The sequence below is a fragment of the Tachypleus tridentatus genome, chromosome 7 (assembly GCF_004210375.1).
Source record: "Tachypleus tridentatus isolate NWPU-2018 chromosome 7, ASM421037v1, whole genome shotgun sequence".
Taxonomy (NCBI): domain Eukaryota; kingdom Metazoa; phylum Arthropoda; class Merostomata; order Xiphosura; family Limulidae; genus Tachypleus; species Tachypleus tridentatus.
The window spans coordinates 44,490,438-44,778,795 of record NC_134831.1 but is presented as its reverse complement, the minus strand read 5'-3'; the positions used below and the strand labels follow the sequence as shown (position 1 = coordinate 44,778,795).

Sequence of the window (288,358 nt, the reverse complement as noted above, 5' to 3'; positions counted from 1 at the left end):
TGTAGATTTTTGGCTGCTGATCACGAAAATCACATTCAAATTTGCCCATCACGTACCGTTTCATAGAAATCTTGCTACAATGGAAAAAACGATATCAGGGCAACTGGAATCCGTCAACGCTTGCTGACTACTGTTGGATACTGCAACGTGATGCACCGTACATTGAATACAAACGAAAATCAGGAGCAAAACACTTATAATTATGTTGAACTTAATATCGTATTAGAAACATAAACGCAATTAAATACGTTATTGCCGGTAAACAGTTAACTGTCTATTTCTCAGAGTTCTTACGTGGTGAAGCAAAACCAAAACTATATTTGTGCATACCCACCAGGCACCTGTCACAATCAGCAAAAACTTTTCAGGAAGCAAAACTTTTCAAAAAAATTATTGTGCAGTTAATTTATTGTTCTTACCTCAAAAACGTGTCCTTCTATAAGAAGTTACGTCTCTGCTTACGGGCCCGGCATGGCCAAGCGCGTTAAAGCGTACGACTCGTAATCTGAGGGTCGTGGGTTCGCATCCGCGTCGCGCCAAACATGCTCGCCCTCCCAGCCGTGGGGCGTTATAATGTGACGGTCAATCCCACTATTCGTTAATAAAAGAGTAGCCCAAGAGTTGGCGGTGGGTGGTGATGACTAGCTGCCTTCCTTCCAGTCTTACATTGCTAAATTAGGGACGGCTAGCACAGATAGCACTTGAGTAGCTTTGTGCGAAATTCCAAAAGAAACAAACAAACAAAAGTCTCTGCTTACGATGTTATGTTTGTTGTTGCTTTTTCAATAATGTTTTGTCTTATATTTCTTTATAATCATTTCTTATTCTTTATATCTGTCTCAACATTTCTTCATTTTCACTGCCTAATTAGTATCTGATCTCTCAACATTTCTTCATTTTCACTGCTTAATTAGTATCTAATCTCTCAACATTTCTTCATTTTCACTGCCTAATTAGTATCTGATCTCTCAACATTTTTTCATTTTCACTGCCTAATTAGTATCTGATCTCTATGTGCGTATTTTCAGTTTTTTTTTTTATCATTGGTTCTGTATAATTATTCGTTCCTTGTTTCTTCATCCTGCTGTTTAATTGTTTGTTTATCTTTCTATGTAATAGCTTCTCTTTCCTTTCGTGTATTTATTTTCTGTTTTTCTATATATTCGTCTATTTTTTCCTTTTTATTTATTATTGTCCCTTCGAAGTTTTGGTTTTATTATTATTTTCTGAATTTCAGTCTCTCTTGGTTGGTCTGTTTAGTTGTTTCTTACTCGTTCTGTCTAATTTTTTATTCTTTTATCCAAATGTTTATTTGTTTTTCTTTATATTTAATAATAAACTGTTATTTCGTCTTTAGTTTTAAACGTTTCGCCATTTCGTATCTGGCCAATTCTTTCTCCTTTCTTTTTGTCCGCAGATGGGTAGCGATAATTTTACAGATATTTTAATAATGACAAAAACTGGGTTGGATTCCTCGTTGTGAACACAACAGATAATCCAAAGTGGCTTTGACCTTATACAATTAGCTTTCTGTTTAAATATTTCATCATTTTATATGTGTTCAGTTCTTCCTCTTGTCCGTCGGTTCATTTTTGTTACACTTTGTTCCAGTTCTTTGCTTATCTTCTATCCGATTGTTTAGTGTCTTTCTCTGTATCTAACTATTACTCGAAATTTTTAGCTGAGTGTTTCTCTCACATTTTTACCTTATTGTTTATTTATCTTTATGTCTATTCATTTCTGTTTTGTTTGTTTTCTATATCTGCTAAGAGTTTAACATCCGGCTTGCCGTTTCTTCCACATTTCATCCAATTCTTTATTTATCTTTCTTTCTATTTTTTTCTCTCTATTTCGTTTTCTATTTCCTTTATGTCTTGTAATACCACAGTATTCTTCCTGCATGTTTCTTTTATATTTTTATTGAATTATTTATCCATATTTGTTTATATTTTCTTCATACCTAATAACACTCCATCTTTCTGTTCGCCAATTTATTCCCCAGTCTTATCCAATTGTTTATATATCTTTCTATCTAACCGTTTCTCATATGCTTTTTGTAGACGTAATTAAATTAAAATTTTCCTACCCCTTTCTCTCTCACGACTTTTTTCTCGAATTGTTTGCTCCTGTTTCTTTTTATTAAAATATTTTTCTTTCTAGTACCAACACTTCACTATTCTGCATACCTATCTCTTTGTTCCATTGTTTATTCACATTTCTATCTGTTTGTCTCTTTCTTGACATCTAGTTATACTCCAATTTTGTGCTTGCATATTTTCTTCCAGTTCTTAGTTATCTTTGTCTAATTAATATCAAGCTTATTACATTTTCAAGCTATTCTTTATCTAGTCCCTCAGGAATTTTCAGACACTACCCTTTCAAACACTATATTCTTTACCTAGTCCCTTAGAATTTTTCTAGTGCACCCCGCAAGTACAGTGGTAAGTCTACGGATTTTCAACGCTAAAATCAGGTGTTCGATTCCCCTCGGTGAGCTCAGCATTTAGCCCGATGTAGCTTTGCAAAACGAAAGCACACACACACCGAATCTAGTGTTACAGAATGTGGTGTTTAAAAAATACAACAGGTCTCATACTAATGTGTGAGATGACAAGTAAATCATGCTTCATCTTGATAGAGGCGTTAACACTATTATAACTGTTGTCTTTATCTAAGTATTTCTTATTCTAAAATGTTTATCAATATTTAATTTATTGCTTATATTTATAACTGGCTAATATTTCTCCCTTTTTGTATAATATTTATTTTCCGTCTTTCTCTCTATCCGTTTCTTTGCCTTTTTGTTCAAAATCAGATTTCTTGTTATGTGTATACTTTTGTTCTTTTCTCTGCCAGTCTGATTGTTTCTTAGATCATGTTATTTCTGATATTTTTATTTATTTGCTTATCCGTCTTCTGTCTGTAAAGTCATTCATCTTTCATTATGGCTTTTTTGTTTTTTCTTTCTATTTAATTATTTTTTCATCCTTCTAAGTGATTATCCAGCTATACAATATTAAGCTAGCTACTTAAACTTTTATATAATTATCTCTTTGATAGAATTTCCTTTTCCCACTTTTCACTATCTAGTCATATCACTCTTTCTAAATGTGTCTGTTTCTTCTAATCAGAAATATATTCTATGTTATTTTTTTCTTCACTGTGTAGGGCCGGGCATGGTTAGGGCACTCGACTCGTATCTGAGAATCTTATGTTCGAATCCCTGTCACACCAAACATGGTCGCCCTTTTAGCCAAGGAGGCGTTATAATGTACAGTCAATCCCACTATTCGTTGGTAAAAGATTAGCCCAAGAGATGGCGGTGGGTGGTGATGACTAGCTGCCTTCCCTCTAGTCTTACACTTCTAAATTAGGGACGGCTAACGCAGACAGCCTTCGTGTAGCTTTACGCGAAATTTGAAAATAAACAAATAAAGAATCTGTGTAATTGCTTATTTGTCTTTCTGTTTAAAATCATCAACGTATTCAATTCCAAACTGTAATGACCTTGTTTTAGCCCAAAGCTACACAATGGATCTTCTGTACTCTGGTCACCGCGAGTAATCGAACTCTGGATTTTAATGTCGTAAATCTTACCGCTGATCCACCTGAAGACGCTTTCGATGGTTTTAAAAACTATGAGCAAACATAACTACAATAACAGAGAATTAAAGTAAGAAAGTGGTGACCAGTGACGTAAGTATGCCCTGTAGGCCATACAGTGGAGAGGGGAGTCACCGATTATTATTATGCCACTGGCAGTGGTCGAACTCGACCAACAGGAGCAAGAGAGAAAAAAGTGTTTATCTTACAAATTACGACAGAAAGCAGAGAGAACTGTATAAACTCGACTGAGAATATAAATTACTGAAGAAAAAGTTTTAAGTAAACAAAATAACAATACGTTTTAAAAACGTGTCATGAATAGTTCTAGAAACGTTTCAACTATGCAGGGAATAATGAATAATTCCCATGTTTTACTTTATGTCAAAGTAAATAAGCTAAGATTGTAGTTGATGTATTAGATTGGATCTGCTCACCGTTAACTGAACAGAAACGATTTGTTTGGCAAAGAGAATAAATAAGTAGATGACGAACAAGTACACGAGGTTAACTCTGAAGATGTGTAAAATAAGAACATGATGACGATGAAACAAATATTTATAGTGAAGATAAATAACGTGAGTAGGTTTGTTTGTTTGTTTTAGATTTCGCACAAAACTACACGAGGGCTATCAGCGCTAGCCGTCCTTAATATAGCAGTGTAATACTACAGGAAAGGCAGCTAGTCATCACCACCCACCGTCATCGCTTGGGCTACTTTTTTACCAACAAACCGTGGGATTGTCCGTCACATTATAACGACCCCACGGCATGTTTAATATGGCGGAAATTCGAAACTGTAATCCTCAGATTACGAGTTTAGCGCCCTAACCACCTAGCTATGATGGGGTTGAGTGAGCAAGTGACGAGCAGTTAGATGACATTTACTTTCAAGGCTAATAAACTAAGTAGACAATAGATAATAATAATAAGAAAACGAAGGTAAATAATTAACAGTAATGAGAGGTAACCTGAATGACATAAGTAAATGAAATATAAGTAGAGGATGATTTAACGATCTTAGAAATTAACAAATAATGGTCAAGGAGCACAAAGCCAAGAAAGTATAGTGAGAAATTTGAAGTTATTTCTTTGAATTAATTGAAAAATAGGTAATGCAAAAGTATTGAAAAAATGCGGTTATTTCTCAATAAAATATCTGATGTTCTGGAGTTCCATTATAATTAACATAGTTTTAAAACTTCAGACATTTTTATCCCATTTTAAATAAATATATATACAGAAAATACAGGCATTATTCTATTCGCTTAATCAACATAATTTAACTTAAACTTCGATATATTTTATAACTGGAGTTCTAAGTTAGTCCTGGCGTTAGTGATTGTTTCGTCCGCTTTTGCTGCTTAAAACCGTAACATTCAATGTTTTGAAATACAGTATTTTGGATGTGTCTTTTGTAGCCTAGTTGATGAATTCTGATGCTGAAACAAAGGTTTTTTTTGGGTGGTACCGAGCTGTTACAGACAAAAAACATAGATTTATATATATCTAAATGTATTCATTTACACACTTCTGATAGAAAATACCTGTTGGAATAATTAACAGAAATGTGAAAAAAAAACCCTTCAGCAGTCCAGCGTGATATTTATACGTAATATTAGGCCAACATTTCCGAGTGGTTCTTGATTTAACTTTTGTTCACCAACGTTAACTGTTTCACTACACTTCTCATACCGTATAATAACAAGGTTCAGAAATCCGAGTGCTATACCTAAATGAAACATTGATTTGTACATTATCAAAAACTACGTGTGCCTCTTCGCTGATAAACTTGCAAACTCGGTTTATCCGAAACCGGAGTAAGCCTACTTGCTCCTCCACGCTGAGAGATATATAAAACTATTTCACTAGATGTCGTTCTAGTATGTTTCAGTCAGCCTTAGTTGTAATATTTGAAACTACAACGTCGTAATAATTAAATGTTCCTTTGCTTGTTTTAATGCTACACGATGAACTGGCTGTTTATCAGTGTTATACGTTTACTCCTCAACCGGGGGATAGAGGTGCAGTAATCAAAGTATGGTAGCACTAAAATGAGTAGGAGAAATTATCATAAATAGTTAAATCATTAAACACTGATAATAATGTAACAAAATGTAAGATGGTTTGAGGATGGTACAGAGAGATTATCAGAAAAAGATTGAGCAATAAAATCAGAGGAAAAAGAAACGAAAAATTTGTTAAACAGATAATCGAACTACTGACGCGAAATAGCTGACAAACAAGCAAATTATTGACGCGAAATAACCAAAATGTAAAAGACTTACAAACAGCGAGAAAAGAGTGAATCGAAAATCGAAAAGAAAAGGATAATAGAGAGAAGAACGGAGAACCTTGGAAGCTCTGAAGATTTGGGAGATTAAAATGATAAGATGAATCGAAGACGAAACTGTAAAGCAATGGGTTGAAAAGGTTAAGATAATAACACAAATCTATGACGAAACTAAAAAGCAATAGGGATTTGAAAGACTAAAATAATAAGATAAATCCATGATGAAACTGAAAAAGAATGGCGGTTGGAAAGGCTAAAATAGTAACATGAATACAAGATGAAATCGAGAAGAAGTTATCTTAAAAGATAGGGATTAAAACTTACCCATTAGACGAGTGAAGGAAATACAAGTGGAATGAGATAAAAAATGAAGATATTTGTAAAAGAATTAAAAACAAGAAACAAGAGCGTTGATGGTTAACCCTATAGATAATTGTTCCCATCGTATTTACCACTAGTTTGATTGACATAATGAATTTTAACTTTTCGAGTTCTTTCTCGCTTTTTCAAGGCGTTTACGCTAAGTGATGAGCATCGAAGTTTATACAAGTCACCAAAATAAAGTTCAAAGTTTTGTTATAGCTAACTGAAACTGAAGAGGAGAGCTCGTCACGCCTGATGGATGGAAAAATTAAAGAAATTTACGTAAATATTTGAATAACGTAGAAAAACTTAAAGAAGGACTAGAACTCACCTCTTTCCATCACCCATTCCTCTTTGAAACTCTATTCGAGCGATTTACGAGATCATACAACATCAGCTTATTTTGGCAAATAAATCGAGTGCCAAGGTCCACTTCACAAATACACTCCAAAGCTCATAACGAACTCTGAGGGAGGTCTACGAGGAGGAAGTGAAAAATCAAGGCCTATTTTTGTACATCATTTTTTAACCCGCACATTTTTGTAAATGGCAAGATATACGAGTCTGTACACGAATGCATAAACTTAAAGACAGTCACATACACGCCTGTGTACAGATAACCAGGCAGAGAAAATTAGAAAAGAAAGAAGACCAGAAAAGTAAGTTAATACGTGTATAAATAAGTTGGCAGTAACATAGCGTTAGAATAAACAAAACATGAGGTAGATAATTTGACTGTAAAACACACATATGAACAAATGGATAAACGCAAAGTACTGTATGTTTTTATCCTAACTAAAGCTTGGCGTGTACGATTTTACTCTTTTAATTTGGTACTTACATTTCTTATAATACAATACATTGTACATGTTATGACGTTTTAATGTACATAATGTCGAACGGCTACACAACGTGCCTAATAACATTTACGGTGAATGCAAGTTGTAAATAAATTGTTGCTTTAATAATATGTATACAGTATGAAACAATGATACTGATAATAACAATACTTGTATTATGATATGGTGTGTACATTATGACATTTATAATACGTGCATGATATGGAAAAACCTACAATGTATATCTAGTGGCATTTACATTACGATGCAGTGTGTACATTATGAAATTTATAATACGAACATAATTTGAAAAGAAATGTTCCACCTAATGTGCGTATTATAAATATCACGATGAATACAATGTACCATAGTATAAAAACTGTAATTTCATACTAGATATATAATATAACTGTTCGAAACTATGTATGTATTATAAATATCACGATGAATACAATGTACCATAGTATAAAAACTGTAATTTATTACTAGATATATAATATAACTGTTCGAAACTATGTATGTATTATAAACGTCATAATCTACACACACTATCGTAATGAAAACACTGTAATTTTTACTACATACATAATGTAAAATTTCCACATTATGTACGTAATATAAATGTCATAATATACAATTTGAACAGTAACATTATTACTGTAGATGTCACTAGGTACACAAGTTAACTGTTCCAAGTTATTTACATGTTATAAATGTCAAAATGAACACACTGCAAAGCAATATAAGTGCTGTTATTATCACTAGGCGCAGAATGTAACTGTCCCACATTATACACATATTATAACCGTCATAATATACACATTGTATTGTAATATAAGTAGTGTAAGTGTTACTAGATACACAATGAAAGAAGTACAGTTACGTACCATTTTTTTAACCAATCATACATCTGACATAAAACCACCATTCTACATATATAACCTCACCAAGTAAACTGACAAAAAATTCAAAGTATTTGTTCTCATGGAACACCTACGACTACAGGTGAATAGAAACAAAGGTATGCACCTATAATTTTAGCTATTTTATTCTATCTTCCTGTTATTTAACTCTGTAACCTTGATATAACTTTTGTTTACTATAGACAACAGTTAATTATGTCAACAATAGACTTTGCTACTTAATGTGTTAAAAGTACGCTACACAAATGCACGTTTTAGATTCGAACAGAATTTATTTAAACCATTTCAAACTTTGTACCATTACTTTCGGTTTGTGTTTAAGTGTCGGTGTTGTAAAGTCGTGAATTTCTAGTATTATTGTTGTAAATGTCACGACGTGCGCCGTATAGCAATTCCACATTACTTACGTTTTATATACGTAACAAAGTATACACTGTATCGTAAAATTAGTGACGTTGTCACTAGGTGTGCAATGTAAATATTCAAAATAATGTATAAATTGTGTCATAATATAGGTAGCTCATCCACATAATATACGTATTATAAAAGTCGTTATGGGTACAAGGTATCGTAATATAAGAACAGTAACATCTCACTATATACACGACAAAACTTCAGTTTACACAATGTATCATAATACAAGTAATATTACTACTGTCACTAGGTGCAGAATTTAATTTTTCCACATAATTTAGATATTATAAACGTCATAATGTACAGGCTATATCGTAATTATTGTAAGTATTGTTACTGTCACGAGGAAAAAATTAATGGTTCCACATAATGTAGGTATTGTAACCTTCCTACTGAACATACTGCACCATTTTCTTCCATGAAAAACATGATGTAACTGATTCATATTATGTAGATATTATAAATGCCATAATGAACACATAGCGTCGTAACATAAATTCTGTAAAATATAACCAGGGACATAATGAATCTTTTCCATATTCTGTACATGTTATAAACGTCATAATGTAGACAGTGAAATACAATATAAGTAGTATTATTGTCACTAGGTGCTTAATGTAATGTGTCCAAACTATGTAAATGCCATAATGTGCACAACGTATATAGTGTATTATAACTATAAATGATCACTAGATCCCCATTAAAACTTTTCGTTGTTAGTTACAAATTATAAACGTCATAATTTATACACGGCTGTAGTAGGTTTGGTAGAAAGTTGTAGTAGGAATCTTCAAGGTTTCCAAACAGTTAACTCACAGTAAAAAACCTAAAACAATCTAATTGTTAAGCTAATAAAAAAATTACCCGTTCAAAGTATTGGTTGCGATGTATTATGCGCAAATGCACTAAGAACTGCCGCAACCAACAAAAACATTTCTAAAACAGCAACTTTTTCCTCTACTACCTACCTACTTAATCACGTCAGCGACGTTAAACATCAGGCGGCTCAGACTATCACTACAGAACTCTTTAACTTACCTGACTGGTCTGCGGGTGTCTGCTTTTAATATCCTAATAAATAATATATATGTATATATAAACACAGATTTCTTTGATTTTGTATGATAAATACATCATGCACATACTTAAATACTTTCAAGTCCAATTTAACCCAACAGATGGCACTACGTAACGATGGCTATCAGGACTGAGGTTGTATCGAAACTTTGCAGTTCTATCCATTCCATGCATATATAATAACAGTAAAAATAAATAGAAAAAAAATTAAAATGTTAACTGAAAATAGATATCATTGCAGCGATAAAACAACAGAATTTTGTCATTTATTAAGCATTTAGCACTTGTAGAAGACTTAAGTGATTAAGCGTATGCATCAATAAAAATAAAAAAATAGTTTTGATATTTCAAATAGATTATTTAATACAAATATGAATACTCACGTTAAAAGCCTAAAAACATACTTATAAATATTCTAATGTTTACTCGATACACGAATTACTTGTCCCACATTATGCCAACATTATAAACGCATTATGTACATACTGTATCCTAATACAAGAAGCAGTATTTTCACTAGCTATACATCCCCGTCGCGCCAAACATGCTCTCCCTTTTAGCCGTGAAGTTGTTATAATGTGACAGTCAATCCCACTATGCGTTGGTAAAAGAGTAGCCCAAGAGTTGGCGGTGGGTGGTGATGACTAGCTGCCTTCCCTCTAGTCTTACACTGCTAAATTAGGGACGGCTAGCACAGATAGCCCTCGAGTAGCTTTGTGCGAAATTCCAAAAACAAAAAACAAACAATCAATTACCACCACCACATATTGTACCCTAACCTCAGATTTCATAGGTAACTGCAATAAGCTAAGTTGAGGCAATCAAAAGTCTGTAAATTCTTTTATAAACCACTCAAAATTTAGTTCATTCATAAAATGAATTCGTGTTGTATTTATGCAATAATTATTGGTAAAAAATCAGTAAGATTAACAACTTCTAATATATATAGAAAAGCCGGTGCGTTTTGGTTACACTTAAGTTCCAACAATGGCGTTTATGTCATTTTGCTTTGAAACAAAAACGTATAACCTAATATTATTGTTAATCTATGTACTAGGAATACAAACTGAAATATTTAGACATGAAATGGTAAAATATTTTTTTATTCGGAGTATTCGTTGGTTAAATATGTTTGTTTTTATTAAACATGTTGATGATACAACATAAAATAATTTAACCTAGAAATGACTTAGCTTTAAAATTCAATCGACATTTTTCTTCCATAATACATTTTCTGGACTTGGTTCTATTAACAATAGTAGTTCAGCAGTAGAGCTCTAACAAAGCAAGTAACATCTAAGATAAATAAACGACTCTCTAACGATGCAAGCAACATCTAACACTAGTAAATAAAGAATCGAGCGCTATCTTAAGTAGTTCTGTCTCCAGTTCGTTATCGATTTCGGTTAATCTTTCCTTCCTATGACGTGCAAGTAACGCCCATCGTAAAGAAAGAGTTAATTATAATATTTAACTTATTATATGTCATTGGTTTACCATTTGTTAATCATTCTATATATTGTTCGTTTTCTTTCGTAAGTGTACCATCACACACTTTATTGAACATTAAGTCGACAGAAACACCTTTCAGGATTTGGAACAATTTAAAAAGAAATTGCGTTATACAGTATTGCACTAGAATATATAGTTGTCAACATTCCCCACTTCAACTTTTCCCAGCAGTTTCCGCAACGTCAAACTGAAGCTCTAGTTCTCTTATCATTAAAACCGCTAAATTTTTCCATGCTAAGAGGGACTCAGTTCGCTGATGTGCACCTTAGTATAAGAACAGGGCTCTTTAATAGTTCAGTATAATAACTTGAGTTTCAGTTTAGGTAAAACATGACAGAAAACTCATGCTTTCAAGCACTATATCTCAGTAGAGTCTTCAAACAGCTGCAGTAATACGATTTCAATGTTAGATTTTACCAAGCTATCTAGCTTACAACGATGAAGGTTTTGGTAACAGCAGACTTTAACAAACTTTATTTTACAGAACAATATCGATATTCTTCACACTAGACTTAAACCACTCTACAACGTATACAGAATGATGACATTATTTACACAAGGTTTAAACACACTCTACAACATATACAGGATGATGACATTATTTACACAAGATTTAAACACACTCTACAACATATACAGAATGATGACATTATTTACACAAGGTTTAAGCACACTCTACAACATATACAGGATGATGACATTATTTACACAAGGTTTAAACACACTCTACAACATATACAGAATGATGACATTATTTACACAAGGTTTAAACACACTCTACAACATATACAGGATGATGACATTATTTACACAAAGTTTAAACACACTCTACAACATATACAACGTTGATGACATTATTTACACAAAGTTTAAACACACTCTACAACATTTTACAGGATGATGACATTATTTACATAAGGTTTAAACATACTCTATAACATATACAGGATGATGACATTATTTACACAAAGTTTAAACACACTCTACAACATTTTACAGGATTATGACATTATTTACATAAGGTTTAAACACATTCTACAACATATACAGGATGATGGCATTATTTACATAAGGTTTAAACACACTCTACAACATATATAGGATGATGACATTATATACATATATACAATGATGATGGCATTACTTACAATAGTTTTTAAATAAGTCTAGTATCTCACAAGAGTTATTTAAAATCTCTTTTAATGGCAACTGGATTTGTAATATAACATCACATATCTGTGAATGAGTTTATTATATCTTTCGCTTTGAACATACTAGTAAATTCGTGTTAATAAGTATGCTATCTTTCTTAGGTTTGAACAGACTACTAGGTCTTCTTTAGTGACTCTACTAAATTTTAAGGTAATAATTTACTAATAGACCTTGGTTAGTGAGTCCATTAAGTCCTTATCTTCAAACACACTAGTCGATCTCGGTCAGTGAATATACCAAGTCCCTAGATTTGAACACATCAGTAGATCTTGGTTAGTGAGTCCATTAAGTCCTTATCTTCAAACACACTAGTAGATCTCGGTCAGTGAATATACCAAGTCCCTAGATTTGAACACATCAGTAGATCTTGGTTAGTGAGTCCTATAAATCGTTACATTTCAAAATATTAGCAAATTTTGATTAGTGAGCCTAATAAGCCTTTCAGTTTGAACATATTAGTTTTTTGTTTTCAATTTCGTAATTCTACTGTTGACGTAGAAACTTTCTATATTCAGTCTGTTAGAGAATTATATTTTGTAAATATTTGTAAATCTAGTCTCACTGCTTCTTCCACAGCAGTACTACTGTATTTCGGCAAGTATTTCTTATTATTATACCATGTAAAGTAACTACCAGTATTATGAAACCCACTTCTTCGTGATATATCTGTAGCTCAATATTTTTGCTATATTAACTGGTATTGTTAATGATATTATATCCCAGTCCTAACATGTTGTAACTAGCTCTTTTACTGGATTATGCTACAGATATAGCCTGTAAATAAATGTTTGTTTAATTCCAGTTCCTTCTCAGTGCTGTAAATGCAGTGTATTTTAATCATAAATGAACAGTTTCCACCACTTATATAAACAATATACAATTCTTTACAAAGGAGAAAATTAGAATGTGCAGACTAATTTCTTTCTACATTACAATTTTCATGTTTATGTATTGTAAACTAATATTCACAAAACTTTAGTTTGTATTCCAAGAGCATGTATTTAAATCAAAAGTACCCTATTTTAACACTTTATTCTACAATACTTTTTGTATTTTATTCTGGTGTATTTTTAATTTTTTGTGTATTTAATTTCCGTACACCGTTTATTCTAATACATGTATGTGTTCCGGGCATCTTAGTGAACTCTAATTTTTTTAAAGAAGTGTGTTATCCTAGTGTATATTTAATTTTATGTACACTTCATTTCCTATGTGGTTCGGTTAAATCTGTTTCGTTTCAGTGAGTATTTTGTCGCAGTGTATGTATTTTATATTTGTTTTTGTTATACAAAACATTTTGCAGAAGTTATTTATTTTGTGAAATCGTGCCCAGCAAATTCATACGTGCTAAAATATTTCATTTAGATAAATATATCCAGATGTTGTCACGATAGAAACATACATGATGTATGTGTTTAATTTTGAACTAAAATAGTTTAATTAAATTCGTGCTGTGTTACGAATTCACATTTGTATTACAGGTACGTAGATACTGCGAAATTCAACATAAGGACTGCGCATGAGCAAGCATATTTATATTGTTTTGTATTCTAAAGACGGTCGGTATGGGTATTAAAACATTAATTAAAATAAAGTACAGAATAACGTTTCGAGTTTCTTAGGTCAAATTTTTTAATCTGTAGATGACCTAAGAAGGTCGAAATGTTTTTCTGCACTTTATTTTAATTAAAGTTTTAACACCCGTACCCGCCATCTTGAGAATACTTATTTACTTCAAGTGGGTTTCTCGTCATCATGAATATTTGTGTTGCGTGGGTGTTTCTTTGTTTTTAAACTTGCACTTCATTTCCCAGTAAAGTCAATCAACTGGATAAAAATTTTTATTGTTGTCCTAATGTAGGATAGGAGAAAATATGTTTACATTCAGGAAGATAATTTTATTTTATTGTCTTTTTTCTCATTTATTTAACAATAAAAAGAGCATTACATTATTTACGGGTTTACTGGAACCTTTCTAACCAATAGAAACATCCAGACAAACAAATATTTTGATCATGAACGATTAAAACACACGGAACGTCGTTTGTTTTATTTTGAATTTCGTGCAATGCTACACGAAAGCTATCTCTGCTAGTCGTTCGTAATTTAGCAGTGGAAGGCTAGAGAGAAAGCAACTAGTCATCACCAACCACTTTTATCAACGAATAATAAAATTAACAGGGTTCCGTTATAATCCTCCCTCACAGCTATAAGGGCGAACATGTTCAGTGTGACGGAGATTTGAGAGCATGGCATGTCCTACAACAAACTAGCATTGCCTTCTTCCTTTGGCCTAAATCTACAGACACAAAGTCAATAAGTATAAAGAAGGTGAAGGTAATGAAAAAAACAGTTGTAAAACCTGACGTAGATGTATGAAGTTTCACGTTAATTTTCTTTCTTGAAAAACAAACAAGAAATCGTATTCCTACAGATTCTAGAGAAATCAAATAAACTACACTCAACGAGATATGTTCATAATTCAAAATTCTGAAATCGTTTATTAACTAATGTTTTGAAGGAAAACAACAAAGTACCATCTAAATAGTCATACGTAGAATAAATATACAGTGATAATAATAATAGTCTCGTGAAGAAGGTGGGCCTACAGTAATAATAATACTAAGTCTTGTGAAGAAAGTGGGCCTAAAGTATTAATAATAATAATCTCGTGAAGAAGGCGTGTCTACAGTCACAACAATCTCTTGATGTGGGCGGGCATACAGGGATAATAACAGGCTCGTAAAATATGTGGGCCCAGAATAATAATAATAGTCTCGTGAAGAAGGTGGGCTACAGTAAATGTGATAACAGTCTTGTGAATAAGATGGGCCTAAAGTAATAATGACGATAGTCTCTTGAATAAGGTGGGCCGACAGTAATTATAATAGGCTTTTGAAGAACCAAGGTCTTTTCTAAAGTTTAAAAATATTAACTGGATATAGCCGACGACAAGCTACAGTGACATAAGACCAAATTAAAAATATATACAATAAAAATTGGTGTCTAACCAAGTCTAATAATCAGGTCCAAAAATAACTTAGAGTGTATAAAGCGTGGATATGGTACCATAGATAATTAAATGGAACTACCAAAACAGTACTTCTCTAATTACACGGAATTGTCAAAACAATACTACGCTAATTACATTAAATTATCAAACCAATATTGCGTTAATAATATTTAGTAATATTTTCTGTAGCCAATGATCTATGAGAGATAATAAGTAGTAATTTGTTAGATGACAATGTGAGTACCGCGAACTTTTGTATTTTCTCTCCTTTTCAAGGAATACTACGTTTGGCTTACTGATACAGCCTTTCTTTGGTCTATGCTAGGGGCAACAAGTTTGTTCTCATGTTCGAATCACAGTTGCTGCCCGTGTCTAATTTAGATGTAAAAAATATAATTTCTTCTGTTCTGATGGTTTATCAATAAATTCATAGCATAGATTGGAATTTGACTTTGTTCTTACAAATTTAGTAATTTTTTCCTTATATTTTTTTTTCTCCGGTATCAATTTGCCAATATAAACTAGTTCTGTATGTAGATTTCCACTTCAATTTGAAAATACGGAACTCTCGTAGACTTTGCTTGTTTGTAACTCGCTGAAGACAACGCCTTTAAAATCAAAATATTCTTTTCGAGGAAGATGACCAACTAAAGAGTGGGTGGAGTTTCTTGTCTGTTATCCAGCAGCGGAGATGACTAACAATGGACGGTAAATTATCAAAAGTCCTCTAATATAGAACCCTTAGTCAATGTGAGAGTGCTTAAGAGTGAAATAAAAAGTAATTAAAACATCTCTGTCTTTTCTACTTCCTAACATTATATTACACCCACCGGATCCAAGCGAGATTGTCCTAGAGAGGATGTTAAAAATTTTAGCTCTGATCGATTTCTAAAAGTTATTTATTATTATAATTCGTAATAATTTGGATTAAATAACACAGTAATAACTAAATATAGTGAGATTGGTAAATAACTGTAAGGTGGCCAACGTTTCAACCTAGACTTTAGTGGTATAAATTTTACTACAACGTTAAAATGGGCTTAGTGCATGCAACAGTGATTAAGACTAGTGTAGGAGTTAAGCGTTCACAGTTTGTTGGGCGCAATGAATGGATTTTAGTTGGGAACTCGATACCGGCATGTGTTTTTAAGGAAGCTGGTAATGTGCAATTTTTATATTGAGTTGGAGGAGAAGTTGGAGACAATGAATAAAGAGAATTGTGGACTGTGGGAAATGGCAGCAGAATTTCAGGAGAAGCTTAAGAAAAGTTCATACAAGGAATACACTGGCTAACAATGACCTTCAGAAGGTTAGAAAAAGTACAGTTAGAGTAAATATTAGTGAATATAGTTATGATTAACCTGTTCTGTTGAGCAGCAAATTTCATCCTTTCGCTTCTGCAGATGAAGATCAAGGGAAAAAAGAAACAAAAGGATCAGGGAATGGTGTGGATGATAAGGAAGTTATAGTCATACGTGATTCCTTTATAAGGAATGTGGATAAAATAATCTGTGAGGTACAACCTTCAATATGAGGTCGGTCTCTGGGACCGACTTCGTAACCATTTTGTGCTTGTTATAGTTTCCATTCTATTATTTTGACATTGGTAAGCGTATATTCACGAAATTTGGCAGATTATCGTTGAATATTACAAGGCGTTCATATACAGAATATCAGATTTTTTACTGAGTCTTAAGGTTTGTTATGGAATATTTTTCTCGTACTTTTTTATTTTTGCATGTTACCTATTCGACGTGCAAAGTAATTTTCATTTTACCTTTAAAAATAGTTTTATGCATCGGAAACATTTCAAATTTTACAAAAAAAATTCTTGTTATGCCCAAATTGTTTCTTAAGAAAAAATGTTTACGTTATTTTTACCAAAAAATATCTGAATGGGATCAATCGATTTTAATGATCTCGTAACCACCATATAAAATTCAGAAATCAATACAAATTATGCCTTTTCCGTTCTAGAATGACTATAGATTATAAAATGGAAATATGAATGTTTAGGTTAAATAGCTTAACTCTCATAACGTTATACATTTATATAGATTCATTATTTTTATTATATTCACCTTTGAGCCGTGTCTGGCTAACAATACAAAAGTTACAATGAAACGGTACACGTGCACTCATATTCCCCTATCTAATAACATAAAACCGACCTTCAGTTTTTAGAAAGTGACGTGGTTTGGCTGTGTTTTTGTGAACTAGTATTTAGTAAAACACAGTCACATTTCAATTACTATAAATTGTATATGTATACATATTATTACTATTTACAAACAAGTTATCAAACTTATTCTTCTGGGAAACCATAAAAGCCTCCCGCTAGTACAGCGGTATGTCTATGGATTTACAACGCTAAAATCAGGGGTTTGATTGCCCTCAGTGGGCTCAGCCGATAACCCGATGTGGCTTTGCTATAAAAAATACACCAGCTTATTTTCTTAAACCATAGAACATTAAATAAAGAAATAAAGCACACAATTATCTCTTTCTTTTTTACGAATTTTGTACTCGTTGCTGCTTGTCTCGGTTTACTAAGCCTAAATAAATTTCGTACGTGGAGGATATGAAGCAAAATAATTTTTAAAGGTTTAATAAATATATAGGAATAACCAAAATTCATCAATTACTTCATCACTACCATATAATTCCATTATAATTTGTCAAGTTTAATAACTAAGCTGTGTTTGTATCTAAAATAATACGAAATCACGAACAGACTAAAGATTCAATTCACTAGCTCGAATGTTTGAGGACATTGTTATATTTCAAAATGGCTTAGAAAAGCACTAAGAGGGTATACTGAGCTCCGATTTGTTTTCCATATAGCATATGTAGAATATAACGAACCTTTTCTAAAAATTGAAAGAGGTGACAGCTCAGCAAATAGAAAAGATAAAACTTTTTTATTTATTTACTAGCATGTAAATATCGGTAATTTCAGTTCCTAACTTGTACAAACTAAAGACTTTGTATTGTGACGCCACAGACATCTAATATGAACCAGTGCTGCAATCAGCATTCCAGATGACACACAAAAATCGATGTTTAGGTGTGTTTCTTCAATATTTACTTTTAATTTGATAAATTAATTAATGTATAATATGAAACTTTGTATTATAGTCTAGAGTTTGATACCAAAATTAATGAGATAAATTCATAAAATAGTAGTTCAATGAAATTTTGAATGCAATTCAACGAATGCGATGACATGGCCCTTGACCCATCTAGAAAGAATTAGATTATGTTACCTAGAAGAGTAAGTACACGATATAAACGATAGAGCATAATATATAATAAAGACGGCTAGCTGAGTTGCAGTTTTAGGGTCATATATGGACTGTCATATAGGGAAGGGTAGGTCAGAAAAGTTAATTAATAAGTACAAAACATTGATAAAGTAATTTAGATAAAAATGTCATAACTTACTTTTGTCAAAGATGCAGCCCAGAATGAACTGCAGCAATGAAGTAATAAGTAGGCCACTAGAGCTAAATGCTAGGCTTAGGTTAGTACGAGACAGGCTTAGGTTACAACCCCGTATGTAAGGATGAACGTATTGGATGATTGAGCTTATAGGATCAGTTCCGTGGAAGAAAGGAGCTTTGAATGGATGGTTTACATTTAAATATGGTAGGAGCTGATTTGTTTGCTAAGGCTGTTAACTCAGCTGTAAGGAAAGTTTTAAACTAAGACTAGATGGTGAGGGCTAGGAGAAACTAAATTATAAAATAATCAGTCACAGAGAAAATGTTAGCATAGAAAATGAGTGCAGAAGTAGTTATAACAAGAGGCTAAACTATTACTACTGTAATGCTAGAAATATTAAAAAAAAAGGTTACTTTTGAAAACTGGCGGGAATGGAGGATTTTGATATAACGGTAACAACTGAAACGTAATTAAACATAGATTATTTTGATGGCAGAAATGTCGTTGAAACATATGGTTACAAACTATTTAATAGGAATAGAGTATTAAAGAGGGAGGGATGAGTGGCTTAATATGTAAAATGTGAATTACATCCTTTTGAAATTGAAGATATGAAAGTCAATAAAATAGGAGATTCAATCCATTAGGGTTTCTATTAGAATGTATAAAGGGAAAAGGCTTGTAGTGGAAATTTGTTACAAGTCACCAATAATGTTGATGAAATTAATGGGAAACTTTATAATGAGCTAAGATTTTAACTGTTAACGAAGTCATAATTTTGGGTGATTTTAATTTAAGGCATATAGATTTGGAAACGCTGGTATTAAAGCATGAGGGAGAAAGGTTTTTAGAAACTGTTTAAGATGTGTTTCTTCGACAATTAATCAAGGAACCTGCTAGAAACAATGTTATTTTAAATTTATTGTTAACTTCAGGTATAGAAACAATCGAGAGTGAGAAAATTGTGAAATATCTGGATACAAGTGATTATTGTTGTATTTGGAGATAAAGAATAATAATATTTTGTTACAAATTTCAATAGAGCAAACTTTAAAGGGATTTGACAAGATTTACCTATTGTGAATTAAGTAGCTGAGTTATTTGAAGACACTGATGAGATGTAGAAAGTTTTTAAGGCAAGCATTTTCCTTAGAGAAAGAAAATGGTGACTACAAGTAAAAAACAAGTTTGTTAACAAAGAATTTAAGAGGTAAAATTAAAGAAAAGGATCATACATAGATTTAATTATTTTAAACTAAATAGTACGACGGGAGATTTAGAAGATTATATCAGATCAAGGAAATTGGGGAAACAGAAAATTAGGACACCAACAACAAGGATGTACGAGAAAACGTTTGCTGGAAATTTAAAAATTAATAGAAATTGTTTATTTTGAATACATTAGGGGTAAATCAAATATCATAATTGGAGTAGGACCCTTTAGAGATGATAGGAGTGAGCTAGTATCTGATCATTATGAGACGGCTGAATTATTAAAAAAAATTTTTTCAGTTTCTACTGATAAAAATGTATGCAACATTCCACATCTTCAACACCTGATAAATAGAAACAAGACCAAACAAAATGGCTGTCTTGATTTGTGAGGTAGTGAAGACAAATCGGAAACTCAATGAAATATAAGGCTCCTGAGCCAAATGATTCTTTAATTGTTTTATAGGAGATTAAAGATTGGACATGTTAGCCACTTATTACTATTTTTGTCAGTCCTTCAGTAGTGTACAGGTACCAGAGAATTGGAAGTTAGTTAATATCATTTCGTTTTAAAAAAAGTGATAAAAAGTCTCACAGTAATTGTAAACTCGTTAGTTTTACATCAGTTGTGGGAAATTTGTGAAAAGGCTGCAAAATCATTTAACAAAGTTTCGAATTTATTGGATAGTCAACATAGTTTAATTAAGAAAAAATCTTAACTTAAAAATATTTTAACATTCTTTGAAAAGATAACTGCTTATGTAGATGAGTGTAAAGGTGTATATTTGGTGTATCTGGTTTTTCAGGAAGCATTTGACAAGGTGCCGCATAAAAGGCTTGTAAAACAAATTATCTCCATAGGTGTGGGGAATAAGTTAGCAAACTGAATAAAAGAGTAGATGGATGGAAGACATTACAGGGTTGTTACAAATGGAGTTCAGTCAAACTGGATTAATGTTACAAGCGGGATACCTTAAAGCTCAGTCATAGAACCTTTGTTCTTTTTTATCTACATCAATGACATAGATGAAGGAACTGTCAATAAATCACTTGAGCTTGCAAAATATATATTAAGGTATTGGGTGTTGCTAGCTGTGAAGAGGGCACTGCTGATTTACAAAAGGATTTATATCATTTAGTGAATTGGGCAAATATATGGCAGATGGATGTTACTTATAATAGATGCAAGATAATGCATCTGGTTTATCATAATTTGAATTATAAGTATAATTTGGATGGGAATAAGCTTAACAGTGTTATGAAAGAAATGAATCTTAGCGTAGTAGCCGATCAGTCTCTGAAGCTATCCCATCAGTATGTTGCCGCTAGTGATAGGGCAAATAGGACTTTATACCGTAATTACAGAAATATTGAATATAAGTCTAAATAGGATATAATTCATTGTATGTGTTACTGGTTAGGCCACATTTAACATATTGTGGTTAGTCTTGGGCTACGTATAGTAGGAAAGGCATTATATTCTTGGAAATGGTTCAGAGAGGAGTCACTAAAACGGAGGGGTTATCTCTCACAAGGAGAAGCTGCAATCTTTCAGACGGTTTTATCTTAATAAAAAAGTTTAGGGATCTGATTGAGATGTTTAACGGAATTGATAATGTTGATGTATCATCTTTTCATATTTAACAGTGAGAATAGCAGGACTAGACGAAACAAATATAAATTTTGGAAGGGTAGAGTTATCTTCAGCTAATATCCTTTGGAATGGGTTGTCTTCGGATGTTGCAGACGCAGTAAATTTACGGAATTCTAAGAAAACGTTTGATAAGTATATGAACGATAAGGGCTGACATTAAGATTTTAAAAAATATATTTTAATTTAGCTTAGAAGATAAAACGGCCGAGATGGACCAATAAGTCTTATGTTGTCCTAAAACGTTAGTGTTATGTTACTATATTACACCCACCCAGAACCAGGTAAGGTCCTCCTATTGCGCAGGGGTCTGGCATGGCCTAGCGCGTTAAGGCGTGCGCTTCGTAATCTGAGGGTCGCGGGTTCGCGCCCGAATCGCGCCAAACATGCTCGCCCTCCCAGCCGTGGGGGCGTTATAAAGTGACGGTCAATCCCACTTTTCGTTGGTAAAAGAGTAGCCCAAGAGTTGGCGGTGGGTGGTGATGACTAGCTGCCTTCCCTCTAGTCTTACACTGCTAAATTAGGGACGGCTAGCACAAATAGCCCTCGAGTAGCTTTGTGCGAATTTCCAAAACAAAACAAACCAAACCTATTGCGCAAAGGTGGTCAACTTATGTTTCTTTATTTCTGTATCTAAGGGATACCACAGCCTTATTATTATCATGCCAAAAAATGCGAAATTTAAATTAATACTTCATCAAAATATAACGTACATATACGTTATTTAAAAAAAAAACTATCATTTCCATGTTAACTGCTTGACCTGCTCTTTAAAGACGATAGTTCTTTAGCTGCTCAACATCACGCAAAATGTGAAAGAATAAGCCACGCCTTTTATACGCGCCCACATTAGAGATTACCTCCCCTCTGGGAACAAACTCTCAAAGTGATTGGTTGTTTTACGAAACAGGCGGAACCTTCTCACTCAACAGTAAGATAAAGATTATAACTATACTAGTGCTCGTTAAACAGAAAGGCTCCATCACTGCTATCTGAAAATCGAATATAGTATTTATAAAGGATACTGGATAGAAACACATATTACTGTTGATAAACAGAAAAGAAAAACAGTTCTGATTTGAGAAATGTGCGTCAATTTTAATATCAATCAGTCTAATCTACAATTTTTTTTGTACTAAAATTTAAAATGAAAAAAAAATCGTTTGTTACGTTTATTTCAATCAACAAACGTCAATATAAAAACATTCTAATCTACCGTCTATCAGGTCCAATAAGATTTTGTACAGCCTAGATTTTATCGACAGATTACATCACATAGACATAAAAACAGAAAACGTCGTTAATGTCCTTAATTACTATGTTATACAACACATTCCATGCCTTACAACCAAGTTATACAACACAATCTACGATTTACTGTTATTTTATGAACCACATTACATGTTTAAGTACACGTCCAATGTATTGTACTAATCAAACAGAAGTGTTTCATACGAGAATTTATACGTGATCTGTATATATGTATAGATTTTATTTTCCCCAAAGTAAACTACAAAGGATATTGATCAGTATAACATAATTTAGCTATGGAATCTTATAAATATGGAGTTTTTGCTTAAATCAAAGACATTCGACTGGTGTAAATGTCATGTACTTCTTTTAGGATTAAGATTGAACCGTTTAATTTTCAACGATAACTTTACCACAATAATTTCATTCATTATCTCCACATAAACAACTATTTTCTTGCAAATCTTTGGAGAATTTTTGTTGCAAGAGGTATTGGTAATCTATATTTCTCCAGTTTCCGTTCCTGCTTCTTTCTATAGTGTTGTCGTGAGAATATTTGCGATTTAGATGTTCATGTATTATGAACAATATAAAAGTGACCTTCAGTAATGTTACATATCTGTATAATAATATAAAAATAATGTTCAGTAACATTACCGACCTGCGCAATAATGTGAAACTAGCCTTCAATAATACTACATATCTGTATAATAGTATGAAAACAGTATTCAGTAATATCACCGACCCGTGTAACAATGTGAAAGTGGTTTTCAATATAAAAACAGTGTTGAGTAAAATACGGAAATAGTTTTTAATAGGAATACACGCTGAACATGGCCCAGCAGGTAGCGTAAAAGCCTGTTGATCTAATAGATCCATCTCTTTAGTTCAAGAAAAATTCGTGCTCAACATTTTGGGAACATGGACTCCTTATTGTTGGATCTAATAAAATTCCTTCTTAATACATCAATTGAAAATTGTGGATGACTATCGAAAATTGTTGTTATTCAGCTTTGCGTGAAATGTAATAAAATAAATAGTAAGACAACCAACCTATCTACGCAATAATATGAATTTAGTGTTCGATAAGATTACTGATCTGTGCAATGATATGAAAAACAGTGATCATTAAGATCACAGGTCTATATAATAATATAAAAACAGTGTTTAGTAAGACCATTAGTCGATGCAACAATACGAAAATAAGACCACGACCAACGCAGTAATATGAAAAGTGTGAGATCACCAAGCAATCTGTACCCTTCCTTTCACATGCATGCAGACTGGGATCTACACAGTATCTCTTGATGTACAGTATTGTATAAAAGTGTTGAGACAAGCGAATGTTTGGCATTCTTTCCATTTTATGAAGCTAATTCTTCCTTACTATTTACAGAATGTAAATTTCAACACTATGGTACTGATTCATTGATCCATGTTTACAAATAAGTTAGCCAAAGGTATGTTATAAGGGTTCTGCTTGAATAAACATAGTTATCAAATTTAGAGTTTGAAATAACTGTCATGGTGCCCCATGTCGTGTCTTAACTATATATGCTAGAATAAATCAATTTGATATGACTCCACAAATAAACCTTTTAGAAAAAAAATCTTTAACATTATATATTAAGTTTTTGTGGTCATGCCACGGTTCAAAACGAAGAAAGAATTATTAGAAAAGCAGAGAGTTCGTGTGAAAGCTTTACGTGATGCTGGTTGGACTCTCCGACAAATTGCTACAAACTTGAAATGCTCCCAAAACACTGTCAAATACACCCAGGTTCGTTAGACTGAAGACAAGTAAATATGAAAATAGGAAAGGAAGAGGCAGAACATCTAAACTCAATGATACTAATGTTAAGTATCTTCGATTATGGAGACTTTACGACCTAAGGAAGACTGCTACTGATCTCAAACACGAGAAAACAACCATGTGCAAAATGACAGAATAGTGTTCAGATCTACAGTATCAAGAAGTCTAAAAAAGAATAGAATATTTGGTTATGTAACAGTTAAAAAGCCTTTACTTCGATTTCCAAATATTGTCAAGAAACTGAAAGTTACTAAACCTTGACTGTTTATAATTATTAAATGTTGTTATGGACGGATAAGTCCAAGTTTGAAATATTTGGTTCAAAGTGTAAGTGGTACGTCCAGCGGAAAAAAAAAAGGTGAAGGATGCTTACCTCAGTACATAGCACCTATCATGAAGCATGGGGAAGGCGGCGTGATGGTTTGAGAGTGATTTTCTGCTGAGGCAACAGGAGATATTTGCAAAATAGATGAAATAATGGAACAGCGCAAGTACCAACGGATACTGATCCGTCGTGATATATCTGGTCCCCCAGTGGCTCAGCGGTATGTCTATGGATTTACACCGCTAAAAACCGGGTTTCGATTCCCGTGGTAGGCAGAGCATAGATAGTCTATTGTGTAGCTTTGTTCTTAATTTAAAAAAAAACAACAACAACATACTATATCTAGTGGTATCGACAAGTTCTAGATTCAACGATTTCTGAACACTGTTATTTGAATAAATGCTGATAGGTTCTACTATTAATGAATTCTAAACTCTTATATAAATAAATATCAACAGGTTCTACTTTCAACGAATTCTAAATTATGTTATTTGAAAAACATCAATAGGTTTTATTTTACTTTATAACACCATTAAAATGTAAGAATTATGTTAATTATTTTACGGATTTAAAGCCATAAGCGTATACAAATAAAATTTCAGAACAATATCTGGTAACATTGCACTTATGAACAAACAAAGAAATCGTCCGATGTATGACTCGTTTACAGATCTGATCTACTGCTCAGCCAAAGAAACATTCAACTTTCCTTCCACAAGAATAAAAAAATAATAATTTTTAGCTAGGATAGAGCTTTACTGACCACTCCTGCAACTTACAATGAAATTTGAAAATAATACCGAGAACCGAGAACGGGTTATATACGAACAATGCTTATGTAGAAACGTCACAGCCTTATAGCTGTATATATACGTCCGCTGGAAATTCTAAGAACATAGTTATCAAATCGAAACCTTTTTACCCATAAGTACCATTCAAAAATCATATGAGGCGCTAAAAGGATTTTGTCACACAATGTGTCACACAGTTAGTGAACTAACAACGAGTATTCATGTGATCGAACTAGATCCTTACCTAAAATCTAGAAGCTATGAAAAACCAAATACCTGAGAGAAAGTTAAGCCAGAATAAATCAGCATTTAGATTTCTTATTAAAGAATGTTAAGGCAGGATAAATTAGCATTTAGATTTCTTATCAAAGAATGTTAAGGCAGGATAAATTAGCATTTAGATTTCTTAACAAAGTACGTTAACTCAGGATAAATTAGTATTTAGATTTCTTACCAAAGTACGTAAAGTCAGGATAAATTAGCGTTTAGATTCGTTACCAAGTACGTTAAGTCAGGATAAATTAGCGTGTAGATTTCTTAACAAAGTACGTTAACTCAGGATAAATTAGTATTTAGATTCGTTAACACGTACGTTAAGTCAGAATAAGTTAACATTTAGATTTCTTACCAAAATACGTAAAGTCAGGATAAATTAGCGTTTAGATTCGTTACCAAGTATATTAAGTCAGAATAAGTTAGCATTTAGATTTCTTAAGAAAGTACGTTAAGTCAGGATAAATTAGCATTTAGATTTGTTATTGAAGAATCTTGACTGAATACTAGTGAATTGCTCTAAATCGTTTAGAAACACCACTAGAAGAGATATCTATACATTTACCATGCTTGGAACTCACAATAGCAGTGATGGTTCGTCCTCCTAAGTACTGGTTATGAAACATTATTAAGAAGTTCATATTTGTGATTCCTACTAATAGGGAGGACATATTAAACTGAAGACAAAACGGTGAAACTTTTATAATTTCAGTTCCGTTTAAAAAGGAGAACACATTGTTAGAGTTTTTTGCAACTTTAAATTAACCAACCTTTCTTAGAACAAGACATAAAGGTTCACTTACCGTTATTTAACAAGTATCTGTTCATAAAACACTTACAGATGGTTGAGAAATATCCTTTCATAAAACGAGGTACTAACGGAAGGTTCACTTAACAAATGCATGTTTACAAAATGAAACAGCTTCATTTCAGCAGATGAGACGAGCTTTGAATGTCAACACAGCTTTTGTATGGACATCTTCTTCCTCGCGCTTGAGAAATGCCAGCCCACCCGACAGAGTATTCCCGGGTTACTTGGGAACAGCCACCGTGGCCATTAGATACAACACCTCTACGATTGGGATATGATGAAAACCTAAACTATCACAAGTTATACTGAAGTTTCTGAAACACGAAGGGAAAGATTGTAACGACAGTTCAAAATTGTTGTACATAACAACATATCTGTTATCATTATTTAGAAATTGTTGTACATAACAACATATGTGTTATCATTATTTAGAAATTGTTGTACATAGCAACATATCTGTTATCATTATTTAGAAATTGTTGTACATAACAACATATCTGTTATCATTATTTAGAAATTGTTGTACATAACAACATATCTGTTATCATTATTTAGAAATTGTTGTACATAGCAACATATCTGTTATCATTATTTAGAAACTGTTGTACATAACAACATATCTGTTATCATTATTAGAAAGCACTAAATCTAACTTTTAAAATTTCATCTTATCATATTTATGCTTTACAGATGAACTGGTGACATTTAAGCTTTTCTTTGAAACTGAAATCATTTATGACTATCATCGCTTATAAGATAATCAACTTGTACATAAATTTTATCAAGAACCTGATGCCAACCATGTTTTATTTATTGGTTTGTTCAAAGTTCACTCGTCTTAACTATACGTGTTTGTATTTCGGTATGCCCGTATCTCTTTATCTATCCTTTGTTCTGTTTATCTACCCATCTCTGTCTCTTATTCCATCTATCCAACTAGCTTTGTTTACCCACCTGTTTATCTGTTGATTTTGCTATCCTGTATTAAGACTCGTCTGTTTAACTACTAAGTACCTCGAATTCAACAGTTTCTACCATTTGTGGGATCTTGTAAATAACAGTTTACATTTTAGTTAGCACAGAGTCAACATGATTTCACCAGAATTTTTTCAGCAACACACGAACAGATCTTCGTCGTTTACTTATGATACGTAAAACAAGTTAATGGCCCCGGGAAGTACTGTCGACAGTACTCATCTTATTAAGTAGTAGCCTTAATATTTAAATCACGAAATTCTTTTACACATAAACCTTTACCCTGACAAGAATTTTTAGTTATGTCGTAGTGCTACGTCAAGTACACCACGAGAGTAATTATGTATACTTTATTTATTTTCTACCGTCAGCATTGCATATTATTTTAAGTTTATTTGGACAATAGGCTTGGCATGGCCAGGTGGGTTAAGGCGTTCGACTCGTAATCCGAGGGTCGCGGGTTCGAATCCCCGTCGCATCAAACATGCTCGCCCTTTTAGCCGTGTGAGCGTTATAATGTGACGGTCAATCCCATTATTCGTTGGTGAAAGAGCAGCCCAAGAGTTGGCGGTGGGTGGCGATGACTAGCTGTCTTCCCTCTAGTCTTACACTGCTAAATTAGGGACGGCTAGCACAGATAGCCCTTGAGTAGCTTTGTGCGAAATTCAAAATAAACCAAACCCAAACACCTAACTCTGCACTTCAGCGCCCTCCTCTCTACATATCAACTGTATACCACAGTATCACAACATATGTGATATTGCGCCACATTATTACTCTACACATCTAATTGTACACCACAATATCACCCCACATAGCTAATAGCGAGAAACAGTACCACTCTACAATCTAACATTATATTATAGCATCACTCTACCATGTATCAATACATGACAGTACCACTCCACGTATCTAACACTGCTTAAAGTACCATTCTATACATCTGTCAAAACACCACTACACCACTCAACGCACGCAACTCTTCATCACACCTCTAATACTGCACTACAGTGTCACTTTACACATCTACCTGTACATCACATCACAACACTAAAATCCAACAGTTCATCACAATACTACTCCACACATATAATGGTACATCACAGTACTACAATAAAATCTAACAGTACATCACGGTACCACTAAACACATCTAGCACTACGTTATTGGCTACAGTAACACTTTACACGTTAACCATATACCATAGTGTTATTCCACACATCTAGCAGTGCATTACAGTACCATCCTATACATCTAAGAATAAACCACAGTAACACACAAGTAATGCTGTAACACTGTACCACTTTACATACCTAACAGTACACAACAAAGCCACTTAATACATCAGACACTGCATTGCAATACCACTGCCAACATCTAACGCTACACCAAGCCATCATTCTATACATTTAGGACTGCACTAGGCCACCACTCCACATTTCCACGGTACACATCTAATATTTCACACATCTATTAGTACATTAGCACTACCCTACAATCTAACAATGCATCATAGTACCACTCCACCAACATCTTGGTCTACCTACATCACAGTACCACTCCACTAACAGTTGTGGTCTGCCTGCATTATAGTACCACTCCACTAACACCTGTGGTCTGCCTGCATTATAGTACCATTCCTCTAACACCTGTGGTTTACCTACACTTCTCAAGCAGCTACACCCTTACCATCCAATATTTAAGTGCACTGATTCACCAAGCCACGTAATACTTAGAAACATTTTAAATATATCACCATCAACAGTTGAAAACCTCGCATGTTCAAGAACTTAGTTCACTTTATAGAGGACCTAAATACAACCACGACAATTTCACAAAACAACGATCAACTTTGTAACGTAATGGTCATTATAATTAAGTTATTCTACAGTTTACAAACGAAGACATTGATAAGTCTCTGGTGTAGGACTATAGTTAATACTCAGAAAAGAACAATCATGCATTATTTTTTTCATCCTAAATGTGTAATCATGTATTCAGAGTTATGAAACGGTTGAAGTCAACTCTAATACTTATAAAATAAAACTCACTGGTGGAAAATGTTGATAGCGCTAATATCAAATTAAACTTCCGTTTGAAAGAGCATTTAACTTCATGAAATTCATCGTTAATTATGTGAGTTTCTAACTTGTAAATATAAAAAGAACTGTCACTAAATGTTGTTTGATGTCCGTTTTGTAAGGAAAAATTCTCTATGAAAATTGTAAACAAATTAAGTTATTTCTTAAACTGGAGATCCCATTCGCAGCTGGCTCACAACGAGATGAGTGTATAATTCTAAAAATAGAATAATTTTGGTGTTATCCGATCAATATCACAAATGTTTGAGCTTTTTAAGTAAAGAATGAGCAAGAGAAAATTCAATTACTTGTATTTGCATTCTTGTGGAGAAAAAGCGAGATGTTTAGCCTAAATATTACCTGTATCTTATCTACTTCATAGAGAACTGAACTAAGATAAGTCTTTGTTTGGTGTAGTTAGTTTTTGTGTTTTTTTTTTTAGGTTTCTTACTTTGCAAGTCTCACACAAGTCAGTGGTCTGGAATATTCACTTTGTATAAAGAACATATGTTGTTTAAGTTTGAAAACAATGAATGACGTTGACGCGTGTAAGATTATTTTAATACACCACATGAACAAAGGCTTATTGCTTAACAGTTAAAACCACACGAACACACAGTATAGTGTATATCTCAACCATGCAGCTTTGATCATATTTGGTCTTCGAAAAATAAGAAAATTTATCCATATGTCCGTTATTTCAACTGACACAAACCAATTTTAAGAGGACAATGAAGAATAATATTCTACTTATCCACCAAGTTTCATCAAAATCTGATCATTTATGACTGGGTTAAAATAAAAAATATTGTGAAAAATTGGTCCCCACGTTAAATAATGTTTTGTTTTTTTGTTTTCGTAAACTTGTTGTGCCCTTAAATATTAAAAAAAATTAAGCACTTCTAAGTTGGGTCATATTCTAAATCTATACCAACTTTCATCCAAATCTATTCAACCGCTTTTGAGAAATCTTAGTGGCAAACAAACAAACATACCCACAGAGAGGTAAAATCATAACCTTCGTCACCCTTTGGTGGCGAAGGTAATTATCTTATACGTTGTAATGTACATGACGTAAACAAACTGAATTTTAATAGTTAATTAAAATTACCTAGTGTTAAAAAGACACCACCTGAACAAAGTCCAAACAATGTATTCACTTAAATATACTTAAATTGCTTTATCAAATTGTATTTTAACATTGAAATAGAATCTTTTCATCCTAAAAAAAACTTATTGCACATAACTACTAAAATCAATAACGACCTTTAACTCTTGGAGTTAGAGTTTGGAGTCCAGTAATAAAATTTAGTTAGCTAAATATACTTTGTTTGTTTCTTCTGAATTTCGCACAGAGCTACACTAAGGCTATCTGCTCTAGCCGTCCCTAATTTAACAGTGTGACACTAGAGGGAAGGCAGCTAGTCATCACCATCCACCGAAAACTCTTGGACTACTCACTCTTTTACCAACGAATAGTGGGACCAACCATCACTTATAACTCTAAAACGACTAAAAGGACTAAAGTCTTTGGTGTGACGGAGAAGCAAACCATCGCCAATCAGATTACGAGTTTAGCTCCCTAACCACTTGACCATGCCAGACCTATCAGTTGACAGAAGAAATGTTGCGAGGTATAATAAAAATGATACTGTTAGGACCTCGAGAATTAAACGGGAAAATGAACGACATTGTGAAATACAAAAAAAAGTGAATAAAAAATTAAAAGAAACAAGGCTTGCTACACAAAAACATAGACAAGAAAAGTAAAAGAAAATTGAGACAGAGAAAGTAAGAATTATGAGGCTTTTCGATCAGAGGCAAAGAAAGATGCAATGATGCAGTAATAAAAAAAAAAACAAAGCTTAGTGATCAAGCTACGGGCCAAGCGTGTTAAGACATGCGACTCGTAAACTGAAGGTCGCGGGTTCGCATCCCAGTCGCGCTAAACATACTCGCCCTTTCAGCCGTGGGGGCGTTATAATGTGACGGTCAATCCCACTATTCGTTGGTAAAAGAGTAGCCCAAGAGTTGGCGGTGGGTGGTGATGACTAACTGCCTTCCCTCTAGCCTTACACTGCTAAATTAGGAAGGCTAGCACAGATAGACCTCGAGTAGCTTTGTGCGAAATTTAAAAAGAAACAAGAAAAGAAAGAAAGATCAAGCTATGAGACAGCGTCAGGTAAGTAACACCAAAAACAATTAATTCTATGAATTCAGACAATAACTATAAACTCTGCATCTTTATCTTTAGAATCATTTGGGGCCTGGCATGGCCTAGCGCGTTAAGGCGTGCGCTTCGTAATCTAAGGGTCGCGGGTTCGCGCCCGAGTCGCGCCAAACATGCTCGCCCTCCCAGCCGTGGGGGCGTTATAATATGACGGTCAAACCCCCTATTCGTTGGTAAAAGAGTAGCCCAAGAGTTGGCGGTGGGTGGTGATGACTAACTGCCTTCCCTCTAGCCTTATACTGCTAAATTAGGAAGGCTAGCACAGATAGACCTCGAGTAGCTTTGTGCGAAATTTAAAAAGAAACAAGAAAAGAAAGAAAGATCAAGCTATGAGACAGCGTCAGGTAAGTAACACCAAAAACAATTAATCCTATGAATTCAGACAATAACTATAAACTCTGCATCTTTATCTTTAGAATTATTTGGGGCCTGGCATGGCCTAGCGCGTTAAGGCGTGCGCTTCGTAATCTAAGGGTCGCAGGTTCGCGCCCGAGTCGCGCCAAACATGCTCGCCCTCCCAGCCGTGGGGGCGTTATAATGTGACGGTCAATCCCACTATTCGTTGGTAAAAGAGTAGCCCAAGAGTTGGCGGTGGGTGGTGATGACTAACTGCCTTCCCTCTAGCCTTACACTGCTAAATTAGGAAGGCTAGCACAGATAGACCTCGAGTAGCTTTGTGCGAAATTCCAAAACAAAACAAAATTAGAATCATTTAAATATAGCAATAGTCTGTTAATCATAAGTCTCTCCTCGTGCATGTAAACATTTGCTAGTATATTCTAAATATATATTTAATTGCTATCCGGTAGTTTATATATATATGCATTAAAATTAATGTTTCTCTTCAGAATTTAAGTAACTAAAAATTCGTTTATTCTTATGAAACTTTATGATTAAATAATATTTGCGCTTTTAACTGGAAAAAAATCATGTGATTATTTTTTTAATATAAGTTTCAATGTATCAACTAGTTGTTCTGTGTTTGAATGCTAACTATACGAATATTTAATTTCCTGATTAAAACTTCAAAGGAATTACGATTACCTCTTATTGGTTTAAATGAAGCTTACATTATATAGCTATTTCTGTGCCCTGGTAACTATCTTTCAACTTCTGTCATATTCAACACAAACCTTTTGATGATATACGCCCTCTGTATATTAATAAAGTATGTACCACAGATCTGCGAATTTAAATTTCATAAAATTTGTTTTGGTTTTAATAACGGAGTTTCCATAATTCAGCTATGCAGATCTCGAAAATAATATTATTATTTTTTCTATCACGTAAAATGTTTCACAAATCGACAAGGGAAAAAAAGTTTACTTAGATCGAATTATTATTTCATTTACCACAATGAACATTGTTTATTATTGTGTTTGTTAACAAATATACAAAGAAACTGAAGAAAAACGAAGAACACTGATGTTAAATAAATATGTATCATCATTCATCCTGAATTTTATGCGTGAAATTTACGTCTTTATTCTTAAAACTGTGTGCTGTGGTCTTTTGTGTATTGAATTTTGAACACCTCATTTCAATAATCAACAGTAACCAGTCATCATGCTGCAGTTCCACCTTCCCTGATACCAATCCTCTCATATTCCCTGATGTATTGACGAAACCTTTCCCTTTGTTCTTCACTGGTACCGACAATTTCAGGGAAATAATCAACATGTGAGTGTTAGAAATGAACTTCCAAGCTCATATTACAACCAAACTCTCTGAAATTTTCGAGCAGATTGTTGGCAATTAGCAACCCTTATAGAATTCAGTACCACCAAAACTACCTACAAATAATTGGCCTAAGTATGGGCAATCGCGTGTCATCAGTTCTAATCAGCATTTTTATGACACAGATTGAATCTCAAGCGATCAATTCAGCCTTATACCCACCACTATACTGGTACAGATATGTTGATGATACAACTGCTGGATTCACACCTACAGAGCACACACATAGTTTTTCAACCACGTTAGCTCCATCCGCTCCAACATTAAGTTTACCTGTGAACACGATAAAACTAACCAAATAGCATTTCTCAACCTCAAGATCACAAGAACCGATACAGAATTCAAAACAGAAATCCACAGAAAAATAATCCACACTGGACTATGCTGAGACTCAGCATATGAAACTAAACAAAAACTCAACATATTAAGAAACCAAATAAACACAGCCACAAAACTATGTTCACCTGATAAAATTAACGATGAAATTAACAAAATAAAAAAAACTCTTCATTAGCATCAGCAAATTTCCTCCAAAAACCGTTGAATATTTTATACACACAGATACCTAGATCAATAACACGGTAACAACAAACAAACAATAATAAATCTCAAGAAACAATAAACTAGAAAAGTTCACACTTCTGCATACCATATATTCCCATTATCAGCGAAAACATAACCAACATTTCAAAAAACTTGCAACAAAACGCAACATTCCTGTAAACACCAAGTTTGTTCAAAAACCAGGGACAAAATTGAAGTCCACACTATGTAAAAACCACACTGACAAACACAACACCAACATTATTTATAAAATATAATGCAACAACTGCCACGATATCTATATTGGAGAAACAAGTAGAAAAATGGAAACCAGAATCAATGGACACACAGAGAATAAAACCTTCACACGTTTTTAAACACTGCAAATCAAATAAGCATCACATAACCGTTGAAAACACTCAGATACTAAATAGTGAAACAAACGCAAAATCAGCCCTATTTATACAATAACTCAAACCAGAATTAAAGCAATATAAAGGAACACCTTTATACCTATACTAAATAATAACCTAACATCCAACTACAACATCCCTACAATCTCGTAGCAGTTTATATTTTCGTCACTAAGATATGTGTCCAGCAACGGTCAGTTACAAACTCACTTTTTTTTTTAACCTGAAGATGACGTAGGAAGAATGGAATGTTGTTCTCTACTTATTAAGAAAAGTTGTAATACCCATACCAGTTGTTCTGAGATACATTTTTATTTCAAGTGGGTTTTCCGTCATCAAGAACTGTTCTACCTGATCTTTATCTAACGTGATGTTAATAAATTGTGATTCCTGTTCTACCTGATCGTCATCTGGCGTGATGTTAAAAAGGTGTGACTACTCTTCTACATTATCTTTATTTAACGTGATGTTAATAAACTATGACTGCTGTTCTACCTGATCTTTATCTAAAGTAATGTTAGTAAACTCTGACTACTGTTCTACGTTATCTTTATCTAACGTGATGTTAGTAAACTCTGACTACTGTTCTACGTTATCTTTATCTAACGTGATGTTAATAAATTGTGATTCCTGTTCTACCTGATCGTCATCTGGCGTGATGTTAAAAAGGTGTGACTACTCTTCTACATTATCTTTATTTAACGTGATGTTAATAAACTATGACTGCTGTTCTACCTGATCTTTATCTAAAGTAATGTTAGTAAACTCTGACTACTGTTCTACGTTATCTTTATCTAACGTGATGTTAGTAAACTCTGACTACTGTTCTACGTTATCTTTATCTAACGTGATGTTAATAAATTGTGATTCCTGTTCTACCTGATCGTCATCTGGCGTGATGTTAAAAAGGTGTGACTACTCTTCTACATTATCTTTATTTAACGTGATGTTAATAAACTATGACTGCTGTTCTACCCGATCTTTATCTAAAGTAATGTTAGTAAACTCTGACCACTGTTCTACGTTATCTTTATCTAACGTGATGTTAATAAACTGTGACTACTGTTTGACATTATCTTTATCTAACGTGATGCTAATAAACGATTACTATTGTTCTACATTATCTTTATTTAACGTGATTTCAATAAACTGTGACTGCTGTTCTACATTATCTTTATTTAACGTAATGTTAATAAACAGTGACTACTGTTCTACATTATCTTTATCTAACGTGATGTTAATAAACTATGACTGCTGTTCTACCTGATCTTTATCTAAAGTAATGTTAGTAAACTGTGACTACTGTTCTACGTTATCTTTGTCTAACGTGATGTTAATAAACTGTAATTACTGTTCTATCTGATCGTCATCTGATGTGATGTTCATAAACTGTAATTACTGTTATATCTGATCGTCATCTGATGTGATGTTAATAAACTATGACTACTGTTCTACATTATCTTTGTCTAACGTGATGTTAATAAACTATGACTACTGTTCTACCTGATCTTTATCTAAAGTAATGTTAGTAAACTGTGACTACTGTTCTACGTTATCTTTATCTAACGTGATGTTGATAAACTATGACTACTGTTCTACCTGATCTTTATCTAAAGTAATGTTAGTGAACTGTGACTACTGTTCTACGTTATCTTTATCTAACGTGATGTTGATAAACTGTGTTTAATGTTTCATGATTTTCAACTTGCATGAGGAGCTGAGATGTGTTTACTGTTGTTCTACATCTTCTGTTAATAATATATTACTAAGCATACAACATAGTAATTACTATCATCAGTGGTAAGAGATGTGAGCCTTCCAAAGGATTCTTCAGAGATTTGAGGGTCAAGACTTCAGGCTAACAACTTACTTTTTCAAGGACGTCATTTTATTGCTATAAAATTTGTGAGAAAGAGTATATGCCATAATTTCGTAAGAAAGTTCACTGGTTTGTTGCAATAACATTGTTGAATTAATATCAATGCTAGGAGTTTTGATTTTGTTTTGTTTGGAATTTCGCGTAAAGCTACACGAAGGATATCTGCCCTAGCCGTCTCTAATTTAACAATGTAAGCTAAAGGGAAGGCAGCTGGTCATCACCACCCACCGCCAAATCTTGGGCGGCTCTTTAGCAACGAATAGTGGGATTGACCATCACGTTATAACGCCCCTACGGCTGAAAAGGCGAGCATGTTTGGTGTAGCGGGTATTCAAACCAGCGATCCTCAGATTACGAGTCGAGTGCCTTAACTACCTGGCCATGCTGGGCCTGCTAGGAGTTAGTCTACGAACCAAGTGAGTGGCGATTGTTTATTGATTCTTTCAAAAGAATGCCAAAAGGTGTTATTCTTCATAATTTTGTCATAGTTGTATCTATTCTTATTGCTCAATTAGTTCAATTGAAGAAAACTTACGACAATCTCCAGCTTCTTCTTAATAAGATCAAATACAAAGAACATGGTTGGCTACTTTGTGAAGGCTTAAAAGTTCTTTGTATGCTGTTGGGTCTATAATTCAGTTATACCAAGTTTCCATGCTTTTTGTGTGAATGGGACAACAGAGCATGAAGTCAGCACTCTTCTGATCAAGAAGAGTAAACCTGATACCAGGATCTAAAACCACTGAACCTAAAAAGCTGATTGATATAGAGAAAGTCCTATTACCTCTACTTCACATATAACTGGACTTGATGAAGCAGATTGAAAAGGCCTTAAACAGAGATGGCGATTGTTTCAAGCATGAATGTGGGTAATTCCCAGCTCTCTCAGAAGTGAAACTTAGAATGGATTTTTACAGGGCGTCAGATATTATGAAATTAACTTCGAATGAAATGTTGAAAAGAACAATGAAGATGGTCGGAAAAAAAGCTTGGATTGTCTTTAAAGATGGTATTGACTGTGAAGAGGGAGATTACATCAAAACTGGCTATTAATTAAGGCTTTATGATTTAGCTGATTAAGAATATATTTAAAGGTAAAAGAGTCTTTGAAAAAGGAGCCGGCTGATGTTACATATTTAGGAAATGCTTACGCTATATATTTACCGAGGTTGTAGTTAAATGATTCATAGGTTGACATTATGGGTCGTAGTGGACAATCGGTTTTGTGAAATTTGGGGGTGATGCATAGTTGTAATGTGCGTGAGTCGGTCTTGAGTAGGTAAGAATAAAAATTTTCTGAGATTATATTGATTTTTCCACTGGTAGTAGTAGGTTGTTTAATTGGTTTTTCATGTGTTTTTGTTGGATTCGTGTTCAGTAGTTTAAATTTGTTTGTATCTGATAAGATATTCATTTTTTGAATGTATTCATTTGTGTTCATTATAACTATAGTATTGTCGTTATCTGCTTTTAGAATTTTGATATTGTTGTCTCGTTTATTGAATTAATATATTTTAGTGCAAAGTTGATTTTTAGTTTTATTTTCTTTGAAATTATGTTGATAATTTTGTGTGAAAATTCTCGGAAAAGGGTGTTTAAGATACTGTTTTCAGGTGTTTCGGGGAAGTAGATATTTTCAGTTCTACCGGGAAATGTAGGTTGTTAGTTGTCGGTGGAATTGCTGTAGTAGTTGTCTTCTTTCTGGTAGTTATTTTCCATTGTTTTGTTGGTGTTTTCAGTTTGTGTAGAGTGGATCACCAGTCCTCTAGCTGGGTCTTCCAGGCAGGCTTTCATTTCGATGGATGGAATATTTCTAGGTGTTACTGCAAATTTAGGTCCTTTGTTGAGTAGATGTATTTCCTCATTGCTTAACTTTCGATTGGATCTGTTAATTAAGAGGTTTGTTGTTGGTTCGTTGTGTTGACGTCTTTTTTTGTTGTTGGCATCTTAATTTATCTAGTTTCTTGTTGTGGCGGGCCTTCTTTTCCTTGTCGTTCTTACTATTGAGTTGATTGATGTTTATGGACTCATACAACGCAACATTAACAAACACAACACCAACATAATTTGATAAAATACAATGCAACAACTGCCATGATTTCTATATTGGAGACACAAGCAGAAAAATGGAAACTAGACTCAAAGAATATATAAAAAAAAACACACTTTCACACGTTTTTGAACACTGCGAATCAAATAAACACAACATAACCATAGAAAACACCCAGATAGTAGGTAGAGAAACAAATATAAACAAACGCAAAATCAAAGAAATCCTACTTGTACAGTAACTAAAACCAAAATTAAACCAATATTACGGAACACCTTTATAACTATACTAATTAATAACTCGGCATCCAATTGCAACGCCCCCTACGATCCCGTACCCGTTTATACTCTCGTCCCTAAGTCATGTGACCAGCTACGGTAATTTGCACACTCTCTCCATCTTAACCTGAAGATGACATAGGAAGACTGAAACGTTTTTCTATACTTATCAATAAAAGTGTTAATACCCATACCAACCGTTCTGAGATACAGGTAGAACAGTAGTCACTGTTTATTAACATCTCGTCAGATAATAATAATATAGAACAGTAGTCACAGTTTATTAACATCACGTTAGATAAAGATAATGAAGAACAGCAGTCACAGTTTATTGACATCACGTCAGATGACGATCAGGTAGAACAGTAGTCATAGTTTATTAACATCACGTTAAATAAAGATAATGTAGAAGAGTAGTCACAGTTTATTGACATCACGTCAGATGACGATCAGGTAGAACAGTAGTCATAGTTTATTAACATCACGTTAAATAAAGATAATGTAGAAGAGTAGTCACAATTTATTAATATCACGTCAGATGAAGGTCAAATAGAACAGTCAAAATGTTTTGTTATCATTACGTCTGTTGTATATCTGGAAGATGGAAAGTAAACATAACTCTCCAATATAATGTGAGAGAGAAAGAAATAACATAACACAGTAAGTATGATTTAGTAGCATCATGTGATATTGGGACAGCTAAAGTTTAAGTTTAAAATTAGTAGAAACAATTACATTTTATCGTGGCAGAAAGACAGCTGAAGTAAAACCATATTTAACTGGTATTCTTCATGAATAGTTAAATTTTCGAGAAATAAAAAAATTTGTTTGTGTTATAACATAACATCAGATGTGACATGCTGTTTTGTTTTGTTTTCTACTGAACATTCCTTCTGATGCTTTTAAGGAATGCTCTTCCTAATTTTTACCGAACGCTTTGTCTGATGTTTTATCGGAAACATTATTAATGCTAATTATGATAGCCAATTGACTTGTTTCGAAGTGAAATGTTTACAATCGGGTTTATATTTGAGGTACCTTCGTAGCTGGATAATAAAAAAGTAATAAAAAAAAAAAAACTTCCAAAGAATGAAGAATATTGAGCGCTAATTGAACCGTTTTTAAATATATTTATTTTCAGAACCACGTGTGGGGTTTGCTGGGACATCTGACGAGATATGTTATTTTCAAAACCACGTGTGTGGTTTACCGGGACATCTGACGACATATGGATCAAATGCAATAAAACCAATAAACTGTTTGTCTCTATAGATTTTATTAATTATTTAAAAACCATAAACACAAAAAAGGTAAATAAAAAGACAGATATATAAGAGATTGTGTGAATTGCTCGATAACGGAAGCCGCGAGAGAAATAGCAAAAGAAGGGACAAAAGCAGAAATGAACTGTTTTAGTGTAAAAGAAGTGTGAGCGAAATGTGTCAGAGAACGTCTCATAAAGAAACACCACAATAAAGCAAGAGTGTTTAGTTGAAATGTTCAATAAATAAACCAGTTTTCCGGTTAAACGTCAGGAAAAAGGTGGACAGTCTTGCAATCCAGAAAATAAAACCATTGAATAAAAACACGTGTATGAATTTCACTGGCACGTCATTGTTAGTTGCCGATAAAACAGCAGGAGACCACCCACCGAATATGGGGAGAGGGGGTCTGATAAGAATACCACCACCTAACTGATGACTCAAGTTGTTGCCTTGTGTGTAAGAGTGTGTGTAACGTGTAACAGATCATGAACTTCTACATTTAGTATAACTACAGCAAATAGAGTGTTGGTGGTCCTTAATATCACTAGTGCAGTGTATCAAACTGTTTGTAAATGAAATGTGAAATCCTGAATGAAAGATACGAGAGCTGAACATTTGTTAGTTTTCTCTCTTCTATGGGAGAAGCATGACGTCAGGAAATCTGTTGAATATAAACATCTGTAACAGTTCTAAAGCTAAAGTCTTGAACAAGACATCTATATTAACTATAAACTAAAGTTCATGATATACAAGCCACCGCCCAATCAAGAAAGATATGATTTTCTTCAAAATAAATAACCGTAACTTAAGTTCTGTAAATAGTATACTACTTTCAAATACATAGAAGATTACTGTTTCTTTTGTATTTATAGATATTATAAAAGCTTCTCCTATGTCAAGTCAGACCTCTAAAGAAAAAAAAGAGTGAAAACAAATACTATGTCTTCTCACAATAATTTTTAATTATATTAGAACTACTGTACGTGAGACGTTGTGTCTTCTCCAGGTACGTTCTATCCATACTTGCTCGTAATCACGTTCAGAGAGAATTTGTTAAAAAGTATAATATAGTTAAAATTGGGCACACTCAGATTCTAGTATTCTCTAAGCCTGGTAACATTTTTCTGAGCAGCTTGATGATGTATAAAAAAAGTTGTATAGAAAATTATAAAACACATTCACATTTGTTTTGGAGGTAAAGTAATGAGGCGATTACCAGCTGTTAGAAGATATTCGTCACACTATATATAAACCATGTCTTTGTTTTGCTGTTACTCTGGTAAGAAAATAATTTATATTAATTCGTACGACAGATGGCACTTCAGTCAAATTTCATCACTCTGACTTTAGAATATAAACGTTCAATCATATAAATATTTAATACCTATAAAACCAAGTTAATTTATTTTTCACATGTTTTTATTTCTTACAGTACATTATACGATTTTTATAGGAAGCTATGTTAAGGACACAAATACTAGCAAGTGAAATGTATTAAAAATCAGTTGTTCGAAATTCTTTTTATGGTAGATTTGAAAGTTCTCGTATTGTTGATTGAAAACTACAATACTATCGTAATAATTAAACTTCAATAAAATTACTGAATTAGTATGTTCATATCGCTGAAATAACAGCAAAGTAAACGTAAGAACGTTGTTTTTATTTCATATTTTAACGTATTTTATGAAGAGAAAACAATTATTAAATAGAAAATAGTGGAATTTATAAGGTTACTTAAAGAGTGTAATTAACTTATTTATACCACAATAGGTATAATAAGCTTCTCCTTCATAAAGTCCGCCAGTGGGTCAGTAGTAGATATGGCGACTTATAACGTAAAATCCGGAGTTAGATTTCACGAGATGAACAGAGCGCATATAACCACTTTGAGTAGCTCTAGTTCTGCGCTAAAACAAATTCTCTCACACACTCCCCCTGGTGTGTAACTGTTCTTTCTTTCAGGACTTTATATATTGGAGAATATATTGACTTCAAGTGTTAAGTTCTAATAAAACCTATGGGTATGTAATATGTTCAAATCACAACGAAGTAAATATGTGTCTCGTAGCAGTTCTTTTATTATATATTTTAATGTCAACATAATAACAGATACAAACTTATTACTGGTGTTTAGGGCGTTCGACTCGTAACCTGAGTGTCGCGAATTCAAATCCCCGTCACACGAAACATGTTCGCTCTAGGGTGTATATAACATTACGATCAATCTGTTATTAGTAAAAGAGTACCCCAAGAGTTGGCGGTGGGTGGTGGTGACTAACTGTCTTCCCTCTAGTCTTACACTGCTAAATTAGAGACAGCTAGCGCAGATATCCCTTATGTAGTTTTGCGTGAAATTCAAACAATAAACAGTTATACATAATTTAAGCTTAAGATGAATTTTAAAACTATGTAATGTTTTTAATGGTTGACTAAACAAACAGTATTATTACCTCAAACAAACGCAGTTCTTTAGAAATCTTAGTTACCTGTGAGAGAACCCAATGTGTTTTTAGAAGTTAGCAGCTCTTTAAAAAACTTTTCCAATACTTTAAGGTTACAGACCATTTCTAAGAATCGTTGTTCCACGCGCAGAAAATAGTATAATAGTTATACAACCCAAATACCTTCTTATTCTAACATTTTCCCTTCCCCTCATAGGTCAGGTATGGCCAGGTGGTTACAGTGCTCGATTCGCAATCTAAGGGTGGCGGGTTCGAATCACGTTACAACAAACATTCTTATCCTTTCAGCCGTGAGGGCATTATAAAGTTACGGTCAATCCCACTATTCTTTGGTAAAAGAAGGTAGCCCAGAAGTTGACGGCAGGTGGTGATATTAGTTGTCTTCCCTCTAGTTTTACACTACCAAATTAGAGACGGCTACGCGAAATTCAAAAGCAAACAAACCTTCCCTTCATTTCCTTGAGGGCCTGGCATGGCCAAGCGCGTAAGGCGTGCGACTCGTAATCTGAGGGTCGCGGGTTCGCGCCCGCGTCGCGCCAAACATGCTCGCCCTCCCAGCCGTGGGGGCGTTATAATGTGACGGTCAATCCCACTATTCGTTGGTACAAGAGTAGCCCAAGAGTTGGCGGTGGGTGGTGATGACTAGTCTTCCCTCTAGTCTTACACTGCAAAATTAGGGACGGCTAGCACAGATAGCCCTCGAGTAGCTTTGTGCGAAATTCCAAAAAAACCAATCATTTCCTTGGCTTTTGTACGCTGTCACGTTATCAAGCAATGAAAGTTCTGGGATCAAATATAGCACACAATTGGACTTTTTTTTTTTTCTAAGAAACACGGTTAAAATTTTTAACGTGAATCCAGAAAAGCTGAGATTTATAAAGAAAAAATAAAACAAGTGAGTTCTGGAAATTTAGCGAATTTTTTACGGCCGACGTAATGTCCATTAAAGAGCCATGATTGGCTTCGTACTTCATCATACATCTAGGATGAGAACAAAAACCAACCTTTGATGGGGTGTGTTTGCCAGTCAACATTTTTCACTGACGGAAAGTTTTCTTTCTTTTTTTTGTAAATGTCTAAGCCCGGGGTCACTGTAGAAACGTAGTAATAAATCTTTTTTCTTTTCTTTTTTTTCTCGACAACGTACATGACCACACTCGAGGTGTCAAAGCTGTTTTACCACGGGCTTAAAATAGAGAAAACGCCGGGTGGGTGAAACATAAACCGTTACGCTACATTCCAATGTCTTTACGCTCATTAATCTACGAGGTTACATTTACACACAAACGAAAATCGGTTAAGTCTAAGCTCACGTTTTGCTCAACTTCTTCCCTTGTTAAGCTTTGTCGAAATGGTCTCATGACCACTAGAGCTCAGTGGCACGAGCCTCTCGGTTCTCTGTCGTGTATTTTAATAGCAAAGTGATTCTATCCAACTGCTAAAAAAAAAAAAAAATAGGCAAAAACTGGTAATTATTAGTGGTAAAACTCTGTCATTGCAACTAACAGTCGACCATTTTACAAATGTAAACTTGCAAGCCTGTGCAAAATCTTGGTTACTTTGTGATATTTATAAGCTGATAACATTCCTCACGTGACTTGGTGAGAAACATGCGCTGCTTGCCTTCCTAACGTGACATAGTAAAAACCATTCCATGTAATAATTTCTCATAGGACGTAGTAAGAAATATGCGCTGCTAATATTCATCACGTGACTTGATAAGAACCAAGTGCTGCTTACCTTCCTCACGTGACATAGTAAAAATCATACCATGCTATTATTTCTCATGGAACATGGTAAGAAACATGCGCTGCTAACGTTCGTTAAGTGAGTTGGTGAGAAACACGAGCTGCTTACCTTCCTCATTTGACATAGTAAAAACCACACCATGATATCATTCCTCACGAGGCACGGTACGTAAGATATATGCGTTGTTACCATTTCTAGCTTGGCACAGTAAGAAACGTGTGTGGCCAATATTTCCCAGCTGAATTAGTGAGACACACACACGTGTGCATGTGGTTACCATTTCTCAGATGTTAAGTTCTTCAGTTGAATTAACATCAATGCAATTTCATTTAGTTCCACAAAGATGAACGACTACGCAACTGTTTCTGAAGTTGAACATGATTCTACTATTTCAGATATCAGCTACAATGGTTACTAAAATCACCTGGAAAAAAAAAAAGTGATTTTTTGATTTAGTACATTTGTTTCATCAGTCTTTTTTTCTCGTATCAAACTTTTTGTTGTTTTACTGAAAAAATTTAGACTTAGTTATTAATAATTAGCTTTTCTTACAGTAAAAATTAAAACATTTAAAACACGCACACATACACATACAAAATCTTCCAAATAATTTTTGCTATTCCGTGGTCCTTTACGGTGAAAGAAGGCCGAGTTTCCTTTACATGTTATTGTTACGTGGCCCTCTCGAAAGCTATGGTTATATCTTCTACCGTGTCTTTTCTGCATTGCACGTGACCAGAAGCTGTGTTATATATCTTTTATAAAGCTGATTAGCAATCATCTTCTAGTGACTCTAACATACCCCCAAAACATTCTCTTGCAGCTTGCAACTGACGCAAGTGATACACCCACTAAAAAAGTAAATAATAAAAAAATACAGATATACTGAGGCAAAATGTTAGAATTATGTTTTAAAACTTTCGAACAACCTACGCTTCTAACTTATAGTGCTTTTTTTTCCATCCAGAGAAAAATGGAATACAGAAACAGTATTGATTTACTGCTTTGATTCTGATAGGTAACTTTCGTCGTGTACAAAGAAGGAGCGGGTTCGACAAAGTACAAAATAATTCTTTATGGTGTTTAGCTCCTCTAGTAACCTATTTGCCACGTTGTTTACACAAATTTTATAACGACGGCGTTTTCGTAACGTAAACAAATTCATCTCCGTTTGATTCGCTCTGTATCACAAGAGATGTTCTGTCGAAAACCATTACAAAATGTCATAAACAAATACATTAAATTTAGGCTCTTAATCTCGTAAATGAGTTCAACATTCTAAATATTGGGCATGTTTACATATCGTACGTGTGGTAGCCTGTTGGGGTAATAGCGAGGATCCTGGACACACATTTACAGTCAGGAAAACCAGCTGGTATCAATTTCACTTTTCTTTCTTTCCTCCCTCTCCCGTCCCATTTGTCAGGTTGTCACGTCATTGGCTGACAGCTGTCTCACGTGCAACAGGACCGACGGAACTGTAGTGAAATGTTTAGAGGGCCTGTAAGACCTGAAATGAAACACAGAATAAATATAAAAAAATTAATAATTTTGAGAAGAAAAAAAAACCCTACGTTAATTAAAACATCGATGTTATATAGCACAAACTTTTCGTGTCCAGTGGGAATATTACCACCAGAGGGCGATAAACTTAAGTTCTAGAGTGTATGCAATTAACGAGTGTGAAGGTCGTTACGAAAATAAAAATTATTTAGTTCCCGTTTTAATCTGTCCATGACGAACCCTGTGAACAGCCTTACGGTATGAAACCAGTCTTGAGACAAATTTGTAACCGGTTCCGTTAAAGTTCAAGAAATATTTCTGTAGAGAAACTATGATACAGTCTTTAACGTTGTAGTTTCTATCGACGTATTGAGCGTCCTTCCTAGACATTTGGTCTGCCTGTCTGTTCTTACTTTTATCTTCTGTTTTAGTCTACATAAATATTTTAGTAGTACATCTAACTATTTATCTGTATGTCTGTTTTAGAATAAAAAATGTATGTTTTATAACCTACATATTCTAATCAGAAAGTCCCATTTCTTATTGCTGTGGCTTTTATTACACCTGGTTCTTTCAACAGTAATTTCATAAAAAAGTAAAGAAAATATTCTTGTAAATAAATATAATTTCAAGTTATCAAAAACATGGAAAACAATATGTAGAAGTCTGGACAAAAACAAAGGTGATGTAGATATACAGTGAAGATTTATGAATGATGCAATACCTTCCTCATTAAGGCTGAAAAGAATAAATGCATCTGATAATTAAGTGTACCAGTATTACAACACAAAGATATGCAGTAACTGGCATATGTGTTTTAGTTGTGTCGGAAACGGACTTTAATTAAATATAACTTTTAAATTATGTTTTAGAAGTTTAGGAATATCATGTACTTCGCTTGATTATTAGTTTTAATACTCGTATGAGAAAAATAATTTTACATTAATTGAGGTGTGTAAATCTATTATTATCTTAGGTAAAGATATCATATGCAGTTACTGTTGCGAAAAGCACAATATATGACAAGAACGTGTTCCACAGCTTAAAATAATGAAATAGTCCATTGTACGCGATTTCATTAATAGAGTGAAATAATGGATTATGTTAGGATACATAAGGGAAAAACAAAATGTTGAATTATAATTATTAACAAGCATTGTAGTCACGAATGTTTATAGTTTATTATATCAAAATATACTATGAGAATTCCACATTCCGAATCATTTTGCCATGCCTATTTTTCTCTTCATGCGTGATACATATGCTGTATTATATAGTGTATCAAAAAAGAGGCCGGGTGGTTGAGGCTCTCGACTCGTAATTTGAGGGTCACAGGTTCGAATCCCTGTCGCACTAAACATACTCGCCCTTTCAGCCGTGGGGGCGTTATAATGTGACGGTCAATCCCATTATTCGTTGGTAAAAGAGTAGCCCAAGAGTTGGCGGTGGGTGGTGATGAGTAGCAGTCTTCCCTCTAGTCTTAAACTGCAAAATTAGGGATGGCTAGTGCAAATCGCTCTCGTGTAGCTTTGCGCGAAATTCAAAACAAAACAAAAACAAATCAAATAAATAGTTTGTTTGTTTCATCAAAGATGTTTCAAATTATCAGTTAAACATGTTATAAATATTGGCTTGATACTGAGGCTAATGGGCGAAAGAAATCGCTATTTTAATACATCGTATGTTTTTATACGAGTGAATGGTCTTTATTGCAGGTATTATGTATGTATGAGTATAATGGTTTTGTATACTAACGCAATGGATGAAAATGTTGTTTCAACTGTTCGTTTCGTGTCAAACTCGTAAATTTTGATTTAGTTATTGTATTAAAAAAGGTATATAAAGTATCTGCACATTTTTCTCTCTTGCTCCCCCCCACCCCGGTAGATTTGCAGTCTTACAATGCTAAAAACCGGGTTTCGATAACCATAGTTGGTGTAGCACATATAACCCTATGTGTACCTTTGCGCTTGACAAAACGAACAAACAAATTTTCCTTAAGTTTCCTTTCAGTATAGTTTTTCGATTCGAGAGTTTGAAGCTATCTAAACTTATAATAGCAACTAAACAAAAATATTTCTTTGCTTCATATTTTGTTCTTACTAATAATTTCTTCTCGTAGTCTCAAACACGCGGAGTTTGACGAGCAGTTCTTATCTTTATATCAAGACTCATTACAAGTTCGCCGGATTACATATAAATTGTAATATGTCTACTAAAACCTCAGAACGTCACTGACTTTCATGTTCAAAATTAACCTGTGTGCTGCCAGCATTTTTGTTATATCTTTAAGGACGCATGTTTTCTCCAGTTATTTTCCGTTGAGAGCTGGAGGCATATTAGTCATGAATCAGTCGCCGGAGTTCCTCTAATCTCTCATACGTTTAGTACTACATAAAATTTTATGAGTCTTTACAACAGTTGGTTTGGAGCTATTTTTGAAAGATTGATTCACCCCATAATCTCTTACTTTACTCCTGACATAAACATTTTTTGTATGTTTGTACATAGATTTCAACCTTTCAGTACACACAATCTCACGTCCATGCCTAAATGGGATTCGAAAATCATCTATACTTAGTAAATTCTGGGAAGCCACTGCTTAATGCAAGTAGTGTTAACAAGGGGAACAACACAATAATACTTTCTTAGCGTTTAAACTCATTTTAGTTGTAAATGTGTATAAAACTATCGATGCTTTCTCAAAATAGGAAGTTCGTGTGATTCAACACCTCTCTGCGGAATTACAACGCTAGAATCCGGGTTTCGACACCTGTGGTAACCTCAGAACAGATAGCTCAATTTGTAGCTTTGTGCTTAATTACAAAAAAAAAACATCCCTCAAAGTAGATTTCTGAATGACAGTGAGGCACATAATAAACAGATTTCTGAATGACAGTAAGATGCATAATAAATAGATTTCTAAATGACAGTGAGGTGCATAATAAATAGATTTCTGAATGACAGTGAGGTGCATAATAAATAGATTTCTGAATGACAGTGAGGTGCATAATAAATATATTTTTGAATGACAGTGAGGTGCATAGTAAATAGATTTCTGAATGACAGTGAGGTGCATAATAAATAGATTTCTGAATGACAGTGAGGTGCATAATAAATATATTTTTGAATGACAGTGAGGTGCATAGTAAATAGATTTCTGAATGACAGTTAGGTGCATAATAAATAAATTTCTAATTGACAGTGAGGTGCATAATAAATAGATTTCTGAATGACAGTGAGGTACATAATAAACAGATCTCTGAATGAAAGTGAGGTACATAATAAATAGATTTCTGAATGACAGTGAGGTACATAATAAACAGATTTCTGAATAACAGTTAGGTACATAATAAACAGATTTCTGAATGACAGTGAGGTACATAATAGAAATAAGTAAAAGAAATTAAGTTTCTCACAAGGGTGTTGTTTATCACTTAGCCTCCTCCCCAGTGATTTAGCGGTAATTCTGAAGAATGAAAACACTAAAAATCGTGTTTCCATATTTGCGGTTGGTAGAGAACAGATTGTTTTTTGTTTGTTTTCTGAATTTAGCGCAAATATCTAGACGGAGACTATCTGCGGTAGCCGTCCCTAATTTAGCAGTGTAAAACTAAAGGGAAGGCAGCTAGTCATCACCACCCACCGCCAACTGTTTTACCAACCAATATTGGAATTGACACTCACATTATAACGCCCTCACCACAGAAAGAGCAAGGATTCGAGTCCACGACCTTCAGATTGTGAATCGAGCGCCCTAACCACCTGGCCATGCCGGGCCAGAACACAGCTTCTCCGTGTTGTAGCTTTGTTCTTAAAACAAAATGAGCTAACAAATAAAATCAATGATGGTTCAGAAATAAAAGTTTGAAAATAGACGTTTTCTGTCCTTATCTGCAATTTGTAATATGTAAAACCGGAACTAAATCAAAATTATAAGAGTTGTGCGAATCAAATTTATGCGCTTTCTTTAAATTTAAATTAGCATTCGTTGTAAAACAGTACTACGCGTTTCTATTTTGAGTCTGCAAATTACAATATAAAAACGACGAAACCATTTTCATTAAAATGTAACCAGTTCTATTTTTACTGGTGCGAACGAATATTTCAAATAAAGTTGTGACACATTATGTAAGCCATTTTTGGCAGACCGAGCATGGTCCGGTTATGTAAGCTATGTTAAGTGGACTTATAGTGGTTCGGTAATATAAACAATGTTCGGTGGACTGAACATGTTCCAATTATACAAACCATGTTTGATAGACTGGAAATAGGGTGGTTATGTAAATCAAGTATGGTCCACCAAATGTAAGCCCGGCTTCGTACATTGAGCGTGGTCCTATTATCTAAACTTGAATTTTAAGACTGGAAGTGATCATGTTAATCCGACATACATGGTCTGGTAATAGTGTGCTCAACACGGGGTTTCACAGATCGTGACTCGTTGTTGCAAAAATACACTCTGTAAGTCAAACGCCACTATTCGATCAAGCAATCTTATCTCAAGAGTTGGTGGCTGGTGTTAATTAGCTCCATTTCCTTTAGTCTATCAGAATAGGTGGCTATGTGCTAATATGACTTAGTGTAGCTTTACACAAACATTTTAAAACCAAAAATATCTTTTATTTTTATCTGTATTTAGAAACCTTTTTTCTCTAAAAATATTCTATTCTGTTTTTACTTTAAGAATCACTTTTTTCTGGAAAGCGCTTCATATCCTTTCCCACTCGTAGAATTTCTGCTTTTTATTAACTGCCTCAAATCCTTTTATTCCATAAAATAGCAACATTCAAGTCATTTCTTTATTGTGGCTATGTTTATAACGTCATGTGCTATTGAAGACAGAAAACAGACACTATAAGAGCAATAATTAGTAAAAGAACAATTAGGGGCTCCGTTATGGACTTCACGAACTGAATATGAGACCGAAACAGATGAATGGTGGGCAAACAAATTTATTTAGTCAAACACCATTAAGAGTCATAATCTGGAGATTTCATAATTTTGAACCCAACTTTACGATTACGTGACAGCTTTTTTTCTCTCTGGTCAAAGTTTAAAAATGGTTTTCTAATTAGAGGGGAAACGTTCCCCCGTAATCCCGTTACTGTTTATAGAGGCTGAAATGGGAACTTTTAGGGATAGGTTTTTACTAATATCCTCAACCTTCCAATTGTAGCGATCTGTTTCATTTATTATTTGCCCTCCTTTTAATTTTGCTTTTCATTGAAAAACACAATTACCCGCCCACAACTGACGGTGGATAATAAATGGGAATCGTGGGTGTGGAACGTTGTGTATCGAAGTAGCCAGATCTACTCTTAATTTTTAAAGAATATATTGTTAAATTAGTTTATTTTTATACGTGAAATTTGAAGATAAGTGTTAAATTTGACAGTGTATCTTCTCCATGATTGTATCCTACCTCTTCAGATAGCTTCCTTATAAGGATGTATTTTACTATTGACACGTTCTATTCTCTGCTCTACTGTCATCTAATACAACTTTATGCTTGTTTCACTAAGCACTAAGGAAACAACCCGAATTTTATGGTTATAAACCCTCAGATTTGCCTTTGAGCCAACCAGCCTACGAGCATATCTAAGCTAGGCATAGATGTCTGACATTTTAATACATCAACCAAGAGATGACATTGATGTGTTAGTTTTATATGTTAAGGTTAACGTAACTATTAGGCTATCATTTATGTATATATATATATATCATCCTATCATTTGACCATTCATCAAATGCTTACTAACATTTGGTAAAATCGTTAGCAATTTTTAAACTTGAAATTATTAAACCTCACGTTACTGTATGACAGTATTTTCATTCTTACCGTTAATAAGCATGTTTCTTTTTTGTAACGTCCTTTTTTTTAAAAGCACACACAGATGATGGAAAACTATGTAAAAAATTCTCCAACGGCATGGTTCGTTACTGGAGAAGTAACGTCGTAACATAATTTCTTGTCAGAATGACATCATTTCCGGAAGTCATTAAAAAAACCATATCTTGGAAACATGTGTCTATATTGCAAGTTTCATTAATCTACCTAAAATTTGCCACTGTTTGTCACCTGACATATACGTACTTAAATATCTCTACGACTACTTCGGACTTTGCTTTGAGAAATATTGTCATACATCTTCAATTTGTTTTAATGAACGTAATATCATATCCTGTTATAATATTACTTTTACCCATAAAGGCGTTAATATATGTTTTCAAATTATCGATTTTTAAATTCCTGGAAGTTTCAAAGAACTACGAGAGAGTTAATTACGTTTTTCTATTTACTTGTTGTGACCTTCGCTGGTTTGAAGACCCTGTAAATCATTCTTTTTGTTAATTATATAATCCATTAAGCCTAACGTGTTAGTAGAGTAAGAAGATTGGACGTAGAAATATTAAAACTTACTATAGAAGTACATGTAATTTTTCTACAAAAAAGGGTCAACTTGCAAGCCTTTTTAAAGGAAAAATAACTGATGAACGAGGCTAGTGAAAGATTTCCCTCTATGTTGCACTCAATGTGATCAGGGCGCCATGGCCTCTTAAGATAACGGTAGTACCCTGACAGATTTACACTGGTTATGAAAAGCCACAGCTCAATAAAACCTATTCTACAAAAATATTTTGTACCAACAATGTACTACTTTTGAGTTTGTTTGTTTGTTTGTTTTTTTGAATTTCGCACAAAGCTACTCGAGGGCTATCTGTGCTAGCCGTCCCTAATTTAGCAGTGTAAGACTAGAGGGAAGGCAGCTAGTCATCACCACACACCGCCAACTCTTGGGCCACTCTTTTACCAACGAATAGTGGGATTGACCGTCACTTTGTGGCCTGGCATGGCCAAGCGCGTAAGGCGTGCGACTCATAATCCGATGGTCACGGGTTCGCGCCCGCGTCGCGCTAAACATGCTCGCCCTCCCAGCCGTGGGGGCTAGCACAGATAGCCCTCGAGTAGCTCTTTGCGAAATTCCAAAACAAACAAACAAACCGTCACATTATAACGCCCCCACGGCTGAAACGGAAAGCATGTTTGGTGCGACGGGTATTCGAACCCGCGACCCTCAGATTACGAGTCGAGTGGCTTAACCACCTGGCTATGCCGAGCCCCTACTTTTGAGACCATATGATTTATCTGCAAAACAAATGCCTTCCAGGTTGTCTCCTAATAACAACCGGGAATCACATTTTTGTTTAGCAAAGAAATTAATTTTTTACAGTATTGACTCTCCCTTCGCTTAGCAACCATCGCTTAGTATATAAATTTATCTGGACTAATTTTTTTCTTAGAAAAAAATGAGTTCTCAATATATTGATCAACGTGTCACTCAACAACAATCAGTTGATATTTAGCGGAGATAAGATGGTTACTTGGCAGTTGTTGGCTAATATCTAAATGTTATGACCAGTTGTCTCTGAAGGACATAAGGATAGTTTAATGTATATTTACATTTCTGTATCTTACAATGATATTACTACAGAATTTTGACAGGATCCGTGCCTGGGCTCATTTTGTACAGTCCTAGCGCCTCAACAACATACCAAAATACGCATGCACAGACACAACATAAAAAGGTTTGCTAATAACGGACAGGGCATATTTAACGGTGACGGGTAATTCTTCGAACGAACTTGGCACGAAGGTGGGCGCTTAATGAAGCGACGCATTTTTTTAAAACACAACCTATTAATTATTTGTCACACAAACCTCGTTAGAGGGAGCTGTACTGTAAAAATGGCAATGTAGGAATGTTTGAAGAGCCATATCCTAGTCTGTTAACCAGATGAGCTCACTGAATACACAGGAACACACGCTAGACTACATGAAACTATATCCGGTCCTACAGTTCGTATATAAGATGTAATATTAGCTACTAATTCATCGTTGTTTATTGTCCTCGTAACCATTATCACTAGATGTTCGTTTCTTTTACAAACCAACTCTATTTTACTACCCCTAACAGTTCACTTACTACCTTAAAACATTGCCCCAACAAATCAGTTACGAAACGTTTTGTTATCGTGGCCACTTTGCTCTTTTTAACAACTCACGGAGCGTAGTAACGTTAACTGTTGTCTAGATAAATTAGTCAAGCAGGCATCTGTTGTTATGGTTACTCTGCTGTTTGGTTTTTAATATCTTGACACGTAACCTGAATTTATTTAAGATTGATTTATTCCCATTTTAACAAACTATTTGAAAAACGTTAATTATGTAATTATTAACCACATAGTTTAACTTGTAGAAACTACCTACAGGCTTCTCTTTTTTTATCAATACTTTTAAGATAAATTATGTAATTTAATGTCATAGATATGACGTGATTATTTTGTCAAATTAGTTATTGTAATTATGTTCAGTTGGTACGATCATAATTCGCCATTATTTGGCGCATGTTAATGTGTTTCTTCCATGTTATTAGATATATTAGACTTAGTTTTAAATACAGCCTGTAAGGAAACAGGGGGGAAAACAGATTTTCTTTAAAAATGTATCTCAAGACGGCTGATATGGGTATTAACTTTTATTAAAATAATGTAGATAACAACGTTTCGACCTTCTTAGGTCATCTTCAGGTTAACAAAGATAGTTGGAAACCTAAAAAGGTCGAAACGTTGTTCTCTACATTATTTCAATAAAAGCTGTTTTGAGATACATTTTTACTTCAAGTGGGTTTCTCGTCATCACGAGATTCTCTTTAAAACCAGTTTTTAAAATCGGGATCAGAAATGTTGTTGAAGATAAAATTTGAAAGGTCGAAAATAAAAATAATTTTATCAGTATTATTTTCTTTAATGTTTCATGTTTACCAATTATTACTAACACTTCAATAAAGAATGAAAGCTTTATTTACTTACATCTCTGTTTTCGGTACCCTGATAGGAAATATCATTTGTGATACTTGAAATGAACTAATTATTTAACCCAGCATGGAGGTAGTCAACATACACAGTATATACAATGATAGCTAAAGCAATTACATACTACACATATGTATACAAAGTTACGAAATGTACGTAGTGTATACAATGATAGTTACTACAGCTACACACTACATATATATTATGAAAGTTAACAACATGCACGCAGTATACACAATAAGAGTTACAACCTGTACGCGGTATGCATAATAAGTGTTACAACATGCCACTAATAGCATGAAGTACAGTACCTGAGTAGTGTATATACAACAACAAGTATAATATATGCACAGTAAACATAATGACAGTTGCAATATTACAAAGTATAAACGAGAGTTACAGTAAGTATATACTGTAAAGATATAGTTACAGTATGGATTCAGTATTGGTAATTGAGGTTGCATATTACACACAGTGTGCTCAATAATAGTTGCATTGAGTGTTGCGATATACGCACAATATTCATAACGAGTGTTACGATATGTATAGAGTATTCAAAAGGAAAGTTATGATATGTATATTGTTACGTACAATATACACATTTATATTTCATTTCGAACGAGTCTCCGATTTATTACGCTATGCACGTTACGTATTACTATCTTAAATAACTGGAAATTTGAGTGTGTGTTTTCTTGTATCCAAGCCACATCAGGCTATCTGTTGTATCCACCGAGGGGAATCGGACCTCTAATTTTAGAGTTGGAAATCCGAAGACTTACCGTTGACCCAGTGGGGACCTGGAAATTCGAACTTGAGTTTGGTAGTTAATGAAATATTAATATGTATTAAATTTATCTTATTTCCTAACAAGATTGGCATACACAATTTCTTTTTACCTCAAATATATTTTAATATACAGACATAAAAACAATATAATTTATAATAACGGTTATTACTAATAGTTATTACAAGTGATGGTTTATATACAGGGTGGCCCGTAAGTCCCTACCTATCCATATATCTTATGTATCCAGTGTATCTGTGTGTTGTCCCTCATTCTCGCTGCATAATATTATGCGACGCCATGTTCTGTGAGACATTTTCCTCAACATAGCAGGGATTATTGTTCCACATGCCGCGGTAACAGCTGCCTTCAAATCATCATTAGTATTACTGAATATAACATAATAACATATGGATGGGTAGGGACTTACGGATCATCCTGTATAATAGTTTTACAAACTTACATACAATAACGATTCTTATATCCAGTCTAGAACTGAGTATTTTATTTACGATCCAGTACCACAAAGAGCAAATTAATTGTGAGTTGATATTGTTACACCTCGTTTAAGTTAACGACGTCTTTCTTAACGAGTCTCGCACCCTTACAAACTCACGTCTTCTGGCGAAGACATTTAATGTCCTTGTAAAAATAATAACGTTCGAAGTACTTCACTGACGTTGAACGGTCTGTAATGTTCCTGGTCAAATTCTATAGTTTTCCGATTAATGGACGTTCGTTACAATTATAACATCCCAAGCCTATACGACTCCAACCATAACTGTCCAATAACGTTCTTTTCCGTCTAGCCGCTTTTTATAAGAATCACGCAATTTTCTCGACGCACCAACAATATTCTGGAAATATTGTTGCTTCTCACTTTCAAGAATTCTCTACAAGTTTCGAGAACAGGCGGGGCTTGCGCAATCTATAATTAAGAATATACGTCACATACAAAAACGAAAACTATAATGAAAAAGGCGTAGGTACTGAAAGAAACGTATAACAGTGAATTCGTTACAATATAATATAACAACACAATAATGAGAGTTACGATAATTATTACATACGCTTAATTCAGTTGTACAATAACCTTTTTGATGGGAGTGTGTAGCGCTGAAACAATACTTTGTGTGTGTGAAAAGCCCAGTAGCCAGTTATGTGAGTGTTAGATGCTCAAGCAATATCCTCAAACTAGTTTTTATGAATGGAGAAGCTTCCACAATAATCTGGTTCTAACTTACTCAAATAAGAGCCTGTAACCTCTTTGTTTAGACAGCAGAAAATGACGCTAAAGTACTAGGATTATAGTTTTTGTAAATCTGGATATGTGTTTAGTTCTTTCAAATGTCTTACATAATCAAGAGACTTTCTCTGGATTTGTAATATAAGAAAAGAACGTCGATATTTCAACGCCTAATAAAATATTTTTGGACAAATGAAGGTTACGCATACTTAATGTTTCAGTAGATACTAAACTTTAACATGTGGTTTACAGACCCGATGACATTGATAAAATATATTTCTTGTAATACTTTCTTCTTGGAACACTGTACACATCCTTCGTTTCGAATTGCTGGATTCACCTTTTCAGCTAAATACTCGCTAAAGTGGGCTAATTTACACCAATAAATTAATATTCTGGAATTTTACAAAGCTGTACAGTGTTCTTTGAAATGGATGGTATGTTAATATTCAGTATTTAAATTTTGCGACGTTGTACGACGTTCTGTGAGGTGTTCGCTGCAATAAAGTTTTGCATTAGTTTACAATGTTCCACTAATTACATTAATGTTTCATAATTTGGAATTTTTCACCCTCTTACGTCGTTTTGTACGATATATGTTATGCTAGAGTTTTATATTTAGAGTTTTGCAGAGTTGTGAAATGATCTAATTTTAAAGTTCATAAGTTCTTCAATGCCCTCACTTAGGATTTTCAGCATTTCCTTTAGCCCAAGTATTTATTTAAAAGAATTAGGTCTGACATTAAAAAGATCACCTGAGTTGTATGTAGTGTACAAGACATTAGGTCCGACATTAACAAGCCACTCTTGGCTGTAAAATACAAGGTTGGGCATTAAAATGATGTTCTGTGTTGTAATATACAAATATAGAAGGCCATCCAAACCATTCTCGTTTTACTGGTATGCTATGTATAAAAAATTAGGAAACTTTTGATACACTAGTAAAAATTATGTTTTACTCATTCCAGACAGAAGACTTGAAATTTCAGTGACCACAAACCATTTTTCTGACAGATAAACATTCCTTAAGTTTTACAAGAGCTGCTTAGGGTCTTCCTTTAAGTGTGACTGCTATTGCACGGCACGCGAGGAACGTTGGAGTGACGTCAACTATACATTTGAAACACGAAACGCGTGTGTCTTGGTACCGAAGTTTATGCTTAGACGATCGTTAATCGTAATCCATTTTAGCTAAGTAGTGGAAACGTCAAGGAGTTGAAATGGGTGTAAATGTAGTTTTATTTTGAAACTTTGCAAATATGTTTTAAAAGAAAAATAAGCGCATTTTCGTATTTAATGTTTCCAATTTTATATTTCAATAATAAAGATAAACGATTATTATACCATACACCCAACTGTTATTACTAACATCTATTATTAAATTAGTGTTTTGCCGCTGTTTTTTTCAATTATATTTTTCCAAAGCATTCAAATTCTCATCGCCCTAATGACCATTCTTTTAATATTAGAACTCAACAGATGATCTGAGACTATTGTAGCCAATGTGGTACCTTAAAAAATCTTATAGTTATGAAGCAAAAGCCAATATAAATGGAAAATAACTGAATTCGTTAAGCCTAATTATTGTGATTAGAATTTCTACTGGGCTAAAGGGAATTTTACTACTTCTCTCTGTTATTTAGTTCATAAATCAGAAAAATTTACGTGTTGTAAACTAAAATCCTGAGTTTCAATTTTTGGTTCTAAATTACATTCCTTGTTTTGGCTGCTTATGATAAACGTCTTTCGTATATTTGTAAAATATGAATCTGAAATTTAAAATAAGGCTTAGAATGTGATAAATGTAAAACGTGCAATAGAATGACGAAGTTAGGGGGAATGCTGAAAAGAGTAACTGATCTGTATGTAATTAAATGAAAATACGTAAAACAAGAAAACAAAGCCTGAAAAAATATTTTTTCTGACATTTAGGAGGACATGTTACATTTAAGAATAATTCAACTAGCCATTGTGAGGCCTAATACATTTTATCACTTCGCCTTTTCGGTATTCTGTGCAAATATGCTATTAGCATTGAAGGGTTGTTGACATACTTTGGTAAAAGTTATAGTTTAGGGACCTTGACTAACTTGAAGATTTCGAAATACTAACATGTTGTATTACTTCAAAGTTGTGGGTGATAGTTGTATCAGTTTCCTTAAAAATGTATCTGTTAATGTCGTGTTATTATTTCAGGTTTTACTTAGTAGGCAGGAAACTTTTCACTTAATGTCAACTGGATTGTAGTTGTAGCACTACACAATATGAATATGTTCATCTCGAGTTATTAGAACAGGTTTTACTTAGAGTAGATCAGAGGCTTTCTGCTAAAACTTATGGGTTATGGATATGCAGGTTTCCTTATAATATGATTGTGATTATCTCGTGTCATTAATTCACGTTTCACTGAACAATCGGATACTTTTTAGATAAATTGGTAGTTGTGTCTTAAGGCCGTGTAATATCACACAAATTTTATTAAACGACACAGTGCAGATTAATAGCATTATGACAATTTATAATTTAGAACAATGTTGATCTAAATTTAAAAACTACGAGTGAAAGTTTATAGGCTAAATGTTTAATTGTTGTTTTGCAAGAATTTCATGTGCATTTCATCATACGATCTCAATGAAAGAAAACTTGAGCATAAACGGTGAAAGTATTCGTCAATAACGAATACAGATCTGGTTTGTTAGAGAGTGTTGTGGGTTCATTTGGTTTGGTTTGAATTTCGCGCAAAGCTACACAAGGGCTTTAACTGTCCCTAATTTTGCACTCTAAGACCCGAGAGAAAGCAGCTAGTCATCACCACCCACCGCCAACTCTTGGGCTACTCTTTTACCAATGAACAGTTGGATTGACCGTGGCATTTTAATGCCCTGACGCCTGAAAGGGAGAGCATGTTTGATGGAATGAGGATTAGAACTTGCGAACGTTGGATTACAAGTCGAGTGCCTTAACAACCTGGCCATGCTGGACCAGGGTTCATTTGGAGATTCACACTAAATATTTATGACAGCTTACGTTTACTTGTACTTAATGTTATGGGATGCTTGCTACTGTGTATAACAGTTGTTACGTATTATGATTTATCTCGGACGAGTCTCCCATAGGTTATGTTACGTACGTTACGTATTGCGATTTCAAATAGCTAAAAATCTGAATTTGAATTTAGAAGTTAATTAATTGTTAATATGTATCAGATTTATGATATTTACCAACAAGATTGATACGCAAAATTTTCTTTTTTAACACAAATATATTTTCATACACAAACAAACAAAACTATACAGTTTATAATAACGGTTATTACAAACAAGGATTTATATACACAGCTTTTACAAACTCACAAACAATATTTAGTCTTCTATCTGGTCTGGAGCTGAATATTTTATTGACGCTCCAGGTTCGCGACGAGTGAATTATTTTTATGTTGACAAACAGATACACTTCACTGGAAGGGAATACGAGGTCGCTAGTTCTATTCTTGTTTGGTATAACGCGATTTACAGGCATCCTTTCCACGAAAGAAGATATCTAACATCCTCGTAAACATACTAACGTCCAAAGTTAATCTGCTGAAGTTTGTAACGTTCGAAATATCTGTAGTATCCCGATTAATAAGCATTTGGCATAATTATAACTTCCAAGGTTTATAGTAGGGGTGGCCAAATCGCTGCTCGCGAGCCACATGCGACTCACGGAAATATGTTGGCTGAGCTCCTTTTTGAATCACAATTAATATAAAAGGTAAATAAAAAAAAAATTCAAGTTTTATGATTATTTACCGAGTATAAACTGAGATTCCACTGGATTGAAACGTAAGCTTAATGTTCATGATGAGTAAATATATTTAATAATTTAAATCCCAATTTTAATGCTAGATTTAAGTCAGGGATTAAAGAAATTTCAGATCAACAAGGATTACAGAGGAATTGTGTTGGAGAATCAGTAATTGTACAAGACGGTGCTGACAATGATAGTCTTAGTGGGCGTGGCGTGTGATCCCGTGACTGTGGCGTTTATGGCTGTGTTGCGGGCAGTGAAATTAGCGGAGTGTTAATGTGATACTGAGCGCTGTAGAGTTTGGTTGTGTTGCGCGTGTTAGAGCTTATTGTTTCTTTTCATTTAATGTTTTAGAAGTGCCTGCAAAAATTTTGTGAAAGAAGAAGACGCCATCAAACTGTAAGAAGCGAAAGTATGAAGATGAAAACAGAAATTTTAAGCCAAAGTGGAAGGAAGATTTTGCATTCACCATTAACAGAGGTAAAACCTTGTGTCTTGTCTATCTGCAATATGTTTCTCAGTCATTACAAAGCCAGTATGTTTGAAACACCACTATAAAACAAATCACAAAAACTTTACGTCTGATTATCCATCCAAGTCAGAATTACGGAAGAACAAGTTAACTATGATAAAATCATCACTAAATAGACAGAAGACACTGTTGACAACGTTCAGTAAGGAAGTTTGTACAGCAACTGAAGCTAGTTTTGTTATATCATGGAATATTCACTGATGGTGAATTTGTTAAGAAGAATATATCTGAAGTTGTTGCAGTTAGATCCAAATAACACAAAACTTCAGCGACTAATAGCACAAACACCAGCTTCATGCCACACTACAGAGAGACGTATCTACCAGATCAGTGTTGATGTTGCAGGCAAAATGCAAAATGATTTAAAGAATTCTCTACAGACATTCTATACAACCCACAACAGGCGATGTTTGTTCGTTATGTTTCCTCTGATGCAACTGTAAAAGAAGAGATGTTGGACTTAGTGGCACTGAAAAAAAAACTCGTGATGTTGACATAAAAAATGCGCTTGGCAGAATCTTAACAAATGCTAACATTCAATGAATAAACTCGTCAGTATTGCAACAGATGGAGCACCTGCAATGGTGAGGAAAATGCAGGATTAATTGCACTTATGAAAAGTGATTCCAGCTTTTCCCCTATTTATTGCATTATTCATCCAGATACTGGCAACCAGATACTTCAAGTATAAAGATGTTATGAAATTTGTTCTTGAAATTGTTAATTTCATAAGCTTAAATGGGAAGACCCACCGTCAGTTCAGAAATTGTATTGAAGAACTGGAGCTTGAAGATAAACCCAGTGATGTCTCTTTTTACTGCACTGTGAGGTCGCTGTGAACCAGCAATGTCTTAAATAGGTTTGTTAAACCTATTATTACTTTTCTTGAAGAAAAGAAAAGATTCTATCCACAACTTGGAAATGATGAATGGGTGCAAGATCTAATGTTCCTTACTGGTATAATGAATCATCTACAAACTCTTAACTTGGCATTCCAGAGGAAAGATAAGATTGTCTGAGTTATCAGACAATTTTCGGCTTTCAGAATACAATAAATCTTTTTCAAAGAACTGTATTGTCAAAAACTTCAGTTACTTCTCAGTCTCAAAAGGAGAGTAAATACATTCCCTGATATTGAAATAAAAGACCACAAACTGGAAGAATACAAAGATAAATTACAAGGACTCCTTGATAATTTCTTAGACATGTTTGAGGACTTGCAGAAGCTGAAACCCTGCTTCGTCTTTCTTGTAAATCCATTCATGGTTGATGTGATTAACGATGGTTGTCAAATACTCGAACCTCTGGTTACAGTATCAACAGCTGTGGAAATGGAACTAATAGAAATACATGAGGATCTGGGTCTAAAGATGATCCATAAATCCCATTATACAATTGAGTTCTGGAAGCAAGTTCCAGAAATAAAATATCCTGAATTGAAGAAAACCAGTGTGCGACTCATCTCAATTTTCAGCACAACATACTGCTGTGGATCACTATACTCTGTAATGAACTGTGTAAAGTCGAAGCATCGTGCAGTCCATACAAATCAACACCTGACGTTGCTAATTCGTACAGCCTTGACAACGTATCAGCCGGAATTTAAACGACTTACAACTAAGATGGAAACTCTCAAGACCTCTACTAACAGTAAATAGCCTGATAATTGTATCAATTTCTGTTTGTATCAGAAAAATATAATGATAAGACTAAAATTTTGTAAGGTGGTATCTGATTAAAATATCTCTAATTTTATTGTTTTGCATATTTTCCTCCATGTTTTGACCAGATATTTACTAAAATAAATAAATATCATTAAAAATATCTGTTTTTACCCCTTTTATTTTTAGCTGTCTCATTTAATGTTAATGAAATGCAAATTTCTGTATTTTTCTGAGATGTTCCCGAAGTTCATTAGCGTATTAAGTACGCTCAATATAGTTGAAACAATAATCAACCAGGATTTTGAAAACACTTGTTATATATATATATGTGTGTTTTCTTATAGCAAAGCTACATCGGGAATCGAACTCCTGATTTTAGCGTTGTAAATCCGTAGACTTACCGCTGTACCAGCAGGGAGCATGTTTGGTATATATATATGTGTACTTTGTGATTATTGAAACTAATACAAAGTAACGGTTTAAAAACTACATACATGAATAAATATTATTACGTACATGTATTTTTTAATATTTCCATAAAAGTTATGTCAAAAATGTGCATGTAACAATAAAAACGTGTATGTAATATTTGTTCATGTCTTTTGGCTCTCAAACATCTGAAGTTTCTTGAAATTTGACCACACCTGATTTATAGTATACTGGCTGCAGATACCAGAAGATACTCTATTACTGTCTTGCAGAGTGTTCATTTCTAAACTTTAGGGCAACATTTACGAAATTCAACAATATTCGAATATACGCTAGTGTTTTCGTAAAACATATATTGTCAAATCTTACTCTCTAAACCTTCTACAAATTTAGAGAAGAGTCGGGCTTGCGCAAAATATTTAACAACGTATTTTACATGCATCAACCTGAAACAAATGCAGATATTAAAATAAATGTATAACAGTAAAGCTGTTAAACACTGTCAAAATAACTGTGCACCTTAAGACATGAAATGATATTCTGTATCAGACTGACTAGACAAGTGTGTAACCTATGGTGTAGTCGATGTAACACTTAATAAGATCTCATGACATCTGGCACAAACAAACTCGTTTTCTTAAGATGATACCTCGACAACACGAGTGTGTACCTGATTTCGTAGAATGATGCTGGGTATCACATGGAAAACACGAACGTGTACCTGATGTCATTGGATGATACTGTGTATCACACTAACAGCATGAATGTGTATCTGATACCACTGGATGCTACCGTATATCATACTGACAACACGAGTATGCACCCTGTGCCATGGGATGTCCCAGGAACAAAACGTGTGTGTATCTGATGAACATTAAGAAATAAAGAACAAAATAACTAATAAGTAAAAATAGCAAACTACTAGCAGATATATCCAAGTATTGTACTACATATATATTGTTAAAACGAATTTATTGAAATACAGGGTAAACTGTAAATAGTATTACAAGCACATCAAATCGATTTTGAAGTAATAACTACATTGTGTTGATTTATGCTTCAAAGCAACAACCATTCAATTACTAACAACAACGGTTACATAGGAATGCCCGAAATGTCCCATATATATAGTTAGGCTCCGGAAGATAAAACACACAAAAACAAATTTTTGATTTGTTTTGAATTTCGCGCAAAGCTACACAAGTCTATCCGCGCTAGCTGTCCCGAATTCAGCAGTGTAAGACTAGAGGGAAGGCAGCTATTCATCACCACCTACCGCCAACTCTTGGGCTACTCTTTTACTAACGAATAGTGGAATTGACCGTCACATTATAACGGCCGAAAGGGCAAGCATGTTTGGTGTGACGGGGATTCGAACCCGAGACCCTCAGATTACGAGTCGAGTGCCTTAACCACCTGGACACGCCGGGCCTATCCTCTCAGTTTCCCTTGTTTAATAGTTTTTCACTGTCTGACCACGCTAAAAACCACATGAATACATGAAACAGACTGTATTTGAAATAAATATTAATGTTTACGAATTTGAAAAAAGTTATCATAGCTCAATAATTAGAGCAAAGAAAACTTATTTGTTTTGAATTTCGCACAAAGCTACTCGAGGGCTATCTGTGCTAGCCGTCCCTAATTTAGCAGTGTAAGACTAGAGGGAAGGCAGCTAGTCATCACCACCCACCGCCAACTCTTGGGCTACCAATGAATAGTGGAATTCATCGTCACATTATAACGCCCCCACGGCTGAAAGGGCGAGCATGTTTGGCGCGATAGGGATGCGAACCCGCGATCCTCAGATTACGAGTCGCACACCTTAACACGCTTGGCCATGCTGGGCCAGCAAAGAAAGAAAAATAAACGAGATATTTTAGTATACTGATATTACACCAGTCAAACATTATCTTACGTTCAATGACAAGTCTCTTACTCTGTGCATGTTGTACCGTAATATTTCAAGACATCATCTGAATACAGTCTCATGTTTATAGTGTATTTAACATCACATAATATCATTCTCGTGCTTTCTTTGCATTTCACTGTGACAGTAATTGAAATTACATGAGAATAATCTCGTGCTTTACGTGTGTTTCACCAGATCATTCTACATCATCGCATAGGCTTATAAGCTTCTTAGGCATCCATACTTTCTGGATAAATTAGGGATTGTTGTTATTGCTGTATACATATTTGGATTTGAGGAGAATACGCTACGCGCTGTATTTAGTTTGACAGTTCTTACTACATCTGATTGAACTGATTCAGTTTTCAGGCGGCAGGTACATAGTTTCTGTTTTTAAGGGCCCGGCATGGCCAAGCGTGTTAAGGCGTGCGACTCGTAATCTGAGGGTCGCGGGTTCGCATCCCCGTCGCGCCAAACATGCTCGCCCTTTCAGCTGTGGGGGCGTTATAATGTTACGGTCAATCCCACTATTCGTTGGTAAAAGAGTAGCCCAAGAGTTGGCGGTGGGTGGTGATGTCTAGCTGCCTTCCCTCTAGTCTTACACTGCTAAATTAGGAACGGCTAGCACAGATAGCCCTCGAGTAGCTTTGTGCGAAATTCAAAAACAAATAAACAAACAATCTGTTTTTAAGATGAAGAATAGCTAAAATTATGATTAGCAATGGATTAAGAAACCCAATGTATCAATGAATTATATATATGACAAGCATGGATCTATTGTACGCCTAAGGCATGACCTGCTTCTACTCTCAATTGGAGTTTTGTAACTTTTCATGGATTACTGAAATGGTAAATCATTACACTTACTCCATCCTATCCCACGGAACATATAAGAGATCTGAGACCCAGCCATCATTTCTTTCAGTTACAGTAGTGGTATTGCCCTCATAGCTGCTCCTTGTGTAACACTAGAAGATCTGATACCTGTATTTGCTCCTTGTGTAATACTAGAAGATGCAAAGGAGAAAGGTGCTTTGATAAAAACCGAATTAACCAATATTCGTAGCTTCAACGTCTACAGCTACTATAGCAACAAAGTCTGAGCGAGAGGGACCCACGAAGAGGAGCACCCTGGTTCCTGGTAGAGGAGCACCCCGGTACCTAGTAGAGGAACAGCCCGGGTCCTAGTAGAGGAGCACCTCGGTACCTAGTAGAGGAGCACCCCGGTTCCTAGTAGAGGAACACCCCGGTACCTAGTAGAGGAACACCCCGGTACCTAGTAGAGGAACACCCCGGTTCCTAGTAGAGGAACAGTCCGGTACCTTGTCCGTCCAACCTACGTCGGGTTTTAGATCCGACAGAAGACCTGAAAGGGTCAAGTACATTTTAGACCTTTTCCTCCCAACCGGACAGTTAGTTTATGCAGGTGTTTTGTTTACTTAATTGGCACGTTATTTCAGGCAGTCTTTCATTTTCTGCAGAGAAAGTGTAGCTCGGTCCTAGCGAACAAAACAACAAGACGTCTGACTGATTTTATGTATTGGATTTCTATGCACGATAGATTTGTATTTATAAACTAGTGGCCTATAGTTAAGTTAGGTGCTCGTTGGACGTCTTCCTTTATTGTTGCTGCATTATATTTTTCTCATTGGGTCTTTGGTAATATCCCCTTACTATAACGTATGAATCAAAATTATCCCATTATTTTAATGTGTTCATTAACAATATCTCCTCATTTTAATGTGTTAACGAACAATATCCCCTTACTCTAATGTAGTAATCAATTATAGCATTTTAACGTATTAATCAACAATATCCCCTTACTTTAATGTGTAAAATGAGATATAATAATACGTCGGCAAATGTCCGCAAACCTTTTAAGTCCATAATATCTCTACGGTGAAGAGAAAATCTCTTATGGCTTAAAGGATGTGTGGCTGAAATTGGCAAGAGAACAATAAATGATACATACCTCTCAGAACACCGGGTGAATATATGCTTATATCCAGCTCGTTGTTTATGTGTATTTGTTGAGTGGAACCTTCCTATACGTTTCTACAGAGTTTTGGTTCACCTGTATAAAACACCTGAATCCTACATATGCTGTTCACTGAGTCCTCAGTCTACCTGTATGTGACGTCTGGATTCTGTTGATAAGATGGAAAAACAGTGATTTAAAAGCATGAGGAAGTTCATTATTTTTGGGAACACTTACCGCTTATTTAGAGAGAACATTGTTTTTTTTTACTTCTAATTTGTGAACGGATTGTCTTATTAGCATAACGTCTCAGAAGCCTACCTGAGTCTTTGAACTGAATTTGTTTATTACCTGTGTGTACATATAACGTCCGAAGCCTTCTTATTTGTTTGTACTGAGTTTTTCATCTGTATACAGTATCTCAGTCCTATTTTTATATTCCTTTTGAGCCCTTTCCTTACCTCTTTATGATGTCTGAAGCTTACCTATACGTTAATATTGAATTACTTAACTACTTGTGTATGAGGCCGAGAACCTACCTGTATTTTTGTACTGAGTTCTTTGTTTTACCTGGATGTGACTTCTTGAGCTTTTCTATGTGTTTTTTATTGTGAGTAATAGAATTGTTGTTATTCTGAAGTATGTTACGTATTTGATTTTATTCCGGACGAGTCTCCAATTTATAACGTTCCGTACATTACGTGTCACTATTTCTAATAAGCAGAAATTTTAATTTAGAAATTAATTAAACGTTAATATGTATTAAATTTATTATATTTGCCGACAAGACTGATACACATAATTTTATTTTTTAACACAAATATATTTTAATATACAATTAAAAACACAATTTATAATAATGGTAATTACTAATATTTATTACACATGATGGTTTATATGCAATAGTTTTACAAGCTGACAATAATTCCGAGTCTTATATCCGGTATAGAACTTAATATTTTATCAATGATCCAGGTCCATAACACACAAATGGCTTTTATGCTAATACGCAGGAATACTTCACTCGACGGGAATGCTGGCTAGCTCTATTCTTGTTTGACCTCACACTCTTACAAACTGACTTTTTCCGATGAAGATATTTAACATCCTCATAGAAATAATAGCATCCGAAGTTAATTCACTGAAGTTGAACGGTTTGAAGTGTTCAAAATCTGTAAATATTACTTGTCCACGTCTATAGTTTTCCGATTAATAGGCGTTAATCAATATTATGCCATACGAAGCCCATAGCACACTGACTAATAATAATAATACTGTCTCTTAGCGTGTTGGTTTATATAGTTCAAGGCAAGTTTCTAGAACGTTCAACGCTGTTTGAAAACAGCTAGCGTTTTCGTAAAACAAGTATTGTTGATTCTTACTCTCAAGAATCTTCTGCAAATTTAGAGAACAGGCTGGCCATGTGCAATACCTAGCCAACAGTATACGTCACATACATAAAAAACTATGCTGAAACATACTTAGGTATTAAGTTAAACGTAGAAAGGTAAATTCGTTACAAGTATAAAGTAACATGATGTCTTTATTACCTGCTTTGTATTCTTCTCGGATATCGAACCCCTAAAGTTGTCGTTAGACACCCTCCACCTCTAAATGAGTCATTGAGAGGTAAAATATATCATGTTAACTAAAAATCGATCTGATGTGATTATTCGAGAGAATATTATTAAAAACAAAATCGGTAATGTATCGCATGTATCACCACTCAGTTTTAAAAGCAGTAAAGCACTCATATTTATTGTTGAGTCAACGTGGAATTTGTGCACAGGTAAGGAAGACTTTTTATAATTCCTTCCTTACTTTGATGTGAATCGTTTCTTTGCTTACTTCTAGAATCCATCTCTAAAGATATGATATTTGAAGCTTACGTATATGACTAAAGTTCTTTGTCTATATTTATATAGCCTATACACATTCATTCCAGAAGAGGAAAATGTTATAGTTTCGAAACGTTCATTCTGGAAGAAGAAAAGATTTTATCTTGACGAATTCATTCTGTTTCTACGTTGGTTTGTTCTTCCGAAATGAACGTGTAAAAACTAGTATGTTTTACTCTTCGAGAATGAACGTGTATAAACTGGTATATTTTATTCTTCCGGAATGAATGTCTCTAAACTAGTATATTCTATTCTTCCATAATGAACGTGTATAAAATTAGTATCATTGTACATATCTTTGTATAGAATACATTTTGTTCTAAAACGTTTTTTATCTTAGCGTCTTTTCTTATATGATTTTCTTTTTTCATTTTAATCACTAAGTTTTCATAACAAATATTATTGAAGTGCAACGTTTTCTATGAAATATAAATGTCAGAAATATTAATTTTTTTATTACTTTGACCTGAATAAGACATTTCGTAGATTATCAGTTGCATTATTCAGCTGAGAGTTTCCCAAACGGGTGTCGCAATTAATTCCACCTTTCTTTTAAATGAAATACGTAATAACAATAAAATACGTTTGAAGAACATTTTCGACGAGATTACTAAGTGAAAATAATATCTCGGGCCGTTTTAGGTTTCGTTGCCTGCTTTTCATGGCTTTCTCTTCCCCTGTAGGACAACTGTAAGGCTATAGACCTCTAACCATAAAATCCGAGAACAATAAATAAAAAACGCAAATAAAAGCTTTTGAATAGTGTATGTTTTTGGGTTTATTCTTATCTTGTGATGAGTAGTACCATATCTAGTGAAGCGTGTCGCATTTGTCTAGCACTTTCAGGTTAGAGGATGTGTTTTAGAAGTCGTCGTTTAGCTACTGGACTATATAGCTAAACAAAATGTTAACGAGATGTAGTGACTTAAATTTGCCTGAGCTGAGATCATTGTAACCTGCTTTGCTCCTGAGTAATATTCTGCTTATGTGCCTACCTATACATATTTTTGCATCAAGTCCTTTGTTTGCGAGGCCCGGCATGGCTAAGTGTAAAAAAACTAACCAAGACAACATTGGGAAACAGCTCTTTAATTTTTAATTTCCATCGGTAATTCACAGAATTAATTAAATATATTTTGACGTTTTTGTTTAATATCCTTTTTTGTCTTACTATATATCATGTAACCAGAAACATCATGGACCCACGAGCCATTTGGTGAATCAATAGTCTATGAAACGTATTTCAAACCCCAACGAGATATATAATGGGCTACATCGATGATTATGGGATTAAATCTTTAAAAAAGTATGCCCCACTGTTCCTCTCAACTAACATTGCTTTTACTGTTGTTGCATTCACAGTATCAACTTATACACAAGTTATGCATCAACAAACATTAAAGACTTACTTTTGTAATTATTAATTAGTTGTACTTGTTTCTTTAGATTCCCTTTACTAATACTCTACCATTTTTGTTTATTGTCTCAGTTCGAAACATTCGATCTCATGTTTCACGGTACTAACAGAAAATATTGCTTTCTCTATTGCTAAATGCAGCTTTAGCTTGAATAGCCTTCTCATCACCTCACCTGAAGGGGGCGTGTTATCTAGAATTATCTGAGTGTTCTTTCAGACATCATAGTGTGCTTAAGTAAGTTTATAATCATCTGGTGATTCTTGAAGCTAACACCCTTCAACACCCTTTTTTTTCTCTTTCGTTTTTTTTCATCAAAACGCCGAGTGTGTTATATACAGAACCTTGAGCTAAACATAAGTTAGTTCAGGGTAAATCCAAGTTTAAGGGGGAGTAATGGGAAGGGCCGCAGAGGTGTAATTCTCTGTTGACGTCAGAACTAGGGTTGAGAACAGGTTACGTTTTACAAATAAATATGGTGTCAGACAGTGTGGTTGAAGAACTGCTTATAAATTATAGACGCAAGTGAAAAAACTAGATCCACCAATCAAAGTCAGGGGGCGCTGCAAGTACAGTGATAGTTTTCTCTTAAAAAAAGCAATAGAAAATAGAGCAATTTAATTTTCTTATATCACAATTGGTGTTGAAGGCAACAATAGTGTGTGTGTTTTTCTTATAGCAAAGCCACATCGGGCTATCTGCTGAGCCCATCGAGGGGAAAGCAGCAAGAATAAAATGGTAATTTTCTGAAAATTAGTGTAAATTTACTTTTAAAATTAAAGTGAATTCTAAAACTTTGTTTAGAATTAAGTACAAAGCTATACGAGGAAATATCTGTGCTCTGCCCAACATGGGCATCGAAACACCATGTGTAGGGGTGTGAGTTCGCAGACATGCCGCTGTGACACTGGTGGGCAAGTCTAAAAACCACAAATGGGTTTTATATATTTATTCATCTAAAGCATTTTAACACCTCTAAACAAAGTGCTCGAAGAATAAATGGCCAAATTAAACCACTTCACAAAACAAAGAAATCATGGAAGACTTACTTTTAAACTAAATATAATCTTGCAACTTGCTGAATTACAATATAACTAAAGTTATAAGAGGAGTGCATTTTAAAGAATATGTCTGCGAAACGTTTAACTCAATCAATATATATGCATATAATTATATATGATAGTAAGAGCATCTGTATAATACGTATATTATGATACTTTAAGTAAATTTAGTTCTTAAACATCTTTACGTTTAATAGTTTTCTCCAAAAGCTAATTCAAAATGTTTATTGTCATAAAAAACAAAACTCGCGAATTTATAATGAATATTTGAAGAGAGCAGTTTGAAATTTTCACCTGAACGTGAACCAAAATGCCAAGTTAGAGACTCAAACAGTTCAAGTATAGCCGTCCCTAACTTTGAACTATTTACTAAAAGACATACAATTCAAATAATAGAACCCAGCAATCCATGGTCTTTGCCAAGTTCTTTGACGTTTTGTCACTTTAAGGACGCGCTTACAGCTGAAAGCGCGAAGCAGCATTACGTCCCGAACTTTGGATCTTTCAATCAGTATCCCGAAAACTAAAACGGTAAAAAAACTGTAAAGAAGAACACAAATAAAACAGAAAAATAAAAAAAACAAATCATATAGTAAATAATAATAAACTGAATTAATAACTTTTTACTGGTGAGAATAAAGATAGCAAAACAATTTAATTTAAATTTAATTTAATTACTTATGTAGTAAGGTAAGCAAGACTTTACCTTTTCGTTATTATTGGACCTGAAGTTGTCTTTTGAATTCACTGCAAACAACATGAAACCTTCAGTTTGGTGATGACGATTCCATGTATTTCTCACCACAACTGTTTTGTCGTTTTGCAGTTTCCTCAGATTGGCTCAGAATTGTCACTGTCCTGTCACGTGCATGTGTTCAGTTGTTTAGGTTGCTATAGTAACATTCTCATTCCTACAAGGTAAAGAATTAAACTCCAAGTTAAGTTTACTAAGATACATTATTATAATCTTTTCGCTTGTGTTCGGAGAACTTCCTCTCGTTTGGACTTCACCTAGCATTTTTTTATGAGTGTGTTACTAATATTTCATATAACTAGACTACATTTCAAAAACGAAAGAACTCACATGTAAGGGACAACAAATGAACCTATTATATTGTTTGTAAAGTACGTTATATTGTACCCTAAATATCTGCAGACGTAATATTTGCATAGTAGTTAGGATACATTATAAGATTTAATCTCTATTTTCAACCCTTTTGTATTACTAAAAACATAACTATAACTATGAAAAACTGATTAAACAAAAATGCAAGGAAACTTAATTAATGAAACATACAAAATAAAAACAATTCATCCTAGAAACGGGCCACTAAGTATTGTGACATATACAAGTGAATACAGTAAGGAGACCCAATATAGTTTCTATTATTTGAAAAATAATTTTTTTCAACCTCAAAATATACAAAAAGTAATATATCTCTTTCTCCTCACCCTGAATAAAACATTTTGTTGTATAAATTATCTTACCTAACCATAAATGGTTTAGTTATTTAATCATTCATCACCAGTTATTTTACCAATTATATTACCTTACCCAATCGTACATCACCAATTATCTTACCTAACCACGCATACACCAATTATCTTAGCTAACCACAGAGGAAGAAGGTAAAACAGTCATGATGTTGTTTTACGTTCTTCATTTTCTATATGGCCCGACATGGCCAGGTGGGTTAAAGTGTTCGACTTGTAATCCGAGGGTCGCGGGTTCGAATCCCCGTCGCACCAAATATGCTCCCCTTTCAGCCGTGGGGGCGTTATAGCGTGACAGCCATAACTATTCGTTAGTAAAAGAGTACCCCAAGAGTTGGCAGTGGGTGGTGATGAATAGCTGCTTTCCCTCTTGTCTTATACTGCTAAATTAGGGACAACTAAGGCAGATAGCCCTCGTGTAGCTTTGCGCGAAATTAAAAAAACCAAAAAATCTTTTCTATATATTATAATTAATTCATCTGTTATACTTATAAATAACAAATATTCTAAAAAAACTCAGATTTTAAAATAAAATTACCTTATTATTCTTTTTAAAACTGGATTGTAGTTTACAAGATATCAGGTTTATCATATTTTATATTTAATATGCACACTTTCTTGTCCCCCCTCAATGGCTTAGCAAAAAATCCGAATATTTCTAACGCTAAACACCTGGCTTCAATATCCGTTGTGCACAAAAATCCAATGTACAGTTTTGTCTTTAACAACCAAAACTTTGCTGTGCTATAATTGTATTCCATCTTCTATGTTTTTGAAGGTTGAATGAAATCTAGTATTTGCACTGCGAAACATGCCCAATGTACGTGGTACTCAAATAATAAAACACCCGTTGGTTCCAACAAGTAGGCCCGGCATGACCAAGTGTGTTAAGGAGTTCGACTCGTAATCCGAGGGTCGTGGGTTCCAATCCCGGTCGCACCAAACATGCTCGCCCTTTCAGTCGTGGGGGGCGTTATAATGTCACGATCAATTCCACTATTCGTTGGTAAAAGAGCAGCCCAAGAGTTGGCGGTGGGTGGTGATGACTAGCTGCCTTCCTTCTTGTCTTACAAGCCCTCGAGTAGCTTTACGCGAAATTCAAAAAACAAACAAACAAATTGAAGGATCTAACATAACATCAAGCAAACCTTAAAGAGGTGAAGTAGGAGCTGTCTTAGGTTTTGAGAAATAGGAACTGTGCCTTAGTTTTTTTGGTGAAGTGGAAATTGTGTCTTTGTTCATTTTGGAATTGATCGCAAAGCTACATGAAGGCTATATGTGCTAGCCGTCCCTAATTTTGCAGTGTAAGACTAGAGAGAAGGCAGCTAGTCATCACCACTCACCGCCAACTCTTGGGCTACTCTTTTACAAACGAATAGTGAGATTGACCGTCACATTATAACGCCCCCACGACTAAAAGGACGAGCATGTTTGGTGCGACAGGGATTCGAACCTGCGACCCTCAGATTACGAATCGAACGCTGTAACCAACCTGGCCATGCCGGGCTAAACTGTGTCTTATGTTTATGATGAAATAAGAGTTGTATCATAACCTTTAGAGAAGTTGGAGCTGTGTCTTAGTTTCTGGTGAAGTAAGAATTGTGTTTTAGTTTTTGAGGCATCCATTCAACGTATGTTTCAAAATGCGTTTGTGTTTCAAAGTGAGGTAAAGCGTAATGCGTCATAGAAGCAAAAGATAATGCTATCCTAATCAAACTGAACGTTTAATAGGTACTCTCATTTCACCATGGTCTTCTTTGGGTATGAGTCAGTTTTACCAATAGCTAATATTATATTTTTTAGTTTCAGAAATTATAAGCCCAAGAATTCAGTTGCCCATTTTTTTTATCTTGGATTTTCTGTTCATGCAAGTTATCGTTAGATAATGGTGTTTACTTTCACGACGTTTATTTTGGCACTCCAAAGTAAATATTTTCAATCTCACATAAAACTAGTAAAAGTTTTCTTAGTGACAAAGCAGGTCTGCAGATTTCAAAACAAACTTTGTAACGACATCGGTTCGTCATCTTACACTACCTTTCCTAACACACTTCTCCCTTCTCCCCCCCCCCAAAAAAAAACGTTCTGTGTACCAGCCAGCACGCGTAGTTTACGAATATAAAAGTGTTGCAGTTAAGTGCTCTAGCTGCACAGTTTATCGTTTTCTTCTGTTGACAAGTGCTTCTCGGAGAGTTAATTTCCACTCTATCCCACAAACGTTGATTTGTATCAAGACGCAGCTGAGACGTAGCCGTCACCCGATGACACAAATATTGGGCGATGACCGACATCTTGTTTCGTAATGTCGAGAGGATGCCCGAATGTACGACCCTAAAAATGCAGTTCTACTCCTAGATTGTCACAATTCTTCTTTTACCATGTAGCAGCCGCCTGTTGGTTGTCATCATAATCGTTTCTAGTGTATTTGCTCCACCCTTCCTTCCCTGTTCAATACCCAGGTGTTGACGGGAGCCCTGCGGGAGAGAGAGGTGTTTCTCCACCCCCACCCTCATAACACCCAATCTCTCTGTTTTTGTCTTGCTGCACTATCTGTTCAAGTTATTCCCTTCTTTACTTACAGCTCTTTCAGTAGCAGCAAAATGTTGGCAATACAGAAGGAAAAAAATAATTGGAGAGAAGATAGCTTCCTTCTTTACATGTGTAGAGATTAATGTAAGTACACAAGAGAAGATAGCTTCCTTCTTTACATGTGTAGAGATTAATGTAAGTACACAAGAGAAGATAGCTTCCCTCTTCACATGTATAGAGATTAATGTGAGTACACGAGAGAAGCTGGCTTCCTTCTTCACATGTGTAAAGATTAATGTGAGTACACGAGAGAAGCTGGCTTCCTTCTTCACATGTGTAGAGATTAATGTGAGTACACGAGAGAAGCTGGCTTCCTTCTTTACATGTGTAGAGATTAATGTGAGTGAACGAGAGAAGCTGGCTTCCTTCTTCACATGTTTAGAGATTAATGTGAGTAAACGAGAGAAGCTGGTTTCCTTCTTCTCATGTTTAGAGATTAATGTGAGTACACGAGAGAAGCTGGCTTCCTTCTTCACATGTGTAAAGATTAATGTGAGTACACGAGAAAAGCTGGCTTCCTTCTTCACATGTGTAAAGATTAATGTGAGTACACGAGAGAAGCTGGCTTCCTTCTTCACATGTGTAAAGATTAATGTGAGTAAACGAGAGAAGCTGGCTTCCTTCTTCACATGTGTAAAGATTAATGTGAGTAAACGAGAGAAGCTGGCTTCCTTCTTCACATGTGTAAAGATTAATGTGAGTACACGAGAGAAGCTGGCTTCCTTCTTCACATGTGTAAAGATTAATGTGAGTACACGAGAGAAGCTGGCTTCCTTCTTCACATGTGTAAAGATTAATGTGAGTACACGAGAGAAGCTGGCTTCCTTCTTCACATGTGTAAAGATTAATGTGAGTACACGAGAGAATCTGGCTTCCTTCTTCACATGTGTAAAGATTAATGTGAGTACACGAGAGAATCTGGCTTCCTTCTTCACATGTGTAAAGATTAATGTGAGTACACGAGAGAAGCTGGCTTCCTTCTTTAGGTGTGTAGAGATCAACGTAAGTATACGAAAGAAAGAGGAATCGTCTCCAGTTTTATGAAAAGTTTTCCATCTTAAAAGGATGACAATGTAAGAATGTTTTTATATTCATTTATTAATTGAATTAACTTGTCTTTCAAATTGCTATCCTAAATACAATATTTTATCTTCTCTGTATTCACTGATTGCGTTTACCTTAATAGTCCCACTAGTCCCTTTTTAGTTGGACCACTCTTTTCTTTATTTGCATCTTCTTTATCTTCAGACACAATAGCGAAAAGAATAAAAGTGGATATTTTCTGTTTTTGGAGTAGATTTGTTTTCCAGGGCTAAGACAAGTTATCAATACTTCTAAACCAAATGAAGTAGTAGGTACCATGTAAAATAAGATTTGTAGATAGTATGGCCACAAGGAAAGTTCATGTTTTATAAATCAGTTTAATTGAATCACAAAAACAAATGAAATGAGCTCGGTTGTTTTTTTCGTGATGACGAGAAACCCACTTGAAGTAAAAATGTATCTCAAGGCTAGTATGGGTATTAAAACTTTTATTGAAATAAAGTAGAGAACAACGTTTCAACCTTCTTAGGTCATCCTAAGGTTGATAAAGACAGTTTGCAAATGACCGTTGCCGGGCACATGTCTTAGGGACGAGTGTAAACGAGTACGGGATTGTAGGGGGCGTTGGAGTAAATGTTAGATTATTAATTAGTATAGGTATAAATGTGTTCCTTTATATTGATTTAATTCTGGTTTGAGTTATTGTATAAGTAGGGGTTAATTGATTTTGCGTTTGTTTCACTACTTAGTATCTGGGTGTTTTCAACGATTATGTGATGCTTATTTGATTTGCAGTGTTTAAAAACGTGTGAAGGTTTTATTTTGTGTGTGTCCTTTGATTCTGGTTTCCATTTTTCTGCTTGTTTCTCTAATATAGATATCGTGGCAGTTGTTGCATTATATTTTATAAATAATGTTGGTGTTGTGTTTGTCAGTGTGGTTTTTACATAGTGTGGACTTCAATTTTGTACCTGGTTTTTGAACAAATTTGGTGTTTACAGGAATGTTGCGTTTTGTTGCAAGTTTTTTTGAAATGTTGATTATGTTTTCGCTGATAATGGGAATATATGGTATGCAGAAGTGTGAACTTTTCTAGTTTATTGTTTCTTGGGATTTATTATTGTTTGTTTGTTGTTACCGTGTTATTGATCTAGGTATCTGTGTGTATAAAATATTCAACGGTTTTTGGAGGAAATTTGTTGATGCTAATGAAGAGTTTTTTTTTATTTTGTTAATTTCATCGTTAATTTTATCAGGTGAACATAGTTTTGTGGCTGTGTTTATTTGGTTTCTTAATATGTTGAGTTTTTGTTTAGTTTCATATGCTGAGTCTCAGTGTAGTCCAGTATGAATTATTTTTCTGTGGATTTGTGTTTTGAATTGTGTATCGGTTCTTGTGATCTTGAGGTTGAGAAATGCTATTTGGTTAGTTTTATCGTGTTCACAGGTGAACTTAATGTTGGACCGGATGGAGCTAACGTGGTTGAAAAACTATGTGTGTGCTCTGTAGGTGTGAATCCAGCAATTGTATCATCAACATATCTGTACCAGTATAGTGATGGGTATAAGGCTGAATTGATCGCTTGAGATTCAATCTGTGTCATAAAAATGTTGATTAGAACTGGTGACACGCGATTGCCCATACTTTGGCCAATTATTTGTAGGTAGTTTTGGTTATTGAATATAAAGTTTGTTTAGGTGGCAGCAAATTCTATAGTGGTTGCTAATTGGTTGCTGGGGATGTGTATCAATGGGTTGGGGGTCTTGGATATAAAGTTCTAAAGCTATCTTGCATCGTTCAATAGTTGGGATTTCTGTGAAGATGAGAGTTACACCAAAACTAGCTATTAAGGCTTCATGGCTCTTAGGTGGTGAAGAATAGATTTCAATTAAAGAGTCTTTAAGAAAGAGTGTGTGTGTGTATGTGTTTTTCGTATAGCAAAGCCACAAGGACTATCTGCTGAAACCCGAGGAGAATTGAACCCCTGATTTTAGCGTTGTAAATCCGTGGACTTACTGCTGTACAAGCGAGGGGCTTTGAGATAGGAGCAGGCTAATGTTACATATTTAGGAAATGCTTACGCTATGCATTTACCAAGGTTGTAGTGCAATGATTCATAGACAGACGTTGTGGGTCGTAGTGGACAATTGGGTTTGTGAGGGTCGGGGTGCTGCATTGTTGTGGTGTACGTGAGTCGGTTTTGAGTAGATAAGAATAAAGGTTTTTTGATATTGGGTTGTTGTTTTCTTTTCATTTGTAATAGTAGTATTTTGTTTGATTGGTTTTCTTGTGTTTATTGCTGAATTTGTGTGTAATGGTTTAAATTTTTTTGTATCTGATAAGTTGTTATTCATTTTTAATGCAATAATTTGTGGTCATTTTACCTCTAGCATTGCCTTTGTCTGCTTTTCGAATTTTGTTGTTTATAGAATTAATATTTTACCGTGTGAAGTTGTTTATTAGTTGTTTTTTCTGTGAAATTATGTTGATGGTTTTGCATGAAAATTCTTAGAAAAAGTTGTTTAAGATAGTGTTTTGAGATGTTTCGGGAAAATAGATGTTTTCAGTTCGACCTGAAAAGATAGGTTGTTGGTTGTCGATGGAATTGTTGTCAAAGTTGTCTTCTTTCTGATGGTTGTTTTCCGTTGGTGTTTACGGTTTGTGTAGAATGGACCACCACTCTTCTAGCCAGGGTTTCCAAATAGGCTTTCAATTCGATGGATGGAATATTTCTAAGTGTTACTGCGAAGTTGAGCCCTTTGTTAAGCAGATGTATCTCTTTATTGCTTAATTGTTGGTTGGATGTGTTAATTACAAGGATAGTTAATGGTTTGTCGTGTTGGAGTCTTTTGTATTGTTGACACCTAAGTTTATCTGGTTTTGTCGAGGCGGATCTTCTTTTTGTTGTCGTTCTTACTATTGACTTAATTAGTGTTGCGTTCTATGAGTCCATAAATGTCTGGTTGAATGCAGCAGGCCAGTTGATGGTCTAGATTCATTTTTTGTTTCTGCAAGTCATTTAAGTCTTTATATTTCGAGTTTAACACGGCTTTTAGTAGTTTTTTTCTGTAAATTATGGATGATATTTGTACGCTGATTAAATTTCTTGGATAGTTTTATCTTCACAAAATTATGGATTAGTTTTTCCTTTCGACGCTGTTGGATGAAATAAATATCTTTTCTTCTATTGATAATATTTTGGTTTAAGTTTCTTAGTTTCGTTATAATCGCACGAACGTGTACGGTTAACAATGGCATAATGTAGGTCAAGTTCAGGCATAATGGAGTGTAAACAGGTAACAACACAGTACACAAAGAAACACTTCTCATATAGTCGCAGTGGTGAAGTAATTCGTGATGACGAAAATTCCACTTGAAGTAAAAGTATAGTTAAAGATAGCTGGCATTGCTGTTGAAACTTTTATTAAAATAAATTAGAGAACAACGTTTCAACCATCTCAGATCATTTTCAGGCTAACAAAGAGAGTTTGTTGCAAGTGACCGTTTCCGGGCGCATGTCTTAGGGACGAGAGTGTAAATGGGTAGGGGATACTAGGGGACGTTACAGTAGATGCTAGGTTATTGATTAGTATAGGTATAAATGTATTCCTTTATACTGGTTTAATTTTGCTTTTAGTTGTTGTATAAGTAGGGCTTCTTTAATTATGCGTTTGTTTATGTTTGTTTCCCTACTTTGTATCTGGGTGTTTCCAACGTTGTGTTGTGTTTATTTGATTTGCAGTGTTCATAAACGTGTGAAGTTGTTGTGTGTGTGTTTTTTGAATCCACATTCCAGTACATACCAAATTTATTCAAAATCCAGTAACAAAACTAAAGTTCATACTATGTAAAACTACACTGAGAAACACAGCACCAACATTCTTTATAAAATACAATGTGATAACTGCCACAACTTCTGTATCGGAGAAACAAGTAGAAAAATGGAAACCAGATTCAAAGAGCACAAAGAAACACCTATATATATTTTTGAACACTTCAAATGAAAAAATATTACATAACCATAGAAAATATCCAGATACCGAGTAGGGAAACAAACATAAACAAATGCAAAACCAAAGAAGCCTTCCTCGTATAACAACTCAAACCAAACTTAAGCAAATATATAGAAGAATACATTTATACCTATACTAATTAATAACCTAACATATACCGCGACGCCCCCTACAATACCGTACCTGTTTACACTCTTGTCTCTAAGACATGTTCCCGGTGACGCTCAGTTGGAAGCTCTCTTTTTCAACTTGAAGATGACCTAAGAAGTTCAAAATGTTGATCTCTACTTTATTTTAACAAAAGTTACATTTTTTTTAGTGAAACGTCAGACCTAAATTAGTTGTAACTGTTTTTAATTATATTCTCTGTTGGTAGCTTTACGTGATCAGAGGCTATTGATAATGATAACTAAAACTGCCTGTAACTAGTCTGTAACTAAAAAACTTCAAGATTATGAAAGTCTGTTAAAGAAAAACAGATTATAGAGCAATTTAATCATTCATCAGAAAATGCCCATAGAGAGACGTTAAAGAGTAGTTATTTATTCTTCAAGGATTTCAACAGGAAATTCCTAAAGAGACGGGTATTAAATTATAAATTCCCCTTTTTCTTCGCTTGGCCTAGGGATCAAAATGGTTGATTTCCAATCTGTGAGTCACTAGTTCGAATCCTCTTCGCTCGACGTGTTCGTCCTATACGTTTGTCGACTGGGCGAGCTACCCAGATGTAAAAAGTCTTGGCTGACAAAAATATCAGCCGAATCCAGACAAATTAGGGTTAAAGTCGTACCGGCTGAAAATCGCTTCTTCAAGAATTTCAACACAAAAGACCTAGAGTCAACAGTGTTAAACTCGTGAGTGTTCTTTTGCTAGACGCTCTGAGTGTAATTAAGAACGTACATTACAAATTTATTATTATTATTGTTTTTAATTGATTACGTATTAATTTGGTATTAATTATATACATTGTTGTTAAAACAAACAACCTTGTAATTACTAAAGCCTTAATATTTGATTCCGCACAGCACATTAGACAACTACTAGACATCAAAGTAAATATCAACCAATTTACCGCTGAACCTGATCCGCTAAACACCAGAACTAATACACATTAACGAGACTTAATCCATAAAATAAGAAGACAAACCACAAATAACACAAGAATAATTACACAATAATGTGACTTAATGAACAAAATAACAGGCTAATCATACATTAACAAAACGTAATAAAAATACCAAGAATGGTCACACAATAACAAAAATTAATCCACAAAATAAATCTACAAAAGAATCATTCCATTAGAAGATCTAATCCACAAAATAACAAGAATTAATGCACAATAACATGGCATACTCGACAAAACTACTCTACAAAATTACTACTAATCGTATAATAGCAAAGCTAATCCATAAAATAATAAAAGTCATTACACAATAACAATATCTGATTCACAAAATAAACGGAATGATTAGAGAATAAGAAAAACTATTTAACAAAATGACATAATAACACTACACTTACAACGCTAAATTCGGGGGTTCGATTCCATACGGTGTATACAGTAGGTATTCCACTTTAGCTTTCTTCTAAAAGAACAAATCAACAAACGCTAGATTTTATCACACGATAACAGAATTAATCTAGTAAATCAATTGAATAACCACAATGTAACAAAAGCTAATCGACAAAATAATAATACCAGTCGTTCAGTAACAAAAGCTAATCCATGCAATAACAACACTAATTACACAAGAAGTACAATCGAACACAAAATAACATTACTAATCGCACAATAACAAAATCTGCTTCACAAAATAGTAAATCTAATTACACAATAACTAAAACCTCTTAAACAAAATAACAAGATCTAAGCCTCAAAACCACCAGAATAATAATACAATGACAATAGCAATCATACAATAACATGGTCAAATCTACAAAATAGCAAGGATGATCACACAATAACAAAAATTAATCCACAAAAAACGACTAAGAAGAAAAACCTAACGCACAATATACATAATAATTATCATGCAATGAGATAACCTTAACGTGTTTGTTTCGAATTTCGCGCAAAGCTACACGAGGGCTATCTGCACTAGTCGTCCCTAATTTAGCAGTGTAAGACTAGAGGGAAGGCAACTAATCATTAACACCCACCGCCAACTCTATGGCTACTCTTTTACCAATGAATAATTGGATTGATCGTGACATTTTAATACCCCCACGCTTGAAATGGCGAGCATGTTTGGTATGACGGAGATTTGAATCCGCGACCCTCGGATTACGAATCGCGTGCCTTATCCACCTGACCATGTCGGGCCAGCACAACCTACTCACTTAATAACAAATTAACCCAAAAGATAAAACTAGTTTGGAAAACTAACGTATAATCAATCTGTGATGTGACTAGAATAATTCACAAAATAACAAATGTAACACAACGATGTTCTTAATCTATAACTTTATGAATGATCAACAAAATAACGAAAGATAATTCACAGAATATGCAGCGATTAAGATATATAATAACTGGTCTCATGCACAAACTGACAGACCAAGTTACAAAAAAGCAAGACTTAACGACTGTTTAATCAGATTTTACAGTTTTATAGTGGATTTCACGATATAATTGGACGAAGAGTAGCGTTAATATCATTTTGATCCTAGTAGGACTGGCCTAGGAGTTTGGTTGACATATCTCATGACCTCAGAAATAAAATTAATATATTGCACTCCACACTTTAGGACCGTGGGTGTGTTATAACACCTTTCATTGAGTGCTATTGAAGGTTCTTTCGTTGTAATATATTGCTTAAAAATTAGAGACGGCTGAGCACAGCTGACATTTGACTGGTGGTTTTGTGTGAATATCTGCAAAATAAATGAAAAACAAACTTTCTTATTTCACATCAGCAGATCTAAAACTTCATGTATCTGTTCACTGAGGTAAAAATACAGTTGACAGTTTTACAACTGTCATTAATTAGGCTACAATATGATCTCCGATAGCATTAATTTTGACTCTTAACTGTTCAATCTGTGTCTTAAAATGGCGTATTGCATTATCAGATATCGTTTCGCAAATAGTACTTTAAAATCTTTATTTTCACACTAAATATTAAAATATTTGAGAAGTAACTAAATCCTAAGCAAAATCAGTCAGGGGTATTTAATTCAGTTAAAAAGAACCAGTATTTGTCTGCCATCAGAGGGCGTTACGGCGAGGAGTATCTGTGTTATAAAGTGTTTATAAAACAAATCATTAGATACATATAACATCCCTTGTGGTTCAACGGTAAGTCTGGAGGCTTAGACGTTAAAATCGGGTTAGAATACTAGTTGTCAGCAAAGAGCAGATAGTTCAATGTACAGTTTCTACGTACAAAAAACACAAAATACAAATATAGTAATAAAAAATGTTAATGCGATTTTCTAAAAAAATCTACTGACCTTTGTTGACAAAAAACGCAAAACATAGTTTTGATTTTTAACTTAAGTGCTTTTGAGCAGTTGATAAAACGTTCTTAACTTTAAATTATATTACTCCTTTATTCCTTGAGCTTATTACAAGAGTGAAAAGGTATTAGATATTAATTTTTTAATCACTAAAGAATAGATAGATCATTTTCAAATACATAATTCAGGGAGTATATTAAACCAATGTTATTGGTATGGTAAGTAACTATTAGTTTTCAAATTCACTACTGTAAAGAAAAATTCCTATCGAGTTGTTGAAAGTAAAATTTGGTGTAAAAAAAAAAAGAAAACGAATATACAAACAGTGGCGATAGTTTCGGGGTGATTAATCAAATAAACTGCTTGGTCATGTCTTAGCCAACACTCCAAAGAATTTACTTTAATGCCTCTAGACAAGTTTCTCGGTTTACAAACAGCCCGCCAACTATATTAAATGAAGTCCTTACAGCAACAACAAGCGTTCGGTAAAATGAAAGTGAGAGAATTAGTCCGCCATGTCACTGTGGGAAGGGCCCGGCATGGCCAAGCGTGTTAAGGCGTGCGACTCGTAATCTGAGGGTCGCGGGTTCGCATCCCTGTCGCACCAAACATGCTCGCCCTTTCAGCCGTGAGGGCGTTATAATGTTACGGTCAATCCCACTATTTGTTGGTAAAAGAGTAGCCCAAGAGTTGGCGGTGGGTGGTGATGACTAGCTGTCTTCCCTCTAGTCTTACACTGCTAACTTAGGGGCGGCTAGCACAGATAGCCCTCGAGTAGCTTTGTGCGAAATTAAACAAAAACAACAACAAAGAAAAACACTGTGGGGTAATGGCATTTGAAAGTTACTCAAAACGTTTTAGTTGTTTTCCTATTTTCTATTACTTCGGTAAAAATCCAAAAACGTGGGAATTGCTTTCATAAATTACTACAACATACACGTTAGTTTAATACACCGCAACAACGCATACATTACCTTTCTACGCTATTAAAATGCCTACTTTGCTTTGATACACTGAAATACTGTGTATTTAATTTTCACACATTTTGTTTTACTGCTTTTTTATTTTCGTACACTGTTATAGTGTCTAAGTTTTTTGGTTATTCTACTAAACCATTTATATTACTCTCATACACAGTGTTAGTGTTATGTTATTTTGTTCAGAGTTACATTGTCTAAGTTTCGTTGTTACACTTCTACAGCAATTATGTTACTTTCATAGTTTCTGTTCGTACTGATTTTATTTTGGTACACAATTTCAGTGCCTATGTGTCGTCTGTGATCCTTCTACAGTATCTATATTACTTTGTTACATTATGTTACTACTTGTATTATTTTAGTACATAGTTTCAGTGTCTAGGTGTCGTCTGTGATCCTTCTACAGTATCTATATTACTTTGTTGCATTATATTACTACTTGTGTTATTTTGGTACACAGTTACAGTGTCTAAGTTTCGTTGTTACACTTCTACAGCATTTATGTTACTTTAATAGCTTCTATTTGTACTGGTTTTATTTACACAATTTCAGTGCCAATGTGTCGTCTGTGATCCTTCTACAGCATCTGTATCACTTTATTACAAAAGTTACTACTTATGTTATTTTGGTACACAGTTTCAGCGTCTATGTGTCTTTTGTAATCTTGCTACAGTATCTATATTACTTTGTTACATTATGTTATTACTTGTGTTATTTTGGTACACATTTTCGGTGCCTATGTTGCTTTGGTATACTATTAAAATGAATAATTTGATAAAATGCTCATAATTTCTGTATTGGTTTGTTTATCCACCAATATATATTGTATGTGATGTAAAAAGTCTGCATTTTCGATCACTGTCCATCCTACATGGATGATTTCAGAGGACATATGATGTGGGACAGACTGCATAGAACTTCAGTCAATGAAACTCTGTTGATATGTGTAAGTTTGTTTTGTATTGAGTTATACTGGTTATGACCAGGCATGATTGTCAATTGTTTAGTTTACAATAAATTGCTGTGCCGTAACGCTTTCTTTTAGTAAACATTTTTTTTCATCTTAAATTAATACACAGTGAAACAAGAAATAAACATATATTTTGTAGTAGATGCTGCATGGATAATGACAAATCGACATTCTATCAAAAATCAAACTTCCTAAAAACAAACGCGAACTTTGTGTTGCGGTACTTTTTGTAAACATTTTCCCGTTTGGGGGCGACTTGCAGCTTCGCGGTTACTAACCGGCGCTCAGCAACTCCCGTCCTACTGGATGATTTACATAGATGAGGGAGTCAACACGCACTACAAGGACTGATTGTTACACGGGTTGGTGTTTGGTTTCGCTCTCAGTCACAGAAGACGTTCCACAAAGACTGAGGGTAGCGTCTTTAGATATGAGGATTCGTTATGTTGAGTAACACGGATAATCAAGTCTACCTATTGGAGAGTTTTATACTGCGACTGAAGTATATTACTCCATAAAACTACGCCATTTTAATGGTTTCAATATAGTTCAAAATGTCAGTTGCTTTAAAAAATCTGTGGGCGAACTGAGTAAGATATTATATAATATATATATGTGTATTAAATATGAATTCGTGGTCGTAACAGTTGATGTTATACTTTATGCAGAAATATTTTAGTCCATTAACGGGTTCGTTTTGTTTGACAGTTTTTGCTTAGGCGGCAGTTTTAATACCCTTGCCATTCTGATACTCTTCTGGCTATTGGCGCTGTCCTGTATGGAGAACGTGTCATCACTTTGGCTATCAAACAGATAGGCCCAGCAGAGTGAGAGGCGGACCAGTACCGGTCGTTCCCTCCCTCGTGTCTTGGGTGGAGCACATTTTTACTGCTTCACGGTAGGGAAATGGAAACTTGTGATCTATTCCCAGCTCGGAGTAAGTCTTTCCGTATCACATCCCTGATGTCCGAACCGAACACTGAACCTTACCTGCCGCCGCTCCAACCCCCTCTTCAGGCTTCGATTCCAAACTTTTCCGTGGCACCGCTTCGATCCTCATCGGCTGAGTGCTGCTTCGACTGGGGCTGCTCTGCACTGTCCTCGGCGACTCCCTGTTCAAGTACCCCGGTGAAAGACATGGAAGGTAAGTCCGTCTTCTTTGGATATAAAGTTTCTTGAAACGTTACTTCCTCCACAGTTTCAAGACTTGCGAAATCAAGAGAGGAATGACCATAGACATAGATAGCTACTGAAAACCGTCATCTCATTGGTTATCATTTACCCAAATCCAAAGTGCTTGTGTAATTAAAACAGTTGTTATTACGATACCTGTTTTGTAACACAGAAAGTGGCCGTGTATTTCAAACAGTCGATGTTACGATACCTGTTTTATATTCCTTAAGCTTATGACTGATAATTGGCTGATTTCAACATACTAAAGTAAAATTCACTTTAGATAGTGTATCAAACTGTCAAACTTAAGAAACAGAAATTAGTATATGAATAAATATTAAGGTTCCTTTCTTCTTTTTATTCTCTCATGGATGTATGATTTACATAAATGTAAAATGTAAGTGCATAGGTAGCTGTTTGTTCAACATAAATATAAATAGAGTTTGTTCTTTAAAAGATGTATTTTTAAACACTGCGTTTTGGCACGTTGTACATATTATTGTCTCGTGATTAAGGACATATGTCTTTGCTAGTTTGTCAAAAAGGGCTCTTCTTGTAAATGTTCCCGGCCTGCGACACAGAGGGTTAAGGATTGTTGTCGGGTCTTTAGTGCCGTATAAGAGTGAGAGTAAAATCCCACTGTTGGGCTAAATCAGAGAAACTCCGATTCTGCAGTGCATCAGTTGAAACTACAGTAGTTTTGTAGCTTTGCGTGAACATTTTTAAAAATTTGTAGGAAAACTGAAAGAATTTGAGAAAAAGTTGCAAGTGACGTGTTACACATAACGATTTGGTATAATAAAACTTACTGTTATGGTAACCTGAATGATAGGTTACAGCACAAGTTATGACAATTAACCACTAAATGCAACTTGTTAAAAAATTCGAAACCTTATAAAGAATTCTAACAAACGAATGACTGCACGCGCGCAACAGCAAGTACCACTTTTTCGAAACAGAGTCAGTCACTCACAATACGATTAGCCATCACGGAGAAGCCATTAGACACGTTATGATAACAGCCAGATCGAAAGTGTCGTATGGGCCGCCCTCATGTTCACGTGCAGTAACGAAAGGCAGTAAAATAAACTTACCGACATCATGTGACAAATGCGCGAGGTTTAGAAATAACGTACCTGGGGAAAAGGACACAAAACTATTACTGTGTTTCCATTCTCACCATAACCCAGTCTCTTTCTCTTATTCTGGGCCGGCGTGGCTAAGTGATTAGTGTACCCGAACTGTGATTCCACTGAGTCGTGACTCACTATCTACTGCTGAAAAAAACGGTAATTGTCCGTTAGGGCCGGATGTGTGTGGCCTCCCGCTAGTACAGCGGTAAGTCTCTGGAATTAGAACGCTAAAATAAGGGGTTCGATTCCTCTCGGTGGGCTCAGCAGATAGCCTGATCTGGCTTTGTTATAAGAAAAAAAACGGTTGTGTGTGGATATGTATGTTTCTCTCTTTTATATATATATATATATATATAGGTGGACTATAAATGTGACAGCAAAACCTCACTTTTGGATTAGAGTAGTCCAAGAGTAGACGGTGGGTGCTCTTCACTATCTACTTACCCTATAGTCTATCGGCTCTAAATTTAGATCAGCCACAGTAGGAAGCAGCTCTCTTATAGCTTTGCGTGAAATTCTTAGATACACCGTCTCTCTTTTACAGTAAAAACACTTGCATTTAGAAGACATTTCACTTAAATAATAACAATTTCGGAATAAGATTAAATTTAAGGCTCAAGTCTCAACCTGCGTGACTAATGCAATTACTAGTTATGGATGTTGTTTTCTCCCGCTTAAAGTATAATTTTGTTACGAAACAAATTATATGCGAAAAAATAAAAGACGGAAGGTTTGTTTGTTTTGGAATTTCGCACAAAGCTACACGAGGGCTATCTGTGCTAGCCGTCCCTAATTTATCAGTGTAAGACTAGAGGGAAGGCAGCTAGTCATCACCACCCACCGCCAACTCTTAGGCTACTCTTGTACCAACGAATAATAGGATTGACCGTAACATTATACACCCCCACGGCTGAAAGGGCGAGCATGTTTAGCGCGACGCGGGCGCGAACCTGCGACCCTCGGATTACGAGTCGCACGCCTTACGCGCTTGGCCATGCCAGGCCCAAGACGGAAGGAAAACAAATAACCCAGTTAGAATTATTGAGAGGTTCTGATAAAATGTAACCTAGCAATATACGTAGTAATTGAAATTAATTTATTACTTAATGAAACTGATTCTTCACAAACAGAGAGGTAAATAATGTCATAGGGCCAGGCATGGCCAAGCGTGTTAAGGCGTGCGAATCTGAGGGTCGCGGGTTCGCATCCCCCTCGCGCCAAACATGCTCGCCCTTTCAGCCGTGGGGCGTTATAATGTGACGGTCAATCCCACTATTCGTTGGTAAAAGAGTAGCCCAAGAGTTGGCGGTGGGTGGTGATAACTAGCTGCCTTCCCTCTTGTCTTACACTACTAAATTAGGGACGGCTAGCATAGATAGCCCTCGAGTAGCTTTGTGCGAAATTTAAAACAAACAAACAAACAAACAATAATGACATAAAGAAGATGAATACAGAAAAACTAAAGAAACTATTTAGTGCTGATCGTGAGACTTACAAACGTAGGAAAAATAGTACAGCTCACGTTGACTGTGCTACAAAGTGTGTGCTAACAATATGTTATATACTATAATAAAGGACAGCGTTGCTTAATTCATGTGTTGTTAATCAGTGTACTAGCCTCGTTTTAGGGGATATAATTATAGCCTCTGTCCTCCGCTGGGAGAGCAGTATGTGTTCGGACTTACAAAGTTAAAATCAGTGGTTCGATTCCCCTAGGTGGCCACAGCAGATAGCCCGATGTGGTTTTGCTATAAGGAAAGCACAAATACACAACCTAGCCTGTTTTCAACCTTAACATTAATAACAATGAGAAAAACGGTTTTAAACATGGTTTGACAAAAAATTATATATTCTTACTGCAGCCACAAACATGAGATATGTTATAGACTTTCTTAAGGAGAAAGTTTCAAAATGTAAACTGCTAGAAAACAATAAGGGACACTTTGAAACTGAAACGGCTCAGCATGGCCAGGTGGTTAAGGCGTGCGACTCGTAATCTGAGGTTCACGGATTCGAATCCCTGTCTCATCAGACATGCTCATCATTCAAGCCGTGGAGCGTTATAATATTTTGGTCAATGCCATTATTCGTTGGTAAAAGAGTAGCCCAAGAATTGGCGGTGGGTGATGATGACTAGCTGCCTGGTCTTACACTGCTAAATTGAGGACGGCTAGCGCAGATAGCCCTCGTGTAGCTTTGCGCGAAATTCGAAACAACAAAAAATTTAAACTGAATGCTGCCTCCGTGTTATAACGTACCTCGAGTAGTCATAGACGGCAAAGGTGGGTGAACTTATTTATTTGTCAATCTGTTATTTTTATAGAAACTTTCACTCCAGGTACGTCTGATTTTGTCCTCTGGTGAGACAGTAGTAAATCTATGGATTTACCCCCCACCCCCCCAGTAGTACAGCGGTATATCTGCGAACTTACAACACTAAAAACCAGATTTCGATACCCGTAATGGGCAAAGCTCCAATAATGCATTGTGTAGCTTTGTGATTAAATCTAAACAAAGTATGGACGTACAACGCTAAGATGTGGGGTTCGACTCCACATAAGATGGCCCACTGTGGTTTTGCTTAAACAACAATTACAATATACTTATTTGGAAATAAGTAAAATGCTCGGTTTCACATGAAATAATATAAATCTATAAAGTAATCCATTTCACTAATCATTTACGTTACTTTGGTTTAGTTTCAACTCGTATTGAAGATATTCTTATTTCGTGTCATTTACAAATCTCCAAAACCATTCTAAGATGTTTTTAATTTTTCTGAAGAACCGATAAACGGTATCCATACTTTTCTTGCTCTTTGAGACTTGCTTAGGTTTATTTCTGTTTATTTATACGTCATGAATTTAATAGTTTCGGTTCTCCCTCCCTGTATGAACATTTTTTAATCAAAATATTTTTATTTGATTTCTAAGTGGGGCAAGGACTGTTAAAATGTCAGATTTTACACATGATCAAGTCAGGCAAGGACTGTTAAAATGTCAGATTTTACACATGATCAAGTCAGGCAAGGACTGTTGAAATGTCAAATTTTGTACATTACTAACTCGGGCAAGGACTTTTCAAACATCAAATTTTACGCATTACTAAGTGGGGCAAGGACTGTTAAAACGTCAGATTTTATGCATTACTAAGTGAGGCAAAGTGTCTTCGGTGTTAGTTTAAAGTGAGATGGCTTAAACAACAATTAAATATTTTATTATTTTAAGTGATTCTGTATTAAATACACGTTAGTAAAAAGTCTATGATAAGAAACAAAGACACTAGTTGTGAGAATAATACAAGATTGCTTTTACAGCGGGAAAGCTCACCACGATAACTAATTTCGTACCGTTGCAGATATGTTTAGCACCTGAATAGTTGTTCTTGGCGAATTCCGCCAGGGTAGAGTTATGGTTCAGAAGTTTTTTACAGCAACATTTTTTTAAAGATGTAAGTAAAACAAAAATATTTCTAAGTATGTCGATACGAAATAGGTCTTTATGATTCCACAACGATGCAGTTGGCTGTATCTTCTGGTGCTGTTATAATAAACAACAATTTGAAGTTTAGAAATGGCACACAACAGTTCTTGTTTGATTATGTGGGGAAAATGACTTTAGAAACTAGAGTCTCACAGCAGGTCTATTCCACCTTCTCCCTGTTAAGTCTCTTTTATAGCAGGTCTATTCCACCTCTTGCCTGTTAAGTCCCCTCTACAACAGAACCATCCCACTTTCTACCTTTTAATTCTCCTCTGCCACAAGTCCATTTCACTTCCTACCTGTTAAATCTCACCCCTACCACAAGTCCATACCACCTCCTACCAGTTACGTCCCTCCCGACCCCAAGATACGTTTCAAAGGATTATTTTTCATTTGTCTACTTAAATAATCTTGGAAATCGAGATCCACTTGCGTCGGATAGCCTCAAGAAATGTTATAAAGATGTGTAATCTAAAGTTCACCTTCGATATTTTATTCAAAGAAAACTTCTTAGAAATAAAAACTGTGACTTCGACCAATATAAACTGATAGTCATGGTCATCAGGTTTATGGCGATCAATGAGATAATTTCAAGGAAGCTGGAATCCGTTCTTACAGAAAGAGATTAGCAACAATTATTAAAAATACTATCTTTTTATTGAAGTATCCACCGTGAATATTTTTGGTTAACATTTGAACTTGCAAAGGAGCTGGCGTATCCATTACGTTTCTGTCACGACCCTGTAAGTGATTTATTTCTAAGTAAATGAGAAAGATCATCAAATACTGCTACACTGCACTTGAATCGTTTGTTGATTATGGACTGTCATGATCCATTAGGTGTTTACTTCTTAAGTTTGTCGGAAGTTGTGTGACCTAGTGGTTAACGTACCGGGTTGCATACTGAAGGTCCACGGTTAAAACTCAATAGCATATTTTCATCTGTGGTTATGATACGAAAATGACAAACAATGATGTATTTGTTTTCGAAAGCCCCCCAGTAACACAGTACTTTGTCTGCGAACTTATACTGCTAGAAACTGGGTGAGCAGAGCACATATAGCGCTTTGTGTAGCTTTGTGCATAACAACAAACAAACGTTTTCGGGAACCAGATAAAGTCTTTATAGCAGCGTATGTTCCTCACTACTTCCCCTCTCTTTGAGTGGTAGCTCAAACCTAGGGATAGCTATATCTAAATCTGATTTAACCCATGTGTATCCAAAATACCATTAAAGTTAAAAATATCAGTGTAATTACTTACCAAAAACAAATGTAAGCTGTTATCTGATTTACATATTACTTACTTTGTTACAGTTACGTCACAACGTGCCACAAGTGAATTCATTGTGTTCCATTTGCTAGTTCCAGAGTGTAGTGTTACGTCGTTAATTACTTACCCTAAGGTTAATTCAGTTTCTTTGAATTCTTAGATTTTATGAATAATTATCTAATTTTTAAATTCTTTCATTCAAAGTATTTGAGATACACAAGTTACGCAAAATATGCACACACACAATCCTTCTTAAAGCAAAAATTTCCAGAACCCTCAGTACAGAGGGTCTAATAATTTATTATAGATAGAAAGGCAGATAGAGAGATAAAAGGTAGACGAATAGAGAACACGGACACATAGACAGAGAAAAAGGTATACATATATTATATAAAAGTAAATTCTACTTTTTCAATAAGTTTGAGAAAAAAATGAGTTTATATTTAGTTTAACGACCCAGTAGGGTCAGGTGGTTAGGGCGCTCGACTCGTAATCCGAGGGCCGCGGGATCGAATCCCCGTTATACCAAACATGTTCGTCCTTTCAGCCATAGGGCCGTTACAATGTTATAGTCAATTCCACTGTTCGTTGGTTAAAAAGTATCTCAAGAGTTAGAGGTGGGTGGTGATAACTAGCTGCCTTCCCTCTAGTCTTACATTACTAAATTAGGGACGGTTAGGGCAAATAGTCCTCGTGTAGCTTTGGGCGAACGTCAAAAAGTCTCCAGTTTATTGGTTTAGTTGACTTTCGTGATATTTTGAACTACTCTACACGAGTAATTTAGGCAGATCATTCAAGATCTGTTCAGAGCAATAATTTGCTAAACTTCAGAAATGTCGTTATTTGTTGGTAAGTTTAACAGACATTTTTGCATGTTGCTAAGAGCAACTATTCGCAGTTGCTGACTGTCTGTTGCTAACTTTCAGAACTGTTACTCTACGTTTCTGACTCACAAAATTGTCTGTTTCACACATACTATGCTACAAGATGTTATTCATTCCAGAGATAATATTCTTCTTGCTTACCTATTGTCATAGCAATTAGTGTATGTTGTAGCCTTATAAAGTCAGTAGCTACATATTGTTGATTGTCATAGGTGTTACTGTACGATGTTACATTATACAGTTAGTAGCTACATATTGTTGATTTTCATAGCCTTTACTATGTATTGCTAAATTTTAAAATTGTTAGTGTACGTATCTGAGTTTATAGCCATTATTACAGATTGTTAATTTTCAAAGCAGTTAGTGTATGCATCTTACTTCTAGAGGTGTCACCACTCGTTGTTACATTTCAAAACTGTTACTGCGTCTTGTTAATATTAAGAAAAATTATTGCATGTTTTTATTTTTCAGAGATGTTACTTCATATAGCTTTCGGAAATATTAGTTAGTACAACTTTCAGAGCTAATATTCCTGGTGGTGAGCTTCAGGACTAATACTAGAAGTAAAATGTTATTTAGCATCGGCCTTTAGAGTTATTGATAAAATAGCCTAAAAACACAAAAATTCATATAATGTGGACATATTTCAGAAGCGTCAACGGACTAGCACACAAAGTCATGTGCGCAAGACGTATTTATTAATCTAATATTAACTCACTGCTTTGAATTAAATAAGTATATATATATATATGTGTGTGTATACACAGATACGTATTAATCTTTTCGATATATCTTTTAACGAAGCCTTAATTATTTGAAGCTTAACTTTTACTTCATGATGACGAGAAACTCACTTGAAGTAAATACGTATTCTGAAGATGGCTTCTAGGAGTGTTAAAACTTTAATTGCAATAATGTTCAAATGAAAAAGACCATCACAATCTCAGAAAACTTTTATTCTTACCTACTCAAGACCGACTCACGTACACCACTACTATGCAGCACCCCAAACCTCACAAACCCGATTGTCCACTGTGACCCATAATGTCGACCCATGAATCATTAAACTAACCTTGGTAAATACATAGCGTGGACATTTTCTAAATATGTAACATCACTCGACTCCTTTTTCAATTTTTTTAACTTTAAAATTCATTCTTGACCAACTAAACCATAAAATATAGCCTTAATAGCCAGTTTTGATGTAATCTCCCTCTTCACAGAAGTCCCAACTACCGAATGCTGGAAGATAGTTTTAGAACTTTATATCCAAGACACTAGCCCCTTAATACAAATTAGCAACCTTCACAGAATTTACTTCCACCAAAACTAACTTTATGTTCAATGAACAAAACTACCTACAAATAAGTGGCTCAAGTATGGTCAATCCCGTGTCACCAGTTCTAACCAACAGTTTCATGACACAAATTGGATCTCAAGCGATCAATTTAGCCTTACACCCACCACTATACTGGTACAATTGCTGGATTCACATTTACAGAACACACACTTTGTGTTTTTTTTCAACCACATTACCCCATACATACCAACATTAAGTTCCCCTGTGAACATGAGAAAATTAACCAATAAGCATTTCTCAACTTCAAGATTATAAGAAACGATACACAATTTAAAAAAAATCACCTATACTGAATTATACATTCCCTGGGACTCAGCACATGAAACAAAACAAAAACTCAACATATTAAAAAACCAAATAAAGACAGCCACAAAACTATGTTCACCTGATAAAATTAATGATGAAATCAACAAAATAAAAGAACACTTCATCAACATCAACAAATTTCCTCCAAAAGTCGTTGAAAAAATTATATATACACACACCGAGATCTACAACACGCTCAACAACAAACAAACAGCAATAAATTCCCAGAAACAACAAACTATAAAACATTACACTGCTGCATACCATATGTTCCTGATATCAACGAAACAATACCTAACATTTGGAAAAAAAAATTGTGGCAAAACACAACATTCCAGTAAACACCAAATTTATTCAAAAGCCAGGTAGAAAACTAAAATCTAAACTATGTAAGCACTACTCTGACAAACACAATACCAACATTATTTATAAAATACAATGCAAAATCAAAGAAGTCCTACTTAAAAAACAACTCAAAGCAAAACTGAACCAATATAAAAGAACACATTTATACCTATACTAATTAATAGCCTAGCATGTACTGCAACGCCCTCTACAATCCCGTACTCGTTTACACTCTTCTTCCTAAGACATGCGCCCGGTAACAGTCACTTGCAAACTCTCTTTGTGAATCTGAAGATGACCTAAGAAGGTCAAAATGTTGTTCTGTACTTTATTTTAGTTAAAGTTTCAACATCCATACCAGCTGTATTGAGAATACATTTTTAGCTTATTCTTGTTACTTAATTTGGTCAAATTAAATAACTGATTACAATATTACGTTTGCTGGATGGTCAGATAGTTTCTGAAACTGTCTAAAAGTTACAAGGTGCAATTCAGAAAAGTTAAAGATTTAAATAATTGGCAACTCAGTGGTGATACAATCTTTCAAAGCTCATAAATGAAGTTTTAGACAACTCGTGCATCCCAGTGGGACAGCGGTAAGTTTACGGACTTAAAACAACGTTAAAATCCAGGGTGGACAAAGTAGATAGATAGTCCAATGTGACATTGCTGTACGACAACCGACCAACCAACAACAACTCATATCCTCCTTTCTCTGGACAGTCGTTATTTTAAAGATAAACTGCAGTACTGCCACCTATATCCTTACCAAAATTTCGGATTCCTTCATGTGACTGGGCGGGTCTTTGAAACCTGACTAGAGAGTTTGTGAATATTGTATGTTAGGCGAATCACTCCTTTAAAAAAAATCCAATAACCCGATTGATCTCGAAATGTAAGCCTTCCGAGATTATGAGCTTTTTTGTTTTGTTTTTTCTTAATTCATCTTATTATAGATTATAAGTTTTGTATGTATCATGATAATATATCGTAGAATTATTCTTTCTATGTGGTACTTAGTTTTAAAAAAATTAGGAAGTCTAAAAGGTTAAAGACAACAGCAAAATAGAAAAAACAAACACCTTAGTGTGTAACAGTCATGAATATTTAATAGTGGAGTCGGTCCAAATATCTTATAATGTTTGTCTAATGTCTGTTAATAAGACGAGAAAAGAGTGAAAGAATTTCAGATTACTTATAAAGTTAATCATTATTTAGTTGTTAGGTAGGAGACAGACGGCTCATTCCAAATACCTTGTATATTTGATCTTTATCTCTAGTCAGGTGGGATGAAAGGAAATAATTCAAGTAACATCAAGAGCCGATTAGTGAGTGGAGATGGAATGATAATGAGTTATTGAAATGCAATAAAAACTTAGTTTTGTTAACTTATATACTATCTTATACACCTAAGCTAAGCTAAATATATTTCGATTAATTGATAAAACTGATAGATTCAACATTCGTTTTTTGAAGTTTATTCATCAATAATTTCAGTTTTTTACATTACATTAATCCAGAAATTGAAATTTCTTTAAATCAAATAAATACTGTTGAATTGTGCAATTCCAAAAGTTGAAAAACGTTTTTCGCTTGTAAACGTTTGAAGACTTGCGCTTTATATAAAATAAAATATTGCTTGTGACCCCATTAGAGTTTTACACTAAGTAGTAAGTTTTGCAACATTTTATATGGCGCTGGCAGAATTCTAATTTAATAACAATGTTAAATATGTCACTCAAACAAACCAGTCACTTTGAATCGCATTTATTAATTTTGTTTTGGCTGTTGCAACACGCGGTGTAAAACAGAAAAACTATCCAGATAAACTGGATTTGTAATTATTCAATTCCTAATTAAAATCCACAAGGTAACCGTAGCAGTAACTAGTTGGTTTAATTGCAACATTGGTGATGTGTACATATTGTTTATTTAAATACTCTTACGGGCTCGGCATGGTCAGGTGGTTAAAGCGCTGAACTCGTAAACCGAGGGTCGCGGGTTCGAATCTAGGTCACACCACACGTACTCGCCCTTTCAGCCGTGAAGGCATCATAATGTGACAGGCATTCTCACTATTTGTAGCCCAAGAGTTGGTGGTGGGTGGTGATGACTAGCTGCTTTCCTTCTAGTATTACACTGCTAAATTAGGGACAACTAGCACAGGTAGTCCTCGTGTAGCTTTGCGAGAAATTCAGAAACAAATATATTATTATGGATTCTCTAACCAACAACATCCACAAACAACTTGATGCATAAACAGTTTAGAAATATTGGTATAAAATATCGCTAATTCTTGATAGATTATTTTTTTACAATTTCCAGTACTACAAGCTTCATAAAAAGTGTTTAAGAACTGAAGCTTGAAAGGTTGTCTCGAACTAATAAAGGAGACAGAAACGTTCATGCGAAACACACCATGATCATAAACAAATGCAGTGCTTATATAAGCACATGCTGTAAGAAGGTTGAGAAGTTTTAAGAACTAAAGTGAGAGAGATATTAAACTCAAATACAAGGAAATTTCCAATTTAATCATCCGTGAAGATAAAATCAGGGCTATGCTTCAAACTAAATAATACGCCGCACAAATTATTGACTTCTCTTCCTGTTAATATTTTATAACTACAAAACACTTGATGGGTTTTTACTTCAACATTTAAGTCGTTCAAGTTCTCACCGCTGTCTCCTACATCCACACTCCATCCACTAAGGAAATATTGTAGCCAGCAGTAACAAACAATGTATCTTCAATTTAAGTAACATAGAAGCAAATATTTTCTATTAATAATTAAGAGTTACAAAAATACGAGAAAAGTTAGAACTGCCATTAGGACAATAAAACTCGGGCATCGAAATAAAAACTTATGTTTCTCACTACAATTTTTCAAACAGATGCTTACGTATAATACATTAGTTTTAGCACTTGCCTTGAAATAGTTATTTATGTGTTTTAGTACTCGGATTGATATAAGTATGTATGACTTTTAATACTTGTCTTAATGTAGTTATTTAACTCTTACGGTTTGTCTTGAACTATTTGTTCAAGTCTTTCAGTTCTCTTCTCTATACTTACACACATTGTTAACTGCCTGTGATAGGCCTATATGCTCGAAACGTTGCTAATATATATAGTCTTTTTCGTATTTGTTTTGTTAGCGAGATAAATGTATTAAGCATTTGATTTGTTACGAATCTTTAAATGGTATTTAGTCGTTGTCTGTATCTTAATGGCCTTCTTCGCAAGAATCGAAAAGTTGTTTAATAGTAATGATAAACGAAACTGTGTTTAAATGTTTAAAGGAAGTTATTTGGTGGATGATGATGTAACGATGGTCAACAGAAATATGTTGAAACGCTGATAGAAATCACAAGAAAGTCATCAGATGATGAAATGAAGAAGACCTGTTTTAAATTGTTTAATGTTGTCGTTATATATGTAATTACAGGTGTATATTGACTTCAAAAATGCAAAGATATGTTTAAAACGTCGTTATCTCTGATAACTTACTAGACATATAACAATCTAAAGAATACTAACTGAACTATAATGAAATGTTGCTAGTTCTGATAACATACAGGGACTAGAAAACTATTACGTTTGCTGAACGACATGGTATCAGCGAATAATGACAAGCAAGAAGGACCAAACATTTTAATGATATTTCTATATATCCTAAATCCAGTAAAAGCATTTGAGATATACAGAATTATCATTTTCTTATATATATATATTTTTCAATACTAATCTCTTTAGTGATCGATGCGAAAAATGCAAGTAGGTGGAAAAATCTCTCCTAAGGAAAGGTTGTACTAATCAAGTGTTAAACACATAAGACTAAATCACCTGATCATGCATGTTGTCCAATAAAGAAAGATACAGCAGGATGCAAGTTATCCAACCGTAACTTCCCTAGCTTTCATCGTCTTTGCGCTAAACCTATCTCAGTGATTACATAGGTCGCGTGAGAAAAATGATGGATACCATTTTTGTTAAGCATCTATGATAATGTATAAACCCCCCACCCAAGTTTTCTAAATTATGGTTTACATTATTTATTAGAGATGTACATCAGTAACGTTATTTGTTATGTATACATCTGTATTATTGTGCCCTGAAAAAGTATCACATTTCTAAAGTGTGGTATAGATTCATTACTGGTGCTATGAAGAACTAGCTGAGACAGCGGTACTCATTCTAAATACGCGCTTGAAATAATAAAACCGTCCGTCACAAGTAAAGGAAGTACTTATTTCAAATTTGTTTTTTAAACAGTAGAATTGTCTCATAAAGTTAAGGAGAAAATGATGTTAAATACGTGATTTAAACAACAGAATCGTCTCATAAAATTAAGGAAATACTGATGTTAAATTTGTGTTTTAAACAATAGAATTGTCTCATAAAATTGAAGAAGTAATGATGTGATGCTAAATACGTGATTTTAACAATAGAATCGTATCATAAATTTAAGGAAATGTCAATTTTAAATTTGTGCTTGAAACAATCGTCTCGTTGTTGCAAGATGTTATAAAATATTATGTACGCTAAGAGGTTATTTGATGTTAGATGTTTCTACTGTTTTAATTTAATCTGTAAACAGATAACCTTAAATATGGGACAAAGAATCCCAGTGCCAGAAATAGAAATGTAACCAACCATGTTCTGAACAATTTGAAGAAACCTGTGTTAGTTATGATCGAAGATTAGCTGCGTATGCTCTCAGTATGTTTTGTTATTTCTATACATTTACTTGCACACAAACGTATCACACCGTATTCGTCATGTCTTCCAGCCTGCCTGCTCAGTGCGGGCAAAGAACGGCCGAGCCTGTCCGAGACTTATCGTACAACGACGGAGTCCTACGGTCTTCCTGACGAGTTCAAAAACACCACATGCAGCGGCCCTCAGTCACCGTCTTCTGCCGACACCAATGTCTGCGGTGCCCGGGAGAAAAAGCCAGTGCATCCTAAGCTAATAAATGTTAGTGCAATCTTGGAGATGAAGTCCCTGTGGGACGAATTTAATGAATTGGGAACAGAGATGATTGTCACAAAGGCTGGCAGGTAAGTGTTGGATTTAGTTCATAACACAGATGGACGTTCGAACATATCGAACTTTTACAGATTTCTCTCTCTCTGCCGATAATTTATTAGTCCAGTATTCTCTTAACCTGTATATCTTGGATTTCTAGTCTATACTTGTAAAAGTTGATATACCACGTTTAAAACTTTACCAAGCGAAAGTTCCTAAGATTAAATACATGTCTGTAGTCACGTGAGAGGTTAGTAATCACAGTTTCATGTGTTTTCTGTCATTTTATAACTTAGTTTTCTGATAGGGTCGCTAGAATTAGAAGATGTAGGAGAAACCTGGGGGGGGGTAGCCTCCTGGCTGAGAAACTCTTTACTGAACATTTTACTTGGTAAATAACACACATCATTTGGGGGGAAGTTCCCAAACAATTAACTTAGTAATTAGACAAGTATTGTCACTGAATGTTATTACAATGATAACCATATAAATCAATCTATTATTATTGCGTTTAATCTATTGTCACATTTAGACTTTGGATGAGATACAGGTATTTAACAAGATCTTCGTGTAGGTTCATAACGTCGATATGTGTGTATTCAGAAGTGATAGCAGATTTTTTTTCTGGTTTTCTTCCTAAGCTTTCCTTCGACAATTTCATCAACTAAAAGCTAAACCTAACCATGAGACTGCATAACCTCAGACATTCGTTCGTTACTAATGTTTAGAAAATAGTGTATGTGTTTTAACAAAACTCAAACCAGACTTTATTCTACATATATCTACTCGAAAGGGGAGGGTCTCATGGTCGCCTGGTGAAGTCACTTGCTTTAACCTCTCGCACTGCAATACAGTAGTGTGTTGTCTGTTAGTCAGTCGGTAGACACCAAAGTGACGTCACATAAGGGACGCTTAACATTTCAATTTGTACTGTAAAACGCCAGTAAAGTGTACACATGCCATGAATGATGAAAAGAAGTAACCAATCTCTTGGACACAACATCGAATGACATATGATTGTTGTTTTTTTGTTTTTTTGAATTTCGCACAAAGCTACTGGAGGGCTATCTGTGTTAGCCGTCCCTAATTTAGTAGTGTAAGACTAGAGGGAAGGCAGCTAGTCATCACCACCCACCGCCAACTCTTGGGCTACTCTTTTACCAACGTATAGTGGGATTGACTGTCACATTATAACGCCCCCACGGCTGAAAGGGCGAGCATGTTTGGAGCGACGGGGATGCGAACCCGCGACCCTCAGATTACGAGTCGCATGCCTTAACACGCTTGACCATGCCGGGCCTAATCACATATGAACTTCAAAAGCAAGAAATAATAATATTTGTTACTCTTTATTTCGGATTTTACTTACTCTTGACACGGAACGCTTTCTCGAACATTGCGGACCTACATTTAATGTAGGGCTGGCATGGCCAGGTGATTAAGATGATCGAGTCGTATTCTGAGGGTCGCGGGTTCGAATTCCCGTCACACCAAACACGCTCCCCCTTCCAGTAGTAGGGGCGTTATAATGGTACAATTAATCCCACTATTATTTGGTAAAAGAGTAACGCAAGATGATTAGCTGTCTTCCCTCTAGTCTTACACTCCTAAATTAGGGGTAGCTAGCGCATATAGCCCTCTTGTAGCTTTGCGTGAGAATTCCAAGCAAGCAAACAAACAAAACGTCATTCGTTCGTTACGAAAACGTAGAAGATAGTGTTTATGTTAACAAAATTTACACCGAATGTTCTTCCATACATACATATAAAGACAGTTAAAGGTCCTTAGTGTGTCTATTTTGGTGTTTTTTTTTTAATTAATATCTTCAAGGATATTGATTATCATCTTACCAGCAATAATAGTTGTGTTCATGCGAATCGTCTTAGATGAAGTTTATTATTGTGGAAGAAGATATTTGATTTAATTATTTATACGCTCTTAATATAAGCCATATCTTTTAATAAATATCGTTAACAATATCTCAGGTGTTTTAGAGATAATTTCATGATATATTGAAAATTCGACACATAACAGATTATAACAAAACACTTCCTTAGTTTCTTGTAATATATTCCCATTACGTCATTGCCTTTGTTCATTTCACTTCCAATAAACTTGTGGTTTTGTTATCCAAATATTGGTATACGTTAACAGTGCCACGTCCTAGATTAATTTGTTAGAATAGTGAACCCACTTTATGATTGTTAGTTTGCAGTATACGTTACCTTTTTTTTTTCACTTGATGTCATACATTTGTTCAAAGCAACATTCGTATAATTCGGGATCGAGGGTATATATATGTTTACCTTGTGCAACTTGTGTTTCCAGAAAAAAAAGAAGAAAGAAAAGGACAACTAGAGAGATATTTTTTACCTAAACAAATATAAATCTTTACTGCGTGAAAAAGACAATTACGTTTCTTACTGCAGTCTTTACTACCACGAGGTTTTTGTTTGTTTGTTTGTTTTTGAATTTCGCACAAAGCTACTCGAGGTCTATCTGTGCCAGCCGTCCCTAATTTAGCAGTGTAAGACTAGAGAGAAGATAGCTAGTCATCACCACCCACCGCCAACTCTTGGGCTACTCTTTTACCAACGAATAGTGGAATTGACCGTCATATTATACGCCCCCACGGCTGGGAGGGCGAGCATGTTTAGCGCGACGCGGGCGCGAACACGCGACCCTCGGATTACGAGTCGCACGCCTTACGCGCTTGGCCATGCCAGGCCCCTACCACGAGGTAACGGGCAAACTAAATTCAAGTAACTACTGGTGGTTTTGGTTTTCAGTGAAGACTCACACCCTTCTTATTAAAACTAAACTCAAGTAGCTACTGGTGGTTTTGGTTTTCAGTGAAGACTCACACCCTTCTTATTAAAACTAAACTCAAGTAGCTACTGGTGGTTTTGGTTTTCAGTGAAGACTCACACCATTGTTATCGAAACTAAACTCAATAAGCATATTCTAACGTAATAAAATTGTACTTATGTCCTGAAGAAATCATTAGTAATTTTTTAACATTTAATTATATTTTTAAGGTGCTTGTATGTTGATATTAAACAATTTAGAAAAGTCAGAGGATCAAGGGGTTTGGGGGGACATGGAGTTAGAAAACATATTGAAATTTAAGAGTTCGAACAATCACTTTGAAAAAATATTTTCATTGCTAAACGATTCGCTTTTCCATATTTTGTTGGAGACTCACACCATTCATTTTAAAAACGAAACTCAAGTAGCTACTGGTGGTTTGATTTTTTTTGAGTGAAGACCTACACCCTTCTTATTAAAACTAAACTCAAGTAGCTACTGGTTGTTTTGGTTTTCAGTGAAGACTCACACCCTTCTTATTAAAACTAAACTCAAGTAGCTACTGGTTGTTTTGGTTTTCAGTGAAGACTCACACCCTTCTTATTAAAACTAAACTTAGTAGCTACTGGTTGTTTTGGTTTTCAGTGAAGACTCACACCCTTCTTATTAAAACTAAACTCAAGTAGCTACTGGTTGTTTTGGTTTTCAGTGAAGACCCACACCCTTCTTATTAAAACTAAACTCAAGTAGCTACTGGTTGTTTTGGTTTTCAGTGAAGATCCACACCATTGTTATTAAAACTAAACTCAAGCAGCTACTGGTTGTTTTGGTTTTCAGTGAAGACTCACACCATTCTTTTTAAAACAAAACCCAAGTAACTACTGGTGGTTTTGGCTTTCAGTGAAGATCCACACCATTGTTATTAAAACTAAACTCAATAAGCATATTCTTAACGTAGTAAAATTCTACTTATGTCCTAGAGAAATCATTAGTAATTTTTTAACATTTAATTATATTTTTAAGGTGTTTGTATGTTGATATTAAACAATTTAGAAAAGTCAGAGGATCAAGGGGTTTGGGGGACATGGAGTTAGAAAACATATCGAAATTTAAGAGTTCGAACAATCACTTTGAAAAAATATTTTCACTGCTGAACGATTTGATTTTCCATATTTTGTTGGAGATTCAACACCGCATATCATCTTGAAGGGAAAAAGAAAAGGAATTTCACACAGACATGTCTATACTCATTCATTATATGGTGGCATTTTTTGTTTGTTTTGGCATTTGTTTGTCTACTTTGTAATCTTTCTATATTTCGACTACAGTTTAAGTTGTAACTGGTCATAATTAAGTCAAACCTGGTGGATCCAGAAGCCTTAAATCTTCACCATGTCATCAGTTAAATTTAATTTTCGTGAGTGTCTGAAATGCAGAAATGAGTATTGGACAGATCGTCCGAGTATGATACCACAAAAAAAATTAAAAACTGATTTGATACGTAAGTACGAATCAAGTAACTCGCAATAAGTATGATTACAGACGCAAAAAAGTTTTGTATGTTACCACCAGAGCAAGTCGAATAGCAGAGAAGCTGGCTCACGTGAAAAAGTTGTATACAAAGAATCAAGTGGCTTGGTCGAAGCGTATGTTCTACAAGAAGGGCATGCTGTTATATGAAGTGTCCCAAGCTCGATGATTCAGGGTGGTCTTAAGCCATGAACTGGGCAGAGAACAACACAAGCAGCACGTGCATCACCTCTTGTACGACCAGCGAGGGTGTTAATAAACATTGAAAATAAATATTTTATTCCTTGCTTAAAGCGTTGCTTGTCAGCCGTGTCTCGTTCGTGTAGGTGTCTAGTTCTGCATTATTTAGTTGGTAGCATTTAAAAGTCAATTTCTTGGAAAATTACGTGCGAAGTAAGTAATATTTGTCACCCATTAGCAGAGTAAAAGCTAAAATTTCAAAGCCAGAGTTTTTTTTATCAACATGACACAAGATAACCGATCATGGAGTTTGAGTCACAAAGTAATAGTAGTGTGTGTTAATAATAATTACCTGTCTAAAGCAAGCTACCAACGTAGGTGATTACTACAAATAGTTTGAAATAATATATCAAGTGCCTTTTGTGAATATGTCTATCTGTTCTTCACGAAACGTCCCAGTCTTCCGAACTCAGATTACCATAGAATTTGCAATGTTTATTTAATATGCTTACATTTTACTAGCTGTACAAGCATTTGAGTCACCCACATCCGTTTGTTACTCCTAGTGCGCATTTCCGAAAATTGATAAGAAACGTTCAGGGGTTTCCAGATTCCCAGGACACCTTGATGTATAAGCTAAACAATATACTAGAAACAATTATAATATGTGACCGGTAAGGGTGAATTTCGAGCAAACTTTATGAAACTATTCAGTTGACATGCGTGACGAATGATGTATATATACATTGTCCCACATCCCCGTTGAAGCCAACAGAAAAAAAAGTTATCAAAGATTGTTAATTTAAAATGGGAAATAGGGATCTTCAAAAGTTTCAGAAACAAATTTGTTTGTTTGAAATTAAGCACAAAGCCGCACAATGAGTTGTTTGTGCTATGCTCACCACGAGTATCAAAACCCGATTTCTAACTTTGTGGGTCCGCAGACATGCTGCTGTGCTACTAGGGTCTACAGAAACAATATAGGTAGGTTAAGGTTGACGTGTAATCGTGAGAAAAAGTAAACAAACAATAATAAGGTTTGAAACAAAATGTTGACACTGTTTCAGCAAGCTACATATCCCTGCTTTGAGTCCATGTCTAAAAGCTATAATATTTAGAAGAATCAATATAGGGATTTGTAGCTTGAGGAAGTAATGTGAACATTATGTCTCAAACCTTAAACCTGTTTACTTTTTTTCGCGTTTGCATTTTCACATTAAGCTATTCATCCTGCTTCTATAATTTTTTAATATCCCCATTCTCCCTTTTTAAATTAATAAGTTTTTATAATTTTGTATAGTTTCATTTTATGTCCATCATGGACATATATAATAGCAATGCTGTTCTATTTGAAACAGTGTAGTTTAATGACATACATAGTTGGTGTATGACGTTCTCTCGGGTAACCATAACAACCATAGGGTTAGTTTCATACAGATTGGATAGCTATTGTTCCTGATATCATTGTTACAATGTTATCATTGATAGTGGTACTGTATGTATGATCACTATGGTGATCAACATACCACATGTAACTGTATATGTTTCTAAAATATACGTAGCTACTATACTTATATCCTGTAGCCATATGAGACGTCTGTAAACACTAGATTGGTGGGCTATTGAACTATACTGGAATGGTGCATGGACTGTATTTTGTAAGTGCATGAGATTTATACATGCATGCACAAGCATAAATGTCGGCTAGCATTTCTATCTATATATACAAGAAGGCTTTATAATTTTTAAGTTGTGAAGTCGTATATAAAGATAGCAATATGAATTTTTCGAGTTTTGTAGATAACACATGTATATATACTTACTGTGACTGTAACACAGTGTATCATAATATCATAAAGTATGTATACAAATTAACATTTTAAATATGTATTTTAATTGTCATATCTCCCCCTTCCTCCTTCTACTACACTGGCTTGGTTTTGCTGCAATTGGCCAGATTCCCTCATATAGTGCCATTCTGTATACTCTACAAAGTATAAAACATGTTAATTTACAATTAATTATATTAACATATCTTTCTCCCCTTCGTTTCTGATAGAGTTTGCGTAGTAACGTTCTTACTACTTTCTTCCACTGTGATGATCCTAAACTCTAATGGGTCATTGCTGCTACATACTTTATCTGGAATTAAATATTTTCCAAATAGAATATATAATTATAAAAGTTCCTCCTCACTTTTGCTCAGAAACGCCATCATTTTTGCCATGTTCTACTTGCACGATTATTGCTACTCCTTATAGTCAACTTCAAGGATGGCTACTCTATTTGCAGTATCTATAAAATTTGAAATCACACAGTGATGGCCATTTTTTGACACTTACCATCAATCATCACCGCGATTGCCAATCCGATGCTCGAAATTGAGCTTTGTGCCATCTTTTTAACTACGAGTTAAGTATTTCTATTGTGGAAAACAGTCTAGACGTTAGTGTTACGTGGCCGAAATCGATCATGCCATGGAAAAAAAACTGTAATACTGTCAGCAGAGTCATGTCTGAAAGGGCAGGAACCTTATACATAAACAAATGATACATAATATTAATACAGCTGCATCAGAAAATTAATAATCGCTATGGTGCACGTGTCATGCCTACCATATTAGTATAATGGGTCCGGCATGGCCACGTGTGGCTTTCTGTGAAAACAAACAAACAAATAATAAACATTAAATTACATCCACGGTCTGTACGTAACTACATAGTTATGCATGTAACTGATTAAGAGGCTCCATATTAACCACAGACTACATTAAAACAATTGGAAGTCAACGGTTATGTAACTGCTGTTATTCTCTAGGTTGTCAAATACTGTTCAAGGTATGAAAACCTTTGCTACTGTACAACAGTGAAGATAATCCTGCTGAGCCAACTGATCAGAGATATTTGTTGTTTTATTGTTAGAAATAAATATGCCATAAGTCTGAAACCGATAATTTTTATATTGTATTGATTGTCATCTGGAAACCGTTAGTTACTGTATTATCGATATTTCGGCAGTAACCCAATGTCATGAATTTCGGTTATCTTAAGATATTCAGGTTAGCTCTAAATCTACATTAACTAAGACAACAGTACAAAACAATCCTCAGAAGTATAACAATAATACGAATTTATACGCTATATCAATGAAATTAAAAGTCAACTTTAAAACATTGTGAATTAGGTTAATATTTAGTAGCAAAAACATAACTTATTTCTTAAACTCAGTTCTGTATCGGTATCTGTAATATTTATAGCATAAATACTTTATATTGATAATTCCTTAGGAAATTTCCCCTGTTTTTTTCTTAAGAAAACTAAGTTAGTAAACATAATGGTTATACTATCCGATCAACTGTTAATCAGGTGTTTTTTCTCTACGTCTTGAATATTTTATACTAATACGATTCTAAAAGTCACGTCACAACTGTAGCTGATATAATGTATCAGAACTACTTTATGACACTGTTTGGCGTTCAGTATACCACCAAATATTACTCGCTTTATGTAAGAACATATAACATCACTTCTCGAAGCAAAATATTCATACACCTAAATTATGAAGATGTATTCAGATCGTAGATTTAAAATTTCCATGACGAGGACATCCCGTACATTTAATGGGATTGCAAAATAAAGGAATATGGATCATTTTGGAGAAGTGGGACCATCCAGAAAAAGATATGTTATAATTCGTATATTCTACAGCTGTGGTAAGCAAAATGCGGCGTCTTGTTAAAGACAAGAAGAACCCATGGACACAAAAGTCAGTAGCAAGAGCTGTCCACGTGCCCCAGGCAGCGCTTCGCAACAGGATCAAGAAGAAACTCTAGCTGAACAAACAGACAAGTCACTTGTTCACAAATGTTTCCATGACATATTTAGGAGGACAAGACGAACTGTAATAAACAATATGGCAGTACGCGACATCATCGATGAAGTGTGTGTGTAACTGTTATAAGTCCCATGCCGTTCTCTACTCGTAAATGTGTGAAAAAAAAATCAAAAAGTGGTATGTAGCATGTCACACAAAGATTACTCGGAGGGCTTTATGATCAGAGCAGGCTATTGCGTCAGGATCAATTTAGAGGTCAGGAGAATAAACATAAAGGTAAAATGAACCCTGCTTATTGTAACACTTACAAGAATATTGGTTTGATGCAAAAACAAGAGAAACATGGGTTGTGCTTACCAATATAAAACCTACTTTATAATTCTTGTTCCACGGTCGCTCATCTCAAACAGCCGGAAAATGAAATAGTTATTCATGCTATTCCATAAAATGATATATTGGTCAACTTGCTTGACGCAGAACCTTTGCGGTCAGAAAGTTGAAATGGGTGGGTAATGGATTATAGAAAACAAGCAGGTAAGACTGGTGTACCTTGGACAGGACAGCCTTACGACGAAGCCTTCTACAATGGGAACTACGTTGCCGGACTACTGTCCTGAAACATGATCGCCAGACAAAGCAAGAATGGGCATTGCGACATGGACTGCAACAACGTGGAGGGACTCAAAAATATTTTTAAATAAACTTACTAAATCTTCTGCAGACTATCACTTCAGAATTAAGGATGGCTATACTATGATAACCCTATGTAGCTGTGTATGAAATTGTGAAATTAACAAAAAAATTAAGTTGTTCACAACCAAACGATGCACATTTCTGATTATCAATTTCATATTTTCATCTTCTTAAAGATATAGTCTGTTTGTTTGTTTAGAATTAAACACAAAGCTATACAACGGGCTATCTGTGCTCTGCCCACCATGGGTATCGAAACCCGATATTTAGTGTGTAAGTCAGCAGACATACCACTGTGCCATTGGAAGGCAAAGATGTAGTCATGTTTTCACAGACAACAATCGTTTGAAATTCGATGAATAAGTTTTCTTCATATTCTACATTCCTGAATTAGTTAATTTTATAAAATACACCAAATCCACAATGTTTGGACAGATGCTACACTCTTATGACAGTTAATGTTACAAAATGCGTCTAATCCATTCTTATTTAATAGTTTCATAATCTACATCATATTAAGGAAAAAAAGAAACAAAATCTGACATATATATATATATATATATTAATTTGAGAGAAGCACTCGTGAAGTATACTTGTCGCCTTTAACAGCAGAGTTTAGTAACTATAACTAAATAAACTAGAAGTTAAAAAAAGGGATTTTGGATCGGTTTTATTTCACAATATAATAACAAAAATTAATTTAGGTATGGGAATAAAGTTATGACAATATAAACACTTCGTCATTTTAGTAGTCCTAATGGTACTTTGGTTTACTGAACCGAGCTGTGCTGATGAACCTTGAATAGGGTATAGTTAGTAAAGGAATTATTTGGGCCACTACGTAACAGATTCTTTTTTATGTTTCATCTCTGGCGATAATAAATAAATCTTTAACACATACATATGCATACATACAATCATTAAACAGTTTCGTTGTGTAATACTGAATAAAGAATTTGATGAAATGTCATAACGGTATTCACATACCTAAATTAATTTAGGTTAACATGTGGTGAAGTAAAATGTGACTCAGCCCCCCCCCCATCGATATTTATTAGAATGTCCATTATCATGAAACATTCTGTCAAATTTAGTGTAACAAAACCACGGTTTACAGATCTTGAAACTTTCTGTTACATTCAGTCTTATGAAAACAGTCAGCAGATCCTAAAACATTTTGTTACATCCGGTACCATGAAACCAAAGTTTATAGATCCTGAAACGTAGTGCTATATGTAGTGCTATGAAACCGGCGTTTACTGATTCTGAAGTAAGTTTTAAGACAAAAAGAAGAAAATGTCAATATTCAGAACCAGAAACAAAAATAAAGGATTTTATAACCTGAACCGAACCAAGTCAAGTAGTCAGCTTCCCAAAATAATGTTTCAGGTTACTGGATTGCTACCACAGGTTAGGCGGTTTTGGAAAGGTTGAACTGTTGCATAATAAATTTGGAAACTGTTTAAACTTCGTTATAAAGATCTTCATTTTACAAAATTCCAGATCTTTTGGTAATGGTTAATACAAAACTATGGGTTGAAACATTCTAATAGAGAAAAACTGCAAAAACATAAATATTGACGAGTGTTCGTTTTTGAATTTCATGCAAAGCTACACGAGGGCTATCCGTGCTAACCGTCCTTAATTTAGCAGTGTAAGACTAGAAGGAAGGCAGCTAGTCATCACCATCACTCACCGCTACTCTTTTACTAAAGAATAATGGGACTGACCGTCACTTTGTAACGCCCCCACTGCTGAAAGGGCGAGCATGTTTGATGCGACCGTGATTCCACCTGGCCATGCCGGGCCATTGACAACAAAAAAACAAACGTTTTCGGGAACCAGATAAAGTCCATAGCAGCGTATGTTCCTCACTGCTTCCCCTCTCTTTGAGTGGTAGCTCAAAATTAGGGGCCCCCCGCTATTACAACGGTATGTCTCCGGATTTACAACGCTAAAATCAGGGGTTCGATTCCCCTCGGTGGGCTGAACAGATAGCCTGATGTGGCTTTGCTATAAGAAAAACACACAAACACACACAAAATCAGGGACGGCTATATCTAAATCTGGTTTAATTCATGTGTATCCAAAATACCTTTAAAGTTGAAAATATCAGCGTAATTACTTACCAAAAACAAATGTGTAAGCTGTTATCTGATTTGCATATTACTTACTTTCTTACAGTTATGCCACAACGTGCCACGAGTGAATTCATTGTGTTCCATTTGTTAGTTCCAGAGTGTAGTGTTACGTCGTTAATTACTTATCCTAAAATTAATGTAGTTTCTTTGAATTCTGAGATTTTATGAATAATTACTTAATTTTTAAATTATTTCATTCGAAGTATTTGAGATACACAAGTTATGCAAAATACGCACACATACACACACACACACAATCCTTCTTCCAACATAAATTTCCAGAACCCTCAGTACAGAGGGTATAAAATTAATTGTAGATAGAAAGGCAGATAGAGAGATAAAAAGCAGACGAGTTGAGAACACGGACACTTAGACAGAGAAAAAGGTATACATATATTATATAAAACTAAATTGTACTTTCTCAATAAGTTTGAGAAAAAAATGAGTTTATCTTCAGTTTGACGACCCAGCAGGCCAGGTGTTAGGGCGCTCGACTCGTAATCTGAGGACCGCGGGATCGAATCTCCGTTATACCAAACATGCTCGCCCTTTCAGCCGTAGGGCCGTTACAATGTTTAGTCAATCCCACTGTTCGTTGGTAAAAAAGTAGGTTAGTCGGTTTTAGAAAGGTTGAACTGTTGCATAAGAAATTTGGAAACTGTTAAAACTTCGTAATAAAGTTCATAATTTTACAAAATTCCAGATCTTTTAGTGATGGTTAATTCAAAACTATGTGTTGAAACATTCTAATAGAGAAAAACTGCAAAACCATAAACATTGACTAGTGTTTGTTTGTTTTTGAATTTCACGGAATGCTGCACGCGGGTTATCTGCGTTAGCCGTCCCTCATTTAGCAGTGTAAGACTAAGAGGGAAGGCAGCTACTAGTGGGCTACTCTTTTATCAACGAATAGTGGATTGACCGTCACATTATAACGCTCCCACTAAAAGGGCAAGCATGTTTGGTGCGCACGGGATTCGAACCTGCAACCCTCTGATTACAAGTCAAACACCTTAACCTATCTGGCCATGCCGAGCCTTTGAGTAGTGAAAACAATACTTACACATATAGTAAAAGGCAAGGATATATTTATTTCAGAAGTAACTAAAGACAACTGTACACCCCTTTCTTAGTTGTGGTTAATCTGCATATTGAGATTATTCTCAATAGTTTGATTCATTAATTGTTTTTCTAGAAATAACTTTTAATACATTGCTTTGTTATTTTATTAACGTTTGTATGAATGTTTTACTCTATATTTGGCGATTTTCTCTATGTATATTTCTTACACAACTTTTAAACCTAAGCTTGTGTAAACCTTGTTCTTCCTGGCTTTGACGTAGTGGCTAGTGTACTAGACTGCGGATTAAAATAATCAAGACTTGATCCGCGATATTTCAGAAATATTCCATTGGCGGAAGGGAAGGATCCTATAAGCATTTTCATGGGCGGAATATTACTCTTTATATTTTATAAGGATATCATGGGAGGTTCTTAAAAATCTAGGGTAGACATTTTGGTATTTGGCAGTGACAAAGAAATTCAAGATGGCTTCCATTTTGGGTAAGTCGCCGTAACTTATTTTCTAGAGCAAATTTTGGTGTCTAGATATACGTTTTGGGGGTCAAGGAAACAAATTGCAACTTTTTGAACAAAATCGATCCTGACTCATTTTGAGTTATTCAAGATGGCGACCACAAGGGATAAGTAGCCGTATCTCACATTCCATACCAGAGAGCAAAATGATTTTGATGTTAAAATATAGATTTTGGGGGTAAAGAAGTTCATTTCTGTTGTATATACTACAAATAGTCCTGAGCTTCCAAAGATATATAATTAGATTGACCATTATAACGAGAAAGTACTTCATGTATAGCAGGGATGCGTAACTGTGAATTGCTTCAAATGTTTGAAGACAAATTGACAACACACTACTTATCAAAAGCATTTTTGTAGTTGAGTGCTAATAAATGCAGAAACAAACTATACACAGTTAGATCCATAATTCACGTGCTGGAAAAACATTTTATATCCCGTAACCAGCTGTCTAATGCAGAGCATATAGCAACAATGACGTGGTGATTTTGATGATGGCATCGTAACAGGAATACTTAAAACAAAATTAGATATTTTAATATCCCCTCTAACTGAAACCCTTTACAGCATGGTACACCCTGAACACGATATAATCAGGGTGGTACTCTTTATGTATGTGCAGCTCTGAGGTATATCATCTAGCACTAGCTATTTGCACATATTCGATACACGCAATCCACTTTCTCCTCGTAACCATACTCCTTCTGATCCAGATCAGGATTATCCAAACACCACAACTGCAAATATTCAGCGCGTAAAATAATGCCCTCTTATACCAAAGTTGGTTGGTGGCAGCTCAGCAAATGTTATGTTCTTTAAACTGAAATATTTATAATAACGAATCTAATTCATCGTCTCGTAGAGAACCCAACGTTTCGATATGTGTACAAAGTACTCCTGTGTAGGGGACAAAACTTGTCAGTAAGTGTACCAAGAATTCCTATATAGGAGACACCACTCGTGTATACCTGTATCAAATACTCCTCTGTAGGGGACACCAGTTGTAAATACCTGTACAAAGTACTCTTGTGAAGGGGACACTAGTTGTCAATACGTGTACCAAGTATTCCTTTGAAGGGTACATCTTTGTCAATACTTGAACCAGGAACTCCATTTTAGGGGACACCACTTGTCAATGCGTGTACCAAGCATTCCTGTGTAGGGGAAAACTGTACCAAGTACTTCTCAGCTTTGATGAGTGAAGCCTCCCTATGATTCAAGTTCCTTCCAAAACTCTTCCAACAGGCTAACTTGTTCGATTTTATTACAGAAGCTCTAGCGCCTACTTTACTTGTTCTATCACTCCGAGCTAACACAAGCAGGGCAGACAGAATTTGACACATTTATGTTCCTAACTTGTGAGTCAGGATGTAAAGAGATATGTACATTTTAATGTCTCAGCCAGTGTTCCTTTTGTTCATGACGTTGAAGTAAAATGAAAACACTGAGTATCGTTGGACAGTATTACGTTGTGCCATTTATTGTGCCATATGGAAGACATCATTTTCCAGGTGTGGCTGTAGTGTAGCTTGTCCTCAAGAAATCACATGGGTTTACATCCGTATCTGTAATTCCAGTCCCACTCAGTATTTTCTGGATGCTTTGACGTTTCTATGAAACAGTTGCAATTATCCACTTTCTTGATAGAAGATGCATGTTAATCTTGCTGGAAGAAGATGTCCATGTCTAACAGTAACATAGCATCTTTCATGATACTGTTGATTTCCTAGTCTATTCACAATATCTTTTTGTTCTTTCAGAGTCTTCAATGGATTCCTCGAGATAAGTATCAAACACAAGGTCAATGCGACAACACAACGTTTTATTACCATATAAAAGAAACCCTTCTTAAGAAAATCTAGACAAACCTTCAAAGCCTTCGTTCTAAAAGGTCCCATATCGCTGTTATGGGGAATCCATGAACTTTCAATGTAAATATTTATAATACAGTATTGAACTTTTTTAAATAGTGGAAAATGTTTGTTTCTGCTATACTTTGTTGGGACAGTGGTAAATCTATCGACTTACAACGCTAAAATAAGTTGTTGGATTCTCCTCGGTAGACACAGAAGATATATCGATGTGGCTTTGCTATAAAACATACCCACATGCATTTTCTACTGCCACTTTAAAGTGACTCTGCATGGCTAGGCGGTTAGGGCGCTCCAATCATAAGATCGCGGGATCGAGTCCACGCCACATCAAACATGATTACCCTTTTAGCCTATTTACAAACGAACAGTCCAACAGTTGGCAGTGGGTGGTGATGATTAGCTGCTCTCCCTCGAGTCTTACACTGGTAAATTAGGGACGGCTAGCACAGATAGCCCTCGTGTAGCTTTGGGCAAAATTCAAAACAAACAAGCATACAGCTTGGAGGTGCTTAGAAATTTTCATTTATCAATATCTGGGTATATTTTAAAAATAATTTGAGCATTAAAGTTTCAGGCTTGTGAAGTAGACAACTTGGGCAATACACGCGTCCGTGGACACCGTTGTCTCCTAAAAGGCACTTTATTGTTTGTGACGGTAACTATTTTGAATGTCTCAGACAGCTAAGGACTAATTTCATTTGCTACATCATAAAATGATTCCTTGACCCTCAAAACTTATACCTAGACACCAACATAATTTTATTATCTGCACTAAAAAATAAGTTATGGTTATTTAGCCTTCTCAGCGACCATCTTGGCTGCCATGTCGATGTTATTTCTTATTGCCGGGTTACAAAATGTCCACTCTGGATTTTAAAGGACCTCATATGATACGCTTTTGATATATGAAGAGTAATTATCCAGGAAAATATATGTCCACATTCCTCCCATGTAGGCATAGGACTAAAATGCAGGTTCGTTCTGTATGACTCTTTCATACACGAATAACTGATAAATAACCATCTCTGAATCAGAAGCATAAATTGTGCCTCTTTATTTATTTTTTTAAAGTTATTTCGGTACGTAGAGATTGCTGAAGTTATCAATAAAGCTTGAAAATAGTTGAAATTTCCACCAATAGAAGCTTAACTTGTTAGCTGTTTTTAAAATGGACATTTGGCAGTTTCTGTCATGTGTTTGATTACATAATAACATAAGTTACTGTAACCAATTGTTCTCAATAAGAACACAATCTTCATCTTCTGTATTTGATAACTTCAGATAATTTATAGTAAACAATTGATTAAACGGAATCAAACCAACTAATTTAAACTTCATTATACGTAGAGTATCATACACATTGATAAAATGCGGGATTCGATTCCCTCCGCGGACAGAGAAGATATCCCAATGTTGCCTTGTTCTAAGACAAGAAGACAAACCAATCGGCCCGACATGGTCAGGTTTTTAAGGCACTCGACTCGCAATCCGAGGGTCGCGGCTTCGAATCCCCGTCACACTAAACATACTTGCCCTTTCGGCCGTAGGGGCGTTATAATGTTACGGTCAATCCCACTGTTCGTTGGTAAAAGAGTAGCCCAAAAGTTGGCGGTGGGCAGTGATGACTAGTTGTTTTCTTTCTACTCTTACACTGATAAATTAGGGACGGCTATCGCAGATAGCCCTCGTGTAGCTTTGCGCGAAATTTAAAACAAACCAAAGATTAATATGCAAGCCAATCATACATATACATAATAAATATAGAAATTATAATATCTACTCCATGTGGATCTCTTTTAAAATCTACTTTTGTTTGTAAAAACAACAACAAAAACTTCATATAAAAATGATGCTTCTTATAAATAAGTTAAACTTGTTCTCTACCATGATGAACCGGTTTTTGGTTTTTTTATGCAATTACGATATAAATTCCACCCCCTTTATATACATGCTGGACTTTTTACTATCCCGATATCGCTGTCTTAAGTGGGACAGATACCAGGTTTAGCGTTGAAGTTTACTCTAAGCAACACGTGACGTGACGGACACCAGGTTCAGATGAGAGGTCTCGCTTGTCTTTCATCGAAATTCATAAGTGTTCACGTATTAGATATGTTTTTGTATACAAGCGCGTGTACACATCTACACAGACATATGTACATGTTCTTGTTCTTCAGAAACAGATAAATAACCGCCACGGTAGAACGATTTACAACTACCAGTTTAGTTGAAGAAAGACGACATACATCGTTCGCCGATGTTGGAGTTCATGGGTACATGATTCACGTGCTCTTTAATATATTACTCTTTTGTACATGAAATACTTCCATTGAGTCTGTATCAAGATTTCGCGCACGAAGTTCTCTTTTGAAAGAATAATTATCTGTGTTTGAAATGCATTAGTAATTTCGAAAGTACGGTAAGAAAGTCAGAGCTGTGTATCGTAATCTGTAGTTAATACAACTAAATCAGTGTGATTAGAATAGATTCATTTTACTATATGTGTTTACAATTCTGGTCGGTTTTCTGTTCTTGGTATTCCAGCTTTAAAAGATTCTTTTTCGTAATTAATTAGCAAGATAATCTCGTGGGTTGCAACAAATGACAAAAGTTTTATGAGCAAAAATCATTCGGATTCAAAGCCTGTGGGTTTAACAATAAAATAAACAGATGAAAAATAATTAATAGCAATTACAGCCATTACAAACAAAATCTTATTGAAAAGTCCAAGGTTCGAGGCACGATATGCCACTGAAGACTTTCCGCACTTTCACTTTAGGAGCGTTATACTTATGGCAGCTAATTTCTTAGTCGTTCATATGGGTGGCAGGTACTTCTGACTGTTTCTCCCCGCTGGTTAGCAACTCTAAATTAATATGACGATTGACTATGGCTTAAACTTTGTATTGCCAGCCTGTCACTTATCCCACGTGTCGCATAAAACGCTGCTAATTATTATTGTTCAGACAAACAAGAACTAAGTACTTAAAATAATGACTATTATTCGTACAAACCAACACTTAGTGCTTCAAATAATGACTATTATTTATACAAACCAAAACTAAATGCTTAAAGTAATGACAATTATTCGTACAAACTAATACTAAGTGCTTCAAATAGTGACAAACCAATACTAAAAACCCAAATTAATGATTATTGTTCAGGCAAAAAATATAACAAAATCTTTTAGAGGGTAGCAAAGCTGTGCCATAATTTTCATCAAATACATGAACTGTTGTTGAATAAACACGTTTTGGAGCTCATAGATAAGTCTTATTCTCTATGTAAGCGCTAGAGTGTTATGAGAGACGAAAATAAAACACGAAATTTCAAATTTCTACTTTGTACTTATTAATATCCGTAATTTCCTATAGCACAGCCCAAGCATTCTATACATTTCTAAATACAATAGCAAGGGAGAAGCGACTACCAACAGCCCCCCTTCCCACGGGAATTAGCGCCACCGCAGGGATATTAAAATTAAGTGTTTCTGTTTTTCATATAGGAAAGCCACACCTGACTATCTCCTGAGTCCACCGAAAAGAATCGAACTCTTGATTTTAGAGTTATAAATCCATAGACTTACCGTTGTACCAGCAGAGAACTAAACACTACCTGCTTAAATGAATGACTATTGTTCATACAAACAACACTTAGTGCTTAAATAATTACTGCTACTACTCATACAAATCAACAATAAATGAGAAAATTAACGACTATTATCCAGACAAGTAAACATGCTTAAATAAAGACTACTGTGTAGACAGGCAAACATTAATTATTACAAAATGAACTTTAATTAATAAGAAATTTTACAACAAACTACATGCTAAAATTTATGGCTATTATTCAGACAAACCTTTTTAATATATTACTATTTTCAGACAAACAAACAATAAATGCTAAAATTAATTATCATTTTTCAGACAAACCAACAATAAATGCTTAAATTAATCACCATTGTTCAGACAAACAAACAATAACTGCCAAAATTAATTATCAATTTTCAGATAAACCAACAACAACTGCATAAATTGATTACTATTTTTCAGAAAAACCAACACTAAGTGTGAAAATTAATGGCTATTATTTAGTAGAACCGAAATTAGGTGTTTAAATTAATTTATATTATTCAGAAAGGGCAGCAACAAATGCTTAAACTGTTGGCTGTTATTCAAGCAGATCCATATTAGTTCTTAACTCAATCACTATTATTCAGACAATCCAAGGAATAAATGTATAAAATAATGACTATTGATCATAATAAAATTGATTTTACGACGTAAGGTATAATTAAAATTTGATATGGGAAGAAAAGGCTGTGTCTAGACGTTCATCCGAACTTAGCTGCGTTTCACAATACCCTTCAGTTGTGATCACATTGCAATACTTGTATTGTTTACTTACAAAGATTTAAAACCCTCACGACCGTTAGTAGTCTATAAACAGTTTTACTTGTCTGATATAATGGTAGTACGTAGAAGAGAAATGTTTCAACAAAATTCAATGTTCACAATTTTCACAAAAGTGGGTAGCAGACAGACAGAGTGGCCTTCCCTTGGGGAAATCAGTGGTAGAAAAATGTTCCAACTAAGTTCAAAGTTCACATTTCTCACAACGGCAGGTAGTAAACAGATGATCTTACCTTCCCTGGGGAAAATCAGTGGTAGAGAAATGTTTCAACAAAGCTCAAAGTTCAGATCCTCAACATCGCTAGTTGTCAACAAATAGCCAGTTTTCTGTGTACATGTACGATGTATCGGTGCATTGTTGAACGATTAGTTTTGTATACATCTGTAAAATACATCGGTACATTTGTAAATGTTCAGTTCTCTTGTTGAACGGTAAGCTTTTCTTATCTTTGTACCAAATATTGGGCATTATTAAATAGTCAGAACTATGAGTATCTCTACGATACTTCGTTACATCGCTAAATGGTCAGTTCGACCCTTTGAAGTGACCACTTCCGTGTAGATTACATAGGGATATCAAACACTTTTCTTCTATACTAGTTCTAATCTGACAAGTTTCTCACGTGTACCATTTTAATCGACCAAAATATATTAATTATAGAAACCTGTGATTAAGGAATTGTAATTCTCAGTTGCTGTGTCTATGGGTTTAGTACACATATTAGTTTTACTATTAATTTATTAGAGAATCATTCTAGTTGTACTTTTTGTCTTAGAAACATTCAGGTACTTGCCAATGTGCATTATCTACTGGGTATGCTGCATTCGAATATTTCCCACACCCACAAAACAAGCTGTTTCTCTAAGAGTGATACATTCTCCTGCTATAACTGGCATGCAAGCTAGGACTAACAACTAATGTCCACGTCTGTTTTTGATGTTTTCTCCATCAGTTCCAGGTGGACTTGATTGGATTGATGGTGGATTGATTTTGTTACTCGTTAATGTGATCTTTTCTATTTGGTAGAAGTTAAAACATCTTTTTACGAGTAAACTCGTGACAAACACGAATACAGAACATCCTTGTGTCCGTATAGAGCAGAACCTCATTATAGTAATTCTTAACACAAAAATAATACATAACGATGGATATTTAATATGCGTTTTGTCTTATATACTGATATCGTTATTCGTTATACTATAATGTACAATTCATCCTTTTCTCCAGTTATAAAAAAAAATCCGTTTTTGACCTAGGGAACATCATGGATTCTCCAAGGTTTGTTTGGAATTTCGCGCAAAGCTACATGAGGGCTATCTGCGTTAGCCATCCCTAATTTAGCAGTGTAAGGCTAGAGGGAAAGCAGATAGTCATCACCATCCACCGCCAACTCTTACAAATAGTGGGATTGACTATCACATTATAACGCCCTTACGGCTGTAAAGGCGAGTATTTTTGGTGTGATGGGATGGATTATCCAAGCGTCTATATTTTACATCGTATCGCATCACTGTAGAGAGGTTATTTTAGGACGTATGCTTGTTAGGAATCTGCTCCATTTCCAAATACTTTAAATTTATAAGCCTACTGCTTCAAAAAATAAAAACCTGGAAAGATGCAACTCGAACACTGGTCCTTCTCACATCCGGGTCGCGCAGCAGCGTTAAGAATACGGAGAAAAACTGAAAACGAAAATCGTACTCAGCTAGAAAACAGAAACACTACATTTTTATTCTCTAGACAGTATTATAATCAGTGTCTTCAGTAACAGACTTCAGGTTATGTGGGCTTAGGAGCTAATAATTTCTGTAGGCCCTACATCCCATGTAATTTTACATAGAATACAATTATCAAATGGCTCTATTAAGACTACAGACCCTGGGACTGAGCTCATCTAGCCCCTACGCCACTGAGATCTTAATTTACAGAGATCTGTGTCGCATGTGCTATTCGTTGTAGGTGTTTCTTTGAAACTACATTACTGAGACGCTTCTACACTTTAAATTAAGGAAAAATCAAAATGCGCGAATTAGTTGTTTTTGTTGGGTTTTCTTTCATTCTCGAATAAAGTAAGTCACCAGGACGCCTGAGATCTGTCTTTCTCATTCTAATCTTGATTCAAAGAGGCAACAGATCGGAACTAGTGACACCGGCTTCGTTCACAGTTGATCGTGCTGTCACTTATGTGTGTTATTCAAACCGTCAATGTTGGCATGGCTGTGGTCACTTAGGAGTCTGAGTGGCAGTTGCGAGCTATGAGACTGCACAGTGCAAGGAACAGAAAGAAAAAAAAAGACACCCGTAAACATCCTGTTAAAGTTTCAAGTTAGATGGTTTTGCAATCACTCTGAAAGTAGGGAGTTTGGGGGAGATAACGTTGTTCGTCATTTAAATTCTCTCCATGTGTGTATTCAGAGCTAGTTATCATCTACAACTTGTGAATAAAATAAAAACGATTTTCAATGATAATTAAAAGGACCGTGTTTTTTAAACACACCATTTGTTACACGTCCTATTCGCAAACCAGATTTATTCTTTTTCGCTCAACCTTCTCCTCGCTTTCTCTCAACACAAACAGTTTTTGTCCTACCTTCTTTCGCTCTTTTCACAAATGTCCATCCTTACCACGGCTCCTTAGTTTATTTCGATCAATATTCGTTGACTCTTTACCACTCATTACCTGCATATTTCACTCATTTTACAACTAGTGTTTGTCTAATCTCCAATTCTTTATTCATAACGCATTTGTTTTTGTTTTACCATGGTTTCTAACATATTTCACTCATTTTTACCTTTGTCCTTTGTTTTAGGCCCGGTGGTTAGGGCACTAGATTCGTAATTTGAAAGTCGCGGGTTCGAATCCCCGTCATACCAAACATGTTCACCCTTTTAACCGTGTGAATATTATAATGTAACAGCCAATCTCACTATTTCTTGGTAAAAGAGTAGCTTAATGGTTGGCGGTGGGTGATGATGACTAGCTGTCTTCCCTCTAGTCTTGCACTGCTAAATTAGGAACGGTTATCGCAGATAGCTCTCGTGTAGCTTTACCCAAAAATTTATGACAAACAAGCAAGCCTTTGTTCGGTCTCTTAAGTTATTTCAATTACTACACATTTGTCCTTGTTTTACAATGTTTTACAACTTACTTCACAGCTGTCCATTATTCTGTCCGTTCGATTATTTCAATGAATACATATTTTTCCTTGTTTTACTGTGTTTTTAAACCTATTTTACTTACTTTACAGTTGTTCTTTGTTCGGTTTATTCGATTATTTCAGTGAATACACTTTTGCCATTGTTTCACTAAGCTGTCTTTTCTAATTGATTAGTTTCGTGTCTGTTTTAATCTCTCATTTGTTTCAGTTCAGTCAGTACACATAATAGTTATATTTTAGTATGTCTACTAACCAATTTCGTTCAATTTTTACATGACCTTCTATGACCCATTCTTGAAGCTCATTTTTTGATCACACATCTTTCTGTTTTAGTCGACCTTTTAATATATTTCGATTAAAACAAATTTTATTGTATTAGTATATCTTTTAATCTGCATTTCACTTATTGAACAATTGTCCTTGTTTTATTTTCACAAAAGTGGATCAAAAGCCGCTTGGAGGGCTCATCTGTTTAAACCACTCGCACTATTATTCAGTAGTGTATTGTCTATCAGTCAGTCAGTAGACACCATAATGACTTCACATATAGGACGCTTAACGATACAATTTTTAATATAAAACGTCAATAAAACGTGCACATGACATGAATCACGAGAATAATTATGCAATCTGTAGGCTTTAACACAGCATGGCATATGACTTTCAAAAGCAAGAAATACAAATATCTGTTACTCTTAATTTTAGTTTTATTTACTGTTGAAACGGAACACCTTCTGGGATCCTCTGGAAGTACATTTATTTTAGTCTTCCAAGTTTACCTCTCTCAATACACATTTGTCTTTGCTCACTCGGTCTCCTATTCTTCTCCTCTCGCACTTGATATTGTTGCAAATATATTTCAAAACTTTTTTTATCCAGTATTTTGAACACATGCCATTAATGATATTGTGTACTCAATCAATATCTTATTCTGTTTCAATCATTTCCCAGTTAGTAACGTTTTTAATCTACTTCATATATTATTTTCCCTTGTTTTTCTCAGTTTCGCCAATATCATTGTTCACTTTTCTCGTAGTGTATGTCACTCAGTCACAGGAATTGTTTTTTTATTGAAGTTACTACTTCTTTCATTCACTACACGTCCTTGTTTTATTATTTCTTCTGGAATCTTTTCTCCACTCCATATATGTTTATTTTTACATAGTTTTCTGTAGCCTATTTTAATCAAAACCTTCTCTCTCGTACTTATAAGTAGTACCCTCACACATTTAAATTTATTCAAATTTGTTTGTATTTACTTTTTAAGAGTTGCTCTTGTAATTTATTTTAGTCAATGCACTGTTATTTTTGGTTTTATTTTCTCTTTTACTACCTCCTGGTGGCACCGTGACATGTTTGCGGACTCACACCTCCTGAAATCGGGTTTCGATACCCGTGGTGGACAGAGTACAGATAGCTCATTGCGTATGCAGTTTAATTCCCAACTCTCACCCAGTGGAATAGTAGACAGATTTACTAGTCTAAAATCAGGGGTTCGATTCCTTTCGGTGGACACAGCAGACAACTCAAGTGGCTTTACTATACGAATACACACACGCCTAACTTTTACTTTATTTTAATTGGTTTGATGTTACCAATGTTTTATTCAGTTTCTTTTTGTTAACTTCACTATCGTCCTTCTGTAACTTAGTCTTTTGGTACATATCAAGCAACATATATTAGGTCTTATTTCATTCTGCCTCCTAGTTTAGTTTACTCTTTTAACATTTGTTCATACTTTGCAACGTATTCTAATAAATTAACACTACGACGATTTTTGTGTAGGTTTTAAATAATATGTGTTTAAAGTAAAACCATTTAATGATGCATAATAAACATTTAGAGATGAGACTGTATCCATTCTCAAAATACAATAACAAATTTTATTCAATAAAATAATCTATAAAGATGAAAAGAAAAAACACGAGATGGGAACAGTTTCACACACTACACCTTTTGAAATCTTACTACGTCATCATAATAAGGGCAAAAGTTAGGAAAACACACTCACCCTCAAGAAGCACGTGATCAAATCTGGATATGATTCAGCGTACAGAATCTCATGCTGTCTATTAAAGACATTTCCTTATGGTCTTCATTCTCACTTCGTACTTAAAATTACTTTTATTGCACTTAATTTTCTCAACATATTCTCGGATATTACAACCGTTGATGTTTGCAAGTTGTGCTTTGATAACAGTTTTTTTACCACTAAATCAAGTGCTCAGTTTCAATAGTGTGTTCAGCTAATTTACCCTTATTTTTATTTGTTGAAATATCCAAGAACGACAGACAGTTATTTCCTCAATCGTATATAAGAAATGACTAGAATTGTCAATATTATTAAGATAACTGGCAGAATTAGTTAGATTCTTAGTAACATGCAGCCTGTCCCCTCCACCCCCACCATACGAAAAACATTCATAATCATACCTAAACCATGATTTCGATTTCTTTTCCAGTTCTTTTAACGCTTCAGTTTCAAACTGCCATGGCTGAGTCAAGTAATAAATGAGAAACAATGGCTAAACCTTCATTCTGTTTATAAACTTTATTTTTAGGTAAAAACATAAATTTTAACCAATGCTTCAACATAGTTAATCACATCTATTGCTTCTAAAGTTCACATCTCATTTGCCTTTAATTTATTCTCAAAATATCCAATAACTTTTATCCCAGATACTTTAGTGAACTGTTTGTTTGTTTGGATTTCGCTCAAAGCTGCACGAGGGTTATCTGCGCTAACCGTCCCTAATTTAGCAGTGTAAGACTAGAAGAAAGTCAGCTAGTCATCACCACCCAACGTCAACTCTTGGGCTACTCTTTTACCAACGAATAGTGGGATTGACCGTCATAATATAATGTCCCCACGGATGAAAGTACGAGCATGTTGGGTGTAAAGGAGGGTTCGATGTCCCTCAGATTACGTCTCAAATGTCCTAACCACCTGGCCATATTAGTGAACAGACAAACATCATCAAAAGATGTTTAAAATATCATTCTCATCTGGTGTTATACGTTTAATTCTTTCAATAAATTTTAACAAATTCGTAGCTGTATATTTATTTTTACCCTTTAAAAGTGAAATTTTTTTGCCATGTGATTCTTGCTACACTGTAGGTGGAAGTCTTAATATCAGATACAATAGGCAAAAATTTCCCACAATCTTATTGGCTTTAGGCAAAGCATATAATCTAGGTAATACAAAGTTACTTGGAATTAAAATTTGCTTTTTCTTGAGGCGCTAAGTTTATACAGGTTTTAGTTGTTTTTTTTACCGATGTCTGAAGTTTATTTGTAGGATTGATTTTTATATTCTCGTAAGGACCTTCTTTCAGCGATTTTTCAATTCTTAAACCATAACCCTTACTATCGAGAAGTAAAGTTTGACACATGCATGCTATCAGCTCTAAGAATAACCACATCTTGTTCCTTTAAACTCTTTAGCTCTAAGAATAACCACATCTTGTTCCTTTAAACTCTTCAGCTCTAAGAATAACCACATCTTGTTCCTTTAAACTCTTTACAGTTTGAAAAATTAGAAATCAAAATATACTATTTGTAAGTTGTAAGCTTAAAACTGTTAACTAAATTACAACATTCAATTATAATTATATCTGCTTTATCAGCTCTTTTGTTGTTGTTTTTAATTATTAGTTTAGTTATATTGTCTACTTTGTAAAATAAAGGTTTAGATTTTTCACGTAGTCCAAAAACATTTTACATACATTTGTCTATAATTGTTTTTATTACTTGATTCCAACTCGTTTGTACATGCTTTTCTTAGTCTCCTAGTTTGTTACAAATAATGCACAGACCAGTCGTGACCTAGGGTTAGCTTATTACACTATGAATTTGGAAGTTCATGACTCGAATCGTGTTGCAAATGCGTTATAAAAGTGACAGTAAAATCCTACGGTCTGCCTAAGGAATCCTAAGAGTTGAAAGTAGGTAATGTTGACTAGCTACCTTCCCTATAGCATCTGTTCAAAATTAGCTACAGGTAGCGCAGGTAAATAGCGATTGTGTAGCTTTGTGCGAATGTACAAAACAAACTTTACATATTAGAAATTGTTCCATTCTGTCTTCTATTATATTTCACAATCGCTCTTGTTCTCTTGTGTCCTGGTGTACGTTTCACACTTGTCAATGTTTTACTCATTCTCCTAGTGCGTTTTAATTAATACACTTATCATTGTTTTGTCTTCTTGTTTATTCCATTCGCTTCCAAGTTGCTGTTTTCGTCAATCTTCTGGGCATTAATATGTTTCAAATAATAGAAATCTCCTATTGTCCTTCTCTCACTCTTCTAGTTTATTTCAGTCAACCACGTTTTCCCTTATTTTTTTTCGGTTTTCTTATATAACTTACAACAGTCATTTAGTAACCCATCTATTCATTTATGTCAGACAAGCCACATTTGTCATTGTTTTACCTAGTTTCCTACTGTTTCGGTCAATAAAATTTCCCCTTTTGTTATAAAAGTTTTCAATATGTCTATCTTTTCGAAATATATTTATTTTTTCTTTCTTTCCTCAGTCTATATACATGTTTTCTGTTCTTGTCAGGCCCGGCATGGCCAGGTGGTTAGGGCACTTGACTGATAATCTCAGGGTTGCGGGTTCGAATACCCGTCACACCAAACGTACTTGCTCTTTCAGCCGTGAGGTGTTATAATATGACGATTAATTCTACTATTTGTTGGTAAAAGAGTAGCCCAAGAGTTGGCGGTGAGTGTTGATGACTAATTGCCTTCACTCTGGTCTTACACTGCTAAATTAGGGACAGCTAGCGCGAAAATCAAAAAAACAAACAAACATCTGTTCTTTCTTCTGGTATTTATATCAACTTTATATCTATTGGCTCGGCATAGCCAGGAGGGTTAAGGCATTCGATTCGTAATTTGAGAACCGTGGGCTCGAATCCCCGTCACACCAAACGTACTCGTTTTTTCAGACGTGAGATGTTGTAATATGACAGTTAATTCCACTATTTGTTGGTAAAAGAGTAGCCCAAGAGTTGGCGGTGGATGGTGATGACTAGCTGCTTTCTCTCTAGTCTTACATTGCTAAATGAAGGACGGCTAGCGCAGGTAGCCCTCATGTAGCTTTGCGCGAAATTCAAAAACAAACATAATATCTATTTCTCGAAATTTTTAAACTAATTAAATTCTTTTCTTATCGACTTACCTTTTTCTCCGAGAGCCATTGATTTCATAATCCTAAACAGGTTTTATGTGTATTTTTACTTTTTAATTTCTTAAATTTTTCTGTCTCTCTATATGCTTCCATATGTGTGTGTGAGTGTGTCTTTTTTTATTTCCCCTATTTAATTGTTTCTATTTTGTTTTTATACTAACATTTAACATCTTGGACTATTATATTAAGACCTATGGACTCTTTCAAACTTGTGCTTGACCAGAGCTAAGGATGCAAATTAGGTTGATCACATGGTGGCTGGGATTAGCACATTTTTAATCAGTCTAACAGGTATGAGTAAATGAAAAGATATTACAACATTCAAAAAGATGCATGATAGTGGGTGCACGTCTAGCAGGTGTCATAGTAGTCAAGATCGTTTAGTGAGAAAGGTGATCCAAGTCTTCGGTAATTGAAGTTTGTCAGCAATCACAAAAGATGAATACAGTGTTTGCTCTGTGGACTAACTATAACCACAAGCAAGTAATTACAGAAAAAGACGGTTAAACAAAATGGTAAAGTTAAGTCGTTATCAAGCAATAGAACCATTGACGGACATTCAGTACAGGACAATCCATATCAACATCTAGTCGTACCTCGTGACGAACGTTATAAGAAGTGGACTATAGCAGTAGGAGAACATTGTACAAACCACCGAAGTCGGTTACAAAACAAGAAAAAATGTCTTGAGTTGTATAAAGACAAAAAAGAACTAGCGAAAGGTGATGCGGTCCCATGAATCACACTATACAATTTTTTTTGCACAGATTGAAGAAGAGTGGTTTGATAAAAAATACATAAAACCTCACCTTGTGTGATCTCAACTGTCCAGATCTCTGGTGGTGGAGTAATTGTCAATGGTGTGTTTTCTTGACTATCCTGGGCAACTTGGTACTTTTATATGGAATAATGAATACCGCAACTTACCTTAGCATCATTGATGATTAAGTGCATTCAGCGATACTTCTGTGTACCTTGGTGGGAGCAGCTACTTCCAAGATAACAATATTTCTATCCCTAGAGTCGAAGTTGTTGGAAAACTATGGCAGAATTTTGGCATCTCCCATGACCACCATAATCTACAGGTCTAAATCAACTTGAGCATCTATCATATAACTTTACGACGGTAATTCCCAGATCTCAATCAAATTGAGCACCTATCGCATAAGCTTAATATCGTATAGGATAAATTTATACGGTAATCCCTATATTTAAATCAAGTTGAGTACCTGTCGAATAAGCTTAAAAGACAACTTCACCATTAAGATCTTAAGCTTACTTCGCTTCTTGAATGAATGAATGAGAAGACTCCTCATAATACCTACTTGGATATTATAAATTCTATTCCAAATCATATAGTGCGTTCAATTCTTGCGAAAGTCAGCCCATCTTGTTACTAGGTGGTTCCTAATACATTCACAAGCTACTATATATCACGTGTATATGAAAGTTGTGTTTCAATACAATGGAATATTTTTTGTAGATTATAAAATAGGTTCCTCAAAACGTATTGCAATGAAAGGTGAGTATTTATGTAGACTTGTTTATTCGCTGTTCTACAGAATAAACGATTTGAAGAGATTATACAAAGACACCATAAAGATAAACTGATATCGTCTCCTCAAGAGATCCACCAAGCGAATATAATACTAAAATCATATCGGTTATTACCAAAGTTGTCTAAGTGTCAAGAAAGTGTAACCTTAACATTACTGACGATGTTCTTGAACGTCTTCCTAAGGCATTTCTACATTAAAATGCACAAGTCCATGATGTTCTGTGTTAACATATGGCTTTTCTTCCAAGTTAATTTATTTACACTGAAACTCTTCTTTCTTGCAGACGGATGTTCCCAACGTTTCAGGTGAAACTGTACGGTATGGATCCTATTGGTGACTACATGCTCATGATGGACTTCGTACCTCTAGATGACAAGAGGTATAGATACGCTTTTCACAGGTAAGCAGCAAACCTTTCTGACAAGAAGCAAAGGTATACTGTTCACAGGTAAGCAGCAAACATTTCTGATAAGAAGCATAGGTATACCCTTCACAGGTAAGCCGTAAACCTATCTGACGGGAGACATACCTTTCACAGGTAAGCCGTAAACCTATCTGACGGGAGGTATACATTTGACAGGTAAGAGGCAAACCTTTCTGAAATACCGCTGAGCCAATGGGGAGGGGGGCATAACGCATAGAAAAAGAAAATATGTATAATAAAAGTATTCTGTATGTGAAATTTGTACTGTATTGCTTTCCATAATAAAGTATACAAACTCTCGAATCCAGTATGTTTATATTTAACTAATTTTAATTCGCCTTTTTGTTTCGCTCATATGTATTCCAACATAATCCGTGATTTCAGTCTATTAAAAAAATCACGCACAAATTCGTGATGACGGGAAACCCACTTGAAGTAAAAATGTAATAAAGTAAAAAAACTTTAAATAAAATAAAGCGTTAACACCCATACCATCCGTTTTGAGATACATTTTTACTTCAAGTGGGTTTCTCGTCATCACGAATTTGTGCGTGATTTTTTTTAATCAGTAGAATATGTTGTTTGTTTTATGTGTGGTTGGGGCTAGCAACAATAATTGTAAATGTTATATTTGCCTAAGATAATAATAGATTTACACACCTCAATTAATGTAAAATTATTTTTCTCATACGAGTATTAAAACTAATAATCAAGCGAAGTACATGATATTCCTAAACTTCTAAAACATAATTTAAAAGTTATATTTAATTAAAGTCCGTTTCCGACACAACTAAAACACATACGCCAGTTACTGCATATCTTTGTGTCGCAATACAGATACACTTAGTTATCAGGTGTATTTATTCTTTTTAACCTTAATGAGGAAGGTATTGCATCATTCGTAAGTTGTAGCTGTATATCTACATCACGTGTTTTTTGTTGTCTAGACTTCTACAGATTGTTTCCCATGTTTTTGGTAACTTGGAATTATATTCATTTAGAACTAGATCTTCTCTATCTTTCTTTAAAGTGCTCTTAAAGTGCTTCTTTCCCGTTGTGTTACTGGTAGTTTTGAATTAAACGTATAATCTTTTTTGTTATTGGTTACATTTTCACTATTGGTTAGACTGTGTCACAATCACAGTTCGTTCAAATGTTTGTCGATTTCATCTTTACGTAAATGAAGCAGCAAAAATCTCCTAATATTGTTTATTTACTAGTCTACAATATCTGGCAATTTTATTTCATTATTTACTGAACATAAAACGGTGGTAAAACAAACTTCTTGTTTTATTTAATAAATACTATCTCAAGAAAAGAAAGTATTTATTTAAAAGTACCTGAAGATAATCATTTTATATTTTTCTTCTTACAGTAACATTGTACCATTATATTAAAGTAGAACAGCCCCCAACCTAGTGGCATAGTGGTATGACTGCGGATTTATATTGCTAGAAACCATGGTGGGCAAAGCGCAGATAGCCTTTTGTGTAGCTTTGTGCTTAATAGTAAACAAAGAAACAGAGCAGAATATTAACATATTCTTAAATTGTCTCGTGGTTGCGTATGATTCATTAGATAAACAACAATGAAATCAAAACTCTAATATACTCATTTAAAAAACTATTCTAACTGTAATTCCAATTATTGAACTGGTTGGTTTATGTAATACATGTTCATGATGATAAATAAGAATAGTTAGTTTATCATACGTAGATATTAAATTCAATCTCTTTTCTTGAAAAGATAAACATAACATGTCTCTTTTATATGCAAAAACGGCTCGTTTGGGCTGAGAAAACACTTTTACATAGAAGAGCGAACAACGTTTCGACCTTCTTGTTCGCTCTTCTATGTAAAAGTGTTTTCTCAGCCCAAACGAGCCGTTTTTGCATATAAATTTCTCAACAAGTGGGTTTCTCGTCATCACTGATAACATGTCTCTATTGACCCAACGACCTTTCAAAAAATCATATAAATACATTTGGAAAATTAATTATCAAAGTCTTAAAATGTTCTAATACATAAAATCTATGCCACTAAGAATTAATATTTTATCGTTTAATGACGAAAAAAGTTGGATAAGTTTCAAAGCTGTTATAAAAAATTACGTTTCTATTTCAACTCACTGCACTTTCTTCGAATCACCACCGAATAATTCCCCAAAACAACTCCAAACAATTTTATTTCGTGATTTGACCACACATAGCCAAATGTATTTTGTATTTCATTAAACTTTGACCAGGCTATGTTTCAAATTCCCATGTTGTGTTACATCTAACATATTCTGTCTCCTGTTTCAAAGTAGATATTTATATCATCACTGTAAAAAGATGAAATAAGTCTTTGATTATTAATATATTTTGATATTGTTCTTAAGGACTTATTTTCATTCTAAAAATGGTTCTACAGTTAATGTAAATAAATCATATAGATTGTATCTCCTTGTGTTTCACGTCGTTTAAAAGTGGATGAAGTTGAAACAGTCTCCTGGACAACATGAAATATATTACTAGCATACAGTATATCAGTTTACCTTATAATATTCTCCTCCAAAACCACATATTATAAAACCTTCCTCAAATAATAACTACGACTTTTGACGTTGAATACTTTTTCAAGATCTAAATTTACAACAGTCAAACATTCGTTATTTTGGTCTGCAAGATTTGTTATATTCTTATGAATCAACTTCACTCATAAAAGGTTTCGTTATATTTGTTACGACTTTAGAAAATACTTTATAGTCTCTAAATAAAAGTGATACTGATCGCCAATATTTTAACTCTGTTAAAACCCCTTTTTTCAGTTATAAACTTTATTATTGATTTTCTCCACAATTATATAGCGCTGACCTGTCTCCAAAGTTTAATTAAAGACTTCGAGTAGAGAAATTACAGTCTTAGACCAAAGTTTTACTAAACGTTATTTCCTGGGGGCATATCTTTTACTAATGACTGACAAGCAGCAGGTATTTCTGTTAGAGTTAAAGGAACATTTGGAAACTATATGACTCTTTATAATACTTAGTTTTAATAATCCATTCACAGATAAGCAGATAACCTAACTGATAGAAGGTATAAATATGCCTTATACAGGTAAGGAATAAATAAACTTTTCTAATAGAAAATATAGACATGGGTAAGAAGTAAATAAACCTTCCTAACAGGAGATACAGACATTCTTTTTACGAGTAAGGAGTAAATAAACCTTCCTAACAGGAGATATAGACATTCTTTTCACGAGTAAGAAATATATAAATCTTTCTAACAGGAGATATAGACATTCTTTTCACGAGTAAGGAGTAAATAAACCTTTTTAATAGGAGGTACAGACATGCCTTTTACAGGTATGCAAGAAAACTATTTTATATGCGGTCTAAATATGCCTTTCACCTGTAATGAAAGCGAAAATTTTCCTAATAGGAAGTATAGATATGCGTTTCACACGCAAGTAGTAAACCGTTTTGACTTATTAACATACTTATATTACATGTTTCAGTTCTATTCGAGTTATCAAATTTATTAATTTTGATTAATCTATTAACATCGCTTTTCCAAAAAAATTAAAGCAAATGCTAAATTAATTTGCTTAGTAAAGTAACAGTGAATTATATCGTTTCTTACTTTGAACAACGTTCGAGTATTCACGTTGCTCATACGTGTTTCTATGAACGAAATCTGTTTCCATTATTTATGAAAATTTTAAATTTAAGTATATTGACTTTAAAAACTCGATTTATCCATAATATAATATAAACCATCCATACAAATACGAAAACTGTAAAACTTGTGATTTTGTTTGAAAACTACAGTTCTTCAGTTTCGAATACAAGAAAGCATTGAGCATTGATGACGTAGGTGTTTTTATTTTAGCTGTCCTAGACATATGCTACGTTATATTAGTACATAAGTTGAAGTAGAAAACGAAATGAATTTTAAAGGAGAAACCATATATACCATTACAAACATCTTGTTCTATGCTTATCAATAAAAGTGTTAATATTCCTACCAGCCGTTCTGAAATACATTTTTATCTAAAGTGGATTTCTCGTCATCGAGAAATCCAGGTACTATATAACACTACAGACATTTTATGTACAACAAATCTAGGGACAATATATCATTAAACATTTTATGTGTAACAAATCCAGGAACTATATAACATTATAAAAGTGTTATGTACAACAAATACAGAATCGATATAACATAACAAACATCTTATCTTTCACAAATTCAGGACTCATATAACATTAACAGGAACTATATAACATTATAAGTGTATGTACAACAAATACAGAATCGATATAACATAACAAACATCTTATTTTTCACATCTTGTGTATAAAACATCTTCTGTATAAAAAATGTATGGCTCATATAACATCAGAAATATTTTACACATAACATATCCAGAGACATTATGGCATAAGAAACATTACTATATAACATATCCAGCGATCATATGAAAGAATATTTATTAATGGTTAAGAAATCTAGGAATAAAAGGGTATCTGTTTGCTATTGCTTAAGAAATCCAGAAACGATACAATCGTTGTTTTGTAGGTAATTAATTCACTCCACGCTGTTACAACTTTTACTTGGTATTAAGCCTACTGCATACAAAATATTTCTGACTGAGAAACTGTGGAAACGTACAGAAATTTAAAATAATAATAATATATACATATATATATATTGAAATCCGATATTGTATAGAATTATAAAAATATAATTATATGTAACAAGTAAGTTAAATAAAAATACATAAATGTAATCTATAATTCCCCTCAGTTATTATACAAATTTTACTACAGAACAAATCTAAACCTTATAAACATTACTATACAATAAATACAAAAACCATATAACAAATACAGAGATTATGCAACAATATACCTGTTACTGTACAAAAAAATCCAGAGATCGTGTAACAATATAACTGTAACAGTATAATAGATCCAGAGATTGTGTAACATTGTAATTTTAACTGTATAATAGATCCAGAGATTGTGCAACATTATAATTGTTACTGTATATCGGATCCAGAGATTGCATAGCATTGTAAGTGCTACTGTGTAACACATCCTGTGACTATGCAAATATTACCATTACTATAATCTAAACAATTCATTGAAATTGTAAATTCGGTAATTACGTAAACATTAAAAATATATAACAAACTGAAAGGCAACATATATACAACAAACGTCACTGCACAACATTTTAAACAGTAGAAGGGACAATAATTCAGGTATCGCATAAATATTATGGTTGATTGTGGAACAAAACAAATTATTCGTGAGTAATCCATAAACTTCCACATTTTCAGTTCAAGTTGGGTTGTAGCAGGTAAAGCTGATCCCGTGATGCCTCCAAGAATTCATGTCCACCCTGACTCCCCGGCCAAAGGCACTCAGTGGATGAAGCAGGTTGTATCATTTGACAAACTGAAGCTGACGAATAACCAGCTTGATGACAATGGTCACGTGAGTTTCTAGAAACTTTTATTATTGGCTTATTATAATAGTTCCATTACATGTTTTACTTCTAAAATAAACTTTTTTTTTAAATCAAATGATTTAGTGGTAATTTCACTGAGCTGGACCCATTTTAGCTCATTCTTAAGCTTCAGAAATTATAAGTCTATATAATTCAGAATCCAAAGTTTACATTAAAACCAAAAGAAACAAACCTATTTCTTGTAAATATTAATTGTATTTGTAAATTATTATAGTCGGATTTTTAATAACAGAATTAAGCTTAAGTCGTCATTCATTGAGTTTTGTGTCTTCAAACTGTTCAAACAAGATACAGAATGAGCCAAGTTCTTCATCTCTCTTCTGAGTATTGTTTGGAAATTGCAAAACTGATGTAAAGATTTAAAGACTCTAAAGTTGTTTTATAGCCGTTCCCAATACCAAACTGCTGATCAAACAACATTACGTCACAGTTATGGACTTGACAGGTTGACGTAACATCGAAGTCAACCAACTTTTGCCAAAGGAACTTTTACCTGTTCAGACATCAACGTTTGACGACATAAGGCAAAGAGAAGTAGCAAAACAAAAGTCAATCCTGAAGAAAAACTACACTTTCAATAATCGGATAGCACTGTGCCTTTACCAAATGCTGTAATTATATACGGGCATGCCCTCATGTGGATAATACATTGGCCGTCCACTGGCACATTGCAAGACTGTGTTAATAGTTTTACTGCATATGTATTAGCAAAATATCACAGTCTGATGTATATTTTATTTTTGACCATTATTATAATTTTAGCATCAAAGAAAATTCAAGAAAATGTCTCATAGGTCAGCAAACCCGGTATCATACATTACAGTCTAGCTTTCTAATTCCAAGCCAACAAGTCGTGTGCCCAGTGTTGCTAACAACAAAGTGCTTATTAACATGTTTTTCCATCATCTGATAAGCCATTTAAAAGAAATTAAACAAGAAACACTGCCTACAATCATAGGTTTGTTGCAACAAGAACTAATAGTATTCCAGAGGAAGTTCATATAGGATGTATCGTTGCCAGAGAGGACTTGCGAGCTACTCGCGAAGAAGAAGAAATTATAATGGTACGACAGGTTGTATCATGCAAGATGTATTACAGAAGATACTTGTGTTGTTGCTGCATCACTACCTCACCAACAATCTCACATGTGCACTTTTCACGGAACCAGTACACGCACAGAGAACAGTCATTGACACTGGGCATGTAAACATCTACATTGCAAAATATCATTTGGCTAAGCACTTTAGCTGTAGCTGTGATTTAAGTGCATACATGTGAAATAAAACAACAAGTGTTGTTAAAGTATATTTCATCAAGGTACAAATTTAATCGTTTTGGAGATCTTAATTTAGACAAGAATGAGGACATTAGAGAAGCAACTTCACAGCTATGAAAGTAAGCCTACTCTTACCAACATGTCTGACATACAGTATGAAACTTCCAGAAACACAATGAAGGTTAGTAAAAAAAAAGTTCCTTCCGCCCACATCAGAAGCTATTGCTGAAAATGCCAAAAAAGCTTATCTTAAGACATGTCTATAGATAGAAGCATTAAATGAAAATTCCCCATATCTCGATCCAATTGAGTTTGGATGAGAGTGTGACATATTGACAAAGATACTTTATCCTGTTATGTTATTAGTTAAGAAGACAATAGCTCCATGTGAAGTATTTCAGATGATTTTCTGTGGGTGTGCAACTAAACGATCTTGTTCAACTGCGACTTCTGCAAGTGTAGTGAAAGTAGCAGAAATTGCATTGATAATTGGGCTAAAACAGTAAATAACGACATTGATATTGAAAAACCTAAGGAGTAACATATACATTATATTTGTTTAAATAGTGATAAGCATACAATTGCAAATGTATTTTATGTTGCAATATGTGTTACATAGATTTATAAGATAATTAAATAACATATCATAGAATAGGGCTCTAGAAGATAATGATTATATATATATTATAGTATTACTTAGTTACAAGATGAGAACTAAAATCTGTTTATTGCCAAGTAATAGGTATCTTCAAAGTTTGGTTATGACACTGGAGGTCAATGTGACAGGAGATGGTTAAGTGAATATCCCACATCTGAACTGTGAATATAAATATGGATGAAATTAGTGTATCTATATACATATATATTTAGAATATATTTTGTTTGTTTGTTTAGAATTTCTCGCAAAGCTACACAAGAGCTGTTTGCGCTAGCCATCACTAAATTAGCAGTATAAGGCTAGAGGGAAGGCAGGTAGTCATCATTACCTACCGCTAACTCTTGAGCTACTCTTTTAACAACGAATAATGGTATTGATTGAAACATTATAACGCCCCCATGGGTGAAAGGGCGAGCATGTTTGGTGTGACGAGGATTCGAACCAGTGACTCTCAAATTCCGAATCAATCGCCCTAACCACCTGGCTATGCTGGACTCTTTTAAGATATGTCTACATAGTATTTACATACTGCTAGCTCATAAAAATGCTAATCATTAGCTAAGATGGTAGTATAATAGCCATTCATCACCATCCTGGTCTCCATATTGCCTAAAGCATTGATTCAAAAGCACTTAAAAATGCAAACTTGAAATTAGAGTCATGAAAATTCTAGGTGTACACATAGCTTGTTGTTATATCACAAGCAGAAGCTGAGATATGAGCAAACACATGTTTTGGGAATAACTTCTGCTGTCATTTTGAATATCTCGAGAAACTCATGGATGCCGAAGTGGCATCGCTGAGATTCGGAATCAGTGCTTCAAACTGTATGAAATTTACGATAAAACATTTGCTATATGCCAGTTCCAGGTTTGTTGCTACTAGTATGTTATACTAGCTTAGTATAACATAGCACCAATGTTTTCAGCTTAAAATCAGAGTATTACGAAGTTCTGAGATATCTTTGACTACTCCTTCACAGACCCACTGCTGGAACAGCTGTAAGTCTACGGATTTACCACGCTAAAATATGGGGCTCGAGCTCCCTCGGTGGACACAGCAGATAGCACGCGCCTTCCAAAGAACTGTTGTAAAGGCATCTTTAATGCTTGAAGCCACTTGTTTGGAGTTGACGCACCTCTTGAGATCCTCTCATACATGATTAACGAGGATAAAGTCTAGTGAAAGTGTAGGCAGTTTCTTTGAACCACCATTTTCCATTTACTAGCATGTAGCAGAATAAAGTGTCGTAAGATGTAGCTCTTATAATGTGGGTGTGAGGGGCAATAATGGTTCTATACTATAGGATGTATAGATCAGGACGTTTATCAGTGATTATTCCTGCTCACAACATACTTCTACTACTAACAACATATTAGCACGTTCTTGTATGAAAATAAGATGAATTAACTATTAGTTACACATATCCTCCAAATTTATAAAATATTTTTTCAAGCTCTGAGGTAAAGATTTACTCATTTCTTTCCATGTCTTTTCATCATTGTAGGTAAGCTGTTTTGTGCCTTGCTGTGAATGGAATTAGTGAATCTCATTTGGGCGTCTGAAATATAGGTTGAGAGTATTTCTAATCGTGTGTACACTGATAAAATGTCTAGTGCGGCTAAGAATAATTGATTCTGTTTCGAAATAGGCACCTTATGATTGCTTCGAACCAGGATCATCAGACAACGGTCGCCTTATTGTGCTTAAGATGATGGTTTGCACTATCCCAATAATGGCACTACTTGTTACCATTCTCTTAACGAAATACTGAGACAGTCGTAACAAATTCGTAACACCCTGAAAAAAGCAACAACACGAAAAACACCTAAATGCCTTCAGGGGTTTTAACTTTGTCAAATTATGGAGTTCTGTCATCCTTTACTTATTTTACGCAGTGTACTTAACAATTCCATTTTAGAGTTCCAGTAAAAACAAAAAACAAACAAAAACGTACGTATAGGATTTGAACTATTTATGTGTGTGTTCAACTAGCGACAAGACTTTCACTTAATATGATGTTTACTTCTCTTTATTTATCTTCTCTCTAAGTTAATAGTGAATATTTACAGACATATCATCAGATCAAGTAAAACACCCACATTAAAAGAAAAAACGCTAAAGAAACGGAATGGATAATTCGAGGTATAAAAGCAACAAGGAATCTCTTATCATCCTAAGGACACTAAGCTCAACGTTAAATCATATACTTCATTGTTGACTGTTTGGAGCATAATCAAAATTAATTTCAAGCTTTATCTGAGTTTAAACATAAGGCCAAACATTTATGAATTTTTGTATGCAATAAAACTTTACAAACCTCGCAGATGAACCTTTTTTTAAAGAAATGAAGAGCATTTTTTCTTTCCATTTTATGTTTAAAATAATAAAAGAAAAAAGAATTATTCAAACCACCAGCGTTACAACATCCAAAATTCCAGATGAGACGTAACAACATTATTTCATGATGTATAAGTTAGGATAATTCAGAAGATTATCCTATAAGTAACTTCAAAACATCATTCTCGTGCTTCGTCAGTTCTGGTGTTTCAGATATAATTAAAACATTAGTGGTAGGTTAGTCTATATTATGGATAAAATAACCAAGAGCTCCCCAGTAGCTCAGCGGTATGTCTAGGGACTTACAACACTACAAACCCGGTTTTGATACCCGTGGTGGGAAGAGCACAGATAGGCCATTGTGTGGCTTTGTGCGTAATTAAAAAAAACAACAGTAACCACCCACGCTTATGATAAACTAAAAATAGTTAAATTACCATGATACGCTTATTTCACTAAAAACCCATAATGTAGCATTTAAAAGTAGCGTGTTTAATATTATAATTAGTTTTAATGTGATTTTAATATAATTTAGTTTTGTCTTCACATGGTTGTTTTATTTATTACGTTTTGTTGTTGTTTCGTTATTATTATTTATGTAAAAAAAAACAACGGATATGTTTGGTTGATTTTTAGTAAAATTCACAGCAAAAGCTAACTCACCACAGTTCTGTTTGTCATTACAGATCATCCTCAATTCAATGCACAGGTATCAACCGAGGTTTCATGTGGTCTACCTCAATCCGAAAGGAGAAGACGCTTCACAGACAGAAAACTTTAAAACGTTCATCTTCTCTGAAACCAAATTCACAGCTGTTACTGCCTATCAGAATCACAGGGTAAGTTTCACTCCAAAACGTAGGTGAGTAGAGAAGAATCCACCAGTCCATTCCGTTACTAGAAATTAGATTTCTGGTCACAGTTCCGGGTGTGTCCTTCTGGTTATCGTGTCAGAATATTAACTCTTGAACTGTGCCAAAAACTCGCGTTCCGTCCTTTGGGGCTTGAAAGCATTATAAAATTGATAATGAAATTTCATTATTTTGTTAGAATAGCTAAGAGTAAATGAGAACAGATTCAAGTTGAAAGTTAAAAATCAAACAATATATATCATTAATTCAAATACAATCAGATAAGAGGCTTAGGGTTTTAATATAATTTCAGTCAGTTAAATTTGATAACACGGGATTTGCACTCATTCTAACTTCTTAATTTTGAAGTCCCTCAATTAGCTGACACTTACGTTGCGTTAGTGATCATTTTTGAAAGCCGTAAGCACACTCTTAAGCCTAATCATGTATATATAAAAATGCTGATATTAAGGTGGCTTGTGAAAAATTCCATGAAACGTGTCACAGAGAGTTCGTTTTCGCTGCTGAACAGAAATATGTTACTGCAAAATACGCACTTTCTTTATAAAACTACACAATATTCGAAACATTTTGCTAATATACTACTACATTCGATATATATATATATATACACTATATATTTCATGCGATTTAAATGTAGCTTATCACTCCTTTTGTTTTATACATCAATGACTGTTTCTAATTTCACCAAACACCAGTTTCTAAAAGTTCATTATTGAAAGTCAGATAAATATACTAATACTCAGAAGAGACACACAGATAGATAGATAAAAGAGAGACTATCGGATAATTTATTGTATTTTAATTTTTATATAAAAATTACTCCAGGAAGAAATACTAGTGCATCTTTCAAATATTCCATTTATCTGTGTTTCTCGTGTACATTACCGATGACAACTGAAAACAAAACAGGTAACTCTAGTTCAGTATTTATAACGTTGGAATGATAATTCAGAAAACTTGATGGCCTTCGTGGCTTGTTCGTGGGCGGTGAAAGCTCGAGCAGAGTCACTTTTCTGTTTTTTCACGTATAAGAACTAATTAGCCGAACACACTGTATATTTTTCTTTGGTAATTCAGAGAGCTAGAAAAAGTTTATTATCGTCTTCTGTTTTAGTGTAGAAGTTGTTCTTTCTGTGAGCGTGGATTGTTTGAGTCTCTGAACACCCACTATCAACCAAACCCCTTTTGCCAGCCTGCTTTTACTGTGGAGTTCTCAACGTGGTTCAGCACGAGCTTTTAGGATTAGAACGTCTATTTCTGGTATTAACCCTGATTGGTTGTGGGTCCCGTGAAGCAAAGTTTTTTTGTAATAAGCTCTAGTTTCGAAACTTGCTTCAGTTACAACTCTTATGGCAATATCCCAAAATAATCAGGTCATTATACGCATCAAAATTAAAACACGTTACAAAATAATCAGGTCATTATACGCATCAAAATTAAAACACGTTACACAGAATAGAAACGCATCTTTTTATTAAAAAATATTTGTACTCACAACTCAACATCTATACAAACGTTACTAACAAGTATCATTAATTTATCTAAATTATTATTTACTTATTTAAGAGCACAACATTGTAAAATGGGCAACGTGTCCTGCGTCACCGTAAGAATCGAATCTCGAATTTAATCTCTCTAACCCCAATGACCACACTTAAAATGAGTTTGGCTGATCTTGACAATTAGTTTTGATATAAATAAAGAAAATAATTATAGAAATTGAATTTTACTTTTCATTCACTTCAAACAAATGTGGGAATAATGAAATGTTGGGTTAATAATGTGCGTTACAAAAACTTAGTCAAGCATTTTGTTTTGCAGATAACCCAACTGAAAATTGCCAGTAACCCTTTTGCCAAAGGATTTCGAGATTGCGATCCAGAAGAATGGTAAATTTATGTTTTATTTCTTACCTTTCCCGTAAGATATCGTTAAAGAGACAATTTATAGAATCTTTAGGAGGTCATTTAAGTTTAAAATATTTTCCACGTGATTGTATATTTCGAATTTAATGTCTCATCATAAGTAACTAGTTTTTGTTAGAGTATTCTATGTGGATTGAAAGATCGATAGCAATAAACAAAACAACTTAATAATGTCCTTTGTAGAGTGGAAAAGCGGTTATATTTGTGTGGTGTCGCAGATCAATAAAGACCATGTCTTTATGCTGTCGAAGTTTAGTAATTATTATATTTGTATACGTTCTCGCAGTTATACCTTTGATTGTTCGTAGTGCTCACATACACTTTATAATAACTGAGAAGGATATATGAACGCGCTAAATTTGCTGTTTAATATTTATATCTCGTCACTTAAGTATAAACATTTTTGTGAAACGTAAGGATATAATACAAAACTCGCTATTTATTATACTAACAAATTGATTGAATCATTTAGTTGCTGCGTAATCTTTTAATATTATTTAATGTCTTCTAGAAATGAATATATTATAAAAAATTATCCACGTCTTACTGTTTTTCTGTGCCCCTTTATTGAATGTTTAGATTATAATAACTCCCTTGTGTTTTTTTTACCACGAAAATCTTTCTGTACGAAAGTTTAAATATTCTAAGTTCTCTATGCATTTCACTGCGTTTGTGTAACCCAAGTTACACTTAAAGCTATCGTGTTTTTCTTATCTAGTTTTCGGAAATAACCACATTAAATTTTCTACACTAAGGTTTAGAAGTCTTCCTACAGTTTAAATTTTATTTCTAAAAATTATGTTTCAATAACTTTTTTATTTGTTGAACGCCTTTGTAAAGACAATCTGGGCCTTGTATTTAATAATATTTATGAATTATAATTATATCTACCTGAATATTGTTTACTATTTTATGGTTAAACTAACTCTGACGTATGATCTCGTCTAGGAATGTCCCGTCCAGCGTTATGGAAATGTTGTCCCATCTACCACAGGGTCAAAGATCGCGAACTCAACACCGACCCAGTTCTATGCAGTTTCTTGGCTTGTCTCAGTCCTCTTCACTAACTAAAACAGAAAAGGGTAAGCAACTTGTTTTTATCAAATTTATTTTTAGGCCTATTTGTGACCTAGATGGCGGTACATAAAGCAGAAAAGAATGCTAAATCCATCCCGTTTCCAGGTCTTAAATATTTAAGGGGTGCGATTTGACTTTATCAGGCTTGGATTATGTACCTTTATATTATTATTTTAAAACACGATCCTTTCAACGCTCTCCCCCCTCCTTCGCAGCGTTATATACTCCTCTTAGAGCTTTCTAAAATATCACATGATTGGAATATTATGCGATGTGATTGATACTTAACAGCAGAAAACACTAAACTGAAAAGTTGGAGGCTTTTTACTAAAACTTTGTAAGTTTGTGATAATATGTATGATTCGTTTCTTCAAGTTTGTTGAAACGGTGTTTGTTCAACATTATTACTAGCATGATTTTTATTTATCATGTCAACATCTGCATGTTAAAACTCCTTTCAGCCATAGCAAAGAATAGCCCAAGTGTCGGCTGAGGTTGTTGTCTTCCTTGTAATTTATCACTTCAAAATTAGGGACGGCTAATGAAGACAGTCCTCAAGTAGCTTTGTGTCAAATAACGAAACGTTTTCCAAAAATAGTTACATGGTAACACAATATCTTGGAAGGAGACACACGAAATTAGAATAAGATTATTTGATATAGATATTTGCCATCAGAATATTCTAGAAAGAGCCAAATGAAACTAATACCAGGCAAATTGCCTATGTAGGAATGGCTCGGATTGTTTATCGAAATGGCGCTTTAGATATTTACTCGATAGGACGGCCGGCATCAGAATATTCTAATAAGAGTCACACTGTTTATGAGATTGACTTGAATTTTCAAAAAAACATTACTGATGTCGTTAAACTGTAAGAACAAATAACTAAAGATTTTTTAATGTACTTTGTGATAGCATCTATATACTAGTCTGTTTCTCGTGCAGTTCCACATACTTTACGTTTGTTCGGGGAAGTGATCTCGAGTTGTCTTACTCGTCCAAATCGCCCGCAGATGTCGTTCAAAGCGGTAGGCATTCCTGCGCCTCCCTATGAAAGATACCGTTGCTAGGAACGCGGAGAACGTGTCTGGTGGTAATGTTGCCCAAGAAAAACTGTTGATTCTTGCGGTAACTAATGGGGCTAAGGATGGCGCGGTATAAGACAGTAGTTTATGATGGATATCCTGCGATCGTAACTTGACACTTTCGACTGCATTCCCATGTCTCTCCGCCCATTCATTGTGACTTATATTCATTTAACTGCTCCATTTCTAGGCCATCATTATACGAAGATTCGTTTAGCTGCAGTTTTAAAGTAGATAAAAACTTAAAGAAGATTCATCTCAGTCGAAAGCTGAAGTGATAACTTACGGTGGCCAGGACATGCCATGTTTGTCAAGCCGCGGATGTAATTATACTGAATCGTTAGTAGAAGACGATTTGAAAAGTTGTTTCCGTGTTCGTTGCATTCGATTTTCTCGTAAATCTCAATTATGATACGCAAAACATTTTAGTAATTTTTCACAATTATGACCTGAGAGAAAAAGTAAATCAGTTTGAAATATACGAATTCACAAACTGTGCGCAGAAGAACGCAATGTTCGCCATCGAAATTACTGTCTTTTAGTTCTAATTTTTTTACTTACTTTTCATGCCAGTTTATATAAAGATCTTAAATTAATTCTTAAACTCAGCAAAATAATCAAGAAAAAGTGTTTCTGGAGAAAAGTGCTCAGTAAGCTATGATTCTTATGTTCGAACCTTTTTAAGACGGATAGTGTCGGTGTGTTCTTTGTTATAGAAACTAGAGGTTCATCTACACTAGTTATCTCTATACTTAAAGTGAAGAAAGACAACTTGTCAACACAGCCTACGCCAACTCTTAGGCTACTCTGTGAACGAATACTAGGATGGACCTTAATGTTATAAAGCTTCACAACAAAGTCGAGTGCTCTAACCATAAGACCATGTTAAATCGTGTACTGCTGATATATTGAGAACTGATTATCCTCTACTACGTTTTCTGTTTGCTTCTTTGTAATTAAGCACATCTTCATAAATTAGTTGGATTATGAAAGCATGTGGGGAAATGGTGGGCTTTAGTCATGATAACCTTTAGATAACATGCTAATCAGCTAGTTTGTTTGAAATTCAGCACAGAGCTACACAATGAGCTATCTGTGCTCTACCCACCACAGATATCGACACCCATTTTCCAGCGATGTAACTCCGCAAACACATCGCTGTCCCACTATGGTATTACATATTAAAAACTAACAGAAGTTGCATGATATGTTTTTCTTATTGTTACAAATAGCTAAAACTAATATATCACTCACGTGGTACCAAAACATTTTCAAAGGAATCACAAAATTAGAAAAAGATTATTTGATATGTGTAGTCGGCACTGAAACATATTAGAGGGTGTCAAATGAGAGGTCGTTAGGAGCACTTGACTCGTAATCTGAAGGTCGCAGGTTCGAATTCCCGTCCTACCAACCATGCTCGCCCTATCGACCGTGGGGACGCTAAAATTGGACGATCAATCCCACTATTCGTTAGTAAAAGAGTAGCTCAAGAGTTGGCGGTGAGTGGTGATTACTAGTGATCTTCCCTCTAGTTTTACACTGCTAAATTAAGAATGACTAGCGCAGATAGTCCTCGTGTAGCTTTGCGCGAAATTGAAAACACAAACAAACAAACCCACTGTCTGGCTGCTGTCAATGTAATTTCCATATGCCTGTATTCATACAATTTAGCTCAATTTCTCCAACACAACATCACTTAAACACAGCATACAAATGTTCCCATGAATTACTGCTTGCTATTGCTGTTGTGTTAATTTAGGTGCTTAAAGAAAAAATTGTGAAGAATCTCTCATCGGAAATGATAGTGGGCTAAAAACGGTTTCGAGAAAGGGGAAATAAAGACATTTTCGATGCATAATATTCATGGCGTAATATTTTCAATATGTTAGTGTTTATAATTCCTAGAGCAATCATCTCTTGTTTCTTCTACAGAAGAAGAGATAGACCAACTCTCCGGAGGATCCTCACTCTTCTCTCGTGTTATTGGCTCCAATCATACTGTGTCGGGGGGATTACCCGTTGCGTCATTGGCACGTGCAGATCAACAGGCTTGTCCAGGAGCTCAACCGTATCCTGGGAATATGTGCAGCTACGGACCTTCTTGTGACAATTACATGTATCAGATAAAAGCTAGAAGCAGTCCTTACTCGCGTCCCTCGGCAGTACATTTTCCTGGATACTCACCGACACAAGGTTATAGCGCCCTCTATCCTCCAAGACCAAGACAAAGTAATTACGACTATGCTACAAGTTGAATTTGTATAGATATCAATAATATTTAAAGTGGAAAGTTAAATGAGCCCGTAGTGCTGGACGTAATGATTTGACTGGAGTCATTTTTTAACATTTTTCGCTGTAAATATTGTGTAAATTGTTCAGTACAATATACAAAGCAAAAAAAAAATATTGGCTAAAGTATCATGCGTTTCTAACTTCGTAAGTAATTTTATAAAATAACATTTTCGAGAATTTAATATATTATTTACTTTCTGTCCTGTCTGACGTTTTAATGTCTACACTGATGCCAAACGTTTGAATTTCACTGTTATTTCACATGGCTAAGAGGCTTTAACGTAGCAACAAAAATTGGCTTGGACCATGACACACGAAAAAAAATGTTGTCATGAAGAATCATTATGTGTCGCCGATATCCGCTTTTGCAAGTCTTCAAACTATAAAAAAATATCCTTTTCATCGGACTAGTTTTCATTATCTCAAGATCTGGTGTAAAACATCACATGCCTCATCTTGTAATTACAGAGGAGCTGATGTTTACAGACATTTCCCATGTTTATGTGACCCAAGACCTGTTGGGTAGAAATATTTAATTATGTGAACTATTTTGTATTTATCCAAACCCTAATGTGTAGATATATAGTATTAACTTTCTGAAAATCTGTTTTCTAAAAGAAACTTCACAATTTCTGTAGACCTACATATACTTTGAAGGGGGGTATTTTTTCTAAACACCTTCTCCATTAGGATTCTAAAGGCAGTTATTCTTATTTTATATTACTCAACATACCCAAAGAAGACGCTTTGGAATGCTTATGTTTGTTGATATGTTGTTCTGAACACCTGCTGTCTAGAAACTTCTTTCAACAACTGTGTGTCTCTTCATATGTTGTTATTGAACACCTGTTGTAGAGAAGCACTGTACAATTGCCGTATCGTTTGATATGTTTTTTGTGAATTCTCGCTGCCTAGAAACACTTTACAATAACTTATATCTGATAATATGTTGTTATTGAATATCTCTGTAGAAAAACTTTATAGTAGCGATATATTGTTAGTGAATACCCGTGTAAAAACGATTTACAGTGTCTGTGTTTGTGTTCATCTTAGTGTATTGTTACCGAACGCCTGCCTGGAACAACTGTACCACAGTTATTGTCTGTTTTGTTTTTCTTTTCCATTTCTAAACACAGCTTGCCCAGAAAAACAAACGTGAAATTTGTTAACAGAACAATTAGGTGTATTTTGTAAAATATTAAATTAAAATTTTACTCTTCCAAATGCACTAAGTCAAATATGAATCTCTCCTGTGTTTGTGAGATTCGCATCATATCCTTCCTATTTATTAAATCTATTATTCCTTCATATAACAACAAATTCTTTACATGCGATGGAGAGACACTCCTTCAAGTCTATTTTTAAATGTTGTCGTTTGGTTCTTTTCTCAGCTCCTAATTTAAGTAAATGCAACGTATCTCCACAATTTCGAGAGTACATGCTGGCGTGCAAAATCTCTTCAGCATTTGGCACCGTTCTTGCAGATCTATAAATCATTATTTCCAAAGGCTTCTTCTCTAAACCTATTTTTCATTGTACTATTGTTAACATTATCTAAGCTACGTAGGAGTTGCGATTTAAAACCAGTTGCGAAAAGTCACTGCTGCTTGTTTGCTCGTTCTATGTTGTGATTTTCGTACTTAGGTCAACACTGTATTTTTGTTAAAGGGTAAATTGCATTTTTTTCCTCTTTTCATCTACTCGTCAAATTGCATTATTGTTATTATTAACTTTTTACATTAGTTGTACATATTAATTGTTTCAGATACTTGTGGTTTTCACAAAAATAGAGTAGAAATTAGCTCGCACATAAATTGTTCCTTTTAGTATAACACAAGATTAATCCAGAAATAACTGAAAATGAAGAAAGTAAGGAACGTGGAAAACTGTATCAAAAGCTCACTCTGTTGGATAAATATACAGAGGTGGATACATTAAAATAAAAATCAGTAATTCACTGAAATTCACTCCGACTTATAAATACTGTCACGTATTTGTTTAAATTATTAATAAATATTATAGATTAAGCACAAATAACAACTGACTAAACGTACAGGTACAATGTTTCTCAACAATACCTTTCGTAATATTTTTATGGCTATTGTTGAACAATCAGCCACAGTGGAAGAAACTTTGACTATTGTAGATTAAATACAAAGAATAACTGACTAAACGTATAGGTACAATGTTTCTCAACAATACCTTTCGTAATTTTTTATGGCTATTGTTGAACAATCAGCCAGAGTGGTAGAAACTTTGACTGTTGTAGATTAAATGCAAAGAATAACTGACTAAACGTACAGGTACAATGTTTCTCAACAATACCTTTCGTAATTTTTATGGCTGTTGTTGAACGATCAGTTAAAGTGATAGAACTTTGATTTGTTGAGGTTCTAAAATCCCACTTTAGAACCTCAAAAGAAGCCATAGTGTTCCAATAGATTTACTTTTCATCAATTTATTTAAATAAAACTCAAAGGGGACTGTTTTTAATGATCGGTAAATTGATTTCTTTCAAAAATAGATGGTTATTTTTTAGACGTTGTCATAAACTTTATAAATAGGAAAGTTATCGGTTTGAAAGAAATTATGTTCAATTAGGAGATATCCCGATTTAAACCTTGATGAATTGTATCTCAGGACGGCTGGTATGAGTATTAACACTTTATTACTAATAAAGCAGAGAACAATGTTTCCTCCTTCTTAGGTCATCTTTAGGATAACCTTTGTTAATACCCATACCAGTCGTTCTGAGATACATTTTTACTTCAAGTGGGTTTCTTGTCATCACGAACTTTGATGAATTGTAAATTCTTTAAAGACCCTGTAATAAAAGTGTTAGCGTATAGATGTATTTGAATTACGAAAGTCTTTAATATTTAATCTTATAAATTAATTTAACATATAATTATTTCACGCAATAAATTTTTACAGAACAAATTATATTACAATACTTCTTGTGATTAGTTTCATACAAAAGGTAGTTTAAATTTTGTAGGTTTTTTTTAGGTTGTATTTTACGCTTTACATTACAGTTGTTTGACACATTTTTATTGCAAACTGAAATAAAGATAATTATTAATTTCCACGGAGAGATCTCGTACTTCGTCAATATGATTTCTTAGTAAACCTACTTTTCTATTAAAAACTAAGACTCATGATTAAATGTTTCACTATAAAGTTTCAAACAACATAGATTTGATGGCATGTTCTTTTAGTATTACACCTCTCGGCTAATCAATAAAATAGAAGACAAAGGTACAAAAATTCAAGTGATTTAGGTAGAAATTTTAAACCAACATCAAATATGGTTATATATCAAACGTGATTGGTAGACAAAATGGAATTGCTTTACATTTAAATTATTTTTTAAACATGTTTATGATGTCACTGCAGAGAGACATGTTGTTTTTCTATTGTTTCTTCTTCTTCCAAACACGTTTCAGTCTATCGTCATTCCTTCATTTCTCGGCAAATTGACTTGAAATTTGATAGGGTTACACCTTGGTCCAATACTCTTTGATATCTTTTCACTGTTTTTAGGCATTTTTAAGGATTTTATGTGGTCAGAAATCGAAGAATCCGAAAATGTATATTTTGGGCTTCTGTGCATTCACATTTCGAGCAACCAAGGTAAAAATAGTTACAAATACGAATTTTATGCATCCAAGTCATTCACTTAAGAAGTTAGAACTACACATTTTATATGTTTTTCAGTGAATGCAGAGCTTACGAAAAAGCATGTATTTAGGGTTTGAGGTTCAATTACTCTACCATATTTTGACCAATTTAAATGGAATTTGGTACAAATATAGGTTTCTACAAGCAGCACACATTGGAAAACATATTGGAATATGCCAATTTTTGTCACATTGGGGGAAGGGGAAGTCAATATGCTAAATAAACCCATAATTTACGTGAGAATGAGTACAAATATACTCTTTGCATGTCTCAAACAGAGATCTGGCACCATTTTGTAAGTTTTGTCTTTGTTCAATTTTTCAGCGAGGAAAGCACAATTTGGGGTTTTCGTGAACTATTCATATATATGTCAACCAAAAATTGCTTGAGCTTCAGTACAAGAATACCTTCTTGCAGGTCCCAAGTATTCATATAGACAGTTTTTCGATTTTTCTGTTTTTCTAATGATATTTCTGATATCAAAATTAACCAAGCTGGGTTTGTGTGGGGGAGATATGTTGCATTCACCTACATTTGTTGACCTCTTTAATTTGAAAATTTAATGGTACTTGTATTTATTTTTAATTCTAATGTTATTAGAAGAAATTTATTGCAACTTGTAATAATATTAAATGAGATTTATTTCAACTTGTAATAATGTTAAAAGTGTTTTGTTTTAAACTGAAATCATGCCAAAATAGTTCCAATTTAAATTCTAGTGTTATTAAAATAAGTTTATTTCAACTTGTAATAATATTAAAATACGTTTATTTAAACTTGTAGTGATAACAGAAAAGATGTATTTTAAACTGTAACAACATTAAAATATTTTTATTGTAGTGATGTAAAAAAGATATTAATTAAATTTATAATGATTTTAAAAAGGGGTTATTTTAAAATTTAAAGACACTTAACAAATAAAAGCAGCTACATTTATCACTGCAAGACTCTGGATTCAGTGCAGCTTCCAGTGATTCCAAGTACAAAGAAGACAACAGAACATATTAGCTCCCAAAGAATACAAAAGAAAACTTCTCGGTAACCTTATTTCAACTATGATGAATTAATTTACAATCGTTTTAGTAAAAAGGCAATTTACGAAGCAACTATTTTAACTAAACACTACAAAGAGCAATAGATATTTGTGTTATGATTTCATCTTTGAAATTTTCAACCATCCCTGTTGCTTTTATTATTAAATTTTATGAAGGAATGGATTTATACGATTGTTTACTCGTGTTAAAAAGTAAACATTATAAACTGAAAAAGTAACAGCTCTTTTTATTACATAAAATTTTAAAATAGAAACGATTCAACTTTGTTTTGAAAAATAATATGGTACTCTTGCAAGTTTATAAATTAAGTAAGAACAATAAATTATAATATCTGTAATAGAGTTAAGAAATTCAAATAATATAAACATTTCATAAATGAGAAAAGTTTATTTCTTGTCACTAAATTACCAAACATCGAACATAAGGTAACGCAACAAGCCCAATATCTCGCCATTAACAGAGTGCAAATCAACTGGTAATTAACGTATTAGATGCTAATTCTTCAACAGTATAAGTAACTGTTACGTAACACGTTACATATCAGTCTTCAAACAGTTTAACTAACTGATGTGTTACGCATGTCTTGAAACTGAAAAACTAACCTGTATATAACATACCAGATTCTAGTCTACCAAAAACCAGTTAGAATAACATGTAACATATCACATACTAGTAACAGTTTAAATGCTTGTACGTAATACACCACGTATTAGTCCTCCAAAACTTTAAAAAATATAATTTTTTTAAATGGGAATTTAAAAACCTGTAAATAAGGATCGTAGAAGAATAAGGAAGCAAGGCTTAAAATAATCAAACTGCAAATCCCTATATTTACTCCATGCTGTTACCTAGAATTGCATTTAGTAAGGTGAAAAATAGAAATATGTAGTTTGAGTAAATAATGTCACAGTATCCCCAGCTTTTTCTTTACTTTTCTTACGATTACTATTGTAGCTTGTTGTTTAATTCATAATTTTATATTTATCTTATTTTCTGGCTTTCTTTATGCTTAGCTGTAGGTAAAATATTACATGATATAGTAGCTAACTGCTTTGTAATGATAATAACAATAGTAAGTACTTAGCTGATACGGTTAATACTTCATACATATTAAAGGAGTTGCTCCCTAAATACACTGACTGTATAGTGTACAAAGCACTGAGTTTATGAAAACGTGTATGTCACGTATCACTTAACAGACTTCGAATAGTTTAAATAACTTGTAGCACAGCAACTGTACTAAAACAGTTCCACTTATTATTAATATTATTAATATTAATATGTACCGAATTCAAAATATCACCTTCAGTACATTCTTCTAATGTTTATCTATTATTGTACTTAGGTTTTTAAAGGAACACCAGATGTTTGTAAGAAATTTAATTTCAAAAATGATAACATCGTTACACTAGAATTATGGAGTTTTTTAGCTTGTGTAAAATATAGAAACATCTTATTCATTTTTCTACAAAAAATTCTGGGTACGATGCACCAAGTTGTTTTTGTTGTAGGCTGGTGAGAGAATAATAATAAGAAAAATTGCAAACGGGTCGTTTTGAGCGAACTTTTTCCTTTAAAGTCTGACATGTATGGTTTTGTGTTCATTTTTATATGAGTGCAGCATGTTTAAACTGAATCTTTACTGTTTAACCTTCTTTTTGCTTGAATTTTCTACAATTCTTTGCGATCCCTATTATGAAATACTATAGTGGTTTATGAAAACGTGTATGTCACGTATCACTTAACAGACTTCGAAGAGTTTAAATAACTTGTGGCACAGCAACTGTACTAAAACAGTCCCACTTATTATGAATATTATTAATATTAATATGTACCGAATTCAAAATATCACCTTCAGTATGTTGTAATTTTCGTAAAGCATCATTTATAATTTCTACTCCTTTTACAAGTTATATTAGCATGTTCACTAGTTCTTAAATTAACATCCATAGATTATAACAAATTTACCCCCAGTGGCGCAGTGGTATGTCTACAAAGTCACACAACTATGTTTCAATACCTGTGTTGGTCAGAGTATAGATAGCCCTTTGTGTAACTTTGTGTTTAATTCCAATCAAACAAACTTATAACAAATTAAATTACAAATTTACAATCCCCCCCAGTGGCACAGTGGTATGTCTGTGGACTTACAACATCAGTAACCAGGTTTTGATACCCGTGGTGGGCAGAGCACAGATAGTCCATTGTGTAGCTTTGTGTTTAACTTTAAACAAACAAACAAAATTACAATTCATTTTCAGTTTTATAACATTCTCAGTTTCTGTTTTCCTTGTAAATAAATACATAACCATTTGTTTGACCACATTAAGTTATTTTGTTTTTCTCTTAATTATGTTCTTATCTTCCAAAACAGTTCTTTGCTAGTAGCTACTAAATTTTCACTTAAACTCTGCCTTCTCCTATGTTCTGTTGGATTTGCCTTTGTTCCTTATTCTTCAACTATTTACGTTTATTCAAAACACTATTGAATTTACTTATTATTATGGACAAATATTTCTCAGTTTCTCATTATATTGTTGTATTATTCCATGGATTTCAATACTGCTTCTTCGTTTATACTGTTCCATGTCATTCACTTGGATTAATATTTTTGAAATTAAATCACTAGCCTTTAAATTTTCCACATCTTTCCCAATATCTTGATACCTTTTACACATTTGATTGGTATTAAGGATATTTCATCAAACTTAGCTGACAAAAATTGTATGTAATTTTTTTTATTTTACTGATATCCATTTTTATTTCATCTGACATGTTTAATTTTTATTTATATTTTGGAGCATAGTAGCTACCAATGGATTTTGTAAATCATGTTCAGTCATAACCAGATCAATCTGAATTTTTAAGATCTTCTCTAGATGTCCAATATCAGTAGATTTTACTGAATTCACTGTTTCAGTATCACTTTTATTTACTAAATTACAGTTGTTTTCTGTCAAATTATATCTTTCGTTGCTGAATAAACCACTATCTTCTAATCGTTTACTACTATCTCGACAGCGATAAGAGCAATATGAGCATTATTTGGCATTAGACAAATGTCTCTTACAATTCACTACATTGGTAATGAAGTGAACCCTTAAAATTCCATAACATTTTACACAGTCTCCATTGACAGACAGAGGCTTTATACAAACATCACAACATATACAAGCCATTTTATGAGTTATTCCTAATTTATATGTATGGTGTTTTCAGTAAACAAAAAATTTACACCATAAAAAGCATGCAATTGCAAACTTAAGCACAAGCTTTAACCATAACAATATAACCACACTTTTTATTAGCTCTTCGAAAACACTTAATATTCCTTCTTTATATTATAATCAAACACAAGCTATTCAGAACTTTTCTCTTTTCAATTTCAAGCATCTCACAACTATTCAAATATACTGAAAGAACAACAACAATTTTATAAAGAAGTCTTTTACTAAATATCAGCAAAATGAAAGAGAAAAACACGTTACCTCCTCATCTCTTAATTAGCCTAATAATATATAATGCATCACTATAGTCTTCAAACATTTTAACCCCTCGAGGTGGATTCATGTAAGTGGTGAGGAGACCTCCCAGAAAAGGTTCTGTATATTCAGATTACCTCCTCCGGGATTTGACCATCTAACCACGTGTTTGCCGTGGATGGCGACCCGTGAATGGAAGAGAAGTTTCTTGATGGTTGAGTAGTATCTGGAGCACTCCAACAAACTTCTTTGGCCTTGAATTCCTGTAAACAGGTCAATCGGCTGACTTTGTTGGACTACAGTCAACTGTGTACCAGTGTTGGGCATTCTCAGTGGGTGTTATGGACATTGTGTCTAATGCTGGTGTTTGGGTACAGTGCTCACGAAACCCTGGTGTTGCTGCCGTGTCCTTCTTTAGCACTGTAGTGCGTCGCCTCATTGGACTTCATGGTGGGTGGGGTCAACGTGCACTGAATCTTCCTCTCTTTTTTGTGGATTTCCCAAATATTGAGGAAAATAAAATCATAAAAAAACAGCTTATTGGTAAAGTACAACGTATAGATGACTGTGCTACAAAATCACAACTACAATCGCAACCTATCCTACGATTTTTAATTCTCCACTCCTTATCAGACAAATTCTTAGAGCAAATGGTCCCCTTTTTCATTCAAAAGGGATTAAATGGTCTTTTTCGCTCACATACGTCAGTCAGGAAGTTGCTCTCTGGAGATATTTTGGTGAAAACATCTACATTTTCACATAGCAAATTCCTTTTGAGGTCGAAGACCTTTGGGAATATACCTACCGAGGTCACTCCCTTTTACACTAGTAGAACTCCAACTCACTCATCATCTGTCGAACCTGAAGATATTCGCTACAAGATGCTGCGCCATCTCACTCCTGCCCCCTTCCTCTTCTTCTGATTATTTTTAACTGGATCTGCCAAAAGAACATTTTTCCTGATGCTTGGTGCAAGGCTATTGTCCTACCTTTTTTAAGCCTAGAAAGGACCTCAAAATTCCTTCTAATTATCGTCCAGTTGCTTTGACTAGTTGTTTCTGTAAGATCTTAGAGATGATGTATAACACTCGTCTTGTATGGTTCCTTAAATCAAACAACTTCCTCCAGCCCACCGTGTTTGGGTTCCATCAACAGTGCTCCACAGAAGGCCACCTGAATGAACCTGAATTCTCAATCAGGAAAGTCTTCCTCGAGAGAAAACTTCTTGTTTCTATTTTCTTCGATCATGAGAAGGCTTATTACACTACATAAATATACAGAATTTTGCGGGACTTCCATTCATATGGGTTGCATGACAATTTACCCATTTTTATTCATAGTTTTTTACTCAACAGACAATTCCAAGTCAGTGTGGATTCGACACTTCTCATTCTTTCACATAGAAGCTTGAAGTCCCTCAGGGATCTGTATTGATTATTACACTTTTCAGAATCAAAGCTATCGCTACATAACTTTCTCCTGCTGTTGCAAATAGACTCTGAGTCGACGATTTCCACATCTCACGTTGGTTCTTAAATATGAGGATTATTGAGAGGTAGCTTCAGACTGCCCTAAATCATTTGTTGAAGTAGACCGCAGCAAATGTTTTTTCCTTTTCTGTTTCCAAAAACAATTGCATGCATTTTTGTCACCAAAGGGTTTCACATCTCAATATCGAGTTTCGCCTTAGTGATGTTTCCTTTCTTTAATCCCCGAGGAAAGATTTTTGGGGTTTATCTTTCACTATAAGCTTACTTTCATTCCTGTGATTTGTGTCTGTCATTGGATGATGTTGCTATCTCTACTGGTCAGCCCATCCCACCATGGCTTATTACCATCCTTACCTCTTACCTTTCTTTGAGTTCATATGAGGTAGGTGGATACTCCCAGTTCGAAGTACCATCTTCTCTTTACATAAACTCTTTCGAATCATTGTTCTATTCCTGTTTCTATGGATAGTTTAAAATCAAGTGATCCTGTGGTTGCTCACAGGATCCATTCTACAGTTTCAGAGTTGTATTGCCTTGGCTCATGTAGAAGCTATACAGTAGACGAATTGTACTATTTAAACTGACTTTCTTAGCTGGCTCAGTAATGGTTTCACGTTATTTATTATTCTGTTCTCGTCGATATTCAACAACGACTGGCCCTATTTTTTGTTTTCCATTAATGTCTAAGGCCCGGCATGGCCAGGTGGTTAAGGCACTCGATTCGTAATCCGAGAGTCGCTGGTTCGAATCCCCTTCACACCAAATATGCTCGCCCTTTCAGTCGTGTGGCATTATAACATGACAGTCAATCCCAATATTCGTTGGTGAAAGAGTAGCCCAAGAGTTGGCGGTGGATGGTGATGACTAGCTGCCTTTCCTCTAATCCTACACTGCTAAATTAGGGACGAATAGCGCAGATAGTCCTCGTGTAGCTTTGCGCGAAATTCAAAACAAAACAAACCATTAATGTCTAGTTTTTCTGGGTACCATCATGTCGATATCTGCAGAAACGACCTTGCTGACAATGCAGCTAAATCCGCCTGCTATGGTGGCGTCACGGTCGTGAATGTGTCATATCTGGATTACGGTCCTGTATTCAAGGCTCATTTTCGCTCCAGTTGCCAGTCGACTTGGAGCGATAACAAGCTTTTCCAGATGAAACCTTCTGTTGATCTTTGGCCGTTTTGTTTGTGTAGAGATCAGAAGGAAGAAGTTGTCCTAACTAGGCTACACATTAATCACAGTTTTTAATTCACCACTCATGAAATGGTAGTCTTCAAACACTTTTAAAACTTATATGTAACACATTACACATTCAAATTATTTATTGGTCTTCAAACAGTTAAAACAGCCTGTATATAACACACCACATATTACGCTCAAACTACTTAAATTACCATTATATAACAACTCACGCATTACTATTCAAACACTTTATGTAACCATTACGTTACACACACACGTTACTTTTCAAACGCTTCAAATTAACAATATCTAATGTACACATCTTAGTCTTCAAATACATCAAATAACCTGTGTGTAACACATCACACATTGGATTTCAAACATTTTAAATAAACTATATATATATAGCACGTAACATGTTAGACTTCAGATATTTCAGATCACCTGTATGTAACACAGCACATATTATCTTTCAAACTACTTAAATAACCATAACGTAACACTAAATAACCTGTGTGTAACACATCACACATTAGATTTCAATCTAAATAAATAACTATTGTGTAAAACATTACCTATTATTCTTCAAACATTTAATATCCTGCACAAAACATCACAAATCATTAGTCGGCAGTCAGAAGTAAAATAACTTGTATGAAAAACATCAGGTAGTATTTCTTCAATAAATAATACGTACGAAGCAGAGCCCACAAAAGTCCTCCGACAACTACGTAATGCATTATTTTAGTCCTTCAAAGGATACAATAAGCATTGTGTAACATATCAATTATTTGTCCACAAAGAGTTTATGTAGCCTACGTTTAACATATCAGATATTAGCTCTTCTACGCATTTTGTAAAAATAATTTGGTACAATGGGTTCACTGCATGAACTAAACTGTCCAAATTCAATGTTTATGTTAAAGTGGAACAAAATTCATGCTTATGTCGAACCACTAGCATTGCTCGTGACGATGACAGAAACCAACGGCCTCTAGGTTAATATCAAAATGCCGCACCTGTCAATCTTTATCAAGTGACAAGGATGAAGTAAACATATTGCTAGTGTCACACGATTTCTACCACTGTAAACTTTTGTGGTAGGATTAAGCTGCGCAAATTAGAATGTTTGAATATATGGTATAAAAGATAAAAGTTTGTCTTTCCTTTTTTTTTTTATTCTTCTCAGCGCTGTGCTAAAATTTTTATTAGTTTTTTTTTTTTTTGTAATGCAAAAGTCTCGTTCAGGATTGTAGAAGTCTCTGACCTGCCTGTTTAGCCTACGCGAGCACAAAGTGCCAATCAGGTTTTAAAATTTTAAAAGTTCAAATTTCAAGGCCGGCGCGTGCCTGGGCCTACTGATTAGCGTGGTCGGGCAGTGAACCTGATAATTTATGGCTCGCGACCTATTACCACAAAATCGTGGTGTTCTTTGGGAATGCGCGTGCACTAAAATAGTATCATTTAAATTCCACTTTTCTAACTCAACCAAGATAAAATTATGCTCCTTTAGAATTAATATTGTGTATGAAATACATTTTATATATTCAGCATATGTCTAAAACGTGGTTGATGTTTAATATAGAATCTAAAGTTGATAACCTAGAAAAAGAAAGTTGACATACTAAGCCTATACCACGAGGAAAATAATCATTAGTAAAAAATAACTACGCATTACAATGTCTGTCTACTTTAGAATTAGTTCATAATTAGCAGTTGTGACTATACTACCTAGAAATTGCATATCAAAATCAGTAAGCTTTAAATAGGTAATAATGGATTCATTAAAGTTGTTTTGTCTCTTAGACAAATGATATGAGTCATTATGAAATTTCGAGTCGAGATTAATAATTTTAGAAAATGCTTTGATTCTGATATTTTAACTTTTCTTTACTTTTGCGATTACAAAAGTTAGTTATTATTAAATTCATAGAATCTTTCATATCTTAGCTATTACCTACTTTACCTCACCCTCACCCTCTGTTTGTGCTGCTAACTGTGAAGTACTTACATTCTAAAAAAATCAAGTTCTGGATCTCATATTTAATATTTATTCCATAAAGAAAACAACAAAAGAATAATTGCTGTTAATACATTTAAATAGTAAGTGTCATTTAAACTAATTATTGCCTCAACCCATGGGTTAATATTTGAGAACTTTAACTGGTACTTAGTATGATTGATGTACATTTGTAAATATTATGCTGGTATGACAACTTCTCATTGGTTGGATGGCAGGCATATTATCAGCTCGGGACTGTATTCTATTAAGGTGTATTTTTATACAATAGAGGGCGGGCAATTATTTATTCATTTATTTCCATAGTTTACTGTCACATTGACTGTACGAAAATTAAGTTGTCCAAATGATTACTCGTATTTGGTGATAAAACAAAACATGTCATAACAATATATGATTACGAGCAACACATAATTAGCATAATTTATATTTTCAGTAAAAACAATTTAATATGTTCAGAATAGTGTTGAACATAAATTAAACAACTCATTTAGTAGACCTAACAAATGCTAAATTCAATCAAATAATTAGTTTTAACAAAAGACATAGAGTTAAAGACATAGACACTGAAAATTAACCACGTTCGAAAATCAGTTCCTAGTAATACCAATTACTTTGTGTGTTTGTTTGTTTGTTTTTAATTTCGCCCAAATCTACATGAAGTCTATCTGCTCTAGCCGTCCCTACTTTAGCAGCGTAAGGCAGCTAGCTAGTCATCACCAACCACCGCAAACTCTTGGGCTACTCCTTTACCAACAAATGATGGGACTGACCGTTACATTATAACGCCCCCACGGCTGCATAGGCGCGAATATTTGGTACCACGACATTGACGTAGAGGGGGCTCAGCCCAGGGCTCTTGGTATTAATGGGGGCCTATTGATAATTTTATTTCTATTTAGAATTACATGGAATGTAGGACCTACAAACATTATTAGCCTCTGGGTCCACACAACCTTAAATCCGTCACTGAAGGAAGGGGCTGTGTGTGCTTAGTTTCAAAGTCGAACGCACTTCAGTATTGTGTCTGGGCTTTCGTCAGTGCTTGAGTTGAAATAAAATAATATCTACACCCATTTGTAAACGTTTGTTATATTAAAGGTAGCACGTTCGTTACACATCTGATAAGACGTGGGGCAATTATTGAGCACAGATACCTCGCTTACCACGTGCTTATACTTTCAGTGCGTCTACATTTTTACTGCTAAATAAGTGAGTATTAACGAATAAGGTTTTAGTGGAACACACTTTATTTTACAGAGATTATTTCAGCCAAGTTATTCCATGTCAACAGCTACTCTTAAACGGTAATGACGTCCTTAAAGATAACGTGCATTTTCAGTCGCTTCATTAGGCTTATTTAGCGATCAAGAAGAGGCTGGTGACGAGGCTTAAGCCCTCGCAGCGGTATTCCTGGTTTCTTCGCTTGTACTGCCTAGTATCTCACCTAGGGTGATGAAAACTTCTTTATCATCATCTTAATTCTTCTGATTCTTTTTAACTTTTCAAAACTATTTTCAGGAGAGCAAGTCTGTCTACAGCTACCTAGCTTATCTTCTGAGAGAAGTCTATAAGCAGGCTTTTTCTGGCAAGATGACGAAAGACATTTCTTCACACATCGTTACTCTCGATGCCAATTCAACTTTCGTTACTAAACAAATATACCACCAGTGAGATTCTCCAAGACTGTAGATGTTTATGTAACGTTCTTTAACATATATATACATATATATATATAAAGAGAGAGCGAGAGAGAGAAGGAGTGACACAATGTAAAAATTATTGACGTTTACTAACATACTTGCTAATTCTTTGACCACGACCCTAACCCGTGATGTGAAGCCTGTATTTTGTTTCCACTTTTATACTTCTACTAAACAAACCAATATATTTGTAAAAACGAAAGTAAAATATTAAAACTGTGTCACAGCTCAGTGTACAAAATATATGTCGTCTACTTATGAGAGGGAGAAATGAATAATACTTGAATTGAAATTAAGAGGGAACGATGGCGGTGGATCATAACGACTCGCTGCCTTCCCTCTGGGCCTGGGCGTAAGGCGTGCGACTCGTAATCCGAGGGTCGTGGGTTCGCGCCCGCGTCGCGCTAAACATGCTCGCCCTCCCAGCCGTGGGGGTGTATAATGTGACGGTCAATCCCACTATTCGTTGGTAAAAGTGTAGCCCAAGAGTTGACGGTGGGTGGTGATGACTAGCTGCCTTCCCTCTAGTCTTACACTGCTAAATTAGGGACGACTAGCAGAGATAGCCCTCGAGTAGCTTTGTGCGAAATTCCAAAAAACAAAAACAAAAAGCCTTCCCTCTGGTCTTACATTGCTAAATTAGGGACTACTAGCACAGATAGCCTTCGTCTAGCTTTGCGCGAAATTCAAAAAACAAACCAAACCAAATAAGGTGGGACTAATTTCCACTAAAAAAAACTGAGGATCACGGAGTCGTTTATCGACGCAATGTTATTTTGTGGGTTTCATTTGGACTGCTTACTTTCAGATACAATCACAACACCTATAAATTGAGAATTGATGCAAAATATTGAAACACAGCATTAACTAATTAAGAAAATTTTTGAAAATCGAAACTACGTACTGCCAAGTAGATAAACATAAACCTATACTAAAAACCACGTTCACACATACTAATACTATGTAAATAGAAAGTCACTGAACGCATTTCTTTTGTGATATCTAAGTGATTATGAAGTAGAACTTGTTTAGGAAGTTACCTGAACTCACACTTTCTCTTCTTGTTGATCATGTGATACCCAACAAGATCACAAAATGGCGGACGTCGATGGTCAAATGCAAAGAAGACACATGTCACAGTAGTAACAAACATGTCAGACTGGACTACGAGCAGTGCTGGGAAGGTTAGAGCGTTTGTCCAGATGACCTCTTTACATTAGAAAATTGCCTTTATTGGTCATGATCCACTGTCGCATTCATGGTAAATAAATAAATAAATGATAAACGAGCTATCTTGAGGTATTCTGTCCTAAAACTCACTCCTATAACGAAAAAAGAAAACTCATACGACCACACTGTAATTGATTTCACACAAATGCTTATACGAAAAAATAATCCAAGAAATGTGCCGAATTATGTTTCCGTTATGCTAAGTAAATGTAATACTTATCAGAGCAAGCCGGCATGATCAGGTGGTTAGATCACTCGACTTGTAATCTGAAGGATTTGAATTCACGTCAAAGCAAACATGCTTGCCCTTTCAGTCGTGCGGCGTCATAATGGACGGTCAATCCCACTATTCGTTGGTAAAATAGTAGCCCAAGAGTTGACGGTGGGTGGTGATGACTAGTTGATTTCCTGTAGTCTTACATCGCTAAATTAAAGATGGCTAGCGCAGAAAGCCCTCGTGTAACTTTGGGAGAAATTAAAAAAATAACAAATCAAACCTTAACAGTGCGTTCAGATTTACTGCAACATTCGGAATAACGGATTTGTGCTTGATGATTTGTTTGTTTGCTTGTTGTTAAGCGCAAAGCTACACATAGGGTCATCTACGATGTGCCCACTGTGGGTATTGAAACCTGATTTTCAGTATCATAAGCTGTTAGGCTTACTACATAATACTATTAAAAACTGATTATGTCAAGCAAGTTCTTCTTACATAAAATACTTGTTTCACAATTTTCGCACCTATAATTCCTTAATTTTGAGCTGACAGACAAGAGGTGGAATGGTTATTCAACAACAACCACCATCAACTCTTAAACTACTCTCATGTAACAAAATAGTGAATTTGATCACCATTCTTATGAAGAACCCGTAAATAAAAGTTCGGAGCGTGTTTCTGAAGAAATGGATCAGAGTTAAAATTCGAGAAAGTTTACGATTACGCTCCGCCAAAGTCACTCATTAAGTGGAAATTAGCAGATATAGACAAACATCTACCAACTTTTTTAGTTATCTGAGAGGAAAAAATATTTATTTTCCGATATATTAAATGATTTTGGTCAATAAATTAAATTTCTCAGTGAAAATAATTGTTATGTCACTTTTATAGTTACTAGATTTAATTTTTAACAAGTCAAAATATTTTCATTTTTTAATAATTTTATTAGTATCCTTCGTAGACATTTTACTGTTACTTAAATATATATATTTTAATTAATTCATTTAAACGTAATTTTGGAACTGAAAACATGAAACTTTCTAGAGGGCATTATCAATAACTGTATTTTACGTACAAAAGGTATCGGTGTTTTAAATTAGGCCTAGTATAGGCCTATGGTGATGATGTTCGAAGGTTTTTAAAGGCCAATAATTTTCTTCCCATTGATATTTCTTACATTAATCAATAAAATTTATCAATTTTATTTTATTAAGTTTAATTATGATTTCTTATAAGCCAATTTACTGACTCCTCTGTTATCGTTTATTCATTTCTTTATGTTCGTTTGTTCTGACTGTTTAAGTGAGGATTTTGTTTTTGAAAGAACTTTATTTTTAAGACGTGCTTACTAGATTGTAAGTATCATATTGTTAATTGAAATTATAAAGCCTAAATTTCTGGTACTGTTTTTAACAAAAATCTCAGGTCTTAAAGACACATGCGGGAGTTTTTGTTGTTGTTGTTTTTGTATTATGTACATTTACGATACAAATAAGAAATACTTTACCACTGTATTAGCTACCCATGCCTGGCGTTTATCAATGAACATTATTTTAAATTTCTAACTGTCAACTATCGCCCACACCCCGAGCAGTGAATCAATGATAAACCTGAGATCTTATAAACTTCCGGATTGGATTCCAGTGGTGGACACCGCGTAGATAACCTATTGTGGAGCTTGTGTTTAACAACGAACAAACAAAACAACTTTCAATATAAACAAAGATTTTACTGTACTTGTACAAACCATATTATGGTAATATAAATTTTAAATCATTTATGTCGTTCTTAATTCAGTTGATGATGGATTAATAAGGAGAAAAATGGGACCACTGTAGGGGAGTATGGAGGCAGTAAAGTTTTGTTGCCAAGTGACAATTTTAGAATTTTTAGTTGATATCGTTGTCACCTAGTGTGCACCATGCATGTAATTCTTTACCCCTTTTTTAACAGTACAATTTATAATTTATATCTGCATTTAATTTGGTTTACCTTGCTTCGAGAATTCACGCAAACTTACATAAGAGCTTTTTGTGATAGCCGTCTCTAATTTTAAACTGATTAATTAAAGGGAATTCAACGTATCCATAATACCTCCCGTCAATTATTGTCAACTTCAACCAAATAGCGAGATTTTAGCATTACTCGTATGACACACTAAGTGTCCAGAATTTGAGAAACGGTACTAAAATTATGGATCCTCTAGTAAGCTAATCACCAGCTCACGCCTGGCTAAATTTTATTTTTTGTTTTTGTTTATTTCATTGTTACTTGTTTTAAGGGGATAAAACTCTGCAATAGGCTGAAAGCACTAATATTGTTTTCAAATAAAGCTTTATTTTTTATAGTAGCTACACGTCTTAAATGGAAATATGACACGTCATTTCAATAAAACAACTCTTTTGGCCCTTTTGATAAAACTTGTGTCGTTTTTACGACTTCAAAGCGTTTCGTCACCAAAGAGAAAATTTAAAGAAAATAACATTTTGAAGTAAACAAATATCTTTGGTGTACATATGTATTACCAGTGATACTAAATATGGTTTATTTAGTTACTCAAAATTATTGCTTACTTCTTTTGTACTCAATTCTCTTATCTACAGAGGTTCTTGTTTTCTTTCATTAATCTTTCTTAACTTTTCTGGATAAATGGACTAAGAGGCCTTAGGAATGAGGTTTGTGCTTTGTCAGTTGTGTCATTCAATACTGATACTTTTTGATGTTCAGATAATAGATTAACCCAAGTGGTGTGTGTGGCCTCGATCGAGACGACAGACAGAAGATGTCCTATACTGAAGCACTGAAAAAGACTAACAGACTAACACATACGGGATATAGATGTCAGCACTTAACAGTATATTCCATTTCACTGAAGTTTTATCAAAACATATGATCCTCTTCCTTCCAGCCCCCTCTTTTTCCTACACCCCCTTTTACACTCTCCCAGTTACACGTTTGAGTGATACAGTCTGTAGTGAGTGCTATATAGGCAAACCTTAACAGGTCTCAAACACCGTGAAGTTACAATTTATGAAATATTTCGAAATACGCGAGACTGAAAACAGATGAGATTGTTTCAGTATAATAACATTAATTTTTAATTCCTTTCTACGTGATCTTATAATATTAAACATTATTGATATGCTAATAATAAAATGTTTCAAACGTAATTAGCTTTGTACAAAATTCCAAACATACTCTTATTATTACCAGGTGCCTGACATACCGAAATGTAAGTTAGACGTTAACATAGTGGAAGATAAAAGTAATGAGACGATGTTACAAATCACACTTATAAATACTTATAAAGACTTGATATTACAAATCACACTTATAAATACTTATAAAGATTTGAAGTTACAAATCACACAAATACTTATAAAGACTTGATGTTACAAATCACATTTATAAATGCTTTCAAATTATGTTATTAAAAACGATACTTTGTGCAAATTGCATCCATGTCTTTCACTATCAGTCCTAAAATCTTAAACCTGCTTTTCATAAGTCATTTCCTTCTACGTTAGGAAGTATATTATTCATAACGTGCAACTTGTTGAAGAAGTCCACTTACTGCCAAGTTGCGATCAACTGTTTTTGTCTGTATTATTGTGGAGATCAGAGTCGCTTATTTAGATTGTCTTTGTTAGTTTTGTCTTCATTTCACAAGCTGTCAAGATACAGTCACTGTGGTAGTAAAAATGGGACAAAAAACAAAGTTCAGTTCTGTGCCTGTGCTTGAGGGACTTGATAAACTAGCACAATTTTTAGACTTCTCAAATTAATGTTATTTCTTTGTTCTAGCAGTGATCCAAGTACTGCCCGTCCCAGGCGTTTTCCATTGACAACGTTGGGCTACACGGGTATTTTAACTCCGATACCTTAGATTGGAGGACGTGTTAGTGGACTGACGCCAGCTTGGCAGTTTATGGCAGCAGTGCTCATTAATCATTCCCCTTGGCCCTGTCGTCAGCCCGTTCATCATTTGGGTATAGATTCTTTCTCCTTCGAGCGTGTGGTCGTGAGGGTCCATACAGTGAGCCTGAAGATGGGTGTGTGGGGTTAGAGAACAGCTGAGTTCAGTGAGTTGGTATGTAAACATTCGTCTGAAAGAGGTTAAAAAACAACATAGAACACGCCAGCTTTAATTCATACATCTTTAGCTATTACTTATGAACACTGCTGCTATTACGCCATTACCGGTAAGGGTGATCGCTAACGTCATGCTCGATTGTCTTCATGTAAACAAGTATTATGTCTTAAAGAAAAATTTACCGTGGCAATAATTTGAAGTAACTTAACTCTGAACTCGAAAGAAAACCGAAAACTATCACTTCAGGAAATAAACTTACATCATTATTGAACGGCGTTAAGATGAGATTGAAATTGTTACCAATCATCTTCTTTCATGCACTTATGGTTAGAGCTAAATATATAGAACCACCTACAGACTAATTCAGCATCCTACTCGAAAACAGGTTAAGAACATCTCAGTTTTGTTTATTATTATTATCTCAAACCACTCCAATTCCTGATTTTTAATGGGTAGAATTTTTTTGTGAAAATTCGTCAGATATTTTTAATTTTAAAAAACGTCTCTTAAAAACGTTTGCTTGGTAAAGTTTTGAACCAGAAGTGAAAAAAGGCTATACATTTCTTTTTAACAAAATTTAATCATAAACAATGAAACCGATGGAAACTGGGGAGGAGTACTCCCACTTTTTTACAAATTAATAAAATACCATCTTTCAACAACAACAATAAAAAATGGCAAAGGCTATAAAACAGCACGGTGAGCCCAAAAATGTAAAGCATGTTATAGTAGTCAGCATTCTCATTGGCTCGAATTATTTTAGACAAATCACCAGGTAAAAATACGAAATTTATCACTACAGATACAGCGTGCTGTGGAAAAATTGAGCTAAGTCGTATGAATACAGGCATATGTGAATTACGTTGACAGCAGCCAGGCAGTGGATTTGTTTGGTAGTTCGCTGAATTTCGCCCAAAGCTACACGACGATTATCTGCGCTAACCATCCATAATTTAGCAGTGTAAGACTAAAGGAGAGGCAATTAGTCATCAACACCCACCGCCAACTCTTGAGCTATTTTTTTACCAACGAACAGGGGAACTGACCATCATAATATAATGCCCCCATGGCTGACAGGGTGAGAAAGTTTGATGTGACAAGGATTCGAACCCGCGACCATAATATTATGAGGCAATTGTTTCTAACTACCTAGCCATAAGGGGCTGTAATGTTTTGTCACTAAGGAAGGCTGTGTGCTTCCTGTCCCATTGTCTTAATCCACGTCAAAAGGAAGATAATATACACATGACCAACAGCGGCGCCCCAGTCAAATAGTTATAAAGTTAACTGTAGTCGGATTGATATATTTTACTCGCTTGCGCTTACCAGAAATAATATGTACAACTAGAATTTCTTTTCTTAATACTCGGTTTGTTTTGTTTGTTTGTTTTTGAATTTTGTGCAAAGCTACTCGAGGGCTATTTGCGCTAGCCGTCCCAAATTTAGCAGTGTAAGACTAGAGGGAAGGCAGCTAGTCATCACCACCCAAAGCCAACTCTTGGGCCACTGTTGTACCAATGAATAGTGAGATTGACCATCACATTATAACGCCCCCACGGCTGAAAGGGCAAGCATGTTTGGTGCGACGGGGATGCGAACCCGCGACCCTCAGATTACGAGTCGCACGCCTTAACCCACCTGGCCATGCCGGGCCTCTTAATAATCGGTATTCGTGAAAAACCTTCTTCAAGAAGAGCTGTGTAACTTCTTTTTATGAATTTAGTCTAACTTGCTCATACGTAAGAACGGATTTAGAAAATAATTACTGTACATAATAATTACAGTGAAAGTTTACACATACAAATAAACGTACAAGTGAATCTGGACTATGGTAATGTCCCTTCTGATATGACGCTAAGATTTAAACACGAAACATTGGAGCTTTAAAGTGTTAAATCTATCTATGATTGCTGTAATTCCGATATTTCTGTTTCAGGAATCGTAAATCCATTAGTATTCACTTCTAGCTTCTAAATTTCAAAATAACCTCTCTGAGTGTAAGTTTAGAATTTCAAAACATCTAAACAAAAAACAGCGATTTATTATTATGGTGTGTATGCCTTTTACTAGGTTGCGAAGAATTATTACAATTTAAAGGGGCCAACATTCAAGGTCGAATACAACATGTCTCCACTCCAAATATGGCAAATTTTAGAAACAGATAAATTGTGAAAAATTCAGAAAATTTGCAAGCTGTCTATATCACTGTTTGGGATCGACAAAAGGTTTATTGGTACCATATCCTATGCAAGTTGGTTGACATACACATGAACAGTTCTCAAAAGCCTTAAACTGTATATTCCTTACTGAAAAATTGAGCAAAAGGCAAAAATTCCAAAATTATTTTTATATCTGTTTTGAACGTATAAACAATATCTTTGAACTAAATTCCATGTAAATTGGTCGAAACTCCTAAAATTAAGGAATGGCCAAAAATGGGCATATCCCACATTTTTTGTATGTATATGTACGAGATCTGTTAAAGAGTTTATACCAAATTTCATGTAAGTTTGGCAAAGTGTAGTTAAAGAGGGGAATTATGTTTTGTTTTTTTAGCTCTGACTACCATAAAATAGACGCAAATGTGCCGCAATGTGTTGGGTGAATGAAAATTTGTATTTGTGTCATTTTTTTTATCTTGATTGCTGTAAATATTACTGCACAGGAGCACAAAATATTTTTTTACTCCATAAAATTCTTAAAAGGTCAGTAAGGTTAAAATGTCTTAAAGTCGTGATTGCGTGTTGGACTAAGGTATAACTCTAGTAAGTTTCAAGTTAATCCGCCGAAAGATGAAAGAAAAGGGATTGATCGAAAAGTATTTAGAAGAATCAAAAAGAAAGAAAAAAGGAAAAATAACAGAAAAACATTATGTCTCTCTGTGGAAACATACTTATCATAAAACATTAATTTGACCTATTACATTCTTTATCTAGTCTTCTCAAAAAATTAAATAATTGAAACAATATATAATAATAGCATTCCAACTACACTATATTTGTCACATCTTTTGCCGACGACGTGTTTGGCTTAATCCTGAAAAGCATGAAAATTTTTAATTCTTAAAATTCCCACAAGGAACTAAATTAAGAGTGTAGTGCTTAAAGAAATGATAAGCCTAATATTAATGCCTTGCAACAAGTATTGTTGTAATAATTCTTCGCCATTTTGTAAAAGACGCACACACCATAATCATTGTTATTGTATTAAATAGCTTATGTAACTAGTATTACAACCATTATTGATTTTATTGTATTTTAAGCCAACTTAAAGAGCGCTGCATCGAGCGAAACATGTTATCAGTCATGGATGTGAAAAATATACTGCGATTGGAATATCTTTAGCATAGATTCTTTTAATTCTTGAAAATTCCTAAAGAAGTTGGTATAAAAATGTCTCTCTGAGCTTACAGTCTCTAAATACCTTATTCAAACAGGGCATTGATGGCTATGGTTTCCAATGCTAATATATTCATCCACTTAGATAGACTCTTGACATATATCAGCCTTTATTTTCTACGTTCTATTTTTCCTTCAATCTTTCCAGTTACGATCAGGCTATTAGTTTCTTCTTTCCTCATAAGACATCAGAGAAACTCCAACTGTATCTTTCTATGTTAATCAACAACTTCGTCTTACAAGCTGCTCTTGACACAGTTTCTTCGTTTGAAGTGTGAATTGTCCAACATACCTTCAAGAAGCACCTTACGAACCACAATTAAATCATTTCAATTTTCTTTTTCATACTTTGCGATATTGTATAACATTCTGATGCATATGTGAGAACTGGTATAACATAGCAATCCAAAACTCTAAAATTTTTGATTCGTGGAAAACCATAGATTATGCTGAGCAAAATACTGAAGTTGGTTGCAATTTCTTTCTATAGGTTTTAGTGCTTAAATAACATGAGTATGTCTCCTCTATCGTTGTACTAGACATTCACCAAACCGAATATTCCACTAACCTGTGCCTACCCCCCCCCCCGCCTTCATTTATGACCCTAGTAAGGGAGGCTAATGAGTGCAATGCCTTCTCTAAGGTCTACCCAAAACTTCAGTACCTAGAGAATTATTTTGTCACTGTTACCCTGACAGTTGAATGTCTTACTGCTGGGTGTATTTTATTCTCACGCCCAAGAATGCAGTGTTTTAAAATGTTATAGGCTTAATACCAAAGTCTTATGATAAGTATAAACATAGTTATTTAGTTAACCGTGAGATGGCAGCACGTACTAATCAAATCCGATTCAATTTGAAAGCATAATAAGTTAATAGTTGTATGTTTAAGCACACGGCAACATGAAGGACTAGTTGCATTCTCCCTAGATTTTGATGCTTTAGGGTCATAAACTTATCACTAACTCACTAAGAAACCATATAATGTTGAATTTGTGTGTTTTATTTTGTAGGTAAGCATAAAGCTACACAAAAAACTATCGAAATCCGAAGATATTACATAAAATATATATATATAATTTTATTCTAGTTGTATGATGGTCATTGTTAAACATAAAGCAACGCAAAGGATCACGCGTGTTCTGCACATCACAAGTATCAAAATCCGATTTTTAGTACCATAAGTCTTCAGACTTACCGCTGAGCTACGGTGATAAAATTTTGTGTAATTCAATGTTTCATGTTTATTTTGCAAGTTTATATGAAAAAAATATATAAAAAACTTACTTTAATCTATAATAGGGGTTTGAATACTAAGGCGTTCATCTTTCGGGATGTGAGGCAAACTTATCCTTTGGGTTCCATGAGATGAATAAAAAAAACGTTAACGCAAAAAGTGTTTAGTGCAATAAACAATGCAACTATACCAATAACAATGCAATGATCACTCTCATACTGGCCACACACACAAAAACTGAAAGGGGAGCAAATTTATCCATAATCTAAAACCTTTAAAAAACGGTGATCTATACCGTTTTGTTTTACACTGAAATGCTATATTTTCTTTAACACCAAAGAGAGACGCTTCAAATAAATTAGATAACTGATAATGAAACATCAGAAATAATAAAATGCGCGAGAACGACTGAAATAGAATGTCTACTTTAAGACGAGGAACTGGACGCTTTATTCACTAATAATAACTCGGTTGATAAATACGTTAAAAACGAACTTCATATTAAAAACAATTACAAAAATTCACAAGAAGATAATCTGAAAATATTGTTATTCTTTGGCATTAAATGAGCAATGTCGTCAGTTTTAGCTCAGGCTAAATTTCGTGTTCCTAAAGTTTCTAAGTTTTAATTTTACAGTAAAGAAAGCGACTCCGGGAAACATTATTATATTTTTACACACTTCAAGCATTATTAAATTACCAGAAATCATCTGCTGTTTGCGAGGGTAGGTTATTTGTCACTTTATGAAGATATGAAAAGAGCATAAGTGTCGTTTGAGTGATTTGTTTAGGTAGACTGTTCTATCAAGAGTTGGGGCTTGCAGAATTGGTAAGAATCAGTTCGTGCACATAAGGAAATACATTCTCCTGAGCGACTCAGCTACACACTCTCTCGCTCTACCAAGATTTACTGTGTAATACTGTTGAGTTGGTGAGACTCCGTGAGAGTCTGTTTATTTGAGGAGGCTGAGCTTACCCAAACTTTTTATACGATTTTGGACCCTCATCATGTCGTTACAGTACATGTTGCCATGTTTGGTCATGCTCTGTCTGACAGCTATGCGTCTTGACAATAGTCTTGCAGTGTAGTTTCCTTTGGAAAAGGCACCATCGTAAGGCTTTCGTGTCCAAAGAACAGCCCATTATTCCTGTTATTTTCCGTTTCCTATGAAGTGTAAGATATCAATAGTTTTCCAGTGCCAGTTTCAATAAATGAATTGCACATAAATTCACATCCGAATTAACTGATATGTCTTTAAATAGAATAGCATTAATACTCATTTAATTTCGCAGTTTTACGAGGTATGTGAGTGTTGAAATGATATGTTCTAAAATATCTTATGAACACGTTACTCGATTGTGTTGTGCACTAACCCTTGTTTTTGTGAAATCTCACCTGTTTCGAAACGCTGTTTACTACAGTCGATGGACAACTGTTTCTGGTCTATTTCTGGGACGCGAGTTGACCCTCTAATATAATTTTGGATTTTGTAGCTAGTGAGCCATATTCAAATCTAAGTGATACCAAAAATATTTTTTGCTCCTTAAAATGTTACGCTGTGAGTGAGTTATAAGGGTGACTGTCAATCCCTTTGTATAGTATGGTGTTGCTCACTAAATGCCTTCCTCCTGGTCAAATGTTCAAAATTACGGACCGCGGTCAGATAGCCTTGGTAGCTTTTCCTTAAATTCAAAATATAAATACCTTTTATGGATGGTCCTGGTGCCCCAGCTTCATCCATATTTCTATGTTTTCTAATTCCATTAAGTACAAGGGATATTTTTCTCTTGAAATTTCTAAATCCTCCATCTGAACACATCTTGATGAGCTGAATGTAAGAATATTTTGCGTCAAAAAGAGATTTTACATGTCCTTCCCAAAAAGCGGTCACGTTCCGATGGCATCAGGCTGCTATACGAAAACCAAACAATGTCAAACCGATTAATTTTAAAAATACAATAATAGGAATTTTTACAGTAGGCAAGCTCTGCCTTTAATAATTGCAATGTTTAAAAACACAATATCGATACAATGAGTCAAAACGTTGCAAGTGTTGCAATCGGAACTTGCCTGTTATAAAACTTACCGTTATTGCATTTTGAATTAATTATTAAAATCATTAGGTTCTCCATCAAGCTTTAATGACAAAATTTAGATCTAAAACATGCTGTTCCGTCACAAATTTATATTGGCTGCGGTTGTCCATGTGACTTCCTAAACTTAGTATTCAAAAGCAATGTTTGTTTTTGTTTGTTTTGAATTTCGCACAAAGCTACTCGAGAGCTATCTGTGCTAGCCGTCCCTAATTTAGTAGTGGAAGACTAGAGGGAAGGCAGGTAGTCATCACCGCTCAAAGCCAACTCTTGGGCTACTCTTTTACCAAAGAATAGTGGGATTGACCGTCACATTATAACGCCCCCACAGCTGAAAGGGCGAGCATGTTTGGCGCGACGGGGATGCGAACCCGCGACCCTTAGATTACGAGTCGCACGCCTTAACACGCTTGGCCATGCCGGGTCTCAAAAGCAATCTAATATAACGTCGTCAACTTTCTGCATTTGTTATAAAAATAATTATACTTCAAATATTTTTCTTAAAATTCCTCTTGATTTGCACATCTGTTCACGATCCCCGAAAGTAACATTCCAAAATTTAGAACCGAAATGTAATTTTTACAGAATTCTGATTAAAATTCGAAATGAACAAATTAATCCTGTGTACACGATTCAGTATCATTTCTTATTACTCGAGAAATGTACGTTATTCAAGTTTTATGTCTCCACTATAATTTCAATCCATGTTGATTGTTTCGCTCTTTCTGTGTTGATAATTCTGATAACTCTATGTTGATCCTACTGATCTGTTGATTTTTCTGATATCTCTTTATGTAGCACCTTTTTGTATTTGCTAATTTTCTAGCTTCTGTTGACTGATCTTGTTTCTGTGATTGATTTTTCTAATTTCTCTTCGTCGGTTGTTACAAACGCTTTGTGTTAGCCGTTCTGACCTCTCCGCATTGATAGTTTTGATCATTGGTGACTTTTTTTCCAGTGTTGATTGTTATGATCTTTGGTTGTTATTCTGATCTCTCTGTTTCAATTTTTCTGATCTATCTATGATGATTTCTTTAACCTGTGTTTATTTATCTGATGCTTTGGAGTCCTGTATTTTCTTTATTACGTGGCCCGGCATGGCCAAGCGTGTTAAGGCGTGCGACTCGTAATCTGAGGGTCGCGGGTTCGCATTTCTGTCGCGCCAAACATGCTCCCCCTCCCAGCCGTGGGGGCATTATGATGTTACGGTCAATCCCACTATTCGTTGGTAAAATAGTGGCCCAGGAGTTGGCGGTGGGTGGTGATGACTAGCTGCCTTTCCTCTAGTCTTACACTGCTAAATTAGGGACGGCTAGCACAGATAGCCCTCGAGTAGCTTTGTGCGAAATTCAAAAACAAACAATTTTCTTTATTATTTTGGTCTTTCTGTTTTGATTTTTTTCTGAGAAGTTCATTATTCTGATTTGCGTCGATTGTTCTGCCCCGTGTCGATTGTTCTGACCCGTGTTGATCGTAATACTCTCTTTCTGTGTTGATCCTTCTGATTTATATAAATTTATCCCGCTATGGGGAGACGGTTTGGACTCTGGATTTGCAATCTCAGGGTTCCAGATTCGAATCCCAGTCTCACAAAACATGCTCACCCTCTCAACCGTGGGGACGTAATAATGTTTCGGTCAATCCTACTATTCGTTGGTAGAAAGAATAACCCAAAAGTTGGTGGTGGGTGGTGATGACAAACTGCTTTTCCTCTATGTGTTAAATTAGATGATGGCTGTCGCGGGTAGATTTTGTGTAGCTTTGCATGAAGTTCCAAATAAACTAACCAAATTGTGTAAGTTTTTCTGATATCATTGTTGCCCGTTCTAACTTGTGTTAATTTACCTGATTTCTGTTTTCCTTATTCTTATTTCTTATCTCTGGTCTGATCTCTCTGTGCTGATTTTTCTGATCTTTTTGTATTGTTTATTCTAATCTCTATTGGTAAGTCTGATTTTTTTTTTGTTTTGAATTACTTTATCGTTCTGTATTTATGCTCCGATTTGTGATTGTTCTAATCTATGTTCATATGTCTGATTTCTCTGTGTTAACTGACTTGTTCTATGTTGATTGTTCTGATTTGTGATCATTGTTCTGATATCCTCTAGTTAATTGTTCAGATTCATCGTATTGATTATTCTGAACTCTACTAATTATCGTAAGGCATGCTGATTGTTCATATTGCTCACTGTTATCTGTTCTGCTTTCATGGTTTTGAGCATCTTGTCATGTGTTAGTTATTTCGATCTATGTTCATTTTTTATCGATTTTTGTTTTTTTTTCTTATCTGTACTGACTTTTCTTATTTCTGTTATTGTTTTAATCGTTCTATTTTAATTGCTTAGATGTTTCTTTGTTATCCGTTCAGATTTCTCTCTTTTTATTGTCCTAGTCTGTGTTGATTACCTTGACCTGCATCGGTTTCCAGAGCTCTGTTCATTATTATGATCTATCTCTGTGTTGATTGTGCTGACATTTGTTAATGGTTCTCATCTTAATCTTCATTTTCACTGATCTCTGTGTTAGCTATCGTGAATTCTTCGTGAGAAAATGTCATTGTTTGTTTGTTATTAAGCCCAAAGCTACAAAATGGGCCATCTGCGCTTTACCCACTACAAGTATCTAAAATTGGTTTCTAGCGTTGTGAGTCTGCATACATACTGCTGAGGACCGGGGGATATGACGTTTCGATACTTTGACAGAAATATTTATTTCGTGATTACAAATATATATTATAATAATAATATGTATATAATAATATATAGTTAGTTAGTTATCACCATTAGATTCCATCTAGGAACATAGAGCCCCAATCACTTGCGGATTCTTCAACAAGTATTTAAGTGAGTAGGTTGTTAGCCCACTGCACCGAGCCGTCCCTAATTTAGTAGTGTAAGACTAGAGGGAAGGCAGCTAGTCATCACCACCCACTGCCAACTCTTGGGCTACTCTTTTACCAACGAATAGTGGGATTGACCGTAACATTATAACGCCCCCACGGCTGGGAGAGGGAGCATGTTTGGCGCGACGCGGGCGCGAACTCGCGACCCTCGGATTACAAGTCGCACGCCTTACGCGCTAAGTCATGCCGGGCCAAATAATAATATATACATAACATATATAACAATATAATATATATAATAATAATATATTACTGATTTCATCAGTATCATTTGATGATTTGTAACAAATTCACACTAAAAGCCTTTTCCCTCTATATCCACTAATAGAAACTGAAATGGATTCGATATGTTCGTTATTATTATTTTTTACATCCTCAATCTCAACAGGATGAAGCTCGTATTTTACATATAAATCCACTCCTCACTCTCCATTCACTGCTAGGCCCGGCATGGCCAGGTGGGTTAAGGCGTGCGACTCGTAATCGGGTTTCCATCCCCGTCGCACCAAACATGCTCGTCTTTTCAGCCGTGGGGGCGTTATAATGTGACGGTCAATCCCACTATTCATTGGTAAAAGAGTAGCCCAAGAACTGGCGATGGATGGTGATAACTAGCTGCCTTCCCTCTTGTCTTACGCTGCTAAATTAGGGATGGCTAGTGCAGAAAGCCCTCGAGTAGCTTTGCGCGAAATTCAAAAACAAAGAAACCATTCATTGTTCTGTCCATATTAAATAACCTATAACCATGTATTTCAAAGACTTTTTTGTCATCAAATTTAGTCATGTTTCATTACTCCCATTATATGAAAATCCTCCATTCTTACTAGTACTGGAATGTCATTTAATTTATTTCTTACATTTCTGGGATTACAATAGTAACATTTAAACCTATTCTTAAAACTATTACTATACTAATTTCCTGTGCTAAACTTTTCTCTACATCTTACTTTGTTTTTGCGTTTAGTTTATCCTGACCCTCACAGTTATCTATTCCTAATATAAAACTTCCCTTATAGCCGAGTTAAGAGCCCTTGCAAATAAGCTAGACCCTACCATATTTAAATGCGAACCATCCATTCCAAAATTCGCACTTCTTTCATTGAACTGACCCCACAAGATCAAATAAGCAACATGTGTGTCTTTACATTTTGTCTAAGTTTAGCCAAACATTTAGCCCCCTAGTGACCTAGCCATAATTTCAGCCACACAATTAATTCTTAACAGTATCCCTGCCACCATTAAATTATGGACTTTTTAAAATGCCTTATACTCATTAATTAGCTTCTCTGAGTGACTTTTTCCTACACCATTAGCTCCTACATACACAGCAAAAACTGTATCATTGCTAGTCCCCTTTGTTATATCTCTTGCTCTGACAGTTATATACTCCATCTGTGCTCTTTGGTAGCATAATTTAATTCTTTTCTCTCTGTTTACCTCACAGATCCACATGCCTGATGAAAGATGGTCTACAACTGTTACCTCTTTGTACTTATTATTCGCATTCTTTTCTGATCCTTTTGTTTTCCTTCCAATTTGAACAAGCGAAATCAGTTACTCACTGAAATAGGCTCATTACTATTAAATCTATTACTTTTAACCCTAATAGTACTCTCTCTAACTTCATGCAAGTCATTGTTATTTGATGTATTCGTTACATATGTAAGCTTGAGCTCCTCCGGAAATCCTGCTCCCATTTCCCACAGTCTTTTCTTATCTTTATTTATTGAGTGCAATTTAATTAGGATACCATCAAACTTCTGCTCCAATGTACAAACTCTATATACAAATTAAACATAATCTCTACTAGATTTCCGAAAAGTACACACCAGTCCAAAGTTCCACCAAAAAGTCCTACATTAGCTACATCAGAGCATCGAATCTGGGTATGGACATAGGCCACCTTCAAACAACAAAAGCTGATATGATTTTCACCAGATTATTTACGTCATTGAACATATATATTATACATATATTATAACCATAAAATATTCAAGCTACAAATCAAAACACATTTTTTATTTAAAATACGCTGTACATTTTTTTTAAAAAAAGGGATCATAGGGTACAAGCTACAACGTGGATTATAAAATGTGTCCTAGTGGGGATACACCGTCTATCAGTCTTAACCTCCAATTCGTTAGTTTCACACAAGAAAATTAGAAATTAGGAGAGCAAGATGTGGGTGTTCAAGCCCACAACATTCCACATCTGTATCACCCTTCACTGTCTCCAGGCAGTTGTGGGAAAGTAACTGCTCTCCCAAGTGAAGACATTGACCGTAGCTGTGGTGTGCAAATACACGAACAGATATTGTGATGCCATGTATTGTTTTATCAGAAAATATCAAATGCGTGAACCTTGTTTTGGTGTACAACCCATCTGCAGACCTTGCTATAGCATGTAACTTATTAATGAACCTGCAGAGCTCTCCCAGCTCACTACATACCAGTATGGTTGAGTTGCGTCTCTGTCTTTTGATTATCTTTAATCAATGACTGTTTTCTAGTTATTCTGCTGCTCCTCATCCCGATGTTCAACAGTTCAAGAGCCACACTACCTACACCTATTATTCAAGAGCCACACTACCTACACCTATTTTTCAAGAGCCACACTACCTAAACCTATTATTTAAGAGCCACACTACCTGCCCCTATTATTCAAGAGCCACACTACCTGCACCTATTATTCAAGAGCCACACTACCTACACCTATTATTCAAGAGCCACACTACCTACACATATTATTCAAAAGCCACACTACCTACATCTATTATTCAAGAGCCACACTACCTACACCTATTTTTCAAGAGCCACACTACCTAAACCTATTATTTAAGAGCCACACTACCTAAACCTATTATTCAAGAGCCACACTACCAAGGAGCCACATATATTATTCAAAAGCCACACTACCTAATCTATTATTCAAGAGCCACACTACTTACACCTATTTTTCAAGAGCCACACTACCTAAACCTATTATTTAAGAGCCACACTACCTACACCGATTTTTCAAGAGCCACACTACCGACACCTCTTATTGAAAAGCCACACTACCTACACCTCTTATTGAAAAGCCACACTACCTACACCTATTACTATGTCCATACATTCCAGACAGTAAATATCTTAAAATGTGTTAGAAACTTGTATATACCTTCTCTTGATATTCTTTTGAACATTAAGAACGTTATCTGCTTGGTTTTGCTAATAGGACCCATGCGCCAGACCAAGAAAAAATACCGTCAATGTCCTCGACTCTGATGGAAGCAACTGAAAAGTACTTTATTCCCCCGTGGGAGTTTGCTTTCTGGTCAAGAAAAAAAAAGGCGATAAGCTACTCAAGATAAATCATCGTACAGCTCTGTATGACGACAAGTGTTGATAGTTATTGTTGATGATGTGAGGAACTTTCAGTCCTGAAGTGCCCACCTCCTGAGTGGGTCATGGTCTTTACTTATGAATACCCTTTGAGTCACTTGGAAAACAACTCTGATTAGCAGAAATTATCCACCAATGGCACATGCAGCTTCTGCTTACTGGATCAGAGTTACATCTACTGTGTTCTGACGAGTGCTCGACTAGTAATCTGAGGGTCACAGGTTAAAATCCCCTTCACATCAAACAAGCTCGCCCTTTCAGCTGTGGGGGCATTATAGTTGGACGGTCAATCCCAATCATCAAAGAGTAGCCCAAGAGATGATGGTGGGTGGTGATGGCTAGCTGCCTTCCCTCTAGTCTTACACTGCTAAATTAGGGACGGCTAGCTGGGCTAGCCCTCGTGTAGCTTTACAACATAGATTGCATCAACCAACACAGGTCATAACAATCAATATAAGTCAAAATATCCAATTCATCAGATAAATCAAAACAGAAAGTCCAAAATAATAATAAAAATAGGACAACGAACACCAAGAAATAATAAAATCAACAAAGATAAGATCGATCAACACAGGGAGATTATGAGTCGAGTGCCTTAACTACCTGACCATGTCGAACCTCATTCAGAAGATCAACCAGAAGTGTTAATTTTAATGAATGGCCACAACTACCTATTATTTCAATGATCAGGTACCATTTCTGCAGCTTACACGTGTATTACCTGTAGCAAATAAACTCCTTACCTATTGTTGACCAATTCCACATCGCTTTATTAGAACATGAACTTGAGAAGTTGACATCTTTACTGTCTCCATACTCACGACAACAGCTAATGCAGATACTCGTAACTTGCCCCCATTCCTTTCATCATTGTTTGATTGTTATACAGTCACTATACCACACCCACAACAACATGAAGATATTCGTAAGTTGTCCCCCCATTCCTTTCATCACTGTTTGATTGTTATACAGTCACTATACCACACCCACAACAACATGAAGATATTCGTAACTTGTCCCCCCATTCCTTTCATCACTGTTTGATTGTTATACAGTCACTATACCACACCCACAACAACATGAAGATATTCGTAACTTGTCCCCCCCATTCCTTTCATCATTGTTTGATTGTTATACAGTCACTATACCACACCCACAACAACATGCAGATACTCGTAACTTGCCCCCCATTCCTTTCATCACTGTTTGATTGTTATACAGACAAAGTCCAGATCCAATGGAAAAGAAATGGAGTAAAACTGCTAAGATTGGTTCCTACAAAGATAACTGAAGCAAGGTGGTGCTGTGCAAGAACTAAACTATAGCTTTAGACATCTCAATTCCATAAAACTTCTTTCACGCACAAATGTAGTAGGGGTTGGGGCGGTTTTAAAGCAACTCTACATGTATTTTACTTTCTGCCTCAGACCACATCACAGTCTAATATTGTGTGTGTGTTTTCTTGCTAATGACTAAACTGGAATTTTGAAAGAGGTGGAATTACTTTTGGGATCTAAATTGTAATTGATTACATAGTGGTACAACAGAAGACATATTTAAATATTAAATTACACTTATTTGCATACTATTTATTTACATAAATTACGACAAAAACCTTAAATTACAACAAACTCCTAAATAACCAAGTCATTTTAAAGAAAAACAGGAATATTAATGGCTTAAATCTCCAAGAGATGAAGTGACTTTCCTTCCCTTTCTGTCGTCCCATTAAATCTTTGGTTATAATTGCAGCTTGATACATATCTTGTGCTGATAAACGTACAATTTCTTCACTGTACTCATATAGATCATGTACACGCGTTTTAAGCTTGTGCATAAATACTACTTAAAATTATATTTTAAAATATTATTGTAAGCTACAATAATGAAATATTTTACCAATGTCCGTTAATCCTAGCATACAGTTGCAGTATTATAATCTCTCTGAGTTTTTGTTCAGTAATTGAATAGAAATCAAAGAATGACATGAGGCTCGTGCCAGTAAATGTATTACAAAACAGAAATTTCAATTCTTCTGGTCTCGACTGAATTTGACACTGAGAATGATTCTGGATAGAAGTTTAAGACAGTGAAATAATTTTTATTTGAAACGCAAACACATTCAAGGCTAAAACAACGAATATATAATGTGGCGTCATTACTGAAGAGTATGGATTCGAAATCTGTGGGTAGCGTGTTCGAATCCCTTCACTGAACATGCTCGTTCTTTCAGCCATAAGGGCAAAGTCAATCCCACTTTTCCTTGGTAAAGAGAAACCCAAGAGTTGTGATGGGTGATGTTTACCAACTGTCTCACCTTTTTTTAAATTAGGGACTACTAGCACAGCTAGTCCTCAAGTACTTATGGATAAACAGACTAATACTAAAGAACTCTTTTTGTGTTAAATATCAAACTCTAAAATCTATCTGTTGCTGTTTAAAACTCGCGTTTCAGACTGAAAACAAATGTCATTATACAATTATAACAATAATGTTATTATTTTTAGAATGTTCAACACTACAGCAATCTTTCCCAAGATAAAGTATATGTGATGTTTTAGTCAAAATACTCTGTTCTGTGAGTAATAGAATCAAGAAGAACTTAGTGGCTACGTTAAACGACTTTCTATATTAACACCATATACTTATTATGAACAAAAAGTTTGAAAGAAATTATATATTAATTAAGGAGAGTAGGAAACTTGTGGTTTCCAAGAGTAAAACACTCTTGGAATGTGGTACTTGGAGTCTTACATAATATATTTCAAATGCACTCTTTAATCTAATTTTCAAATATTATTGTGGACTATGGTTTTAATTTTGATGTTTATATTGTTTTTTTGCCCAGAAGAACGATTGGCATCATGGAATAACCTCAAGATTGAACATTTGGATATTTTCTCTAAACTTTAAAATCATCAAGCTGTCTGCCACTGTCACACATTTAAATAATCAGTTCAGTTTTGTGAGTTTGCATTTCAACAAAAAAATTAAATGTGAAAAATATTAGGTAAGTAACTATTTAGCCTTACTTATGAAGTTATAACTATTTTTCAGTGAATGCTAATTAGTAATCGGAACTTGAAAAACGAGTACTTGTGATTAAAGAAATAAAACGGCTTTGTTATCATTGAACTAGACCTTACATTCCTCTCTTATCAGTGAATAATATAAAAAAAATCAATCAAACAAAAGAAATTATTCCATCATTAGTACCATGAGTGGAAATATTTGGTTTAAAACAAAAAGAGAAAATACAGACACGAAATGTCCTTAACATTAACAAGCTAATGATGAAAATTGAAAAGAAGATAGAGAAGAATGAAATAGAAAATTTAAAGAAGTGTAAAAATCAACATTTGATTTACAACAAAATTATGAACAAAAATCAATTTCATCAAAAAAATAAGGAGGAAATCATAACAAATACACAAAAGAATACCAGAGAAGTAAATGGGTTAGTACAAAGCGACGTAAAGAAAGTGAAAAGCAGAATATAAAAGGACAACAATGAAGTATAGAAGGATTGTTACAGCTATATCAATGTTGGATAAATGAGCATCAACCCTAGGATTAAAGATATAGACACTGAGCAGGAAAATGCAAGGATCAAACCAACCACATCTGTCTCTAAATCTTATCAAGATTTCCAATGTGTAGGAGAATTATTGAACATATCTCACCACACATTAATTTGTGTCTATAAGATTTGACATTCTGACTCATCAGAAGGAAATGGTAGATTTTTTCTTTTTAGGTACACAACAAAATTCTACGTCAGTAGCAAATCGTTGATTGAAAGACAAAATTATAATACTAACTGTAACATTCACTAACAGTGCTATTTATACAGTTTTCGAAGTATGCCAAAGTGACAGTTTTACACAAAAGTATTTATTAAACAATAAATCTTTTATTGTTTTTATTATTTCTATACTTTAGTATTTCACTTTAACATGCCATGTTGCATTATAAGCGATTGTAATACTTTCAGTTTCAGAAACATATAACAATCCGGACGTAACAGGTGGTTCAATACAAAATGTATATCGTAATTTGTGACATTGATTAAGATCCATAAAGACAATTAACACAATGTAAACATCGTTAAAGTAATCTTTATTCAATTACAAAAACAATCAGGTTACATGAGTGCACTCACTATACACTATAGAATTGTTTGTTTCTTTTGGAATTTCGCACAAAGCTACTCGAGGGCTATCTGTGCTAGCCGTCCCTAATTTAGCAGTGTAAGACTAGAGGGAAGACAGCTAGTCATCACCACCCACCGCCAACTCTTGGGCTACTCTTTTACCAACGAATAGTGGGATTGACCGTCACATTATAACGCCCCACGGCTGGGAGGGCGAGCATGTTTGGCGCGACGCGGATGCGAGCCCGCGACCCTCAGATTACGAGTCGCACGCCTTAACGCGCTTGGCCATGCCGAGCCTACACTATAGAAAGATGTGATAGTATCTAGGAGCTGAATATCATATTTTAAAACAAACAACAGCATGTTACATAAGAAAGACTCTTAACTTTGTTTATGTTGTGTTTTTTCTTTATTGTTTTGCTACAAACAATCTTTGTTGATTACCTCACACTTTTAAACGAATTTTATTTATAAAATTATATATCTGTAATCATGCTATACGAAATTATCTTATAAATTATTTAAACCAAAATGATCTATCAGTTACGAAAAACCATTAAACCAAAATTTTTTATCTGTTATAGAGATACTTTTTTTTTAATTTCGTGCAAAGCTACACGAAGACTTTTTGCACTACCCATTCCTTATCTAGCAGTATAAGACTAGAAAGAAGGCAGTTAGTCATCATCGCCCATTGCCAACTCTTGGGCTACTCTTTTACCAACGAATAATGGAATTGACCGCAACATTATAACACCCCACAGCTGAAAGGTGTAACGGGGATTCGAACCCGCAACCCTTGGATTACGATTTGAGTGCCTTAACCACCTGGACATGCCAGGCCGAAATATAACAGTACTGTCTGTTGTATGTTCGTTTAAATACTTCGCAGGGTGTGGATGATTCTTCATCAAAATTGGTACACTTCTGGCCAAAATCTTAAGGCCAATGAACATAATGAAAAAAATATGGATTTTGCGTTGTTAGACTCAACCACTTATTTGAGTAGAGCTTCGAAACATGAAAATAACAAAAGGGAAAATAAATAAAAAAATTTCTTAGCATTTAAGAATGAAAATGTGAACACTATGAAATTAGCCTAAATACTAGCTGGTCAAAAGTTTAAGACCATACCAAAAAAAAAAAGTCCTAAACAGGGAAGGAAATGCCCAACAAGAGGTCTCTGTAGTGAGTTGCACGGCCGTCATTGCAAATAATTTCAAACATTCGGTTTGGCATGGTCGGTATAAGCGTTTGCAGAAGGCTGTCTGGAATGTTATTCCAAGTGGTGAAGATGACTTCACGAAGATCATGCACTGTTTGAAATTGACGTCCATTTCTGTAGACTTCCCTTGCCATCCACCCCCATTAACATTTTCGATGGGGTTCAGTTCAGGGGAACACGCTGGATGGTCCAAAAGAATCACATTATTCGTCATGAAAAAGTCCTTTGTCCTGGGGGCATTGTGGATTGCAACGCTATCCTGCTGAAAGATCCAGCCATTTTTCCACAAGCGAGGGCCTTCAGTCAATAAGGATGCTCTCTCCAACATGCCAATGTAGCCAGCTGCTGTTTGACGCCCCTGTATAACCTGAAGCTCCATTGTTCCATGGAAGGAGAAAACACCTTTTCCACTGTGTTGTGTAGAAAATGTCTCCGGTGGGATATCCTTGTCGTGCCAGTAACGTTGGAAGCCATCTGGACCATCCAGGTTAACTTTTTCCTCATCAGAGAACAAAACCTTCTTCCACTTTTCTACGTCCCATGTTTGGTGCATCTCAACAAAGTTTAACCGAGCTGTTTCATGGTGTGGAAAGAGGCGTGGCCTTTGAAAACGTTTACGGTTTTTAAAGTTTTTCTCTCGCAGATGCTGTCTTATTGTTCTTGAGCTGCATTCTGCGACCGTAAGGGCCTTAATCTGGTTCGAAGAATGGCTGGTGTCTTGCCGGACAGCCCACTGAATCTTCCTGCTCAACGCCGGCGAAATTTTCTTGGGTCGACTACTTAAAATTCTCGTTCCGTGTCCCTCAGGGTCTTTTAATAAATTTGCAACAGCAGTTTTACTACGCCCAATCTCACCAGCGATAGCACGTTGAGAGAGACCTTGCTTTTGCAGTTCGACACATACGCCACGTTCAAACTTTGTCAGCATTTATCCTTTGCCATGTTTTTACCTAATGTAACACAGGAGATGTCAGTGGGAGATGTTGACAATGCTAATGCTTGAACACAAATGACTAAATTTCGTTATGTGTTTACCGATTAACACTTCGTTTCAGTATGGTCTTAAAGTTTTGACCAGTTAGTATTTAGGCTAATTTTATAGTGTTCACATTTTTCTTATTAAATGTTAAACAGTTTTTATTTTTATTTCCCTTTTCTTATTGTCATCTTTCGAAGCTTTACTCAAATAAGTGATCGAGTCTAACAACGCAAAATGCATATTTTTTCTTTTTGTTCATTGGTCTTAAGATTTTAGCTAGCAGTGTTTGAAGGTCCATTAGGTCTATGGGGAAATACACACAAATTTTCAATTTTGTATTTTGCGGTTTTCATTAGGGTCTTTTAACCACAACTTCGCCCCTGTTTTTATGGGCCTTTTTAAAAAATATATATATATAAAGGAAACAACTTCTCATGTTTTTAGATAATCTTTCATTAATCATGAAATTATATAACTTCCTTCCATGGTATGGATACCCCAGCTAGTGATGATAATAGATTAAAAAGTTTATTATAGTCCCATAATATATAGTCTGTTCGTGAATTTTAATGATTGAGATACTTTATAAAATATCAAGAAATAAGGATGCATTATAAATACGAGAATTAGGAAAGTATTAAGTCATTTTTGGTTTTTTCAGTGATAAAGAAGTTACTGAAGTATTCATATCTGTATATTCAATTACATAATTGTGAAATTGTACAAATCATTTTATTTACACATTAGTAGCAGTATTAGCGAGCAAATTCTGCTGTTGATAGTAAACATGCTCTTTGTGAAATTAGGTCTACAACTCTGTGAAAGGGATAGTAACGTGTAGTCAACTGTGGGTAAAAAATTACTGTTTGTCTGAATTCCCCGCAAAGCTACACAAGGGCTTTCTGCGCTACCCGTCCCTAATTTAGCAGTGTAAGACTAAAGGGGAGGTGTGTGTGCTTTTCCTTACAGCAAAGCTTCATAAGGCTATCTGCTGAGTTCACAGAGAAAGATTTTAGAGAGGGAAGGCAGCGAGTCATCATTATCCACTGTCAACTCTTGGACTACTCTTTTACCGACAGATAGTGGAATTGACCGTTACATTATAACATACTCATGGCTGAAGGAGTGAGTATGTTTGGTGTGACGGGGATTCGAATCCGCGACCCTCAAATTAGGAGTCCAGTGCCTTAACCACCTGGCCAAGCCGGACCTGGAAAGAAATGAATTGAGTTTTTTTTATTATTCATGGATTGGACTTCGAAATATTTTCACTACTTAATTTGAGGAACCCATACAATAAAAGAACACGATCGAGCAATGGGTATATAGAAGTAAAAAAGCGACTGCATGATTCAATAGTCGATTTTTATGATTTCAAATTTGAATAACGCGTAAAATGTTTTTAGGTACATGATATTTTATTTTTATACACATTTTTTTTATCATTTTTGTTATTATGTTTATTATTATGATATCCAACCATATCAAAAATTCCTCAGCAAATGACCCCCGCTAGTACAGCGGTATGTCTCCGGATTTACAACGCTAAAATCAGGGGTTCGATTCCCCTCGGTGGGCTGAGCAGATAGCCCTATGTGGCTTTGCTGTAAGAAAAACAAACAAACAATCCTCAGCAAACAAAGTGTTAATCGCATACGTTTAAGATCTGCATGTCTTTTTTCACAAAATATATCGTAGAAACGCTTTTTTATATTACTTAAGGGAACAAAATATATTGGCAATATTATTTCTAAGTCTGCCATAATTAATAGCGCTCTATATTAATATTGAGAAGAATAATAAAAATTTAATTGAATAATAAGAGGTATTATAGTCATTTTTATGGCTTTCAATCTTTGTCGTTGTACATTGCAAAATAATAGTGACAATCTAGTTTATTGTGAAAATCTGTCGCAACTTTGTTCTAATCTTCAATAATAAAAGACCACGTCGTACTTTGTTGTAAGTACTGGAAAGCCTTTGTAGAAATTTATCATAATAACTTTTTTAAAATTCAGGGCACAATCCCGCGACGAAGATAAAGTAGGTAGTCTAGTACGTGGCTCTGGACTAAAAAAAAAAAACGAGAAAAAGACATTAAAAATGTTTTGTTAATTCCATATTCATAATGTTAAGAAAACACATAGATCCTAAAATCACAAAAATATATCGATGTAAGGACGTCGTACCCAATTCACGTAAGTATATCATTTTTATTTCCTAACATAGGTATTTTAGTTGACTCTGTTCTCAAGTAACTACATAAACACTTAAAATTTCTTACTAGACATCGAGTCTGTTCAAAATACATCAGTGGAGTTAAAATAGACGATGTCATAACTATGATCATTTTCCTGCGATTTCTTGTAATTCATTTTGCTATTAATATACCTGGTATGGCCAGGTGGATAAGGCACTCGACTCGTAATCCGAGGGTCGCGGGTTCGAATCCCCGTCATACCAAACATGCTTGCCCTTTTAGCTGTAAGGGTGTTATAACGTGACGATCAATCCCACTATTCGTTGGTAAAAGAGTAGCCCAAGAGTTGGAAATGGATGGTGATGACTAGCTGCCTTTCCTCTATTCTTACACTGCAATATTTGGGACGGCTAGCGCAGATAGCCATCGTGTAGCTTTGCGCAAAAGTTATAACAAACAAACAAACAATTTTGATATTAATGCCCTGAAACAGACCGTTAATTCCACTTAACACTGCTTTTCAGAGCCTTAGAATTTTTTGTTTGTTTTGAATTTCGCGCAAAGCTACACGAGGGTATCTGCGCTAGCCGTCCCTAATTTAGCAGTGTAAGACTAGAGGGAAGGCAGCTAGTCATCACCACCAACCGCCAACTCTTGGGCTACTCTTTTACCAACGAATAGTGGGATTGACCGTCACATTACAACGCTCCCACGGCTGGGTGGGCGAGAATGTTTAGTGCTAGCGAGATTTGAACCCGCGACCCTCGGATTACGAGTCGAACGCCTTAACACGCTTGGCCATGCCGAGCCCGTAGCCTTAGATCACACATAAACTGGCTATCTCTAGTGTAATCCATAAGCACGTGAAAAAAAGACTTTTCATCTAATGATCTCAACACGTAAAGTGTCAAACTAATCACACAACTTAGCAATAAAATCCTACACTTTAACGAACTAACCATAAACTTACGTAAACTTCATCCCTAAGTTGCCTTCATTACCCAAACAAACCTGATACTACTCACTAATTTTCTCGTGTGTGTGACGAACTTTTCCACAACTTCTCATGTATATTTACTTAGACTTCAAACTTCAAATACTTTATCTCTTGTTGTATTCTACCAGGTTTGTGTTCCTATTCCATGTCACTACAACTATCTCACTTTGCTGTTTCTAGCAGATCTTGTTTCCTCTTCTATCAATACTTTACATCCATTCCTGTCTCGAAAGCTTCCAAAGTCTCACACTTTAGTATTTTTTCTCTCAATCTTTCCATCTAGAAACTTATTCATTGTCTCACAGTGAGCTTCCAGGTTCATTTGGTTCTGCTGACAAACTCAACATAAATCACACTTTCCTGCCAACATCAAATTCCACTAAAAACAACATTCACTTTTCTTACGCTTCAGTTGCTTGCTCTTCCATAGTCACAAACCCTTCATCTTCCACTTCCCTGTCTTGAAAATTACACAAAACCAATGCTAGTGGAAATACTATGTGCTCTACATTACAATTTTCTCCAGACAACCATACTTTCTCTTATCATGCAGAGTTCCCTTCAGCAAAACGTTTTAGATCTTCTTCCACTAACATCAGATCTCATAATGACTTTCAACCTATATCTTGTGATTTGTCACTCTTTCACACACTTTCTGAAGAAAACAGCTTCTATATCCTTTCCCTTGAACTCCCTCTTCCTTTATATAACGTTTCCAGTGACACTTTCAGCCCAGTATCTGACAACACTCGACCCAAACCAAGCTGCGTATCTCTCAAGTACAAAAGAAAAATATTTCAGAAATTTATAAAACTCATTGAGAAACTCACCAGACACCATCAATATGCCAAGTTTCTGTTCTGTAATATAAATGATATAAACATTTCCCCTATCTCTCAGATAAAAAGCATCCATCACAACAGACGCTTATGACGAGAATTTCTGTAACAAAATGGCAACAGGTTCTTGAAAATACCTCTTTCGGACTCATTCACATTATTAAGAAGAAAAGTAAATCAGTTTGCTTTTGAAGAAATGTCTACCTTTCGAGAGCGCTACGGTTATAGAGTATCGTATTTCTTTGTTAATACCATAGTAATCTAGAACTGGTCGTAGTATTAAAGTGTTTTTTTTTAATCTCAGAGTAATATGTTATGATATTAAGAACTTATTAATTATTACAAATAAAATTAAATTTGTTTTCAATATTCTTGCCTGTACAGTTCTACTGTAAAGTTTCAGTTTGTTTTTATGATAGAAAAGCCACTTCGGGCTATCTACTGCACCTACCGAGTTGAATTGAATTCCTGTGTTTAGGGCTATATATTCGTAGACTTACTGCTGTATTAGCGGGGAATTAAAGTTTTAGTAAAACTGTAAAGACAAGAATACTAAACTGAAAGATTGTATTTCACGCTTCCACACAATGTATGTATGTTGAGCCCGAGAAAATAATAACACTATAAATTATTTATAAAATTATGTTGTTGACTTAATTTGATTAAATTTACTTTTATATCTCACGTGGGAACGGAAATATTTATTATAAAATGTATCAATTACTTAACTCAGCCGTCTAAAAGTGAATCTAAATTTTAGATGTTTCATAACTTATTATACAGGTGTGCGGAGTTGTGAAACTGGAAGGTTACAAATCGTATTTGAATTACCCTTAATGTTAAATATAAAGATTACAACTGAGTGTTTACCTAAATGCATTTGGTAATGACATTTGAAAAAGTTAAACATAATTTAATAGTTACTGATTAGGGTCAGAAAAATGTGCAGTTGTTCTCAGTTAAATGGGAAACGCACAGTCAAATTCACCATCTCTCAATAAACGATGGTATTCTACCCAGAGTCAGGTAAGCCTAACTTTGTTTTTTAGGAACATGACTGTAACAAAATAGATTAATATATTATAACTTATATTGTTTTTATGTTTAAATATTAGCCTATCAGTATGCAATAGTTCAATACATACGTAAGAAAAATCAGTGCTTAAACGTAAGTTTTCAAATGAAATAAAGATGTTTGTGAAATACGAGATCGTGCAGTATGAGTGTAGGAATATCTTCCCTTTACACGCTAGAATTAGTAGAAAATACTCAACCCACAATAATAATCTTATGCTTATATGTAAAAAAAAATACACCTTAAGAGTTATTACATTAATGAAAAATTTCAAGGAACTAGCAGACTAATTAATACCTCTCCTTACTCACTAAATTTAATTTTTCACCATTCACAAGCAACTGGTTTCCATGTATGGATGTATTGACAGGAACTGTTTGTCCTAATTTTACATGTGAAATACCTATAATTATGCTGTGAAGGAAGCACAGGATGATCCTACATGTATTAAAATGGTCGTATTTCCTAACAGAAAATTAGCTATTTGTGTCCTATGACAGAAGGTGTAGTTTCTTTTTCCATATGCACATGCATGTGGACAAAGATAGTAATCTAGAGTACTGGTCACTGCCATGCCACCTGGGTTCAAAAGAAAAGTCAACAACTACTTTAGTTGTCAATAAGCCAGGTAGTAGAATAGTTGATACTGTATACTACATATGGTTGTTTCTGTGAAACTTTTGCCATTCAGCAATTAATTTAATTACAGATTGCTAGTTATAGGACCACAACTGTATTTTTCTTCTGCCACTCAGAGGATCATGTGTTTATTCTGTTGATAACCAAGAACCATGCTATTTGCCTGCAGGGAGAACAGCCATCACCACTGTCTGTGTACATATAGGTTCTATAGTTTTTATTTTAAAACTGCCATGGAAAGTTTCTAAATTTCCTGCAGTAAAATATACTTGTAAGTTATATTTAGGCAGTTAGTATAAAAACTTGTGCAGTTGCCTGTCATTTGTAGCACTGGAAACCCAAAAACAATTTCTTATCTTTTTTAATTTCATCTACAACAAATTGATACAACAGTTTTTTCACACATTAGATTTACAAACTTCTAATTTTTGAAGAGATCAAGTGACTTTTAATTTGCCTCTGTATGAGTAGTTGTGTTTCTGTAATGACGTTAGAAAAGTTTAAACGTAAACTTGAAAGTATGTATTAGGAAGTAATAAGTCTGACTCTAAATCTGAAATTCTAACTCATTCTTTGGTAAAATGATTTCTGTTATTTATAAGTTTACAGAATAGTTTATCCAATAATGTAGTAAGTTTTTGGATTCAGTTGTTTGAATTTTAGTTTGATAAGTACAATAGCTTGGTACTTTTGGATATACAAATCTCTAGTTTGGTTCTGATGATTTGTCTATTGTTTTAAATATGGGATGTACTCATTTTGGTCATTTTGCCTTCTTTAGCAAGGTTCTGATGATAATATCTTAATACCTTATTGAATATAGTTTCTAAGTCTTTCATTGTGGTATTAAATAACCATATATGTCAGTAATTGTTTCCATTAATTTTTTGTATTGCTTCAGTTCAGTTTCTCAAGTGTTCACAGTGGTCAGTCTGTAAGTAGCGTACAACGACCTTGGTCTCGAACTTCTCGCCGACGATGGCAGCAGTCCACTTCTGGTAATCAGTATGAAGCAACAAAAACAACCTGGCCAGTTGCACTTGTAGAAGCTATGTTTCTACCAGAGTTTCCTGTAAGAGGAGCATTAGAAGAACAGAAATTTCAGGTGAGAAAAACATAAGTTAGTTTTATTAAAATTTTCTAAAAATTAAGTAGTATCTCTTCTGTGTGAACATATGTAAGAGTTTAAAAAGATGTGGTGTCAGTTAATAAATACACTATATACAACAGGTGGATTTTGTAACATTATGGTTGTGATGAGGAAAAAGCTACTATTATGAATTATGTCAATCAAACCAAGCTATTTTGAACCAGCTCCAATTGCCTCAAAATAATAAAAATATCAACATTTCAAGTGATTTTTATCTCTAGTGTTTGGTTCAGTAATCTTTGTTTGCATTTGATCAGTAATTTTAAAATTACACCTACAACATTAATAAGAGTTGAGTCTACCAATATTTTTTGGGAATATTTCCAGGAATTGCAAATATTATAAATAAATGCCTAAGAAGGTATGTTTTGATTTTATAGGACTATTAAAAAGTATTTCTATTTGCTAGTCAGACATTTACTTATACATACATAAATATATCTATGGTCAAATAAATATCAGTGAACACTTAACTATATACACACACATACAGAGCAAGGAAGTTGTATTTAATTTTGTGCAGAACAAAAAAATAAATAAATGAAAAGGCAGCCATAAAACCAACCAACACCAGATACATGTCTCATGCATTATAAACTTACTGAAAATATTTAATTAATCTGGCTAAGCTGTTGTAAAATCTCATTCTATTAGAAGTTTTTATTTCATTACATCACAACTTCAAATTCAGTAACAAACACTGTTTTTGTGGATATCTTATTTTTAGCTATTTATGTAAGTTTTTATATTTATTTCAAGGTAGCACAGTTATTGTCTAATAATGCTAGAAGCTACAAGTTATCTGCATTAAAAAATAAAACCTTGTTAAGCAATGTCTGTGGCTAATCGAATGTGATATTTAAGTCTTTGTTTCCTCCTTACCAAGTATATCCACTGTTGTCATTTTTTCTCCACTGTCCTGTTTTTTATTTATTTCTTCCTGATCTTCAGTTTCAAGAGGGCAGTTTTCATCAGATAAAAATTAGGCTGTCTTCCTGTTTTTCACAACCATAGACTCATGCAGTAACCAGTCATGAGTCTCCTTAATCCGTAAGTCAACTAACTGCCTAAGATAGAGTGATGGTACAGGCTTTTACATCTAGTTAACAGAGAAAGATTTTCAGGATCCACAGCAGCAATGGGTTTCACTTGGATAAGAATACTTTACTGATCATTAAAAATTGAAATTGTCATCAGTTTTTCTGAGGTCATATACTGAATCAAAGCCTTGATCATTGAAATCCTTCCCATTGAAACATGTATAAAATATATAGGTAAGGAATAATTTGTATTGTTTTAGGATGTTTTCTTCATTTCCTTTCACTCATATTTTCTAAAGATACAGTTTTTTGTTTGCTTGTGTAATTACTGTTGTATGGGAGATCATTCCCATTGTGACATATATAATTCAGATTGGTTAGTTTGTAGGCTGGAATAATAACATGCTTGTAATGTCCTTGGGTATTCTTCTTCTTCTTTCCCTCATCTTTTGTGAAAGTCCTTCAAGTAGCATAGTATTTACAATGTTGATAAAATGGAGCCATTATGAGGCTTCAGAACAGCTGCTAGCACTTTTATTGTTTTAAAGAATTTATACTTTTTAATATACTCTTGATCTGAAGGTGGTGAATACTTGTTCATAAACACTTCTTAAGTGATCTTCGTATACACTGTATTATTTATCACAACAGCTCAGTTTTATTCTCTCAGCTCAGTAATAAAACTGATATGCGATGTAATGTGTCATTAAAAGTTAACACAGAATAATTTGTCATTGAACTTTCCATTTTCATCACTGACTTCATAACTTCACATTCCAATGAAACATTTCTGTTGGTTTGTTTTTACAGAATAAAAATGTAATGAATACACATTAGAACTTCACTTCTGGAACAAACATAATCTATGTACCATAACTGTAGAAGAATAGTTTTATGGAATGATTGAGACAAGGTGTTAGTATTACTAATGGTATAATTATTCTGACTATTATTCTCATCTTTATTATGTGTATTATTATTTTCACTACGTTTTAACCATTGAATTTTCCAGCCACCATTAGGTGTTATATCAGCCAAATGGTCGGTGTGTCCATATTCATGATCCCAGGTTTGAGAATTTGAAATCCTGGAAATTGCACACAAAAAAGTTTTCTGATTGTGATGCATTAAAAACAGTTTCTGTTATAACACCTGACAACAGCCAGAGAACTCATTGGTCAAAGCATTGAGAAAATAATAAAGACAAGAATAATAGTCCAAATAATTATACCATTAGTAATTGTAGAAGAATCTCAGAATTTTGACCAGTCAGCCCACAATTCCTGAAAGATCCATTCAAATCAAAGTAACATTCTAACATGTCAATGATTGAACATCAAGATTACAGATACAACTAAGCTCCAGAATTTCTTCAGCACATAAAAGTAAGAAAAAAGATAGTTAAGTATTTAAAAAACATTGTAATACAAAAACAAGAAACTACCATTGTATACAGTAGGAGTTTTTTTTTACAAACATTGAAAGTAGAAAACAAAATCTTTGTACAATTTGCTTTATACTTCTGGTTTTTATAATCTTGTGAATAATGTGATAATTCATGCTTTTTATATTCTAAACTAATAATATATATCATATTGACTAGAGGTGGGTTATTAAATCATTTAATTGATTACATATGAGTACTAAGTTGGTCAGTTATTGCCACACAAAATAATTGATTAATCAAGATTATGATTAAACTTATTAATTTCACAAAAGTTATCATCATATCAAAATTAATGTTTCTCGTAATAACTATCAATTAATACAACTGTTCAGGTACTTGAAATGTTGTCTTTTCGAATTTCTCATTATATTTGATTAATTCCTGGCTACTCAACTTAATTGATTAGTTATTCCAATTTTCTGTTTTATGCTGGAAAAATTGTTTATTAGTTGAATATAGTTAATTAACAAGCCTGATGCTTCCTTGATTATTTAATTGCACTAAACACCCAAATATAATGATGTCATACAGCCATCACATCCATTACAAAAATTAGGAGATAACAGAGAATAAAGTAAGGAATTTTATATTGGATAGCCTTTAGTAACACTAAGTTTAATACTTTTAACAGTGGTAGTCATAAGTAAAATAAAGGGGAGCAACAAATTCTTGTCTTTAAAAAAACAAACACTTAAGGCAAGCAGACAGGACGTAGAGCATGATGGAAAATTACTTCATAAGATGCAAGATAAATATAAACAAAAGTTACATTACACAACATATTTACACTTTGATGTGTAATATATAACTAGATCAGTAATTTGAGACAAAGTCTGTGGATAAATTATTTAGGATTTATTTCAACAGGTACAAGTCATGTTCTTGCATATGCAAATCAGATTTTGCTATTTTTACTGCTATCAAGTTTGTGAATGAAATTTAGCATTCTCTTGTCGGCAAAAATAGAAAATCTGTTGTCTACAAACAATGGAGCTATATTATTTGACCTATTTTGCTTTTAAAAAGTTATGAATAAACTTCTCCCTATGTGGTATGCATGCACTGGCAGTTTAGTAGTAGAGATATTTGTGCTAACAGGTATTCATAATTTTTAACTGTGGTGTTTAATAGAATACATTTCACTAATGTTTTTAGTGGTTTAATTTTTTATGACGAGAAATTTTAAAAAATTAATAGTCACTCTGACAACCTGAGTGGCTCTTTATAGCTCCCAAAATGTATGGTTACACTGTCATTTTTGTTTCTTGGAGTAGAACTAATATTCTTCTTTTGCCAAAATTTTGTATTTGTTTCCTACTTTAAGAAATTAGACAATTTCCTTTTGTTGTATGTTACTCATGGGGATTTATTGTATGCAGTTAAGCATTAAGCAAAATAGCAGTGCCACCTGTATCATTTAGGATATAACAGCTTTTCAGAAGCACTGAAAACATTTATAGTTTCCATTTACTTACTAGAATTGACTTTTATTGATTTATTTTGCAAGACAGTAACAACATGCTTCCATGTAAATACAGCATGAGGTACATATGGAAGTTCCTCACCTGTTGTGACTAAAATCTTTATGTATGTTCAGTTCAGTATCTGTCAAAGGAATTCACTGTTTAGTTCATGCCCTTCAATGCTGTATTTCCTAAATGGCTTTCTTCTGGCAATTCACCGCTAACTGGCTGTCCACTTCTGTTGCCCATTAGGGGAGATCATTTTGGATGGCATGTGTACAACAGCATACGCCTTCATTTCTCTTTGACTTCATCATGTATCCATCTCCTCATCAGGTTACCAAATACCACCAACTGCCATCCTGCACCATTCAACTGTGAATGGATGTGTAATTCAATATTTCTTTATTTCCTTACAGTGGCTTAATTTTACATGTTAGTTCTCTGTTGTGAGTTGTGCCTGTTCAGGTATACTATTCCATAAATCTGCACTGTATGTTCTTCTGTATCAATATCACCCACTGTTGAGATGAGGTTTGCCAAAGGACTACTAGTAGGTTCATCCTTAAGGTATTTTGTGTCATATATATGCCTGTTCCAGACTCTACTTACTCATAGACTATCATGAATACAACAGTGTCAATATAGCTACCCATCCCTCTGATCCTGGTTGAATAAATCAGGACTGGCTTGCTTTTAAAAATAGGGTTTCATTGTCACCCATTGCACTTTCTTCAGTGTTGTGTTTCTCTGGACTCCTCACTGTATTGTTTGTCTCTTTCTTCAAGTGGAGTACAGGAGAATTTACTACTTACCATCTTCTAGCTGCTGAGGTGATGGATCATGGAGGCATCCTTCTGAGTTGGCTCAATCACATTCAGTTTAAGGTAGGGCAGTAGTGTTCTAATGGAGTAAACTCTCCTCTTACTGTGGACTTAATGCACAATACCTGATGCTGTCTTGTTATGGACTAGAGATGATCCACCAAAATGCAGTTCATGACTCCAGCTGGGATCCCTTATCCTACCACTGCCTTGATGTTGATTTCTGGGTAATCTGCTGTTGGATTATAGTTGGACCAGTCAACATAAATCCTTACAAATACGACTTGTAGGAAGTCTTCATCTTACCAGAGACTGGATGATAAATTTCCAGTGCTGTCTGGTATTGAGTGAACCAGCATATTTCATTCCTCATTCCTACTGTTGCTTACAGATGTACACCCTTGTGCAAATTAATTGAAACAAATGGTTATTTTACAATATTTTCAGCATGGCGGTCGGTGTAGGCTCGCTGGACCTGCTGATTTCCTTTAATTGTCATTTTTTCACACAGACGGCATCATTAGGTGTGTTTTGCAGTATGGTCGATCTATTTTTGGGATATATGATGACATTTTGGGGAATATTACGTCATTCGAAATTGCATTAGAAGGGCAAGGAGACCAGTAAAAAAACAACTTCTTACCAACTTAATGAAGAAAAAACTGTATCAATGGGGTCTGAAATACAAGAACTGGACGCAAGAACAATGGAGGAAGGTGTTATTCAGTGACGAGACTCATTTCTTCATACAGGGTCAAAAAAGTCTGCATGTTTGCAGATTTCTAGGTGAGAAACTTTGAGAATCTCACATCAATCAGTTCGTAAAACATCCCTTGAAGAAGATGTTTTGGGGCTTTTTCAGCTACTATGGCATCGGACACTTACATATCTTAGAAGGTATGATGCGAGGACCACAGTACATAGAAGTTTTGCAGAGAAGAGTCTTCCAGAATTGAAGAAGAGATTTCCAGATGGATCTGGCATTTTTCAGCAATTTCTGGCTCCGTACCACACATTGAAACTTGTGAAGAATTTCATGACTACAATGCGAATAAAGGTGCTGGACTGGCCTGGAAACTCTCCAGACTTAAATCCTATTGAAAAAATTTGGATGATTTGTAAAGAAAGACTTCGGGGAAAAGACTGTACTATGAAAGATAAGCTAATTGAGGCCATAATTGATATCTGGTGTCGCAATCCAAAAATTAGTATAGATTGCAGTGAACTCATGGACTTGATGCCAAAGCAGATTAATGATCTTCTGAAAAATAAAGGCGGTCATATCATGTATTAATTTGTGAGTAATTTTTGGATTCTCAGAAATAAAACCAAAAAATTGAAAAAATCATAATTTTCCATCTTGTTTCAGTTAATTTGCACAAGGGTGTAGGTTCCCATGTGACCTAATTGTGGTTATTTACTGGATTTGCACATTTGTCCTGCATGGGTAGTTTGAACAAAAGTTACATTCTCTTCTGCTTTGTGAGCTCTTGGTGAAAATGGTTGGGACTCCTCCTCCTACTTTAGATAAATACCTGATGATGCCTGGACCCACCAGTTATGGTATGCATGCTAGGTAAGGTATCATATCACATGCTATAATTTTCCTAATTTTAAAATCTATTTCAAATAGTAGGAACCCTCCTCCTACTCCAGACCAGATAAATACCCAATGCTGCTTGGTTTTAGACTGGAGTTAAGCTAACAGTTATGCTCTTATGCACTCTAGCCACATTACACCATTTGGCAGGTCCATTTGAGTATTTATTGTGCCCCTTTTTGGCCCCCATTAGTAACACATAAGTACTGATCAGATATGATGAGTATACTTGGTGTGTTTCTGTACCAGGAGTGCTTATCTTTGTAAATTTTTTAATGGTCCCTCCATTGTGGGATTATAACTATTATGTGAGTGGAAGTAAGTTATCATATCAAAAGTTATAACTTCCTACCGTGAAAGCCTCGGTGGGATCAGCAGATAGCCCGATGTGGCTTTGCTATAAAAAAACACATACACTCCTACAATCAACATTTTCAATTTTTGATAAAAATTTACCTCCTCCCACACTTTTGGTGCTACTTTTTTGCCTACTCTCAGAGTAAAGATTGCATTATATAATATACCATCTATGACAGGAAAGTTTGTCATACTCCTGTTGGTGAGTTGTTGTAGAATTATTTGCATGCAATAAAGCAGCTGTACCACATTAACCATGTTGGGTAGGTGTATGTGTCAAGACTAGCGGCAAGCAAAACACTTGTACATATAGAGGGCATCACTAAACAAGAAAAGCTATTATGTAAGTAGAAGTAAGTATCCATTGGAAATATATTTTTAGTGTAGGAAAAATCTTAGCATTGAAATTATAAATTAGATTAACATGTATGTAAAAATTAACATTCCTGCATTTCATATAAATATGCACACATAAGAATCCTAGCTTGGGAGTTTTCTGTATATAATAGTTTTTCAAATTCATTTAATCATTAAATGCAGAGTTATTCTACTTTCTGAAATTTTAATGTAAAATTTTCTTGATAGTAGTATATCTTAGAAAAGAAAAAAAAAAGATATAAACTTTAGTTTCTATGAGCAAGTTGATTTCTACACCTGACTTTTAAGCATTTTATATACCAGTGTATAGTAAAACTATACTGTATTCTTATTTTATAAAATTTTGCTCAAGAATGTAGTCATACCTTAGTTAAAGATATGGTCAGAGCAGTTGTATGTTAATAAATTCTTTTCATTATGTTTTGTGTACTAGTAAAGCTTCTCTGACTCCACTATGTTGACTGATATTGTTAAGTAAACTGAAAATTATTTTTAACTTTGATTTTAAGAACCAACTTGAATATTGGTTAAGTGTAGTATATATAATCATCTTGTGTTATGTTAAACATATCTGTAAATTAGCAATACTAGTCTGATAAATCATATATCTTCACATTCTAAAGTATGAAAAATTACAGTAATTCAAATAATATCACTTATGTTATGTTATTTTATGTTCATTTATGTAAAGTGTCATTTCAGAAGAGATGTTTTTTTTCTTAATTTCATAGCATAAAGCATTTTTCTTAAAAGAAAATTTATATTTCATCAAAGTGGAAATATTAAAATCTTTATATTGTAAAATTAGTTAGACCCATCTGATTTTGTAATAAAAGGCTGAGATGTGATGGTTGTAAGAAATGGTGGAGGCCATTTTATTTTATTGATATTGAACATACTGTTGCTTTTGTTATATATATATATGCCCAAAAACTTTTATATTTTGTAAAAAAAAATTACCATATTCTGACATTTTTGAGACCAAAAAGTGATAGGAAGCATGAAAAGCTTATTTCTAGTTATCAGTGATATTTATTATAATTGTTTATGTCAATGCAGTTCTTCAGTATGTAATAATTATTTTCTCATTATATACTGAGAAATGCAAGTTCAAAACATTTTAATAAAGATTTATGAATATCAGTGTGTATTTTGTAGGTAAAAGAACAAATTGCTCAGGGTGCTTTTGGCTCAGTTCTTCTAGTCCAGCAGAAAGATTCTGAACATGTTTATGCCATGAAGGTATCACACTATTTATTTGTTGTTGTTTTTTCTCTACGTACTCTTTATATTTCTGTATATCAAGGGAGAACAAATATTATATGAAACTAAAATTCAATTCAGTTGATTTTCAATTATATCTGAACCCGTGTTTTCTGCTTTTTTAATTTTGAGAATGGCTGTATATATCACTTGTCTTATTTTAAATGGTTTAAGAGTATTTTTGTCATGATATAAACATAATTTTTATTGAAGTAATGATGCATCCTTTTATAAGTATTACTAAGATTAAGGGTATAACATTTACAATTTTTATGTTGTTAATTTGCTGAATAGTTTTCTTTGCATTCTCAATGTATGAAACTGGGGAAAATTTGAATCTCCTGACTCTATCTAGGGCTTACCTTGGACTAAATTTTTCTGTAGCCAGGCTATTAGCCAAATTATTTTTTTGGTAGCCAATTTTAGCGAGTGTTTTAGCCAGATAGGTTCAATTTGTACCTAATCCTCCAGCTAGTCACATACGATAAGACAGTCAAAGAATAAATGACAACTAAGTTATTATCGTACGTTTTATTTCAATGAATTTATCATTTATCAAATTTATTATAAAACAACAGTTTCACAGTTACAAAGTTCAATGTTTTTCACACACAAATCATTACAAGAATGACATGGGAAGACGAGTCACTAAATTAAAAGTAACTGTTACTATATGCTGCTAAACAGGGGTCTCTCTAGACTTGCAAACCAGGGAGAAGTTTTGCTCTAATTTTACAAAATTATGGAAAAGTTTACAGTCATTAGCATTCTTTTCTTCTATAATATAATCTGTATAAGATGACTTTTCCTTGAGCTTATGAAGGGTGAGGTTTGGTCTGTTTTGGGAGACCACTTCTCCCAAGTCTCTCTAGTTAGAGCCCTGCTTAATAAAATATATATCATCACTCAAACATCACCAAACTAAACTTGTGCCATTAGATAATGTAATTACACATGTGAAAGCCATCACAATCTTCGTAGTCCTCCTTTAATTATAGTGCCGCTAATCAACCACATACAAATGAGTTATTCATGTCAAGGCGTTAGGTCGCTGTTGATTGAACAATTTTTCACACGTTTGTCGATCCTGACCATGACCTTGCATGAATACAGATGGGTTATTGATTTTTATCTGCTTACCACATACTTGCATTAAAAAAACATTGATGTAGTGAACCAGTCTAGCATTTTGTAAACAAACAGTGTTTCGCCGGTATATTCGCCAATTACAAGTTTTCTTCACCAAAAAGCAAAAATAATAGCCATTGGCAAATATGGCGAGCGACAGCGTGAGCCCTGCTATCCAGTGGGGTATTGGTAGGCTTTGAGGGTTTTTACTAATAAAAGTTGAGACTTAATCTATGCAGAGGCACAAAAATTTTCTGAGCTGGCCATACTTTATTGATATGAATGGTATGAGGTCTGTTAAAAAAATACATGGACTGTTTGAATTGCGCAGCTCCAGTTGGTTTCAGGGGAATCCGCTTGGTGTCGCTAGGTTCGCACAAATCAGCTGGTTACGACGCCATTTCCCGATTGCAGATATCTTCATTTGTGTATTAGCTACGCGGTTTTAAGTGAAGTGCGATTTTTTTCGTTTGGCGGATTTCAGAATGAATGACCTGAAGGAGCAACGACTTGCTGTGAAATTTTGTGTTAAACTTGGAAAATCTGCGACTGAAACTTTTGCTATGCTTAACACGGCTTACGGTGATGTTGCTATGAAGCATATGGCATGTTTCAAGTGGCATGAACGTTTTAAGGATGGTCGACAGTCCATTGAAGATGATGAGCGTCCTGAACGTCCTTCCACATCAACTGATGACCCACACGTCGACAAAATCAACACCCTGGTGCGGACAAATTGACGTCTGACTGTCAGGGAGCTTGCTGAAGAGTGTGGGATATCAGTTGGATCTTGTTACGAGATTTTGACCGAAAAATTGAAGATGCACCACGTTGCTGCGAAATTTGTGCCTCAGAACTTGTGAGGTTTTGGCCAAACACTCGATCACTGTTCTTCCCCACCCCCCTACTCACCTGACCTTGCTCCTTGTGATTTTTTCTTGTTCCCCAAACTCAAAAGACCCTTGAAAGGAAGAAGATTTGAGACGATTCCCAAGATTAAGGCAAATGCGATGAAGGAGCTGGAGGACATTACAAAAGAAGCGTACCAGGACTGTTTCAACAAGTGGAAACACCATTGGGATAAGTGTGTGCGTTGGAGAGGAGAGTACTTTGAAGGGGTCCCAGACCTGTAACTTCTAAATAAAGTACATTTTGTTTTATGACGACAGTCCGCGTATTTTTTTAACAGCCCTCGTATAGTGACTGAAAATAGTTTGAATAGCAAGGATGTCCAACAGAAATTCAGTGCATTCTAATCACTGAGGTATCAGTTTTTTTGTATATTAATTTATAAATGTACATTTTGTCAGTCTGTTATATAAAACTGACTTCACCATATATAAGCTATCTTTTTGTTCTGATTAGAGCTGAGTGATGTGATCAGTATAGTCAATTACCTTTAATCAACAACCAGATTGATTACTATCATGTAAACTGATTGATTAACTGTATTTGTCATTTATCTAAATAAGTTTTCTTTCCAATTGTTATTGATTTTGACTTTTACAGTAATCTGGTAATCAAAATTCTGATTATATTAATTGTCATGAAAACAATTAACAAATAACAGTTAGTTGTTTGATTAGTACTGTTTTCAATTTTTACAGCAACTGATTAATCAACTTATCAGAATTGTTGCTTCTAGTATGTCTATTATTGGTTATTCCAACTTCCTGAGTAATCCTCCTCGGTGTGGATTCCTGTACATGGTGAGGGGACCTCCCAAGGAAGGCTCTGTTCTTTCAGTTAACCTCCTTTGGGATCTAAACATCCACCCACTTGTTTGCCATGTGTGGTAACCCATGAAGGGGGGAGGAGAGGATCTTGATGGTTGAGGTATTCAACCCTAACACACCACTTTGGCATTGAATTCCTGAAGGCAGCCTTGGGGTGGCCCCTCTTAGGTCATTTGACTCATCCACTTGGGCTAGGGTAAACTAAGTACCAGTGTTGGATGTTCTCAACAGGTGTTGTGAACATTGTGTCCGATGCTGGTGTTTGGGTATAGTGCTCATGAAACCCTGGTGTTCCTGCAGTGTCCTTGTTTGGCATTGTAGTGCATCCCCTCATAGGGCTTCATGGTGGATGGAGTCAGTGGGCACCAAAATATTCTTTTTTTTATTGTGGATCCTCCAAATAAAAACTTAAATAGGAAAGTGAAAAACAGTTCATAGGTGAATAACCACGTCTTGAAGATTCTAAGCAACAATCTTCAACATCTGTAACACCTGTACCTCATTTTCTTACACTACATTTTCTTTCAGATAAACATTTAGGGCAGATGTCTCCTTTTTGCATTCAGAAAGGACTAGAGGGATTTGCTGGCTCTTCAGAGTCAGTAAAGAAGCTTTGCTCTGGTGACACATTGGTGGAAACATCCACATCTTAACACAATGAACTTTTCTTGCATTTAAAGGGGATTGGGGATGTTCCTATTGAGGTTACGCCTCATGCTACTTTGAATTCATCACAAGGAGTTATTGTTGAGAGGGATTTGAAGAATATCCCCGAGTCAGAGATTCTTGCTGGTTTTTCCACCCAAGGAGTTTCTGCAGTGAGGCATGTCTCCACTTGCAAAGATGGAATTATGATGCCAACCAGTGTCTTCATTCTGACATTTACATCATCATGTCCACCTGCCACCATCAAAGCAGGTTATCTTAATTGCAAGGTACAGCCATACATTCAAAACCCTCTCGGATGTTTCCAGTGTCAGCGGTTTGGTCGCTCATAGACATGATGTCATGGTTCCTTGACATGTGCTCGTTGTGGTGGAAAGGGCCACGATGCCTATGAGTGTGAAACAGAATCTCATTGCATCAATTGCAATGGCTTTCACCCTTTTTACTTTTGTTCTTGCCCTAAATGGTTGGAAGAAAAAGAGGTGCAGCATATGAAAACTATTCATAACATTACTTACCCTGAGACTTGAAAGTTGCTGTCCACCACTTCATCTCGGATGTATGCTCCTGCACTTCACTCCACCACTACAGTGGTGCCTCCAAAAGAATCATTCTCAAAACAAATGAAACGTCTTTTAACCTCCATGGTTAAAATAGTTGATAAGTAAACTTCAACACCCATCTCTGTCCCTAATATACATTTCAGCAAACCCCAAGATCCACTTCCTTTGGTTCTGGGTACAGGCACTTCCTTGGGTACATCTCTCCCACCGTGCAAAATGATCATTTGTTCATGTCCTCAGTCACTGGAATCCTCTTTCAACAGCAAACACCTGCCCATTCAACCCAGAGCAGGATCCATGGAGGTCAACAGACCTCCCTTGAATAAAGACAATAAAGGAAAAAGACATGGTCATAAACAGAAAGGCTCTCCACCCAATTCACATAGATATAAATAAAAATGACCACCTTGATACAATGGAACTGTCAAGGTTGACGTTCTAATCTGGATGACATCAAAGCATTGATTGCTTCCTACCATCCTGTATGTCTCTTTCCTTACAAGAAACATTTCTGAAACCTGCTGATACAGTCACCTTTTGGGAGTTTTCTTTGTACAGAAATTACAGGCTGTGTGATGGACGAGTGCATGGAAGGGTGGCACTGCAGGTTGATCAGCATGTGCCCTTCCTGTCTTTGCCCCTCGACACACCCTTGGAGGCCATAGCCATCTGTGTTTCCTTGGGTCATACCATCACTGTTAGTTCTCTCTACCTGTTGCATTGAGAAACCTATGATCAATCAGATCTTGATGCTCTCATTGAACAGTTGCCATCTCCCTTTTTAACCCAGGGGGACTTTAATGAACATCATCCCCTATGGGGAAGTGCTGATATTGATGGAAGGGGTCACTGTGTAGAGCATATGCTCTCTAATCACAACCTTTCTCTTCTCAGCAGTGGTTCTTGTACTTGTTTTCATACACCTAGTCAGTTTTTTACTGCTATTGATTTCAATTTGCTCCCCTTTGTTATTCTTCCACTTTTCATGGAGGGTTGACAATAATCTGCGAGGCAGTGATCATTTTCCAATAATTTTGAGAGAGACTAGCCATGGTTGATCCGAGTGCCCTAGTGGAAGCTGGATAAATCAAACTGGCCTACTTTCACTGCTCTCACAGAACTTGATCCTGCCATCATCTGTAAGCCATCAAGAGATGACTGTGTGGTAGCAGTAATTGATTGTATTATACAGGCAGCTGCTCAGTGTATTCCTAAATCCTCAACTCGTTTTCCATGATATTCTTGTCTGTGGTGGAATCCTGCCTGCCACATAGCATGGAAGGCTCAAAAACAGACCTGGCATACTTTTTGTAGGTATCCCATACCTTTGCACCTCATTGCTTTCCAGAAGGTCTGTGCACATGCTCAGCAGGCAAGATGTCAAAGTCAGAAGAACTCTTGGATTAAGTTCACAACCAGCATATCTTCTACCACCAGTTTGAAAGACATATGGGACAAGTATAATTCTTTCCCCCATTCAATCATGCTCTCTGATGGCCAGGAAGTAACTGATACCCAGAGCATTGCCGATACTCTAGGTGAAAGATTTTGTAGCATATCTAGCACTTCTGCTTCTTTCTCTACCTTTTCAGCTGTCAAGACTTGGGCAGAACAATCACCTCTTTTCTTTCAAGCTGATTGTTTCTGTGACTATAATCGTCCCTTTACAATGGTAAAATTCAAAATGGCCCTTTGTCGGTCTAACAGTACATCGATTGGACCTGATGAGGTACACTATGAAATAGTGCACCATCTATCTATTGTTTCTCTTGCTATTCTTCTAATTGTTTTTGACTGGATGTGGCAGGAGGAAGTTTTTCTGGATGCCTGGTGCCAGGCTATTATCCTATCCTTCTCTAAGCCTGGGAAGGATCCCAACATTCCTTCAAACTACCATCCAATTGCTTTGATGAGCTGTCTCTCTAAGACCTTAGAGAGGATAGTTCATGCTCGTCTTGTTTGGTTCCTCGAATCAAACAACCTCCTCTTGCCCACCCAGTGTGGGTTTTGACAACAGCACTTCACCATGGACCACCTGATTCGACTTGAAACATCAATCAGAGAAGCCTTTCTCAAATGACAACATTGAGGTATGGGATTTTGCAAGACCTCCATATATATGGGTTATATGGCCAGTTGCCCATTTTTATTAAAAATTTTTTAATGGATTGGCTATTACAAGTTTGTGTGGGTTTGACACTTTCCCATTCTTTTCTACAAGAACTTGAAGTCCCTCAGGACTGTGTTTTAGGTGTCACACTTTTCACTGTAAAGATTAATGCCATCACTGAACAACTCTCTCTTACTGTAGCAAATGGGCTCTATGTTGAAGACTTTCACATCCCATGTCAGTCGTCAAACACAAGGTATATTGAGCAGCAGCTACAAACTGCCCTCAATCGTTTACTGAAGTGGACCACAGCAAACGGCATTAACTTCTCTCTCTTTAAAACTGTTTGTATGCACTTTTGCCATCAACGGATATTTACCCTGATCCTGATCTCTGTATCAGTGAAGTTGTGCTGCCTGTGGTCGCTGAGACAAGGTTCTTGGGGCTTATCTTTGACCGAAAGCTGACCTTTATATCACACATCAAGCAGCTACAGGTTAAATGTACAAGAGCATTGAACGTCCTCCATGTTCTCTCTTCCACCACTTGGGGAGTGGATTGATGTTCTATGCTAAAGATATATCATGCTCTTATTCAATAGAAACTAGACTATGGATCATTGGTCTATGGCTCTGCCAGGACCTCAGCCTTAATGATGTTGGACCCCATTCATTATCATGTACTTCAGCTCTGCACTGGGGCTTTCTGCACTTCCCCAGTTCAGAGCTTATACACACAATCTCATGAACCTTCTTTGCACCCCACAGTTTGCAGCTGTCTTCACTATATGCTTTGAAACTTTGTTCCTTACCAAAGCATCCTACCTGAGGTTGTGATTCCCTTCCTTGGTGGGCGGCCATACTTTTTCAGAACGGACGATCTGCCATTGCTTCTTTTGGCCTTCGTATCCAGATGCAGTTGGATGAATTGGGTCTGTCCTTGGATAACATTGCCGTATCCATTGGTTAGCCCATACCACCATGGCTTATTATAGTCCCCAAATGTGACCTATCTTTAAGTCATCTGAGAAAAGCAGACCCTTCCAATTGGAAGTACTGTATGTTATTTGCTGAATGTCTTTCGAACCATCCTTCTATTGCTATTGATATAGATGGTTCAAAATCAGGTGACTGTGTGGACTCTGCCATGGTTTGTTGTGGTTTGGTGATTGCATACAGAATCCCCTCTACTGTGTTTGTGTTCACTGCTGAACTGTATGCCATTTCTCTTGCCCTGTATCACATAGAAACTAAACAGTACTCAAATTGCAGTATTTATACTGACTCGCTTAGTTCTCTACTGGCCCTGGAATCGCTTCAAGTTAGTTCACACTCTGCTCTTGCCAATATTCAAAACCACCTAGCCCCTCTCTTTAACATCTATTTTTGTTGACCTGAGAAATGTTTTTAGTTTTTTAAAGGCCATAAATCTTTTTAATGTAATTTAAGTTTTTTAATTTATGTGTTAGACCTTTTTAATGTGATTCCCCTTTAAGTGTCAAAGTACATCTAGTTTGATTTGAAATTAGAAAATGGCTGTAACATCAAATAACTCGAAACCAGGACTGGAAAGGTCAACTTCAGGTGACTTACACTGCTGTTTGAACTACTCATTAGTTATTCTGGCAAGTTATAATTCAAATTTGGCTACAAGTCTTTTAAAACTTTTATTACTTTACTTTCCAAAAATGGCTATAACGTCAACTAACTTTAAACCAGGAAAGGTCAACTTCAGGTGACTAACGGTGGTTTTTGAACTTACCTGTTAGTCTTCCTGGCAAGTTATGATAATTACAATTATGCAACAGAAAGTCCTTTACAACTTGTATTACTGTATTTTTTTTACCACTGTAAACTAGATGTAAAAATTGAATTTAATGCTATTTATGTTTTTACTTCAAAAATTAAACTTTGTTTTGTTTTACATTAGTTTCCTTTTATGAATTTTACTAATTTTACTTCAATTTTAACTTTTACTGGATGTTTAATGCAGATAGCCTTGTTGCTTTATGCCATAAAACACCAACCAATCAACCTAAGTAATCAAAATCTTGCCATCAAACTTGCTCATCCTGTATTTGTTATGAAAAAGCTACAAAGGCTACCTGCCACTACCCTTTTTTTTGCTGTTGTTGAAAGTGGTTAACTGCTGACTAGAATGAAAGCAACTCTATGGCAAGACCTACTGCCAACTGTTTCATTTGTTTGTTGTTGATGGCAGTTATGAACTGTGAATTAGAAAGAAGGCAGCTGGCTAGCATCATCTTCCACCAACTTTGTTTGCTTTTATGAACACCATGCTAATCAGTTAATGGGACTGTCATTTAATTGATTAGAAACACCACCAGTTGCCCAGCTGTAGTTCCCCTCTATAAACAGAGGCTGGATACATTATATTGAAACAGTTTTTGAGTGTCACCATGTTGTTACAATCCATGTTGTCATGTCTGATCATATTTTATCTGATAATCTTGCATCTTGACAATAGCCCTGCAGCATAGATTTTATTGCAAAAGGCTCTGTCTTAAGGCTACTATGCTGAAAGGAAACTCTTCTTCCCTATATGCTTTTATCAGTCTACTTGTACAGACATCCAAGGACATTGCATCCTGTAGTTTTACTGGCAAGTTTATGTATAGAATAGTATGAATTGAGAAACTGTTTCATTCTGTAGCAGCTTGAGGTATGTGATGGTGGAATGAATATTTTATGAAAACACCTTGTGTACACATGACTTCTGTCTCTTTTCTAGATACAAATCCTTTGTTATGTTGCAAACTTGTGACTTTGGGCAAGAGGACAGTTTTGCCATTAACCTGTGTGTTTGTGGATTCTCATATATTACAAGATGCTACACACTGATTATCATGGCTGGGTACGACTTACTGTAGATCTATTTTCTAGATGGTCTTGATGCAGAAAGTTAATTCTGTGTTCATTTATTTTCCATTGTAATTATGTATAATAGTTTTGAAAATTCTAAATCCTCAATCTGAACACATCTTTATGTTCTATAAGTATTAGTATTTTATATGGCCAATTTGTATGTGAGTATTACCTTACATATGAAATTTCAAACAATGCTGAGATGTAGCTCTAGTACATTCTGTGTCACCAGAACTTTATATTGACTGTGGTTGTCACTTTTTCTTGCTGGGTTGGTTATTTGAAATTCTTTTATTAAATGCACTTAATCCTATGTAATTAGTTCATTTCTGATTAGAAATCCTAATGACAAGGAATGAAATTGTATTTACATTTTGTTTTAAGCTCACATGTTTGAAAACTTAGGGAGAAACAAAATGGAAACTTTACCAAACAGCATCTTTATTTCATTGATAATAAAACCAAAAATCTCTTGGAATAATCTAAGTAGTAGTTTAAACTTTTTTGCAAATAATCCATAAGAAAATGACATGAAGTTTGAAGATATTGTAAAGTATGATTATGATGGTCATCTGTCTATTGTGTTTTAAGTCTATAAATGATTAGATTTTTATTTGCTTTATCTCTAGGTTCTTTCTAAAGCTCAGGTAATTATGCAAAATGCAGTACAGCAGTGTAAAGATGAAGTTACCATTCAGGTAAGTATTTAAATTTAAAAAGTGAATTTAATCTTTGGGCAGAAATTATTTGAAGCAAATAACAATATTTTTTATATAATTAAAGGTGTGATATATGTATTAACTTCTTTCTTGTGGAGCTACAGTGGATTATTTAGAAAACAAAATTTAAATGATTCAATAGTAGTAGCCAGGATATTTCCATTGTGTTTTAAATAAGTTTGCATATAAGAAAGGGTTTAAGTAAGATTGTAGAAACACAGACATTTTAAAATTTAATATAAAAAGCATAGTTTCTATGCTTTTGTTTGATATTCTCCATGTGTGAAATTTTAAGAGGCTTAGCAACCTATGTCCATCAGTAACTGAGTGCAAAGGTCATAGCAAGAAGATATAATTATTTGCTTTGCTTTTTGATTTATTGTTCTATATTTTAAGAAGAATAAGTTTAATAACTTATTTTTAAATAGTAATAATCTGTATTCATATATATATATGTATATAATGTATAATATTTGAAATGTGACTGTCTATTACAAAATATTATTCCACTAAAACACAACCAAGACAGGAAAGACTAAAGGTCGGTTTTATATCACTAGATATGTGACCCGAGAGATGTGCACTGTGTCAATGCAAGTTATATAATGTCAAGTAGGCATATAATAAAAATTAATAAATGTATATGTTCATTTATTGCATTATGAGACTTAAGCTACTCAGACTAAACATTTGTATTTTTGTTTTATAAAGTGTAGTCATTCTACCATAGAAAGAGCATAATTTATATTTATTTCCTAATTTTTTATGATGGTTATGAAGTTGGTTAAGTGACAGACCTCAGTTAGAGTATAGAAAATAAAGTTTTACTGAAAGCAAATGTTTGAAATGCATTTAGAGATTATGCAAATAATATTTGAGATTTTGGGGACAAAGAATACTTTTTTAATCATGACATGAAATCACTTAGCACTCAGAGTAGTAGCAAAACAGACTCAATTTCACAAACAAATCTTCAGCAAAAATATTTAATTTAAAAATGATTTTTTGTATAAAAAATACTTGTAATCTTTACTAAAAGACTACCAAATTTTGTGAAGATACACTTGTTATATCAAAATGTATATTACAAATACTTAAGTGCAGTTGTAGATGAACTTGTGTATATTATACTGAGCCCATTATAAAAGTGTTAAGCATTGCTGTGTTATTTTTTTAAGCCATGCCTTTTTCCAGACACTCCTAACAATGTGTCTAGACTTTTAGAGATTTGTTTTCATTAAAGTTAGTATTGTTTAGGACACCTGTGGTTCTTATTATTGAATCAATTTTTCTTTTTAGAATTTTCTTGGGAAAATGTTTTTAAAATAAGTGAAAATGCAAGTGGTATTACTGTGCTAGTAATGAATTTTTAAAAAATTTGAAAACAGATATACTGTTTACCAGTGCTATAATTTGTTTGTTTTTTATATTAATGTAAATAAATACAACTCTAATTGTAATTAAAATATTTGAAATGTTTGTTGTTAACTGGTTTTAATTTAATATCATCATGTTACTAGAAATAAATGTGTTAGTTTTGAAATTTCTGGACTGTAAAATGTTATAATTACTTGCAAAATATATTAATGCTATTTTAATTTTGTTTTACTTTAGTTATTTTAGGACTATATGGTCAATGCTAATGAATCCAAAATACCATATTATTATATGTTATGTTTGAGTAGTTTTTACTTGTTTATTTTTACCATTCTGTATACAATAATTCCATTTAAAGATTTAAATTCAGTTATGAATTCTTAATAGAACAAAACTATAATCCTTCCATAGTACTTGAAGAAAAAAATTATCTCCAGTAATATAAAAGATATATTAAGCTTTTGTATGTATAATACTTTTATTTTTTTAATAATAAGATATTTAAATAAACAGTGGAAGTTCCAGTGAGAGCTAACTATTCTACTTTTATGACAAATTTATATTTTTTTTATGAAAATATGTTTGTTGAAGATGTCATGAATTCAGATATTTTTGCCTTAACTTATATATATGTACATGATTTAATTAGTATAAATAATCTTGAGGTAAATACTTTTATTAACACTTTATTTGGTAGAGTTAAAAGTTGAAACACTTCTATTTTTAAAGTAGAGACATGTTATTTAAATGGAGAAATTAGATTAATCATAATATTATAATTCAAATCTTTTAATAGTAACATGCCATACTCTTCTGTTATAAATGTTATAACTTCACAATTGCTCATATACTGTAAACTTTGTAACAATTCAATGTGTATTTCAATCTTGAAATATTGATTCAAAAAGTGATTAATCAAGTTAATAAAAAAAACATTAGAATTATTGAAGTATCATGTGTTAAATGCAAAAATGTATTACATAATTATAAAGAAATAAGAATTAAAACTTTGTACCTAAAATTTCCAATAAATGCTTTTAGTTTTTAATAAAGTCACTTCACCAACTGTCACTGTTTTCTTCCATGTATGAACACCATTATCACACAAATAAAAATGCTTTTATATAATGTAGGTAAAATCTAAAAGTTAGAAGTGACAGTAAACTTAATGGATGGATGTTGAGAGTTATACTAGTTTAGATAACTTGATTGGATTTGTACACTTTTATGCTTGTACAATTTGACTACTGTACTGCTAATAAACTTATTAATTTTACTCTTCACTACTGTAATGGGGGCTGGAATACCAATATCAGTGCCTTGCTTAATCCCAGTGATAGGACCTTATTTTCATTTTATATTTCTTTGGGGACCAGTAACCTTCCCACAGTTGTCTGCAGGCAGTGAATTAAATATAGATGTAAAACATTGTGGGTGTAAGCACCTACATTGTGTTCTCCTTACTTATACTTATTCATTTTTTCTGTGATTGTTTATTCTTTCATTAATATGTGAGACTAACAAATAGAGGTTGAGACTGGTAGACAAGGTATTCCTACTATAATGTGGGTTTTACTTCTGCAGTAACCTCTGAAATCCATGATTATAATCTGTGCCCTGGTGATTTTTTTAAATTTATGTAGCATTTTTGTTTTGTTTGTAAAGACCTTTTTTTATAATTAAAGTAACCATATTGTGTGTGTGTGAAACTTTTCTTACCTGTCACAGTACTATATTCAGTTTAGTAGTAATACCTATTTGCTAAATGCATAACTTATTATTAATATTAATAATTACAGCAGTATAGGAAATTTGATCAAAACTGAGTGGAAGCATCACATATGTTTTACAAATGTAAGATTATGGTGAAGTGTTAGTCTTGCTATTGGCCAATAATGCCATGTGATAAAAATATGGTAAGTGAGCAGTGACAAAACCTCCAAAATAGCCCCTAGTTTATTAATATTTGACTTGCATATTTGTAACATTTGATAGATTGAGGAAAATTCAAAAACGTTTTCACTGTTGACTAACATTTGAACTGTTAACACACCCTTTGTAAACATATAAAATGATACTAAAATATCTTAATGTGAGAGGAAGTATTTTTGATTACTTATAAATTTCCTTACATAAAACATGACACTAAAGTTATATAGAATGTTTATAAGCCAAAACTAGATACTATAAAGTTTGTTCTAGGTTTCAAGAAGGCTGTTTAAGTATTTCCACTTTGAGTACTTAGAAAGAAAAGGTCAAAGAATATTGGTGACATTCACCTGGCCAAAAAAAAAAAAGGAGTAATTAATGTATTAGATAAAAGATGGCTACCTTATTCTAAAAAGTCTCTTTTGAAATCCATAATGGATTAATTTAAGAGGAATGTGGATAAAAAAAGTCTGCAGTTTTAAATGATTTTTATCATAAATATTACATCTGTTGGCTGAATTGCTTTGCTAGGTTTTGACATTTAATGCTGTAGCATTTAATGAAAATAATTACTGGTCTCAGTTGTATATCTTCAATTAGCAGTCACAACTGAGAAGTTTTTCCTTCACTCAATTTATAGACATATATTTAGGAGAAAAGTATACACTTAAATTTATTCATTTTTAATGTCCAGTAATTATTTAATATGTAAAAGTGAATTATATGTTATAGCCTTAAAATTACAGAATGTTACGGTGGTAAGCTAAAGTGTAAGTTAAGGAATGCATGTTAAAATAATACATGTAGCATTTCTCTTTGATGCAGTGTGTTTTAGGACATCACCCTTTTATTGTAAAGTGCAAACATCACTGGCAAAACAAAAAGAAATTATTTATTGGTAAGTAATTTTCTTTAGTGTTTTTTTATGTGTGATTGATTGTGGCCCATAAAATATCAGTTACTTTAAATGTTAGAAATTAATTTACATCATTATTTAGATTTTATATAATTCTTTGAAACCAAACATTGTTAGCAATTTATCACAGAAAAAAAGCCTATGTAACTTTGTCAGAAAAGCACTTTTTTAGAATAATGAATTTAAAGCTGGATAAACATTTGTATCTAATTTATATCTTGTTGGACAAATCTTTAAGAAATAGATAAAAAAAATAAATTGAAAAACATTTGCATTTCTGCTGTGTCAGTCTGCCTGTTTAGAGTTTTGTATCTTTGTGAATATGTAGTGAAAACAACTAAATCTAAAGCATGAGGTTTCAGAAAAAAGCCATAATTATGATAATTCAGGGTGCAAGAACATCCATCCATTCATCGTTATAAGTGAATACATCTTCAGCTACGGTAACTTGTGTTTTTAAAGAAACTAATTGATGGATAACAACCCATTCAGGAGATTGAAATGAGTTTCATTCAAACAGATGGAGATTGTAATGAGTTTCATCAAATTTATGAAGATTGTAACAAATTTCCTCCATCTACATGAATCTATAGGAAGTCTCTCCACCAATCAGAAACAGGGATAAATCAACCAGTCATAACCCTTTCATAATACTTTCCACAATCCACCAGAATAATATAAAGATTGACAGAACTGTACACACCCTGATCTGATGAAAGACCAAAATTACAAACTTGCTGAACAATATTACAACAAAGCAAGCACTCTCAAAAGTATGACTAGAACCTTCCAGACACAAGCAGCCATTATTTCTACATGGCAGAATAATGTATCACCTCATAATTACATAAAATTGCAAGCCAACATACAGAAGTACAGTGCTTATAAATATATGTTAATTATGTCTTTTTTCTGTTTAGCCTCATATCTTGGTTATGAGTCAGGTAGATTATTTAGTTCTTGTTCCTTGGAAACAGGTTTTCTTTGTGTACTTCAATTTCCTCTGCATCAAATATTTTAAGGGCATTGGATAATTTTATCCAAGCCCCTCTGAAAAGAGCTGTCAGTGTTACAAGTATAACAGACTTGCTTCAACTATAATATCACTCTAACGTTGCAAAATTTTATTTTCTTTGAATCAATCAATCATTTTAAAAACTATTCAAAAGAGCCTTCTTCATTCAGTCTGTATCTCTGTTCCACTCTTCATTGACTGTCATCACCAACACGTGGATAAGTAACAATATGTACTTCTACCATGGCTGTTGTTCAACTGTCTCTTTGCAATGCTCTCAGTGGCTTCAGACCAGCATTTTTCTACATCTTATCACATATCAAAGCAAAACACTCCTCACATTTAGATAAAATGCAATTGGCTTAAACTTTTCACCATATGGGATGAAGAAAATTTCTGACTGTCTCAGGATGTTTTTTTGGACCCAAATTTTCTTTGAGACTTGAAAGATGAAAGATTTTAAACCTATATTACTGTCATGGAATGGTTTGGGTAGACTGGCCTGAAAACAAAAGGTGAAAGACTTTTAAAATGTCATACTTTATACTTATGTTTCTGTAAGAGGCAGTTACAACACAACTTAGTTTCATCATGTATTTTTATTAGTTGATTAGTTTCATAATACTAATCAGTTTAATCATAATTGTGGTTAATCAGTTATCAGTTCTACAAATTATGTCTGGATTGTTTTATTTGGTATTATACTTTATTTTTTTTATACCACAAGTACTTGATCATTTTTGAAAAGTACTGTAAATATTTTGTTGTTATGAAATAAAATTTCATGCATTTTATCATATTTTATTCAGTGACAGAGTATATACCTCATGGAGAACTGCTGAAAGTTTGGAAAACATATGGAAAGTTTAATGAAGAGCTAGTCCAGTTCTATGTAGCTGAGTTAGCTCTTACTATAGGTAAGATAGACACATTTAACCCTTTTACACATGCATCTTTACAAAATTTGGTAAACTTTTAGTAAAGATTACAAGTATTTTGTATACAAAAAAATAGATTTTATAATGAAATAATTTTACTAAAGATTTGTTTGTGAAGTATTTAGTGTCTGTTTTGTTACTAGTCTGAGTGTAGAGTGATTTATCCCAAAAATCTCAAATGTTATTGGAATAATCTCTAAATACATTTCAAACGTTTGTTTTCAGTAAAACTTTGTTATTTTCCATATCCTAAATATGTGGGGTATGTCAGTTAACCAACCTCATAAGAATCATGATAAAAATTAGGAAATAAATGTAAATTATGCTTTTACCATGCAAGAATGATTTCATATTGTAATACGAAAATACAGATGTTTAGTCTATGTAGCTCAGGTCTCATAAATGCTAAAAATATGAACATATATATATATATATTTTTTTTATTATATTAACCTTCCAGTTGTGCCTACCTAACATTACATAGCTTGCATTGATGTAGTGCATGTTCACTCAGGTCACATATCCATTAATATAAAACTGATTTTGTCTTCCCTGTCTTGGTTGTGTTTTGGTGGACTAATATTTTGTGATATACAGTAACATTTCAATTATTTCCCATTATATATATGTGTATATAGATTATTACTAATAAAAATAAATTATGAAACTTATTTTTTCTTAAAATATAGAACAATAAATTAAGTAAAACAAACAGTTATCTCTTCTAGCTATTGTACTTGGTTGTTGCTGGACATAGGTTGCTAAGTCTTTTAAAATTTCACACATGGAGGATATCAGACCAATTTTTTTTGCTTTATAAATACAGTTTAATAACCAAAAAATCTTAAATAATTACACTGATAACACAGAATTCCACTACAGTTTATTAAGCTTAGTAACTAAGGTTTTTTATATTTTATAAAATATAAAACTTCAAGCAGACTAAAGACACAACCTACCTCTTTGAAAACTTGGACAGAAAGAATGTGGTAGCCTTTTCAAAGATTTAAATGGCTGAGAAGACCACTCTGGGGACATTCTAAGCTGTTGATTGGTTATTCATTTATCATATACTGTAGTAAGAGTATATAAGGGACCATTTCAAAAAATGGAAAGAATTGAATGTGGGCCCCCTAAGTCTGATTTAGAACATAAACCATATCTCAGCAAAATAAAAAGATATGAGGTTCTTATTTTATGTTCTAGCTTTTCAATATTAGTAATTTGAATTCCTAATTTGTACAAAATTATAGACTTAGTGTCACATACCTAATTTTAGACAAAGCTGCATTCGACATACCATGTAACTCACTAAAAATCTATATTTAAATGTGTTCTTTTAATATTTACTTTCAAATTAAGAAATTATCATATGTAACATTCAAGTTTGAATTATGACCTACAATTTGATTCCAGACTTATCAACATAAATTCATAAAATATTAGTCCAACAAATTTGTGAATGAAAGTCAACAAATGTGATGACATGGCCTTTGAACCCTGATCTGTTGTGAAAGGGTTAACTGACAGTCATATTGTTGTATCAGGACAGAAATAACCTATTATTATCTGACACCTTAATTTGGTTGCTGTAGACTCCAACTGCATAGATTTCATAAAATTTAACATAGAACTATTATAATAATTAATATCCAATCAAGTAGAAAACATTAATATATAATGTTTGTTTTTATGCTACTTGGGAAGTATATGGTGAGGATAGTTAGATTCTTTCAATGTAATAATGAATAGTACTGTTGCAAATTTTCAATATGGACCATGAAATTCCAAAGTAAATCTCCTGAGAATTTCTACTTCCAATCTTCTGACATGCATATTTTCTACACTTATACTGCTGTTAATGGTTGAAGTCAAAAACCTTTTGAAAATAAAGCAGTAAGGCCACTTGGTATTGAATTTTTCCTGGCTTTGAAAACACAGTTGAATAAAGTTTATCAACTTGTTTGTCAAACAGTAAGTAAAGCAAGTATTGTCTAAAGTACTAAATAAAAGTAAGAGAAAATATTTTCTATATGGCTGTATACAAAGTCTAGTCCAATAAACTCATTAGGTATTTTGGTAAAAGAGTACAAGAGCTTAAGAACATCCTGTTTAATCACACTTATATAGTAACCAATGAGAGCTTTGTTTCCAGCAATATAAATACAGCTTGTTTTGGTTTAGCTTATATTTCTAACTTTGCCTTCTTGTTAATCACTTTACAAAAAAGGGATATTAATATAGTTTATGCAGACAAGGTAATTTGTCACAGTATATGGTTTTTAGAAGTAATGAAGAAACATAAAAAATTCTTAGGAACAGTGAATACCATTAAGGAAATTAAGTTTCATCAATAACACTGACAGATAACAACATGATTGTTTTAATCAATTATAGTCAATTTTAACCAGTATCATAAACAATATGAAACAACTTATAACCTACAATTTGATTTCAAACTTATTGACATAAGTTTATAAAATGGTGTTTAATAAAATTTTGAATTCTGGTCAACAAATATGATAACATGGCCTTTGAACTCTGACCTGATGCAAAAGGGTTAAAGTCTGTTTTTAAGTTTTAATTTCATTTATACACACACATTGTTAAGATAAAAACTCAAGAACTTAGTTGTGAAAATGATTTATGTTGGCAAAAACTGTTATAACTTAGTAGAGGTAGAACTGTTAAATAGCAAAGAAATAAAAAAATAGTTTTTCACTGCCTTTGAAATTAAGTAAATTTAAGTTATGTTTACAAGGTCCATCTTTATTAATGATTATACATTCCTTTTACCAGATTTCCTTCATAATGCTGGAGTTATATACAGAGATTTAAAGGTAGGTGAACATTTGTACATTAGTTGTAAGTACATTGTAAAATAAATAAAAGTCCATATTAATTAGGTTCTTTCATCAGAAGATATGCCATTAAAGGGGGAAGTTTTTTTTTGTATTTTCCAAGGTTGTGGTATGTATGTATTATTGGGTGTTCAACTAGGATGGTTTCTTATTAGTCTAGATTATATGTATATATATATTACTGTATGCACAAATGGAAAGGTTTCTTGTTTTTCTAGGTTATATATGCATATATAATCGTATGCTTAAGTGAAATGGTTTCTTATTTCTGTATGTATGTATGTATTTCTGTAGGCTCAACTGGAATGGGTGGTTTTGTATTTGTCTAGGTTATGGTGTGTATGTTTATATTGTGTATAATATCTATGTTTATTAACTGTATACGTAATTTGTTTCTAATGAAGTTTAAAGAGAAAAAACAAGAGTTTATAATACTGTGACATCCACACTATATTTTTAGATATGTTTATATATTTGTTTATATTAACCAAACACTGAAACAAAAATAAAACAAAAAAATGCTGCACTAATTGAAAGAATCCCAGGGTACAAACTGTAAAGTGGAATATAAAATGTGCCCTAGATTTTGGAGGTGACTACAAAAGTAGGACTCACATTGCAGTGGGGATACACAGTCTGTCAGTCTTAATCCCCATTTGCCAGTCTCACAAAAAATATAAAGTAAATTAGCAAAGCATTTTTTATTTTATTTTTGTTTTGGCTTGTTTTTGGTTATGACAAACTAATATAATTAGTCAGAAGTTTGAATTTGCTGTTTTTGATGCAGTTCTTTCTTTTGATTTTTGGTTGTAATTCACTTAACTCTATCAGTATTAATATTTTTTGAAAATATATTTCTTTATGTATTTATTATAAAATTTTATATTGAGCTATAATCATCTGTATTACTTAAGCTCTGTACTCTAAACCCAATCTTATAGAGCAGATAATGTATAAAGTGATTTTGCTTGTGAACTTTACAGTCATATCCATTATTTTTATATGTATAAACATATACATGGATATATATATGTAAACAGAAATTATGGATATAAACTGAATTATTAAATGTTTTAATAATTTTGTTTAAAAATTTATTTTCCACTCCATGTTTAAAAAGATTAAGAGTTAAATGTAGAAGCAAATATATATATATATGTTTGTAAATAAATAAGAACTTGTATACAGGTAATGTTTGTTTTTGTTTTTTTAAGATGGAAAACATACTTCTAGATGAAAAAGGTAAGCATCTAATAAATTATGCTTGATTGTTGAGTAGTGATTTTCATACATGAAAGTTTCCAATAATAATTTTGAGTGAAACATATCTATTGACCAGGAAAACGTACAACTCCAGATGTGTTATGAAACATTTTGTACAACTCTTAGAATTAAATTTTAATTTGACTTTGTTGGGAAAAAAAAACGTTTCAGGAACCACTTACAAGCAGATAAATTTCACATAGCAGATGAACCAAACTGGTAATCACAGGAGACTAGTGAAATGTTTTCAATATTAATACTTAGACCTTTTATATACATGCTCAATTAATATTTTAAAATATTGTCTGTACATAAAAAATCAGATCGCAGCTTAGACCAAAAAGTATAAGAACACTGTTTGCAATAAAACACAAAACATGTTTACTTCACATTAAATTTAAATCATACTTTGAAATTATGCCTAGGAAAGGCCATTTTGATGGATTTTAGTCTGCAGACAAAAACTCTTACCTATCTGTTTCCAGATATGTGCTGTGTTATTTACATTTATCAAGCTCTTACTGTCTCATATACCTTGGATATGAGCTTCTTAATGTTAAGTGAAATATTTGATTTTGAAGAAATATTCTTAAGTAACTGTTTTATATGTTGTAAAAATGTGTGGTTCAGTTAATTTTTTATGAGAAGTAACACGAGTTAATATTTCACAGTCTTTTTTATAATAATTTGCTGTATGTGTTTTAGAATATAACTTTTACACAAGTGGTATTGTGCATGACTAGCAGAATACAGAGTATGTGGGCACAGGGACATTTATTTACTAAAGTCCATCATTATAAACAAAAATTTATAAATTTGAAGGATAATGATATGTTTCATATAGTGTGGGTCAGGTGCAGCATAGACAGTAACATGCTAGACAGTGGACCTAAAGGTCCATGATGTGCATGTCATTGTGCTCTTCACTTTGAAACCATGAGCATTAGAGTAATAGCAAAATCCCATTATTCAGTTAGAGTGGTGCAAGAGTTGGCAGTGGGTATGTCTCTCTGCCTTCCTTCTGTGAATTCAAAAAGCCATTGTGTAACTTTGTGTAAATTTCAAAAAACAAACTAAGTCTTAAAGAATGAAACATATATCGGTAATAACCCACTTACTAAACTGTAATCTCAGTCCATTATCTTAATAAGGTCAAGTTTCTAGCTGTCATGTTCTAGTAGCAGTGTCTTGTTTCACTTTGTACAGTTTTTAACATAATGCTGCACAGTTGTTTTGTTTTATAACCTGCAGTCAAAAATAATTAAATTTTTCTGAAACTTTTGGGCTTGTACATGACAAGTAAGACACAAAAACCAAAGACACAATCATATTTCATGTTTGTTTAATAATTTAGTTTTGTTTTATGATAAAAACAAAGTTGTAAAAACACTTCTTTCAACTTAAAGCTACCTGTGTTTAATGTTAATGCACATTTCACTGAAATCTTTGATTTTTATGGTTTTATTGTTACAGTCCATTCTAGCACTTGTTGCCTATTGAAGGGAAAATGTGATGTAGGACTTAAGAGGTATTTTAAAACTTGAAAGTTACTAGCTGAATGAAAATTGATAATTAATGTTTTTAATATTGTATTTTAATAAGTTAATTATTTGTTAAGTTTTGCTGTAAAGTTATGATGGATTTGTTAATTAATTAGTGATGTATTTGGTAATTTTCTTGTTACTTAATTACTGTAAATTCCAAAAAGTAGCTCTAACTGAGTAGCACTAAAATGTATCTGTTAGTAAAATATTAACTACAAAGTGGATCTGAATATGGGCATGAAATTTGAAATTCAATGTTGTGTGATGAACAACTTGCATTTCCCAAAAAACCACATAGGTAAAGCAATATAAGCTTCAGCTTGTCCAGAAACTGGCAAAATTAAATGTATTATGGGCTGTAGGTCTGATTTAAGCTTGATCTTGAAACTATGTTCCTCTAAAAACAAAATACAGATTGATAACTGCTTGGAGTGACACCCAATATTTCATATTTTTTCTGAAAATCTTCAAGAATATAATATAAAGAAGTACTGTTCAGTAATGTAGAGACAGAATAATGGTAAACTATACCTTTGCTAGCTCAACTGCATGTGAATAGTAGTCATAAACAGATCAGTTGAAAGTTTTTACGTAGACTAACATTTTTCTATAAATTTCTGCCTCAGGCCATGTTCAGCTGATTGATTTTGGATTAGCTAAGTGGTTAGCTTATGGTGAACGAGCCAACACCATCTGTGGCACCATTCAGTATATGGGTAGGTATCAATACTATTATCTCTTTTTATTCATAAACAAGTTTACCTGTTTGGAATCATCAAATAATGATGTATAAGTTTTCTTGAATCAACCCCATCAGTTTTAGTCAGGTCTGTTACAACTGTTCTTCAGAGTAGAATGATGTAGTAAACATACAGGTATCTATGGTGAATTACCTGTTGTTTGTGTGTGAACCAAAATATTTACTTTATTGTACAAAGATATTAGATATATAAGCTATTCATGAATCATTGTATCTTGTTACTTTGGAGTTTATTAGATATATAAGCTATTCATGAATCATTGTATCTTGTTACTTTGGAGTTATAGTTAATTTTTCTCAAAAAGTATCATAAGTATAACAGAAGTACATTTATTTGGTCAAGTAATTGTTTTGGTGCAGACTTGTGTCATCACCATACATTTGTCCATGCAGGTATTTATAATAGTAAGACAGGGATCACCAAACTTTTTTTCACAGGGGGCCAGATTACTTGGGGAATGAGAAGTGCGGGCTGCATGATTATTATGTTCAATACTCATAAGCTAAAACGAAAGCTCTTTGTAAAAGACTTAACACTAAGTTCAGGATGCCACATTAGCCATGTGGGAGTAGCATGCAATACACACATATAATAAAAAACAAACAGAAATACAACCAACATTTTTATTTACCAAAAGGTTATCAAAGAAGGTGACATTAGCAAAAACAATTGTCACATCACGCATAGTGAGTACATATCTGTATTTCACTAAGCCGCAAAAAAGTTAGTAAGACTTATAAAATTGGCATTTGGCTTTCAAAATATCTTCAATGTTTGTTTTGAATTGCTGCATCCAGTCATTAGAATTGCTTTCAAACCTATCAGTCAACCTCGCTCAATGTATCAACTTCACATACTTCATTTTTAAAAATGCTTGTTCACAGACATAAGCTGTTCGAACACTGATGCCATACCAGATGCAAACTGCTTCAGCTTTGGAAAATCATCTTCAGGTATGCAGCTGTAAAATTCAATAAGTTGAATGTTTTGCTTTCAACAAGTAATTTCCTTGCAAATCGATGACCTCTAGTTGAAGTTCCACTGGCACGTCATCAATGACACAATCAAAAGGATTCTGAAAGAGGAGAATGTCACTTTCGATTCTGTTGAGATCCGAAAATCTCTCTAAAAATGTTTATTTAAATCGCCAATAATCTTTTTCTGAAATTCCAGGTTGACATCTTCTGTGATTCCAGCATGAAACTCATTGAAACACTGAAAATGAGAGAGGTTTCCTCCTTCCAAATGTGCTTCAAACAATCACAGCTTTCTCCAAAATTCTTTAATGATTCCATAGAGATCACAGACAAGGTTATTCTTCACCTGAAGTTTCAAGTTCAATTCATTCATGTGGGATGTGATGTCAACCAGAAATGACAACTTTGACAACCTGGTTGGGTCTGAAAGAGGTGGATTGGCTCTATATTTCTCGATAAGAAATATATCTCTTTCTATTCTCAGCTTATAAAAATGAGACAAGACTTTACTGCACCTCACCACTGTGTGATAAGACAAGTCACAGAAATCCGAATCAATTTCTTCAAGAAACGCCTTGAACTGGCGATGATTAAGTGCATGACCCCGATTGAAGTTCACTGCAGAACTGACTAGTTTTAATATGCAAGAAATATCTAAGTCTTTTCCACAGAGTGCTTGCTGATGTATGATGCAGTGTATGAACAGAGTGCTTGAGAGTTGAAGATCTTCCAACTGTTTCCTGATCAGCCCCACCAGACCCTTCTTTACTCCAGTCATGTTTTTTCCTCTGTCAACTGTTACACCTCTAAGCTGATTCCACTGAAGGTTATAGTCTTGCAAAGTTTTATGCACTTCTATGAAAATGTCTTCTCCAGTTGTTCTTCCATGCATGCTGCAAACTGATGCCAACTCTTCTGTGATCTGAAAGTCCAAATTAACTCCACGAATGAACATGAGAAGTTGTGACGAACTTGAGAGATCAGTAGACTCATCCAGTGCCAGAGAATACCATAGGAAGTTTTTATCTTTTTGGTGTATCTGTAATGCGATGTTCTCTCCAAGTTCTTCTGCTCTCCGTACAAATGAAGTTGCTGAAAGGCTGATACTTTCAAAGAAATTGACTTTTTCAGAACACAGCTCATTTGCTGCTTCTATCATACACTCTTTGATGAAGTTGCCGTCGGTAAAAGGTTTTCCTCGCTCTGCCATCCTTTGCACTATTTTGTAACTTGTACAAGTGACAGATTCATTTTCAGCAAACTTTCTCGTGAAGAGATTCTTTTGAGATTCAAAAACACATTTCATGGATTCAAATTTCTCAGAACGGAACTTTCCTGAAAATTTCAAATATGTTGATAGATGTTTTGTTTCATAGTGACATTGAAGATTCTACTTTTTCAAAACAGCAACACTTTCGGTGCATATCACTCAAGTAGCTTTCTGGTTTTTTGTTTCCACAAAGAAGTTTTCTCCCCATTCTTCATTGAAAGCATGACGTTCATAGTCCACTTTTCTTCTTTTAAAAGAAGCCATAATGATGGTGAAAAAAAACAGGATCTGAAAATGAAAAACACAGAATGCTGTGAGAAAAGTATTGTACTGGTCCAAGAATGCACAAACAAAATATATTGAAACGTATGTTTGCCGTGACATTTACCTAAGAACGAGTTACGAAAAGCTCATAACCCGACTACCAAAGAAATGAGCTTGCTGAAGCGATAACCCTAGGCCGCTGAACTTGCAAGATGAGTTGATAGGATGAGGGTTAAGTCTGTACTTGTTTTCGAAATCCTAATGCTTTCATAGATACGTGCCTCGACATGAGTAAATGGGCAGCAAGGACGAAAGAAAAATTTTCCTATTGGTTAAAAATGCGCGTGACAGCCTTGTTTCTTTTTATCATAATGTTTTGTGTTTGTCAGCTCAAAGCGACTATCTGTGTGGTTTATTTTGTTATGACAATCGGACATTTGATGAAATGTCACTTTTTATTTCTAAGCAGCTAGCTGCTGGCGGGCCGGACAAAATGACCTCGAGGGCCGTATATGGCCCTCAGGCCGTAGTTTGGTGATCCCTGTAGTATGGTTGTGTTGATTGGATATTAATTATTTCATGATCAGTAGTCTAAATGATCACCTAAACTTATTAATAAGTTACTTTTTGTTATTATTACTAAATACTAATTGCTACATAGCTTTTATCTCACATTTTGGCTACTTACCTGTCACTATCTTCCATGAAGCCCTGAAAATGATTTTCTTTGGTGGCAGTGGTAAGAATTTGAAACTGTTTCTTTACAATAGAGAGACTGTTGATGACTTGTTTGGTAACCTAAATCTTGTTGACAGTATAGGCTACTAACTATGACAGTGATGTATGCATGCAGACTTGGCAAATTATCTTTTTTTGCACTGCTCTACCTCTGATATGAAGAAAAACTAGTTTGTGTGTTAAGTTATTGAGCATATGTAAAGCTTTTTCATCCCCTTCATAAACAGCAATGTCACTATTGATATTATCAGAAAATACATGTATAACTTAAGATACCATCTTAGAAATAAACCCTAGATGTATTTAATTAAGAGCAATATTTAAACCTTCTGTTACAGCACCTGAAATTCTAAAGATGGAATCGTATACTAAAGCAGTAGATTGGTGGTCACTTGGTATTATTATGTATGCTTTGCTAACAGGACAGGTAAGAGTTTTTACTTTTTACACACAAATCTATCAGAAACTGTTATTAGTTTATACAGACTGTCATTGTAAGTGACAATGTGATTGCAGTAAATGTGGTAAAAGATTATTGGTAATGTTATTTAGAAATGAAATAGAAACCCTATAACCCAATCTTGCAACAAAATTTGTGTTAATAGGTAAAGTGCATTATGAAACATAATTTATGTTGACATAGCATCTCATGCACTGTAATTTATAATATGTATAACATCATGTTTTGTAATTCGTGTTTAGAGATACATAAAACATGAAGCAATAATTTCAAATTACTGAAAAACAATATTTATTTTTAGTGCATATGCACCAGTTGTTAAGCACATTTGTCTCATTGAAAAGCTATTTATGATTACATAAATAGTTTTGATTCAATTCTCACCTAAAAACATACCCATAACACTTCTTTCTTATAATTTATTCTAACAGATAAAGCATACCTCATAATTCATAGTAATAAATAAAGAACTTGTATATGTGAGGTTTGTAAATGCATACAGGGCTTTGTGTAACATTTGTAAACAAATACAGGAATATTTACTCTGTAATATATGTAAACAGATACACAAAGACCAGCAATTAGCATTTAATTGTAAAACTGTTTAGAAAATATATTTACAAGTTATACGTGTTTCCCTGTAAAGAAACATCTTACTATAACGTATGTAGCATGTATGTGACTAAAATAATGTATACAATGTGGTGCCATCCATTGAATGCCACCACAAACCAAACTTCATTAAAAAAGTTTGCAGTTAGGCTATTCTAGATTTATTCAATTAAAAACAATAGCTACAGTGTGTGTAACAACCATTTATTTATCACAGAAAACAATTAAAAAAAAAAGTACTCTTCTCACAACCAGAACATGAATTTCATTATGACTATACATAAGGGTTTGATTATATCTTTATTAATATAACTTGTAAATATACTCCAAAAATGGAGTTCTTAAAAAAAACTTTTCCCATGCAGTAGTTACCAGGAGAAATCCTTTCACTTTTCCTCAGATTTTTTTCAATCAAGTGTGAAAACTATGATTAGTTATTACTAGTACAAACAGTTCTCCCTGGGGTGGCATCTCTGATGGTCATCATAATAGAAATACATCTCTAATTTTTTGAGTGCAGATGGGTCAAACACAACTTGTTTTTACGAAGTTACATTCAGATTTAACTACAAAGTTTTATTATCAATATATGTCAATAAACTTTGCATCAAAACATAGTTTATAATTCAAATTTTAATATTGTAAAATATTAAACTTTTGTTTCACTGTATCATGTGACAGTTTTTCAGTCTGAACTGCCAGCTTTAGACTATCTTCTACCTCAGTATGACCTTCTAGCTTTCCATGGAACTTTACACTTATATTTCTAAGTATTCTTGAGCTAAACTGTCAGTTTGTAGTGGCAAAGCTGTATGGAGATATAAGCAATAAGCTGAAATTATATTTGCATAATTTGAGTGTGCATGCTGGTAGTTTGACCATTTATTTAAACAAGGTTGTCCAGTGTAATACAAGAGGTAGCACTGTATTCTGAGAGGGTGTAAGTGTAACTATAATAAGATAAAACTAATTGAAAATTCCTTTAACTTTGGCTGCAAAAATGAAATGTGTAATTGTATGTTTCGGTGTGCAGAAATTCTAGAAAGAAGAAAGGGTAAAGTAGATTTATTTCATATTTATAAAGTTATCTGGTGATTACAAGGTGAGTCAAGTTGATCATAGTTAATACAGTTAGTGTTGGGGTAGACAAAATAAGAAATAAAACTAAAACAAAAAGTGTTAATATTCAATTAGTTGATTCTAGAAGTTATGCAAATGAAATTTGAATACTTCAAAATTAAAAATACATACTTTATTCTTAATGTGGAAATCTCCCTGCACTCAGTCTGACTCAGTGAAGGCTTCTTAAATTCAGAAAGAAATATTTGTGTATAACAACCTTGTGATGTGTACTAAAGCTTCCCATAGCATTTCTGGAAGATACACTTACTACATGTATATATATATATATATATATATATATATAGTTACATGGTGATTACAATGTTAGCTGTAATGACCCAGCTTGTGTATAGAAAGTTATTTCAACTTTTTTCTCAGAACATAGTCCAAATTTTTGCCAAAAATAAACTCTCTGCAGTCAAAGGCAGAGTTATAAAGAGATACTGATCTGTACTGGAAACACGACTGTCCTTGTAAACCTTCATAAATAGCGTGTATTGTCTTGTTAAGTTTTTAGCTTTTATGCTGTTTGAAACACACTGTAGATTAATAAACATTTTGGACTCAAAGAGTTCATCATGGTGGCTTTGTGTCCTTTTATTATTTGTAGATGTTTAGGGTCATATTTCATTGTTGTTTATTTAATAACATGTATTTTAATAGAAAAAAAATGTAACATGTTTGCTGACTCACATGATTTATGATTCAGTTTTGGAAACCAAGGTTATTTTTTCTCCTCCTCTCCTTCATAGTAAGTTTATTTCAGTTATTGAAATTCAAGGATCAAGTTATTTGTAAGACTAGAATATGATGAGAAAATAGAATGTGCAGAAAAGTATAGGTCCAAGGATGTTAGGCACAAAGTTTGTCAAGGATTTGATCGTTTTTATACCATTACTAAATCTTAAGATTACCACATTTAATTGGTTCATAGATTTTTTTTTTTTTTTTGAAATACAAGAATATTTGATATAATCCCTTACATAATAGTCAATAAAAGGTAATAGATCCAGAAATGTTTTAAGATTATTCAGCTTGTTTTTAAAGGTTCATTTTAAAATCTCTTGTTTTGTTTCTACTTAAAAAGAAGTTAAGTTGATATTTATTTATTTATTTATATTAATTAGGAAAATAAATCTTGAAAAACTGTTAATTAGTTTATTTCAATGCTTTCTTTTTCTGAAGAGTAAAAATGATGAATAAACAAGTACAAACAGCTTCATTATGTGTGTTGTTGTTGGAGAATCATATTTTAATTTTGTGATCCATTTGTGAAATCTTTAACTTTAGTATCCTGTTGAATCAGTTCATGATCACAGCAAGATGCAAAAGCTTGTAGAAAGTACCAACTATACACTTCCAGAGAGTTACAGTGATGGAGCAAGACATGTTGTCCGACAAGTAGGGTGCTTTGATTCATTTTTAATACTCTTATTATTATATGCAGACACTATAAAACCACTATTATTTTTCACAGTGTATATATTTTTATCATGCTACAATTATTATAAACAACAAAGGTGATACTTGACTATCTGTTAAGTTAGGCCTATTTTCTTAAGTTCCATTTATCATGCCTCCCTGCTAGTACAGAGGTAAATCTATGGATTTACAATGCTAAAATCAGGGGTTCGATTCCCCTCGGTGGGCTCAGCAGATAGCCCGGTGTGGCTTTGCTTTAAGAAAACACACACCATTTATCATAATTTACCTTTAACTAATAAAACTCAACAATAAGACTTCATCTGTGAGTATGGTGTGTGTTAGGCCTATTTTTTTCTTGTTTCAAGTAGTCTATATTAATAAAGTATTTTAGATAAACTAATATTTGTGCTGGAAGTTAATTTTTTTCTTAATGTTCTGTGGACATTGTGTTTAAAAATTATCTTGGTATGTAAAAAGTGTTTTGTTGCAAAAAATTAAGGCTATTCTATTTTTGGACTTGTCATTTTTGTCACTGCCTTATTTAGTTGGTTATGTTAATATTATATGTTTTTCAAAGAACATTCAGACTGTTGTTTACATGATGCAACAGAACAAATAATCAACTTTAATTGGTCATATAATCTTCTTGTTAATGTTGCTTTCAAAAACAGTATTGTTTAGAATATTTATTATGTTATTATTTTCTATTATTATATTATCATTCCAAAAATATTTTGCATTTTTAACTTGGTATATGAATTTAGGACTAACCTCAATCCTCTGAGCTGGTTGAACCGTGGATGATATTAAAATTATGACCAAAAATACTTCTAATATCAAACACATCTTAACTAATTAAAAAATTCATTCTAACTTTTATAAGTAAGAATGTAAGGACATAATTTTTAATACTGGAATAGTTTTTGAATCTAATCTATGTAGTTAGGTCACTTTGATCAGAAGTTTGTATTAATTGCCTGAACCTGACACCTTTTATGAGCTTTGTCTGTATTTCTGCTTTGTTCATAAGTATTCTTATTCACTTCACAAAATATATAATTCAATCGTAAAAAGAATAATATAGTAAATAATTTAAGCCAAGTTAGATGTTCATGTGTGTTTATTTTTCATTCATACCATGATACAAAGTAATGGTCACACAAGTTCAGTCAGTAGACTTAATAATTTCATGTGTTATCCCATATCTCTTATTTATGAAGCACAACTTATAACTCATAATTTCAACAAAATCTATCTATAACAAATTTAAAGATGTTTCTTTGTGCCTCATGTGCAAAGCTCTATGGAGGTATGTTTTACATGGTCTGGTGGTTAGGACACTTGACTAATCTGCTAGTTGTGAGTATAAATTCCACAACCAAAAGTGTTTGCCCTTTTAGCCATATGTTAGTTATGTGACAATTTATTCCACTATTTATTGGTAAAGAGTTTACAGTTGGTGGTGTTGACAAGCTGTCTTCCTTCCAGTCTATCACTTCAAAATTCAACAAACAGTCTTTTAGGTAAAATATAAGAAAGTTATACCAGCTATCAAATGATATATATATATATAGAGACACATAGATTGCAGGTAATATAATTTTATGGCTTTTTACACTATTTTCAACACATCTGAAATAAAATATTAACCAATAAGTCAAGTAGAAGTTTAAAATTAGTGGTTTGATTTGTACATTAAAAAGCATTATTTATGGAGGTGGATAGAACATGTGAATATTTCTGCACCTCCCAAGAAATTGTATTGTGAAATAAAAAATTAAAATATAGGTTTATTAATAGTTTATTTAGAAATAACTGGGAGTTAAATTCACAAAAATTAAAACTTGAAATACTTATGTCATTTATATTTTGAAAGAGAAAGTGAGGTTTAACATTTGAAAAATTTAAAATTGTTTGTGTACTAAGTACACAAAACATCACAGGATATAAAAAAGAACTACTAAATGAGAGGTTACCAAAATTCTATTGTTTTTTTATTTTTCCACAAATTTAATTAGTGTCAGCCATGAGTAATCTCTAAATTCAGCCTTATAGATTTCAAAATCTGTGTTCTTTTTGTACTAATGTTCTGCCATACTAACAGACAGATCAAAAATGGTATAATGAACAACTATCACATGCTTGCAAATAACCCAACCATCAGTTTAATTTTCATGAATCCAAAATTGTTTAGTTTAAAACATGACACAAAATTAAAAGACTTTCTGGTACACTATAACCTTAAGCAATATTAAAGATACAAAAAAGCTACTAGAAGTTGTGAACGAAAAAGATACATCACTTGTCCACATACAAAGAACATTATGAACATATGAGGATGGAATGCTAGGTTCAACATGAAGCAGGCATGTACAGTCATCACAGAATGTATAATTTATTCTAATTTTTTGTATTAAAAAAGTGTAATCAATTGTATATTTAAGAGACAGGGCACAGACTTGGTGACTGAACAAAGGAATATCTAAGCTGTATTTGACAACAAAACAAACACACTATTGGAAACATTATTCTCTGTTTTAGGACTTAGTCATGCTCTGACTAACATAAATAATACAAAACAGCTAGAAAGGTGACTAACCTATAAGCTTGAAGCCTTTTGTCCTTCTAAATGAATGTGTTAATTCATATGAGTTAAAGCTGAGCATTTAATGAAATTTAATGATTAATCATTTGGCTCATTAGTCCATTACATCAATTAATGAATTGTTCTCACATGAGACTTGGAATAACTATGAAATAGTAATAATCAGAAACACTAATTTTGAACCAGTTGAGTATTTCTGTGAGTTATGGCTTTACTTGATTGCTGAACAACCTTGCCTTAGTTGAAAATAGTAATGAGAATTTATATTGATAGTATTTCAATCACTTGGATAGTTGGAATAATTAAATACAGTAATAAATGTGAATAATAATTTTAATTAGTTGATTATTTTAATTGATATTAATTAACCAGTATAGTCATAGGCAATTGATTATGCAGAGTTAATTATCTAGCTTTAGTGTGAATCCTTTAATTTTCTAACTTGTCTTGGCATGTAGAGCACATACATTTTGTTATCAATAGGACACATGTTTGAATTTGTTGTAGAAAGATCAGCACTTGTGAATTTTAAAAACCACACAAATTTACAATAACTTGTTAGTTTTTTGTATATTTTTGAAATAATATAATTTTTATTGTTATGTTTGCTTATTTATTCCATGGTACACTGCATTGTTAATGCTCTGTAAAATTGTTAAAACAGTTGTACTATAGCTGGCTTTACACATGCATTCTAGTAGTACATGTGTTTTCTGGTCATATGTATTATTTTGTATTTCAATCAGATGAAGAGCTACTGCTCTTCATTAATTTTGGGGAAATTCATGATCTTTTTAATTTTATCCTTACGTGTGTGTGTCATGTTTACACGAGTATGAGTGAAGAAAGAGATACATACACACTCTGTACCCTAGCATAATAATGTTAGCAGTCTTGACAATAATGATACCAATTTACAATACAACACAGACTCAAAACTGAGTAGAAACAAACCAATTAGTACATGCATTGCATCGCAGATTTACTGGGATCTGGGAGAGTCAGTTATGATGTTCCACCTCTTCCTCACTTCTGTGTGTGGTGCTTAGTCATTTCACAATTTTGTGTATGAGTCTGTATAGTCTTTTCTGTATCATTTTAATTGTAGTATATGTATTACTGAAAGAAGTAGGCACTGTTTATATGGTGATAATCACACAAAAGAGGGTGTTGATGTTGTTTTAAGTATGATTTCATTACCCCCATCAGGACCATGTTCAACATTTGTCAAATTCACTAGTTTACATTTTGCTTTATTTGATATGCTAAAGTCTTGCATGTTTCAAATAGTCCTGTATAATCCAGTGTATGTTCATTTTTTAACATATATGTATTGACAATTAACCCTTTAAAACAGAGTGTACACATGGCATATTAGTTAAGTCTTAACAGTAGGCAGCTGGTTGGTATACTTATAGTGTATATATATAAGTGAGAGGTACTTTGGCTCACTTTCTTCATGTAGGATATAGCAAACCAGTGTACAGATTGTTTCATTTTAATGTAGGTTTCTCTGGAAATAAGTGTATGATCTGTTTAGAAGTCTGTCATAGTGGTTTTATGTTAGCATAGGTATGTAAAAAAGGGGGGACTTGTATATGGAACTTTGTATGCACTTGTGAGTATTAAGTTTTGTAATTTTTATAGTTTTGTTTTTATTTTATTTGATACTATGTTGATTCATGCCAGACAGATGTATTCTGTAACTGGAAATATGTATTGTTTGTGTATCTTCACTATGTGTTTGGGAGATATGTCTGTATTATTTCCAGACAGACTTCTATTATGCTTGAATCATCACTATATTTTATTTGTGATTTCATATATCTGCTTTTGCCAAGTTAATTTTTCAATCGTAGGTAAGTCCTAGAAATTTTCCTTATAGATCATATTGGAAAATGATAATTATCTATATCTTGTCTGACATGGAATTCAGTACATTTTAAACTTAAGTCATCAGAAGTTATACATAAGTCTAGCATTTTACAGCTATTTGTTGATGGATCAGCATTTGATTATTGATTAAAACAGAATTTGTATTATTTAGGAAGTTAAATTGCCTGGAGCCATTTACTGTTGTATGCCTGCATTCAAAATTTGTATGTGTACAATTTAAAGCTCTTATTATTAAATGGTTTCTGTTACGGGTGATTTCATTACCCCCATCAGGACCATGTTCAACATTTGTCAAATTCACTAGTTTACATTTTGCTTTATTTGATATGCTAAAGTCTTGCATGTTTCAAATAGTCCTGTATAATCCAGTGTATGTTCATTTTTTAACATATATGTATTGACAATTAACCCTTTAAAACAGAGTGTACACATGGCATATTAGTTAAGTCTTAACAGTAGGCAGCTGGTTGGTATACTTATAGTGTATATATATAAGTGAGAGGTACTTTGGCTCACTTTCTTCATGTAGGATATAGCAAACCAGTGTACAGATTGTTTCATTTTAATGTAGGTTTCTCTGGAAATAAGTGTATGATCTGTTTAGAAGTCTGTCATAGTGGTTTTATGTTAGCATAGGTATGTAAAAAAGGGGGGACTTGTATATGGAACTTTGTATGCACTTGTGAGTATTAAGTTTTGTAATTTTTATAGTTTTGTTTTTATTTTATTTGATACTATGTTGATTCATGCCAGACAGATGTATTCTGTAACTGGAAATATGTATTGTTTGTGTATCTTCACTATGTGTTTGGGAGATATGTCTGTATTATTTCCAGACAGACTTCTATTATGCTTGAATCATCACTATATTTTATTTGTGATTTCATATATCTGCTTTTGCCAAGTTAATTTTTCAATCGTAGGTAAGTCCTAGAAATTTTCCTTATAGATCATATTGGAAAATGATAATTATCTATATCTTGTCTGACATGGAATTCAGTACATTTTAAACTTAAGTCATCAGAAGTTATACATAAGTCTAGCATTTTACAGCTATTTGTTGATGGATCAGCATTTGATTATTGATTAAAACAGAATTTGTATTATTTAGGAAGTTAAATTGCCTGGAGCCATTTACTGTTGTATGCCTGCATTCAAAATTTGTATGTGTACAATTTAAAGCTCTTATTATTAAATGGTTTCTGTTACGTTTAACAATATCTTCTATTAGGTTTGTATCTGTTGTTCTAGTGGAAGACGTAGATTCTGACAACTCTAACTTGTACCTGGTAACTTTTTCCAATTTCAGAAGAGTTCCTGTTCATGAGTTATGTATATCATGGGCATGAAATAGTGGTGGATATTTTGTACAAAATGTTTTGGAAATGCCCATATTGATATGCTATGACAATGTATATCTTAAACTGTTTTTACCAGATTAGATCTATTAACAAGGCAGAGAAATTAATATTCTGATACTTTATCACACTATCTGGTAGTTAAAACTACATGATTTATTATTTAGTAGTCATGGACTGCATCATGGAACTTAGTTAAAATTTTTGCTTTGCCTTTACAGGCAGTTAGCCTATTCCTGTCATTTTGTATTTCCTTTGAAGTTTTTTTTATTGTTGGAATCATTTTTATTTCAGTTACTGTGCAAACTTCCACAGAGACGTCTGCAGAGCTTACATGCCTTGAAGTCTCAACCATTCTTCCGTAATATGAACTTTGATGAAGTTTTTGGGAAAAAGGTACATTATTTAAGAGTATTAAATGTGTTAATTTTTAGCCAAAGCACTTGTGTAAGATATTAAAGTGACAGACTGTAGTTACTTTAACTACATTTGTGTATGAAATTTGTCTTTTGCATTCATCATTATATATCTTAGTAAATGAATCGAAATATGCATTATTAAAATAATATTCAAATTTATTGTAATACAGAAATACACAGAGACTTATTTTCACCAAAAAGTAAATTCCTCTCTTCTCTCTTTTGTAAGTACCCATTTCATACCAATGATCTGAAAATATTATCACATATTCTAGTAGGGCTATCAATCATCTAGAAATATAAGTTCTTATATCATAGCCAGTTTTAAAAAAAGAAAAATATCAAACATAATCCAGTTATATTTCAGTACGGGGGAAAAAGGGATATTTTATGTAAATATTCAATAAATGGAAGGTACAATACTAGCCTTGTGTGTGCATTTAATTTTCTAGTTTTCCCAGTTTGGTGCTATCCTCTATGTACAAACTTTTGTGCTCACTACTAACCTTGAGACTCCCACCTGACATCATATGTTTCCACAACATATTACTAGGTTGTTGCATGTAAGTGAACATGTGACAACTCTCCACCAACAGGACTGTGATACTGCCTCGTACCACAGTTGACTTTCTCTCTACTGATTGTTAAATTATCACTTTAACATTTAGCACTTGCATGTGCAGTCACTTGTTTTCTTAACTTGTCAAATTCGTAAGCATTTTTGGTTGATGTATTTTCAAAACCCACAGTTGTTAATTTTGACTTTTGATTTGTACATGTTTACTTTGAAGCTCTTTACCTTTACATTATGAATTCATAAGTGATGGTAACTTATACTATGTCTGGCATTCAACATCAAGATTGTTCATGCTGGTTTACCAACTACAATGGCATCAAGTTCTTTGTCTGTCAAGATGTCATTGTTATTGTACAACATAAGATGGAGTTTTACATATTACCTGGACCTTCAATTGACATATCTTCTCTTGTGAGTACTGTCTATGATGATAAAGGTTTTTACAGTCTGTACCTACCACCTGCCTTTGCCAACTCCTTTTTCTGTATGGTGTTAGTTCTACAACCACGTCTTTTCTCGACATGGCTTCCCACGTATGTTACCTTCTCTCTCTCTCTCCTGTTTCATATGATTTTTTTGCTTTTTCTTCTTTATTCAGTCCCTCCTTCAGCATATTAAGTTTGTCTTCTTCATCAGATACTCAAGTCCCTGTTAAAATCTTTCTGTCTCACCTTTAGTTTGGTGTCAGCATTGCCTCATCCTCCTTATCTAATATACACTTACTCTTTAGCTTATAACTGGGCTGCAGCTCCTTTCTTGAATTCCCAAACTCTGAAGTCTCTTCTTCAGACTTGGGGTTCAGATATTTCATCTTTCTTTTGTCCAATTTTCATGTCTTTATCTTACCTACATTATTATTTAGTGCTTCCTTTGCTCCATTCATCTTCTTTTGGCAGTGATCCACTATTCCCCTGAGGGGTTTTCAGTAGCCATCAGTTCCTTAAGGCTATTTACTAAATTGTTGCATTCTTCACCCTCAGCCTTGTACATTCTTACATAGTTACTCTGTTGCTGGAATTTGTTAGGGAGCAATGCCCTCCTTGCTCAAGTATGTTTACCTTCCTATTATATCTGAGACCTTTTCCTGGTAAAGTGTTTATGGTGGGGTACCTAATTATCTGAACTTATTGGTTGAAGCTATACACCAGCATTTTTCTCCTGTCCTCCTTAGTTTATCTTCTCTCCCAAGGTCTGTCTAATACCATTATTATCTCCCATCTTCTCTGTCCTTCCATCCCATTCCTCTACTCTCATCTGTACATTGCTTTCAATGCTGACTATTGTCAGTGACTATCTTCTAGGCTTGGGAACAGTGGGACCCATTTGGTCTGATTTGCAAATCTCTAGCTTCATTTTGCTAGTTATATTAAAGGGTCTTACTCTTTGTTTTTCTTCTCCTACTCCATTATCTTTTGTTCCATTCTCTCCTACAAGGAATCCTATCTCTTGCCAACATCTCTCCAAGGCAGTGTCAGACCTTTTGACCAAGGATGGTCACTAAATTATTTCCTTTCCCCATCTCTCTCAATTTTTCATGTTAAGTTTTCACCAGGGCTTGCCTATTTCAACTGTTGCAGGGTACCAGGCAGCTCTTTCTGCTGCTTTTCAGTTTTTTTCATTTCTTTCAGGTTTGTTCCTATCCAATTCCTACTGTGCTTTTTCATTTCTTTTATCTCCATCACACTGTATGCTCTTATTGCTTCCCAAGTGGAACATTAATATTATTCTACATGCCCTTACCCTTCTTTCTGAATCTTTATATTTATGTTCCCTGCACTGTCTCTCCCTTAAAACTTACTTCCTCCTTCTTTATGCCTATGGTCTTCAACATTCTGAGGTTTACGTCATTGATACTTCTCGCATTCTGTTCCACCACTCGTATGTCCTTCTCCATCCACATAATGCTTTCTGTCCTCTAATGTCTGCTGAAGTTCACAGGTGATATTGTACATTTAAACCTACATCTCTTCCTTCCATTTCTCATCTTCATTTCTACATGGATCCTGATGACCTCCTCTGACCTGTTTGTGTTGTCTGTTGTTATTTGGTGCTCACTTCTATTTTTCATGGTTCTGGATCTCATTCTTCATTTTTTGAGTCCTTCATTTACTCATGATCTTTCTCCTGTTGCCATCACTATATGTGTTCAACAGCTCATATGTTTACCTAATTCATTATTGGATGGGAATATTTGCCATCGTTTCCCATCATATTCATCACCTTACTAATTTTTTGGTTACATACTTCCATTGTCTGTTAGTGGATATTGTCTAGGCTGGTATTTGGATGACCATTCATACATTTATAGCACACTATCTACATCACTTGACCATTTCTTCTTCATCAGGCTATAGACTACTTTCAGCCACCACTCATCACACCTCATGTCATCTTTGACTGGGTAATTTTTTTTCTTTTTTAACAGTTTTACTGAGCCCTCTCATACCTCACAGGATCTCTCTCAGTGGAAGTGTTTTCTACCAGTGTATATATAATGTGCACAGAGCTTTTTATGCCTGATATAGTACTCACTCGTGAGATGGAGTGTTCTACAAAAACTGCTCAAGAATGCCTAATCCAGAAAGTAACCTACTCATCAACTATCATGAGTAAAACAATCAGAGGATTCCTGCTTATCCTCCATGCCTAGTTTAATATCTAGTGTTGGTCTACTTTCTAAAAGTTAGGGTTTTCATGGATACTTGGTGATGCACTTCTTCAGACTCCCCATCATACTTTAATCCCTCATTTTCTTTCTTCTAGTGAAGAAAATAGTCCTTGCAGTTTACCAGGTCCTAACCACTGATGTGATGGATCAAGAAAGGTGTCTCCTGAGTGTGAATGAATCCACTCAGTAGAGAGTAAAGTGCTGGTGTTCTGTCTACGTAATGCAGTTCACCTCTATGGCTGGCTTTCCCACATCTTACATCGATGCAGAAGTCGGGTTCTTGGGAGTGATTGATATTGGATTGGAGCATGACTAGCCTTCATAAGTTCTTATTCAGTTGCAAGACACATGTTAATTCCCTGTGCCGTCTCACAGGGTTTGAGATGAAGATGACAGGAACCCTCCTTCTACCATGGACGAGAAGACAAAGTTCCAGTGCTGCCTGGTTTTGTAGTGGAATGATGGTCTTGATGCACCTCAGCCACATTACGCATATGGCATTTCTGAAAACCTGATGCAGGTTCTAGGTTATGCGTGTTTCTTCTGCTCATCCTTGTGACTCTTTTCTTCAAAGTGAAGTGTGTTTCCTGATACAGACAAGGTGTTGTCTCCCACTCTGTACTGTTCCAAGGTATAGAATTTCTCACTCTGTTGGTTCTCTTCAGATGCTTCCCAAAAAGGGGATCACCTGGATAAAAGTTTGCACCAGCCTGTCCACCACTTCAACGTGGGATTCTAGCTAGATGTGAGTTTAAATCAAGGGTGGTTGCATATTTATTTGCATGCAAGAATGCAGCAATATCATGTGGTAATATGAAATTAGGTGGGATTCTCAAAGCTATTAACTGGCAAAAAGAAATTTGCATATAAAAGGCAGTACTGAATCAGGTGAGTATCTGTTGGAAATAATTTTCAATGTTGGAAAATGTTAACTTCAGCATGTTCTAAGGTAAGTGACTGTTCCTGTTTTTGCATTTAAATATTTATCACTGAGAAGTTTAAAACCATCTAATATCTGACCCTTTATAACCTAATGAATAACTGGAACATATATTAGATCAATAGGCAGAATTTATGGTCACAAAGTCATTCATTCTGGAATGCCTTAGGTAAGATTTATGAGGTTGGATATTTTGAAAACTTTAACGTTTCCATGTGTACTTGTGCAAAATACAAACAAGGACTCAATAGGATTAATCAAAAGGTATGAAAAACTTTTTCACTAAAAGAAAGTTACCCATGTTGGTCAGTGTGTACTTTTCAGTTGTGGAGTGTACATCTGGATATCAAATTCTAAAATTTGATAAAGTTTATAAATTCATTTTTATTAAAACAAGTATATACTCAGAATTGTGTGATAATATGTATGTTACCATTATAAAACAGGTATTTAAAGTAATTCACAAAGAAAAACAAAGATGTATTTCAACTTCAGTTCCTATGCATATCTGAGGTATCTGCTCATAAACCATGTATTTATTAATGCTTTTTAGAATTTTTTTGCTAATTGCAAAGTATAAGGTTGTATTTTCTAAGAAAGTACCATTCCTTGAACATATATAATAAATCACGCACTGTTTGTAGTGTGATTTTTCGTTCTTAGTCATTGGATTTATACTGCAGCCATTTATTGCCACTCTTTTATGGTGCTGTAGCATTTGGTATAGGTGATTATTAATGAATCTGAACTTTAAAAACAGCTAGAGTCAGCAGCTACATATAGTTAGAAGAAGGTACTGTCTGTATATGTGCATCTCAATATAAAATAAAGTGTTTAGCAATATGTTCTTTTCCTATGTAGTGGCTATCTAGAACTTTAGTAGACAAAGGATTCCTATGTGAAGTTTAAGATACATGAGTCACAGATATGGAAAATTTTTATATAGTTTTGTTTTCATTTGTGGAAATGTTTTTCTGTGAAATTTTATATTTTTTCAAAGCTGTAGGAATTTTCTTCTATAACAAATAATCGGTTAAGTTAGGTTCAATGAGGGTGATAGACAACAACAAAATATACCAATGCTCAGATCCTTGTATATTAAATATTATTGCTTATTGTATTCCAGCAACATATGAAATAAAAGTAACTTATTATTTGCTAAAAAATAAATAATATTTATTAGATATAGATTAATCTTAGCCAAGGATATTCTTGCATAAATCATGATACCTACCCTTACAGAGGTATTATTAACCATATTACAACAGGTCAAATGCCATGTCATTGTGCTTGTTGACTTGCATTTAGAATTTTATTGAGCTGTTATTTTATGAATTTATGTCAAAAAGTTTGGTTTCAGATTCTAGATTATAATTCAAATTTTTGTATTGTATATTAGTTAATTTCTTAATTTAAAAGTAAATATTAAAAGAACATACCTAAATGTCAATTTTTTTAGTATTGAAATATTGAAATACTAAGTCTATAATTGTAAATGAATTAGGAACTTAAATTACCAGTATTTAATAGTTAGAATATAAAATAAGATCCTCAGATCTTTTCTATGTGCTGTGATATGGCTTTATACACTGAATCAAACAGTGGTCCCACTTGCCTCTTTTTATTTTTGAAAACAGTCACTTACTTCAATACATGATGTGTGAATAACCAGTCAAAATCTCATAATGTCCTCATACTCACTTTCTCCTCCATTTTAAAGTGTTTGAAAGCTATTTCTTTCTTGTGAACCAAGATTTCAAGCATGTATGTTACATATTTAATCTGCTTGAAAATTGCCTTTTTTTAGACAAAATACAGATTATTTACTTAGTTTGATAAATTATAGTGGAATTTTATGGTATCGATATAATTATTTATGATTTTTGGTTATTTCAAATTTATGTACAAGTTGCAAAATAATTGTAAAATTTGAAAAACATAGCAATCTAGACAAGCAGCAAAAACTAAAAGATATAATTGACTGCTTATTTGTAAATAGTAATAATTATATATGTATCTAATGTATGATAATTGAAATATGACTTGTATATTACAAAATACTAGCCCACTAAAGCACAGTCAAAACAGGTCACTTTGTAAAGACTAAAGGTCGGTTTTATGTTCTTGAATATGGTAACATCTACATGTGTGCAACATCAGTGCAACTGCTGTAATGTTAGGCAGGCATGACTTAAAGTCATTATAATAAAAATAGTAAATGTATATAGTATTATGAAATTTAAGCTAATTAGATTAAACATTTGTATTTTCGTGTTATAATTTGTAGTCCAAAAAATAGCATAATTTATATTTATTTCCTAAATTTTTATGGTGGTTATGATGTTCATTGAATTTACAGATCTCAAATAGTTATGGTAGAGAAACCAACAAACAAAATACAAAGTCTTACTGAAAACAAACATTTGAAATGTATTTAGGAAGTTTAAGAGATTACACAAATAACATTTGAGATCATTTAGACGAAGAATAGTTTTTCAGTCTTAACATGAAAATCACTTCATGCTCAGACTAGTAATGAAACAGATTTAATATTTTCACAGGCAAATTTTTAATAAAAAATAATTAACGTAAATTTTTTTGTGTATACAAAAGACTTGATATATTTCGTAAAAGTGTACAAAATTTTATTATGGTACTCATACTGCATCAAAATTTATAGTATAAATTCTTAACTTGTGTATATTATACCAAGCCTGTCATAAGAGGGTTAATAAATAAAAATTACTTAATGCACTACTACCATCAGTAAGAAAAAGTAGGCTTAAATGTCATTGGCACCCAGCAGAAAAAAAATTCAAGCAAAGGGTTAAACAGTAATGCCATTTTAAAAGGTGAGGTTGTAGGTCACCAGTAAATCAATGTCAATTTTTTCCACATCTTTTATGATTCATTGCTGGAAGTAATAACTGGTGAAATGAGGTATCAAAATAAGTATGTTAATAAATACTGAATAAGATAAAACTATCTTTTATTCATAAGTTTTTATTCTTAGGTTGCATATTTGCACCAAGCAAAATATGCTTTACCTATGGGGTTTTGAGTCCATTTTACTTTACCATATAATAACTTGAATTAATTTAGATGTGTGAATAATGCTGTCACATTTTCTCTAATGAATTATTTGATATTTTACAGAAGACCAATTGCTTAATGGTTGTGTGTATATATACGTTAAAGATTTCTTTTTCACCAGAGGTGAAACTGAAAAGAGGATCTGTGGTGTAGACGCCTAATGTATTCTTTGATTGGCTGTAAAGACATGAGCACTGTAGACATTACATACACTTCACCATTATAATGGGCCTAATGGTTTGGTTTTCTGATCCAAGCTGTGCTGGTAAGCCTTGATTAGGCAAAACTACATATACATCAATCAAAGTGAGCATTGGGCCTCTACATCACAGATTATCTTTTCAATTTTACTTTTGATGGGGATGAAAAGAAATTTTGAACACATATACATAGAAAATGGGCTTTATTATACCAAATAACATGTTTCAACTTTTTTTTATTATGATAATTTAGAATTAATTTTCACACTTCACACAGGTCTCTCTAAAAGAACTTTTTGAAAAAAATATAAAAGACCAGAAGATCATTTCAGCTTCGTAAGTGTTTCCATGTTGATTGTTCTTTAATTATTTATAAAAGACACCATTTCCTCTATTGGCATGAAATTTTCATTGCTTACCATCATTGCAGTTTGCAGTACAATGTAGTTTTCTGTTTTTCTCTGTAAAATCATCATTAAATATGTTATCATAACTTTTGCATGATTGTCACAATAATTTTACCATAGCATGTTCTCTCTCTCCTTTTTTTTCTCTTTCTCTTATCTTTTAAATATAGATTTTTCATGATTTATTTACAAACAAGGATATTTCTATAGAGCATTTCTTGTAATTCAAGGGAATATTCTAACTCTCATTGGTTCATTAAGGATAATGTGTAGCTTATGTTAATTGATTGACAAAGACTATGTAATGTGCTGCATCTGTGTAATTTCAGGGCTATTTATTAGGTTCAAATTCTTGACAGTTTTTACCTATCACTGTTACAATGAAATGTGTATTCAGTAAGACAATACATGTATATTCAGTTGTATAAAGACCACTGAAATAACACTAAATAATGAAATAAATCATAAAAAATTATAGTAATAATGACAGTGATGAAAAATCTTGCCATAAAGCACAAGTCAAATCTACTGAATGTTACAATTTAAATCTGTAAGCTAAAAGCTAAGGTGTAGTATGAATCTTGCTATTGGTGTAAGGCATTGTATGTCATACATTGATTAACAACATAGAATTATTTAAAGACAATGAATGAATTAATTTTATCTGTTTTTTTTTGTATCTTGCTGTGCAATTAAAACATTTTTTAAAGTAAATTATATATTGTTGATAAAGAGAATTCAAAATTTGGGTTTTGTTTTAGGTGTGTCTTAATTTATTTTGTGATTTTTTTATTAGCTTGTTTTTTAAGATTAGGGTTAGCTGTTTGAAATTTTTTATTATTACTTTATTTAATACAAATATTAATACTTTTTATTGGAAATTTCTAAAAATGAAAAATCGAAAGATCATATTTTTTAGTGGAAAAATGTTATGTACCTTCATAAAAACACAATTTCCTGCTGGAAGTGGATATGAAGGAGTAAATAATTATAAACATTTTGTGTTGATAAAATACTGTTTTTGAAGAAGTTACAAACTTTGTAACATATTTATTTGTTGGATTTGAAGATAAAAAAATATTTTCTTAATTGACTAGATGTTTGCTTACTTTTAATGTTATAAGTTTTTTTATAAATTTTTACATGATTATAATGACACAGGATATTTTTTCTGTCTCTGCTTGACAGTTATTTGTTTTTTTTTTGCTTTTCATATGTAGTAGTGCTCATTCAAATGACAGTGAACTTGCAGTGCTGGAAGAAATGGTAAGTTCTGTTGTGACTCTTGTTTTTTATGCTTTAAGTTGTTTTTTCATCTTTTTTAACTGAAATTCTTTGTGCTTGTTAAAGTTATGTTTTTCATAAATCAAAATAATTCTTTCTGTATTTAAATGGTAGAAAAAATGTAAAGGTAATTTTTGTGCATGGTAGATAAAACAAAGTGAAATGGGTAATTTGATAATTCTGGTAGAATACCTCACTTCTTCTCACATACTAGTTTTTCCTGATTATGCGCATTGTTTCCACTCACCTTTATCTCTGAGACTTCCACCTAAACTCATGTATTAATGTATTATTCCTACACTGTAGCATGTAAATAACATGCATATGACAACACATCCTTCTAGTGCAGCTGACTCCCTTTATATTGATTCTTCAGTCATCTCTACTCAATTTGATACTAGTGTGTAATGACTTTTTTTTTTGCTTACGAACCTTTCATATATAGGTTTGTTTTTTAGTGGAAGTATGTACAAAGACATTAGGTGTGAAAATAATTATTGTTGGATTTTTGTATTTCAACATTTATTGCTCCTGCAGATCTTGTGGTTACAAAGGGATCCATGGATAGGCATCCAGTTTCCCTGTCAACTTCCTTTCTTTGTTTTATTTTCATATATCTCATTGCTTTTCATATTCTGGGTCCCATGCATTTCACCACAAATTGTCTCTGAGTCCAAACAAGGTAATACCTTTAGAGTGGCATCTGAATCATCTGGTGCTCTTGTAGCTGTGCTCTCATCAAGACATTCCTCATCTAGTCAGAACTTGTCTAATTTCTCTGTGGCTACACTACTTTGTATCTTTTCCTTTGTTCTGGACACTCCATATTGAGTTCTCCAAATACCTCTGTACTGGCTGGCTTTACTCTGGTTTCCTCAGCTGAACCTTACCCAATCCTTTCTTCTTTCTGTATCATGATCTCTACATCTTCACCCATGTTTATTCCTGTAACATCCAGCAGTGTTAGCACTCCATCTTCATGAATGGTTTTTGTCTGATCCCTTGCATGATGCTTCAGAATCTCTTTGTATGTTGTAGACTTCTTTCTTTCTCATTCTATTTGTTCTTCCTTTTTCTTTTTCTGTCAACAAAAATGGCAAATATTATATAGTTGTCTTTTGAAGTATTTGTGGAAACCAGATACCAAGTATATAAAATATTTAGATTTTTATTTTCTACATAATATATAATATTGGGAAAAGAGCTCCTCTACATAGAGTTTTCTCTACCCATACCAGCCATTTTTACATATATATTTTCTCTACGAGTGGGTTTTCTCGTTATCACGGATTATCTCAAGACATTCTTAAAACTTTTGATACTGATGTACTGTTCATCAATGTGTAAATAAAGGAACTATTTGATTTGTATTCAGATGTCCCTGAATGAGCTCTCTATTCTACACGTAAATTTCCTCAAACTAGTGGCTTGTGTGCTCCACTGATGAAAACATTACTTGAAAGCCAAGTAAATTCCTTTGTTACAAGCCTGATGTTGAACCCAACGGCTAGTCTAACAGACTACCCACACACTTATTATGCTATGAATCATGATTTCTTTCCTTCCTTGCCTTCATCCCCTATCTTTCTGAATTTTTAACTTGATTATTTAGCCAAGGCTTATCACTTTCAACCATTTTCAGCTATGGGGCAGCACTATCAAATACTTTCTGATTTTCCTCTTGTAATGGTGTCTTCTCCTCCCTGTCCTTTCTTTTGTTCTTTTGCCTTCTTTCTCCTTCATATCTTGATGCCCTTCCTGAAATGTTCTATGTGCCATTACCCTTCCTCATTTTGAACCTTTGACCTCTTGTTTATTGTACCTTGATACTTTTCTATTATTCTTATATTCTTCTTTATTCTGATCATGCTATTTTCCCAAAAACGCTTGTGACTCATAAAGGGGACAGTGCATTCACTCAATTTTTCACTTTTATTTGCATTTGGATCCTGATCATCTTTTCTATCACATCTGTACAAGCTGCTTTTACTTAGCCCAAATTGCACGTTTTTGAAGTTCCAGTTCCTATTTTTTTATTCCTTAGAACTTTTGTTCTGCCTGAGATTTTTTCCCATTGCTTTAACTAGTTGGCTCTGGTAGCTTATCTGTCTAGTCTGTACTTCTTTGGATGTGGATTCTCCTTGATTTTTTCATTTTTCCTCTCGCTAAATTTGGTATCTTTATTCCTTCCTGGCTGCTCACATCTATCATTCATTGCAGGAAATTATGCATACTGGATTTGTGGAGTAGTACCCTGCATACTTTTCTTGCACATTACCTTCACCCCCTGGCCATCACTTCTTCATGAAATATTTACTTCCTTTCATTGCCATTCTTCGTACCTTTGGTCTCGGACTGGGTAATTTCTTTTTTCTTTCTTTCTTTCTTACCTTTACAGGGGTCCTTTTTTCTATGTCTTAGTATTCTGCTGAGCAGCATATAGTGTCTGCCAGGGTATACTTCTATTTATCACATTGGTCCCCACATGACCCACCAGTGAGTCTTGCTCTGTTTTCTTTTAAAAAGGCCATTTATTGGCTGGGACACAACAGTTACATACATAGATGAGAGTGGGACATCAGGACAACATTTCTTTTCTTTCTTTTCTTAAGGTTTTTTATGTTTTTATTAATCTGATAGTTATATCTAGTATATAAAAATAGACTAAGCAAATAACTTTATTCAGACATAAATGAATACAACAGTAAAAAAATGAATTTTGCAACAAGATTGTTAATTTGACATAGGGAATGTAAAAAAAGCATTGAAAAGGATTTTTTAAGCAAGATGTTATGTAAATTTTGCAGTGCATTCACCTGGAATATTAGCTTTTGTAAAACTTTTTTCAAGAATCTCAAGTAACCTAATTTTAACTAAGCAATCTTTCCCAATTGTTTGATTATCTGCAGAATGAACAAAACATAGGAGTGCTTGAAAACTTAATTTTTAAAATTTATTTGTAGTAAGAATTCCTATAGAAGAGATCTTTCTGCCAGTAGTGGGTGATCTTTGGATATCTCATAAACCCCATGTACATAATAATTCCAAGAAACTTCTTTATTTCATCACAGTCAGTGTCTTTTCACATGCTTACCTTTGTGTTAGCAGTTTGTTGATAATTGAGATTTGTTTGTTGAACTATAAAATCATAAATCTCTTCATTGACCATAAGCTCAAATGAGTTGAAAGGAGTTACTATAGCATTTGTAGATGATCTGGAACATGGAGCAATAAATGAAAAAGTTTTTGGATGGAACTGTTCACTGGCCACCATCCATAAGCTGGAATGTGCTGCTGAGCATTACCATTAGTTTCAGTTTCAGACTTTGTATTTTCAAAATCTTCAAATGTGAGGGCTTTTCATCTTCTGAGTAAGAGGTTTTGCTACTAGAAGATTTATAATCTGGATCTTCATAATCTTTATTTTCAGTATCTGAATTTTCCTCAGTTTCCAAAGAATCTTATCTTGATTTTGTTTTTTTAGAAGCATAAAAAAAATCTGCAGGCACATCAGATTGGTTGGAACTCATATTTCAACATATCTTACAGAAAAAAACATTAAAAATAACTGAGAAAGAGAAAAAATAATCATTATATATAGATTCATATGCTAAAAATTTTATGCTTTTGATATTCTAGCATGGCCTGTAGGTTGGGCATGTGGGTCAGTAAGACTAATTGCTTTCTTAGGTCCCAAACAACCTACCTGTAGTTCGTGGATCAAAAATGACCTTTACCACATCTTTGACTCATACCTAACATGATATAAAGATTTTACACTCTTCTTAAAAAGATAATTGTAGAATGATTAGTGGGACCCTGAGAAGTGTCAGCAAAATAGGCTTGAGAGCCAATGTGCTAAGTCTACATCATACAGCCATTAGTGTCTGTAATGCTCACTGATGAGATGGGGTGTTCTACAAGACCTTTGTAAGTTTTCTCATGGTATAATCCAGACTGTACCTACTCATAGACCATCATGAGTAAAGCACTGTTGAGATAGCTGCCCATCTTTCTGATCCTAGTTGAATAAACTAGGATTGACTTGCTTACAAAATGAGATTTTGTGCTTATCCATTGCAGCATCTTAAGATTTTGCATTTCTTTGAGCTCTCCAATGTGTTTCTACCCCACTTTTTCAACTAGAGTACATAATTCCTTGCCACTCTTCAGTTTTTAGCTGCTGGGGTGGTGAACCATGAGGACTTCCTTCTGAGTGGGACAGTTCCACTCACTTGATAGTAGGGCATTGATGTTCAGTTGGTGAAGATGATGTGAAACCTCCTTCTACTGTGAAACAAATAACAAATTATTGATACTGCTTGGTTTTGGGACTAGAGATGACCTGCCAAGTTCACTTCTCTGGCTGGCTTTCCTTCATTTTACTGCTCCCTGAACGTTAGTTTCCAGGGTGCCTGGTATTAGATAGGTATAGAACCAGCCAACAAGTTCTCACTCACATAGTTGGTAGGAACCTTCCTCCTACTGTAGACTACACTAAAAATACCTAACATTGTTTGGTTTTGAACTGTGGTTAACCCACCATGTATTATTTCTCCCATTTTACCTATTTCTGGATATCAGGTTTCCAGGTGACCTGGTATGGGATATGTGCAAGGTTAGCACACATGAACACTACCTAGGACAGTGGAATAGAAGTTCCTTTTCCCTTGTGTTTCCTGGTATGGAGATGAAGATGGTTGTGATTATCCTCCTGCCACAGACCATATGAAACATACCCAATACCTCCTGGTTTTGGGCTGGAGTTGATGCTCCATATGACACATTCACATTCCATAATGTGATTCTGGACTGTGCTTATTTTCCACCTGACTTAGTGATACATATCTTCACTATAGGTGAAGAGTATACCCTTGTACAGAAAGGATGCAATCTCTCACAGGTGTGTCCCTGTCCTGTTTTTGGTATAAGGTGTCATGTTCCATGGGTTCTTTCAAAAGGGGACTCATTCAGGTAACTTTTTCACTGATCCCTCTACCATTTTAGTATATTATAGATTCTAGCTTATATGTGAAAAGAAGCAAAGTACTGTACTGGAAGTTGACATTTTCTGATAGATACTTACCTCCACTCAAACTTTACCACCTGTCTTCTCCATTTCTTGTGCATCCTTTCTTGTCTAATTTCAAAGTATTAATTGAACAAACAGTTTAGAGAGAGTCCACAGCAATATGAAAGTGTATCACACTTCTATTGGTATAAGGATATCACATGCTCCTTTGCATGCTATAGCACAGTGATGGCTAATGGAAACATGAGCTTAAGTGAGTCTTGAGGCTAGTGGAAAATGAAAAAGTTGCATATGTAGAGGGCAGCATAAAATTGAGAAAAGCTAATTTGTGAGAGAAGGTAATTATCTATCAGAATAACATTTTCATTGTTGGAAAAGGCTTATATTGTAGAAACTTTTATGCAAGTTTTAGAGGCACTCACATTGTAGATGAAACAAGTAGTTGCAGAACAAATTGTACATTATGATAGTTTGGTAACTGGAAACAGAATAATGAGATTTAATTAAATACAAAACAACATATACAATAATGAGGCAGCAGCTAGTTATAGTATTATAGTTCAACATATTTCTCCACACTTATGACCTTATTGACTAAATCTTCTATTTGCAGTCCTTAAAAAACAAACATACTGATCTTATAAGACAGACACTTTTGATCTGAACATATATGAGTGATAAAAATCTCTCCTTTTTAACTATAGATGATCACATTTCTAAAAGCATTTGATTCTGTACTTCTAGTTTTTTGGTCAAGTTTAAGATTTGAATCTTTGCTTTTCCTGCTGTGATATTTTGTATCTTACTTACATATGGTTTCTCCTGTTTATTTCATTTTTTTTTTTTTTCCTTATGTTCAAGTTTTGGTAGGATGTATTCAGAAATCTCTTATCCTGATAAATTTCTTCTTGAGATTATTCATCTGTTTATCATTTAGCCTCTTGATTCTATAAAGAGATATTAAACTTATTTTTTGTTGTAAAAAGAATATTTTTTGCAACATTCTTTACCTTCTGATTTTTGGATACCTCTGATTTCAAAGTGGATGTCTGGTCTCATTTTGCAGAAATAATTTCTTTGTTCTCATTATTTTGACCCTAATTTAATAAATTTTTGGTTTATTTCATGGGAAGTTTAAAACCTCTATTTGGTTTTCTTCTTTTTGAATTTCTGGTATTGGAAGATATTTTTAGCTCAATTCATGATGGAACAGTGGTAAAGTCTAGGGACTTACAATGCTGAAATTCAATGATTTATTTCCCACAGTGGGCACAGTAGTAGCCCAGCATTGCTTTGTTCTAAAACAAACAAACCTTTTAACTCTATCCATATGAGGGTGATGGATTCCACTGACCGTGTAACCATGAGGTAACCATCAGAGGTTTTAATATAGTACATTTATCTTCACAAAATTTGACAAGCTATCATTACAAGTATTCCATGATGATGAGAAACCCACTTGAAGTAAAAATGTATTCTTGAGACAGTTGGTATGGATATTTTAATACCCATTCCAATCATCTCAAGAATACATTACAATTCTTGTATATAAGAAATCTTGTTTTTTGAGTATCTTTACTGCATATATTTCTGTGAATATGTGGAGTCAGAGTGTTGACTACTTCAAGTTCAAAGTGATTTTCATGTTAAGATTAACCCTTTTGCTATGGACATTCTTTTCCATACATGTCACAAGGTTTTAATGAGTTACGTTCAAATTTAATTAAAGTACTTTATTATCATGGTATATATAAATAAACGTCTCATCTAAATGTAGGTAATAATGCATATTTTAATATTATACAAGTTTTAAGGAAATATTAAAAGATCCTGAATTTCCCCTAGTATGATAATTGTGACATTTGCTTTCTGGAAACCCCTCTTCTTTAATTTATTCACCACTCCTCCAAGAATTAAAAAAATTATGTAAGTTACTCTTTATAATTTTGTCATTGCCCAAGCAAAATTTAATTTTTATAGCATTTAATATTATTTGGTTACAAAGCTATAAAGAAGAAAATCAGACCCTATTTTTAAAAACACATCCTCTCAATTTAAGGTTTTAATCTGTTAAATTATATATTATGTTAATTTTTTTGTTTTTTCACAGAGAACTGCCTACTTACCTTCTATTTTAAACTGTTCCAATATAAATCAGAGTAAGAGCTAGCTGACATTTTAACAGCTCTTTTTTGCATAACAAGAAAACCAGATAAATTGTGATAGTTATTGAACAGTGTCTTCTTTTTGCAAGTTATTATTTTCTGCTCTTTGGTGTATTATTAAATTAGATAAAAAAAATAGTGCAATAGTACCATTAGTGAGTGCTCGTGAGCAACTTTTGAGTAACTCGTATCATGTAATTCAATAGGGTAATGTAAGCTACACGTCCACCAAGGGGTTTTCAACTTGTGAGGTTGTGGATATCAGATAGACAGGGTTTGAAGAGTATTAATATTTAAGTAGAAACAGATATAAATGGTTATGAGTTTAAAGCTGTTGAGGATAAACAAATGTAGTTTCATTTACAGTATGAAGTCATTCTAGAAAGAAAAAAGGGCAATTTAGATTTTGTGTATTTGTGTGTATGTGTATGTGTGTTTATGAGGCTGGTCAAACTTGCCAACCTTGCATAGACCTAGGGTAAAGATGGTAACATATAAAATGTAAGTGTTATTGAAAAACCAAAAAAACTGTTTAGTTGATTTTAGAAACTATATGATTGAACTGAGTTATTTTTCAGAAGAAAACCATTTTTAATCGTACCTTGAAAATCACTTTGCACTCAGAGTAATCAACATTTTGACTCCATATGTTCTTGAAGAAATCTTTAGTGAAAATGCTTCATTAAAAATTCTGATTTTTTTGTCTGTGAAAGAATTAATGATTACTGAATGCTTGCAAAATTTCATGAAGATATACAAAACATATTAGAAGTTATTGTATGGAAACTGTAAAGCTCAATTTGAAGTTGTTTTAGGTCAAATTGACTGAGACTACAGCAAGAGAATTAAAATGACTTTTGGCATCTGAACATTTTAATATTTCAGTAGATTCCTAAGATGAATATTAAACATTTTTTTTCTATAAAGCTTTATATTTTATCTTTTATTTTCTGTACCCTAACTATGTGGTTTCATTAAGTTTGATGAAACTTCTAATAACAATTAAAAAAAATAGAAAATTAAATACTCTTTTTTATTCCCCTAGAATGACTGCAGATCATAATAGAAAACTATGCTTATTTATCCTAAATATTGTCATATGAATCGTGTGTAACTAGTAATCCACCATACATGTTGCAGATCACTTAGTGAACACATAACATGTTACCATATGGAATAATGTAACATGCAAGCTACTCATGAGCATATATTGTGGAAAATTTTTCTCATTATTATTATTATTTATCATCATTTCTCTTACCTAAATTAATCTTATCTGATAAGTTTCTAATCTTTATATATCAATGTGTATGGAAAAAAAGAAATATAGTAATTATATTTGACCTCTTGTTTTTGTTTTTGCTATCAGTTGCTGGTAAGATTTAAGCCTACTTTTTTATAATGATGCTACTAGTACTCTGAATAGTACACTTAAAAACAAATAATGATAACATACACGAAGCATTGTCCAGTAATTACTATGATTTAGCTAGCTTTGTAAATAAGGCAAGAAGTACATAAAATAATTCCCTTAACTAATCGATCTGAACACAAAATAAACATTTGAAGTGGAGATGAAGTAAACACTATTCTGTACTGAATGAAAACAAGAATTATGTTTCATTTAATAGACTAAAAATTTGTCTTCACATTGGTAATAAATAATATAACATGCAATCTCATAAAGAATTGTTGGCAATTTTTGAAAGATAATGTAGCAGATAGATGCAGAAGTGTGTCTGATTTTCAACTTTGTCACTACATAAACAAAATGATTGAAGGATATAAAAAAAAGTACTTTGCCTTAGTAATATCTATATTATAATGAGTAGTGTATGTTCAACTTTACACTTCAGAGAGGGGTGATGAATAAATTAGAAAATGGAAAGTACTTAGACAACAAATGTTATGATTCTCATACAAGGAAAGATTGAGGATTTATTTAAGTATTTTATTTTAAAATTAAAACTTGTATAATATTAAAGATTGGTTAATTAACTACATTTTGATGCCAAGATTATTCAAGTACGTTGATAACAAGGTAGTTTGACCTCCTAGTAGTAAGATGGTTAAGAATAATCTATATTTTCACCAATCATATTTACACAGTTGGACCTTATAGCTTCCACCCTGTTGCACTTCAGCCAAGTTTAGAAACAAATAACTTTAATAACCATGTATTGTATGAGTGGTAAAAATGTTATAATAAAAGTATAACAGTGTTTTCCTTTCTTAGTGCTAACCCAGCAAAGACATGTATATAAGAAATATGTATTGATAACATAGTGGTAGTAAATTTACATAACTTTTAAATAAAAGCGTGAACTACCAGAGATGATGTTAATACATAGTAATATTATGTAATGGAACTACCAATATACAACCAATTTAGTATGTTTAAATACCAATATGGTACATTCAACTACATTGTAACTGCCTTTTCACTACCTTCTGTTGCTAAATATAAAATAAGTGAGAAGTAATATCATTTATTCGATATTACTAATACAACATTTAAAATTTTTGACACAACATTACAAATTATACATTTTTTGATACTACACTACAAGTATTGAAAATATAATTTTTTGATACTTCACAAATTACAAAAAACAAATAATACATTTGTTGATTCGTTATAAGTCATGAAAATATTTATTTTTTGATACAACATTACAAGAGAAGGTATACATTTTCTGACACAAAATTAAAAGTATCAAAAACATGTGTTTTGATATAACATTACAAATTACAAAAACAAATTTATATCTCTTTTTGATACATTACACATTGCAAAACAAATATGTATTTTTTATCTCTGTATTTTTAATATAACCTCTGTTTGTCTGAATTGGACTGTATTGCTTTGGAAGTTGCTGTTGGTATTCTACAAGATTTCACATTAGCTCATGCATGGAAATATAAAAGACCAATTCATTTTGAGAGACTAGTACAGCTATCAATAAAATCATAAATTAAAAGGTCTATAAGATTTGTATTTTCATCTTTATGCCGAGGACATTAATATTATTAAATGTTAAATCATTGTTGATTAAATCAATCACTATAAACAAACACTTGCTATACAAATAAAATTATGCCCAAGTTTATGCCAGAAATATTTTGTTTCTTGCAATATGCAGCTCAGACGTAGTTGGTATATGATGATGTTTTATTCTTTATTTTACTTTTGTCTTGAATGCATTTCATATTTGGTTATATTATATTCTCTATATCTTAATTACTATATTTTAATATGTCTTTTAGCTAACAGTTCTAATCAGTATGGTTGCATCTCTTTATCTGTCAATACATCTACCAGGAACCACATATCCACCACACATGCTCACTGCATGTTTAGAGTTTCTGTCATCTGTAGTTCAACCTCAACATCCTGGCATTTGTAGTGGATATACGCAACTCTACTGAATCATTAAAAAATTCATTATTTCAATTTGCAATAATGTTTTCGAATAGAACAAAGCTAGTATTTTACCTCTATAATACTGGAAAATTCATAAACTTAAGAAAATAATGGGACTTACAATAGTGATAATGAGGTCAAGTTTAAGGTGTTAAAATACATCACCTAATACAAACTTTGTATATAACTGATATCTTATAAATAATCTTGTTCATTGTTACCTAAATGACCCTTTCTGAATACTGTTGTTTTCATTACAGTCTACTGACTGGGTTTATTTTCACAGAGCTACAGAAAATTGTAATTTGTTTTTTTAATAACTACATGGGTAGTTTTTACCATGTTTACTGTACCAAAATAATAATCAATTAAAACTGAAAATATCCAGATATGCATACTGAGAATTGTTCTGTACAGTGGCAGGTCTTGGAATGTTGGCTTGTCCTTCCTGCCTTTCATGTTGAAGCTAGGCTACAGATAGAATATACCCAATTTGATAAACATTCTTTGTAGAGAATCTTCAAAGTTCACTTTCAAGGCACTCAGGATACCAACCTGATATATTATGTTACACTAGTTGGTCAGATAGATGCTTGATTACATCTACAAATTGGCATGCACTTGATATGTCTAAACTATTTCTGTGCATGATAACAAGTACAATGAAAAATAGAAACAGTAATTCATTGTAGAGAACTCACCAGTTGTTTTCTCAGGCTTGGGTTTTCTGATAGCTTGGTACAGATGTCATTTCTAACTATCTATTAGTTTTTCACCATGTCCTTCATTACTTCCACTTATGTCTCAACCACTCCCCCTTTACTGGCTAGTTATTGGAGAATTCTGTTTGTTTTGGTTGGCAATGATTTTGTCCATCCTTACTACTGTTAATCTAAAAGAAAAATACAGAACAAGCTGCCTAGTTAACATAATATTGTGTGTAGCCTGTAAATGGTAATCCAGTCACCATAAGCCACCAAAAATTGGACTGGGCTACTAAATCGGACAACTTAGTGACACAACTTTTAATTACATTATATAGAAGTTTATGTTGTTGAGCACAGTAATGTGAATATTAGGTGACTATTTATAAGTATTGAAACCTTAAAATGCCAGTGTAAAGAAGTAATCATTTTATATTAATGTGTGCACTGATTTATTTTTGTAAAGCTTTGAGAATTTTTCTTTGATTGTTTCAGTAAGTTAAAGGTTCTATTTACATTAACTTTAGTATTTTACTCACTCTCAGTGAAGCTGCTCTTTCTTACTTCATTGCTCCCCATTGGTATGGTGTGGTTCATGCAAGAATGACTACATGCTATAACACAAAAATACAAATATTCAGTCTAAGTAGCTTAAGTCTCATAATGCAGTAAATTAACATATATAAGTATTATTTATTATTATATTGCTCTTCCGGTCATGCCTACTTCACATTACATAACTTGCATTGACACAGTGCACGTGCACTCAGGTTACATATCCAGTAATAAAAACTGACCTTCATTTTTCCTGTCTTGGTTGTGTTTTAATGGAATAATATTTTGTAATATACAGTCACATTTCAATTATTATACATTATATATATGTATATTGATTATTACTATTTAAAAATAAATTATTAAACTGTATTTCTTAAAATACAGAATAATAAATCATGAAGCAAAACAAACAGTTATCTCTTCTTGTTATGACCTTTGTACTCAGTTGCTGCTGAATGTAGGTTACTAAAATGTCACATATGTAGGATATCAAATAGAAATTTTTAATGTTTTATATATACAGTTGAATAACCAGAAAATCATAAATAACTATACTGATACCATAAAATTCCACTGCAATTTATTAAGCTTAGTAAATAAGATGCATTTAGATTTAAAAAAAAAAAAAATGAAACTTTGAGCAGACAAAAGACACCACCTACCTCCTCGAAATAATGGTAGGCTTTTCATAGATTAAAATGGGTGAGAAAACCACTATGGGGACACTTAAGCTGTTGATTAGTTATTCACATGTCATATATTGAAGTAAATATGCATAAGGGACCATTTTCAAAAATGGAAAGAAGTTAATGGGGCCACAGTGTTTGATTCAGTATAAAGACATATCTCAGCAAAATAAAAAGATATGAGGTTCTTGTTTTATATTCTAGCTTGTCAATATCAGTAGTTTGGTTTTTAGATTGTACAAAAGTATAGACTTAGACAGTGAGAATTATAGAACTAGGAGACATGAATATAGTTGTGCACAAGGTAAAAGCCACCTTCAACCAAGACAATTTTATCTTTCAAATAGGGTGGTTGGCCTATGGAATGGGTTGCTTTTGGATGTTGTGGAGGCAGTAAATTTCAATTGAGTTTAAGAGAAGGTTTGATATATATAAAAATGATAAAACCTGACTTTATTTTCTAAGTAGATTTAGTTTTGTGTTAAAGAATGGTGTTCTAGTGATCTAACTTTGTTTAGTAGTTTTAGTTTTGTGTTAGAGAATAGTGTTCTAGTGATCCAACTTTGTTTAGTAGTTTTAGTTTTGTGTTAGATAATGGTGTTCTTGTGATCCAACTTTGTTTAGTAGTTTTAGTTTTGTGTTAGATAATGGTGTTCTCGTGATCCAACTTTGTTTAGTACATCTTTTTTTTTTCACATCCTGGATTCTGTATGTTGTTTGTAGATTCTGTTTAACATTTCTTCTCTTCACTTCTTCCTCACAGTGTGGAACTTTTTCATAACACTGTAATCATGTTTTCTCTTTAAATTTTCTTTAGTTTGGTTCTGTGCTGTTATGGCATAAACCAGTGGTCCATACAATTTTTGAATTTGCCTTGTTCTAATTGCTTTCGTGACTGGTCTCTATAGCAGATAATATCTACTCTGCTCAAGTTGATGTTGTGGTACATCCAAGTTAAAAGGATAAGAACCACAACATCCTTTGTTGATTGCATGGGTGATGTCTGTAAGTTACATTTGATGAATTCAATGAGAGTGTGACCATTCATGTGGTGATACTGTTGTAAGAAAAAGGCTACTATTATTGTTAGATCACAACCTGTATTTAGTTTTACAAGGTTTTTCAATATGACTAGTTCTAGTAGAAACTGTTTTCCTTTTGTCTACATAAATATGTTTTGTGTTAAATCACAAATAAAGATTATTTTAATTTTTTTTTCAAGAATCTCCAGTCCATTTATTTCTCATGCAGCTCAAAACTCAGTTGAATCTCTACAATTTGGATAGCTTAAATATCCTGTTTGATCCTGCTGTTATTAAGTAGACCTAGAAGGAAATCAGTTCCCTTAAGAATGCAGCACTAGTCAAGTATCTATTTAAGTAGTTCAGTGCTTATATTAAGCCCATTCTTGTCATCGTTTTTCTTTTCAGGATTTTTTATCAAAATGTATAATTTTTTCTTCTTCATTTTTACTGTGACACCATGTTCTTACTTCATCTTCTTTCACCACTTGCTTCAATTCTTTTAATTGTCTTACCTTTTAATATGTGTTTACTCTTTCACTTCTTACACTTATAGGTTCTTGAACCAGAAAATTTCAACTGTTCTTCAGACTCTTACTCTGGTTCTATTTGAACCTTTAATCTTTTGAATGTTTCCCTGAAAACTTGTTTTATATTTTCCTGTTGTTTCTAGATTTTGGACATCATTGTTTAAATTCCTGTTTATGCTTCTGAAGCATTTTTTTGTAATATTTGTATTGCATTTTTTCTCTGACCATTTTTTTTCTTGGCTTAGAACGAGACACCCTATGTATTTTTCCACCCTATTGAAAAACTTAAGATTAATTTGCCAAATTTTTGGTCAGAAGTTGATATAACTTCATAGTCTCTTTCTGAGTAAAATTATATGAAGATATGGGCATGTCTAGGGAGGGATACCATCAATCTGTCTTCTTCAGTAAAAACTATATTAGACTGTTTTATTCCTTTCTTTAAATGGGTAGGATATTAATTAATTGATTCTGAATAATCAAATAATTAATTGTTATCAATCTTTTTTTTCTCATATTATTGCCTAATCCATTGCCATTGATAGTTATGAGAAATAAATTGCCTACGAAACTATTGAATTTTGAATGAAGTTTTAAATTTATCAAAGAAATTCAAATTTCATATTGTCTGCTATTTGAGCATACTGTTTTCTTTTTAAAGTTGAAAGAAATGTTTTATTGCATGAATCATATCAACATTGCTTTATATTCTATGTGCTAGCCTTGATTGTAGATGGTAAAAATTTTATGTATATATTTAACGTACATACAACCATAAAAACCTAGTATTCAAGGCTATAATATGGTAAGCTCCCTGATTACTGACAGCTGAAACAAATGACATCTAATAAAATACAGCTCTGGTTGATTTTGATTTTCATAATGGTCATTACTTGTATTACAGTTGCTTATTTTTTAATTGGAGAACTGAGTTGTGTGTGGAAAAATGAGAGATGTTATACTCAGACATGAACATTTTTCCCTTCAAAATATTCCACTTGTGAGAGTGATCATATGATTGCTAAACATAACAATACTTCAGTGAAAAGTGTACTTAGTATTATGTATCAAATATTAATGTATATTGTAATGTATTTAGAACTTAAGTCACCCATGGCAGTTGTGCAGCATTTTTCATGTGCTGAAACCTCTCACTTTAACATAATTATCAGTGATTAAACAACTAAGAAGCTGAATTGTAAATATAGTGATACTTCCCTGAGCAGTTGTTTACAAACTGCTGAAGTAACTACTGAATATTATTAATGATAGTAACAATAAAAATACCCTGCTACAAAATGTAATACTAATAGACTAAGTTTTAGATTTGCACTTCTAACTACGTAATCCAAGAAAATATTTGCAATGTGCATATGGAACTCATTCATGTTCTTTCTCCCTCTTGACTAATATGTTTACTTTCTTTTTAACTAGACATTCCTTGAATGGAAATAATTTACGTTCAGCATGTATAATACTCAACAGTATACAGAAGAAAATGTTTATTTTATGGTGCAGCACTAACTAATTTCAAACTGTACATAGAACCACTATATTTTTAACAATTTTCTTTTTCACAACTATAACTGTTTTTCTTTTCAGTTTGAAGATTTTCCTCACATGAATGGTGAAGAGGTGACATAGAATTTTGTTTTATTGAGAAACACGCATTTATTCCATTTTCAACACGTCCACTATACAGAATTCTTCCTGCCAACTACATCTTTGATCATAAAGTGTTTTGTAAGTTCTAGTCAGTTTCCTGATAATAAGCTCAACAATAACATCAAGAATACATTTGAAAACTTGTTTTTAAATTTATACACAGTTGTTTTAGATTTAAACAGCTATGCTGGGAGGCATGCATTATCTTCTAAAATATTTTATCATTTTTTATACTAATTGTCTCTGAAGATTTCAATTGAAATAATACCTTCTTTTATTTAAAAAAATCATTTTTGCATTATAACAATGGTCAACCTTGACCAGTCAGTTATCCAGGTGATTTCAGTGTATATATTAAGTTTTAACTCTAGCACATAGCTACTATGATAAGTGTTTGTTGTGTGTTACAAAGATTACTTCTGATGTTGTTTTTTTTTGTTATTTCATGAAAGCACCAGTTTGTTCACCATGATTATTAATCCTAGAAATATTTTCTACTATTAAATTATTCACCCCCCCATTTCTAATTTTTTTAAATATTTCATGATTTTCTGCACTTGTTTCTAGTTAAAATGTTTATATATATAAATATATATATATATTATTGCATGCTTAAAGGCCTGTAATACATAAAATAATCAGAGAAGTAACTGGCTTAAATGTAATTATTGCTTGTTGGCTTCAACTGTTGCATCAAAATTTTATAGGGATTCTTTAACAAAAGTAAGAAATTTGTTGTTCGGAATTATACAAATTTTGTAGATAATTTCCATTACAAATTGTTAACATAATATATTTTCTCAAGTATATTATTGCACTGTTTATATATAAATTTAGCTGTTTAATTGATAGAACTTAATTTTATGTTGCAACAGCAGCAAGGTTTATGTATCTTCTTATAAGGTTTTGTTTTTTACAAGGTTTGTATATGTAAATAACATTAATCTAAAATACAAACAGATGTGTTTTTCTAGTTTTTATCCTCCTTCATTTTTAATGTTAGTTTTGAGCTAGTTGTGAAAAGTATTTTGTTTTCATATCATTATTTTTAATATACCTCTGCTTGCTACTTGGTTCATTTTTATTTTCTGACTAACCCAGAAATTATCTCGCATTGCTATCTCTTCTCTTCTTCACATCCAAATTCTTTCTGTACCAGGCAAAAAGTTTAATTATTACTGTGTTCTTCTACTGTCTTAAATACCTGTATTAAACATGAAGACCCTACTGTTGTTTCATGTAAAATTTTGTCTTCTCTATATTCCAGTTAAGATTGTCTATCCAACACTGTTAGAAGGTTATTTTCAGTTTTAATTTTTTAACATTTATTGTATCAATTCTTATGTGTATCACCTACATATAAATCACAATATGTACTTCACAAAGCTTAATATGTGTGTGTGTGTGTGTGTGTGTGTGTGTCATATTGGTAAGGAATATAATGTATAGTAGGTCATCTTACAGTTAAAAAGTTTGTCTGTGACACCTTATGAGTGATAAAACATATTGCATCAATTTGTTTTCACACCTTTATTTACCGTGAACCTTCTTTACTGATTATTCTTCCTCCATCTATATTTTATTTACAGTATTGGGTACTAAAATATTCAAAATTGATTAAAGAAATACCTTCACTGTCATTGAGATGAGCATGCTTATTCAATTCCTGGAATGAAGCACAAAAGCAGGTTATTTGCATGTAATAATTGGATGTGGTATTTGTATTCTTTAGAATCCTTGTTCACATAAATAAGAAAAGCACATTGATGCACCTAGGTTTTAAACAAAATAAAATTGATCAAAATAATTCTTGATTTTTTTATAACCAACACTTTCAGAGAGGAGTGGTACTACTGAAGTTTGTTAATTCTGGGCATCAGGTTAGCAATAATCAAACTCTTTTGAACTTGTTATTGCCTTTCATTATCAGTATCACTTATTATAAGGAAATTCTCATTGATGAATGTGATATGCGATAGTTAAGAGGTTCTGAATGCTTCCCAGGAATATTCTCTCTAATGCAGTTTAAGAACCATTGGGTAGTAGAGGCTATGCACTCATCCAACAAGAAATCAAACACAAATAAAAGTAAATGAATAAAACTTTACTCATAGATGTTCCAAATCACACTTAGATTGGTGAGCTTCTGAGTGCTTGGTGTGAGGAATTTAAATCTGCATCTATATATAAAAAAGGAAATGTATTATACAAATTTACAGAAAAACATAAAGCATGGCATACCAGAATCCAACACTGCATCTATAAATAACTATTAAAAGTAATATTTACAGGGGGTGAATAATCCATAACAATTTGTACTATAGTGATATGCTCAGCTCTCTGAGATTATCTGTGTTTTTCCCATCAGATGGACTTGGCTCTCTCAGGTAGAACAGACACAAGACAAAAGGGATATCAGTTTCTAGTTATTGCCATATGCACCCTATATCCAAGCAGAAGATTTAGTACATTTGTAACTTTTGAACATTCCATTAATGAGAACAACATAACTATATTAGAGAAATTAGAAAACATCATATGAATATTTCTAAGCTCTTCATGTAAGGGAGAAATTAATAGCTGATTTAGCTATAATAGTCCTATTTCTTGCATTTCAGTAGTTTTGAATATAGTTTAATTCATCATGCTAGCTAGAATAATCACTTATTATTTTGTAAACATGATTAATAAATACTTTAACAAGAGACACTTTCTGTTTCTTGCAGCAGAGACTCTTGCATAATAGTTTTAATTTTCAACATAGCAGCAACAAGCTGATGGCTTTTCAAGGCAGGAGACTTAAATTCCTTCAGTGCCAGAGAGAGACTGACTTTCTAGTCCAAGTAGATCTGCCATTTAATTGGATAATTTTTGCAAACTCATCATGATTCTAGGACCCAAAATCAAAAATATTTTAATGACTGGTCATAGTCAAAGAAAATAAATCAGTTGCCTATTTTGTATGTATCCATTCTTGTCTTTCTGAACATTGATTCTACATCAAAATTCTGACTAATCACCTTTCTAGAAGTCATATCCAAGTTAATATAAAACTTTTTCACAGCTTTCTCTCTTTTCTGCTGACATCAGTCTGCAGATTTGGATTTCATGTCCAGTTTCTAATGAAGTTTATATAAACATTCTCACAGCTGTAATTCTCAGTATTAATTAAAATCCATCTTTGGTTTTTGCTTGGCATACATTTTCTTTCATGGTCAAGTATTTACATTGCATTACTCAGTTCTGGATAACATTTCATTCTCCTGGATGCTATATGTGACCCTTTTGTGATATATTACTCATTCCTGGAAGTATTGAAAATAACAAAGAAATGCCTTATAATACTACAAAGCTTCTAGTTTTTATACGGGTATAGAGCTCACAACAAAGCATAATTTGAGTTTTTGTATCAATAACTTGGCCATATTTTATCCAGTTTACAAACTATGGTATTTTAGGAACATGTAATACTCTTTTTCATCTCATTATCTTCATAATTAGAAAATGTAGAGATTACATCAAGTTTATTAATAAATAAATTTACATAAATTTACACACTTGGATAATTCTGCATTAGATTAACTTTATTACATTTCTTTTCAGATAATTTATTTTATACAAATAAAGTCATAATTTATAAACAGAATTATCTAAAGTTAACAATTACTATTTTAGATTTAATTTGAGGATTGAACTAGCTTTTATTTATCATTATTCTTGTTTCAAAAATTGAACCCATACTTTGTATAATCCTAACTTGTGTCATGAGACCTTAGTTCAAAATACGTGAAATAGATTATAAAACTGTGTTACTCGAGAAATTTTTACAATTTTATAAGAAGTTTTGAACATACCTAAAATTCAGTACAGTGTATGAGGATCAATAACAAATGTAAATTAAAAGAATGGGATAATTGTTAACTGAAGCATAGAATTAATCATTAGTACAGGTCCTTTGTGAAAGTGTAACACAATTAGTTTGTGGTATTAGTTACAACACACAACCATTGTTATAACATTTGTTTTGTGTGAGATTTAGGCATTCTACTGTTCATTGTGAATATGAAGTTTTATCAATATTTTATGCTTTTGCTACCATGTTTTGACTTTAGACCTTCCACAATCTCCATCTCTTTTTGAAGGTTCTGTTCCATAGTTTAGAAAGTACTGTATCAGACTAACACTAAAGTTAGTTGATATGATACAATATATGTCTACACAGGCACACACAAACATTCTTTCACAATAAGTATTAGTGCATCTTACACTAGCTTCTTCATTAGTATAGAGATTATTAGATCAACATAGTGGTCACACAATGTATTGAACGATATAGTGACTATTAGAAGCATTAATGTAAGGCAGTGTATGTGTGACACTGTTGGATCATATCGTAACTATTACATCAGTATTAACATAAGAAATATAAGGCAGTGTATGTGTGAATGTTGGATCATATAGTGACTATTAGATTAGTCTTAACACAAGGCAGTGTATGTGTGACACTTTGATGAATGATGTAATGGCCATTAGATCAACATTAATGTAAGGCAATATATGTGTGACACTGTTGGATGATATAGTGACTATTAGATCGACATTAGCATAAGACAGTTTGTTGAATGATATTAGGACAACATAATAGTTAGTAGTCAGTGCTTATTTATGTTATTGTACTCTATATTTATATATAAAGGCAGTTTTACAAACACAAAGATTAACATAACATCCTAAAATCCTTTTTTGGCAAGAGTAAATGTGTCAGTTTAGAGATATTTCTCCATACAAGTGCAACTTATGTTTTTTACATTATCCATAAGTTAAGCCTCCAGAACATATGTTTATAAACTCTATGAGTACAGAATTATTTTAACATAGAATGAAATACTGTATTTATAAGTCTTTCTTGATTTGCTGTGAATGTTTTATAAAAAAAAAAAAAAAAGTATCTAGTTTTCTTCACAGTCCAGTGTTGTCAAGTTGCTGATATGCTCATGGTGTGAATCTAAACCTAATACCATAGGAAATTTTCTGCATTTCTAAACCTTAGATGTATCATAAGGAAGACAATCAAATCCCAATATTTGATTAGAGTAGCCCAAGAATTGGTAGTCTGTTAGTTCAAAAGCTATCCTTGCATGAAAATTCTGAAATAAACGACTGTCTATAGAACCTCTTTCTGATATTAAATAAATTTTCAGTGTGACCAGGGATTTTTCCAAAGTCCAGTATAATAAACTTGAGAAAATATTATCATTTAACAATTAAATAGGATTTTGTTTTTAAAAAAAAGAAAGCTGGAAATATATATTATTTTCCTGATGTTACCAGTCTCAGTCATAAACTTTCCAAGTGTACACATATTGCTTTTTGTGTATTAAATCTGAGCTTTAACTTCATAGTGCAAAAGTTACACATTTTATGCATTGTTGAAACTGTAAAAACTAGTACATACACTGAACAAATAGTATGCTTCTTTGGAAAAGACAGCATTAATTTCAGAATGATGGTGGTATACTTTCTAATTAGTAGAAGTCTGGATATTTGTGTAAATGTGATTTTAATGGCATGTGATAGAATTCTCTTTATTTAATTGGAAACATTTCTACTATAAGAACATCTTGGAATGTTTGAGAAGGAAGACATTTCATTGTTTGTTCTATAGACATCTGAAGAAAATATTATATTTAAGGTATTCTCATTTTTTATTGTTTGTCTTGTTGCAGCTTCTTAGTGTGTTATAAAAGAAATGTGTATGTCATATACATTTTAGAAAATATTCTTAAGTTATTTTTTATTGTTTCTCATACAACAGTGTATTGGTATATTATAAAAGAGACACATTCCATTGTATGTATCATATAAACATTACAAAATAATCCAACTGTTCTCATGGAACACCTTAATGGTATTTTAAAAGAAATTCATCCTGTTGTGTGTATAGTGTTAAAATTTAATCTCGATTTATATTTATTGTTTTTATTTCAAAAGAAACTAACTCCATTTTAAGTTACTTTTTATTGTTTCTAATGTTAAAACAATTGCATTATGCATTCCATTGTGTTTATTATATAAATGTTAGGATTTAATCTTAGGTTATTGTTTTTTAATGTTTGTCAAAATAAGTCCAAGTCATTATATGTATTATATAGTTGTTGGAATTTAATCTCAAGTTAATTGTTTCTGTTGTCAAAATAAATACACTCCATTGTGTGTGTATGATATAAATGTTATAATTTAATCCCAAGTGTTATTTTTTTATTGTTTATGTCAGAACAAATCATTCATTATGTATATGATGTGTTATAATATCTTTTTTCATTGTTTCTTATACTAGAACTTGCTAGTGTGTTTGAAATAGTTTTCTTGTTAATATATTGTTTTATTTTTCTACTCATTATCATACAGTGTTCAATAAGTCACTTATCTCTAAAACAAAACTGTATTCAGTAGAATGTAATTTTTTGTCTCAGGTTTTTGTAGAAAATCCATATAAGTGGTGCTGTATTGAAGGGTAGATATTGACTTTTGAAGATTCAGAATATCTTAGCAAATAGGGGTTCAAACCTCTGATAGTGCTACTTTGTATCTTATTGATGATTTCATCATACTGGTTAGTATTTGATTGAAAACCCTTTTACTTTACAAGTAATCTATATAAATAAAATAAAACATATAAACAAGTAAAATTTAGTTTTGAAAATAGTCTGTTCGGTGCAGGGAAGAAGTTGTTACATAAAATGTTTTGATGGTGGTGGTGTACATGCTTTAATTTAATGTGTGCTTGATATTCAAACATTATGTCTGATAACAAGAGAAGAGGAAAATATGACTACTCGAATGTCACCAGACAAACTTTTTAATGTTTAGAACTATCTTGAAGTCCCAGCTATGGAATAAACCTTCTAACACAGTCCTACTTATAAGAGCTATGACACTGTATTATGTGAAACCTAATATATCTATTCATTATTTAATAGATGAGCTTTAGTGTATTTTTATGGTGAGTGATTCACTTAATGAAGGCTACGTATGTGTGTCGTACATCATAACAGTAATTCCTGATCAAATAATGATTAATTAGATGTGATTAATATTAAATTGTTATTGCTTGACTGAAGATCTGCAGGTTTGCAGTTGTTTGTGTAATATAAAAATTAAAGGAAAGCAGTTTAGGTAATTCCAAGGAAGAAATCTACACATTTTATATTGACAGTGTTATGTGTTAAGACATCCTTTGTTGTTGGTTTTTTTAAGTAATCTGATGATAAGGATTTATGATATGCATACTGAACAACTGTACTTTGAAAAATATTTCATTCTGTTAAAATGGCTTTCTAGTATAGAGTTAAGTAATACCATGGCATAAAAAAAACATTGTTTTATATTCCTGGTGATTGTTAGTGTAGGAGACTTGTTTAACATACAAGACTGTGTTTCATATGCATATTAAGCACCTCTCCTGTAAATGGATTATCTGTGATTATTGATGGAATAACTGTGAAGTATGATTAATGTTCTCAGAATCTCTGTGCATACCTAGCATATAAAATGACTAGAGTAACTGGAATGTTTAATCACACTTCTTTTTAAATGGAAAAAAATAGGAAGATTTTTGAGTTTCAGTATTAAAAGTTAGTTAACAACCAATTAAGTTAGATCATTTATTGACAATATAAATGGACAAAATACTTTGTACAAGACTAACTTTAATTCATATTTTCTTAACCCTAAAATGGCAGCCATCATCAATTAATGCTGCTATCTACAGTATTCTTGCTGTTTAAGAGTTAATATTCTAGTTGCATTTCTAAAATACATGTGCAAGTTCTAACTATCCAAGAACATCAGAATGTTGAAATCTGTAAAAACAAAATCATCATTAGACTGGTATTTAATGTGAGGAAAAAATGATTTTTTTAATATAAAAATAGTGAAGTAATATTATAAATATACTTTCTAAAACATACTAACTTAAACTAGCATTTACAGATGGGCAACTTGCATCTTGTGTCTCAGAAGTAAAAAAAAAAAAGTGTCAATGTAGATTTAATAAATTATGTTTTATCGTTGTGATTGGTTTAATATTTTATGTTGACTTTATAAATGTTAATGATATGACAAGATTACTTGTGATAGGAGGATTAAGAAATTTAAGAGATTGGTTGCTACAAAGCTCTGAGGTTCAATTCACTATGGCAGACAGTTGAATTCACTGTATAGTTTATCCTCAACAATGAAATAAACAGAATAAAAAAAAACAACTGATGGTATATTTCAGGGGTGGCAAACCCACAACAGAGAGGGAACCAGAATTTTGCAGTGTACATTACAGAAGAGACTTTTATCTCTTTTGTCACGGATAATTTTGAAAAAGTCCAGTTGAAACTGAGGCTCGCAGTAGCACCACCCAATTGGTTCCAAAGAATACAAATGCTTTTATTTTATAAAATAATAAAAATATTGTTGTTTTCACCAAAATTTTCTTGTTTTGTATACAATGGAATATCAGTTAAACCTTTTGAATACATGTTTTGGTATATTTTCTTATATTTCTTAAGTTAAAACATTTTACTTTAAATTATAGTAAACTATCCTTTATAAGGAGCCACATATCAGCTTTTAAGGAACCACAGGTTGGCCATCCCAGGTATATCTTATCAAACAAACTGTAATGTATGCAGAAGCTGTAACAAAATAAATCATAGGGCATTACAACCATTTCCATCCTGTTACATTCGATCAACTTGTTTTACAATTTAAAAGTAAGTTTATTTCAATTAATATTAAATTATTAATTGTTTAGAGAATTTTAATAAAGTAGTTTGTTTTTATAAGGACAATAAGGTTTTATTAGTCCAGGTAACTTAGGTGTTTGACCAGATGAGTTTCATTGGTCCCAATGAAAACCACTTGCTCTGCCAAAATGTTGACTATTTTTTTATTTTTTTCATATAGCTCTTTTTTTTCATGCATTTTTATGTTGCATTTTACTGTTTGTGTCATATTTTATTATTGTTGTTGTGAAGACATTGTTTTGGATGCAACATATTTGTTTGTACTTTTAATATACATTTTTGTTTTTATAAAATGAATGTGTATATCATTTTGAAAAACCTAGAATCTTTGTTAACATACCAGTTTAATCTTTTTAATTTTCTGTGTGAGATTCTAAGTTTACCATATAGAAACTTGTCTTTCTCAAGCATAGTATTACCTGATGTAAATGAAGTGGGATACCAAGTTGCATTTTGAGTAAATAAGTCGAGGTTTTTCACAAAAGTGGTCAACATAAAGCTACAAAATGACAGAATTAACTTTCTTTCATCAAGCAAGGAAAAATCTGTGAGACACCAATTCTAGTTGAGCAGCAATCATGCCAAGTTCCAAGAGGTTGAAATCGTGTTCAGAAACATATAGCATTTTGTGATGTCAGAATGTTGTGCATGAAAAGATGCACCAAATATGTAAAACAAAAACCATCTCTGAAAGATGACATACAATGTTGTATTTCTTTAAGCAGATTGTTGACAACAGAAGTAAGATTAGTATGAGCAAGTAAGAAGTAATAAATTAATAACATATTTAATCTTACAACTTGTTCCAATATATATTTATCTATAAAAAAACAGTAATTATGGCTGTAATTAAAGCACATGAAAACGAAAGTGAGGAAGACAACTAGGAAGTGTATATTATTAATTGAAAATTATAATGTTATAAGCAAACTTACAATATTTCTTTTTAATTTCTGTAGGAACATCTGCATTCTGTAAATAAAGGCATATGCAATAAGTAAGTGTGAAGTTTCACAAGTATGAAGTGTATGCAAAGTATATAGTAGTACATAAGGTTTTGCCAAGTTTGTGCATTAAAAAACAAACTCTGAATTAAAAGATATAGATTATTTCACTTGCTTATATTGCTACATTGTGAATTGTAATTATGGTTGGAAACAAAAATAATTCAGAAGTAGATAAAGACATGACAGAGCTTGTAATATTTAGTGTAAGGCCAAACAAAATTGTTTACATTAACCTGGCCTAACCTAATTTTGATTCAGATCCTAATCTCTATTATTATATTTAAGGCATTTAAACTCAGATACTAAAGAAAAGGTAATTCATTAGCAGGCTGATCAGATTTAACTACTGACAAATATTTCTACTCAGCTTCTAGATGCATTACTTACTCTTTCACCAGTCACTGCCAATGATGCTACTATCTGTTGTCAAGATAACCTTACTGACAAGGTGGCAAAAGTGTGAAAGTCCAATGAAAGTGTACACTGAATATTACTACTAGCAGCATACTAGCATTTGCATGACAAATGCTTTCTTTATGTTTTGCAATTAATATTACTGTAGTATGGTAGCATCCAATCATTTTATAGGTTTATTTCCTGCCATGTAGAATTGAATTTACATCTTCCTATCTTTTCCTTTTCACAAAAGCTTATTTCTTTTCTTCCTCCCCCACCTTTTTGCTAGAAAAATACAGGAAAAATGGTAAAAGAAAGCATCTTAGTCCTGTACCAAATTTGTCCAAAACCAAATAAACCTTTTGCTGTTTTTATAGACATAATATCAGATCAATGTTTTTAAAATCCAGCAGTTTATTCGTTTACTGAGAAAACTCATGACTTCATACTACAGGCATGTGAAAAAGTTAGGGCACCGTATGAAAGCCTGTGTATTTTTGTAACGTTTTTGGATATATAGATTTCAACAATACTGAGAGATTATAGGAATATAACTAAACAATTAAAACTGAAGAAAAGACTTTTCAAGATCTTCTGTAAATGTAATTCTACAAAAATGCATATTCTAACTGAGGTAAAAGTTAGGACACCCTACCCCCTAATAGCTAGTGTTACCTCTTTTGGCTGAAATAACTCCAGTGAGATGCTTCTTGTAGCCATCTACCAGTCTCTGACATTGGTCTGAAGAAAGTTTGCCCCACTCCTCAATGCAGAATTCTTTCAGCTGTGAGATGTTTGAGGGGTTTCTTGCATATCCAGCCTGTTTCAAGTCACCCCACAGCATCTTAATGGGATTATGATCTGGGCTTTGACCCAATGTTTTGGGCCATTGTCATGTTGCAGGGTCCAGTTCTGCTTTGGCTTTAATTTTCATACGGATGATCTCACATGATCCTCAAGCAACCTCTGATACACAGTAGAATTCATGGTGGATTCTATGATTGTGAGCTGTCCAGGTCCTGCTGCAGCAAAGCATCCCCAAACCATGACACTTCCACCTCCATGCTTCACAGTTGGTGTGAGGTTCTTTTCCAGGAATGCTGTATTTGGTTTATGCCAAACATGTCCTCTGTTCTGGTGTCCAAATAATTCAGTTTTGGACTCATCTGTCCCAAGAACATTATTCCAGAAGTCCTGGTCTTTGTCTACATTCTCTCTGGCAAACTTCAGTCTGGTCTTGATGTTTCTCTTAGAGAGCAAAGATTTCCTCCTTGCACACCTCCCATGCAAGTTAAACTTGTGCAGTCTCTTTCTGATTGTAGAGGCATGCACTTTCACATCAATAGTAGCCAGAGCCTGCTGTAGGTCCCGTGATGACATGTTAGGGTGTTTGGATACCTCTTTTAGCACCTTGCAATCTGCTCTTGGGGTGAACTTGCTTGGATGACCAGACCTGGGCATGTTGGCAGTTGTTTTGAAAGCCCTCCACTTGTTGACTATTTTCTGGACAGTGGAATGGCTGATTTCAACATCTTTTTCAATCCCTTACCAGACTCGTAAGCTGCTACAATGTTCTTTCTGAAGGCCTCAAACAGCTCTTTTGCTCTCACCATGGTGCTCATTCTCACTTCAACAGTCAGGAGCACACCAAACTAAATGTCTGAGGTTGAAATAGGGCACGCCTCAATCAAAATGCTGAGTAAAGATCTTCTAATCATTTGCACCTGGTGTGATACATCTGTGTGTAGGTTGACCCATTTTAAGTAGGAATAAATGTAGGGGTGTCCTAACCTTTTCCTCAGTTAGAATATGCATTTTTTTTTGTAGAATTACATTTACAGAAAATCTTGAAAAGTCCTTCAGTTTTAATTGTTTAGTTATATTCCTATAATCTCTCAGTATTGTTAAAATTGAGATTAAGTATCTATATATTCAAAAATGTTACAAAAATGAACAGGCTTTCATAGGGTGTCCTAACTTTTTCACATGACTATATGTGCTGCTGAAACAGAATTTAATTCTTTGTAGTGAACACCCCTGTTGTAGAAAATACAATAAATAACCAGCAATAAGTGACACTACACCAGTAAATACAGATTGCAGAGACGTGAAAATAAAATATGGAAAAGTACTAATTTATATGTCAGCAAATTTATAACTTTTAGGATTTATAACAGTAGCTAGTAAAAATTCTGCTTGGATTGTTTTTCAAACACTTTTCCTAAAACATCTCTGATTTTTCAGTACTTAAATTTCATTAAGTGAAATGCAAGTACTTTTCAGGACCATAAGAACCTATGCAAACTCTGCCACAGAAGTTGCAAACAAGTGTCTGTGCTGGAGTGTGACACGGCTGAGATGATGACAATGAGATTTTGAAACTAAATTTCTTTGTGTATATTTTTATTTCATATAGAGGTGCACTTTTTCTTGTTCATAAACTTCTGAATGTTATGTTAAATGTGAGGAGTACATAGACGTAAGGTATCGAGGAACATAGCTGTTGTCCAGATGGTTTCTTTATAACTTTAATAGTCTAGATCTCAGCTCTTATTGAAGATTTTGGTTTAGCCCTTAGGTCAACATGATACACAGAAAATTAGTACTGACTGCTCCTATAACAATACTTTCCTCTTCATTGACACATTCTATTACAAATAAGGAGGTCAACATCTTCTTTTGCATATTTAGTAATATGGCCCCTCTTTTCTAGTTTATGACTGATAACATTTATGAAACGTTACTTGTTATACTTGTCTTACATTGTAAGATCAGACCGTTTGTGAAATTAATATTTGTCATCAAATTAGCATTTTTAGCTCAAATGGTTTAATAATATTTTTCGTGAGAGCGGCTAAAGTATAATGAGACGACAAAAAATGAATTTTTTACATCGAATCAGTTGCTTAAACAGTTCTATTCAATTGAGGCCATAATCTACATAAAACATCCACGAGATATGACAGATTATGTCGAGGACAAAAAGAATATGACAAAAAAGCGCCGTGCACAAGTTTATAAGATCAAGAAAAGTGGTCAACCCGGACAAAAACATCCAGGAAAATATTACGACAGTGCATAATGTGATGCATAACAACGATAGCCCTTTTCTCACTTCGTGAGTATGTATGGCTAGGAAGTGCTAATTACCGCATAAATACAACTCGTAAGGAAAATCTCCGCGGTTCACCACTCTAGTGACTATGAACTTGAAGTGGCAAGAATTCCTTTGCTACAATAGAGGAAGGAAGTAGAGGAATATACATTTTAGTAAAGGGTGGGGAGTCTGGAGGAACGACACACCAGCGAGAGTGCAATGGATATATGCATCTGTCTCCCAGGTTGGAAACGCAGTAAAACCGCGGGAATCACGGGTCTTTAGGCATGGGCAAAAATCACTATCTACTTTACTTATGAAGTTCATAAGTAATGATCCACATATATATATATATATATGTTGATGTTAAAAGTAATATATTAATATATATACGCCACCAGACAAATGGCCAGTGGTCTTACAGAAACACCCCATCTCCACGATGAGCATTAGAAAAATGTGGAGAGTCGGTGACAAAATTAAAAATCCACTATACTTGAACAGAAAGCATCTGTCACTGTGTGGGATCCTGAAGTGCAGTATAAAGTAACTGCAAAAGAAAAAGGATATAACTATGTCATCCTACCCCAGACTAAGGGAAACAGATATGTGGAGAATCGCCACAGGTGGAAGACTATACCTGATTGAGGAAGACACTGCTATGTTGTACAAAAAAAATACACGACGAAAGTATTGGAAGTTGTTCACATATGGCAAAGGACGACAGATCCAAGCAGCTAAGGATATGGGTAAATGGGATACTTGGTATGAAGAAACATTAAACAGTTGATGACATTCCATTAATAAGTCAGCCGTGGGGTGTTATAATGTGATGGTCAATCCCACTATTCGTTGGTAAAAGAGAAGCCTAAGAGTTGGCAGTGGGTGATGATGACTAACTACCTTGAGTAGCTTTGTGCGAAATTCAAAAGAAACAAACAAGCATTCAAATGCAGAGTGAGCCAGGGTACGAAGAACCACATTGATATCCCAATATGGAGGCACAAAGGAGCATAGTGGACGAACAAGATAAAAGGAGTGATATAACAGAGAAGGAGAGAGATTTATCAAAACAGGAGAAATGGAAGGTGTTAAACAAGTCAGCTCAATGACTAAAACGTTGGACACATACAATTTCTGATCAAATAACCAGGTTAATGAACTGAAACAAATAAGGGGAAAAAATGGAAGCCATGGCGATTGGACCACTGTATGAAGATAGACCAACGTCTCTGATACACAGACAAAGAGGTAGTTCGAATTATATGGATAAGCAAAGGTGCTACATACTGGATGAGTCCCTGAGTGGAAATAATGGACAGGACAAAAGCAACACATGAAGATCATGGTTGATGAAGCATATTCAATCTCGGTTGTTGGACTGAGGTAAGGTCAGAGGCTGTTGCACCAGCAAGGGCCAAAGCAGAAGAAACCACAACTGAGCCAACTAATACAGAGCAACGAGCAATACACGATCATTAGTGGTCTCAATGCAGGAAACTACTTGGAAGATGAGTCTGATTAGAGTGAGCACACAATTCTAACTGAACATATCCAACCCCATAGCTGAGCGGAGTTGTAAAGAAGACCAAAAGAAAAAAAAAACGTTTGGCATTCTAATGAGAAGCAAATACATCTATATGTAGTGTTCCTAGGCGAGAACACACATACTGAAACACTAGACAATGCAGGGACCATTCCATAATAATAACTTGCTTGGGATGGAACACACAGTCTGCAACTAGATTCAAAACCCAAGAACATGACATGTCCATTACAGTAAGTTGAATGTTTGAAAACACAGAGACCTGGTCTTGGTTCTACCTTTGTGGATATTGTTGACGACGGTGGAATTGTTAGAATGAACCATAACCACCTGATCCTGCAAGAATGGAAAGAAATAATTGAGAGTCTGATGAACTGACAAAACTTCCAAAAGATTGAGTTGGTAAGTAGTGTCTTCAATGTACCACTGACCTGAAAACTCCCAAGACTAAAGGGAAGCCCCAACTCAACAGTGAGGCAATGATGAACAGATGAGAGCGAGGACGAGGCAAAGGAAGTTGAATCCCTACTATGGTAAGAGCCTTGTCGAGCCACCAAACAAGGTCAGTCTTTATCTGTGGAGGAAGGATGAAAGGATAGTCCAGGGATCATGGGAGGTGTCCCACTGGCCGAAAAGTATCCACTGAAGAAAACACGTGTACTTAATCGAAGTAAATAAGAGATAGCACCTCTTGAGCAATTAGAGAAAATTGTGACTGAGCAACTACCTGCTCCATATCCCAAAGCCAAAGTGAAAAAGACTAGGCTCAACTGAGAAAAATTAACGAGAACCCCTAAATGAATAAGATATTGTGTGGAGGGTAGAAAAGACTTCTCCAAATTGATGAGAAACTCCAACTAAGTAGATTCCCAAAGAAGAAAAATGGGTGTGAGTGAGAGAGTGGCCTAGAAAAAAGCGAACAGTAACCAGCAATGAGGAGTCCAGAGGCCCAACAAATGAAAGTGACGTGCAAAAGAACAAACAACAGAACATATAAAAAGTCGAAACAAGACCAAATAGCAGTGCCTGGAACTAAAGACTCCCATCCTCGTGGACAAACCAAAAATAATAATGTGATTCTGGAATAATTGGAATACGAAAATAAACAGATGTTGCATCGAATTTGGACATCCAAATACCTGAGGGAAAGCTCACTGAATTCTAAAAAGGTAATCAGCTGGAACCGATTGATGATAGGTTTCAAATCTCCTGTCTTTTGGTGGAAAAAAAATCACAGAAGAATTGGTATTACCTATTTGATAGCTTCTTTGTGGAGAGTGTCTCAGATCGACTCTGCTAAACAACTGGACGAGGCGTTATCCCTGAGAAGAAGGAGAAAAGGGAAACCAAAATGGAAAATAGGGGGGAGGAAACCAAAACTGAAGGCCCCGTAAAACAAACCAGTCTGTTGTGAAGAGCTCCTTGACAGGTGAAACCCATTGTAACCTCGCATTCACCTGCCCTTTAAAATACATCCCTTCAATGATAATAATGATCCCTGTAGGAACAGGAAGAACGAGCATAAGGAAGGGAATACTTGAAGTAGAGTAAGAGATATGGAGAGGAAGAAAGGGCACAAGAAACCCAAACAAGTGAAAATTGGAAACAACAGTAGGATGAAACAAATGAAAGCTAGGGAGGACTATGAAAATGTAGCTTGGTTACACTGACCTTGGATTTTAAAGCCTCATGACGACCCCTGAAAGATCAGTTTTCAAAGAAATGAGGTTTAAAGAAAATCTCTCAAAGAAGGGGAGATGCACCCCCATAAGTAATGCATCACACTCCAGCATATCTCAACAACATAAGATGCAGCTGGTGATAGACAGCGCCAAAGCCAACAAACAGGCCATGTTAGACAACAGGAAGGTCCTGAGTTCTGTCAGGAATTGATCAGGAAACTGCAGAAGAGTTGAGATAATGATTGTAATGACAAAATAACACGCATGAAGGTGATCAAAATAACGCAAATTATTTGAAAATGGGACCAATTACAGAAAATCAAAGTATCAGAATTCGAGCCTCACGAGGAAAGGAAATGATCCAAGCATTGTGAATCCAAATAAGTATTCAAGGCACTTGGTAAGCAAAAGAATACTCGTCAACAGTTAAGGGGATGAGGTATACCCACATCCGACAATAATTGATAAACAAAATATTGAATATGAACAAGAGTGTAGATAAAATAACAATGAGGACGATGATTGTAGCCCAACAAGGAAGAAGAAGAAAGGGCTAAAGGGAAAGCACGTAAAAGTTGACATACCTGATCAATAAGTTGTAGGAAAAGTGTGGTTAGCAAACACTTCTGACTGTCATTATGTAGCTGGTCAAAAAAAGCCAGGTCCGGTAAATGGAGTCCAAATTTTCCTCACCCTGATGAAAAACTTCCTCATGTGCATATTCATGGAGAAAAAGGGAATGAACTGAAGAACTAGTCAAAGCATCCAACTTAGCAAAATTCGAATTCATAATTCAACTTTTACTTCCAAAAAATCTAAGAAATGAATAAAAAAACAAATATAAATGAAATGCCGAAATTAACTATTAACTCAAAACTTTAAGTTGAAACTGGCAAAGAACCGCATGAAGAACAAAGGAAACACACGTCAAGCACTGTAGTGCCAACTGAGAAAGTGACGACTGCACTAGTATAGATGGCACAGTATCATTTGTGGAGTGTAGTCACGTAGTCAAGTATGCAACAAATGGATAGCAATACCAAAAGAAATTGAATCAAAATATATTTTCCCTGATGAAACAGTTAATTAGCACAGAATGACACAAGTTTTTATTCCAATATACTATTTCTCACCTGCACTAATAACAAAGAATTATTTATAAAGCTGTTATACATTTTATACACTCGAATACCCCTGCAGTAATCAAAAGAATTATATTCATATCTAATATAGTTCTTATGTAATATTAAAAAACAACTCTTCAGACAACAATATTTTACAGGATAGGGCAGTTAAGTAAATAAAGCCCATCAGTGAAAATATCCAAAGTTCTATTTAAAGTTTTGAGGCAGTAGGTGTTATATAGCCACATTTGACAGTATAAGCATGTTAGAGTATTACAAACTAATAGTGTTGTGCAAAAATCATGTTTATCACACTACAAAAAACAGCATCCTAACAATGTTTAGGTATTTAGTTGCTAGGGGATTAGGTACAACATTATAGTTGTGCTGCCTTTATTATTAGTTCAGTTAGAAAAAGTGAAAAGCATGGCAAGCGATGAAAATTTGGTGTAAATGACGATAGAAGGAGTTAAAGGTATAGCGTATAATCCATACGAGTTAGGTTCTGAAATCGATGAATCAAAAACTAGTTGTTGATGATAAGTGAGGAAAGTCAAAAGTTATTGTCAAGTTTGTAAAAGCATGGCCTGTCAGTGTGAGAGAATGGTGAGTTTGAGGTTTTGTTGATAATGTGTATTGCCTGCACAGATAATTAATAGCAACGTGTACCTTACAAACACTTTAATAACATTGAACCAGTTATTAATCTATTTTATGTACTTTTTGTCCCACGCATTAGGCACTGCTGCCACCAAATAACACCTATGAATGATGTTGAAGATCTAGGAGACCTAGTACAGTTTCTCTCATGTTTAGGGAGCAGCAATGGCATATATAAGTAATTATAAAATTATTAGTAATATCATTAATGATAAACAACAACGGATAGTAGACATACATAATTTATATCATATATATGTGTGTGTAGGTATGTAGTTGAGGTGAAGAAAAAACACTATACAAGTTTTTCAGCTGTATTTAGTTAAAAACAGAACCACACAATCCAAGAAATAATACAAGCAGGTGTTTACAGCTAACACGTGGGCGTTACACAGTACCACACATAAATTACCATGACGATGTCTATAAGGCTTCCTTGAAGCAATGTACTATAACTCTAGCTACTGGTGCGTATGAATCTGTATCAATCCCAATGGAACTATTACATTCTTGAACTATGTTAGTTGATGTACCAGCCCTAACCTGTGCAGCTCCATGTCCTCCATACTGACTTGGTTGGTAACATGTAGATCAAACATTTCATCAGTATCCTTGGCTTGTTCTTTCAATACCTACAACCAAACTAAGAAATCAGCTTTCAATATTTTCTGAACCAACATTTAATAGATAAAGGTATTTTAACTTGCGATCTAGTGATAGAGGACTAAAGGTGCATTATCCAGTCTCTAAAGGCTAAATACACTATATTTGTAAGTATCAATGATATTATGTTTATCACTGTGGAGTCATTTATTCAAAACCGTTAACATTATATCCCCAATTGCACAAAATGATATTGCCAACAAAGTTCCTATTAACTATGATTAATATGAATAATCAAACCATGAATGCATATTGAATGTTCCAGGTAATAATAATGATAATTGTATATTTATTAATCAAAAGTCTGGGTGATAAAACTACCCAAATTAATTAAACTTTCTACAAGTTCTGGCATTTCATCATAGTCTTACTGCATTTACTTTGTCCAATTCCCAAAATTCCAATTCTCTCTTCATCTGTCCTTCTCCCCTCTTCTGAGATACCTCTCTTCTATCTATCTTTTGTCCGAAGTTTTCCACTGCTCCTCCCAATAGATACTCGCTCCTTTATGTATTCTATGTTAGTATAATTGTTTTCTTCATTTCTTTCCCTTCAAAAATGTCTCCTCCATTGTTTGGATATCCTGAATAGGTATGCACTTCTAACTAATGGGTGTATACCCATAACTCATCTATGGGGCCTTTGTGTGGCCCAGTTTCTGCAAACCTTCCCAAATCTTTGGAGTTCCAGGTGGAGGCTGTCAACACTCCTCCATTACATCCTTGGTCTGTCATCTACTGTAGTCTTTGCCTGTTTCTGTTTTCCACTCTCCTTCCACACCTGTGTCTGTTCCGTTTTCCCGAGTTTTGATGGCTAACTGCCAGATTACTCATTGCAAGTCCCCTACAACCAATATACTGATGATTATCTTGTAGATTCTGGCAAGGGCAAAACATACAGTTGGCCAAATTTGTGCATTTATGAAATCTCAGATCCCTGGGTGTTTTAGGTGTTCTTTCTCTCCAATTTCTCAACTCCCCCTCTATCCCCACATCATATCTCTTTCCTTCCCCCTACTTAGGATCCTATTGTTAGAATTTCTCTGGAGTATTTAAGAACCTGTTAGATATACTTCTCCAGGATTCTATTCTTGTTTATTAATCGTTTCTAAGATCAGGGACAAGTATCCTGCTATAGACCATTTCTGGGTCGATTGTTTTCTCGACCTTACTCATTTCACCATGGAGTCCTTCCTCACTCTTTGTTGGGAATTTACCCTGGGTCTTTGAATGATGAAGGCAAATTTCACAGATTCATACCTTCACACTCCTATTTCCCCAACATCCAGATGTTAACCATGTTTATTAATTTTGTGTTTTGCCATTTGGTCTAGCATCTACATCTTACATATTTTGTCAGGTGGTCATGACCTTTGGTCAACTTATTTATACACACATTCTGTAGTTTCAGCTCTACCATTACATGCATAACAGGCTGCTATTAGTTACCTCCCATTAGATATCTCACAAGAACATTCAGTTGCTTCTTTGAGAAGTGGCTCAGGTGAGTTGGCTTGCCAAGTTGGAGAAATCCTCCCTTCATCTGAACCAATACCTTATCAACTTGGGATGTTTTTCAACTCGTCTCAGTCAGATCCAGCCTTCTCCGTTTCATTTGTGGGTAATGGAGATAAAAGTTCTCATGGTTCAATCCTCTCTTCTTACTGCACCTGAGGTTCTTTCTCTTTTAGAGACTTAGTCTTCCATGGAAGACCTCACTCTCTTTAGTCGCGTCACATTCACACTCTTCAATGGGTGCTGCAACTGGGAATGACCCATTCTAACAATTCAACCACTATCTTGCATATCAATAGACAAGGAGCATCTGTTGTATTTTTTTCCAGACATTATAAGTATTCTTCTTGGCTGTGGTGTGCCCACTCACATTGAACACACCTGCTTGGGGTTCACATTCCAGGGCGCTCTGAATCTTATTGCAGATCAAGTCTCATCTTGACAAAGTTTTCCTCAAAGAATGGTACCTCGATTCTTAGATATTTTGATGTCTATGTGATCAATGGGTATTCATGGATGTATTTGCCACTCATCTCAATGTTCAGTTACACTTTTTTGGTCTCCATTCCCACATACCTTGGCTTTGGCAGTGGAAGCCTTCAGTTAGGATGGGTACCACCATTACCTATATAACTATCCATCTTTCCTGAATCTTTCCATTATGTAACTCATTTAATGTCAGTTTCTTCTTGTTGCATCATGTCCTACTGTTCCTAATTTGTCTGAATTTTTATGTGTCTTTTCGACAATGTTTTTCATTTCTACCATTATCTGCCACGATGCACCCTTGTTCAATACTTTCCATTTTTCCTGTTTTCACCGCGTATTTTCTCTCCCTTTTATTTCATTTCTTCATCCTCCACCACTTCTTGATTTAAACGTCACTATTGTCTTCCATGCCCTTACTTTTCTTCCTATCTAACCTATGTCCACCTCTTTCCTGCACCATTTTTTCCTAAGTCTTAATTGTTGCTTCTTTTGCCTGTCATCGTCGTTAATTAGATCTTTTCTCAACATACCCGTATTTTCCTGTATCTAGATCAGTTTTCCTAAGATGTCAGTTGCTCATGAAGGTGATATCACATTTATTGCTATTTCCCATTTATATTCTTGCTCTGATCCAGATCATCTCTTCTGTCCTGTTCATGCTCTTAAATGTTACGTCGCTCGCACAGATTCTTCCTCTAGTTCATCCATTGGAACCCTTTAACCACCACATTTCCCCTATCACTTTTACACCAGCTTATTCTTTTAATTCCAAACATTTTTTCCAAGTGCTCTTTCATCAGGTACAACACCTCTCCTTTTCCCTGGTTACCAATTTCCGTTGACCATCGTAGGAAATCATTTGGGCTGGTATGTAGATCACACTTAATATACTCATCTTCTATTACCTTTATCACGTGGTTATTTCGTCCTCATCTACATATCAAATTCCACTGTTTCCATTCTCAACATCTTGGTTGAATTGTGGGTGGGTGAGTTCATATTTATTTCCCTTTCAGGATCACAAATGTACATGTTGGATTATGTTCCCTCGTGAGTGGCGTCTATCCAGATATACTAATTTATAAATATTCAATGTATAGCTTTTCTGGTCTATAACACCAATGTTAAAATTGGGTGTCCCACAAGATCACTAGTCAGTTTATCCTCACGATGATTTTCATCATAACTATATCTGTCCTAGAGTGTACCAACGTATGGACTATCATGAATAAAACAGTGTTAGGATACTTGCCCATTCGTCCAATCCTGGCTGAATAAACTGGGACTGGGCTGGCTTTTAAAAGTAAGGTTGCATTGATACCTATTGCACTTTATATAGTGTTGTGTTCTTCTGGACTCCCCACTATATTTTCCCCTCCCTCTTCGAGTGGATTGTGAAAATCTTTACCAATTACCAGGTTCTAACCAGAGCAGTGGTGAACCAAGGAGGCATCCTCTTGGGTGTGCTCATTTTGTTCAATTTAGAGTTGGGCAGTGGTGTTCTGATGGTGTAAACATTCCTCCTACTACAGAATTTAGGTACAATACCAAATACTGTCTGGCTATGGACTAGAGATGATCCACAAATATGCAGTTCATCACTGGCTTGGACTCCTTATGCTATCACTGCCTTGATAATCTGGTGTTGGATTAGAGCTGGACCAGCCAACCTAAGTCTTCACAAGTGTAGCTGTAAGAAGTTAAACACGTGGGGTAAATGGAAGTATCAAGGCTAGTGATATGAAAGATATTCATGTATATAAAAGGCAGCACTTTATGAGAAAAGCCATTATATGAGAGGAGATAAGTACCTATCAGAAATTCATTCTCAGTTAAGAAAAATTACAACATCCAAATCATGTAATTTTTATAAAAAGAGAAATTACTTGTAAAACAAATTAGGTAAGTTTTGACACTTTTCACGAACGTTAGGCACGCAAGTTATACTAGTTCAGTTATCCTTAAAAACACTGGTGCTCAGGATCATGTTATTTATTTGGCTGGTAAGGCAGTAATTTCAGGTATCAAGGTACTTATAGGAACCATAAGAGATGTTTTTAATGATAATTAAATTTCACTTAATCTAATTCACACCATACTATTGTTATAAATAGTAGCTAGACAGGCCAATGACCCCTAATTTTGGGCAAAATGTCACATTGGAACTAAATGTCAGATATTACACTTTTTAGCATCCACTCGTAGGTTCTTAGAACTGTGAATGAAACAGAAGTTTCAATGAAGGTTACAAGATGAAATTCAGTAAACACAGCACTATGAATAGAAAAGTTCTTTTCTTTGATATCAAATGTTTCTTCCTTTTCTACTACTATATTCTTAAAATTTTCATCCTTGAGAAACTTTTTCTTAGGTTTTCGGTCATCTGACATTTTTAAATATTTGATGTCTTCGTTTTTTTTACTAATTCAAACGTTGAAGTCAGATGGGTATCCATTTGCACGAATGTTGTTTCTTCAGTACAGCCGCTGGTATTGATGATATATACCTCAAAAATTGGTGTAATAACAGCTTGGATGGTACATATTAAGCAATCTTAAAATTTAATTTCTTCTTAGAAAACTGAGTCTGAGATACAGAAAATTGGTTTAGTGTAGTTAACGATGATGAGAAACTCACTTGAGGTAAAAAAAATAAATTCTAAAGTCTGTTAGTATGAGCATTAAAACTTCAATTGAAGTTTAATGCAAAGTATTAGCTAGTAAATTTTCTCTTGTCAAACTAATTTTTTTACCTTTAACCAGAAATGAAATGTATTGCAAGTTAATGATGACTTTACTTTGAAGTACCCAGTTTGCAATACTCAAAATAATTGTTGGCCATGTGCAATTAACTCCATATGGTGCAAGACTGATCTACATGGTCACGCCAAACATTTATAAGCTGTCCAAAACTGAGGTAGTGCCAAATTACAGTGTGAAATGTTGTGATGCTTCTAACTCCATTCGACAACATACAGCTTTCGTCCTGTTCTACTACTCTATGGTTGTGTGGAATTAATCTTTTTTTTCTGAGAATTAAGTCATACGAACTACGTCAAGAAAGTTATGTTCATTACAAATCACTAGTGCAGGCCCTATCTTTTCCATCCCGTAAATAACATTTATTTTTTAGTATCTCCATATGATACTCATCTCCAACTGTCTCAATTTAATTAAGCCATCTAACCAAGAAATCAACACCTATTATGGGGATTCCTCTCACTAGCCAGATGCACTGTACAGCAAGTGACACAAAACAATCAATTTTTGAGACATTTTACACTTTGAGTTAGTCATTGTTACAAATCCACTGATTATAGGTAGGTATCTACGTTATTTTACTATCAACTGTTATAAGATCTCTTAATTCCATCTGCATGGACACTTCTCACTTGTAGCCTGCATTAAAAATCTGGTCATATCACTTACAAAGAGATCTCAACACCAGATATGTTAATACTGTTTACCTTACTAGCTCATCTTCTCCTTGTCTGTTTTTGATATATACATTCAACAACTTTTCATTCACCAACTTACATATAATTCAGCCAAGATATTAAAATCTTATCTGATAAAGCATAGATATGTTAATGTGCTCAATGAAAGATCCGTCTCCTAATACGAGTCGAATTTCCAAGTTATTTATTTGTTAGTATTTTGGAACCCCATCCAAGTTAAATACCACTTAAGTTTAGTAGTCAGTTAGCTGTATGACTGTAACAAGTTTCTACAAGAGGATTGTCTTGTGATGCTTCTGTCTTATTTCTTCTGCCACCTGACTCTTTCCCAAGACCATGTTTTTGGCATCTGGTAACTTATAAGAGCCATATAATTGCAGACAAGTTTACCCAACACAGCATGAAATTGATGGTCAAATGCAACACTTGCTAGAAGCTAGATATCTTTGCTAAGCCTTCTAAAGATTAGGTAGTAGCCAATAGAACAACTGGTTGCTGTATGTGTTACGAGCAAGTAAACAAAAAAATGCCAATGCAGTTAAGCAACTAATAACATATGACAGTGCAATCATTACTGCTATTTTCTATTAGTCTGACTGCATGTGATGTGCTATAGAGTTGTTCCCATCCTCACTATTATACAAGTTCATGAAACTGTGTGGAAAAACTAGTTTGTCTCTTGATCTGCTTGGAACTTAAGTTGATTTTAATGCCAATGGAAAAATTTCATAGGAATTGCATCATCTGCAATAGGAATCATCATAAGATTTCCTGTAGTTATGAAGTAACTACCCAATTATTTCACATATGCTCATGAAAAAAACTATAAAGATCGAGAATGGATCCTACCCAAGATGAACCAACCAGCCATTTTCTCAGTTTTTCCTAGTTTGGTTCATATTTCTTTTCCACCTATTAGAATGTATTGCTGGAATCAAATTTTGACATGTTGAGATTATAACACACTTTCATATAATCTATACTGTTAAGAAATATCTCAATAATCTCATTCCATAAACTGCAAGAATTTACAACAAGCA

The 288,358-nt window shown here is 33.9% G+C and overlaps 2 protein-coding genes across 13 annotated transcripts; both read left to right on the top strand.

Moving 5' to 3' along the window:
* The first annotated feature begins 75,636 nt into the window (after positions 1-75,636).
* Positions 75,637-183,715, top strand: LOC143255561 (T-box transcription factor TBX10-like). 3 transcript variants are annotated; one of them, XM_076511402.1, is made up of 9 exons: positions 75,637-75,740; positions 86,832-87,267; positions 100,872-101,142; positions 130,378-130,494; positions 135,850-136,006; positions 141,002-141,154; positions 143,012-143,079; positions 144,064-144,197; positions 147,213-152,470. In XM_076511402.1, the coding sequence occupies exons 2-9, from the start codon at positions 87,030-87,032 to the stop codon at positions 147,533-147,535; spliced, it is 1,461 nt and encodes a 486-aa protein (XP_076367517.1). In that variant the 5' UTR covers positions 75,637-75,740; positions 86,832-87,029; the 3' UTR covers positions 147,536-152,470. The 3 variants fall into 3 exon arrangements, with proteins under 3 accessions (XP_076367517.1, XP_076367518.1, XP_076367516.1); XM_076511403.1 differs by lacking the exons at positions 75,637-75,740; positions 147,213-152,470 and adding exons at positions 86,431-86,713; positions 183,590-183,715; XM_076511401.1 differs by lacking the exon at positions 75,637-75,740 and adding an exon at positions 86,433-86,713.
* Positions 183,716-191,200: 7,485 nt separating this feature from the next.
* On the top strand, positions 191,201-273,268 carry LOC143255559 (ribosomal protein S6 kinase-related protein-like). 10 transcript variants are annotated; one of them, XR_013030717.1, is made up of 16 exons: positions 191,324-192,163; positions 193,753-193,956; positions 202,269-202,352; positions 212,091-212,159; positions 216,312-216,384; positions 218,227-218,334; positions 221,155-221,195; positions 222,431-222,458; positions 224,650-224,739; positions 228,372-228,460; positions 231,518-231,628; positions 237,806-237,907; positions 245,686-245,744; positions 247,036-247,081; positions 262,823-269,498; positions 271,473-273,268. XR_013030717.1 is itself a non-coding variant. In XM_076511398.1 (15 exons), the coding sequence occupies exons 2-15, from the start codon at positions 193,903-193,905 to the stop codon at positions 262,862-262,864; spliced, it is 996 nt and encodes a 331-aa protein (XP_076367513.1). In that variant the 5' UTR covers positions 191,201-191,309; positions 193,753-193,902; the 3' UTR covers positions 262,865-272,892. The 10 variants fall into 10 exon arrangements, 4 of the variants coding, with proteins under 4 accessions (XP_076367513.1, XP_076367512.1, XP_076367511.1 ...); XR_013030715.1 differs by having other exon boundaries at positions 271,167-273,265; XR_013030718.1 differs by having other exon boundaries at positions 262,823-262,963; positions 271,473-272,798.
* Positions 273,269-288,358: the final 15,090 nt, after the last annotated feature.

Bases quoted from the DNA above. Each gene is read 5' to 3' on its own strand.
- LOC143255561 (XM_076511402.1), top strand. From the start codon at position 87,030: ATGGAAACTTGTGATCTATTCCCAGCTCGGAGTAAGTCTTTCCGTATC. The intron at 136,007-141,001 runs GTGAGTTTCTAG...TTGTCATTACAG, and splicing joins AGCTTGATGACAATGGTCAC to ATCATCCTCAATTCAATGCA. The intron at 144,198-147,212 runs GTAAGCAACTTG...TTTCTTCTACAG, and splicing joins ACTAACTAAAACAGAAAAGG to AAGAAGAGATAGACCAACTC.
- LOC143255559 (XM_076511396.1), top strand. From the start codon at position 192,101: ATGGGAAACGCACAGTCAAATTCACCATCTCTCAATAAACGATGGTAT. The intron at 221,196-222,430 runs GTAGGTGAACAT...TGTTTTTTTAAG, and splicing joins TTATATACAGAGATTTAAAG to ATGGAAAACATACTTCTAGA. The intron at 237,908-245,685 runs GTACATTATTTA...CACTTCACACAG, and splicing joins ATGAAGTTTTTGGGAAAAAG to GTCTCTCTAAAAGAACTTTT.